Source organism: Acomys minous (assembly GCF_964271855.1).
Source record: "Acomys minous genome assembly, chromosome: 9".
Taxonomy (NCBI): Eukaryota; Metazoa; Chordata; class Mammalia; order Rodentia; family Muridae; genus Acomys; species Acomys minous.
This window is the reverse complement of record NC_140490.1, coordinates 67,849,204-68,109,635: the sequence shown is the minus strand read 5'-3', so window position 1 is coordinate 68,109,635 and position 260,432 is coordinate 67,849,204. Positions and strand designations below refer to the sequence as shown.

At 46.4% G+C, this 260,432-nt stretch overlaps 2 protein-coding genes and 1 pseudogene across 8 annotated transcripts; 2 read left to right on the top strand and 1 right to left on the bottom strand.

Moving 5' to 3' along the window:
• Window positions 1-6,537: 6,537 nt before the first annotated feature.
• Window positions 6,538-7,583, bottom strand: LOC311605863 (glyceraldehyde-3-phosphate dehydrogenase-like; annotated as a pseudogene). Its single transcript has one exon. The product of its transcript is annotated as a glyceraldehyde-3-phosphate dehydrogenase-like (transcript).
• A 27,414-nt stretch (window positions 7,584-34,997) lies between these two features.
• On the top strand, window positions 34,998-244,909 carry RIPOR2 (RHO family interacting cell polarization regulator 2). Of its 6 annotated transcripts, none has more exons than XM_084794026.1 (23): window positions 34,998-35,286; window positions 185,622-185,748; window positions 187,424-187,579; window positions 189,765-189,843; window positions 191,467-191,490; window positions 192,619-192,672; window positions 194,047-194,196; window positions 197,644-197,707; window positions 205,193-205,236; window positions 207,500-207,625; window positions 207,880-208,028; window positions 209,237-209,366; window positions 210,084-210,209; window positions 214,999-215,667; window positions 219,264-219,451; window positions 223,930-224,098; window positions 227,455-227,590; window positions 229,440-229,601; window positions 231,814-231,972; window positions 234,860-235,062; window positions 236,656-236,739; window positions 238,179-238,269; window positions 242,941-244,909. In XM_084794026.1, the coding sequence occupies exons 1-23, from the start codon at window positions 35,211-35,213 to the stop codon at window positions 243,039-243,041; spliced, it is 3,267 nt and encodes a 1,088-aa protein (XP_084650152.1). In that variant the 5' UTR covers window positions 34,998-35,210; the 3' UTR covers window positions 243,042-244,909. The 6 variants fall into 6 exon arrangements, with proteins under 6 accessions (XP_084650152.1, XP_084650155.1, XP_084650153.1 ...); XM_084794027.1 differs by lacking the exon at window positions 34,998-35,286 and adding an exon at window positions 134,763-135,169; XM_084794028.1 differs by lacking the exon at window positions 34,998-35,286 and adding an exon at window positions 158,595-158,886.
• Window positions 244,910-251,002: 6,093 nt separating this feature from the next.
• Window positions 251,003-255,098, top strand: ARMH2 (armadillo like helical domain containing 2). The gene is made up of 2 exons (XM_084794068.1): window positions 251,003-251,366; window positions 254,521-255,098. The coding sequence occupies exons 1-2, from the start codon at window positions 251,081-251,083 to the stop codon at window positions 254,949-254,951; spliced, it is 717 nt and encodes a 238-aa protein (XP_084650194.1). The 5' UTR covers window positions 251,003-251,080; the 3' UTR covers window positions 254,952-255,098.
• The last annotated feature ends 5,334 nt before the right edge of the window (window positions 255,099-260,432 follow it).

The following is a 260,432-nucleotide window of genomic DNA, read 5'->3' as shown; positions in this document are numbered from 1 at the left end:
CTTCCCCATCCTCCATTTAGCTAGCACATTCCAAGACCCAAAGGCATGGTGCAGTTAGAGTAGAATTGCATACAAATAGCTAGGAAAAGTGGCCAGAATCTAAGGGAGGGTCCAGTGTTGTCTAGGGTCATTCCAGGGTTGTCTGAGGGAACGGTGCTTTGCTTGGAGGACAGTGCCTTCCAGTTCATGGACCCAACATCTTTTCCTCCTCTGTCCTCACTCTCTGGTTACTCTTCCTTCTTGCTCTCTCCTTGCCTGATATTGCATAGCTCACTTCCACTACTTACAGGGATGCCCTGAAATTGCCTCTGTACGGTGTTCTCATGCCCACTCTATCCAATCATCTGCACCTTTAAAATGTGTCTGGATTCAAGGACTCACCTGATGGCCAGAGTCAGGATTCAGAGAGGAAGGAAATCCAACACAGCGGAGCCCAGGAAGCTCAACGCTGAGAAACTCCTGAAAAGCCACTCCACTGGGACAGCCATCCGGGAGGTGCCTCAGTGTGAAGTCATCCTAGGGTGCCAGGGCAGTGCAGCTGCTGTGTGCTCAGCCCATCTGGCTGTGTGAGACCCTGAAGAAACCATGGCTTAGGGATGAATGGAGAGATTCCTCCGTGTCTATTGCCTCAGTGGCCTCCTCTGCCCCTGCTTGCTCAGCCTTTGTACCAGCAAAGAAGACTGATTCCATTTGGCACAACAGCAAGAATACAACGTGGGCTGCGGCTGAGAAGCAGTTGGTTGATAATGGGCACAGACTTGTTAAGTTACTTCTGTGTCACTGTCAACAAAATACCCAAGAACAGCCTAACGGGAGGAATTGTTGATTTTGGCTTATGGTTTCAGACAGTATGGTCCATGGCTGTATGGCTTCCTGGACAGAGCATCATGGTGGTGGGAGCACATCCTGGCGAAGCATCCTACGTCATGCAGCCGGAAACCTGAAGAGGGGTGTGACAGGGAGCTTAGGTGGAACACAACAACTCCCAAGGACCAAGCCATGTCCACCTACTCAACCAAGCAGGGAGCTCCACCACCTCCCAAAAGCCTATTCAAACTTCCAATCCAAGTTGAATGTAGAAGGCAGAGACAGGAGGATTGTCATGAGTTTGAGGCCAGCCTCGCTTACATAATGAGGTCCAGGCCAGCAGGAGCTCCACTGAAGCCACCAATGAGTTAAACCACTCACCAGGTCAGAAGCGTCACGGTGTAATTATGCAGAAGGTGCGCTTACTGATCTAGGCATTAATAATCGAGGTTGGCAATCAAGATTAGCCCTCACATTTCAGAGGAACGCATGCTGTATCCTCGGGCCAGGTGGCAACTGAAAGACTAGTAACAGAGCCACAAAGATAGCAGAGGGCCCACACCAGAAGTTAAAAACAGCATGAAAGAAGCTAACAGAAGGAAAAATTACCTGTGAGGAGAAGTGTATTTTGGGAAACAAAAATTTTGGGTTTGCTCTTGAGGTTTGAACGCTCCTCACCAAAAGTCATATTTCAATTTAATCCCTACTGGCAAGTGGTGAGAGGTGGGCCATTAAGAGACAACATATGTAGGTAAATAGGCTAAGGAGTGAGTGGGTTGTCACAGCAGTGGCTTTGTTGCAAAGCAGCTCCCACTGTCACCTTACTCTTTGTCCCTGGTGATGCTCTGCCACGCCATGGCCCACCAGAAAGCCTTTACCAGGTACCAAACAGACACTGGCGCCATGATCTCTTCAAGGACCAGGAGTTCCGGTAACCTTTTTTCTTTACAAGGTACTCAGAATGCAAGGTTTGTCCCACAGGAAGGTTAATTAGTGCATTCTGCCCTATATGTTAGAGGGCAGATAAATATGTTAGAGGCTATCTCAGTAAAAGTGAAGCAGTATTTGGTATTTTTCATATCCATTAATGAAATTCAAGGAAAACTCGCCTTATTAGTAATGAGATAAAGAAAGGATTGTTGAAAAGAAAGAAAGAAAAGGAGGAAGAGGAGGAGGAGAGACAGAGAGAGAGAGGGAAGGAGGGAGGAAGAGAGGGAAAGAGAGAGAAAGAGAGAGAGAGAGAGAGAGAGAGAGAGAGAGAGAGAGAGAGAGAGAGAGAGAACAAAGCAATTCCTATCTCTCTTGCCTCTTCCCAGTCCTGGATTATAGACATGTGCCATTCACCTATAGGAAGGTACAGAGCCATGGAGAAAGTCCAGTCTTTGAATAAATAGCACTGGTGACTTGGTTGATAAGGGTGGTGGGACTCACTCCTAACATGGATAGAGTCGGGTGTTTTCTTTAACATGAATGGAACCTGCCATTTCCAGGAAAACAAAATGATAGCATTTCTGGGGCAGAGTAAGTTTTACAAAAGTAAAGCTGTGAGCTTTCAAAGGCTTTGTACCCACCTCTGGTGGCTGTGTGGTATGCAGTACCGCAGGATGTCCTGGATGTCCAGTAGAAACGCTGTGGACTGTAGAACTCGCCCCAGAGCCTCTGGAGGTGGCTCAGTCTGTTCCATTGACACAGCTGTCAGTTCCCACACAGAAGCCCACTGTGTGCGTGGGCTCATAGCATGTTCTACAGTACGAAGTGCGGCCTCTCCTGTTGCTCTTCTTTATCCAAGCTCGCAGGGAAACCATTCGCCTATCATTCATTCAGTCTGTTTACGTAGCCCAAGCCGGCCTTGAACTCCAGATCCTCCTGCCCCATCTGCTCAAGTGCAGGGAATTCATGTACGGACCAACACGCCCCTTTTCAAAGCTATTACACATGTCTCTAGAAATTTAAGGTCAGTTTATTCTACTCTGGCTTATTTTTGAAAATCGTGGGCCAGTGGGACGGCTGGCTGAGTACAGGCTTGCTACCAATCTGAATCGGCTCCTTGGAACCAACACGGCGGAAAAGAACGAAGGAAAGAAGTGATTCCTAAAAGAGTGTTTTCTCTCCTACACAACATGTGCATCTTGGCACAAGCAAGCACACCCGTGCATTTGGGTGAACACACATGCACATGTGCACGCGCGCCCGCACGCGCGCGCACACACACACACACACACCACATCAAAAACTTAAAAAGAACATTGTAAAAGAAAAATTATTATCAGCAACTGCTCCATGTTCATGTGTACCTAGATTAAGTACGTGACAGTATGGTGAGGGAAGTGCCGGGGCAGGACTTCTGCAGAGAAGGCACTGGGGAGGGCACCCACAGACAGTGTGAGGTGTTTTAGTTAGGGTTCTCTAGTGAAAAAGAAACGCACACACTGACCAAAACAAATGCCCTGAGACACTAAGAACCTGGGACTCAGTCCTTGAGGTTAGGCCTCAACTGTCGGGGTAGTCCCAGAACAGAATTTCTCACTGAGAGGATGGCTGGTAACTCAGTCAACATGCAGGGCCCCTCAGCGTTTACCGTCTGGTGCTGGGAACCAGAGGGCTCTTGTAGACCACTGCTAGCCTAGGGTCATAGGCACTTCCTTCCGGAAAGCCAGTTTCCTGAACTTGGAAAAAGGAAAGTGCCTCCCTCCTCATGGTAAGGGACTACAAAGACCATTTGGCAAAAAGGAATCGTCATCCTGGCTCTCTTCAGAAAAACACTTCTAAACTGCCTCTGAATTAACAAGAAGCCCCATTCTGGAGACAGGTGCCCATGAGATATTGTAGGTCTTCCCCTTGCATTTTACAACCCAGGCTTTAAAACTCAGGGCTCCCTGAGTAGGGGACATTTTTTGTCTTTTTCCTCTGTCTACCCTTGGCCCCAAGCCTTTTATCCTTTTATCCTTTTCTCTGTTTTTCTGGCTTTTCTCTTTTTGTTAGCTTAGCTCGGACCCTCACCTCTAGTCTGAGTGTACGAGACTTGGTATGTGAATTAAAGCCTAGTTCCTTATTTCTTGGCTATTTTATTCTGGCAAACCAAGCTAGGCTATCCTGCACTCTCTCAAGCCCTGGGCTTTTCCCTGTAGCAGTGGAGGATCTTCCCACAGAGAGTGTGAGAACCTGCTCCCCCCTCTCTACCCGAGAACACACAGGCACCCACATCCACCCCCTTTGGATGCTCAGCCCTCTGCAACTGGATCTCAGAACGAGCCTTTGCCCAGCCAGCTTCCTCCGCGCTTGGAGGAGCAGATGCTGGCATACCTGGCTAGCTTCCCAGGGATGTCTGAAGGCCGAGGGAAAATGCTATTACAAGGTATAATTCAACAGGCTCTGGGAGAGCTGCTGGTCCCCAGTCTACAAGGAAAGCTTGGGAGCACTGGTTCTACTGTGAGGGAAGGTGGTGGTGGTGGCAGTGGCAACAGAGCACATACCACTCTGCTGCAACAGGGAAGGACATGTAAGCAAAAGGTGATGTAAGAGTGCAGGTGGCCTGAGCTCAGCCACCTTAACAATAGCATCGTAAGCTGATAGCAGGAACAAACAGAATAAGTTAGCATTGCTAGCTAAGCAAGAGCCCTCCACCTGCTGGCTTGGAATTTACTGCCTCTACCTCACCCTGATTGGAACTTCCAGGCTTCTGAGAAAAGGCCACGGGCCATATATCTTACCTCCAACATCTGCCAGAATCAATTGCCCCCAACCCCCAAAAGGCCACCTTTGTTAGCCAATCTGTTGTTAACTAGGCACTGTGTGCTTCCGAGCTCGGCGGACCCCGGCACATTGGCTCAATAAAATTCCTTTGCTTTTGCATCGGCTCTGGACTCTGACTCTCAATTGGGCTTCCAGGAATAGACTCCGACGATCTGAGTCTAGTAGTGACATGATCTTCCTTCCTAAAATACCCTTTGATCTAGGTTCTGTAGTGGATGTGAACATGTTTTTGTTTTGATCCCAAGTATGGGATGTGAAACAGACTTGTGAGAAAACAGGTGATGTTGTCCCACTAGAAAAGGAGCCTCCTCTTGTGGGGGCTTGGTCTTTGCCAGCTGAAAAACATCTTAATATGGACTCTGAGAGGAGATTATATATGTCCCAAAGCATAGGCTGGGCCATTTTGTCGTCATCCTTTCCTATTGTTTGGCTGTTTATCGCTCCACTTTGAGACACCCCTGGAAAGAAGCACTCCAGAGAGCACTTTGAGGTTCCGGGTTCCGGCTACTGCAATTACAGTCCCCTTTGCTGAATTGCTGGTTTGCTGTTTCACAGGTCTGCTGGAATCCTGCTGACTATGCCAGTGGAATTGCTCCCAGGAAATGAGTCTAGGAAGGTCTACTTCTCCTGCTCCCATTAACCTCTTTTCTCTCCTATTTAGGATAGGTGGCTTGAGAGGTTATAAACATTAAAGAACCCCAAATAAAGTAGCTTGAAAAAGTTCAAAGCCTACAAGGTTCTTTCCTAACTGTTGCAAGTTGACACTAAAACCAACCATAATATGGGGCATTCCCATAAACACTTTGTCTTCACAGTTCATATGCTTGTTTGACCAGTTAAGAAAAATATAGCTCAGCCAATAAAGTTCACGCTCGAGCAAACATGAAGAACTAAGGTGTGTTGAGGTCTGTCCTGAATCCCAACACTAGGGGGAGGGGATGCAGAGACAGGTTGGGGTTGGAAAATGGGAGTGGGGGTAGGGATAAGGGATATGGGTGGGGAAGGGAGGAAAGGGGTGGGGGTGGGGTTAAACCTGGAGTTCATTGTCAAACCAAGCTAGCTGAATTGATGACTCCAGGTTTGTGGGCCCTTGCTGTAGGCACAGGAGACGCTCCCTCCCGGTAAGCTTCATGCTCAGACTTAGGTGAGCAAACCCCCCTGCTGATAACAACCCACTAGACACAAATGTGTTAAAAAGGTAGTTCCTTACAGACCCTACCCCACACAAAAGGTGTCAAAAGCTGGCTCTTTGAAAAAAAAACTATCAAAGGTGCCCTTCCCCTCTGGAAGGCTCCCTCCCTGCCCAGAAGGCCTTCTTTGTGACGGGTTCTCAGGACAGAGTCATCTTCAGCTAGCCTCTAGAAGGCTGAAGAAAACTCTGTGACCAGATCTCAGCCCAGCCTCCTGGGGAAAGGAACCCACATAGGTTCAGTGAAGTACCCTGTTTTAAAAAATAAGGTGGAGAGTGGTTGAGAAGGACACCTGACATTGACCTCTGACTTCTCAGCACCCAGTCACGTGTACACCACATGTACACACACACACACACACACACACACACACACACACACACACACCCTCTAAGTAGCCAAAAGTATTACCCTAGTGACCTGATTTTTTCCAGAACTCACACCTTCCCTGGCCTCTGCTTCTATCAGTGGGTTCACAGCCACCTTCTAGAACAGTGGTTCTCAACCGGTTTAGACCCCTTTAGAAGTTGAAAAGCTCTTTCACAGGGGTGTCTCTTTCTTTCTTTCTTTCTTTTTTATTTTTATTTTTTTAGGTTCAGTGAATTTTATTGATGGTATTCAAGAGAGTAGGGCTCCCTGGGCCCCTCCCATTATTCTGGGGTCTAGGATGGAAACTGAGAGGAGATGCTCAGTGTCAGAGGATGAGTTGGAACAGGGACTCCTCAGCAGCTGAGGGCCTCTCTCTCTTGCTCTCATGTCCTTGCTGGGGTGGGTGGTCCAAGGCTTCTTATTCCTTGGAGGTCATATAGGCCATGAGTTCTACCACCCTGTTGCTGTAGCCAAATTTATTATCATACCAGGAAATGAGCTTTACAAAGCTGTCATTGAGAGCAGTGCCAGCCCCAGCATCAAAGATGGAAGTGTGAATTGCTGTTAAAGTCACAGGAGAAACCTGGTCCTCAGTGTAGCCCAGGATGCCCTTTAGTGGGTCCAAGGATGCCTGCTTTACCATCTTTTTGATGTCATCATACTTGGCAGGTTTCTCCAGTCAGCACGTCAGATCCACAATGGACAGGTTGGGCGTGGGAACACAGAAAGCCATCCCAGTGAGGAGTTTCCCATTCAGCTCTGGGATGACCTTGCCCACAGCCTTGGCAGCACCAGTGGGTGCAGGGATAATGTTCTGGGCAGCCCCACGGCTGTCACACCACAGCTTTCCAGAGGGTCCATCCATAGTCTTCTGGGTGGCAGTGATGGCATGGACTGTGGTCATGAGTCCTTCCACAATGCCCAAGTTGTCATGGATGTCCTTGGCCAGGGGGGGCTAAGCAGTTGGTGGTGTAGGAAGCATTGCTGACAATTTTGAGTGAGTTGTCATACTTGTCATGGCTACAGCCATCACAAACATGTCGGCATTGGCAGAAGGGGAAGAGATGATAATCCTGTGGGTCTCATCCTTCAAGTGGGCCTCGGCCTTCTCCATGGTGGTGAAGTCACCAGTAGACTCAACAATATACTCAGCACCAGCATTACCCCAGTTGATTTTACTGGTATCTCACTCCTAGAAGATGGTGATGGCTTCCCGTTGATGACAAACTTCCCATCCTTATCCTTGACTGTGCCATTGAACTTGCCATGGGTAGAATCATACAGGAATATGTAGACCATGTAGTGGAGGTCAATGAAGGGGTCCTTGATGGCAACAATCTCCACTTTGCCAGATAAGAAGCAAGGCCTGGTAATCAGGTGCCCAATATGGCCAAATCTGTTTACTCCAACTTTCACCATCACGTCAAGGGATGAGGCTGGCAATGTATGAGAAGAGGTGTCCATCTCTGGAGCAGGGAGGGGCAGAGAGCCTTACAGGAATCTCTTAAGATCACCAGAAAACACAGAGATTTACATTACCATTCACAAGAGCAGAAAATTTACAGTTATGAAGTAGCAATGAAAATAATTTGATGGTTTGGAGTCACCAACAACATGAGGAACTGTGTTAAAGGGTCGCAGCACTAGGAAGGTTGAGAACCACTGCTATTGAAGAAAATGAAGTGTGTCCCAAGAAGACACACAGCTTGCTCTCTCTCTCTCTCTCTCTCTCTCTCTCTCTCTCTCTCTCTCTCTCTCACACACACACACACACACACACACACACACACATTCCCTCTCTTCTTCTAACTGCTGTTTTGACATATTAGAGAAAATTAAATATGAGATAAAATTAAAATTAAACAAATATTTTAATTTCCCTTGCAGACAAATTAGTAGGCTAGTTCTTATCATCTTTGAAATATTATACTTTAAAAACTGGTGTGATTTCAACTGGTAATTATTTCACTTGAAAATTATTCCTGTTGTGCAAACAAACACTGTTATGCAATATAAACAATAGCAAATGTTCAACATAAAAATAAAATAATAAATGGTGCCACCTAGTGAGAACAACACAGTTCTCTATTTACTGATCCAGAAAGGCATTGTGCTTTTTATTTGTTTTTTTTTGTTGTTGTTGTTCTTTTTGTTTTTTTCCAAGACAAGGTTTCTCTGTATAGCTTTGGCTGTCCTGGACTCATTTTGTAGACCAGGCTGGCCTTGAACTCCCAGAAATCCACCTGCCTCTGCCTCTCAAGTGCTGGGACTAAAGGTGTGCACCACTACCGCCCGGCTCATTGTGCTTATTTTTGACAATTTATGTTTAAGAGATCTAACTTTTAGGCTGGATGTGGTGGTGCATGCTTTTACTCTCGGCACTCTGGAGGCAGACGGAGACAAGTCTCTATAAGTTCCAAATCAGCTAGGGCTACATGATCTATGCTTTATGCTAAAGGAAGAGAATATTGAATAGTGTATATACATGTTTCTGTATGTGTGTGCACAGGCTTCTGTGTGTATGTGTGGTACATTTCAATTCTTTCCATTGGCTGGAATTCCTGAGGCTGGGTTTCTGAACTGTGGCTTTTTGATATGTGCTCAGTCTTCCATGGCAGGTATAGGCCTATGTGTGCCTTGACAGTCCTGGGTCCTATATTTGCATAATTTACATATGCATATGATGATATACATAGGCTGATTTTTCATGGAGATCCACAGCATTGATTCTGCAGAGTCCTCCCTCTGCTGTTTGCAAATATGACTTCAGAACTTTGCGATTAAAATATCCTGACAAAAGCAGCTTTAAGAAAAGGAGGTTTGGCATGTGTGGTGGCACACACCTTTAGCCCCAGGACCTGGGAGGCAGAGGCAGGTGCATCTCTGAATTTGAGGCTAGCTGGGTCTATAGAGTGAGTTCCAGGACAGTCAGGGCTACAGAGAGAAACCCTGTCTTGAAAAATGGGGGAAAAGTCTTTGTCTTACAATCACAAGCGAAAGTCCATCATGTTGGAAAAACAAAGCCAGGAACTTGAAGCAGCTTGTCAGAGTCACAGCAAGAGAGAGAGAGAGAGAGAGAGAGAGAGAGAGAGAGAGAGAGAGAGAGAGAGAGAGAGGGAGAGAGAACACGAGTGGGTGCCTGCAGTGACACCCACAGTGGGCAGATCTTCCCACCTCAATTAATGTCATCAGCACAGTCCCTCACAGATATACCCACAGGCCAACCTGACTTACCTAGACAGTCCCTCTGTGAGACTCTTCCCAAGGGATTCTAAAGTATGTCAACTGCACAGTGAGAACCATCACAGACTGTTTCTCCTTTAAAATTCTTTCACAGGTTGGGGTATAGTTCATCCCTACTATACCAGTCTGTTCAAGCCCCAGGCCATCCCCAGAGACACCATGATTATGAGCACACACACACACACACACACACACACACACACACACACACACACACACACACACACTTTCCTAAATACCTTTAGAGTGATCATACCTTATGAAAAAATATACAGGACTTTTATATATCATTGTTGGCATATAAGCAGCCTGCCTCTAGGTTGCTCCTCTGACATCATCGCCTGCCTCCCACCACCAGGTATGTGCCTGAGGCACCAGATATAAAGGGCCAACATGCCACCTCTCTCCCTCTCCTTCTCCTCTCCCTCCCCTCCCTCCCCTCCCTCCCCTCTCTCTGCTTCTCTCTGCTTCTCTCTCTCTTCCTCTCTATCAGTCTGTCTGTCTCTCTCTGTTTCTCTCTCCTCTCTCTCTCTCTCTCTCTCTCTCTCTCTCTCTCTCTCTCTCTCTCTTTCTTTCTCTGTCTCTGTCTGTCTCTCCCTGTCTCTCTGTCTCTGTCTGCCTGTCTGTCTGTCTGTCTCTGTCTCTGTTTCTGTCTCTCTTTCTCTCTCTCTCTCTCTCTCTCTCTCTCTCTCTCTCTCTCTCTCTTTCCCTTTTCTCTCTCTCCCACTGTCTCTGCCCCTCTCTGCACTCCTGGCCCACTCAGGTCCTAACTCCCTTCTACTTTCCTTTCCTAAAAAAAAAAAAAACTCTCCATATCAGATCTATTGCATGTCAATCTGTTTATTTTTAGATTCTAATACTCATAAAGCATTAAATTATGAAAAAATGAGACTCTACCTGTTTGACATGTTATTTTGTTTTACATTAAGTGCATCTTCATTTGTTTTTAAATGGTATTTTTTATGTGTATGTGTCTGTATGCTTGTCTATATGTACCACATGTATGTGCCTGCAAAGGCCAGAAAATGGCACCCACTCCTGTAGAACTAGAGTTACAAGCAGTTGTGAGCCACTGGATATGGATGCTGGGTATCAAACCCTGGTTGATGGCAAGAGAAGCCAGGGTTCTTAACCACTGAGGCATCCCTACAGCCTGATTGGTTTTTTGGTGGCAGAGGCCACACATGCCACTCAGGTCAGGCTGCGTGGTAGTCACCCTACCTGCTTAGCCATCTCTCCAGTATCATATATTACATTATTATTTTTAGCAGGAGAAGGTCAGAGACACTTGACATAAAATATCTATCCAGAATTTAAGGATATTTACTTTTTCCTTTGGACTCAATGAACCACTTTAATCTGAGCGGGATAATGCTTATGTGGCCTTTGACAATTGAACTTGGGAAACTGCAATAAGGCAAAGTTGTCGGTAGGTGGCGAAAGAGCACCACACACATGGCTTGAAGTCTTTGAGGCTGTTAGGCTGTTTGGGGGACAGTCTCTTCAAGAGCACCTAGAGATCACCTGGTTTTGTGGGAAACCACCTAAGGCATTCAGGTTTCATCTTGTATAGCAGGGCACTGGTGAGGACATGCGACATCTTCATTCTTTCCTCCTTTGAAATCGAGGAGTCTCACTTCCTGAGCAGAACTCCAACAGCCCAGGCCTTAAGGTCAACTATTAATAAATGGGACCTCACGAAGCTGAGAAACTTCTGTAAGGCAGAAGACACTGTCAACAGAACAAAGCAATCAATAGCCTACAGACTGGGAAAAAATCTTCACCAACCCTACACCTGACAAAGGTCTAATATCCAAAATATATAAAGATCTTAAGAAATTAAACACCACCAAAACAAATAACCCAATTAAGAAATGTAGCTCAGAACTAAACAGAGAATTCTCAACCGAGGAATATTGAATGGCTGAGAAACCCTTAAAGAAATGCTCAAGCCAGGCGTGGTGGCACATGCCTTTAATCCCAGCACTTGGGAGGCAGAGGCAGGCGGTTCGCAGTGAGTTTGAGGCCAGCCTGGTCTACAAAGCGAGTCCAGGACAGCCGAGGCTAACACAGAGAGACCCTGTCTTGAAAAGCCAAAAATTAAAAAATTTAAAAAAAAAAGAAAGGGATGCTCAATGTCCTTAGTCATTAGAGACATGCAAATCAAAATGAATCTGAGGTTCCATCTTACACCCATCAGGACTAAGATCAAAAACTCAAGTGACAGCACATGCTGGTGAGGATGTGGAGAAAGAGGAACACTCCTTCATTACTGGTGGGAGTGCAAACTTGTACAAACACTTTGGAAATCAATCTGGCGCTTTCTCAGAATACCGGGAATAGGGTTACCTCAAGACCCAGCTATTCCACTCCTTGGAATATACCCAGAAGGTGCTCCACCACACAACAAGGACATATGCTCAACCATATTCATAGCAGCCTTATTCGTAAAAGCCAAAACCTAGAAACAACCTAAATGTCCCTCAGTCGAAGAATGGATAAAGAAACTGTGGTACATTTACACTATGGAGTACTATGCAGCTATTAAAAACAAGGACATCCTGAAATTTGCAGACAAATGGATGGAACTAGAAATGATCATACTGAGTGAGTTAACCCAGACCCAGAAAGACTCACATGGTATATACTCATAAGTGGACACTAGTCCAACAGGGATGTTCCCTGAAAGTCTTCACTTACCAGGAGATTGGGATAGATGTGGGGACCTCCTACTGGGACTCTAGGTGAGAGAAGTATGGGAGAATGGGTAAATAGAAGAATCCAGAGGGTCCTAGAAACCTACAAGAAGAACATCATGATGGGTGGATCTGGGTCCAGGGGGTTTTGCTCAAACTACTGCACCAACCAAGGACACAATACATGCAGTAAATATTGAACCCCTACTCAGATCTAGCCAAGGAACAGAATATTCTCCACAGTTGTATGGAGAGTGGGGACTGACTCTGACATGAACTCTGGTGCCCTATATTTGACCACTTCCCCTTGGTGGGGAGGCCTAGTGGCTCTTAGAGAAAGAATAGGATGGCTACCAAGATGAGACTTGATAGGCTGTGACCATACGGTGGAGGAGGAGGTCCCCTTCTGTCACAGACCTAGGGGAGGGGAATAGAGTGAAAGACGGAGGGAAGGAGGAATGGGAAGAGACAAGCAAGGGGGATAACAATTGAGAAACCTGACTAAGCCATTTCTCTGTGCACATTCTGTCCAGTAAACACAAAAACACTGCACTCCCAGTCCAAGTTTGTTTTTGTCAACTTGACACAAACCCAGACATTATCTGGGAAGAACCTCAACTGAGAAAATGCCTCCATCAGATTTCCTGTAGGGAATCTTTGGGGGCATTTTTTCTGTTAGGTGATTGATGTAAGAGGATCCAACCCAGTGGGGACAGTGGTCCTGGGGTGTCTAAGAAGCAAGCAGAGCAAACCATGGTGGACAAGCTAGTAAGCTACGCTCCTCCATGGCATCTGCCTCAGGTCCTGCTTCCAGGTTCCTGCTTTGAGTTCCTGCCCTGACTTCTGTCAATGACAGTGTGTGACCTGAGCTGGGTGAAATAAGTGAAATAAACCCTTTCTTCCTCAAGCTACCTTTCACAGTGTTTTATCATAGGACTAGAAACGCTGAGCAATGAAGAGTGCTGAAAACTCTTCTTTGTTTCTTTTTTCTTTTTTCTTTTTTTTTTTTAAATAACAAAAGGTCTCATGGGGACAAAGAACTTACTAGATAGCTCAGGCTCACAGGTCTACTTGGAACTCCCAACAGTTTTCCTATCTCAGTTTCCTAGGGTGGTTTCTTAGTGTGTCCTCAGTTCCAGCCCATGAGTCAAGAAATAGGTTTTTTTGTTCATAAACCAAGCTAGGTGGTATGGCCACAGATATCACACCTTCAAGGGCACAGTCCTGGGAGGCCTTGTGTTGGTGATCGGCTGATACTCGAAAGGATGGGCCCTGCCCAATAGTCTACCAGAATGTATATTTTTATTTTGGGATGGTCCTCCTCAGTGCAGAGCTGAAGACCTTTGGTTCACTGAAACAACGTTTACAGAGCCTTCATTTTAGTAGCTGTAAGTGGCTTAGGTATCCAGGCCCCAGACAGCAAGAGAGGAGCTTCGTTTTCCTCTCTTGCATTAAAGAACCCTAGGGCCACAGTGAGCTGCCTTCCTAAAATAGGTCAGATTCTTGCAAGGCCAGGCAGCAAAGTGATGTTTCTAGGGACCTCAGGCCAATGTTTTCCCGGAAAAAATTAATTAAAAATATCAGCAGCCTCGCAAGCCAAGAACAAGCATCCCATTGCCCTCCAGAGGTGTGTGTGGGAGATACTATTAGGTTCAACGAGACTTTGGAGCCACAGTGATGAGAAGTCTGGGACCATTACAGCAGTGAGTCCCAGCTCCCCCTCCCTCCCAATTAAAGCCCTGGCACGTTTCCATGGTGCTTACGGTGGATTCTGACACGTCTGGCAGGAATTATTGTCATGACATTTGCCTTGTATACAGCACACAGAGTGCTCATGAAGTCAGGCTGCCTCCAGCACCATTACCCAGGAAGTGTGGCATCTGTGTGCCTGCCCCAGAAGAGACCCAGTCTGAATTTAGAATTTCGTTTTCCCACCAAAAGCTCCAAACTTCAATCATGTCTCTCAAGAGTGACTCGGGACAGGAAAGAGGCAGTTAGGAGAAGCAGTGTCCCGAGTAAGAAGAAAAGGCTGTACTGGAAAATTGAAAATAAATAAATAAATAAATAAATAAATAAATAGAGAAATTCCTCCCAGGACAAGAATTCGGTCAGAGCTGTAATTTTGAAGTACCTGCTAGACAAATCAAAAACCTCATAGAAATAAAAATGCAAGCCCCATTCTCAGTACTATGTTGAAACAAACGTCTTGCTCAGTCACCCAGAGAGGAGGAACAACTTTGGATAAGGAGGAGAGAGGAATTGTGTCTCCAGTGAAAAGCAAACACTAATATGAGTGCCGGAGTCCGTGCCGACTGCCACACACTCAGCTCACAGTTCTCACGCACTGACAGAGGAAGCACCCATCGGGCCGTCCTCTAGACACTCGTGGCTTTTGGAGCATGTCACACTCAGACAGCCCCCAACTTTAGAGAATTTGACTTGCATGACACTTTTCAACTTGCAAGTCTGGTTTTGTGTTAGCAGTTTGCTCAAATACAGGCTAACGTAATCATCAGGGAGACTAGACGAAGCTGTGAGACCCCACTAGTTAAGCTATTTTGTTCGCTTGTTTTGATACAAGATCTTACTCTGAACCCCTAATTGGCCTGGAGACCATCATGCAGCCCAGGCTGGCCTTGAACTTGCTGTGATCCTCCTGACTACCAAGCTAATGACCATAAAGTGCCACATTCGACTGGAGTTCATTTAATGTCCTTAGAAATGTGTTTCCAACTTTTGATATGGTCATTGCATTGTAGCCCATATAAGTGAAGATACAGCAAGGTAACTCTGAGGGACCTGGGGCTGGCCCTCATCCCAGACACAGACTTAATCATCTGTGACACCTGTGCTAGTTTTTATAGCATCAGGATCTGTAGCACCTTGGGTGGTGGAAGATGACAGGTGCGTTAATGTGCCTTACCAGAGCCATGGCTGCCTTTGTGGGGGCAGACCAAAGGGAGGTATCTTTTCCCTCTGCCTTGCTGTGTGCATGCACCCAAGCACTCCTGCACCAGCCCCATCTAATTCTCACTGCACCTCTCTTCCTTTGCACGCCGAGGATCCCGGACCTCTCCATCCTGAACCCTCTGCATCCGTGTCTCCTCTCCTGGACCTCAGAGCTCCAGGCATCTGAGCATCTACTCAGTAACCAGGCACAGAATAGGAATTGCTCTCCACTGTTGGCTCTGGGGGTCAGGGACAGCTTGTTGTATCCTGTGGTCACAGTGCCCTGTTCCAGCCACACTTTCCAGGAATACGTATTAATTAGTAATAACAGCTAAGGCATACATGGTCCTATCATGTATTATATATTTTGCCATTCAACACAACAGGCATCGTTCTGTCAAAATGCAAACATTTTTGCTATCCTATTTCAGTATCAGGGAAATGGAGTCTCAGGATTATGCCACCTCTTCGGATGCAGAATCTGTATCCTTCTATATACCAGTAGGCTTGCTTCCCTTATGCCCTTTCCATGGTACAAGCAAGGGATGGAAGAAGTGGCTCTGTTAACCTTACGGGTCCCCAGGACTGTTGCAAGGCTTTGAGGCAAGTTTGTAGCATGTGCTCTGTGTGGCCATCAGATCTGTACTTGGCAGGAATGAGCCCCAGGCACCCAGCAGTGCTTTGAGGGGAAGCGGGGACAACTGATTAGAAACCATCAAACCGTCCCCTCCTCACCGCCTGCGCCCGCTGGCTTCCCTGGGTGATGATCCCTTCACTTCTACATAACTGTCTGGGTTTTCAGGGCACATTTGGATATTTTCTTTTCCCAGCTGCAGCAGCAACAGCTCGGATGCTTCAGATTCTTGGTGCTTTCAGAACTGGGTTATGTCAACAGGGCTGTCCTCTGAGGATATTAAAGAGTATGAAAGGGTTTCACTCACAGGATGAACATGAAACAGTATAATAGCTTCCAAATTACTAACATTAGGTGAAAATAATACTGAGTATTCAATTACCAGTACAAGTGGCTTACTTTTTCTTCTTCTTCTTCTTCTTCTTCTTCTTCTTCTTCTTCTTCTTCTTCTTCTTCTTCTTCTTCTTCTTCTTCTTCTTTTTAAGCCTGAGTTAGCCACCCAGTGTCAATGCTGGGAAATGAACTTGGGTTCTCTGCTAGAACAGCAAAGCACTCTTAAGCACTGAGGCATATCTCTAGTTCCCAAATGCAAATTATTCTTAAAATAATGTATGGAATTTGCATGTCATTTTTGTGCAGGGGCCATGCTATTCTCAGTATGTTCCAATTGTGCATCTAAAGTAAACACAAACTCAAAAGTTTTAATAGTCACTATGTTATTTAATTGCTGTGCAAACATGAGGACCTGAGTTCAGATACCTAGCACCTGTGGTAAAAGACAGGTGTAGCGCACACCTGTTCTCTCACCATTGACGAGAGACGGAGACAGGAGGGTCCTTGGGTTTGCAGGAAAGCCAGACTATCAGAATGATGAGGGCCAGGTTTAGTGAGACATTTCTCAAAAACCAAAGAGGAGAAGGAGGAAGGGGAGAAGGAAAAGGAGGAGGAGGAGGAAGAGGAGGAAGAGAGAGCGGGGTGGGGGGGGGGAGGGAAGACACGTAACATTGAATTTTGGCCTCCATACACACACACACACACACACACACACACACACACACACACACTGTTTCATCACCAAAACGACCTCATATAAAATAGGCATTTAACAATTATTCCAGCTCACCCATGCTATTTAGGTCTGTCGAGATTCTGTGCCCTGGGCAGTGAGGGGTTACCTGCCTCATGACATCACTAGGATGAGGACAAGAAACGATGGCAGTGTTTAGCCTAGCACCTGAAATGAGGCTGAAGCTCAAATAGAGTTTACTCATATTTCTGACTTACATGTGAGGAACCTGAAGCCTGAAGAAATTGTCTTTCCCCAAGTCCCACAGACAACACCAAAACCTCCCATGGAGGGATTGGTCCTCCTGGCTTGCTCAGCCTGCTTTCTTATAGAAGCCAGAAGCACCAGCCTAGGGGTGGTACCACCTACAATGGCCTGAGCCCTGCCACATCAATCACTAATTCAGAAAATGCCCCACAGGCTTGCCCACAGCCTGATCTTAGAGACATATTTTCTCAATTGAGGCTCATTCTTCTCTAATGACTAAAGCTTGTGTCAAGTCGACATAAAATGAACAAGGACAGTGCCCTTTCCTTCCCAAAATGCCTTGGTTTTACTGCTGCTCATGGAGGGGAGGCAGCATCATTAGCAGACAGAAAGAGGAAGAGGAGGAAGAGGAGGAAGAGGAGGAGGAGGAGGAGGTGTGGTCTTGTATTTTAGCTTCTTGCCCCTACATAGCAGGCATGTCTTGTCCACCTGGGGTTTTTCTTCATCTCTTACTGTGGATTGCTTCACACTCCAAACATTTCTCTTTAGAATGGCTCTCCCACCCCCTCCTTCCTTTAGTCATCCCTTCAGATGCTCAGCTGGGGCGTGGAGGTTGGAGATGACGGATTAGCATGACCCAGTCTGTAGGTGGGTTATCTCACCCACTGGCTGGGAAATCGCTGCATCTCCCCCAGAGCACAGAGCCTTCTTCGTCTGCAGATCGGAAGAGTAGGCTGGACGTCTCAGGGTTATAATGAAGTGCTTGGGAAATGTCAGCTGCCTGTTGGTCACATGGTTCGCCCTTTGTGGGAACAACATAAAGAGATCGGAAGAGAGTCCAGCACACAGGACAAATGTCCTTCCTAGTCTTGTTAAAGTTGCCCTTGTTAGTCACCAGCACACCTCCTGAGGTATGGCTAAGCGTCCTTGCACAGTGATGCAGCTGCATGCCCATGAGGAATGCAACTGAAGGCTGCACCTTCCGTATTAGTAAAGGAATGGCAATCCGCAGGATTTAGAACAGTGATGCCAGTTCCTCAGTGTGCTGGACCAATGTTTTTGTGCACTGTGTGAGGGTTATCCTTGTATTACTCAAACACTGATTTGTGCCGGTGCCTGTGCAGATCTGATGACGGGCCAGACTTCGGTATTGTCATTATTATGAAGCATCTCCTGCCATAGTATTTTGTAAACATTATTCTCCATCCCCTTCTGAATGGCCAATGCCAGAGAGTTTAGGTGGGACTTCTGGGCCCAGAGAGAAGGTCTCAGGTGGGGACCAGAAAGAGGAATTGCCATGGGTACAGGGATAAAGAATCAGGTGCCAGGACGAGACTAAGTTGGCAGGTGATGGGATGGGCCGTGTGGCAGGATGTAAGGCAGGCCAACATTGTCAAGTTAGAATAGCCAAGTGTCTTCCCAGCTCTAGTGGCTAAAGCTTATACTAACTGTAAAGGTCTCTGTGTCCTTATTCACAGCAAGGGTAGGCACAGAAGAACCCTATGGTTACATCAACACATCAGGCCCCCAGGACAACACCACCTCTGCCACGTGACCTCCAGGTTTTTTGACCTCTAAAAGTAGCATCCTTGCCTGGGTATCCTAGCACAGCCTCTCCATGAATGCGGATGCCCCAACAGACATCGGATCAGACAGGGACCAGGGGCCCTCAGCCGCTTTCCAGCCCCAGTAGCATACCACTCCAAGCAAGCGGCTTAAAACCCATGTCATTTCTGAGTTTAGGAGTGTCTGCCTTGTGCAGATGGCTGGCCTGGCTGCCTCAGCCAACTCCAACTATCCAACCAGGAAGACCTAAGGAGGCGCTACTCCCCCCCCCCAAACACACTTCTGAGTTGTCACTGAGGGACAAACGTGCACTGGCCAGACCTCTGACTCTGACTCTATGGAGGATCTGAGGATCTTGGCCTTTGTGTGTGTGTGTGTGTGTGTGTGTGTGTGTGTGTGTGTGTGTGTGTGTGTGTGTATAAGGTACCTCTTTTCAGAGTGGCCTGTAGGTAGGCCAGGCACTTTGTTCCAGTCTTGGCCTTTGTGTGTGTGTGTGTGTATGTGTGTGTGTGTGTATAAGGTACCTCTTTTCAGAGTGGCCTGTAGGTAGGCCAGGCACTTTGTTCCAGTCTAAGAGCGCTGAGAGTTAAGCAATAAACCTAGAATGGCAGAACCTTAAAAAACAAAAAACAAAACTCAGAGCCCTTGAGTTTCCCCCCTAGGTCTTAAAGGAACATCTCCTCATCCTGCCTGTTTCCCAGTGCAGAGCCTGTAGCTGGGGCTCATCTTTACAATGTCTGCAAACCTGACACCAGCTCACTACAGTGTTCACATCAGCAACATCACAGTGATGTTGTGAGCTGGTGTCAGGTTTGCCTTTCTGAGTGCCTTTAATCCATTTCTTTGCTGAACCTCCCCCCCCCCCCCTGCACATGTGCTTGGATGGGACCGGCCCTTCTCCCTCCAGTTTTTGCTACGGACTGAAACCTTATCCATCCATCACAGTGAGTGGCCCATGAATGGCCATGTGCCTCCTGTGAGCAGGTGATGCTGGTGTCCATCTTTGTTCCCTGGACAGGAAGCCAACGCAGAGGGAAGAGAAGCTGACAAACGGAAGGAACACTTCTGATAATAGGGTTCTGGCACGCGGCCCATCTGTGCTTCCAGCCAGTCTGTGGGGATTAGCGAGCCAACCAAAGCCTCCTTCCCGCTCATGCTGGTCTAAGTTTCTGTCGCTTGCCACAAAGAGTCCTGGATAAAACAACAATAAAAATGTGTTATCCTTCGCATGGCACAGCAGTCCCATTTAGGGTTCAGCATCCTACAACCACTCATTCTCAGGCCCTTGGCTGAGTGCAGGATTCTGCACATACTTCAGTGTGTGTGTGTGTGTGTGTGTGTGTGTGTGTGTGTGTGTGTGTGTGCGTGCACCACATTTTCACTTGACCTGAATGAGAAACTAGAGTTATTTAAACCCCACCTTCCTATGAGTCCCTTGTCTGTCCCATGCTGAGCCTGGCCCAGATCAAAGCCTGTCCCCTTGACCCAATGAAGCTCCTGGCTTGGTTCCAGGCCCGAGAAGGCCGGTCACGGGAACACCATTCAGAGTGCTTCTCCCTACAGCTGCGGCCATAGGCCCTGCAGTTAGAATTAGGAGCATCACTCAGCGAGCATCAGCTGAGCTGGAAGTGTGTCCTAGAAATGCCAGCTCTCATCCCGCTTCTCACTGCAGCCCTCGCACCCCCAGCCTTTCAGACAAGCGCAGTGCACGGCAGCAAGAGTGTTTGTTTTGTTTTGTTTAATTAAAATGGCGTCTCAGTCATAAGATGCTAAGTTCTGAGGACCAAATGCAGAGGGAAATCATAGCTAACAATAGGAGATAAATACCAATTTGCTAAGCAACTATGCCTTCCATGTTCTTACCATCCGAAATAAAAAAATAGAGGCCGTGTTAACCAACTTAACTGGAGACCTTTTCACATCAATTCACATCATACATCGTAAGTTCATAAAAACATGTGGTGTGTACACCTAACAAAACAAAGGAGGAAAAACGATAAACACATTGTCGACCACGTATGGGTAAATCAATAAGCCGGCTGCCAAGACGTATTTGCTGAATGACCACATCTTCGTAGGTACACATGCATTCGTTACTGTTCTCTTTGCAATGAGAAAACATCTGGCAGACACAACTTATGGAGGAAAGGATTTGTTTGAGCTTGTTTATGGGGTGGGGGAATGGGGAGGTCGGAGGAGGGGGGTGGGGGGGTTGAGGGAAGGCTGGTAGTGGGAGTGTGAAGTGACTGGTCATGTCACATTCGCAGTCCAGAGGCAGATAGAGCTGAAAACACGGGCACTCTGCTTGTCTCCTCCTTAAAAAAAAAAGGCTAATAATTTTTATTATTGTTGTTGTAAAGATTTGTTTAGTTTTATTTATGTGTATGAATGAGTACCCGCATGTATGTATGTGCTCCACATGTGTGTCTAGGTGCCGTCAGAGGTCAGACAGGGCATCAGAGTCCCTGGAAGTGGAGTTATAGGTGTTTGTTAACTGCCGGATGTGGGTGCTGGGAAACAAACCCCAACACTGCAGCAGCAGCGACTGTTCCTTACCACTGAGGCATTCCTCCAGCCTCCCGCCCTCTCGTGATTCAATCAGTGTGAGGCCCCAGCCCAGGCATTGGTGTTGCTCACACCCAGATTAGATCGTCCCACCTTAGTCAAACCTTCTGGAAAGGGCCCCTATACTCACCTAGATGCTTGCTTCATAGGTGATTCTAAATCTCTTCAGTTGACAGTGAGGATCTACATGTGTAACCTGAAAGAAGAGCTGCATTGTCAGGGTGGGTAGGGGCAGGTAGGCAGGTAAGTAGATAAGTGGCAGATGATTAGCAGACTAGTGACAGGGGGTAGTCAGATAAGTGATAGAGAGATGCAGGCAGAGAGACAGAAACATATATATATATGTACATATATACATATTATATATGGCAGATGATGGATGGATAGATGACACGTAAATAGATGATCTATACATAGGTAGGTAGGCACATAGACTTTAGATGATAGATACATAGACATAAAAATAGGTAAATTATGTCCCCTGGAAGGGGAGACCTGGTGGCACTCAGAGGAAGGACAGCAGGTTACTGAGAAGAGACTTGATACCCTATGAGCATATACAGGGGGAGGTAATCCCCCTCAGGAACAGTCATAGGGGAGGGGAATAAGGGGAAAATGGGAGGGAGGGAAGAATGGGAGGATACAAGGGATGGGATAGCCATTGAGATGTAACAAGAATAAATTAATAAAAAATATTTTTAAAAAATAGGCAAATTATTGTGCTCATAAATACTAAATATTTATACATGTTTATTCATGTGTGTGAATAGATACACTCTAGGAATAAACATAAAAATTCTCTCCCAGCAGGAAGGGGAAGCAGAAAGGGAGTGGGGGAATCCATGATTCTGTTACATACCAGACAAATTAAAGCCCGAAAACAGGAGACTAGAATTAACAGCCGCTGGGTGGGTGTGACCCGCTGAAGACTGAGGCACAGCATCAAATCTCCAAAGGTCAGTTGCTTTTTTCCTTTGGAGATTTTCCTATGTTCATTCCAGGATCTCAGAGAGTTCAGGCCCAACCCAGAGCTGTGGGAGTGCAGGAATATTTCCAACAGAGCTCCAGAACCATGTTCTGAGAACCAGATCCCTGTGTGGTTCATTAAGGAGATATGAGGAAAGCATAGGCTGAAAGAAACCAAGCGCAGTGCCTTCCCAGCTGAGCCCCGGCCCAGGCCAGGCCAAGCATGGCAGCCTGTGAGAGCACAGTATGGCTCTGATAGCTTCCACAGGGAAGGCCTGGGGTTGTCAGACTCCCACCCGGGCAACTGGCTCTCTCCCCAAGGCCTGCTCTGGGGGAGAGGAGGGCATATACTCCCCCACTTCTGGCCTCATGGTGTGAGCTGTGACTCTTGGAGATGGAAGACAGAAATAAAAGAGCACAGAGGGCGCAGCACACAGCTACAGTATAGAAGCATAGAAGGCATTTCAGTCTTTGTGGTTTGAGTGTGGAGTCCTCCATCAACACGTGCGTTAGAATACGTGATCGCCATCTTGTGCTGCTCTTTTGGAGAACTGTGGAAACATCCTTTGCTGAGGAGGGAGGTGAGGGTGATCTCCATTTCCAGTTCTTGCCCAAACCCTCTGCTTCCTCATCTATAAGGATGTAGCCAGACAGGCAAGGTCTCCCATGGCCACAGACTCAGTGCGGTCACTGCTGTGTTTTCACCACTATGATGGACTAAAACCACAAACCAGGCTAAATCTGTCTTCAAAGCTCTTTCTTTCATCACAGTGGCAAGTAACTAACACACTGGGACAAGCAAAAGGAAGAGCTGCACTATCAGGAATGGGTAGGTGCAGGTTGGCAGGTAAGGAAATTAGTGGCAAATGATTCATAGACTGGTGACAGAGGGTAGTTGGATAGATAGATGCTGGTAAAGAGATAGAAATATATACATACATACATACATACATACATACATACATACATACATACATACATACAAACACACACACGTGTATATGGGAGATGATGGATGGATGACACATAGATAGATGATAGCTATACATAGGTAGCTAGGCACATAGACAATAGATGATAGATACATAGACAAAAAAAATAGGTAGATAGTTTATAATGTAGGATTAGCTCCCATAATTGTGAAGGAGGCTGAAGTCTCCCATGATCCATTTCCTCTGAGCCAGAAGCTCAGGAAAGACAGTGTGGTAACAAGTCTACATGTGAAGGCCCAGAAACCAGGAGCTGTGCTGTCTACGTCTTTGTTCTGATCAGGCCTGAAATGGGATGGGTGATGCTACACGTGCTGGTTGATGACACCGTGACAGCCAGTGAGAGCAGATCCTCTTTACTTAGTCTATTGACATACATGCCAATCATTTCTGGAAACATCTTCACAGACACACTCGGACACCATATTTTGTGAGCTATATGGGCAGCCCGTATCCAAGCTGATACACAAAGGGGATGACCACAGTGACTGTCAAACCACCACAAACTAATACGAACTGCACCGTGGTTGCCTCAACCATTTCAGGAAGATTAACCAGCCCACCAAGGCAACTGTTCTTTCTTTGAAGATTCATCCTATCACCTCCCCTAGCAATCATTACATGCCCCTATCGCCTCCCCATGCCATTTTCTTCCTTCTGAAAGCACCCCACCACATCCCCCATTGCTTCCCTGCCAGCGTACCTCCCCTTCAGTTTCTCTAAGCAAACCTTCCCACCTTCACTTCCTGCCAGCACTTTCCTCATCCCCGCCCTCTGCTATTGCCCCTGACTCCAGCACCACCACACCTGCATGGCTTCCCCACATATACCAGCTACGTTTTATGTCAACTTGACAAAAGCTAGATTCATTCTTGGAAGAGTGAACCTTGATAGAAAAAAAAAAAGTGACGTCACCAGATTGGCCTGTGAGCAAGCCTGTGGTGCATTTTCTTGGTTGATGTTGATAATGGGAGTGCTCAGCTCACTGTGGGCGGTGCCACTCACGGTCTGGTGATCCTCGCTGCTATAGGAAGGCAGGCTGACCAAGTCTCAGAGAACAGGACAATAAGCAGTGATCTTCTATGGTCTCTACTTCATTTCCTGCCTCCGGGTCTCTGCCCTGACTTCCCTTAATAATGGCCCAGGTAGCAGAACTGTAGGCTGAAATAAGCCCTTTCCTCTCCAAGTTGTTATGGTCACATTTATCACAGCAATAGAAACTCTAAGACATCACATGTTCAGCTTGACTCTCCGTGGCTGAGGTCACCTGCCCTTTGGGCACAGTTGGATTAAGTTTTCTCTCTGGGAACTGGGCATTAAGACTGAATCATATCTGGGTTGGCCTGGGACACTATGGATTAGAAAATAAGATTGGCATTGGGAGGCGACTAGACTTGTGTCCAGTGGGGTGAAGACAACCCATCTGCAGAGAGAAAAGGAACATAAGAGACTTACTTATTATAAACAGCCTAATCTCTAATTATTAAGCCCTGGCTATGCATCCTGCACTGTGTCCACAGGAATGGGTCCATCTACAGAGCAAGACCTAGTGACTGTAATCCAAGATGCCAAATGCTCAGCCCTAGACTATAGTTGATGAGCCATGTAGCTGGAAAGGATGCAGTCAGGGTCCAGCCCCCGGGTCAGACCTAGAGCTGAGCACTCGCCCCCCCTCCCCCCAAGGCCAGGGGCAACAAGCTAAGTTGGAAGCGCAGGTCAGGCTTAGTGGCTCCCAGAAGCAGAAAAGCACTGGACTGATTGCTATGTGGGTTCCGGCTGGTCTAAAACACTTACCTTAATTGTACACTAAACGCCCTCTCCCACTTCTTAAGAGTAGGCACCTCCCACTGTTCACTCCTGGTACAGAAGGAAGGGGTTGAATGGATGAATTAGTCTGGCACCCCAAATCCCTACTATAAACACACATGGCTGCTTTTGTCAATTATTTCAATTTTTTTTATATTAGATCATCATGTCATCTATGAAAAAACCCACCATTTTCTTTTTCCCCAACCTGTACTCCTTTTATTTGCTTTTCCTTCCACCACTGAAAATTTCAGCTTGTATTGGTAGTGAACGTTTATTGCTTGCAACCAAGAGAATCTAGTAACGAAATTTACTCCTGATGAAATAGGAAACAAATGCAAGAGTTTCCAGTTTTACCAGCCCTCAAAGTCTCTGTTACTACCCAGGCCCCAGAAGGATGCATGGGAGTTTACCATGTCGGATCTAGGGTCTGACCAGACAGAGCCTGGGCAATATAGCACCGACACCCAGATGGCCTCTGACATCTCTGCTGCATCCTCACCCTGTGGCCATATGAAAATGAGAGTGACAATGGCATTCAGAAAAAGTACAAGCCAATAACTTGCTTTGCTCTCCTTTCTTCCACTGTACGAGTCTGGTAAACCACTGAGGCACTTACTTGGCTCTATGGGCAGCAAGCTTGTGGGCTTTCCCACTCCAGAGCAAGCAGGCACTGTAAAGAAGGGGTGCCACAGAGTTAGCCCACCTGCAGCTCTGCCTCAGTGTCTCCTGGTGATGTGCCTCAACAGATAGAGGAAGGAGGCCCAGGAAATGGTTGGGCTGTGACAGCTGTCCAGGTGAGTCCTGACATGAGCAGAAACTTGAGGCCATCATTACTTGATGCCCAATGGTCAGCCTCCGTGCTTGCCATAAGGCTCGGGGCGGGGCAGGGTTCTCAGGACATCATATGTTTATTGATGAGTCTAGGAATGTGTCTCACAAACTAGCATGGGCCAAACGTGGTAACTTGATGACAATCATTGTTATCAACTAACCAGCTCATTTCATTCAGATTCTACTTTCATGGAGCAATTTTTGGAACTTACTTTGGCTTTTCAGATATCCGTGGGACAATGCTGAGTCTGACATACGACAAGTGCTCAATAAGTGTTTACTTTTTTGAAATGTAATCATTTATTTAAAATTTAAAAATACATCAATGCAAATGTTTCATTTTTCTTATCCTTTTCTTCCTCTTTAGACACCAACATATTTTCTTTCTTGAATTCACACCCAGGACACTTGCTGTCTGTCGGGGTGTTGCTTGGTGTGAGGCGGTTCCCTGAGGCAAGTCTCTCTTGGTGTGTTCGGGCTTGGCTGCTCTCAGGACCTCAGGCACAGCTTGAAGCAAGCTGACTCTGGTAAGGCTGCTGTGAGTGCCATGAATAGCCCCTTTGTCACAGTCCATCTTCATTGTCAACCCAAGTAGACATGGAGTCCCCCAGGAGACGCTCTTCTCTGTGAAGGTGTTTCCAGAGATGGTTAACAATGGAAGGGAGGTCAACCTTGGATGTGAATGTCAGGAGTCACAGGCTGGCGTCCCAGATTGCATAAAAAGAGAAGAAAACGAGCCAGAGGAGCACCAACCCTTCTGTGACTATCCACTATAGACGTGATGTGACCATTGTCTCATGTGTCTGCCACCATGCCTCCCTGACATTGTGGGCTGAGTCCTAAGACCAGAAGCCCTGAATACTTCCTTAAATACGATGGGTATTTTGCCTTGCTCTTCTTTTACTGTGGCTCCTACAGACGGGGTACTGTATTCACTCCCATTTTCTGTCCTTGAGCCCAAATACAACATGTTCACTTCCCCCACAGACTTTGCTGATGAGTATCTCTGGTCTAAAGTGCCTTCTTCTACCTCTTGAAACAGTGTCCATCTTTAAATATATATTTATTCTTATTTTATGTCATGAGTGTCTTGGCCGCATGTATGTCTATGCAACTTGTGTGCACCTGGTGCCTGCAGAGGCCAGAAGAGGATGTCACATCTCCCAGAACTGGAGTTACAGGCAGTTGTGAGGCCCCGTGTAGGTGCGGGAAATTGAACCAGGTCCTCTGAAAGAGCAGCCAGTGCTCGTAACTGCTGAGACATTGTTCCATCCTTGACAGTGTCCATCTTTGAAGGCATAATTCAAATACCACATCTGCAAACCCGCTCACAACGGACTTACGGCTTCTGCTCTGACTGCAGGCAGTGGACTTCTGCATCTCTCTACCTTGTGAGGATTTTAAGCTTCTAGGGGCAAGCCTGTGTTTTACCAGTCTCTGTACGTCTGGTCATCATTACTATAATTTTTCAAAATGAATTGGATTATCCTGGCAATAGAGAAAAAAATTCTACGCTTTTCGGACAACCTTTCTGGAGTAGGCTGGGCAGATAGATTCCCAGGAGTACAGAGCAGTTGGCAGAGACACCCAGGAAATGCAGGCCCTCTCCCAATTTCCTCATCTCCTTCTCTTCACTTCCGCTGTTTCTGAAAATGCACGAGAACTTTCGTCATCACAACCAGACCCACAGATGAAGCTTTGAGATGCTGGTTTCATTGCACAGTTTTGACAAGCTAGCACTGGCTGGCTAAGCTGCATGCTCACATGCAAAATGCAATGTGTGCACATCACAGAAGAACGAATAGACGGTACAGCCAAGGGGCAAGGTTTGTAATGGTTTATGATACAGAAGCCTTCTTGAGCAATGAACCATGCAGCCTCCGAGGTTGCCTCAGGAACTAGCTAGTTCTCGGGTGACTGACATCTGTCTGCTTTGAGTCTCTACCTTCTCTTCCGTGAAGTGACTGTGGATCACCGACATCTGAGTTTGCTGCCTGGGTAGTTCTGGGGCATTCTGAGTCTGTGATTCGCTAAAATGTAAAAAGAAGAGGAAGTTGCCGCTGACTGGAGGGGCCTTTCACTGCCTTGTCTTCTGGCGGTGCTGAGAGCCAGTGTCTCTAGAGTCAAAGAAAAGCTGATTGTTCTAAAACAGTTAAAAGAAAAGATTTATTTTCTTTCTTTCTTTCTTTCTTTTATTTGTTTATTTATTTATTTTCTTTCTTTCTTTCTCCTCCTCCTTTTGTGTTTTTGAGAAACAGGTGGGATTGGAACTCACTATGTAGCCCAGGTTGACCTAGAATTCACAACAATCCTCCTGTCTCAGCCTCTCAGGTACTGATATTACAGGTCTGAACCACCACAATGGACTCTTCTATGTCTTGAGATGTGTCTGGAGTGGGGGTGGGGGCTTCTCACAAAGGTGAGCTAATTAGTGCTCTAAAGTCAATGTCCTTGGTCAATCTAGGCTGGGTCCTAGGGATGGTGGAATCAGTAGGGAAAGCTGACTTCGCCTTGTCCCCTCCACGACACAGGAGGCGACACCTTTCCTCGGATGCCAGTTGCTCTTTATCCCCATAGCAAATTATCCTAAGATGTAAAGCTATCAGACCCTTATCCCAAAAGAAAACACAAGTCTTCCTTAAGGCCTCATAGGGAAATTGAGAGGACTCTCTGGGAGCAAACCTGGGGTGACCAAAATGACACGTCCACAGCCAGCTGCTCCCACGGCCATTTTGTTCTAGTGACCTGTGTCCAACGTCCAAAGGATAACTCTATTATGGCCCGGAATGTTCGACCATGGGAGTTGCCTATGGCTGTGGCAGTGGGAAGACAAGATGGCTGCCTACATCACCAGCAGTTAGGAAGATGGACCGGGACAGAAATGGGGATATAAACATTAAGGCTTGACTCTTTCCACTCGTGCTGACCCACTCCCCCAGGTGGGTCTCACTAAGGACCCACAACTTCCCAGAACAGTGCACATCTGGAGACCGAGTGTCTTAATGCATAATATCCAAACCGTAAAGACCACCAGCCACACTGGGTCACCTGCTTCCTCCCTCTCAAAGCGACTAGCCTGTGGTTGTGGTTAAGAGGAGGTTTTACTCCCAGCGCAATAGGTCATGTCACAGAAAGGTTCCTGATGGCAGTTTGCTCGTTACTGTTACATCGCTGTCACAAATATCTGACAAAAACAACTTTGGGGAGAAAAGGTTTATTTGGTCTTTTGGTTTTAAATGGGTTTGTTTGCCACAGTGAGAAAGTCCCAACAGGTGTCTCTCTGGTGTTGGGAGCAGGAGGTGGCTACTTGTTGATGTTGCCACAAGCAGGACAAAGGAAAGGCCAGAACTGAAAACATAATAACCTTTGAAGCTTATTTCTGCTTCCTCCAGAAGACCCTGCATCCTCTCCAAGTTCCAACAATTCCCGCGCCCTGCTGAGACAGCTCCGCCATCTCTTCAAACACATGGGTGAGGGGGACAGTTTACACTCAGAGCTGCACTGTCAGTCACTCTGGCCGTAAAGATGGGTTCAGGTAACAAAACTGGGTCACAGAGACACCTATTTGGAGCCTGTAAGGGAGGTGTCAGGGATGGGTGATGACAAGATGACAATTTGAGTCTGGTCCGTGAGGGACAGACAGACAGAAGAGCTGGGAAGCAACTGCGTTGTGAAATCATCTGGTTCCGATGCTGGTCTGGGTGTGTGAGCTGAGTACAGGGGTCAGGGATGCCACCCAGGGCTGAGGGCCTGAGAAGCTAAGCTACTCACTGGAACAGGAAATGCAGTTGTCAGTGGGTTAGGGAGGAGGAGGCAGAGAAGGGGAGAAACAGGCTGCACTGGCTGTGGGAGGGTTAACTGTGAGGACTACCCTCTCCTTGGCCTCCTTGATTCTTTCATGAGCCAACTCCAAGTTGCCCGTCTCTGCTATACACACACACACACACACACACACACACACACACACACACTATAAACACACACACATACACACACATTATAAATAAAGACACATACAAACATTATGAACAAACACACACATATACACACAAACACACATACACAAAGACACACATACACTCATATACATACAGACACACATAGGCACAGGCATGCGGGCACACACACACATACACACATGTACGCACACACACATACACACATGCACACACACACACACACACACCATTCGAAAGCTGGTGCTCCTAAGATGTTCTAGATCTAAAATCATCCACAAACTCTCACCTGAATGGTGATAGAAAAAGTAAAGTGTTGGGGTCAGAAAGAGTGGGGTGAGGCTTGGCAGCAGTCTGAGGCCTTGTGAAAACTGGACTGTGCCTCCTAATCTCTCTGCAGGCCAGATTCACTTTCTTTCTATGAAATTTAAGTGTAGCTCTTGAAGAACTGCCTGATCCTCTCATTCTTCGCTCCTCGTTTGTTATCCTTGCCAAATCCACTATACATATTCAAAATAGAATGCTACTGCCAAGCCAAGGCAGGCCTGAACATACAAGGCACCGAAACTGTCCTCTACTGGGGTGCTTATTCATTTAGTTTGAAGAGTTGTGGCTCAACATATGTGCTCTGATTTTTTAGGTTTATTTATTTTACTTTATGTGTAGGGATGTTTAGTCTGCGTGTTTTATGTGCGCACCTGGGTGCCTATTGGATCCCCTGGAACTGGAGTTACAGAAGGTTGTGAGCCGAGTCATGCTGTGGGTGCTGGGAATTGAACCTGGGTCCTCTGCAAGAGTAACAGGTGCTCTTAACTTCTGAGCCAGGTCCCCGCTGCCGCACGTGCTAACTATGAGGGGACTATATGGAGTTATAGACCTGCCGCCTGTGAAGCGTGTGTTATGTAATTATCACTCAAAGTGCCGACTTTCTTTTTTTTTTTTGAGACAGGGTCTCTCTGTGTAGACTTGACTGTCCTGCACTCACTTTGTAGACCAGGCTGGCTTCGAACTCACAGTGATTCACCTGCCTCTGCCTTCTGAGTGCTGGGATTAAAGGAGTGTGGCACCACACCCCGCTTAAAGTACCAACTCTTTAACCTCCACATTTTTTATCAGCATGCAATATCTAAGAACGTATGGGAGACAGGAAACAAAAGCTCATGTCTACACAAAGCACCCTGGAGTGGCTCTGCGATCGTGTGTAGCTGGCCCGACAGCTGCGATCACACTTGCTTCACATCCTTTTCCCAGCTTTCAAAGGACACGCTGGTCACCTAGCCTATTTCCACATTGGTGACAGAAGAGAAGTGAGTCAGCCAGAGTTCTGCCACCCCCTGCCCCCCACTGCTGGCATTTGATAAGCTTTTATTTCATAATAATAACAAGTTTTCCACAGAGGCTTTGCTTTAAAAAGTCTGCCACGTGCCCTGGCCCAGCAGTTTTCCCTCCTTCACCCAATAATTGAAGGTCTCTTTCTCCCCAGGGCCGTTTTCAAGTAGAAGCCCACGCGCTGGTGTCCTTTCTCCAGAGTCCAGCAGCCAGCTCCCATGTTCTGAAAATGAGTTGGAGAGGAGAAAAAGGGAATGAAGCCCACGGTTATACTTTCCCCACACATATTGTTCTTAGCCTATTGCTCCCAGCTGAGTCTGTGAAGTTTTCACCATCAAACTCCACGACTTAAGAGAATGTAATAACATCATGGGCCGTCACAAGAGAAAAAAAATGACACCCCACTCTTGATGCGTGGGAGGAGTAACATTCCACAAGGCAATTTATTGCAGGCACTTATGAGAGTGTACAGCATCAAAGAGGAGATGAGTTACAGACGCTCACAAAATTGGCCCAGGATTCACCTCCTGGCTATGTGGCATTAACGGTCTGACCAGAAACAACCCAGGAAGGGTCAAGAGTCCTGGGCTTTATGACCCACCTTCCAGACCTCAAATGATCACAAAGACATACTGGGGAGATTTTTATTTAAATTCGTAAGAGAAGCTTGGCTTGGTGGCTCACCAGCAGTCCTATGACTTGGGAGGTGAAGGCAGAAGACTCAAGAGTTCAAGGCCAGCGTTAGTTACATAGGGAACTGGAGGGCAGCCTGGGCTACACGAGACTCTGTGAAGCTCTGGCTCTAAATGATTAGATAAACTAAAATAATAATCCCCCCTCCCCCAAAGAGAAGCGGGGGGGGGGGAGAAACCTTTCAACAGCCTCTGTGTAGACTGTGCTGTCCTCCACCTGTGCCTGCATTGTCAATCTTGCTCCTTGTGAGTCCTTCCTGGGGTTGTTAACCATTTGTGTCAGGAACGGGGCTAATGCACACCGAGGGAAGGCTTTAGGAAGCACGTGGCAGAGAGAGAGAGAGGTAGAGAGTCTGATACCAGTTGAAAGTGAACAGAAGATCTGATATCACGTTTTCATAGTCATGTTTCAGGAGCCGTGAAGTGACAGAAGGCAGAAGATGGTCTGGCTTCCTGTGTCTTCTCTCATGTCCAATTTGCCTAGTTGAGCTATGACCCAAGTCAAGGGACACACAGATAGCCAGATGAGTAGTGAGTAGGGGATGGCAAAATGACTCACTCAAGATAGGTATTGACAACCACGCTAATGAAGCCACTTAAAGTTTTTAATGCTTTTATTAAGGGCCAGACCAAGAGTGGATTTGTATGTTTTTTCTAAGCTCAGGAGCACGGCATTTAAAAAAGATAAGTCCATAGTTACATCAGTGTTTGTGGTGGCATGTGTAGGTGAGGGGTGTTAGTAAGATATTTGGGGGAACCTAGTAATGTCTACTTTCTTTATAAAGCTCAGCTGTATTTTTCAGATACTACGTGATATGCTTGGACCATGGTCAAGGTCGTGGATGGTCCCAGAAGTGTTGCCAAGGCGAATGTGGCTGTTCAGGGTAGAAGGCTGAGAAGTGACCGAACAGACACAAAATTAAGTTAGGACAGGATGACATCACTCCAGTCATTTCAACGGGAGTGGAGACTTGGCAGCCATGTCTCTCCCTGTCCTCTGAGCACTGTTTCTTTGGGCTGAATTTGCCACCCTAGGGGATTCTGCTGTGTTATGGTCCAGAAGGCCTCACATTAGACGGACTATGGGCTATCTTGACCTCTGACATACCCTCTGGTTCCTCAGCTGGAGCTTGGAGCCTAGGCACATAGTGAGAGATGGTAAAGTTTGGAGTGGTGGCGTCTTCTGCTTACAAAGATGTCCTGGGAATAGACTCAAGCTATAGCAGCTGCTGCTAGAAAGTGGAAAATTCTAGAAGCAGTTCCTCCTTGGCTGGTACATTCAGAGAAATGCCTGTGCTGACATCATGGTATTGTTTCAGGTTTGGACACATGGGAGCATAAGGTGATAAACTAACAATGCTTCAAACCACAAAACTACAGTGACTTTTTATGGAGGCAAAGGGAAATGAATACACTAGGTTCTTATTTTCTTTAATGGAGAGGGAGGGAGAGAGGGAGGAGAGAGAGAGAGAGAGAGGGGGGGGGAGGGAGAGAGGGAGAGGGAGAGGGAGAGGGAGAACTTGAATGCAGATGTCCATTGGCGGCCAGAAGAGGGCGCCTGGTCTCCAGAAGCTGAAGTTGCTGGCAATTATGAGCTGCTGCACATGGCTGGTGGGAATCAAACTGCAGCCCTCTGCAAGAGAAGCGAGTGCTCTTGAACACGCAACTGTTTCTTCGGCTCCCACCGTCTCTATTTAGTCTATGTTAATAATAAACCATGACAGATAACGGAGGTGGGGGTGGGGGGCAAGTTCTCTATGCTGAACACAGTTCCTTGCTCTTGGTGTGCATTTTAACTTGTGTAATCACCAACATCAGGTAACACTTCTCAATCTGATCACCATTTTACATCTGGAGAAACTGAGGCATGGAGGTGCTATCGTCTTGTGGCTGCTAAATCAAGCTGCAAAGTTGGCTGCTGTCAGAGCTGACTGCCAGGGACGATGTCAGCTACACCCTAAAATGGCAACCCCTTTCAGCAGCCAAGTTGCTCCAACCTCTATAGCTACTCTTATCTTAAGATAAAGAAGACATCAACATCGCACAGAGCCTGAGCTACACCCCTTCCCAGGCTCTGTACTTCTGCTGTTTCTTTATATCCCTCCCTGGCTGGTCATTGTTGCCAGCACATCTGAGATCACACCCAGGAGGCTCTCAGGAGACTGGCCCTGTTCTCACAGGGAGGGAAAGAGAAGGCTCGGAAGATCTCTGCTTTCCCAGGAGACACGGAATCAGCAATCAACTTCTAGAAGAAGAGACATGGGTAGTATTGCACGTGAGGCATGCTGGGTAGACTGCTCAGTGATGCATCTATTGGAGTCTCTCGTGCTCTGGAAAGTACCCCCTCACCCTGGGAGGAAACTCAGTTTGGTGTCCATCACCCATGTAAAAGCTGGTCACTGGGCTGATGAGAACTGGGGAATGTTTGGAGGTCAGGCAACTTATCCTATTCAGCAAGCCCTAAGTGAGAGATCCTGTCTAAAAAATTAAAAAATAAAACAAAAACCCTAAAGTGGACAACTGACCTTCACATGCACAGAGAGAGAGAGAGAGAGAGAGAGAGAGAGAGAGAGAGAGAGACAGACAGACAGACAGACAGACAGACAGACAGACAGACAGACAGACTGGGGCTGGGCTCCAGCCTATGCAAGACACTAGATACACCACCCAGCACTGCAGCAACAACAACTTTCAATGTGAATGGATAACTGAGGCTCAAGAGAAGGGAGAAAAAGACGAGGGAGAAGGTTCAAATACCGTATTTTGAAGTCTGTATATCAGGCTTAATGGTGCAGGGTCTGGAGATGTGGCTCAGCTGTTAAGAGAACTGGCTGTTCCTGCACAGGACCCGGGTTCAGTTCTCAACACCAGGATGGTGACTCACAACCATCTGTAACTCCAGTTCCAGGGGATCCGACACCGACTTTGGCCTCTGCGGTCCTGAGGCAGACCCTCACTTACATAAAATTAGAAAAAAAAATAGATTAGCTCTAAGTGTGTGAAGAAAAATCACCCAGTTGAGTTCACAAAATCATTTTATTCCGTCAGCAACTATTTCTGCTCACCTACCAAGCGCCAAGCACTATTTCTAGCTCTTTCGGAAGTCTTCAGTAAGTTGTGTGGTTGAACATGAGGTAGGGTCCGAGCAGAGCGGACCGCCAGTGGTGCCGGTCTGCAGACAGGCATCCCCATTTCAAGCCAGCAAACACACCGCCCTCCCCCGCCACTGTTGGCTCCTCCGAGGGCCAGCGCACAGAAGAGCTCAGGGATCTGCTCTGTTAGAATAAATTACCACGCCACAGTGTTCATGCATAAAACATGGTACAGTAGACTGAGAGAGGCTGGGCCCCAGGGAGCTCAGCTCGGCAGCCACCTCAGGGCCAGTCGGGAGTTAGGGGAAGGGAAGGAAAGGAAAGCTAGAGATAAAATGAGCCAACGGAAACCTCAAACGTAAAAGAGAGAGAGAGAGAGGAGAGAGCAACTTTAAAAAAAAAATTCTTTGTAATTTTTATGCCTCTGAACCTGACTTCCGGGATTGCTGTGAGACCTTTGGTGGCGCCGAGCATGAGGTCTTAGGCTGCTGTTTGGAGACCATGGTGCTGCCTTCGCGATTACATTGGATCAGAAACAGGCCATGGAGGGACAGGATCCGGAGGCGGCGGCTCCACAGTGAGTGTCCCCCAGAGGAATGGCCCACACTTTCGTACCCACCCCTATTTGCCCTTCACACTTGCCCCCTTGCGCGTTCCCCCCTTCTAGCCTCCGTTCTTCTTCTGGTACCTACTTTCAGGGAACTTTCTGTTTCCCACCCCGGCCTCTCTGTTTCCTGTTTCTCCCTGCACAGCCTCATCCCAGTTAGAAGTAACCAGATACAGCGTGTGCAAAGCTGCCCGCGGGGGAGGGCCTCTAACTCCTCCGTCTAGATGGGAAAAAACACATTGCTCGTGGTGTCTCGTGATCTGATCTTCTTCATCATGTTAAACTGAGTACAAAAGTGGAATGTCTGAACGCAGAGGGCGTACTGGTGTACTGGGAACTGGGTGAAATTCAGGGACCAATGAGTCCGTTTCTTTCAATGCGCCATGTGTTTTTTCAGTGATCAAACTCCCAGGAGGGTACCTCTTGACTTGGCAAGAATTTGCACCAAAAATGAAATTTCAGTGTGTGAATAATCGGAGAAAGCAAAAGCTATCCAAACCTAGACCCAGATCATTGCTGTCAACAAGTAATAGGCGGTTGGACAGTGTGGCAGAGTCAAGAGACCAGTCTGTAGGGTGAGGAAAAGAAACGGGTCTGTTTTGAGAAGAGAGAGCATTTGTTTGATACTCATCTCTGTCAGGACAGAATCACTGATGAAACTGTGCTAGTTTACAGCTGACCTTTGCCCCTAGCATGAGGGACAGTAAGGAAGGGTAGACACTGTTGTAGCCAAGACACCATGCCTCCCACACAGGGGAGCCCACCATCCAGCCTCATAGTATGGATGCCATAGTTTACGACTTTTCAAATACAAGTACAAAAAAAAATTTAATAACTTCTAAGCAAAAGCTTTCAAATCTCAATGTTGGCATTTAATTCTTTAAACTTAAACATGACAGTCACCAGTGGTCTGGTACAAAATGGCCTAGCTGTTTACAACCAGTTACCAAGCTTTTTTTTTTTTTTAATCTGTGCAGTGTTGTTCTCATTAGCGAGCTGTCACAACCTGTTATTTGTGCCGAACAGCATGTTGATGGGTCCCTCCTATGTGTTAAAAGGCCGCGATGCAGACAGTTAAATTAAGACGAATGAGTGGTTTGGAACAGTGTCAAATGCACAGTCACGGTCTACTAGTTTAAGAGCAGCTAGGACTGGTTGGAGTCTAAAGGGCATTCACATGCAAAGAAATATTTTACACCCAGCAAAATATGTATTTTTCCTTAGTAGAGCTGCAGACGTCATTAGCAATTTGTCTGGGCCTTTAGCCCTTGATCAACTACTTCTTTCACTGTAGCCTTCCTTGGGCTCAAACTCCTGTGGTGTGAGGGTAGTTGTTGGGGGGTGGCTGAGAATCCAGGACCTTGTGTGTGCTAGGCAAGCACTCTACCATTGATCTATACTCCCAGATGTTGGGACTTTATTCTGGGTGTATTGAGAAGTAGGTGCGATCTTGCAAGTTTGAGACAATACCTTTGCTGGGGGTGAGGGTTTGCCGTGAGGAAAAGGGGAAGCCTGGCCTTTCATGGTTTCACCAGTATGGGTGCAAAGTCAACTTATATCCTAGAAGTTGTGGAGGAAGGTTCCTTCAGTCTGGGGATGACGTGTGACTTGTGAAGTTGACGGCTGTGCTGCGGTCTGCACACGGTTTAATATGAAATGTCAGTAGACATTCCATCTAAGCTCAGTGTTAAGCAGCTACCAGTAAAATAAGTATATATTTACTTATATACAGTATTGCTTATGTAATATTTATACTTACACAGTGTAAGTATATGCTTGCTGTTTAAGAGTATATACAGACACTTACTCTTTGGAATAAATGTCTCAAGAATTCTGACATTCCTTCAGGATGGTCATGAACTTTGATGTATTAGAACCACAGAGATTAATGAAGGATTGAGCAACATTTAAGGGGTTAAATTTTTCAACCCACCGAAACTCTGTGGATATTTAGGAAACTGAACAAAAGGAGTGAAGGGAGAAGGGGTGAGGTCATCTAAGGGAGAGCAAGGAGGGAGCTTCTTGCTGCCCATGCCAGCCTACAGAGCTATCCTGATATTTTGAAACTGCTAAACCTACCTTGATAACTTTGCTACTTCTCTGTCTAGGAGACTTTTCTTACAGCATAATGTCTTTTCTGACTGACAACTCAAGGCCTTCAGTCCTATTTTATCATTGAAAAAGACTAATTTACTGGACCCCAGTTTCCTCAAACACATAATGGACCTTGAATGAGAGTAAGAGATGCATGTGCTATGATTTCCCAGTCCATGCAGACATTGCTAATCAATCACATCTCCTCATCTTGCTCCAAGAGCATCCTTAGCATCCTTTACAGCACAGCTCCCGAGGCTACTAGTCTAACCAACTAGGATTAGCTCATTAGTAGAAACCTATATTTATGTCTTATTGCTTCATAATGTTGATTGCCTTAATTAGTTAGCTCAGTTTTCATGAGCGGAAAGTCCGGGCATAAATTAGCTGAAGCATCTGAAATCAGTGTGCTGCCGTTTCATCTGAGTTCTTATCTTCCGAGTGGCAGCAGGCCTTTGGGCCTCTTTAAGCGACAACTTCCCAGGGGTCCCCACCCACTCCTCAGGGCACTTTCCACTACTTGTCCCTGTGTTTCTTCAAGGCCATAAGGGTCACTTGTTGCTATTAATTTCTCCTTTGAAAGGCTTGATTGATCAGGTTAGATGCCAATGCTCAAGATAATGCCCCTTTTGATTAGCTCAGAATCAGCTGACCCAGCACCACTACGGTGCCCTTACAGCTCCTCATCTTTACCTTATTAGCATAATCTAACTGTGGAGGTAAATACTGTCCTTTCCCCTCACAGATATTGCCTAAAGTCAAAATGAGGGGACTGTACAGGGCATGTGTACTGGAGATGAGACTCAAGGACCTTCTTAGAGTTCTGTTTACCAGGAAAACCAATGACATTCTTCCCATACAACTTGGATTTTTTTAACTACTGAAAAGCTTTGGTTTTTTGTAGGTTTTTTTTTACATCTTTATGAGAAATTTTAAATATGCAAAGGAGCTGATAGTGTCATGAATCCCATATGCCTGTCACTCAAATTCACAATGCTAATAATTTGTCATATTTACTTCATTCATTTACCAGCTGAAATATTTTTTTAAAATTATAAACATTATAATATGTCAACTTCAAATATTTTGGTAAGAGTGCCTAAATAATATCACTTTTCTACCTCATTGCCTAATAAAATTCATAATGTCCTCCTGACATTATTTAATACACAGTCAATACTCAGATCTCCCTGGTAGGAACCTACTCTTAATGTGTGTAACATGGCCATACATAAGCCTTAGCAAAATATGCCTCTACTTTAGGGACCTGTCTTAGTTAAAATTCTATTACTGTGATAAAAACATTATGACCCAAAACAACTTGTGGAGCAAAGAGTTTGTTCGGCTTACAGGTCACAGGTCATCATTGACAGAGACTACAGCTGAAACCCCAGGCAGGAACCTGGTGACAGGCTCTGACTGACATGGAGGACTTCTTCTTACTGGCTTGCTCCTTGTGGCTTGCTCAGATTGTTTTCTTATGCAGCCCACAACCACCTGTCCGGAAGTGGTACTGTCCAGAATGGGCTGGGCTCTTCTACACCGATCAAAAAAAAATTGTCTCACAGACTTGCCAACAGACAATCTGATGGAGGCATTTTCTAAATAGAGGTTCCCAGATGACTCTAGCTTGTATCAAGTTGACAAAGGCTGACTAGGACAGGATCCAAACCCTTTAATGTCATTCTGTTATTGTTAGTGAGCTCCGGTTTCTGAAACACATAAAGGGATCTTGGGTGGCAGCAGGGAGATACACAGTTTAGAATTGCCAAGCCCATTCAAACATTGCTAATCAATGTCTGGTGGGCTCACCCCCCACAACCCCCTACTGCTGGACCAGCCTTGGTCTTAGGTTTGAGTTGAATCAGATCTCTATTCAGGGTGAGGGGTGTGGCTCACTGCCACGGACCATCTCAGTCGGGTATAGGTCCTTGGGAACAGGAGTTCTCGAAGTGTCGATGCATAAGGATTTGGCGAAGTGACAAACAGACCAACCGGGGGAGAGTTTGAGATGACTGTATTTTGCAGGCAAGCGGTCTAGATTTTTATACACATTTTTTGAAACAGGGAGTGTGTTGTGGTTACGTTTTCTTTGGAGTAGATTCAAGGGAGTCAGTGAGCAATCAGGCATGCGCAGTACAAAGTACAGAATGCAAAGTAATAGTGTTGTCATTTTTTAATTATTTGACTTGAAATGAAACAATACAGGGTACAGAATACACAGTAAAGACTTCATCATTCTTAAGTTGTTGGCTTGCTATCAGTACGCATGTGCTCTCTTTGTCAAAGGTCAATGTTCTCTCATTAACGGAACTTATGCATGACATCTGTGTTCCAAGACAATTTTTTTTCCCTTAGTTCTCCTCCCTAATATCCGAGAGCCATTATCTGGAGCTTTCTGAAACGCTTTATTTCTTTGTAAATCATAATATAAATTATTAACTAATGATTACTTCTTAGCCATGTTTCTTTTAATAAGTGGAGCAGAACTTGGTGGTGAACTCCGGGCCTGAACGGTCCCTGGCTACAGTCCCATGTTAGGGCGTTTCATAGAAACATAGTCATGTTTGAAAAGTCCTGGTATGGGAGTGAGGTTAGCAGAAAGAATAAAGACAGAATATGCCAACACAAGTAGAAAAAAAGAAGGCTGCAATCAATTGCTCCTGGCAGGAACATCAGACCCACTCCAGGAGGCTCTCTCTCCCTGGCCAAGGGTGGTCGGTTCAGGTTGTGCAACAGCATTTGTTACACGGACTCCACTGGAGTGGTCGTGACAGCTCATGGGTAGCTTAGTGTGTTCTACCCCAGCCTTGCAAACGGAAAAAAAAAAAATAACAACAACAGCAACAACAAAATCAATGGCTCCTAGGCGAGATGGCCTAGCAGGTAAAGGCCCTTGCCACCTGACAGCCAGAGTTAAATATCAGATATCTGCATGGTACAAAGAGAAAACTAACTCCTGCGAGTTGTTCTCTGACCTCCACAAGTGTGCTGTGACACACGAGCACACACAGGCAAACACACACACACACACACACACACACACACACACACTCACACACACACACTCACACACTCACACACCAAATGTATGTAATTGAATCAACCAACGAAACAAAAATCAATGGCTCCTAAATTCTGTCTCTCGTCTGGCCCTTAAATTTTCCTTTCACTCCCAGAGTCTATAAGGAATATTATTTCCTAGCCACGTGGGAAACACAGACCCCAGGAGTGAGAACCGTAGCACATCACACTTCTTTGGAGATTTGCCCTTTAAAAAGAGCCCTGGGCTACTACAAAGACCCAAACTTGTGGTGCTGGCCAGAGAGTGGAAGGAGAGCTCATCCGGGTGCCCTGTGACCCAGACTGAGCCACAAGACTCAGACCTCCCCAGGGAGGAGGAGTCTGCAGAGCAATATCAAGGGTGCACCCACAGTTTTTCTGCAGACAGGGCTTCCATCCATAGCCCAGGCTGTCCTGAAATTCACTATGTGTCACTGGCTGTCCTTTTGCCTCCCGCCCTCCTTTGCGCCTGGGCAGTGATGTCGGGCGGAGCCTGAGAAGTGATTGGGTGTTCTGCAGCCATTTTTTCCCCTTCAATCTGCCACTCAAAAGAGGTTAAAAGTAAAACCGTGTCTAAAATTGACAACAAAGAGATCTAGTTTCAACTGAACTCTAAAAATCACCATTATAACAATATCAACCTCACGGTATTTTGTAAGGATTGAGTAACATGAGCTATGCCAGGCACGTTTGCTGTTGAGTGTAGGAAGCTTACGATTGGTGGCAGTGGGCGTAGGATAGTAGAGGGGGCCGCCATTGCTGGGCAATGCCATGCTGGAGGTGGCAGTCTTCCTTGCCCAGCTTTGCACCCACCTCCACCGTTGGATGAATTACCCACTCCCAGGCAGGAGGCATCATGGGGCGTGTCATGGGAAAGGCACTCTTGGCTTCACAAGACACTCCTCCTGTTCTTCTGGGAAGTGGAAGAGGTGTCAGCCCTCACAGTAGAGTGGTAGTTTCTCAGGCACAAGAATGCCAGCAGGCACTGCAGCCCACACAGAAACCTGCCATTCCTTCCTAGGAAGGCTCAGCACGAGGTGGTTGGCCTCTGTGAAGGGGGATGAGTTCCGTGTGTTCCTCCGAAAGGCAGCAGGAACAACACTGCTATGCCGTGAGGTGAGGATGGCAGCTGTCTCAGTGACAGTTACCGTGGCTCAGCTGACTTGCTTTGCTTCATTCCTTGGCCATCCTCCTGCCTCAGCATGGTGGTAGTCTTTTGACCATGTGCATGTATGTACGTGCATGTGTGGGTGTTGGGCGTGTGTGTTCACCCATGCCCACACATGCAGAAGCCAGAGGCCAATGTTGGGTGTCTTCCTACATCCTTCTCCATTCTACTTTTTGAAATAAGGTCTCTCCCTTAACCTGGCTGTTTCAAATAGATTGGCTGGCTGATAAATCCAGGGGTGCTCTTGTCTCTGTCCTTTTACCCCAGCATGGGGATTTCTACTGTGCCTGACTTTATGTGGGTCCTAGAGGTCTAAGCACAGGTATGTGTGTATACTGTACTTGTTAGGCAAGTACTTTACACACTGACCCATCCTCCTAGTCCAAAGTGGCAGTGTCCTTGGTGTGGCTGGATGACAAGGGGACCTCACCAGGTGGAGGTCTGAGTCTCATAGACCATCCTTTATACTATGGTTGGGGTATAGGTGTGATTGTGAAAAGGGTCCCTTGTCTGGGGCTGTCTGCTCTATAGAGGAAGATAAGACCACACTTCACTAGTACCACCCCACACAGGGCACAGGAACAAGCCCTAAAACCACCAGTAATTGCTTCTGTCTCCAGTGATGAGCAGGGCCTCCAGGAGACGAAATGGCCGGAGCTGGAGGAGCTGCCTTAAGCTTGCGACTCTCACTGCTGCCTCTGAACCTGCGTCTACTGCTATGCCAGATGGCCCTGCTTGCTGGGAGATACAGTATCACCTTACAGAGCAACCCAGCTTACTCTTGGCTTTCTGTCTGCTGACCTGTCCCTTGGCACGACTGGCAGCCAGACATGTTGCTTCAGTCACACTCGGGTTTCAACGCCCACCCACACCCCCGCCCCCAACTCCTCCCCTATGGGACTTGATGGGACATGGCTATCCCTGTGGATTTGCCTGTTCAACATGGAAGCAGACACTCACACACCCCACACCTCAACCGCTCTCGTGTCTTGCTGGTTCTGATTTAAGAGTTGCTTGCCCCTGGCTTATGCCTCAGGCTGCAGGTGCTGGCATGAGGTTGGCATCTCTGCCCCCCACACACAGGTGCACTCCTCTATTTGTACAGACAAATCCTTTGGAGTCATAAGATCGGAGGTTTGGGGTGAGTCAGAGAGGATATTACAAGTGATATGAAAACAGTGAGGCAAGGAGCAGCTCAGAGCCCTGGAACCTTTAGTTTCCTATACTCCAGCCCAACCGCCTGTTCAATTGTTCCTCAGCAGCCTCTGTGGGGACTGTAGGCAGCTGGGCCTGCATCGCTTGTCTAGTCCTGCATCTGATTTTCCAACAGCTCTGCCTGATGTGGACACCGTGAGCTTGTTGTTTTGGTTGGATTTACACTGGTGTAAGAACTCCTTACACACGTTCCTTCAGACTTCCTGTTTCCCCATCACCATCCCCCAGAATAATTGCCTATGGACAAGCCCCTCAACCTCCCACTCCCTCCCCCATGTCCCCACCCCCAAACCTCCCGAGGGATTGCAGATTGACTCAAGCACTTGCCTCATGTCCAGGGTCAGCTTCGACAACCAAGGAAAGCAAAAAACAAACCAAGCAAACAAATACACAGTGGGACGCTTGAGAGAGGGGAGATCGTGTGAATAATTCGGAGGACTTGTTGGTGAGAAAGTGTTCTTTGTGTGAACATTGACCTGCACAGATATTTTAGGGGTCTTTGGCCAAGGCCAGACAAAATGAAGGAGAGGGAAGGAACGAGGCTGGAAGGAAGTAGTGAACACGATGAGAAGAGAAGGCAAAGGAAGCAGGAGTCAGAGGACAGGGCTTGCCTGGACCCCAGGCACTTCCGGTTGGCTGCTTGTAACAGAGTTGTATTAGTATTAGTACTTCTCCCAGCACTCTGGTCAGATACCGTCCAAAAAGCAACCAAAAGGTCAATGTGGCTCATGTACAGAAGGGAAACAGTCACCATCACAAGATGGTCATGGCTTCTGGAGAGTGAGGTGACAGGTGAGTGCTTGTGCTCAGTCTGGGACCACAGTCCATGGCATGGTGACCCTTACATTCATGCTGGCTAATTCTTCCTTCAACCTCTCCGGAAACGCTGTCACAGACACGCCCCGAGGTGTGTCTCCTAAGTGATTCCAAGCCCAATCAGGCGGAAGGCAAAGATGAACCACTGAGGGCACTAAAGAATTGGAAAGCTCCTCTCGAGAACAGCAGCATCCCTGCTTAGAAGCAAAAGGTCACCTGAGCTGTAATGTTTCTTGGGGATACAAAACTCATATATGAAGCAGGGAGTGAAGGGGCTGGTGGGAAAGTCGGCCTCTTGAAAGCTGTTAGCCTCACTTCCTGACACACTGTACCAGTTTTCTCCTGAAATATGGGCATCTAAGGAATCACTTCACAGCCTAAGAATATGCTGAGTAAAGGCATGCAAACAAACACAGAGGCGGTTGTCAAAACTGCGAAGTAGAGTAGTTGCACCAGGATACAGAGCCCTTAGTTTTGTTCTGGTCTGACACCAAGCAAATGTCTCTGTGGCTGTGAAAATATTAGACAATACCAAAAAAATTTGGGTAGGGGCAATGAGTATAGCTTAGTGTTGGTCATGTGATCGGCATGTAGGAGACCCAGAGTACAGTCCCCAGCAGGGAAGTGATTTGCTCCCCAGCACACACCGTGTATAGTGCAGTACTCTATTTCCTCTTGTAAAAATGCAAGATTTTTCTCCTATCACACTAATACCTTGCCCTGCAACTTTCTCTTTTAGTCTTGAGCACAGGTTGAGCCCCTCTTCGTGTTCATATATAAGATACTTTTCTCATTGTGGTGACATTATCAACTTCAGGAAGGAAAGGTTTGTTTGGGCTTACGGTTCCAGGCACACTTCCCTAGGGCAGGGAAGTCCTAGTAGCAGGGGTTTGGGGCAGCCGGTCACACTGTAGCTGCAGGGAGAGATGCTGCTGCTGCTGCTGCTGCTGCTGCTCGATGCCTCATTAGCTCCCTTGTACTCGGTCCAGGACCATAGCCAGCTCCTTCCTGTTCTCCACATTTTTCTATCTGCAGTTAAGCCTCTCTGGACACATCCTCACACACATACCCAGAGGTGTGTTTTCTGGATGCTTCTACGTCTAGTCAAGCTGGCAGTGAAGTTAGAAAAAAACAAAAAAAACCAACCAAGTACCTTCAGACCAGATCTGCACAGCCACGTGCAAGGGAAAGCTGGCCGCAGTTAGTACAGTTTGAAAGTGTCTAATCTGATTCACTTCCAAACTCTCAAGCGAGGCTGATTACAGAGTGGATTGCACTAGGTAGGAACGGAAGCATCTGTGAAATTGTCCACATAGGCCGATATTCACAACTCTCCAGCCATGCTCAGCTGCCATTCCCAACACCACTGCAAAGATCACGTAACTGCTCAAAAGGCCAGGGTAGTACACAGAGGGTGTTTGGATTTATTATCAGAAACTAGTTCCCCTAAACTCTTTGAAACAGTGAGCCTTTTAGCTCTCATGGGATGAAGAGGTTCAGAAACTCCATTTCCCGTTCCCGACGGGAGGGGCCATTGCACCGTCCCCAGCTTCTCGGGTACTGGAAATGTCTCTGTGCTTGGGAACCGGTATTGTGGTGATTGTTTTTGTCATCAAATGGAGAGGAGAGAAGCGTCAATGTCAGTCAACCCCCCACCACTGTAACAAATACCTTAGCTAAGCCGTGAATAGAGAGAAAGGTTTACTGTGGCTCATGCTGCTGGAAACTACAGCCCAGGGCGGCTGACCCTCTTGCTTTGTGGGTAACAGTGATGCTGGGAGAGGATGAGGAAGAAAGGATAATTCTTCCCCCCAAGCCCCCCAATCCGCTACCCTCCCAGGAGTGAGAAGGGGCTGGGAAGCTGGGCATGGCAATGAATGCCCATAATCCTAGTCACTTGGGAAGTAGAGGCTAAAGGATCCTGACTTTAAAGTTATCCTTAGCAACATAGTGAGTTTGGGACCAACCTGGGCTATGGGATGCCCTGTCTGGGGGTAGCTTGAAGTCCTAAGTTCCTCCAACTATGTAAAGACCTCCCACCAGGCCCTCCCCAGGATCCTACCATCTCCCTGCACTACCAACCCAGAGGTCCAAACCTTTAACCCAAGGACCTCTGGTTTATCAGTAGATTGCTAGGAATATACATGGATACATCTTTGATATATCAAGTATAATAAAATGTTAGCACAGAGTCATTAATAATTCATTACTATGGTAGGAAAACATTCATTATGAAATAACTCATTATTACTATTGGAAAACATTGTAAAAGGCATCTAATATCTCCTTTCTTATCTATACCAGTTAGAAAGTTGCCTGCAGGTCCAAGGTGTTGCTCTCATAGCCTGTGATAAGTTTAAAAGAACATCACACCTGGCCGGGTGGTGGCGCACGCTTTTAATTAAGCTTTTAAACTATAGCAGCTAAGACCTGAGCTTCTGAAGAGCCAACCAGGGGCAGCAAAGGGGAATCCAGGGCATCTACTAACTTTTGAGTTGCTGCTGCTCAAGGTTTGTGTCCCGAAATTGTTAAAGATTTATTGACTTCTTATCAAGCAAGTGAAAAAGCATCAAGACCCTGACTACTAGTACTGTACCAGAGAGAGGGGCCTGATGATCTCAAAGTGGGAGAGTGTGATGTTCTTTTTATCTTTTCCTTTTTCTTTTTTCCTTCTTTCTTTTTGTTTTGTTTTGTTTCTCAAGAGAGGGTTTCTCTGTGTAGCCCTGGCTGTCTTGGACTTGCTTTGTAGACCAGGCTGGCCTCAAACTCACAGAGATCTACCTGCCTCCAGAGTGCTCGGATTAAAGGCAGACACCACCGCTCAGCCAGGTGTGATGTTCTTTTAAACTTATCACAGGCTATGAGAGCAACACCTTGGGCCTGCAGGCAACTTCCTGAATGGTATAGATAGGAAAGGAGGTAATTAGATGCCTTTTACAATGTTTTCCAACACTAAGAAGGAGTTATTTCATAATGAATGTTTTCCAATCATAATAATGAGTTATTAATGACTCTGTGCTAACATTTTATTATACTTGATATATCAAAGATGTATCCATGTACATTGCTAGCAATCTACTGATAAACCTATTTAAATTTTTAAAATTACATTTATTTATTTTGTGTGTTTGGGGGGGGAACAACACGCCATGAAGCAATGTGGAGGTCAAATGACAATTTATGGAAATCAGTTCCCTCCTTCCTCTGTATGAGTCTGGGGGGTGGGTATGTGTGTCAAACTCAGGTCTTCAGGCTGAGCAGGAAGCAGCAAGCTCTTTTACTTGCTGAACCATCTCACAGGCCCAAATTTTATTACATTTAAAATTTCCTATTAACAGGTAATAATTTTTCACATTAACGTAGCTTGGCAAAGTATTCCATACATGCATGTGGTGTGTACTGGTCAAAGACCCCACCCTTTTCTACCTCACCCCCACCCTTCACAATCTCAAATAACCAATATTCTATCTTCAGGTAGACTTTTGCAACATTCGTGCACTATTTGTATTTCTGGGTCTAGCTTATTTTACTTAATGACCTGTAACTGCCCTCCGACCCCTTGTGTTTTGTAGCCTATGACAGGATCTCACCTTTTTTCTGGATGAATAATATTCCACTGCACACACACATATCTCTTTTGTTTACTCTTTCATCTGTTGACTGGGCTGAGTCCATAATGCAGCTGTTTTGAGCTGTGATGTGATAACCTGCACAGTATTTTTTTGCTATGCTGACAAAACCCGCCTTTAATGCTGTCAAGTTTTTAGGTGCCTGCACACTTAAACACATCAATGTGTGCCATTCAACCTATGATGCTTGCACAGTTCAACACTTCTACATGTGTCGATCAACCTTTGCTAATAGTTCTTTAATTGATAGTCCTATCTATCTATGAAGTATTGCTACATGGAGCAAAATTCACTTTTGAGTTGCAGTCTTGAGAGCTGACAAAACATCTGTGGTCGCATAACTACGACAGGCAAGATGTGAGTTGTTTCCCCTGGCCCGCCTTCTCCTGGGGCCCTTCAGTGTCAGCCTGTCTTTCAAGCACTCCTGAAGCAATGGCCTGTTTGCTGTGTGATAGTTCTGCCTTCCCCAGAACATTCCTTCCTGGACTCATGGCATTCGCTGCCCCTGGGGCTCGCCTTCTCTCACTTGTCATAGCACGTTTGTGCCACTCAGGGTGCTGCACAGTGGTCCTCTTTACTGCCGAGTGGTGTTGCATGGCTGGGTTATTACTGCCTGTGTTTTATGAGATGCATCTTATTAGGTAGAATGAGTTTCTTGGCCATATTTTATATTGAGTTTGATAGAGTGGGCATATTTAATAAAATATAATTATTTGTAGGCAGTAAAATCTACAATCCCCAAAGCACAGCTAAACAGCAGCTATCATAGTGAACATTCCTGACACCTGGCCACCTCCATTCTGCTTCCGGCTCTGGTCCCCTCTAGAGGGAGCTATGAGCAGGTCAATGACTGAGTATCTCTGGAGTCCCACCGCCCTTCCCGGGTACTTTGAGGCCATCGTTGAGGCACACGGAGATGTTCACTTAATCAGCAGCAAAGGACTGTGGTTCAGAATGCATTGGGCTTGCTTCCACCTGCATTTTCCCCTTTGATGTGAGGCAGTTTCAGAACAGTGCAGGAGGCAGCCGAGTGGCCAGGAGCAGGCCTGACAGAGGGGCCGAAGGAAAGGGAGCTGAGGCCACCGTAGGATGCAAAGCAGGAAGAGGGATCCTGATCTGAAGGCTGACCCATCCCTGAGCAGCGTGGACACAGCTAGGCTGCAGAGCATCTTCCCCCTGCGTTGTGTCTCCCTCACTCCTGCTGAGCTCCAGTGTTCTCATCTTAAACAGTAACAGCCTGCAGCCAACCAAAATAAAAGAGCACAAGAACGCCACCGCTTCCTGGGGAAATCTTCGTAGCTAAGCAAACCCTTGCTTCTAATCCAGTGTCCAAGGGAGCAATCAGGCATTGCTAGACTTGCCCAAAGGACGTCTCTGCTACGAAAACGAAGTCGTTTGTTTCTTAAGGTGAGAAAGACAATCTTTAGGATGAGACACACATTTCTCCTTTCCCCCTCTTTCCCAGGCTGCACCTGCTTTTTTTGCCTTATGTGAGAAGGTAGGAGGAGATTGTGAGGGCACTGTTGGGAGCCTGGGCCCAGTGCCTGCTCTGACTCTGCGGGGACACCAGCCAGATGTGTCACCCACTTTATGGGGCCAACACATCTTCTTTTAGCTACAGCTAGAACCATGCTAGATGCTTAATTTTCTTATTGGCACGGTCTAGAATCTCCTGGGAAGAAAGCACCTAGATGAGGTTGGTTTGTGGCGTGTCTTGGGGTGGGGGAGTTGTCTCTTGACTATCTTAATAGATGGTGGGAGACCTACCCTGAAAGCCATCAGTACCACTCCCTGGGTCCAGACCCCACACTATAAGAAATGACTGCTTTAATTTTCTGCTGCCCCGACTTCCCCACTGTGAGGGACTATCACCTGGGACTGTGAACTAAACTGAACCCTTTTCTCTTAAGCTTCCTTTTGATGAGACATTTTATCACAACACAGTCATGAAACTAAAACACGTCAATTTCTTTTCTGGTCACTTCCTTCTCCAGGATCTGATGGCTTTCATATTAGTTCATTTCCTTTCTGTCCTAGACACATCACCTTCATAGCTTTTCCTTTCTTCCTTCTGCATGGGATCAACCCCACTCTTCCTCCACTTCTTGATGCTAGTGTGGACCACATGATGTGATGCGACCTACTGTGCCAGCCTGAAAAAGAAAGTTAAAATTTGCTGTCCTTATTTTTGCCTCTTTGAGCTTGCAGATTATAAAGCTGGAAGTTTTGTTTCACTGCAGCGTCTCATTTTTCTTCATGTGAAAACTGAGATTTAAAAAAAAAGAAAGAAGGAAAGAAAGGAAGGAAGGAAGGAAGGAAGGAAGGAAGGAAGGAGAGGTAATCAATTCATTAGAGGCTCTACCTATCACTCACTGGTGAGGCCAAGGGCCCCCCTTTTTCACTAGTGGTGGTCATCTACAAGCAGTATGTCTGAGAGCTTAGGGCGCCCCGAGCGCTGGACTGTCTGAGAGCGGGACAGGATGGAATAGTGCTGTCTGCAGCTGGCAGCTGAGAACAGCACAGGGAAGCCTCTGGCCCCCAGGTGATGTTATCTCAGAATATCTACTCTGAGGCTGGGAACAGGGTTGGGTCCACTGAGGAAGGAGCCTTGAGCGCTGAGTGGGCTGCACTCAGCCAGTATGTCTTTCCACAGAGAGCTGCCTGTGTGAACCGGGAGCAGGCAGGAAGGCTGAGGCCTCTGTGGAGCCAGGTTACAAAGGTCTCTGCCTAAGCCACTTCTTGACCCCATGGAGTCACCACTTCTAAGAACCACAGGAGCACACGACCTGACACTGAGTAGGGCACTGCACCGGAGCTCATGGGCCCACGATGCCCAAAGGTCCAAGCCTAATGCCCTTTCTGTAGCTTAACCATGAATAAGCTGCCAGACAGCAGCAACACTTTTTCTTCTGTGATATGTTGGGGGAAATGGAACCTACAGCACAGTTGTCTAAACTTAAGATCTGTGCCCCAAGTCTCCCCAGGTAAGACTTCATTTCTTCACCCTTTACCCTTCAACTCTTCCCTTTTGAGATCCAGAGCAGGCTGGAGGCTGCTTGCTTCTGGGTCCTGACACTTCCTATCACTTCTCTGGGCTTCTGATGCCTTGAAGGCATAGACAGGCACGTGCAATCTACCCAACCAGAGTAAGTAAATAAGTAAGTAGGGCACAAGGAAATATTTTGTTGGAGCTATTCAAATTCTTTTTAAACTTAGCAATTCAAAAGTAAAATATGGGGCGGCAAGTGGCTCAGTGGTTAAAGGTGCTTGCTGGCAAGCTTGACAACCTGAGTTCGAAGCCTGGAACCCGAGGGACTGTGTCGGAGTTAGGGTTACTATTGCCGAGAAGAAATACCTTGGCAAGGCAACTTATAGAAGGAACTGTTTAATTGGGAGCTTCCTTGCAATGCCAGAAGCTGTCTACGGTCATCCCGGCAGAGAGCATGGCAGCAAGCCAAGGGCACTGGAGCAGTAGCTGAGCGCTTACACCCTGATCAGGAAGCAGGAGGCAGAAGGAGAGTGAGACTGGACCGGTCTTGGGTTTTTGAAACCTCAAAGCTCACCCCCCCCCACCCCAGTGACATATCTCCTCCAAAAGGCCACGCCTTGCTCTTGCAAGGCCACATCTCCAAATCCTTCCCAAACATGTCCACTAAGTGGGACCGAGCATTCAAATGCAAGCCTATGGGGCTGTTCTCATTCAAACCACCACAGCCGGGGAGGTTGATGGCTAACAGTCAGATAGGGAGAGGTGCCCTGACTAATGATAAGGAAGATGGTCATCTTCCAAGATGGCCACTTCTTCCTTGCCTTTCTGACCACAGCAGCTTAAAACAAAGGTCTAGCAGGCTTTTTTTGCCAGCCAGTAGTAGTGTCAGCCTGCTGAAAGACTGGTCAGACAAGTTCAAAGCCTGATGTTTACACTGAAGTTTTGGACCTCTCAGGCCCTCTGACTTAATTCAAACTGATGAATCCCAAGTCAGGAGAGGAGCACCCATCAAAGACCAACCCTTAAACCCCAGCCCTGCATGAGAGACCAGATCCAGGGGCTCCTAAGTGCCCCCTTTGCTTTACAGACTGTCTTTTCCTCTGTGTGTCTGCTGCACGTGTGTCTCTTTACCCCCAATAAACATGTTTCGACCACAGCTGATTCTGTCTGTTGCTGTCTGCAGTGTTTGAGACTTCCCCCATGCAAGCTACCATACTCGATGAGCTTCCCTGCCTTTCTGTTCTTCATCCGGCAGAGAAAACCAGCTTGATGAAAACTGCTGGCCCCTGACGGAGAGAGGATCAACTCTTGAAGAATGTCCTTTAACCTTTATTCATGCACAGTGACACACACCAGTGACACACACACATACACACTCATGCACACTCATGTACACACGCGCAGGCACGCACGTACGCACGCACACACAAGCTGAAAGAAGCACGTACAAGGAAGTGTTTAATGAAAGATGGCACACCTGCTTAGAAGGTGAGCTCTGTGTTCTGTGTTCTGACTGAGAGGGTCCCTCCAACCACGGGCACACGAGAACACATAGGCCTGCCCCTCCGTAACTCTGATCTCCTGGAGACTCGTTGCTTTATCACCTCCAGACCCCAACCTCTAGTCCTCACCTTCCAGCTTCTAGCTCCCCGCCTCCAGCCTGTAGTCACAGCTTCTGGGTTTAGCCTCGGGCCCCCAACCTCGGATCAATCTACCCTCTATCTCCCAGCTTCCGGCTTCCGGCCCCACCCCCAGCCTCTTAGCTCTCGCCATCATCATTTCAGAGCAATCTTGAGTCATATCCTAAAGATTTCCCCCAACACTTTCTTTCTTTCTACTTGAGATTGCTGTGCAGGGCTTGTGTTTAAGATCACAGTCACTGTTTTTTTTACAGGGAATGGTCACCAATTCAAAGTCACTGTGCGACAGTTCATACATACTCTGGCAGTCATACAAATGGGGTTTTGAGAAATATGCATAGCTTTATTCGTTTAAGAAAAAATGCAGAGCAAAAAGAGAAGACAAATGTACATCAACTAAGGTAGAATAAGGAGTATTTGAGAGGTTCTCAATGTTCTCATTTCAAAGGGAAGAGAAGGATTTATAGTGAAAGTGTGCCTCTCTGGTTTCCATGCTGAGCATCAGAGCCTCTCAGAACACCAATGTCTACAGTCCGTACTCATCCATTCCTTTTTCTTTCTTTTCTTTTCTTTTCTTTTTTTTTTAAATTTTATGAAACAAGGTCTCACTCTAGCCTTGGCTCTTCTGGAACTCACTATGCAGCCCGGGCTGACCTAGAACTTATGATAGCCCTCTTGTTTCAGCCTCCTGGGCACTAGTATTAACACACGAACCATCCACCCCTAGCCGGGTCATTCAATTTTTACTTGCTTAGCCCAGGTGCGCTCTGGAGCACGTGTGCATTATCGTAGACCTCACTGGAGTTAACACTGTCTTCTCTGCATATTGAAATATGTGTAGCTATGCAAATAGCCAATGGGAGGACCCCACCGCCTGCCCTTCAACAAATGGAAATTTAAACAATACCCCTCTCCTTTGCACACAGTAGCCTGAGTGGTCACATAGCCCTGAACGTTAACGCTTCTGTGGAATTCTGGGTGGCTTTGTTCAGTCTTTAACTTGTAAGTAGCAATCATTTATAAAGCCATCCTGCGGAGCACAGTGTTTTCTAAAGTGGCCCCCTTGGGGATGGAGCGATGGCTCAGCTTTTAAGAGCTCAGCTGGCTGCTTTTCCTGGGCCAGGGTTTGACTCCTGACATCCACATGGTGGCTCAAACCATCTGTAATTCCAGTTCCGGGAAATATGATGCCCTTCCCTGGCCTGCATGGGCAACACATAACACACACGGTACACAGACCTACATGCAGGCAAGAATGGCTCATGTGTGGGCTGGGGTGTAACTAGTTCAGTTGGTGGAGTGCCTGTCAAGCATGTGTAAGGGCCTGGGTTCCATCCCAGCACTGTACAGACTGGGTGTGTTGGTTGTTATACGTCTGTGATGCCAGCACATCAGGAAATGACAGACAGAACAGTACTTAGATGTTACCATAAGCTATATAGAAAGTTCAAGGCTAGCCTGGGTTACATAAAACAAACAAAAAACAAACTCACCTGTTATTCAGTAAAACCAACCATCCGGTTGCTTTTAATCCCACACAAGTGAAAGTTGAGTAGACTTAAGACTTTGTTTCTGGAACACTGGCACTGAGGACAGACGCAGCATCATTTGGGGTGAATCACTGTCCCTCTAAAACCCACCCCTGCTTCAGCCTCCTATAAATCTGACTTTTGAGCCCTAATAAACACAACCTCCCATTTGCCTGAACTTACCAGGACCAGGGGAAGTGAGGGTGGCTGAAAATGAAAAACAGACGTTTTCAAAGCCAGGATTGATTCTGGGGACCGTCACCTCACAGGCTGTCCTTCAGACACCCTCCATGTGCATTTTCAGTCATTTAATTTGCATGGGCTTAAATCCAGTGCCCAGCCCTTGCTTAATTTATTTTGAAAATAGTGAAACAGTGCTTTCCAGCTCAGAAATTCAGTTTAAGACATGCAGATCTTTCGCTTTGACCTCCCTCGGGGCGGGGGGGGGGGGTCAGGGGGGGGAGCTGGCAGGGAGGATGAACTTGCTTGTCTGTTCTCTTCCTTTTGTTGTCTTTGTTGCTCTAAGGCAGCGATGCAAGGATGACCTTCAACTCCTGGCCCTTTTGCCTCAGAGGCTTGTTAAGTTCTGGGATGACAGGCACGCACCACCATGCCAGGCTTGCCTCAACAACTTTAAAGGCTCTGCTGCCATCCCCGCCCCCGCCTCCCCACCCCCCATCCCCCCCCCAGGTCCGAGAGTCCCTCTGTCCGTATCCTTGCCCCACCCCTGCCTCCCAGAGCAGTCTTGTTCAGCAGAGTTTCCATAGAAATCTAAAGTACTAGCTCCAAGTAGGACTGTCTAGATCGACCCTAAAGTTAACTAAACAGAAGCATTTAAGTCTCCTTCTCAAATTCCCTAGCTCCCACCATCCACAGGAAGAGCAGGACCCGTGAGTGGGGGTGGGCAGGACCTCTGCACACCCCCTTACCCCCTTACTCCATCCCTCTTCCTGATCAAGAGTTAATCTCACGGAGGTCTTACTACCAATTAAAAATGACCAGAAATACACATAAAAAGAAGTTAAGCAGCCTGTGAAGAAACAATCAGATTATGGGATCTCTTACAGACCAGTGGTCAGTTCTGTTTGACAACTAGTGTGGGACTGCCATCAAATGATGTCGTAGGAAATCTAGCAGTGACTGTTCCTTACAAACTCTGATTTTGTTTTCATGGTAACTATAGTGAATCGTCACTGGGTTCACTTCCACCAACGTCTTGAAAAGCTCTCTCTCTCTAGGGTTTGTGCTTCCCATTGCTCCTGTAATGCAAAAGCACAGATGAGTCTTCCGAGGAGCCAAGACTTTTGTGATGGAACAGTGCAAGGTTCTGTAAGCATTCTGGGTGGTTACCACAAGGTGGCGCCACCACAGCACTTCACAAACCTACATGAATGCAATCTAAAGGCTTCCCTGGGTGCCTCCAAGTTAAAGCAGAAATATGAGTTCTAAAAATTCTATGAAGAACCCAACTATGACCTCCAAGCCTCACAGAGAAGTGCTCCTCTAAAGTTTACAGAACGTTTAGATTTTCTATCGGCGCTCACATGGCCATCGGTGGATGGATGGAGCCCTCTGGGCTGGTCAGCAGCGTCCATTTCAGCAGCTCCAGCTCTCAGGAGTCGGCGATGTGGCTACTGTTCACATTGGAACAGCACTGAAAGGGTAGTGATGCCCAGGGGACACGGTGTGAAGGGAATTTTGTAAAAGAAGGGCATCTGAAGACATCTTGAAAAAGGACTTGATAGCTACCAGAAGAGAAAGCTGCAGAGCATCTCAAACGCTTGAGTTTGAATGGGTGGCAAAGTTAGTGAGCAGGGGCCTGATGCTGCTGGGCTGCCTACACAGAAGCCACCCATTTGACCCCCCAACACAGAATAAACTGGGTGTGGTGTGTCATAACCTGCAACTCCGGCCTTCCAGAGGCAGAGGCAGGAAGGTCGGATGCTCAAGGTCATCCTTGGCTACATAGCAAGTTTGAGAATAGCTTGAACTACATTAGAGCCCTGACTCAAAAACAAAACAAAGAAGTGAGTAGTGCAGATGTAATACAACGGAGAATGGAAAACCGAGGCACACTGCAGAGCCTTCGGGAGATGCCTTTTCCTCTAGCACCATGCCAGCCCCTCTGTTCTGGCCCTGTGCCTGACAGCTGCCTGGGTTTCTTTTCCATTCTCTCAAAGCAAGCTTCTTGAGTCCTTTTCCAGCACCGCATGTGTTTACCAAGTCCACGTGCTATACACCCAGGCATACTCAGTGAGTGTATCTTTCTCTCTAGATGGTAAAGACTTCCAAAATTAAAATCGTAATTAAAATTCATGGCTAATCACAAGACAAAAAACAAACAAACAAACAAAAAAACTAGAGCCGAGGCGCTGGGATCTTGGACTTCAGAATATCTAGACTCAAATATTTATGGTCTAATGAGGAAAAAAAATGAGGGCAAATCTACTGTTATCATCAGACATGAGACTTTGATTTTTCAGGCTCCTTGTGAGGCTGGCTCCATCTCCTGTTACTCAATGTTCCCAGCTCTGAGAGGGCCTTGTCATTTAGCGATCAGGTGCTTTATGTGCCTTCTTTCCTCTCAGGTGTTTGAGTGCCAATTAAGTCTTGCTGCGGAGTGTTCACTGCCACAGCAAATGTCAGGAAAATTGAACACGAGGCTAATTTTGCTGCTCGTGAATAGGGTCCCTGTGGTTTCACATCAAGCCTAACGGAAGGGAACACGTTCCAGCCTTCCACTCTGCCGTAGCTTGCTGAGATTCACCTGCAGGAATCCAGCCTTCCGTTCCATGTGAGTCATTCGCCTGTGTGGGCTTTTTGTTTTCCGCATATGAATTTCATTCTATTGTTGATACTCTGTTCCTCAGGAACTTCCAGAGTGGGCAACGATTCACTGCTCGTTTTTTAGACCTGTATGTTCCAAGGAGGGCCTCCCAGCCATGCTGGGCTTTACTTCCTGTTGTGGTGGGCTTCCTTCCGGCTCCTCTGTGTTCCCCTTCAGTGTGTGAGAAAAATCCCCTAAACCTCTGTGGAAAACAATGAAAACCGTTTTGGGAAGGAGTAAGGATAGGGGCTACCTTTATTTTGGAACGACACAATGCTGTTTGGCATGAATTTAACAGGGCTTGAAAGAGAAGTGAGAAACTGGTGAAAGTGACTAACGGAATTGCCCTGGGGGAGGAAGCTATGACTTCCTCACAGAACTAGGAATATGACCTAACTAACCCCGGGGTGACATGCCCTGTGGAGCCACACTGGGGTCACAAGCATCATCTATTCTGAGCACATGGATGAGCCAGCTTTACCTTCAGAGGCCCTTCCTGGTGGAAAGTTGTGTCATTTCAGAAGCTGATGTGTCAAGCTGGGTGTGTGTGTGTGTGTGTGTGTGTGTGTGTGTGTGTGTGTGTGTGTGTGTGTGTGTGTGTGTGTGTGTTGTCATGACAACCCAGCAGCCTTTGGCTTGGGCTGTTTTAGGCAAAGTACAAATGTACTCTTGAAGTGATTCCTGTCAGAATTTGCCAGCACCCCTGGATTCACAGAAAAGACTTAGAAGGATCCCAACTTTACTTAGAGGAGAGACAATATGAAATTTAGTATTTGGCTTGTGAGAGTGGTGAGGGCTGAGAGGCTCCACTCCCCTGAGGAAAGCATCATGTTCTAGCCTCTCATCTTCTGCATAATTAAAGAAAAGGACAAATTCAAATGCCGCCAAAAAGACGGGGGGCGAGGGGGGGGGCAAGGAGGGGAGAGGTAATTACCAGAACTGGGTCTTTCTGTGGCGTTCATGTGACTCAACTATCTCTGAAGTTAATAAAGGGTCATTGTTCCCACCTGAGTCCTTATTCTTATTTTGGCTTGTCAAATGTGTGTAGGTGCTACACCAGGAGGAAGCAATTAAAAACTCAACAGCACAAGCCAAGCGCGTGATCCCTCAGGGTCTTTTCCATGGACTCGTTGGGTCTTGTTTTCGTCTTTGTCCCCAGTAACCGAATGGAAAGGATGAAATCCTGGCCATTTGGCCAACATGTTATAGGGGCCTTTTAGGGACTAGTCTCGGCGGCTGCTTCCTGCATCCCTTTCGAACGGGAGCTGCAAAATACCTGTTATTAGCAGCCATGGCCAGGATTCCATCAGGAAGATGGGCAAGACGGGAGTGGGGTGTGATGAGGTCCCCAGGCCCACCGCATACCTGTCTGCAGAGGCATGGGTCTCCAGCTGGCTGCGACTACAGAAATCTTATATATGTTATCTCATTATTCTGTTACAGTGATTCTGAAAGTCAAACAATGCTAGGCCCTTTTAATTTAGCTTTTTCTCTTAGTCATCATAAAACTCCGAGAACTGCATGCTTGTGAGGCACATAGTCTGCCTTGAGGAATCTGGACCACACTGAGATTCAGCCACAAACACTGACCTTTCCCTAACGGAGTATGTCAAGTGCTGTAGGTCTTTACTCCCTCCTTTGTGAAAGAAGCCACTTGGATATAAATTCTGAGTTCCGCTCCCAGTCCAAAATTCCACTTGCTTCAGGGAATTCTGGAAACCTTAGCTCCAACCTTGCTCATGCATTTTAGCAAATGATGTCTTTTAAAAAAAAAACAAACAAAACTAGTGTTATCCAGAAGAGTGCACCACTCCAGGGCAACCAAACAAGCAAGTCAACATGGAAGCCTTACTTGCTTCATATCCTCGGCACCGCTCCCTTGACCCACCTCACCCTCCGGGTCACATCACAGAAGCCTGGACCTGCCTCACCCCATCTCCTGATCTGGATCCTCAGCCTACAAGGATGTTTTGTTTGTCCCTTTGGTTGGTTTTTCCCAACAAAGAAACAATATGTTTCTGGTTTGAATTATTAAATTCCTTAAGTTCTGACTGCCCCTGTGTGTGTTGCAGAAGGCAAGGCGGCTCGACGTGGGAGGTTAAACTAGATGGATTCCAAGCACCATCTCAACATCAGCCGGAATGCCCATGTGAACTGTGCAGAAGATCCGAGGCAGAGACCAGCTACAGCACACACTGCAGTCTGTGCTGAGAACTCAGCCCACAGAGGTTTTGTTTGGCCCACATATATGATTTTAGCGTTTTTAAGTTGGGTCGCCAGTATTTTTTTTTTTTAATGAAGGTTTTTAACAGCCAGCAGATGTCCAGTTTCTGTGTCTAACACTGGGGAAAGCTGGCTAGGTATTATTGTCACACTTTGTCATCCTAGAGATTTGGAGGTTGAGGCAGGAGGATCGCTGTGAGTTTGGGGCCAGCCTAGGCTAGAATGAATTATAGGCTAGTCTGGGCTATAGTGTGAGACTATCTCCCTCCAAAAGAAAAAAGAAAGAAAGAAAGAAAGGAAGAAAGAAAGAAAGGAGAAAGGAAGGAAAGAAAAAAAAAGGAAAGAAAAGAAGAGACAATAAGAAAAAGCCAATGAGAACAGATGTCCTTAGGTGGTCACAGTCCCCTAAGGCTGGAGGCACAGCCCTTGCGGCAGTGCAGGTACTGCCCACCTAATCTTTAGCCTGCTGTTACCTCATTCATCCCTCACTTACCCTGTGCACAGGAGATAACAGACACTTGACCTACTGGCTTCCCAAGACCGCCCACTGTCTTCAGACCACCCAGGAAGAGTCTCCGAGAAAGGACTCACTAACTTCCAGTGCCGGCCAGTCAGAAGTTCCAGCTTCCTTCAGGATATCTGTACTTATTTAGCAATTCTTTAAAAAAGAAAGAAAGAAGGAAAGAAAAGAAAAGAAGGAAGTAATGTAAGTGCTGTTTGACAGCTCTGCCATGATTGTTTTTTCTAATGAGTACCTCGCCTGTGCCAGAGAACACACCCCAGCAGCTCACCTCTGGGGAGGCAAAGAAAAGAAACCAAAATGTCCCAGTGACTGACAGTAGGCTGCTACTTAATTGGATCACCCTCGGATACATGGACAGCTGGCAGACTTGGAACTTCCTCTCTATGGATACAGGATATGGAGTCTTTTAAAGGAAAAAAAAAACAGTTTTATTAAAATATAATTCAGGGCTGGAGAGCTGGTTCACAGTGGAAAAGCACTTCCTGCTCTGCCAGAGGACTGGCACCCACCTTGGGTGGCTCATAACCCCCCAAAACTCAAGCTCTAGTGAGTCTAACGCCGTCTTCTGGCCTCTAAAATCACCTGCACTCAAGCGCACATGTAGACTCGGACATGCACATGCATAAATAAAAATAAAAGATTTAAAAATGAATTCACACACTAAACTAAAGTTTGCCTTTACCCCTGGAGGGGGAGACCTGGTGGCACTCAGAGGAAGGACAGCAGGTTACCGAGAAGAGACTTGATACCCTATGAGCATATACAGGGGGAGGTAATCCCCCTCAGGAACAGTCATGGGGAGGGGAATAAAGGGAAAATGGGAGGGAGGGAAGAATAGGAGGATACAAGGGATGGGATAACCATTGAGATGTAATACGAATAAATTAATAATAAAAATTTAAGAAAAAATAAAGTTTGCCTTTAAAAACCTACAAGTCAGCGGTTTAAGCATGCCCCATACTAACATGGCCCCCAACTGCCAAGTATGTTCATCACTCCCAAACTACAAAAGAAGCCATACCCCATGTGGAGCACCTCTCTACTACTCCTTCCCCACACCCCAACTTTAAACCGCCACTAATCCACTTTCTGTGTCTATAGACTTGTGCACTTGGTCACCCCACTTAAATGAAATCATACATTTTAATAAGTGGCCTTCCGTGTCCGGTTTCTTTTATTCGGCATATATTTCAAGAGTTCTATGTCATAAGAGGTGACAGTGGTTTCAGCTTGATTGGCTATAATATCCTATCCTATCCGATAGATGCTACATCATTGATCCATTTGTCACTTGATTGACTTTTGGAGTTTTTCCATTCGAGGGAGGGCTGTTAGGAGAAATGTTCTCACAAACATCGGTGTTTCAGTCTCGCAGGGGCATATGTTTTTGTTTCTCTTGGGTCCCTTTAGAGAGAGAATTGCTGGGTCCTACTGTGATGCATCTGGTAATTTTGCTTTTTGAAGAAAAACGAAACTGTTTCCCTCAGTGACTGTGTCATTTCATATCCCCTCTCGCAATGTATGAGTGCTCCAATTTCCCACACCTGCTGACACGTGCTGTTACCTACTGAAGTCTAGCCTTGCATGGGTGTTGACTAGTATCTTGATGCAGTTCCCTGCTGACTTTGACATCAATTGAGCATCTTCCTCAGTGGCTTTCCACCATTTTTGTCTTCTTTGAGGACATATCTATTCAAACTCCATATTCATGTGAAAATTGGGTCGTGTTTTATTGATGGTCACAGAGTTCTTCAGATACAAGAATTGCAAACAGTGTCTTTCATTCTGTGAGCCGTTTTCTCATTTCTTAATAGTGTTCCTTGACGTGCAAGCGTTTTCACTTTGTTGACATTGATTTGTTTTGTTTTGTTTCCTTTGTCACATGTTTTGGTCCCATCTTCAAGAAAATACTGAAACACAAAGACCTGTTCGTGTCTGCTCCTAACATTGCGTAAGCTCAGCCCCGACAGGCAGGTTTCCAGTCCATTTTGAGCTCATCTTTATATAGTGTGTGCAACTTAAAAAAGAAATTGTTTTATATAAAATATGCTTTATATGGAAAAACCAAGTACATGAAAGCTCAATGCTCATATCAATCCAGTCTCCGGGAAAAGAGGCTGTGCTGGATGCTCAGTCAAGCCAGCCGCAGTGCACAGCCCCTCCCCCTGCAGTGTGACACTGAGTTACCAACCTTCTGGTGAACTGCTTTGCAGCACAGCAGATGCAGACAGAAATGCTGCTCTACAGCAGGGATGTACGCAGTCCCATCCAGCTCTGCTTTGGGAGCCAAGGTCCCAGCCTATCAAACTTGGGGACATGTTCAAATAGTAGAAGATACACACAAGGTGTATATATATATTTTTGTGTACGTATACACAATTCTTAGTTCACATTTTTCTGTGAGACAGAGTCTCTCAGCAGCACTAGGCATCCTGGAATTTGTGCTGTAGACCAGGCTGGCCTCGAACTCAGAGATTTGCCTGCCTCTGCCTCCCAAGTGCTGGGATCAAAGGTATGCGCTGTCGTGCCAGGCAGGAGTCACTGTTTAAAGAAAACAACAAAAATAATAAAGCAGATTTCAGAAATCAGGGAGCGGGAAAAATGGATGTGGCTTCCAGAAATACCTGGAGGCACTGAAAGCAAGGTTTCAACTCTAGAGAGACTTAACCAAAGCTGCCACTCAACAAAATAAGCCGCTCTTTACCTGTGTTCCTGTGTGTCACGCACATACCTCTCTTCTTAGGCATCTTGTTTGTGTCAGTATCTCCCTCAGGCCCATGTGCTCCTCAGGGCAAGAACCTTGTCTTTCATGAACCTCAACCCAGCCCATGTTTCAAGTAGCACAAGAGACTTGACAGCATTCCAAAAATGCTGGTCCAATAAATGTATATAGAGCAAAAATAGAAAAAATAATCTGTTTTTTTTTCTTTCTTTTTCCTTTTGCCCGAAAAATCTCTTTCCTCCATAGTCTAGGACATAGCATTATATATATAAGGTACAAATAAACCCTAGAACCCACATGGCCCAGACCCGGCACCGAGTTCTAACAAAACACAAAGTGAAAAATAAAACCTTCCTCAAAAACCAAAAGCTGCAGGAACAAAACATAACTCAAGCCTCCATTTGCCTCTCTTAAGGAAAATACTGAGACTGGACCCATGACCAGTCACCACATCTGCAAACGGCTTGCTGTTGCTCACTTCTGACTGTAAGTGTTTTGGGGTTTGTTTGTTTTGTTCTAATCTGAGACAGGATCTCTCTCTGGTCACAAGTTCCAGATCCTCCTGCCTCAGCCTCCTTGGGCTAACTTCCTCACCCCAGCTCTCCCTTGAACTCTCTACCCACCTCCTCCCGCCACCTCCACTTTCAAGCTCTCCTGGCCTTAGCTCACCATGCAGACCTCCATGAGGAGTGGGCAAGCCCTGCCCAGCCTGTGAGCAGCAAAGGCCAGCTACCTCTGTACCTCTCCTGTACAGCTGGGCCCCACCCACTCCCAGGAGCTACAATCTTTCCTTCCTTTGCTTTGCTCCCAGAAATAATCTCTGAGAAGTTCTGGAATTCCCCACTGTGCCAACATTCCTTGTTATCTCGTGTGATAGGCAGACTCTGTGGCAGAGGGTGACAGCTTCACCGCTATATAAAGCAGGACTCCGGTGGGAATGTCCACCACGCATTCCAAACGGTCTGTTTACAAATAAACTTTCGGGGTTCAGCTTAGTCAGATGCTGCCCTGAACTCTTTTGACTTTATTGTTTGGAACAAAATTTAGATTAAAGTGGAAGCTCAGAAGAAAACATGCCCTACCAATTTATTGGTATTTTGTGAAACTCAGAATCTGCCTGCTAGGCCTGGGGCTGGCTGCAGTGATGGATGTACAGTCAAGGGCACTGGCTGGCTTTTACTGAGGACAAGGGTTCAACTCCCATCCCCACATGGCAGCTCACAACTGTCTATAACTCCACTACCAGGCTTATCCCACACTCTCCTCTCACCTCCACACTCACTGCGCACGCATGGTGCGTAGACACGCAGGCAAAAACCTGAAAAATAACAAAAATAAAGGAAAAGCCTTTAAATGAAATTAAAACAGACCAACTAGAGAGGCGCTGTCCTAGAGTGCTGTATGAGCTGGGCATAAGGGAAGTGCTTGACGTCTGTAAATCACAGCACAAATTAAAGGTGAAATTGTTAGACTGACCCTCATAAAGAACCTACTGTGTGCCATGAACTCTCCTAGAGGAGGGAATTCTAGAGGAAGCATCCTATTTGTTTCTTTTCGTCTTGCTGTGACAAAATACACAATGAAAGGCACACAGCAAGAGGAAGGTTATTTTAGTTCACAAGGACAGTCCTTTGGGAAGGGAAGGCATGGTGGCTGCAGCCCCTGTCTGTCAGTGGGCGTTTGCAGCATGGAGTCTAGAGCTGCTGTCTGAGAGAGGGGATTTGTAACATGGCCGCTGGAGCCATTGTCTGGCAATGCGAAGTGGTAGAGCAGCTTTGTACATCCAGGTGAATAAGGAAGCAGAAAGTTCTGGAAGCAGGATTGGATTATAGTCCTCAACATGTAGAGTCCACTGTCTACCGACCACATCCTTCACCACCAAACCCCAAAGGTTCCATAACTTTCTGCAAACTGCACCTCCTGCTGGGGACCAAGCATTCCAACATATGACCCTGTGGAGACATTTCACATTTAGTCCCCAGAACAAGGCCTAAACCTGATGGCTACCATCACAATTTTCCAGACCAGCAGCTGATCATATAACAAACACAATGTGTGCTCTGGTGTCCGTTAAGGGTATAGCTGAAGGTCCTACCGGAAGTCAGGTCACGGCGGCCCACCATGGCTGCCTCTGTCACATGCTCTTATGCTCTCTGTATGCAGCAAACCGCAGTCTGCCTGTACATGTCTAGATAGACCGAGCATTCCAAGGGTGCTCAGGCCAAAGGCCACATCATCCTCTGTCGTTTCCCAGTGTGCAATGCAGTGTCCAGCACTGAGCGTGAATTCGCAGAACGCCTCAAAGGAGGAAGTGGGGGAGATAAGATCATCTCTGGAACTGGTCAGGCCACAGAGGACTGACACTCCCATGGGGGCTTAGAAGGACCACAGGAGAACTTCCACAAAGAACAAGGCATGCTAGGGCCCTGGGGGGAGGCGCACAGGGCAGGAGACCTGGCAGAAGAGACGGCAGAGGACCCAAGGAGGATGGCACGTTCAGCAGGCAGCCTTTGTCCAGGTGGCCAGAGGACAGGGGGTATGGCGTGAGACACAAAGAAGGCTTGGGACTGTGACCCGCCCTTAGTGTCACATTGAGCAGCCAGATCCTCACTCTTCAGATACCAGGAAATTTTGAGCAACACGTGAGTGTTGACGGAAGAAGCTTCTGTAGCCACTGCAGGACGGCTGGACTGAAGTCGAGCCACAAAAACAGGGACGCCCAGTACCTCATTCAATAGTGAGACCAGCAAAAGGGGTGGCTTGTATTCAAATGCAACTTTAATTTCTCTCCCTCCCCCATCTCTTTATACTTTATTGGGAGTAGGAGGAGGGGTGCTTTTTTGTCCCTGAAGTCTAGGGCCTTATAACTTTCCTAACAGCCCTGAGGCAAATCTACTTTTCATTATAAAAACCGGTTTCCTTCAGAAATTAAAGCCACCAATGCTGCAGAATAAGCCACAGCTGCTTTAACTGTGCAGCCCCACACGAGGTAATGGAGCTCAGTGTGGGGGTTGTGCAGAGTTTGACAGCAGTAAAAAACTTCTGGAGGCTTCTTAGCTCAAAGTCAAACATGTAACGAACGTGAGGTGCTTCTGGCAGGGTTCACAACCTTACATCCTGTGATGTCACTGCATCCTGGTTCTGAACTCAAGGTCAGTGCACTTTTCTGCACAAGTGTGGACACACACACACGCACACACACACACAGCACTGATGACTGAGACCTGAAACATCTGGGCCCAGATTCCAGACTATTGTGCGTTACGAATGCAGTGTTCAATGCGCATGTGAGGGGCCCTGCTCTTACAGAAACAGAATGGTTTCATTACAGAAAAACAGGGTTTTTAATATTTTCCCACTGTCGCTCCTCAATGTGTATCAAATTAGTATATTTTTGGATTGTATTGTGCTAGGATGTTTAATTTGAAATTTTGCTGTTCTAGCTGCTGACTTAAATTTCATCAAAACAAACAAACAAATGAAAACTGAGCTGAGTGGTGGTCCCAGCACTCTTCAGGAGGCAGAGGCAGGTGAACTCTTAGTTTGAGGCCAGCCTAGCCTAGTCTACAGACTAAGATTAAGGAAAGCCAGGACTACACAGAGAAACTCTGTCTTGAAAACCAAAACCAAAAAAAAAAAAAAAATCAGTTTAATGAATTTTGACTAGGGTACCACAGAATTCCAATAATTTCTGAAATGTTGTGAGTATCCTTCTTTCATTTTGTGCTAATTATCTATATAAGTTGGCACTCTCACACCGATGATTATAAAACCAAACTAACAGACTACTATGAAAAATATCAATATGCCCCCATATGTGTGTGATCAGATATCCAGCCAGAGCTCAGTTTTCCATGTGACAGTGAGCCAAGTGCATCCTGGTTCACAGTCCGAAAGTTTTGTCCCTAATAAATAGCAAAAACTAAAGAATTATTTTGAAGTAAGTTTCTTTGTAGTTTATTATTAGTGTATGTTTGGATTTTCCATTTGCTTTATATACCTCTGTACTTGGGATCCTGTGATTCCTCTTAGGAGGAAAAGGTGAGTGGAGGAATTTGAGATGTTCTGGAATAAGCAAGCTTCTGAGAGGGAGGATGTGGGCGGGGCCTGCCTAGGGCTGGCTGTGCTGCTGTGGTAGCTGTAGTTGGAGCTACAGACAAGGGCTCAGGTATTCCAGGCCAGCCTTGAGCTCTCCATACAGCTGAGGATGCCCGTGAGCTACTGGCCCTCCCCCCTCCACTCCCGAGCGCTGGAATTAAAGGTGTGCACACCAAGAGCATGTAGTGTTAGGGACCAAACCCAGAGTCTTGTGCTGGATGAGCTTTCTATCAATTGAGCGGCCCTCCCGGCCTTGGTATTTTCATTGTTAATACTATTTACAGTTGGATGGGAGTGGTGGTGCACACCTTTAATCCCAGCACTTAGGAGGCAGAGGCTGGTGGATCTCTATGAGTTCAAGGCCAGCCTGGTCTACATAGTTTGTTCAAGGACAGCCAGAGCTACATAGTAAAACTTTATCTTGAAAACAAAATAAAACAAGTAAATAAGTTTTAAAAAATACTATTTCTAGTAAGCATGCAAAATAATGGGCTCTACTGTGAGATTTTCATATGTATCTATTATTGTACGTTTGTCCCACTCTCCCATCTCGTTGGTCCGTGTGTCATCTAAAATAGTTCCTCTTCCGGTTTTGTGGTATATATTCACACATGTATACAGATGGAGAGGAGACAGAAGATAGATAGATAGATGATAGAGTGTATAAAATCTAGATTCTACATATGAGATAAAACATGACATTATTTGTATTTCTTCCTCTGTTATCTTCTTTTGTCCCCTTCCCTTTAGATTCCTTCCTCTCCTCATATAGTCCCATTTCTACTTACATGTCGTGTGTGAGTGTGTGTGTGTGTGTGTGTGTGTGTGTGTGTGTGTGTGCATGTGTGTGTGTGGTTTCATATATTGAGGACGTTGATCTTTTTTAGTCTGGCCTATTCTGCTCAACATAAAGACCTGCAGTTCTATCCACTTTACTGCAAGCAAGGTAATTTCATTCTTCATTCTGACTGAATAGGAGTTAATGTTTCTTTTTCCACTCAAATGCTGATGAACATCTAGGCTGCTTCTACCTCCTGTCTATTGGGATAATGCAGCAATGAGTGTTTCCGTGCTAGGGTGACTTGGGGTACTTTGGGTAAATGCCCAGGAGTGATGTGGCTGGGTCATGTGTTAGTTCTATTCCTAGTATCCGGAGGAACCTCCATACTGTTTTTCATAGTGACAGCACCAAGTTTACATTACCGCCCTCTGTGTATAAGAGATTCCTTTTTCCCCTCTGTCCTCACCAGCATTTGCTGTTATTTATTTTCTTTACAGCAGCCATTCTGACTTGGAAGGAAGACAGGGCAGTTGGAAGAATGTGTGGAGTCCGGGAGCAAAGCCTGGGTGTGGGTATAGATTTGAGAGTCAGTAGGAGAAGATGCAGTTGAAGCCATGAGTTGCCTAAGACCACAGAGGAGGGAGGTGGCCTGGCAGAGAAGGAAGGGGCGTGGCCCAAAGGTGGAACGGAAAGAATAAGACTGAGATGCAGAGGGCTTGTAAAGAATCAAGAGGTAGGTGGAGTTGCCATAGCAACAATAGCTTCCTGAACTTCTGCATCTTGTGTGCAGCAGAGATGCGCACTCGTTCCATTTGGAGCTAATGTTTCCATACAACACATACAGTCCCACAGGCTGAATGTAATCACCCCTTCAGGCTTTGGTGTTTGAACATTTGACCCCCAGGTGGCCTAGATGGGGCCTGCTGGAGAATGTGGGTCACTGGTAGTGGTCCTTAAGGGTTCTTACCCCCATATTCTTATCCTCATGTTCTGTCCTCTCTCTGCTCCCCTGCTACAGACACAGCATGAGCCGCCTCACACTGCTGCCTCCATGCATCCCCTGACCCCACGGCAGCCTGTATGTAGCCCCTCTCTCGTGTACATGCTCAAATCTATTATTCTTCCTGCTTGAAGTTGCTTCTTATCAGGTATTTGGTCACAACATGAGCAGTAGCTAAGATGTCCAAAAAGGATGGTCAGGCTTGAAGTGCCTGGAGTGGAGCAGAAACAAAGTCAGTGCTGAGGAGAAAACTAGTCGGAGGTGCTGGGCCTCAGTCCTTCACCCTACAGGGAAGAGGAAGTCCGGCAAATAGTGACTCCCTCTGAGGAGTGGGCAAAGGACCTGCTACGGGAAGTCCCAGGACACCTCTTGCCTGAATTTATGACAAAATCTTTTCGGTTTTAAGGAGGGTGAACTGGAGAGGTGGCTCAGTGGTTGAGAGCAGGTGTTGTTCTTACAAAACCCAGCTTCAATTCCTACCACCCACAGGGGGCTCACAACCATCTGTGACCCTAGTTCCAGGGGCTCCAACAGGCCCACACATGGTGCACATATATGCATGTGGGTAAAACACTTGTACATAAAAAAGTGAAAATAAATAGACCTTTAAAATTTGTCTTAGAGTAGAGACTGATTAGAAGTTATGATGGTGAATTAGTGGGTGACAGTTGGAAGGCAGTTTGAAACCTCAAGAGAAAATACAATTTCTTTTGCAGAGACAAATTAATAACTGTGTTAAGGTCTTTTTTCTTTTAAGTAGCCAACAGCCCGTGAGGAGGCTAGGCCACATTACAACATGGTTGCTACCTCAGCAGCATGTTGACAGGGCTGTCTTATAGGTAGTTAGTAAATGTTTGTTGGACAAGTGAATGAATGAATGAATGAATTAATTAATTAATAATGACTGCAGAATGCCGAGAAGAAAATTCTTCACGTGTACACACACATTTTCTTGAGACAAGATTTAATGTAGCGCAGGCCTTGGGTTTGCTGTGTGGCTGAGAATGTCACTAAGCTTCTGATCTTTCTGCCTCTACATCTCAAGTACACAAGCCATGCCAGGCTCAGAAATTCTTTTTGTTTTGTTTTGTTTTTGTTTTTCAAGACAGGGTTTCTCTGTGTAGCCTGGCTGTCCTGGACTCACTTTGTAGACCAGGCTGGCCTCGAACTCACAGTGATCCACCTGCCTCTGCCTCCCGAGTGCTGGGACTAAAGGCGTGCGCCACCACGCCCGGCTTCAGAAATTCTTTTTAAAAACATATAGGTACACGGAAAAAAAAAACCACTGGACGTTTATCTTAACAATGCATATCTCAGCGCAGTGATCAGGGCTGTTTTAACTGCTTGGCCTTATACTCCTATTATTTCATTTTTCTACAAGGCTTTTCTTACGTTTGGTTAACAGAAATATTTTTGTGTGCGCATCCAGCATCTTGAAAGTCCATAGGGAATGTGTAAAATTCATGGCAATGTTTTTGCTGGTTATGAAGTTATAGTTTTATTTTATCTCCTGAACACTCTATGGTTTGCAACATCTGAAAATGTTTTTGAAATGAGCACATTAGTGCTGTCTGTTAATGGAGGGAACGTGGCAAAGACTTGTGTCGTGGCCTAATTTTTAACTGGTGAACAGATATATCCACAGTGATTTCATTTTTGGAATCTCCCATAGTAATACCGGTCACATCACTAGATGCTCGATCAGCAATGCAAATTTTTTCTTCAGCGACTTGACTAGACTTCAAATGCATCTCTGGGCAGGGTGTGAAGGCATTTCCAGAGTGGTTAAACTGAGGACGGGAGGGACCACACTCTGGGAAGCCCCACCCCGTGGGGTGAGGTTCTGGACTGAGTCAGGAGGAGGAAGTGAACAGAGCACCATCGTTCATCTCTCTCTGCGTCCGCACTGTCACACTCCTGATGCCTGCCTTCCCCACCAAGATGGCCACCATGATAGACTGTGTGGCTTGTAACCGTAAGCCATAATAACTGCTCTTCAGGTGTTTTGTCACTGCAGTGAGAGAAGTAACTAATGCAGCAACTAAGCATAATAACCTCCCCCCCCCTCTCTCTCCCTTCCCCTCCCATCTCTCCCTCTCTTTTTTTCTGTACCACATCTTTATATACAGTCCAAGCTTGCCTGGTCTAGACTCATGATCCCCAGCCTCAACCTCTCAAGGACTGGGCTGGGATTTCAGGCACGCACAACAGTGAATGCTTGGGCAAAGATGTGGGCCTCTGCTGTTTCTTTAGAATGAAACAAATAATCAGAGCTCAGAGGCTATTGCATGTGTGTGGCGGTTCTCATCCTTACAGGTGACTGGCAAGTCTTAACTGAGTTGATTTGCCATCTGATGTGGGGTGGGGCACTGTTTGAACTGTGTTTCTAATATGGAACCTGCTCTGAGTTTAGGGACAGCCCAGCGAGACTCAGCCTTGGAAGAGGATAGTGCCAGGGCCTCCTTCAACCTCTGGGTGAGCATAGAATGAAGAACTTGTGCAGGAGTAGGCACTCCAAGTGCCACCAGGGAGGGAAATAACAGACAAGGCCTCTGGCTGCAAAGCTGTCAGCTCTGGCTTGAGTGGAAGAACTCTCTAGTGAACAGAGCATAGTGGGAAGGCTGTCCGTGCACATTCAGAGACTCGGTTCTTAAGATTTGGGCATTAGTGTGTTAGTTCATTGTACGTTACTCTACAGTGGCCTTAAGCCACTTCTGTACCAGAATGCACTGCAAGCCACAGGATGTGTGCTGGTGTCACTGTGGCTAAGCCTCACAAGTCTGGCATTCCACCTTCCTCAGCTTCCATAGTGCCCAGGCAGCTCTGGCTACAACACTCTCAGGCAGGCTCCCATGTGCGTTATTCATGACTGATGTCACATGAGGTCGAGCAGGTCTCTGTTATGTTTTTATTCTTTTCAGAGAGTTCTGTGGCACAAAGTTGAATATTATTCAGAAAAGAATAGTGTCACATGTCCGTGGGCTGGTTCTCAAAGAGCACCATTGTTTCTCTGGGTTCTTTTATAAAAAGAAAAACATGAACAGGGATTTTGGGAGGGGGGTTGAGTTTTTATTTGTTTGGTTGTTGGTTGGTTTGGTTTTTCGTATATTTTGAGCATCGGATGATGGAATCTAGGACCTCACACATACTAGGCCAATGCTCTACTCAGAATTCCAGATTTCATTTTTTTCCAGGAAAGTCAAAAAAGCAAAAAAAAAAAAAAATCCAAAAAACAAAAAACAACTCACTTCTGAGAGCTGTGGCTCCTATAGAGCATGTTTCTTTGATCATTTTAAACATTATTATAATTGTCAAGGGTGGGAAATGAAAATATATACTATTTGGATAAATCTTTTTTTTTTGACAAGTGGTTGCACTTCTAATTGCTTTTTATTCATTTTTATTTATGCACATGTGTGTATGTGTGCCTGCATGTACATGTGAGTGTGTGTGTGTGTGTGTGTGTGTGTGTGTGTGTGCGCGCGCGCGCTCGTGCTTATCTGTATGTGTACATGTATATGCTGTGCCCACAGACACCACAAGGGGGCATTAAATGCCCTGGAACTGGAGTTCCAGGTTAGTTGTGAACTCAGATCCTCTGTGAGAGCGGCAGGTGCTCTTCACTTCTGTTTGCCTGTTTTATGGGTACACTTTATAACTATTTTCTTACCTAAAGATTTTTACATTCTTGTAGCTTTCAATAACTAAATATTCTGTAGGGCTGGCAAGATGGCTCAGTAGGTAGAGATGCTTGCCTCCAAACCTGACTGCCTGAGATCCATCCCATGTACCTCATCCTTGGACTCACACTCCTGCAAGGAGAAAGGAGACTCTAGCAAGTTGTCCTCTGACTTCTGCAGGCAGGCATGCTGGTGTGTGTGTGTGTGTGTGTATGTGTGTGTGTGTGTGTGTGTGTGTGTGAGAGAGAGAGAGAGAGAGAGAGAGAGAGAGAGAGAGAGAGAGAGAGAGAGTTTGTACATATACATTCATACAAACTAAATGTGATTAAAAAAATTAAAGACAATATTCCAAGTAACTACATTGTATGGTTATTGTTAACTTCAGGGTAGATTTTGTGGTAGACGCTGTACTAGTGGCTTTCCTTGTTGCTGTGACAAATACAAATTAAGAAAGGAGGAGCTTCTTTTGTCCCATGGGTCATCACTGTGGGAAGGCATGGCAGCAGGGACAAAGCTGGGTACGGCACATCCACAGGCAAGAAGCCGAGAGGAGCAGATGTTGGGGTTCGGCTGCCTTTCTCTTTTCCCCTTTGTTTTGGTACAGAACTCCAGCCCGTGGATGGTGACATTCACTTTCAGGGTGGGCCTTCCATCCTCAGCTAAACCTCTCTAGAAACTCCTCTCACACACCTAGAGGTGTGTCTTTTGAAGGCTGACAGTGAAGGGAGCCAGTATAGAGGCCACTTACAAAGTGTTCTCTGCGGTCTAAGAACAGTTTCCCAAACCGTGCCTGGTGGACCTCATCCAAGCCTGCCCTGTTTTGTGAATGTTTCACTGGAACACAGCCAAGTCACACCTTTTTCAACAACACAACAGTACAACAGACTCACTGCATCAGAGATGACAGAGCCAGCAACACCTCCAAACGCTTGCACCCTGATCCTTTTCAGGGGATGTCTGTTAGCCCCTCATCTAAGTTATTAAGGCACTATTATGGTGCAAGAACCATATAGTATAGACCATGTGTTGATATTTAAATTTAACTGTGTGTATATATGTATATATACACACAAGTTTAAAACTTATGTTCATATGTAAACATATGTAAATACATACATAAATATGTGACAGATGTGATACACAGGGGTACATGGTCACTTGTGGATTTATATAGATATGTGTATGTGTGTGCATACATGTCCTCAGTGTTTACTGAAGTCTTTATGTAGAGCAGCCCTATGTCATGCATCTCTGATGACCCTGAAGAAACAGGACCAGTAGCCCTTTTCTGAACTCACTAACCGCCCCCCACTCCGCCCCGCCACCATGGAAGTTGTAAGCATTGCCCAAGGAACACAAGAGCCAGTACCCTCTGTCTCTTTACAAGGGTGTTTACTGTCCAGAGCTGGAATTGGTGCTTCTTTGCTTCTGGTTCATGAAACTGAAGAACAGAACACCTTTTGGGGGTGCAGTGCTCATCAGTTGTGACCTGCTGCTCTCCTGTAGAGTTTCTCAAAACTTTGCAAAGAATAAGGAGAAAAAAATCAGAGAAGAAAGCAAAGGGGAAAATAACAGAAAAGAAAAAGAAAAAGAAGATCCTAGAGATAATTTACACATAAATAATATACCCAACATTGCTGAGTGGTTCAAGTTTAGGGGATCAGTAATGCCAAATTTGAGGCTCCTCCATCTCTGTATTTTTAGAAAGATTTATTTATTTATTTATTACATATATAGTGTTCTGCCTGCATGTAGACCTGCAGACCAGAAGAGGATATCATATCACATTACAGATGATTGTGAGGCACCATGTGGTTGCTGGGAATTGAACTCAGGACCTCTGGAAGAGCAGTCAGTGCTCTTAACCTTTGAGCCATCTCTTCAGCCTCCATCCATCTATTTATGCACTCATTGTTCATTTCCTAAGTGACTAGCTGACCACTTGCTAAGTGCCAGGCCTCACTGGGTTCGAGACATGCACATAGGACAACGACCCAGGCTTCAAAGACCTAATGAGGAGTCACCTATGTTGGGAGGAGTGATGGCTGACTCAGTGCTCAGTATGAAGTCAGGTGGATCATATAGGAAGGATGAAGGATGTCACCTCCATCTTGAAGGCTTCTAAGGTCAGGAGTGGCTCATATAGGTAGCAACCCTCATCAAAAGTAAAAAGCATTGCCTGGGCAAGGAGACAGAGTGAGACATTTCTGATCAGAAATAATGGTGCAAAACACTAGAAAAGAGTGAGGTGCAGAGCATAAGGGAGTGTGGTCTGAGCCAAGAAGACAAAGATGCTCAAGTGGGAACTAGGTATGTCAATTATGGACAGAAACCTGAGGTGTCATCTGGACGCCCTACCCCCTCGAGCATCTGGCAGCTCTGTGATCAGTCTCCACAGGGTCTCCCAGAGCAATTGGGAAGGCAGGACTGACTGATGCAACACTGTGTGCAGCCATCCAGGAGCTTGAGGCAAAAGCAAATATATACTGTCTGCAATGTGCTATGCAATAACCCAATGCCAGGGATCAAACAATAGCCTATCTCTACTTAACTCTATTTATTTATTTATTTATTTTTGAAACATGTATTCTAGATTGGCCTTAATCTTGCTGTGTATCAGAGAATGCCTTTGAACTCTGGAGAGCACTGGGGTTGCAGGTGGCTCCGTCACACCTGATTTATATGGTGCGGGCTGGAATTAGGACCCTGTGCTAGGTAGGCAAGCATTCTACCAACTGAGCTGTATCTATGGCTCTCTACCCTTTTAATATTTTGTTTACCATGGGGGGGGTTGTCCATATTTTAGTCTAAAGACAAAACCAGAAGATAAGTAGGAGCCTGTCAATGAAAGAAGCAATGAGAAATGAGTTTGGACTTTGTAATGGAACCACAGAGAAGTACTCAGAGGCTGTAAACAGGGAAAGTCAGTCCGTGCCATGCCGCTGCAAGAGAATCCCTGAGACTGGGAAACTTATAAACAAGAAAGGTTTCTTTCTTACAGTTCTGGAATGTGGGGAGCCCGCAGCTGAGAGGTCCATTCCTGATGAGATGCTTCTTGCAGCTCATCACATGGCAGGAGACAGGAAGGCAAAAGAGCCAGGATTGTCAGACACACCTCTGTAACACACCCTTTCTCAAGACGCAGACCCCGAATCACTTCTTACAGGTCTTCTCCTCACTATTGCATAGAGAATTCAAAATCTGACACCACTGTATTAAGGGGGTCAAGCTTTGTGGTTTAAAGATGCACATTAGTGGCAAATTTGAGGCCTGACAGGAAATGTTAAATTTTCAGTTGCATTAATCACCACCAAAATATCAGAGTTCTTACTAACTTTATAAAATGATTCCCAAAGCCCCTCCCTGTAACTGAGAAGTCTGCATGGAAACAGGTATATATTTGTATATGTCCAGTGCTACATTTAGCTAGGCGCCAGTCAAAAGCAGACTCTTGTGGCTTGGCTAGTAGTCACTTGTTTTGATAGGATTCTCAAAGAACTGTTTGAGCACCTTGACAGCTGTCAGTCACCACAGGGCATGGCTTACAGAGGACATTGTTTTCTACCCAAAGCACAAGAGATTGAGAAAATTAAGAGAAACGGCTAAGGAAGAAAAGCAAGAGACTTGGCTGCTTCGGAGTCCAGGCTACCTTCAGTCTAGGAGTCCTTCCTTCTGTGTGGAAATCCTTCCTTCTGGGGCCCTCTGCTTCCAGAACAGCCTCTCAGCTGCATGTGTATTGTCAGGACCTGGGGCGAGCTCTGCTGAGACCTTTCCTGTTTCCCTCACATCTGCAAGCTCCCTCTCCTCCAGACACCAGCCAGGGACCCTGCCAGCCTATGTGTGACCCACCCAGACAATGTCTTAAAACAAACGTAGACTCACGAGATCTGGGGCGGGGACTCCAACTGGCACAGGTGCTGGCTGTGGGGCCCGCACTGGGAGAACACCGCTCTAGGCCGGGCTTTCTTGTTATACTCAAATGTGGAAACAGATCACCCTGGACTCTTGCTAAAAACACTGTACCCCATCAGTTGCCTAGCTAGGGGTTCTCAAGGGAGGTTGCCTCACCCCAAAAGCATATTAGGATATTTTCTGGACATTTTCAGCTGTAAAATGGCGTGTGTGTGTGTGTGTGTGTGTGTGTGTGTGTGTGTGTGTGTGTACACACATGAGCAATATTGGTTGCTATTGTCATCTGCCAAACAGAGACCGGAGATTAAAACATCCTACAATGTAATAATAGGTGGCCTCAGAACTAAGAAATGTCAGCTTTCCTGAAAGCCTGACCTCAACCAAACAATTATGAGACCACGATGATTTACATTTTTTGTGGAGACTATAGTTTCTTGAAAACAAAGACTCTATACACACACACACACACACACACACACACACACACACACACACACACACACTACCACCTTCCCACCACTTCCCAGTGTCCTGCTCAGTGTTTACTACACAGTGGGCGCATGGGAAAGCTGTTTACAGTCAACACGCGGGTCATTGAAACTCCAGGGCCGCAGTGTTCATCACACATTAGAATGACCTGGAGGTTACTAAGTGTCAGGGGCAGATTCTGGTTTTCTTGTTCTGTATTCCAAGCTGAGTGGCCTTCATAGTGAGAGCTGGAGAGCGCTCCCCAGGTGAATCCCTGAGCACAGAAGGTTTGGAAACCCCTGCGATTCATCCCTGCTAGCCACTAATCTAGAGCAGAGGCCATGAGGAAGGACAGACTGTTGTACACCTGACTGCAGCTGGAGCAAGCCTATTCTGAAGTAAGCCAGGCGCATGCAATGCTACTCGCTCTATGTGCCACCGCACGTTGTGCATTATGTAACGAACGGACTAGGAACAAAAAGTTGTGAAGCCGAAAGGCTGCACCCTCCAGCGCCTCCTAGCGTAGTCCAAGGGGGAAGTCGTCTGTGAACGACACAGTAAGTGCTGTGATGGGCACTTGCACAGAGTACCAGAGTCACACAAAGGAAGTGTCACAAGAGAGGAAGAGAATTACCCTTATGGGGGGGAGGGGCTCAGGGGCAATTGGGTTAGGATTCCTGGAGGTGACAGTCTCTCAGCTGTGTGTTGCTGGGCAAAGTTAAGTGTGCGAGCACGGGTTGGACTGATGGGTGTTAAAAGAGTCAGAAAAGGTTGGGGGAGGGGATGAGCTGGAGATTGGTGAACCATTCATGAAGGGCCTTGGGCATAAAGGTTGGATGGTATGGGAAGAGAGGGCCTACCCGCAGTGCTTGCCTATCGTAGATGGTGCTTAAGCAGAGACATGACTGGTGTTTATGAGACACCCACACCCTTGCTAGGCTTGGGCTCATAACTGAGCAATGAACACAGCTGCTTTTGGTTGCATTCCAAGTCTCCTGGCTGTGCCAAGCCACTGCTCTGTGACCTGCACCCAAAGCCTGTTTCCCTCCTGCTCCGGAGCTGTGGACCTCAGAGACTAAATTATACAAAGGAACGCACTGGGCTCCAGAGATTGACCTGGCTGGCCGGAACCTGGCCTGTGGTCACTTCCTCTTCCGCCCTCCTGAAATGCTACCACTGGGCTACAGCAAAACTGACTCCACCAGACCATTTCTCCATTACCGACAGACCCTTTTGGACGGATTTGTTGTCTCTTTGACAGCCCTCTGCAGCCACGTCTACCCACTTGAAGGCCTCTGCACTCTGCCTCACAGATGGAAAGCAAACAACAGGGCAGCAGCTGGGGAGCTGGGGACCTGATCTGCAGCTCAGCCTGGTCAGCGGAAGCCAGGCAGAGAGCAAGACACAGCAAAGGGAGGAGGGAGAGGGAAGTGCCACTGTACTCTGAGGCAAGGACGTCAGCTCAAGTGAGAAGGGGAAGAGTGGCTGAGGTTGGGATCCTTTGTTACATTTGGTGCGCAGGTGTCAGGGCCGTTGGTCACTAGCACTGGTCTCGAATGCAGCATGCGGTGTCCTGGCCCAGGCTCCGAACCCAAAGCATTTAGATAGTGACTGTCCTGTCAGGTTCACGAGTGGTCTGTAGTCTATTTTCCACTTCCTCGAACTCCCTTGGTCTTCCCTATTCTACAATAGAAAATATAAGAAAATTAGTGGGCTAGTGAGCCGCTCTACTGAGTGGACCAGGGCCTCTCTGACCTTTACCTTAAAACTGAGCCGTTACATAAAGAAAGTTTGATGCTACATTTGCATGTACAAAATAACCAGAAATGGGTGGGGATGTCCACTGCTGATGAAGCTAAGATTACTCTACCCTGTTCAAAGAGTTATCTGTCTGTATTTGAAAGGAAGCGGGACCGATAACCATAGGTGTTCTCAGCCTTTAGCCCAGGACTGAGACAGACAAAAGCAAGTGCGCAGAGATGTCCTCCAGGCTTTATCACAGGCGCTAACCACAGACAAGTTAAACCCTAAGAGTGGAAGTGCTTGGCTGAACTGGGGCATGCCAATCAAACTCAGCGTTTAGAATATTTAGGAAATTAGGTAGAAACTAAGTGTCTAATTAACTAGGACTGTGTTCATCTGCAGATGGCAATCTGACCACAGTGGTGCTAACAGAAAGAGGTTATTTTCTCCTCTCTCTCTCTCTCTCTCTCTCTCTCTCTCTCTCTCTCTCCCTCCCTCTCTCCCCTCTCTCCCTCTCTCCCTTCCCCCCTCCCTCCTTTTCTTCCTGATTCCTTCTCTGAGATGAAAAAGCATTTGCCCTACCACACACTCCCCAGCGGGACATTCTGCCTAGTTTCACGCCCCAAATCCACGGAGCCAACCTAGACCCAGATCTTGGAAACCAAGAGCCCAAATGAAACCTTGGCTTCCTGTTTTTCTCCCAGATGTTTTCTCACACAGGTGCAGGCTGACTGACCCAGACTGCTGTGATCACAGCTCTCCTAACCGCTGCCCTGTGTATCTGAATGAGGTCTGGCCAGAGGGGAAGATGCTGCATGAGTTTGTTGTGGTGGAGCGAAGCCTGTTTTCCCCCACGTTTTCTCTGGTGTTTCCATTAGAGCTTCTAAAAAGGAAGTGGGCTTTTTGTTTGGCATCAAACACATGGGGGGGGAGGGAAGCAGTGGTTTTCTTTACACATGTCCAGCATCACCAAGCTCTGGGGGGGGGGGGGGCGAGAGCTCATTTCTCAAAGCTAGCAGTTGATCCCTCCCTCCCCCCATAAAGTTGCTACTCCAGTCTGAAAATGTTATGTTTATATGGCTAATTATATTTGCCCTCCTGATCCTCTTTTTGCAGTTGTGCCTCTGAAACCACCCATTTGCGAATGTTCTCTTCTTGCTCACAGGATGATGGCCAAGCTCTCATCTGAGTATCTGTCTCATTCTTGCCTGTCAGAACGTGGATGTGAAAAATATTTGTTAGGCTCACTGCAGGTGAGGCAGGTCTCTAGGAGTGCTGTAGACCAAAGGCCCGCTAGTCTCTAGCCAAGGTTTTGGTTGATGATAGTGTTTGGTTTGGTTTGCGTTTTGAGGCAGGGGTCTCAGTGTGTAGTCCTGGCCGACCCAGAACTCAATTTGTAGAGTCTTGTCTTGAACTCACAGAGAAGCCATTTCTACGGGTTAAAGTTGCTGTGTTTTAAATGCAAATTTAAACAAATACAGAATTTTGTTGTTGGTTGGTTTTTTTTTTTTTTTCCTCCACTGATACTGAGGCATGGTTCTAAAACTCAATTTAAGGACATTATTCACCTTAAAATATCTTGTCTGTAGGGCTAGAGGGACAGCTCAGCCAGAAAAGTTTCTGCCTTGTGAGCATGGGGACGGAGTTTAATCCCAAAACCCATATAAAAAACAAAACCCAGGTATGGTAGTGTGGGCCTGTAATTTATGGGGGAAGTAGCCACAGGTGGATCCCTGGGGCTTAACTAGCTAGCCAGCCTAGTCAGCAAATCCTCCACACGTGCGTACACACACACACATACACACACACACACACACACACACACACACACACACACACACACACACACACACTACAGAGAGAAAATTTGAGTTGTGGTGTGCCAAGCCTATGGAGAAACACAAGCATTCAGAGACTCTGCGTTTGACTTGATAAGCACAAACCATCATAGGGAAAACAACCCCTCACATTGATGCAGTGGTGGAAGCCAGCTTTTGGCTCTGCCTCTTACGGCCCCCACCCCCACTCTCCCTTCTGCCCCTCCCCTCTGCTTCGCCATGGGGTGGCTCCCGCTGAGGCCCCATCCCTGTAGCCTTCACTTCACTCCTGACAGCAGTTTACTTACCTCCCATGCCTTCTTTCTCAGCAGCATAAGCTAGCTAGCTAGCTCCCAGCCTTTTAGAATTCCAGCGTCTTCCTTCCTCCCGACGTCTAGCTAAGGCGAAGATAATTAATCTGTGCTCCACAGCTGTTCAGACAACCCACAGGCAGTTCAACCTGGAAGCCGTCTTCCGGAATTAATTCCTTCAGATGGAGGTGCAGGGATGGGAATCTTAAGTCTGTTCGCCCCTCCCCCACCCCAGACAAAGGTGGCAGAACAGGAAGACTCCCCCCAATCCCAGACAAAGGTGGCAGAACAGGAGGACTCACCCCCCCCACCCCGCCCCCAACAAACATCTCCTTCCAACTTCTGACACTGACAGATCCCCTTCGCTGGAGGACTGCATTAATTTTAAGATAACACCCATGGCCTGGTGATGTTTAAGTTGGCTCCCAGAAAGTTTAAATTTGAACTATTCTTGTTGTTTTTAAATTGTGAGACTTCATGAGTAAACCCAAATTTTAGGAATCTCTTGAAGATGTGGCCAGCCCAGACCAACATTTCTGTGAGATGCCTTTAGTAAAGTGAAGTAGAGATTAGCCTCTCTTTGTTATCATTGGCTGGTTGATTGGTTCTGTAGATCAAACCCACAGAGCCTTGTGCAAACTAGGCAACTGCTTTTCTGCTGAGCTACCTCAGCTGTAGCACACTGTGCTTAGGCAAGAAGAGACATCAGGGACACACCTTCTGTCACTCCCCCAAAGACTGAGGGATTGTGACCACGTATTGACTGGCATTGCACCTGCCTCATTCATCTATCTTACCCTCCTGGCTCCTGAGAGCATTTGAGTTTTGCAGCTCTGCTTTAAAGAGGACACATAGCACTCCTTTCTCAAGGGGGCATGGGGTCATAAAATTAACTATGTGAGTATGCCATACTCTATGAGTATGAAACACATAGAGCAGTTTCAAAGTCAATAGGGAACTGGGCTCACTGGGTCACACATCTATCTCATCACACAGGAGGTGGAGAATTTCCACCTGGACTACACAGTGAGTTCCGGGCCAGCCTGGTGAGGACAAGGTGTGCCTCAAACTACAGTGTTAAACATGGAAACACTTGAAACCCCTTTTCGAGTTATCAGTGTATAGAGAAATGGATGCAACCACGACTTACTATCTTGTAATATAAAATGCTTAAAGCTTGTAATTTAGAAACCTTCCAAGTTGGGAGCTGGAGGGACAGCTTAGCGGTCAGAAGCACTGGCTGCTCTTGCCAGAAGACCTGGGTTTTGTTCCCAGTGTCTAATGATGGTTTACAACTGCATGTAACTCCAGGGGACCCAAAGCCCAATCCAGGATTTCCAGGAGCACCAGGCATGAATGTGGTGCACAGACAAAAATACACACAAAACATCTGTACACATAAAATAAAATTTTAAAAATAATTTCAGAATTAAATTGATCAAAAATAGGCTGGACTCTCCTTAAGTTCTCTGTATAATCTACAATGTAGCAAGCATCTTTTTTTATGCCTGCACAAACTGCCACTTTTTTTTTCTTTAAGTTACTTAAAGGAAATAAGCCATTTCTTTAGCCTATTTTCTCCTTAGGTGAGTATCAGCTCCCATCATCCCATCCTTTGGGCTATCAATGCCACACACACACACACACACACACACACACACACACACACACACACTCCTGAAAGAGCTTTTTGGGGGTTGTCAAACTCTGGCTGCATACAGTGCCAAGTCCCCACTCGGCCACTTCCATGCTCTAATGTTTGCTTGGCCTGCCATTCACCGTTCATTCACTCTTTTCAGCATTTGGAGACAGAGTCTTACTGTGTGGGTCTGACTGACCTTGAACTCACAATCCCCCTGTCTCGGTTTCCTGAGTGCTGAGATTATAGACACACAGCACCACACCTACCCTGAGTTTGTGAGCTAAGGATTTGCTCCTGAGATGTCTTTGCCTTTTCTTCATTGGTGGTTGTGAGTTTGGCTTCCAGAGCCTGCCACCCCCACCCCCACCCCCACCCCCACCCCGAGTGCTGGGCTCAACCAACCGTGTGCCCACCAAGACTGCTGGAACACCACAGGTGCTCAGCTCAAAGGCTGGCTTCTGCATTGTTCTCCGTGGTTCTGCCTTTCCACTTTCACCTTTGCTGGCCTGCTTCCTCTTTTTATTTTTAAGTTTCTTTTTTAAAATATTTTGTTTATTCTTTGACAATTTTATACATGTATACACTGGTCATATCCACCCCCATCTCCTCTTCGGATTTCCCCCCAGGAGCCCCTGAGGCTAGGAGCAGAACTGAAACTCTGCTTGCTGATTCTCCTCTTTGGAGTCTCCTCTTAGCCTGGAAACAAGTGACAGGGACAGGGAGGTGGGGCTGCCTCTCTAGAAAGACATAGAATAAGCATATTAGACCAACTCACCTAACTTGTTTATTGGCAAGCTCACTCTTTTGGCTGCTAGGTTTCCTCAAAAATCTTTGAACTGAGGTTGAAATATGGCCCTGGGGGAGAAGAGGCCACCGTTGTCACTTAGGTCACCACTTAATCCATACAGAAAAACTTCTCTTGGCATGGAGAGCTCCCGGGATACTGAGGACCCACTGAAGTCTGATTGATTTCCATTTACAGGATGTTATAGATGGCCTTTGGCCATTGTCCATGCATGATTTGGGGGACATAGTATAGGGACATGGTCAAAGTAACTAGCTAGCGGAGGTTTCCAGAATTCGTGTGTATGTTTTACCTGGATATAATGTCCCTCCCAGGATACCACAGGGCAACCCCCTCAGAAGCCTTACTACAGAAGGCTCACAGACACAGTTAAAATTCTCGAATCACATAGACGGGAGAGGGCTCTACGCACATGAATGTGCCAGGATGCACCCTGTGTGAACAGAGGCTATAGCAGGGGGAGGTCAAGCGTCTTCCCCTATTACTGTTCTCCTTTTCACTTTAGCCACTTACTGAACCACAAGCTCACTGCGTTGAATAGGCTGGCGGCCAGCAAGCTCTTAGGATCCACCTGCACCCATTCCCCAACACTGGGCTTACAAGCATTTGCAGCCATCTTGGCTTGCTTTTCTTTTTTCTTTTCTTTCTTTCTTTCTTTTTTTAAAATATGGATACTGGGCGATCAAACTCAGGTCCTTGTGATTGCAAAGCAAGTTCTCTCACCTGCTGAGCCCCCATATAAAAATTTAAATCCATTAAAATGCACTTTAAGAAGCAAATAGGAGGCCTGGTGAGAAGTCACAAGATAGGATACAAGTGGGAAGGAAGGACTGTGCTACCAGAAGTCAAGAGTATACACAGCTCACTGTCTTCAATCTTTACCCCAAACTTTGCCCCATCAGCCATCACCAATGATACTATGGGTTTAAAAGCCAGGTGACCTTTGGGCAACGGGTCCAAAGGCAGAAAGTACCCAGGGTTAAGGACAGGGCAGGGACAAGCTTGGCCATGCCAAAGCTTACATCATTGATTAGACTTACCGTATTTTTTTTGGACCATAAGACGCACTTTTCTCTCCAAAAATCGAGTGGAATGAGGTGCACCTTATGGTCCAATTGCTGCTTTTACTGTTTTTCTTGTTTTACTGCTTTAAAAACTGGGTGCATCCCATGGTCAGGTCCATCTCATGGTCTGAAATATATGGTAGTACATCGCATCAGCCACACTGGGTAGCACCAGTGATTGGCCAGATATAATGCCTTATGACACTGAGTGCTTGCTTTAGCTCCGAGCTTAAGGGGATTTAGTCCATCATGGCTGGAAAGCATGGTGGTAGAAGCAGGACCAGGAGGCCAGGCACACTGACTTTACAGTCAGGAAGCAAAGTGAGATGAATTTTGGCATTCAGCTCACTTTCTCCTTTTATTCAGTCCAGAACTGCAGCCCAAGGGATGCTGCCACCCACGTGTGTGGTGGGTCTTCCCTGTTCACTTTAACTTTGCTGGGAGCACAGTCAACAGACATGAGGTATGTTGCCATGGTGAGTCTAAATGCAGTCAAGTTACCATGAGAATTAACCATCACATGTGCTCATGTATGTTTACATGTATGTGTGTGTGTGTTTGTGTATGTGTGTGCATGTGTGTGTTACTAGGGATTGAACTCATGCTAGGCAAGTTTATTACCATTGAACTATCCTGTCCTAACATCATTTTGTTTTGTTTTGTTTTGGTTTTGGTTTTTTAAGATAGGGTTTCTCTGTGTAGCCTTGGCTGTCCTAGACTTACCTCGTGGACCAGGCTGGCCTAGAACTCACAGAGATCTGCCTGCCTCTGCCTCCCAAGTGTTGGCATTAAAGGCATGTGCCACCACTCCCAGCTTGTCATTAGTTTTGATACAACCTTTCATTGTAAGAAAATGTCCTATAGCCACAACTGGGGATTCCATCTCCGACACAGAATGCTTTCTTGTATTTGGCCTGTTTCGTGGGTATCAGTACAGTAAGAAGATGAGGCAAAGAACTGTGATACAAGGATAAAGCAGCTTGGCACTGGCTGCTACAATTCTGAGCAGAAATGGCAATCAATGGATTATGGATTTTCTTTAAAATCTTTTATTCTTTGAGTTTTCATGAGAACTTACTGAATTTTTTTCTAATAATTTTTTTTCTGAAATCAGAGGGATGAAACGGTACTGGTAGGACTCACACTCAGCTGAACCATATGGACAGGTAGAAGCCTAGATGGGGAGACATTAATCAGAGTTGTTCGTTCCAAGTGACCAATTCCAGACCTCAACTTTACATTTGCACCTGCTGCCAAGTTCTGAGTAGAGTGTGACAGGTGTAGGGATCATCTCTACAGAGAGTCTTTGATGCTTCTTTTAAAACCTGTTTTGAGAGCTACTGTTGGGAGCAGGGACCCTTAGATGATTATGAGGGAGAAACAGGAACATTTGTCTTTAAGAAGATGATACGGGGCTGGTTAGATTTCTACACTACCCACATTATCAGTGTGGAGTACAGGATCTTCTGTTTAGCTCTTGTCTCTGGGACCTTCTGATGCACCGCACAGGGCATGTGCTGTACTTGCTCTTGAATGAGAAGGCAAGAGACAAAGGGAATTTGGAGGCAGCGTAATGTCAATCTTGTCTTGTGAACAGTGCACATACTGGGTTATTGGCAACATTGTATGCCTTACATTAGCCCTGCTCTAGGATGACCAGCGGACTGAATTTGAGAATGATTCAATTAGCTGTACTTTCATTTCTTTACCAAGTCGTTTTTCATTTACCAGAAGTGATGTGTTCGATATAGTGGGCTGAGCCTTTTCATTTAACTCGTGATGTCTGGGACAGCTTGCCTGGTGGCATTACAGTCGCCATTCTGTGGCTACAGGTTCTGCATCTAAGGATTCAGACAGTCTCAGATGGGAGGTATCTGCCTCCCCACTGAGCATCTGTCATCATTCCCTGAAATGAACAAAAAACAATCTAACCACCACATACACAGATCTCACAGTGCATTAGCACTACAAACCATGTAGGCATGATGTCGGGCGTATGGAAGGATGTGCACACATTCTGGGCAACACTGCAGTGTTTTATAGGTGACACTTGTGTATCTGTGGGTTTGAGCATCAGTGGAGCCATAGATCCAGTCCTCTGCAGATACCAGGGGACTTTCGGCGGACGTCTGTGGCAGTGAGGTAATTCCCACCTAGAAGCACTGTCACTAACTCCATCCTACTCTTGACCTGAGACTTGGGCTTTGGAACCTGTGAAATCTGTATTGTTACCTCTCTGTGACATCAAGGGAGACCCAGCTGACTGGAATATCCACGTCATTGAGAAGCTCCCCCAGAACTTGAAAATGGGACGTCTGACCTGGTCTCTCTGTCAGGCCATGACTCCTGCTCATGCAACAGAGTCGGGCATTCAAGACTTGATAACCAATTTACTATATTCTAGAACCTTTTCCTGTATCCAGAACTAAAATCTGTCCGTTTATAACATTGTTTTCTGTTGATCCCTCTAAAGGAATTTAAGAACACTATGCAAATATTTGGAGAAGTGTATTTGTTACTTTGTTGTTGCTGTTGCCAAAATGCCTAACAGGAACAACTAAGGGGAAGGAATGGAATGATGCAGTCGGCTGATGGTCAGGGAAGGCAGTCCCCCGTGGTGGGGAAAGCAAGGCGACAACCAGCTCTATGCATTGGGAGCCCATGGAAGCTGATTGCCTGAGGTTCGCAGTCAGCAAGCCGAGAGCAGACTGGCAGTCGAGCAGGCTAAAAACCTCAAGGTCTCCTGATAGCTCACTTCCTCCAGTAAGGCTTCACTTCCCAGAGGTTTTCCTACTTCCTCAAACAGCACTTCCAGCTGGGGAGCCAAATGTTCAAAAATGTGAGCCGGATACATTTCCATCCAAACCACAGCATGAACTTGCTGTCTTCACACCTCTCCTTCAGGCGGGGTGTGGTGGCACACACCTTTAACCACAGCATGCAGGAAGGAGGCAGGCGGATCTCTGTGAGTGCAAGGCCACCCTGGGCTACAAGTGGAATCCAGGACACCCAGGGATACACAAAGAAACACTGTCTTGAAAAATGGGGTTGGGCTTGGGACCAGCAACTATCACCTCTTCTTTAGGTTTAACCCAGCAATAGCACATGTTGCTCACAGATTGCTCATTATTTCTGATTTGGGTGAAAACACATTCCTGGTGATTGAATAGAGTGCTCTAGTGGAAGGCAGGAAGACTTTAAGCACACAGTAGGCCAGTTCAACTCTTGAATGGATTACTCCTTCTGTATCCAGGCAACAGTTTTTAGTAGACAGCATCATCATTTGATGGTCTTGACAGAAGTCAACCTACCTGCTTTGTGCTAGGTTCCAAGTTGTAACCGGGATGGCTTTTCAAAAAGTGTTCAGTGTTCAACTATGTGAAACTTCAGTGTGAAGTCAGATCAGCTTCTCCACTTGTGAGTCTCCTGAAGGCTGCTGTGACATGGTAATTCAGAACTTAGGCAGTGGTGGGGTCTGCAGGTCTGCAACTGTGTGACCTTGGGCAAGGCACTCAACCACCCTGGGCTACAGTTTTACTAGGTGGGGTAAAAACAGTAGTACCTATTCAAACGTGATCACAAAGATTATATGAATGAATATGCATGAAAGCCTTATGCAGGACCTGGCATATCGTAGTGCTTGGGAAAATATAGATTACTCTTGCAACACATTCTCTTGGAAGGATGGCTGTGGAAGGTTTGGACGTGGCTCTTTGAATTGCTATTGGTGGCGACTGTGGCAGCAGCAGCGGCCACCTTTAATCTCAGATCTGGGGAGGCAGAGGCAGGTAGATCTCTGTGAGTTCAAGGCCAGCCTGGTCTATAGACCTAGTTTTAGGACACTAAAGGCTACACAAAGAAACACTGGAGGGGTGGAAGAGAAAGTTTTGCAATTGCTAAGAGATTTCTCTTCTGTGTAGCAGTTGGCATCCAGAATCAAGTACAACACAATGTCGTTTTCCAGTATTTTCACTACGTTGTACCAACCTGTCTGCCCCTTAGGATGCTGAATCCAGAATAGATAGTATTAACTGCCAGAGCCACCACCTCCTGTCCGTGAGAACAGTGTGTAGTATGCCTTCTACCTTACCTAGGCTCCTCCTCCCTGGAATCCATGGGCCTTACTGGTTTTGTGTTATCAGGGGTTCAGTGGTCCCGGAATTCCCACTTCTTATCCCCCAGATGTCTGTAGTGGGAAGATCGAGAAGGGTGGGTTCTCAAAGTCAGGGTGTTTTCATTACCTAGAGAAGAATCTGTCAGCGGAGGTGGCCAGTGTCCTCTGTCCCCTAGGAGCTTGGGATTTCCTGGGGGACATAGTACCTTGCCAAGATAGGAAGGGCCAGTCAGCAGTCACCCTTTTATGTTAGTGTGCTTACGGAAACTTACCTCTCCTGCACACTCCCTATGCAACCTCATGCCGTCTATCACCCTACACGCACCCCTTTCACCTTTTCTTGCCCAGGTCACCTGTTACTGGCTCTGGCTTTTACTGTCACTTGCTGAAAAGGAGCCCTTCTAATTGTAAGCAGTAGGTTACCCCTGTTCCCCTTCCAGGATACTTTTGTTTGTGGTGGGTTTGTGAATTCACTGTGTAACTCAGGTTGGCCTGAAACCCACTGGATGGCCCAGGGTAATCTCAAACTCACAGTGATCCTCCTGCCTCAGCCTCCTGAGTACTGGAATTATAGATATGTGCCACCATGTAGAACATAGAAAAACGGCTTTCTATCTTGTGGAAGGGGCACAATCAAGTTCCCTGATCTGCAGATCAACAAAGTGTTTGTGAAATTGATGCTCCTGCTGAAAATACCAAGGCTGGAAGCACCAAAGCACCCCTGTGTCCTCGAGGTCTCCATTCCAGTAAGGCAAGTGAGAAAGAGTGATTCATCACAAGGAAGGCTGTATCCAGCCACATCTGCCCTAGGGAAAGCATTTCTGAGGAGGGGTTTGGTGTTGGGGCCTGACTCACCTCCTACGGGAGCTATGCAAGGCCCCCGGCTCCAGGCCTGGTCTCAGCAGTAACACTGGGACACATAAGCATCAGAAGGAACCCTGATTGGTGGCTTCCTCAGGGCAGGCTAGCTGGGCAAAGGTAGGGATCCCAGTTCTCTGTACAAAATGATCTCTGAGTTCTTGGGCTGGTTTTTCTTCGGATATCACAGATAAACTCATGTAAATCATTGTAGGCATTGATTAAATCATGTTTAATAGAACATGTGCTGTGGGGTCAGAGTGCTTTAAATGTATTCCTCATTCAGTCTTTATTAAGTCGTAATTATTATCATGATTCTATAGATAACTGTAATAGTCTAATGTATCAGAATTGGGCATGTATGTATGTATGTATGTGTGTGTGTATGTGTGTATGTATGTGTGTATGTATGCATGTATGTGTGTGTATATGTGTGTATGTAGGCAAACAAAGAGGAAATGTAGAACTTTCTTTTTCTTTCTCATGACCAAAGGCTGGAGGCAAAAAGTGCAGGAATGATAGAGTTCTTCCAGTCCAGGGCTCAAGGCTTAGTCTCCTTCTGAGTCACCAGCACCAGTCATCCACACGTGGCTTATGTCTCATTGCCTGTGAGGCCACTGCAGACCCAGCTATCACACCATAATTGAGACTAGCAGAGGGGAGGGAACCAAAGAACCATGTGTGAGCGTTACACTTTTAGGACACTTAGAAGTCTCTAAAACTAATTCTACTTATATCCTATTGGCTAAAACTCCATCAGGCCACTAATAGGTGCAGAAAACTACAGTAGGCAGGCCCATTGACATCATCATCATCATTGTCACCATCATCAACATCATCATCATGATGTTAGTGATGGAGACTGAATTCAAGGCTTTGCACATTATGTGCTTCTGTTGTTAATAGACAAGACCAAAAACCAAAAACCAACCAAACAAGCAAACAAAAACCCAACTCTGGGTTACTCATTGTTGTGATCAAACACAAAAAGCGCTTAAGGCAGGAAGGGCTTACATTGGCTGAGGGCTGGAGGGTTATGGTCCATAGTGATGGGGGAAGAACAGTGGAGGGAATGTGATGTGGGTCACGTTGCTTCTTGGCCGCATTTCACCCATGATCAGGAAGTGGAGAACGATGCGTGCTGATGCTCAGCCCACTCTTTTGTCCAGAGTCCAACCCGTTTGATGGTACAACCTGCACTCCGGGTGGTCCCTCCATTCTCAGTTAAATCGCCCAGTAAACTTCCTCACAGACATGCCCAAAGGGGTGCTCCCATGATGGTTTAAATCCAGACAAGTTGACAGTGAAGACGAACCATTGCAAGCTCTTTCTATCACAAGTTACTATATCTGCCATATTAGAATGCAGGAAGCCACACTCTAGAGCATGCATGCAGGATACATGTCTCTAGTTAACCAACTCTACCTCAGTAAAGTTATTTTAAAAGGTGGGGTAGTTCTCAGAAGAGAGCTTCAGTAATAAGACATCCCTACAGAACACACACACACACACACACACACACACACACACACACACACAGACACACACACACACACACACACACACACACACACACACACACACACACTCCTGTGTCCCTCGCTGTATAAAATAGATATAGTAGATAGTTTGTCAGATGGTCCTAAAATGATCTTTCTTTCTTACAAGGAATGTGTGGTGCATAAACATGATGAGCATGTGTCTGTGTATATGTGTTTGCCATGTGTGAGCACATGTGTGGGAGGGGTGCCTGAACACATCTGTGTGCATGTATGTGGAAATTTGAAGTAGATGTTGAGAGGCCTTCTCAATCTCTCTCCACTTTATTTATGGAGGCAGGGTCTCTCACTGAACCTGGAGCTCACCAATTCTGAGTAGTCTTGCCCTGGGATCCCTTTGTTCTGCCTCCCTAGTGCTGGAATTGTTGGGGGATGCTGCAGTTGCCTGGCTTTTTCCCTGGATGCTAGGAATCCAATTTCCAGTCCTCAAGAGGCAAGCATTTCATTTACTAAGCCATCTCTCCAGTTTAACAAGGTCATTCTCTCTCTCTCTCTCTCTCTCTCTCTCTTCTCTCTCTCTCTCTCTCTCTCTCTCTCTCTGTGTGTGTGTGTGTGTGTGTGTGTGTGTGTGTGTGTGTATGTGTGTGTGTGTGAGAGAGAGAGAGAGACAGACAGACAGAGACAGAGATAGAGACAGAGACAGAAATTTTACCACTAGAGCCCCCCTTTCCATCCTTTTAAATGTTTTTTTTTTCTGAGCTATACTTGATTAATTAGGGAGACCTATTATGCACATATACATTGCAATCTGACTCCATGTGTTCCATGTACCAGAAATAGCTCACTGGCAAAGTGCAGCACTGGTGGGAGCGGATCCTTCCTAAGCAGTAGTAAGCAGCAGGCAGAGTAGACAGGAACCCCTCCCTCAGGGTGCCTCCCCGGCATCTGGACACTACCCTTGCTCACCACTCCATAATCCCCTTTTCTCCAGGAGACAGCAGAGGTCAGAGAATCTGGTGGGTCCTGGAAGGAGCAGCAAGATAAAACCAGTTCCTTTTCGGTTCTTTGTACAAAGCCAGCCTTAGAACCATTTTATCTCCATTTTGTAAATGTTAGTAAGAAAAACATAAATTCTTGTCACAAGTATATCTTCCTTTTGTTACCCCAAACCAAATGATTTTGCAAGTTTGAAATTGCTAAAGCCCTTTTAATCTTGGAAAGGGTGACGCTGAGACAAATACCTGGGCCTGGGGTCCTTCCTACCAGCCCCTTCCTCGTACATTAGACGGTGGCGGCTGAGCCAGAGGCTGGAGATACCTCTGCCCAGCTCCCTGATCCAGTAATGCTAAGGACAAGGGAATTCCTCTTCCATACTCAAGCTTGAGCTAAAAGGGGAAAAAAAGCCATTGGCTGAGCATTTACCAGGTGCAAAAAAAAATACTTATAAGTCCATTACAAGTCCCGTCTCCTTGAATGATCCCAACAAGCCAATGAAGCGGGTGCTTCCGCATTCTGTATTTTACAGATTACAAATCTGCGGTGCAGAGAGTTCTAAGTGACTTACCCAGGGTTGCACGATTAGTAAGCTGGAGGCTGGGAAGGGTTGGACCCTGTGCAATATGGCTGCTGAGACTGTGGCGATATCACTAAGGCCAAACAATCCAAGGTGCATGTGACACAAAGCTAAGCTGGAGCAGGCCAGGGACAGCCCAGTCACTGTTGGCTCAGTGAGGACCCAGCTGCGCAGGCTGAGGCAACAGCAGTAGAGTGGTAGATAGCCTTTCCCTGCATTTGGTTTTATACTTATCTATTTCCTTCCTAACTCCAGCCTCCCTTCCTTTGGGCAGAGGGTGTACAGAGCAGCAAGAATCTGTGCTGGCAGCTTTCTTTGTGGCTTCACTGAAAGGGAAGCTGGGAAAATATTTGTTTGGCTGATTAAGTGCTTTCTGCTTTCCCAGAAGCCACTGGGCCTCCAGGATTCAGAGAGCAACCATTGAGAGCCTTATCCCCAGATAAAATTCTCTCTAACCTTGTTGGTACTCATCCAAACCCTACACCCTTTTGTTCAAACAGACAGAGCGAAGTCAGTGTGGCACAGAGAAAAGAATTCCAAATATTTTGGGAGTCGGCCCTGGTGTTGTATCTCACAGAGAGGTGGGGAAAGTTACCCTGCCAGGAAGGGAAGTGGAGCTATCTGAGATACAAGACTGGCACAGTGAATGAATGTGGCCATTCATTCAAAGGCTCAGGGAAAGGCTGCGCGCCTGCTCTCCACACACACCTCTGGGCCTGGCTAGTTCACTCTGCTTCTCTCTCCTGTCAAAGCTGGTCCAGTGATGTGCACCAATGGAGGCCCCTGATGCATTGAAGGCAGGAGGTAGGCTAAGGTGTGCAGAGTGAAGTGTCAAAGCCGAGGCGCTGTGACAGGCCACTCCTGTAATTCCAGCACTTGAGCGGCTAAGGCGACATAGCTGGTGTGAGGTTAAGGCCCAATCTAGATTATATAATGAGTGCTGGGCTAGCCTGGGCTACTGAGTGACACCCTGCTTCAAGACACCAAGGACTGGAGAGAAGGCTTTATCAGGTCACCAAGCCTGATGACCTGAATTTGGTCATAGAGCACCCACACTGTGGTAGGAGAGAACTGACTCCCAAAAGTTGTCCTCTGATCTCTATGCATGAGCCATGATGTATCCATGCCCCCATCCCAACAATGCACGCATACATACATACATAGATGCACACAAATATACATAAATGTCATTATAAAATACGAATGCAAACACAAAATTTAAAGGTGCCAGTGTCCTCAGCATCCAGTGACTCTCTGACAAGCCCTTAGGTCGGCCTGCACCTGTGAGTGGCGGGTACTCTCTGTGATCCTACGGGCCTGGTTCGGTTTGTGTTCCCAACACTTCTTGTTTGGCTTTACGTCATATGTGTGAAAAGCTGATCATTTTCCTAACTCATAAGCCAATAGTTGCATCCGTGTCCACAGCAAGAGGAGAAGAGGGGACGGCAGCTACAGGCTAGTTAGAGCCTTGTTTTCCTACATCATGGAGGTATATAATGCCATTTTAAAAATACATTTATGGGCTAATGCGATGGTTTCTCAGGCAAGGACTCTTGCCAAGCCTGGCAGCCTGAGTTCTATTCCTGGGATCCACCTGGTGGGAGAAAAGAATTGTCCTCTGACCTCCACACGAGAGCTACAGCACGAGCCCACCCACATGCAAACTAAATTTATAAACGTAAATATCCACTTTCAGAGTAGTGTGCATATTTGTTAATTAGAGTGCTGTCGGGTCACGATTTATACAAGCAGGTGCTCTCACTTGATTTGGTATTCGTAACAGAGAAAAGAGAAACCAGGGAGCTCCTCATTAAATACACGTCTTACTACATACAAATCCCTGCATCTAGGCAGCTCCTTGGTGTCAGCAGCACCAGCGGTGGAATAGGGAAGTCCTTGGGTCTCAGTGACTCCTGGAGGCCAAGGAACTATTTGGGATGGGATGTCCCAAAATCTCCTCTCAGGAATGTTCGCTCTTGGAGCACCTGTTGTGAGTCTGGGCTGCCTCCTCTGCTCCTTCCTTCTGCTCACAGTGTCATGTCAGTGGCCGGAGCACGGCCTCTTGCTAGACGACAGCAGCGTGGTTTGTTGAGTTCCTATCACCTGTAGGTGCTTTAATTCCACACCTTTGCTTAGTTTCTACCATGGGTCTGTCTTTGCTCCCACCATGAGAGGAGTTTTAGTGACCAGTGAGGGGTCGTTGTGTACACAGCTGGCCCGCGGCTACATGGCAATTGGAGTTGCGTTATCAGTTTTTAAAGCCTGTGCTTACCATCTCCGTGCTATATTGAGAATCTGTGTTCCAGTGCTCACATCAGACTTGAGACTCTCAGAATTAAAACCCGTCCTACGGATGACAAACAGACCCATTCCTTTGGGTCTGGTCCTACAGTGATGTAGGGAAGCTGTAAGAGCTGGCCTTTCCCTGCTCCAGCAAAGCAGAACCGGACACGTTTCCATCCATTTGGATTCATTCTTGCCCAGAGTTCTGCCATCAGATGCCAGGAAGAAGATTCCATACATATCAACCCTCCTAGTCTGAGGTAGACACAGTCCCTCCTGGTGGTGTGGGCATACTGATGTGGCTCTCCCATAGGACAGTGTACAGTGTATCTTTTCAAAACAAGAAAAACAAGGTCATGCAATGACTAAAAGCCAGAAAAAAAAGTCTGTCTCATGCCAAACCCAGTCAGCCTGTTGTAGGGTGTTTCTTTTGGTCTTTGGTTCCCGCAAAGACTGGTGGGAAAAGAGAGAACCAAGGATCTCAGGAACATATAGATAAGGAGGAAGACACCTGAAAAACAACAACCAATCATAGCCAGCTATTAAGTGTCAAGTTCATACAGGCATGGCAGCACACACCTATAATTCTGGCACTTAGAAAGCAGAAGCAAGAAGGTTGAAAATTCAAGGCTTCCCAGGGTTGTATAGCAAGACCCGAGAGAGAGAGAGAGAGAGAGAGAGAGAGAGAGAGAGAGAGAGAGAGAGAGAGAGAGAGAGAGAGAGACGGAGAGGGGGAGAGGGAGAGAGAGAAAAAAAATATACAACTTGGTAGGTTTGTTTGTTTTGAGATAGGGTCTTACTGCGTAGCCCTGGCTGTCCTGGAACTCACTTTGTAGACCAGGCTGTAGGCGTGCTACCTCAAATTCACAGAGATCTGCCTGTCTCTGCCTCCCGAGTGCTGAGATCAAAGGCACTACCAAGTCTGATCATTTTGGGGGTCTTAACTACCTTTGTTTACAATTCTAGAATCAGACTTCAATGTGAACCTCAAGCAGTTGACCATGGTGCCTCGGCACATGGGCAGGATATGGTTCTAGCAAAAGTGATGTAACTGAACCTGGGAGCGCAGAGTCAACACAGCTGGTTACACTCGTATCTGTCTTGTGTGACCACGGTTTCAACTTTTGGCCGCTTCCCTTGCTCAAGGCTCGGCCACTTGTGGCAGGGGCTTGTCACAGTCGCCCTACACATACTCTAGGATACAGTTCACTCTGTGCAAAAAAGCCTGCCCAAACTTCAGATGGCTATAGAGCAGCAGAAGACAAAACTAAGCTCAACTGAACGTATAATTACCCCCAAAAGAGCAAGAGAAAATGGCCAGGTGGTGGTGGCGCACGCCTTTAATCCCAGCACTCGGGAGGCAGAGGCAGGCAGATCTCTGTAAGTTCGAGGCCAGCCTGGTCTACAAAGTGAGTACAGGGAAGCCAAGGCTATTCAGAGAAACCCTGTCTCGAAGCAAAAACAAAAAAAACCAACCAACCAACCAAACAACAACAACAATAACAAAGAACCAAAAAACAACAACAAAAAGTGATAGAAAACATGGAAAGGCCAATTACAGAAGAGACCTGGAGACAGGAAGTTGCTCACAAATAGGGAAGTCTTCCTTAAGCGTACAGCTCTCTCCACAGCTGGCCCTGCACCCAGTGCCTGCCTTTCATGTCAACCCCAACTTCATGTTCCCACTGGGACCTCCTCATGTCATCTGTCCCTGAGAGGCAGGTGTTGCTATGAAACCCTTGAACCACAAGAAACCCTAACCCTTACCGGGCATTTACATGTCTGTCATCCACTTCATTTTCAACATACTTTTCTTTATATTTTAATTTTAATTTTTAGTTACAATATAAGGAGATGTTTCATTGTGACATTTAAATAGATACATAACATTATTTTTTGTTCTTATTACCTCCTCGTTGCCCTCCCTTCCTCCCTGCCCCCATCTCTTGCTGCTCTTCTTCCTTCCTACAAACAGCACCCCCTCCTTTTTTATAGCACGTATCCTCTATTAGCCTCTCCTGTTCCCCTCTTTCCACTCTTAGACGAAATATGCCAGACTCAGAAAAACAAAGATTTCAATTTTCTCTCATATGTAGAATCTAGATTTTTTTTAAAATTAAAATTGACCAAAAAAAATTAAAATTGACGAGGGATGGACGATTAGAGACGTGAAAAGGGGGGAGGGGTGAGTATGGCCAAAGCACATTGTACATGTATGAAAATGTCATGACAAATCCCAGTGCATTGCACAACTGATGTATGGTGACTAGGACTTTTCAAAAACGAAAGTGAATTTAAAATTTTGAAACTTGTCATCCTCTTGTTGAGAGCAAGGGAACTGAAGCTCAGAGAAAGGGCTAGGCATAACGCCACCCGGCATGAGCTTGTACATTAGCCTGAAAAACAGACTCACCTTCGCTGTGAGCCCTGTAGGGCCCGGTTCAAAAGGCAGCATTCAACTGAAAAGCTTTTCTCGTCCTACTGGTGAGAAGACTGAGGCTCTGTCCCCGGCGTAAGCAAGTTGAGTCCTGCTTTTCCCTGACAGGCTCATCTCAAAGAAACAGACAACCCCAGTGTCCATCTGGCCTTGAGTCATGACGGACATTCAGGGCGGTCACCCCAAAGCTACTGTGTATCACGTGATTCTAGGTTAATAAGTGGGGTGAGGGGGGCCTACTTCTGGGGAGTTCAACAAGCACATCTACTGCTCTACATGCTGATGGCTTCCATGCTTAGAACTGACAAGTGGGCGCTCAAGGGCAAGCCGACTGTAAAGCCCCAAGGTAGCACTTCCACAGGTGATGGCTGCCTTCCCTCCAAGATGCGCAGCTAGCTGGACCTTGCTTCTTTCTATCCAGTTTTTTTTTTTTTAATCTAAAGTGCTCTTTTTATGGTTTCCAGATATTTATGTCCTGTCCAGCGTACAGTTGGCAAAGATTTTTCTCACACTCTGTAAACAGCCTCCTGGCTTTGCTGAGGGTTTCCTCTGCCATGTAAAAGCCTTTTAATTTCGTACAATCCATTTGCCAATTTGAGGGATCGTCTCCTGGGCTGTTGGAGTCTTTAGAAAGTCCTTAACTGTGCCTAAATCTTAGAACATTTCGCTTTATTTTCCTATAACAATTTTAAATCTTCAGGTCTTATCTCCATGCTGAGTGAAATAATCCTCATTCAGATAGATAAATATCACCATCTCATATGCAGTGTGTGAGAGAGAGAGAGGTGGGGGAGAGATGGACAGAGACAGAGAGAGACAGAGACAGAGACAAAGAGAGTGCACACACAGGCTGTGAAATACAAAGGGGGGAGGAAAGGCTTTAAGACATAGAGACAAGAGGAGATGATGAAATGCATATGACAAGAAAGCAGATGAGACTAATTGAGGGGGTGATTGTGCCACCATCTTAGGTTGACTCTTTGTGTGTCTATCGATTCGTCTCCATAGAGCTGGTATCACACAGTATTGATCCAAATTTCTTAAGATTCTGTTTTCTAGTGATATTTATTAACAATGTTTAAGTGTTCAAATGCATCCATCAAATGGCTGCATCATCTTTTAACATCTGTATGAGCCATAATGTGTAACTCTTTCCTGTTGTCACACTTGGTGTGATGCCACTCAGGAGACAGAGAGTTTGAAGTCTCTGGGTTGGCAGAGATGACTTATTCTGAGAGCTAAGAGGATGTACGTGGTCCATTTCTCCCTGGTGCCTTGTATCAGTGCTCACCAAGCCTTGAAATTCCCAGCCTTATAGATGTGTGTGTAGTTTGTCTGTGTTTATGTTCCAGTGACATTCTTGCCCTTTGTCTTGGTGATATCTTGTGCCGACATCAGCCATCTTTGAGTAGGAGGAAGACAATCTCTTCCAACAAGACTTCATTTTAACCTGCAGTGATCTATTTGCAAATGTTTCCTCTCTGGGTCCAGCTGAGTTAGTCTCAGAACAAAGTCCATGTTGCCTGTGACAGACTGTAGAAGTGTCCATACATGGACTGGAGGCTTGGCTCAGTAGTTAAGAGCACTTGTTGCAGGACAACTGGTCTTTATTCCCAGCGCCCATATGGTAGCTCACAACTCTCTGAATGCCAGCTCCAAGCGACCTGACACCCTCATCTGATCTCCGAAGGCATCAGGGCATGCTCACGGCACCACAAACATACATGTAGGCAAAGCATTCATACATATAGAATGATCAAATAAATCCAAAAAAATTAAAATAAAAGAGTTATCTTTAGACGTTGCTGGCGGGGCAGCAGCCCTGTGGAGTAGGGTAGGATGTTTCACTAGCCTGCTTATGTTTCTCTCTGGGAGGGTGACCTTGAGCTTAGCTGACTGTGGATACGTTGGCTTAGCCAGTGGATGACACACAGCTGGAAACTGTTATGCAGAACATCTTTTCCCTTGATACTAAGCATCCACGTTGATATTAAGCTTCCACTCTTATAAAAATCCCTTACTCTGTCACTCCCTAACCCATCCTCCTCTGTGACTGAAGAGTGGCCTAGCTACGAGCATGCTCCTGCCAACTCTGCTCTGTTCTTCGAAGCCCATTGTCTTCTGTCCTCCCATCCTACACCTAGTAAGTTATCTAGGGCAGTGCCTCAAGGGGAAGGCCTGTCCCCATCGAAGCCGCTTTTACATGGATGAATCTGACTAACTCTGGTGGTTCAGGTTAGTGTGTCACAGGATTGACTGACATAGGCCACCTCCCAACCTGAGCTTTACCTCTGTTGGAAACGTGTCTGTGTGTTCCCGGCTTTACACCTCAGTTCCATGGGTGGGAAGGAAAAAGGGGCGTGGCTCCAAGTTTCCTTGACCATGCAGGAGCTCGCTCAGTTTTAGATAAACTCTCTACACTACAGAAACCAAATATCGAGTGTGGACATGAAGTAAAGTCTGGGCGTGTGTGTTGTCTGAATACGTGTGTGCTGCAACAACAAGACGGCATAATATATAATTACTTATTTAAAAGCCAAATAGCAAGGTATTGGCGGGTTGGATGCCTGGTAAAGGCTTGGTCTCTGCTTCCAAAATGACACCTTCAATGCCGTTGTCCCTGGGGTTGTGGTAGCTAGCCCCCTCCGTCCTTACGAGCTCTTTTATAAGTCATGAACTCACTCACTGTGCAGGAGCTTTTGTGGCTGGGTGACCTCAGCAAGGCCTCTGCTTTTTGACAATGTTACACTGGGGACTAAGTTGCAACAGGAACATGAGCAGTCAGCCCACAGCTTATGTTACCTCCAACGCCCAAGAGGCTCCCTGGCGTGATGAAAGTATAGGACCGAGGTGCTGCGTCCGTTTCTAGCTACTTCTATTCCTGTTTGTCAGTCAGCAGACATTTGAGTCAAATCTGCTCTGGGCAAAGAGCCCTCGGCACTCCTGCTGTGAGCCTGAGAACCGTTAACACAAGCACCGTCTGCCCACAATAGATGTACAGCTTTGCTGGCAAAACAGAGCACATAAAAAAGACAAGTTACAGTGCAAGACAGGATATGGCCAGGGCCAGTGAGTTTCATAGGCAGTTAAAGTGTCATAAAAAACAAAAACAAAACAAAGCAAAACAAAACAACCAGAAACAAACAGAAGAGTAATTTGGAACAGTTTGAACTGATAAGAAATTTGGAGGCACAGTTGTTGGAAGGAAAAGGAGCTATTCCATTTGGGGGGGGGGGTGGGGACAGTGTGTGGGAAGAAAGCTTCCAACTAGTATAATATATTTTAACAAGCAATCTGAGCATTTATGGAGTCCCAGTAGGTAAAAGGCAAGGGAGGGGCTGGGAAGATGGCTCAGCGAAGACAGCATTTCTGGCTATGCAAGTCCAAGGACCTGAGTTTAAATTCTCAGCGCACATGTTTTTATAGCAGCGAGCTCTATAATCCCAGCATTCCTATAAGACATGGGAGACAGAAGAATCCCGGCAAGCTCACAGGCCGGCCAGCCTGGGCCACACAGCTGTAAGCATCAGGAGACTCTGCCTCGGCCAGGCATGGTACCAGACAGAGGCAGGTGGATCTCTGAAAGAGAAGCCAGGGGTAGGGGAGGGTGGGAGGCGTGGGGGAAAGGGGGAGGGAGGGAGAGAGGGAAACAGAGACAGACAGAGACAGAGAGACTCAATCTCAACCAAGTCAGGGTGTAAAGACTGACACTTCAGAGGCTCCTCTGTTACATGTGAACACACGCTTACACTCTCACACACAGATTAGAGAGAGTCCAGAAATTAGCAAAAAGGGCATGATAGTAGTGGGCCATGCCACGGTGCTAAGGAGGAAAAGGTAGGTGTACCACCACCCTGGGCAAAATAGAGAGTTCACATAAAGCCAAACATGCAGACTGGAATTCCACCTTGGACGGTTCTCATAGCCAAGGTCTGGGGACTCGCGTGACCTTTCCAGGTCACAGTTTTCTTATCTGCAACTTGTCACCAAGGTGAGGAGAAAGAACAGCACAAGTGTTGCCTAAGTACTTCATAGATTAGCTTTCCCACAGAGCACCCAAGTGAACCACCACGAAAATAATCTCATTGAGCCCATAAAATGGGAAGTCCAAAGAGGCTAAGACCCGCCCCTCAGTCTCCAGGCACAAGGCTAAGCCCCGCCCCTGACTGGGCTAGCTACCCTTGAGGGCGTGGCATTAGAAGAGCTGATCTTTGGTCGGGATGACCTTGAACATCACCAGCAGAAGGACAACAAAGAACATCTCGCAAGTGGAGTTTTTAGTTCACTGCTTTGTTGCCTGTGCTTAAAATTATAGGTTGTGTGTGGCCAGGGAAGGCCCTTCCAGAAGACATAAGTAACAAGCTATTTTAGGATGACTCTTCCCATGACATAAATTATGGTTTGGAGAGGAGAGAGTTTTGGAGGTACCAGAGGCTAATTAGAAAGAGATGGCACAGTCTGCAAGAAGGGCAGGGGAAGCGGGCATGAAAGGGGAGGGGCAGGCTTGAGAGACCAGCTCCCTTCAAACGCATAGTCTCATAGTCTAGCCTGGCATTCAGGGTCATGGACCTAAGGGAGTTTTTCTTTGGTTAATGACAATACGTATGGCCTGGGAATAGTGGGAGAAAAGAAAATTTCCAATTGTTTGCTATGATAGGTTCTGAGCAGTTGAGGAGCTGAGGGCCCAGCCCAAGGGGCCATACTTACCTTGTACGTGTGAGTCCTCAGTTCCACCGCAATACTGCAAGAAGAGGTGGGCAGTAGCCGGCTCTAGCATGCTCTACCTGGTGCCACCACTGCAGCTCTGGAGTAGGAGCCTTGGCCTCAGCTCTCCCAACAGGTGAGGCGTGTCCACCCGTCCCCACAGCCAGTTAAAAAGCCAAGGAAACGGTGAGAAGTAGACATCGCTGAGAAGGAGGGAGCACTGGATTCCACATGGTCAAAACTGGGAAGAACAGAAGAGGCCAGTAACTCAAGTTCTTCTTTAGGTCCAGACATGAGCTTTAGTTTAAACAAAGAACTGAGGGGTGGAGAGAGAGAGAGAGAGAGAGAGAGAGAGAGAGAGAGAGAGAGAGAGAGAGAGAGTAGCGGCCTGGTTGATCAACCAGCCCTTCTCAAGGTCTCATCTTTGTCTCAGGTCTAGTTCTGAAAGGTGATCCAAAGACGTTCTTATTGCTTGAAGGGGGGGGGGGGCAAGATGGTTCTCAGGAGGTCGTCACTGCTGTTCTGGAGTGTGACCTCACCTTTGCGGATAGTCACCCTTACTTGGGGCAGGGGGTGGGCTAGGGACAGTGTCCTATCCTGACTTTGCTCTGGCTTGAAGTCAAGGTGACTTCAAGTTTAGGGCAGTGATTTAATCTCAGTATCTTCATTCTTGGAGGGGTACCGAGCTATGTTTAGGTAGACAGTGGCTTAGTGCTTTAGTGGTTCTTATGCTTGCCTGGGGTCAAGCAAGGCCAAGGGAATGGGCACAGAATGACAGCGGAGGTGGCAGGCTTTTAGTTTCCCTGTGAGCCCAAGCGAGCAAAAGCAGCCACTGAGGGCCTGTTGCAGCATCTTATAGTCAAGACAGGAGATTATGAACAGACAGATGTTAAAGGTGATGTAAATCTTCCTGGCCGTGTGAATGCTGTGAAAAAACCTTATGTCGTAGAGACTGGCATATGAGGGTTAGGGAGCCCAAAGCTGCACTTGGCTGGAGGTTGTCACTTGGATTCTGAACTATAGAAGAGGAAGGACCTCCTTCAGTCTTGCTCTGGTAGAGGCAGACAAGGGAGAGCTGGAACTCCCAAGCCCATTGGGCAGGCTTCTCTACTTCTGCCTGGCAGCCATCCTTTGGTTGCCATGGTGACCACGGCACGCAGTGTGCAGATTCTCCTCAGTATCAGACCCCTCCCACAGGCTAACATGTGTAGCCAATATGCCTCATGCAGCAATTAGAAGGAAAGATGATGCCCATCCCTTCATGAAAACTGGCAGTCCAAATCCCCAGAGAACAGCCACGTGGGCTCTGATTAAAAACAGAATTCTCTGCATCCTTGTATGAAATCTGCACGGGTGCAGGTGTAGCTTTATACACTGATATGACCCTGCTAAAATGGAACGTGTGCTTCTGGAACTGTCACCATTAGGAGCAAGAAGCAAGTCTCAAAAGGACATAGACCACAATTCTGTCCGTGTGTATTAATTCTTCCAAGGATTCGTGTGCTTGGTGGCACATGCGTCCTTCATCTGTGGCCCCAAATTCCAAATCCCCTTGCCTTCTGTTGCCCTTTCCAGCTTTAAAGCAGCGTTTTAGTCAGGTTTACTACTGCTGTGATGAAACACCATTACAAGAAGCAACTTGGGGAGGAAAGGGTTTATTTGGCTTACATATGCCAAATCACAGTCCATTGAGAGCAGTCAGGGCAGGAACTCAAACATGGCTGAAACCTGGAGGCAGGAGCTGATGCGGAGGCCATGGGGGAGTGCTGCTTAACTGCCCTGTTCCTCATAGTTTCCTCAGTCTGCTTTCTTATAGAACCTGGGACCACCAGCTCAGGGATTGTGCTGCCTAAAATGGACTGGGCCCTCCCAATATATCACTAATTAAGAAAAATACCCAGTGGGGTAGGGGCAAGTGGAGCCCTGTGAGTTCAAGGCCAGCCTGGTCTACAGAGTGAGTTCCAGGGCAACCAGAGCTAAAGCAAAGAAACCTTGTCTTGAAAAACAAAAATAAAAATAAATAAATAAAGAAAGAAAGAAAGAAAGAAAGAAAAGAAAAGAAAAGAAAATACCCTACAGGATTGCCTGCCTATAGGCATATCTTACAAAGGCATCTTTTCTATTGAGAGTACCTCCCCTCAGATGACTTTAGCTTGGGTTAATTGACATAAAACTATCCAGGACAAACAAGAGTCTCCTATAGCTCAGGCCAGTCTCAAACTCAATATGTTGCTGAGGATGACTGAATTGCTGATCCTCCTGCCTCTGCTTCCCAAGTGTGGGGACTGGGCTTGATAGGAGCCCCTCTTCTGAAAGGTACCACAGAAACCTCTCATCCCACTGTCTCAGTTCCAATTAGTAACTTTCAAAACTACTTCTCTAGTGCTCATTGGACAGTCCACTGGTGAACTCTGGGGTCAGTAAGAAACGCCCATTCAAAACACCCATTTTCCTGTGTCTTGCGAGGATTTCAAACTCTAGAAATCTGCAGAATCTCAGATGATCACAATCTCAGATGCTCACAACAGACATGAGAGCTCTTGAAATGTACAAAGTCAGCAGCAACTGAACTAGAAGACAGCTGCCTCACACAGGCCTGGAATGCAGCTGCCTCACACAGCCATGGGACACAAATACCTCACCCAGCCATGGAGTGTAACTACCTCACACAGGCATGGAATGCAACTGCCTCACACAGCCATGGAATGCAGCTGCCTCACACAGGCCTGGGACACAACCACCTCACACAGCCATGGGATGCAACAGCCTTACACAGCCATAGAGTGTAACTGCCTCACACAGCCATAGAGTGTAACTGCCTCACACAGCCATGGAGTGTAACTGCCTCACACAGCCATGGGATGCAACTGCCTCACACAGGCATGGAATACAACTGCCTCACACAGGCCTGGAGTGTAACTGCCTCACACAGGCCTGGGACACAACCGCCTCACACAGGCCTGGGACACAACCGCCTCACACAGGCCTGGGACACAACCGCCTCATACAGGCCTGGGACACAACCGCCTCACACAGGCCTGGGACACAACCGCCTCACACAGGCCTGGGACACAACCGCCTCACACAGGCACAGATTACAACTGGGCATGAGAAGGAACATACCACCTCTCCCCTTGTTTGACTCCCTTGATGCAACCAACTTCTTTTCAACTAAACAGAAGTAGAGGCTCTAAGACCAACCTTCATGTGTCAGCCGCCATGATAAAATGCCTGACAAAGGCTACATAAGAACAGCAGAATTTGTTTCGTCTCATTGTCTGAGGGTACAGCCCACCAACATGGGAAAAGCAGGTTGCAGGAGTGCGAGACAACTGTCATATTGCACCTGCAGTCAGGAAGGAGCAAAGAGTTGGGAGAGATGAATGCTGGGGCTCAGTTCACTTTCTCTCTTTATTTTTTTTGTTCAGCCCAGGACCTTGTGGCATGGGTGGAACTGCCTACATTCAGGGTGGGTCCTCCTCCTCCTCCTCCAGTTAAAGCTTTCTGGAAGAGACACACACCAAAGCCATGTGCGTCATGTGATTCTAAGTTCAGTCAAGCTGACCTGGAAGGCAGACATCTCTCACCTGAAGCTCCTCACTGTCTGTGATGAGCTAGATGCCCGTACAGCTCTCAGCAGCATCACTGCATCTTGCTAACTCCTTATTTAACTGCAGAGGTGCATCTTCTTTGTTACTGTGTTGGCGCCTTCAGAGTACAGTGTGTAGCAATGACTTCCTCAACTGACAAAAATCTTTCCCTGGTATATGAACAATAAAAACATTTATTGGAGGGAACGTGGTGCATACATTTCTCATGTTTGAGCTGCTCAAGTGAGTCACCACCAGGAATTATAAATGAGTTATTCCACTATCATTAAACTAAATTTTCACGGAGTGTTATTGAGCCTCCTCATTCTTATTAATATGGCAGTACATTTTTGAAAACCTTTGACCCTCCTCCACACATGTTTTGTTTAGTGCTGATTTTGATTCCTGTTTGAGACAGCTGGGTTGGCACATGTCGTGCCGGGGCCCTGTGGAGTTGAGAACGCTACATTGGATGATTATGAAATTGGGCTTGATTGATTTAATCACTGTAATCATTGGCATTGTTCGGCTACGAGACCAGGAGGTTTTTCCTTCCAGCAATTATGCAGGATGAAGTCACATTATGTGGGGAGCTCATCCTGTGTTTATTTTCCCCTAAATGGGAGGATGGAGCCAAGGTCCAGCACAGCCAGGTGAACCTACATGATCCAGCCAGAAACAGAGGGCCGAGTGGTGAGCCCAGGGAACCCTCTGCCGTACCTGATTCCCATTAGATGGCTGTGAAATGAATTTACGTGTAATTTATCCTTGTATCATTATCCTTCAGAGAGGGCCAAGAGACAGCATACCTGAGCTGTGGAAGAGCTCTCTACATGCTGCTTGTTTTTTCACATTGAGGCCTTTGAGCAGCTCTCAGGAGCTGGTAGAGACACTGCTTCAGTGCACGCATGTATGTGTGTATGTGAGTGTGTGTGTGTGTGTGTGTGTGTGTGTGTGTGTGTGTGTGTGTGTGTCCGGGCTCTCCCAGTGTCAAGAGACCTGCTGCACGTTATAGGTGTTTAATAAATGTTGGTTATAAATAAAACAAATTGATTTGGGCACGATCAGAGGGGAGAACATGGTTCAACTGTTTTCCACAGGAAAGGCAAGAGGATTCTGATGCTCCCGAGGGGAAGTCTGAGGATGGCAAGAAAGGACTGAGCACTACAGAGAGGCAGGAGAAGGCAACGGAAGGGACAGTACACAGACCTCTTGTCAGTGGGAGCAGCTGTGACCACGGAAGTAGATGTTTCACTGGGCCTGTGAATTGCATTCTCCTGGCACTTTAGGAAAGTCAGCATAGCTTTAAAGGAGGGGCAGGGAATAGCCAGGATTCTTAAGGAGAAACAGAGGACCTGAATTCCTCTTGCAGGTTGGTACAAGGCTGACAGGGATGGGTTTAGAAAGCAAGGATGGGTTCTGTAATCTTGGGAGGGCCCATACCTTTGCCAGGTTTCACATACAGGCTCCTCCACTGTCCACCACTCTGGGCCCTGTGATGCGGATCCTCTTGGGTTATTCACAAAAAAACACCTGACTTAAAGCTGAGGAACCCGGGGAAATGCCAGGTCAGTCAACTGATAAACTACAGGCCTCCACAAGTACCATTCAAGCCTTGTGAGACCGGAAGAGAAAATGCTAAGAGCCCATGGGTGTACAGTGAAAGCACAGAGAGTGAGAGGAGGAGTAGACGTCACATTGATTTTCAATAAAGGGGCCAAGGAGGGGGCAGCAAAAATAAAAAATAAAAAAAAGGAAGAGAGAGGCCAAGAGGGGGGAGGGGAGAAGATAGAGCAGGGAAAGAGAAGAGAGAAGGGAGGAGAAGAAAGAGAAGTGAAAAGAGAGGAGAGAGACAGAAAGGAGAGAAGAGAGAAAGAAGAAAGGAAAGTGATTGAGAGAGGAACGGAGAGGAGAGACAGACAGAGACAGAGAGAGAGAGAGAGAGAGAGAGAGAGAGAGAGAGAGAGAGAGAGAGAGGACAGAGACTGACTCTAGTTAGGATTCTATACTCTTCAGCCCTGTGGCCTGAGTGACCTTTAGAAAAATCACTAAGCTACCCTAAGCCCATTTCCTTACCTGGAAATAGTGAAGTGACAGGACCGGGTTCCCTCATGGGCTGACCCGTGTTGACCACCACCAAGAGCACCTCAGCTCAGTCAAGCTAGCGAGGGAGAGGTTGTTATTGTTGTAGTGAATAAACGAAACACCACAGTGGCCTGCAGCGGGGATGACTTAGGAAGCTGTGCAAGAGAGGACAAGACCTTTAGCAGGGATTCGCATAATTTAGCAATAGCTTCAGCACAGACTGTCCTCCTCAGTGGACACCGGCCATGGAAACAGCCGGTCTTCATGGATGTCAAGGCAGCCGCCATCTTTGACTATATCTGTAAGATAATGAGACTCACAGTGGCTGGATGCAGCCAGTTGTTGACAGGCACTTTTTAGCTCTCCCCACAGACAAGAGGGCGATTCATACTGGAGACAGGACCTAACTGCACTGTCAGGAAGGTAACTAGTTGAACGCCTGTCTATGAGGAGCTCACCCACAGACAGGCTCTGAGATGGATGTGTAGTTTAGGATGAGTGTTACTTGGGGCCTCAGCATTTTTCTTCACGTGCAGTATTAAAGCAGCCCAGGGGTAGAACACAGACAAAGACAGACTACAGAAAGACAATGGGAAGGGTACCCTCCATCTCCCGAGGCAGCCGCGGAGGCTTCAGCACACTCTAACTGGAAAATGTCCATGCAGAGGCTACACTCAGCATAGCAACTGACTGGCAGCCAGAGCCAGTGACCCGTGGGCTGTGCACACCCAGCTCCAGAATCACAGGTGCACGCCCCTTGGCAGGCCACTTAAGCCTTTAAAGTTAACAAAGCTGGGTGTGGCTCTGAGCAACTTAATGAACCTTGCCAGGTCTCGATTCTTCAATTGTCCTTATTATAAAGTGAGGGAAGTAATTGTCTCTACGTCTTAGGGTATTTGCAAAGTTCAAAGTGGAATACTAATTAACCACAGCTTTGGACATTTTATTATTGATTATGAACAATAATTATCTCACTTGTGGAGCCCAGTTCAGAGAGGTGGCATTTGGGAGGGTGAGATAAATTCTACGTGTGGGTCCCGCAGAGATACGTAGAGACAAAGACTGGGCTCATTCAGAGTTCCTGGGGATGGATGGTAGACATGGTTTGTCTGCAGCGACCATGAACAGAACCAAGGCAGCCTGAGGCTCTCACAACCTGTCCATCTTATCTTAGCTGCTTCTGCCTCAAGAGTTACCTCTGAGAGAAAAGAGAGGGAGCATTGGACTCCTGGGAGAAGGCTGGTGCTGGCGGCCAGAGGTAGGAACTGTCCTGCCTGGGGAATGTTCGACGCACAGTGCTATTAATCCTTGAAGAGTGGTAGGTAATTGGATAGAGGTGCATTATAACATCTCAAAGGTGTGTGAGGATTCCTTGTGGGGTACTCCTCGGAGGGGGAACTTCAGAGAGAGATTTTAGCTCACTGTAGCAAAGAACTCTCCATGTTCTGAAAGCACAGCACACTGCCTCAGAAGGTCAAACCCTTCCCACGAAATGCCTATAGTGTTGTGGTTTTATTCTTTTTACAACACTGAGCATTATTTCAGCCCAGAGGTGCACATGTGCTAGGCAAATGGGCTACGCTGAGCTGTATCTCTGCCTCTTTTTTTTTTTTTTTTAATCTTCGTTGTTTTAGACAAGATCACACTAAATTGTTCAGGAAGCCTTTGAGCTCACTATGCAGCCCAGACAGGCCTGCAACTTGGCACCCTCCTGCCTCAGTCTTTTGAGTAACTGGATTTACAGGCCTGGTACTGGCTTAACTGCTGCAGAAAGACCTGCATGAGAGGGTAGACCTTCATCATTTTTAGAAACTCTTCCAAGCTCGGAGAAAAAAAAAAACTATGCTCCCATGAGATGTTGCATTTTATAGATGGAGTTGGGGGAATTTCTTTCTGGAAAACTTTGTCCTTGTAAATCCTCCACCTTGATCCATACTGTAAGTCGGCTTACTAGGGGCAAAGGCTTAGCTCAGCTCTTTAATTTTTCTTATGACACGGAAGAGGGAAAAAAGTGATGGAGAGGGAAGAAAAAGGGAGGAAAGGAGGAGAGGAGTGAGGACAAAGAAAGCATACTACATCAACATTCATTCATTTGCTTGATACTGACCACTGCTCCAGAAGGAGACTGTTAACTAGCCAGTTAGCACATGAAAAGATGTTCTGAGTCATGTGGGGAAGTGGAAATGAAAACCACAGATGTACTTCATAGCCACATCCAACAGACAGACATCTTCATAGCCACCAGGACAGCCACATCCAACAGACAGACATCTTCATAGCCACCAGGACAGCCACATCCAACAGATACCAGGATAGAGGGAGCTGCAGAGTGGGGCTATCTGCACCCTGCTGGCGGGAGTGGAGGACAGTGCAGCAAAACCCTCTGGGCACTCCACAAAGGTCACCCAGGCTGTGGCTATTTCATTTCTGGATGTGTGCCCAAGGAGAAGAAAACATCATCTTGTTTCCTGTTACCTTGTCCCTTTGAGATGTAGGCACAGAAATTTGTTATGCAAGGGTTCATAGCGACATTATTCACGATTGCTAAAAATGGACAGCATGTCTGTGGTCCGTCATCTCATGCATGGTTACATGAAATGTGGTGAACAGTGCAAGACTGTTTGAGAGGAAGGTAGAAGGCAGTGCTTACCCACCCAGCAATGGGGCTAAGCCTTTCAAATAGCATGAACACGAAGAAAGCCCCACCTGAAAGACTACATTTTCTAAAGGTTCCTGACACAGAGAGTGAAGACTGAGCAAATCTATAGGGACGTATTTTGCCACAATCAATGATTAAAGAAGAAAGGCAGCAAAATGCCCAAATATCAAATAGACACATGGAGTCCCATTCAGCATCATTAGGAAAATGTAAGTCAAAACCACAGTGAGCGAACACTTCACACCTGCTTGCGAGGCTGCCAACTGTTAAGAAGAAATCACTGATGAACACTGATGGTAGGAACCCTTTTCAAAACATAAACTCATAAAAATTCTACATGAATGTTCATGAAAGAGTGATTTATAAAGACAAAGGAAGAAACATCTCAAAGGTCCATCAACTGACCAACGCGTAAGCAGCGTGTTACAGTGACACAGTGGAGATTATTCAGCTATTAAAAGGAATGAGGCCTGGAAGATGGTGTCATCCGGCTGGGCCTTGGAAACGCGCCAGTGAAAGAAGAAAATTACAGAATACTACACAGGAGAGGATGTTATTTATGAAAAGTCCCCCAAAAAGACAAATGAAAAGACAAAGTGGTTTTACAGTGACCTGAGGCTGAGGTGACCCGGGAAAAGAAGGTGGAGAGGTAACTGTGAATTCGCAGAGTTTATTTGGGGGAGCTAGCAGTGTCCTAAAACCATGCATATGTGATGAATTTAAATGCATCTCTCTCTCTCTCTCTCTCTCTCTCTCTCTCTCTCTGTGTGTGTGTGTGTGTGTGTGTGTGTGTCCCATGTGATACAGTTTAAAAGGTAACGTCACTGTGTCACTGTCAGAGACAGTATTGCAAACATTGAACCTGTTTGTAAACTTTGTATATCCACCTTAATGACAGATTAGCAGCTGGCAAAGGTATAGTTAAAGAACTGAAGGGACCGGTATTGGATCAGGACAACCCAAGAACAAGCTCTCACTACAAAGGAGTTTTATTTGCCTCAGAGAGACAAAGGGGTGGGAATAAGAGAGCAGGTGATAGAGGACAAGGGAGTGAAGGGTATTGGGGGGCCCGGGGGAGGCAAGGGAGGAGACAGATGTGGTCCTTGGGCAAATGGCAGTTTATAAAGGTAAAAGGGGAAAATCCCGTATTAGGATGAGGTGTTTAATTTTAATCGCACATGTTAGTTAGGTGAGTCAGAGAGGGCTTTTGATTTCTGGACTTCAATACTTTGATAGCTGGACTTTGGTAGTCAGCCTCAGGAGGAGGAAATAGCCAAAATAAGAAAATAAACCTTAGTGGCTGGCTTTAGAAAAGTAGTCTAATGGAGTTTGGCAATGCACAGGGCAAGGCCTGCCGGAGCCATGTTTGCCATGCCTGAGCTGGCCAGAGTCTGTTCAGGAATGCTGTGGTCAGACCTTGGGCAGGATATGTTGTCTTCTCTGCACCCTTTATATACATTGTGTTGGTTCAGCCTTCTAATGCAGTGAAAGAAAGACTATGGCCACAAGCGACTTGGAGAAGAAAGGGTTAATTTTCTTACACTGCCATATCACAGTCTATCATCAAAGGAAGTCAGGGCAGGAAGTTACTGCAGGAGCCTGGAGGTAAGGAGCTGATGCACAGGCTATGGAAGAATGCTATTTACCGGCTTGTTTCTCAAGGCTTGCTTAGTCTGCTTTCTTATAGCATCCATGAGCAGGAGCCCAGGGGTAACACCTGGGCTCCCCCACATCAGTCAGTTAAGAATATGTACCATAGGCTTGCCCACAGGCCAGTTTAGTGAAGGCAGTGCCTCAATTAAAGTTTCCTCTTCCAAAATGACTCCAGCTTGTATCAAGTTGACATAAAACCAGCCAGCACAACTGACCCCTTGACAACTTGACACAAACACATCACTGTTCAGCCATAATCTTTCTTTTCTTGCTGTCCACAACATAGCGTATTAATATCAGTATCACAGTATAAAACATATTTCAAACTTTAAAAGTCCCATGGTCTTTAAATTTTCAAAGACTTTAAAAAATATGCATCCCCTTTAAAACCCCCCAAAGTCTCTTTAAAAATGTCTGAAATCTCATAACTCTGGGTGCCTATAAAATCAAAAATAAAACTTTGTTCGGGAAGGAAGAACCAGGCCACAACATCAGTCTGAACAAAGCAAAATCAAACGCCAACGGTATAAGTAACTCACTGTACCATGTCTGGAACTCACTCAGGATCTTCTGGGCTCCAAAGGGCTAGGATAGTTGTACTTTTCTGCCTGCCATTCACAGCACAAAAACATTGTCTCCCAGGCTCAGGATAGCCCTGCCCTCTTGCTGCTCCCATCCTCCGCAGTCCATCCCAGGGCACTGGCTCCTCTCAAATGCTGGGCTTTCCTCGTGCAAGCGGGCTGCACTGACACGTGGTGCCAAGCCTCGCCTTCTCTCCATGATCCCTTCAAGCCTGGCCCCTTCCAAACCGGTTCCATTTGGGAGACTTAAGACTTCACCACGTTTGGCTGTCAGCACAGGGGCAGCCTTGGCCACCTCTAGACTACAGCTCCTGTGTGCAAACCCCGAGGAAAGATTTCCTAGAAGATTTCGCTTCCCTGCTGCTGGTCTTTTCTTAATCAGAGCTGATTCTTGAGGCCCAGGTGACCAGTATTGATTGCCCCAGCAAAGCAAAGATCTCACTTCAGCGGTTCTGCTTTCTTGTTAACCACTGCCAATTCTTCAGCTCCAGGTATCCTAAGCGCAAATTTGCAACTGGTGCCAATAGAGTCTTGTTTGTTTGGTTTTGGTTGTTTTATTTATTTCTTTATTTATTTTTCGAGACAGCGTTTCTCTGTGTAGACTTGGCTGTCCTGGACTGACTTTGTAGAGCAGGCTGGCCTCAAATTCACATCGATCCGCCTGCCTCCCCCGTGCTGGGATTAAAGGTGTACACCACCACCGCCCGGCACCAGTAGAGTCTTTAAGGACCTCTTAAGCTTCCCTCTGAAATTGTGCAAGCACAACTCCATCTGCTCTGCTCTCAGCATTACTTTCTAACTTCTAACAAAAGCTCTTTAAGCAATGAGCACGAATGGCTTTTCCAGTCCGAAGTTGCAGAATCCTTCCACAGTCCTCGCCAAAACATAGGGTCAGGTCTGTCACATCAATACGCCACTCCTGGGACCAGTTTCTATCTTAGGGTTTCTATTGCTATGATAAAGCACCATAAACATAAGCAACTTGGGAGGGGGGTTGTTGTTTGTTCGTTTGGGATTTTGTTGGTTTGTTTTTGTTTGGTTTTTGGCTAATACCTCCATACCACAGACCATCACCAAAGGATGTCAGGGCAGGGACTTAAGCAGAGTGAGGACCCAGAGGCAGGAGCTGATGCAGTGGCCGTGGAGGAATGCTGCTTACTGGCTTTCTCCCTTTGGATTGCTCAGCCTGCTTTTTTCTGAGTAACTGTGACTTCCAGTCCAGGGGTGACACCACCCACAGTGAGCTGGGCCCTCCTATGACAATCATCAATTAAGAAAACGCAAAGTAGGCTTGCCCACATGCACATCTAAGGGGGGAGGTATCTTCCCATAGAGGGTTCTCTCTTCTCAAATGATTCTAGCCTGTGTCAAGTTGACCTAACATTAGTCAGTACACACGCCAAGCCTAAGCTACTGACCACTGATGTTCCCATCAAAGCCGTGGGTGTTGATACAAGAAATGTCTGCCAAGCCAAGAGCCAGGTCAGACTTACCAACTACTGACTGAGTGCACTCAGCACACGTGACTCCATGCCCGTTGCTCCAGGGAAAGGCAGCATCATTCCTTCCTGTGGCAGGAGACCACAGTATTTACCTTGTCTGTACTGCTGCCACAGGGATAGTCATCCTTCACCAGGTGGTAAGGTTGCTGGAAAGTTTCCTTACAGCGTAAGGCTGGGCATGATGGACTTCTGGTAATTATCCCAAAACAAGCGCTGTGCTTGCCTAGTCCCTTCCACCCAACCCTGGACTCAAAGGCTTCCTTTCTCAACTTCTTGGGTGCAGGATTCCCTTTGCTTTTATTTTTGTTTGTTTTGGATTTGTATTTAATTTTTCATGCTGTTGTGTTGCCTTTGGTTTGGTTTTGGGAGAAAGGGGTCTCATGCAACCCATGCTGGCTTCTAACTTTCAATCAGCTGAGGCTGGCCTTGACTTCTGGGCCCTCCTGCCTCTACATTCCCAAGATCACAGGTGCATACTCACATGCCCATCTCTTCTCTTGTCTCTGCTCCTTCAGGTGACTGCCTTTACTGCTTAGACCTTTTCACCCACCCTCAGGCATCCCCACACCGTCCTCTCCCTTGTCTGTGCCTGCTAAATCATTATTTTTTTCATTCACCCGACATTCATCTGAGCAAGATAAATGACCATCTTTTAGGGGTCATGGGGAAATAACTTTCTCCTCCCTGGTTACCATGGTCTCATCAAGTGCTCTTGCAGAACCCTGGGCTTCCCCTATGAGAAATAGCATCTGTTGCATCAAATTGGAATTGCCTCATAATTTTCTCCAACTCTCCACAAAGCTAAGTGGTGTGTCATGCTTCATAGCACATGTGAACAACGGAGATAAATATAGAACCTGTGGCGCTGGGCTACTGTGAGGGTCAGGTGAGACGGCATTTGAGTAAGAACACCATCAGAACTTTGCAGGAATGACAGCCATGCGCGCTTTGAACTTTGTGTCCGTGTGTAGACTCTAAGTCCTCAGGGACAATTTGCATTTTCGTCACGGTTACACTGGGACAAGATGTGGGTCAATCAATTAAATCAGGCAAGTGTACAGATAAGTCAAAGCTCTCTCAGGGTTCTGAAATCCAGGATCTGTAGTGAGTAACAAACAAAACCAGTTTCCAAAGTCTGTGGGAGAAGACAGATGCATAAGCAACTCGTTATATAAGGCTGTGCTTGGTGGAGCACGCCTGCAGTCTTAGCACTTTAGAGGTGGAGAAGGAAGGATCATGGTTCAAGACCAGTCTTGTCTTCATAGTGAGGGTCCAGTACCAACTACAGGTTACTCAGGTTACTACAGGTTTTATATATATACATATATTATATATATATATATATATATATATATATATATGTGTGTGTGTGTGTGTGTGTGTATATATATATAATATGTGCATACATATTATCTATATGCTTTTTTTTCTTTTAAAGAAGAAAATAAGATAAATAGAGGTGGCGCTTTAATTGGTAGAGAAAAACCTGGCATGGGGCTCATGTCTGTAATCCCAGCATAGGAGAGTCTGAGGCAGGAGGATTACCATGAGAAAACCAGTCTGGGGTATTTCATGAGCCTAGGACACAGTGAGAAATATATTATTCTTAAATAAACAAATAATAAATAAAAAAAGATGCAATAGCTTATTTACAAATGAAATCTGGGTCATTTTCATTAGCCTTTTGGGGGAAAAATACTGAAGTGAGAATCCACTCATAAAATAAAATTTAAAAAAAGTAGGTTGATGGGCAGCTAGGTAGAGAAGAGAATTTTTTTCTTAAAAAAAAAAAAGTCAAAATCCATTAAAAAGCAAAGATCCCTGTCTGATGCTCCTTCCTCAGCGTGAGGAGATGCCCCCCACCCACCCACCCATTCAGGGAACTGGGAGCTGACAGTGGGTCAGGAAAGTGTCAGGAGGAGGTTGCTTCTTGGCATCCCAGGCTGGGTACTGAGCTTGGGGCAGGGCACGTGGCATCTCTGGGCCTTATTTCCTTACTGGTAAATACAGATCCTTATGCTGGGTGTGATGGCCCAGTCTGTAATCCCTGTACTCTGCAGGCTGAGGCAAGAGAAGAATGTAAGGCTAGCCTGAGCTACACAAAGAAAGCCTGTCTCAAAAAATAAAGAAATAAGTAAAAATAAAAACTAACATTTAAAAGGAGATATGTTATAAGGACTAAATTATATAATGCTCATATATTACAAATGATATGGAAAAGCTACCTGAGTATGTTTTTATAGATTTATGTTAAAATATGACAGCTCATTATATCTCAGAGATAAGAGTATAAATTGATTTTTAAGGGTTTTTTGTTTTAACCACAGGTTCTAATAACTCTGCAATAAGCACGCTCTGTTTTTAAAGTAAAAGAGAAAATGAGTGATTCTTTTTTTAAGTTTAAATTATTTAAAAATCTCACCACTGGAGAATATTTTTGGTCATGCAAAAATATTCATGATCTACTATTAAGAGACTAATAATAAGCAGGATAATTTGGATTTTGCAAATACATATTATGCCTGTATATATAACCTTATGGAAGGATGAAAGCCCTCCAGTACGCATCACCCCTATCTAGGGTCTGGGCTACATGTGATTTTTTACTTTATTTCTTGTTTCCTCATGTTTCCTAAATTCTTAGCAATAACAAAGAGGAATTTTTTTTAAGGATGAAAAGAGTATGGTTTTTAACAAGATCAAAGATAGCTTTCCACCTGAAACAGAGGGGAAGAGAAGATTGTTCCAGATTAAAAGGTAAAAAAGAATAAAGTGAGTCCCAACTAACGTCCTATATTTATCTTTGCTACAGAAGTCGAAAAAGGGAATGGCTTAGGCTTTGAAACAGTGTGAGGAACGAACAGGTCTAATTAGAGAGAGGTTTTTCTTTTAACTGTGCAAGGGTGAAGGCCTACCGCGTGGAAAACCTAAGCTCATAGTGTGAACTGGAGCCTTGTGCCCCCAGCACACAGCAGCACAGGGCTGGGGATACGGAGTTTTCATCTACAGCAGATGAGAGGTCACGCAGGAAAAACCACACACAGCACATCTGGAGGGCGTCCCATCAGGACATGGGTGATGAGGAGTCACACCGGAAACACCACACACAGCACATCTGGAGGGCTTCTCATCAGGACATGGGTGATGAGGAGTCACACCAGAAACACCACACACAGCACATCTTCCCATCAAGCATTGCTCTTTGGCTGTAGAAACATGGTTAGATTTGTAAGCTTTTTTTTTTTTTTCAGTCTTACTTAACTTTTAGAAAGTTGGCCAGTGCCAGGAGAATTATGAGTTCAAAGCCAGTCTGGACTATGTAATGAGACTGGTCAAACAAATAAAACAAACAGAAAAAGAAACAATAAGATAGAAGAATACCATAGGCAGATGTTATAGTTGACCATAGCCTAGTATCTCCAAAGGGCTATGTTGTGAATCCTTAGTCCTGTTACTTGAGAGATGATGGAGCCTGTAAAAAGTGGGGCCCACTCATGCACGTGTTTGAGGTGCTGGCTATCAAGGCCAAGGTACTATGACTTGTGTGTGAAGTGTCCCCACATGTTCATGTGTCCAACACTTGGCCCTCAACTGATGGATCTGTTTCAGAAGGTCTTGGAAGCTTTAGGAGGGGGAGCCTTGCTGATGGAACTGTGGCTACAATGTGACCATCCACCTCCTGTTCCTGCAGTCACACTAGGTACAATGTGACCATCCACGTTCCTGTTTTTACAGTCACATTGTGGGTACAGTGTGACCTTTCACCTCTTGCTCCCTCAGCCACACCTTTTCTTCCAAGATAGACGGTATCTCTTCAAACTGTGAGCCAAAGGAAAACCTTCCTCCCTTAAGTTGCTTTGTGGCAGGTGTTTTGTCACAGTAGCTAATGCCCTAGATAAGCTGTGCACCCTTAGGCCTAGAGGTAGGCTTTTAGATTGTGGAGAGTATGTCCCTGAAGAGACTGTGGGACCCTCATTTCCATTCTTCTTCCTCTTTTCCTTCCCAGCTACTTGGTAAGCAGCTTTGCTACACCACTCTGCTCCCACCACACATCCGTCATTATCCACAGGCCCTAACGCAGCATGACTACACCAGGATGCAAAGCAGCCCCTTCCTCTTTATAAGCTCATTCTTCCAGGTATACTGACAAAAAGATGACTAACTCAGCTGGTACTGTTTATTGATTAAGAGTTTGCCAGCAAAATGGGCGGGATTATTAAGAATGTGATCAAAACTCAGGTAAATATATCAAAGTAAACTATCCACCAAGAATTTGCCTGGAGATGCCCTTTGTTGACATATTAGCCACTTGGTCCGGTAGATATGTCATTACCCATCCTGCCATTCAGAATAGGAATGATCACAACTCAATAATATTTTACTATTTGGACAAATACCATTTAGTTCCCAATTAGGAAAAACCTCCGTGCCTCCACAGCCACTCCAAGGCTTCCCAAAGGCATTCTGGGGCTTTGGTCTTGCTATCAATGCACAAAACCTAGGCATGTGACTACTCCAACTTACTCTAGTCATTTCACTGCCAAAAAAAAAAACCACTGCCATAAACTAAGTCTGCATCACTCACTGTGTTGCATGGAACACCCCAGTCTCTGGATCCTTGCCTCCTCTGTGTTTCAGAGTTCACGCTCTAATGTGAGACTTCTATTTTGCCAACACTGCCAAGGGTCAATTATGCCAGATGCTAGTAGCTAAACACACAAAATGTAGATAAGAAAAAAATGCTTGAATAGGGAGGGGCCACTAGCAGAGTGCAAAGCAGACATACTCGGTGTGTTAGCTGGTACTTGAGTCCAACTTGCCAGTCTTTCCTCAAGGGCATTTGATTCTGGCCCTCTGTGTGTGCTAAAGCTAGCCTAACAACATACCGTTGCCAGGGCAACTTAAACAGCAGAAGTTTGTTTCTTCATGATGCTTGATGTTCTAGTCTAAGGCCAAGGCTCCAGATAGATAGGAAAACCCCCTCTTTTTCTCCCATCTTGATTAAGTTCATGGCTGAGACTCCTGTAGAAAAAGACAGAATAACAAGAGAAAAACCCACAAGCATATTTATTATAAGCATAAGCCTTATAGACACAAGGGTTTTCAGAAATGAAGCCCTTTATCCTAAAGCAGAAAAGGCTGTGCGTGCTTATGCTTTGGGCTGACGAAGAATGGCCAGTTGGACAGAGTGCGGTGACTGGGTAACAGCAGTCTGATTTACGGTGTGAGCTGGGGCATCTGGGTGTCACATTTCTTTGTGTCTGTAGAACAAGAGCATCCCTTGCTCCTAGGTGCAGAGAACGGACTTCTCAGTGGGGTTCGAGTTGGCTTTGGAGAAGGAGGAGGGGAGGGGAGACTGACCCAGCTCACCTTCTTTGTTGGTTGTTGTGGAGAAAGGGTCTCACGGCCTGGAACCTGACCTGAGCCTCATGCTGTCCTCCTGAGCCCTGTAGTTACAGGCAAGAGTCACTATTCCCAGCTGTACTGCTGGAACTATAGGGGTTGTTGTTGCTTATTGGACTTTGTTGTTTTGTTTTGTTTTGTTTTGTTTTGTACTGAGGACTGAGCCTACAGCCTTGCACATGCTGGGCAACCCCTGTCACAAGCTGTATTACCAGCCAGAACTCATCTTCTTCCAACTGAGCACCTGCTGGTTTCTTAAATGACACAGTGCCTCATTTTGGCACTGCATGAACCGAAACCCAGTACATCGGATTCTGGTGAGGGCTCCCCTGTCTTTCAGCTGCTCGACTTCCTGGTGTTGGCAGCTAGAGAAAGCGCTCCCTGGCTTATCTTTTCACAAGGCCACCAATTTCATTAGATCGGGGCCCCACCCTTATGTTTTCATTTAACGTTACGTTCATACTCCAGATACAGCCATAACTGGGGGGTTAGAATGTTCAAGTATGAATGGGGGATGGGAAGATGGCACATCCTAACCCTAACCCACTAATTCTATGCCCAGCACCTCCTCTCACTGCACACCCACTTCAACTCTAGGACGATTGCTGTTCACCTGTGTCGTATGTCCTCTTAAAATTTTCAAAGAGCAGACCTCGTGCACTAACTTTGTCCACTAGAATGCTGAGATCCTGCCCAGACACACTTATAAGGGCCAGGTGCTAAAATTAAAGAAATATTGTGAGTTCTTTTCTTTTTTATTTTTTATTTTTGTGAGTTCTTTTCTTAAAACAACCATGATTGAAAATTACATTCTGTAAATGTAGAATTAAATACATAAAATTTAAAACAATGCTAAATAATGTCCAACACCCATCAGTCCCCACTTACTATGGAACCAGAAAAGCCAGAGAGGGATATTCCTGCACCTTCGTTGGTGTTAATATTGCCGTTGTAAAGTGCAACGGCGAAGGCACCGCAGTGAGCTACTGCACGTCCCTATCCAACTGTGTGTTCAGCAAGACTATGTGATTTAAAATTAATGGTGGGAGTACACATGCTGTGGTCACCAATGCATACTGCAACTCAGTGCCACTTGTCAGAACTAGCACTTAGTCTCCATGAGCATGTCACTCAGGCCCTGTACTGGCAACAGCTTCCGGCAGGGTGCCCAGTGAGTGCTGAAAGGATGGTGCACAAATGGCTGAAAAGAACAACACAGGGTCGACCCGAGGCTGAGAATGACAAAACAAGAGGAGGCTGGCAAGGTGGGGCATCACTCCTGCCCGCACCTTGCTGACCACCCAGCCTGCATGCAGCCTCAACTGTGCTGTTTCCTCTGCTGTGGCTTTCTCAAGTTGGCTCCTGCACATTGTGCAAAGGAGTGCAATGTGGTCCGGCAAACGTGTGCTTCCTATTTCTGAACTCCATTGCTTCACCACATTTCAAAAGGGGTGTAAGTTTTACAATCTAGTTCATTCCTTTAGAGATAGCGGTATGGCCACGCCCACTGCAGAATCTGTATTTACCATACACGACATATTTATGACTAGATCCAGAGGAAGGTAGGCAGGGCGGGGTCCTTTTGTGGCAAGGTCGCCTTCACCACAAGTTCCGTTCCCATGCGCCCTCTTTCCAGTGCCTTGTAGAAAAGGGAAATAGATCGTGTCCTCCAAGGTGGCTACTGTGCTCAGAAGACCAGTGGAAATTATGCCCAGAAACTGCTGAAGGCAAAGCTGGAAATAATTGTTCCTACCAAAATTTTGTAGGAATGTTTATGGACAGTATTTCCTTAGATCACTTGTAATATATGCGTCTATTAAGCTTTACACATTTTCAAGCTGGGAGTGGTGGCGCACGCCTTTAATCCCAGCACTCGGGAGGCAGAGGCAGGTGGATCACTGTGAGTTCGAGGCCAGCCTGGTCTACAAAGTGAGTCCAAGATGGCCAAGGCTACACAGAGAAACCCTCTCTCAAAAAAAAAAAAAAGCTTTACACATTTTCATGGTTAGGCGGTGAATACTCACCTAGCAGGCATAAAGCCCTAGTTTTTATTACCATCATTGAATACACACACACACACACACACACACACACACACACACACACACATATATATATATAAAACATATATGTTTAAGTATATAGTTAAGTATTTGTATATACTTATATATAAACTTTATATATAACTGATATACATGTGTGTACATATTTGCATATATGTATGTTAAGCAGTTGGTGGTGGTGGTGGTGTTGCTTAAAAAGGTTGTGTTATATATCCCAGACTGACCTCAAACTTAACTGTATAGCCCAGGCTGTCCTTGAACACATGATGATCCTCCTGCCTCAGCCTCCTGAGTGTTAGGATTATAGACATGAACCATTATAGGCAGCTAGACAAGACAGAGCAGTCTCACACTCAAGAGCCCCTTACCTCTGCCTCTCAGACCCTGGAATTACAGCCTGCGCCAACACACTTTGCTTAGTCGTCTTCTGTTACATCAAAATGGGGGGCTAGCTAGAGGACGCACAGTGAGGCAGAGTCCCAAAACAACCACAAAGACTGGAAAGAAAACGGCAGAGAAACATGTATTGTCATTACAGATGCTTAGAATTCTTTAATAAGCTGCTTTCAAAGAGGCCCTTTCATGGGAGTCAATAAGCTTTGTCAATAAACTTCGAAGGCTCCTAGTCCCTTATTTGGCAGACAGAACCATGTAAGCTCAGGAATTGGATGACTGATTAACACAAGAAAAAATGTCTGTTCAGCCCTCTTGTACCAGGACCTGGGGTGGCACAAACTTGTGTCCTCTGTGTCCTATACCCTCTGATTCTTAGACACTCAATAAGTACATAAGTAAATAAATTAATTAAATAATTGTGAGACTGGAGAAATGTCACTAAGGTTAAACACTTGCAAACGTGTCCTGTGTGTGAGGATGAGAGTCAGATCCCCAGAAACCCATGTACGTGCCATGTGGGCATGGTGGCCTCCCTGTAATTTCAGTCTCAGAAAGTAGAGACAGGAGGGGCCCAGAACATTTTGGCTACCAAAAGTAGACATATCCATAAGCTCTGGGTTTCCTTGAGAGCCTAGATTTGCTTGAAAGACCCTTCCCCCATGAGCGAGGTGGAAGAGCCAACAAGGATGATCCCTAAAACCACCCTCTGCTCTCCACACAAGCACACACATACATCATACATGGGGTACCCCCACACACATGCTAACACACATATACACGGGTACATGCATAACACACACACATACACACACACACTAGAGAAAAACTATACGTGAAATGCAAATTGCATCTGCACTGATCATGTGCAGTTTTTGTTGCTCCTATTCTTCAAACAATACGGTATACAGCTATTCAAGTAGCATTTTTATTATTCAGTGTTATCAGTGGCTTAGAGACAGTTCATGCTATAGAGAAGTTTGTGTTGGTTACATGCAATTAATAATAGACAACACATGAGCACACACGGGTTTTGGTTTCCAAGAGGGTCCAGGACTTAGTTCCTGTGGACACAGAGGATGGCTGACTGGAAGATGTGCATCTTTCCGCTGGGACCCTCTTGGTCAGGCCCTGAGTGATGATGGTCCATCCACATGAGGTTGGACAGTGGGACAAAGTTGACGATAGGTAAAGAATGTTCCCAGCCACCGTGATGCCTATGCTTCGGTGGCCTCTGCTCTCTCAGATGTCATCCCACCTTGATGTGACCCTCCTAAAGTGTATGCTGATCCCCAGAGAATGTCCAGGAATCAATGGCTTATTCATCTGGAAAAATGTCCAACATGTCTGTGAAGACCGACTGGCGTCAGGCTTCCAGTGAGCGTCTTGAATAGCTGTTGCCTTACAGGCTCACACTAGAGCGAGTAGACTGCCTTCAGAACTGAGAGGTGAGACCTGGAGTTTTGGGGTCTAGTGTCCTGTCTATACTGAGACTCCGCGCCAAGACTGCTGGGATCAGCAAAAGAAGTAGGAAGTTTGAAAACCTAGTCCCAAGCAGCAAGTCCTGTGCACCGAGCTGCGCCTGCTCGGATGGAGAACAACTGCCCTTCGCACCTGAGTTTGTTTTCCTCTCAGGAAGATGGACTGGTTCAGTCATGCCCGTAGGAAGCCTCTACCATTTCACTCACTAGCCCTTGGAAATATGCTGGCTTATGTTACGTGACATGTGCCCTCCTGCCCTGTCCCAGTTTGCTTGTCCTAAATGTCCTCTCAGTAAAGTGAGCTCCTTCCTTCCTTCCCTCAAAAGAAGCTGGAAAAGCCAGCACCGCATGTCCTTGAGTCCTTAGGAAAGTATGTCCCTTTATTGGCTTTAGTAGTACCATCACAGAGTGCCACAGGACCCAGGAGTGCGCCATCAAAGGCAAGACCCACATTATCCTAAGAGAAGGACAGAGGTAAAGGGATGGTTTCAGGACCTGGAGATAGAGCTCAGCAGAAGGCTGCTTGCCTGGCATGCATGAGGCCCTGGGTCAGTCCTGAGCACAACAGGAAACAAACAAACAATTTGGGCTAGCATGGGGATGCACACCTCTACTCAGAACTTAAGAGGCGGAGGCAGTAAGATTGCTGTAAACTGGAGACTAGCCAGGTCTACACAGTCAATACTAGTCCGGCCAGAACTTGTATTTAAAACCTTGTATTTAGGACCTTGTATTTAAAACCAAACCAAAAGCAAGGAGAAAGAATTTCCCTCCTAAGGCATCCCTTGCCAACACTCGCCCTCACAGTCATGTGGTTGGCACAAGAACTTATCAAGACTGTTAACAGATTATATATGTAGTCTCTGTGTGTTACTTTGGCACAATGTCTTTATCAGATGCCACCCAGCGAGAGACAAGCTTCCAAGGCCATTCCAAAAACAATTGGCACGCAACACCCTGCTCCTAGCATCAGGGCAGTTGTACTAGTCTATAAATAATGACTCTCGAGCCACAGAGTGCCACCGGAGGCAGGCTCTTTGGTGTTGACATTGGGTCGTATCTATATTGTGCAGCGTGAGTACAAAGAATAGCAATGCATCTGGTCCAGCTGCTGCCTCCACCTTATTACCCATGATCCTTGAGCTTTCCCCTCTTTTGCAGTATTACATAAGACTCTCTAGATGACCACAGAAAACGCCCCTTGTGTTCTAACTTATCTCAAGTAGACACTCTTCCAGGCTGTGGGCGCCTCCTCCTGAGCTTGGCCCCCCAAGAGCATGAGAGCTCAGGAACACTTGCTAAGTGGATGCTCTTCCCTCCTCCCCCGGCCCCCTCTCCTTCACCTCAGGATGCTTTGAGGACCCTGATCATCATGGCAACCCGTCTCTATGATGTTAGGGAGTGCAACAGCTGGTGTCTGACAAGTCCCCGCTGAAGGAAGCACACCACCTCCTCTTTCTCTGTGCCAGCTCCGTCTTCTCCCGAGTTTCCATGTTTATTTCTTGGCAGAATCTAGTCCTCAGAGAGCTGGCCCAATCTAATCCAACAAACCTCACTCTAAGGTTTCCTCAAAAGCACTGAGGGCCTCCCAAGCCGGGACATCGAGGAATATCTTGCACCTTCCAGAGACAACAGTCTCCACCCCTTTCAGTGCAAAAATCTGGATTTATAGCCAGGTTTAAAACCCTCAGGTACCTTGGGGTTATGGGCGAATTCTAAACTCTTGTTGTAAATCCAGATGGATACGTTGGCTCACATTTGTGATCCCTGTACTTGGAAAGCTGTGGTAGGAGGATTCCATGTCATCCTAGTCTACATAGTGAGTTCTGGGCCACCGTAGGAACCAAAATCTACAGTAGCAATGACTGGAAACCTCCTCCCTTGTGATGGGTTAGTTTGAGTTTTACTTTTGCAGTCTTGGTTTCTATGGCTTTCTGCCCCCTCCCACTTTACAATGCAGTAGTTTTTCCCCTTCTTACTTGTTTTCTCCTGCCCCAGCCCCAACCTGTTCTCAGGTTTACACCCTTGTTTATGAAGCTTGGTTCAGTGCACTAACCATTTGTGGCCTCACCGGGGAGGATGGGTGGCACTTCTCAGTCTACCACCACACCAGATACGCCTCTAGGAAAAAGAGACTTTGTTTTGCAGAAGCACAGCTGCCCAGCTGTGCAGAGATGCAACAACCTCTAGTTGTGTTGATTCCTCTCAGCTGATGAGAGATCAGAGCCCAGCCACAGGGGAAGCCTAGGGCGGGGGCCAGGACAGCAGCCCCAGAGCCTCATCATAACAAGGTTTTTCTGTGGCAACCCGAGCTCACATCTAGAAGGGGAATTTTCTTCTAAATGGTAGAGTGATTGAAAAAAGACTCTCTCTCTCTCTCTCTCTCTCTCTCTCTCTCTCTCTCTCTCTCTCTCTCTCTCTCCTCTGTCTAACCTTCTGAGGACAGAGAGAGCAGGGAAGGGAGCTCCACTCAGGAGGTGCCACCCTGAAATTTTTCTCCAAGGCCCGGCACCAAAGTTCCGATCCAGATGGCAATGTGTCCTTCCTTTTCCTTCCCTCCCTCCTTCCCTCTCCTTCCTCTCTTCTTCCTTGTGTTTCCTCTCTTTCTCCTCCTTCTTTGGTTAGTTGTTTGCTTGTCTGTCTTAATTTATTTTTCTTTTAAAAGGAAAATAAAGCAGCTCCTTTCTTTGCTGAAGCTTGAGGTTGCCGGCTGGAAGAGGAAGAACAGGAGAGCAGAGCAGCTGTCCACTCAGCAGCCTGCTGCCATTGGGGCTGACACTGTCTTCTGGGAGGACACCAGCTTCTGCTGCTCTGGTTCTTAGAAGCTGAAAACTTGCTGCCAAGCTAAGGCAAGGCAGGCGGTATTAAGAGGCTAGAGTCAGGGGCCATAGGGCCCTCTTTTCCTCAGGGCAAGACTTCCATAATGCGGGGACACATTCTCTTAGCATTTAGTTTGGCATTTGGCTTTTAATGGCTGCGTTCTTTTTATTTTGTTTTGCCTTTCCAGTTGGTCTCATATATCCCAGGTTGGCCCAGAATGCTGCTATGCAGCTGAGGATAACCCTGTACTTTCGCTCTTTCTGCCTCTACCCTCTGAGTACTGGGCTAACAGGGGTATGCCCCAGGGCCTGGCTTACGTGTCCATCCATCCATGTGAGGCAGGCACCCTACCAACCAATCCACAGCCCCAGCCTCACCATTGCATTCTTTAGTCTGTCAGTGTACAAAGTAAGGGAGAACCAGGGCTTCTTGGTGTGTAACACCCCATTTTCTCCCTTCCATGGTGACCCAACCTACTCAGCTGCTTGCAGGTGCCTGATAAAGCAGGTTTGGGTCCATCCAAGGTGAGACCCCAGGGAGCCCAGGCATGACCACGCGAGTGTGGCAAAGAGTGGTGGGCCTTCTTTGCAGCGCCCACCTCTGCCCTATAGCAATGACAGGGACCTAGTGCTGGGGTTTCTGAAAAGGTGGACCTTTCAAACTAAGGAATGTTTCTGGCCTCTCCTCCCACAGAACCTTGAAAAAACCAGATGCGATCTGCGAGTATTTCCCTTTCAAAAGAGGAATATTGTTCCTTGCTTGTTCACCTCCATGGAATCTGAGTGTGGGGGATTTTTTTACATTTACTTTTTATTCCTGTGTGTGTGTGTGTGTGTGTGTGTGTGTGTGTGTGTGTGTGTGTGTGCACGCGCGCAAGCTACATATGTGTTTGGGAAGCCAGAAGAAGGTATTGGATCTCCTGGAGCTGGCGTTACAGGGTGAGCTGCTCAGTGTGCATGCTGGGAACCACCAAATCTGGGTCTTCCTATAAGAGCAGTGTGAACTCTTAACTACAGGACCATCTCTCAGGTCCCTTCCTTGGAATCTTGGAAACTTTTCCCTTCAAGGTATTTTTCTGTCTTCAGTATGCCAAAGGTCACCAAGATACAAGTATTGAAGAAAGGTCACACAAGGAAGAAGTTTCCTTGGGCTGGTGAAATGGCCCAAAAGGTGAAGGTGCATGCTGCCAACAATGAGGACCTGAGTTCAAGCCCCAGGACCCACATGGTGGAAGGCGAGAACCAACTCCTGAAAGTTGTTCTCTGACCTCCACGCACATCCTTTGGTGCCTTCCCAGCCCCCCTCCCCCCCACACACACATACACACACACCTACTCCCCCCCACACACATCTACACACACACCTACCTCACACACACACATATACACACATCTACACACACACCTACCTCACACACACACACATATACACACATCTACACACACACCTACCTCACACACACACATATACACACATCTACACACACACCTACCTCACAAACACATATACACACATCTACACACACACCACACACATACACACACATGCACACACATACATAAATACAAAATAATTAGAATTTTCAAAGCACTATTACATTCAAGTCCCTAATTCTGAATTCTTGTTTCCTTCCTTCTCAGTTAGTGGAAGATTGAGATTTGGGGAGATTTCAGATTTGTGATTTTCAATAATAGATGCTCAACTTCTGGGCAGAAATGAAGTTACTAAGGCCAACATGTGCAGTGCCCAACTCTTGACCCCCACTGTCTTCAGGTCCCCCCATGTCATTTTCTGGCCTGCAGAGCCTACTGGTGTCCCCCTGCCCAGTGAACAGTCAGCAGTCCGATCTTTAACTGTCTAGTTTTTAAAAATAGAAAAAATTCTGGAAAATGTTCTTATATATCTAAATCTTTTCCTCCTTTTTACAAGTGTCATTTACTTATTGTGTGTGTTGCAGGTGATGCACACACATGGTGCAGGTGTGGAGGGCAGGGGACAACTTGTAGGGATGGTTCTCGCCTTCTGCCGTGTGGGTCCGGGGGATACAGCTAACACTTGGTGGCCAGTGCCTTTACCTGAGGAGCGCCTCACTGGCCCCCATAGCTACAACGTCTTATCATAAGCTTAAATAGTAACAGAGGATATAATTTATAAGGTAGTATTACATATAAACATCATCTGTATAAAAACTAGATACACACTCTCTGAGACCTGAAAATGTACATTACAATTCCTTTTGCTTGTCAAAGCTGGATTTCTAGTCTCTTTTTCCCCCTCACAAAGTTTTACATTGATATTTATAACAACATCTCAGATATATTGATCAAGTATGATTTTAAACTTGTTGTGAGATTCCTGGGACAGCTACAATAAAAACGATGTGGGTGCTGGGAAGCAAACCCAGGCCCTCTGGAAGAATAGCAAACATTCCTAAGCGCTGAGCCATCTGGCCAATACCAGCATCTTCTGTAATCATCTTTTGCACGTAAGATACTGGGGCTTGAACCTAGGACGTTGTTCATGTCAGGGAAGCAACTACATCACCAAAACCTAATTCTATACATTAAGTATTTTCTAGTGTACGATTTAAACATTTTCTTTTTCTAAACCTAAAATTATTTTTAAAGTGGTTATTCTGAGCATTGCAATATCTTAGCAAAAACAACAACAACAACAAAAACCAATGGAGTTTGGATTAGTGCTGCCTTAATTTCAGTAGCAAATACACATTCTGGGCCTTTACAGCCCCCTTTCTTCTCCATATGCTCCTACTGTCATAGAATTTACATATTTAATTATCGAGGGTCTATCCACACAGTTTAATGAGTTCCTTTTAGATAGGTTGGGGAGAACAGAAGTAAAGCAATAACACACTCACCTTTCTTCAGGATTTACAATGGAGTTACGTCACCGTCATTTCCTCCTTTTCCTTATGTTTTTGAGTTATGGTCCAGTGTTTTTTTTTTGTTCAGTATGCAGGACTTCCTCTACCATTTTTATCTTTGTTTTTTTATCTTTTTCTTGAAAGGTCAATTGTATTATCAGTAGGAGTTGAAGGGCCCTTTACTGAAGAGGCTTTGGAAATGTATTCTGGTTGAGATAGAGCACGCAGACCAAGATTGGGTCTTGATACTGTTTGCATACATAGCATAATCTATTGATGAAGATTGTTTTAGTGTGGGATAGCTTGTGAGAGGACTGAGCTTACCCTTGGCTCAGCCACTGGTAAGTATTCTATTTTATAGACTCCGGGGGTCAGATTCACAAGCCAAGCCAGGACTGAAACTTTCCCGTCAAGTCTCAGAGCTAGTGCCATATTACTGAGTCTTTAAAAGTCACTCACTGTGCTGGGCAGTGGTGGTGCACTCTTTTACTCCCAGCACTGGGCAGGCAGAGGCAGATGTATGGAGTGAGTTTCAGGACAGGCAGGGTTCCACAGAGAAACCTGCCTCAAAAACAAACAAACAAAAGTCACTAGTTGAACACTCACCACTCCAAACAATCGACCCCTGAGCCCACAGTTCTGACCTCACCAACCGTACCCAATGTCAGTCTTTCCTCAGTGGCTTTTATGCATTCTTCTCCTTCCTAGGGAATAAATGGATTTGTTCAATGAACAATCGCTTTGTAATCTTACTGAAAAACAAAACAAAACAAAATGATTGTTGACAAAAGGAAGGAGAGAGAGAAGGAGGGAGGAAGGGAGGGAAAGAGAGAGAAAGAAAGAAAAAACAAACAGACCAAAAAAGGTAGTTTATTCTGGAGAAAAATATGGAGAACAGAGGTTTAGGTTACCCCAAATTTCATGTACACTATGACAGCAATAGCATGAAGTTTTTATAGTAACAGATTAATAAAGAAACCCTGTCTCCAAACAAAACAAACAAACAAAAAGAATTAAAGAAAGCCATAAACCAAAAACCGCTTCAAACTCATTGGTGGGAACATCAGAGAGGCAGTTACAGCTGAGTGGGGAAGCCTGGGCTCCGGGCCTCAGATGGCGCCTGATAACGCTTAGCTTTTTGGTTGGTAGAAGCCAGTGAGCTGGTCAGTGAACGCATTCCTAAGGAAAGCCAGTGCTTTGCATGTACATTCCAGGGATCCCCCTGGTGCTCACAAAGTCTCTAGGTCAGTTACAGAGAAGGGCAATAAATGGCTATTAAGAGGACTAAAGATGGCCTGAGATAATTTGATGCTGGACTTGCAGCATTCCAAACTCTGCACAATAATTGAAGTTCTAATCAGCTAATATTGTAGAAGGCTAAGATGCCCTCAAGTTGGAACAAGGAGCAAGAATCCCCAAAGGCCTGAGGAGAGCTGCTCTCCCACGGCGCCAGCATCCCCTCTTTGCAGTACTGGAACAGCCATACTGTTGGTAGACATGATATTTTGGTCACAGCACTTCGCAATTAGATACATTTTACATGCATCTTTACTGGCAAAGTTGCCCAAAGAAAAGGCTGTTTCCGGCTTTGCAATCTTTTCACTTTCCCCCTTTGACTCCAGCTACTCCACAGTTTCAATCTCTCTCTCCTGCTCTGTTCTTCTTTCTACTTCTGGATACTTTACATCTACTTAGTTCAGCTTCTTTCCCCTGTTCTTAAGTTTGTGAATCCGAAAAACAGAAACACAACCTGTGAGAAAAGGCTAGAGAGATGGTTCGGCCGTGTGGAGCACTGCCCCTGTAGAGGGCTTGGGTGAGGCTCCCAGCAGCCACCTGGGGGCTTACCACCATCCTTCCGTTCCAGAGAATCTGAGGTCCTCTTCTGATCTCCGTAGGTACCAGGCACACACATGCTATTTATACATAATGCAGGCAAAATGCATGTGCACACACACATAGACAAAATATAAATAAATTACAGACTGGGATAATTGCAACCTAATTTATCATACCAGAAATTAATAATCTTTTGTTAATATTCCTGTGCCTTGCATAGACGCACCAAGCACAGAGATTTTTTTTTCCCTCAGTGGTTCCCACTGCACCTAACCTCTGGTAGATACATACCATTATTACTTTCCAAATACATGAATGAATGAGTGGATGAATGAATGAATTCAGGAAGGAAGGAAGGAAGAGGTTTTTCAGGGCAAGAGGCAGACCTTGCACATTTCCCATCAGACTTAATACAACACAGGGGAGCATCATGGCTTTAGAGTGCACGCATTGCCCACCTCTGTGCTTGTGACCGTGACATGGGCTCCAGTTAGACTTAGCCCGTGTGTGACCGATCTGCCTGTGATCCAAGTGACCGAGGCACGTCCTCACATTGACTCGGCCTTATGTTCTTTTCTTCTTAAACCGATCTCGCCGTCATTTGCCTCCCTGGGAAGCGTGGGGCTCTGCTTTCGGTTCAGCTTTATCCCCCTTCCTTCTTAGCCACAGCTTTCTCTGCACAAAGAAGTGACAAATGTCTGAGACAATAGACGGCCACTAACTGCCCAGGGCTGATCACTGCACGTTGGGCACATGTATTTAAATGTCACAGTGTACTGCGTAAAGTACATAATTGCAAAATGTCAAGTAGATTTTTTAAAAAGTGCATTGTAAAATAAGAATTATTAGCACTGGGATATGGTTCACAGCTAAAGTGTTTGCCTCACAAGATGAGGACCAGTATACAAGTCCCCAGACCCACATAAATGTCAGTGGGCCTCTAATCCCAGCCTAGAAAGGCAAAGATATGGTCTGCCCACAGCTGTTTCGAAGGTTGGAAGATCAGACAAGAGAAGAGAAGCCTTCTGGGTGGAGGGAGCCATGTAAGGAAAGACTTGAAATGTCTCCAGTTGGGGAGCTGAAAATGGCCCTATGCACCCTAGTTCTTACAGATTCTTGAGGTGTGGCATTTAAAAATGTGGATGCTCAGCCCTGGATCCAATCTAAACCTCTCTAACACTTACCAGACTCATGATTTGGGCAAGCCGTTTTACTTTTTTGAGCCATAAACAAAATTACAGATAATAATTATGCCTGTACATAGGTTTGGTGTAAGAATTCATTTAGAACCATACCAGGCATTGTATATATGTTACCTATCATTTACACATATACTTTTTCTCTTTTGCCCACTTGGGGATATATATATAAATTCAACCATGCTGTTTGTGTTTTATGAGGTTTCTCTTAGTTCATATGATGTTCTGTGGCATCCATACATACAAATGCATTCAGCTGGGTTCTATTAACTTTCCTCCTTACCGAACCATCGAACCTGCAGAGCTTCTCTCTTGGGTGTCTGTAAAATATAGAGAGAAAGGCCGTGTTTTCTACATGTCTGCATTCAAGAGAGACTTCCTAGCATCTTCCCTGAGCTTGCTAGCTATTTTTAAGACATCTCAATAGGAGCAGAGGAGACTGCAAGAGAGACTTGGACTGTAAACTACATGTTTGAATACTTGGTCCCCGGCTGGTTCTGCATAGTTGTGAGACTTTTAGGACATGCATCTTCCGTGGAAGAATGGGCCAGTGAGACAGCACTGCGGGATGTGCACCAGCTGCTCGCTCTGCCTCCTCGCTGCTGACAGAGTGGCATCAGCTGCATGGCACTCTGCTGCCACAAATCTAAGTCACTCCCACTATCGTGAATGCCCTCCTCCGTGAAGGACTGTGTCTTCTTGAACTGTGAACCAAAATAAATACTTCTTCCCATCCGTATGGTATAACATCCTGCTGTGGCAATAAGAGAAGCAGCTGAGTCTAGTATTGGTGGTTACTAAGACTTTGTACAGGGCATGTGTCTCATCACCTGTTCTACTGCTGTGAAGAGACACCGTGGCCATGGCGACTCTTATGGCAAGCATTTACTTGGGGCGTGGTTACAGTTTCAGAGGCTCAGTCCGCTATTGTTATGGAGGAAGCATGGCAGAAGGCAGGCAAATGTGGTGCTGGAGAGGGAGATGAGACATCTACATCTGGTTCCCCAGGCAGCAGCAACAGAGAGACACTAGGCCTGGCATAGACTTTTGAAACCTCAAATCCCAAGCCCCCTGGGTGACACACTTTCTCCAACAAGGCCACACTTCCTAATCCTTTTGCATGGTGCCTCTCCCTCAGCATTCAAATATGTGAGCTTATGGGGGCCTTTCTTATGAAAACCACCACAGCCTGGTGAAGGTGCAGTCTCCATCTCTGTGGGCATTTTGAGAAATGCCTAAGATGCCCCAATGGGGAGTTTAGGTTGGATGATTAGAACAGGAGCTTATTGTACACTGTTGTCTTAGTTAGGATTCTATTGCTGTGAAGAGCCGCTATGCCCGTGGGAACTCTCATAAAGGAAAACACTTCACTCAGCCTGGCTTACAGTTTCAGAGGTTTAGTCCATAATCGTCATGGTGAGAGGCACGGCAGCATGCAGGCAGCCATGGTGCAGGAGAAGGACATGGATTTGCAGACAGCAGGAAGAGACTGAAACACACTAGGCCTAGCTTGAGCTTCTAAGACTTCAAAGCCCCCATTGGCCCACTTCCTCTAACAAGGCCACACCTCCCAATAGTGCTACTCCCTGTGGGCCTATGGGGCCCTTTGTATTCGAGCCACCACAATGAGTGTGTTCTCATTTGTTTGAATTATCCTATTTAATCCTCAAAACGAGCCAAACAAATATGTGCACTTATTTGATAGTCCTGTCCTAGCAGAATCCCACAAAGTAGGAGAGTTACAACAATGATGCTTACTACTGCATAGGTCTAGAGACTGGAAGCCAGCGGTCAGGGCACCAGCAGCAGGGATGGTTGCTTCTAAGGGATTCCAGGGAAAGCCTGCTCGTGCCTCCTCCCGAACTTCCCCTGGTTTAGTGGCAGTCTTTGGTATTGTTTTGTCGACCTCTGCCTTTGTCTTCGTGTGGTGTTCACTCCTTCCTATGTGTGTCTTTTTTAAAATCTCTTTTTACAAGAGATTTTATATTCATATTGGATTAAGGACCCCTTCCTCCATTATGGTAATGACCTCAGGTTTTCCTACTCCATTTGATGATGAGCTCATCCCATGAGATCATTCTCAAATAAAGGCTCATGGGGACTCCAATGTCCGGTTCAGGAAGGACACAGTTCCACTGATTAAGAGGGAGGGAAATAGACCTAGATAGGCTGACTGGTTGACATGGATGATTGGGACCAAACACCTGACAAAAAGGAAGGCAAGGAAAGAAGGTGAAGGGTTTTTAGAACCTAGTCCATCACAGCTGGAAAACATGGTGATGGAAACGCGAGGCAGCTGGGCACACTGTGTCTGCAGTCAGGAAGCCGAGAGTTGAGTGCTGCTGTACAACTCGTTTTCTCCGTTTTATTGAGCCCCGACCCAAGCTTGCTGCATGGTGCTTCCCACTTTAGCGTTGGGTTCCTCTCCTCAGCTAAACCTCTCTGGAAATGCCCTCACTGCCAGGCCCAGAGTGTGTCTCCTAACTAACTCCAAATCCTATCCAGTTAAGAAGAACCATAGCAACTTAACTTAGCGGTTCTGGGGTGGGAAGGGCCACGGTGACTCAGAGCATTGGGAGCCCGTCCCTAAGGCTGTGAGCTCAAGGGGTGGTGGGATCAGCTTGGGAGTCTGGGGCTTGCCTGCTGGCCATCTCAAAAGAGCTAGTCACAACCCAACAGCCTTCACTGCTTTGTGCGTGTGATGGTTGCTGGTACACACCTCATGAGGCTATGACAGTCAAAGAACACAGGACAAAGGCCGAGAACGGGAATATGTGATCAGAATCAACACCCACCCTCTCTTGCATCTCAACTGCATGAGATAAAACTCTAATCCACAATCAGACTTCTTACATTTGGATTTATCTTAATTCAGTCGATTTATGTTGCTAACTCACAGGAAATATCATTTACTTGGGAGTTGGGGTAGGGAAGCAGGTGGCCAGAAGCAAAGGAGATCTTGGACAAGAGAGAGTCCTGTCACCTGCCTCTTGCTGTTTGTCAAGTGAACAACACTATTGGCTTGGGGACAGGACAGTTTCTCCTGCCACTGTCCTGCCCATTGCAGGAAGCTTCCTGCCCTGAGAGTCAAGACACCATGTACCATAAATGATCCCCAGTCATTGCACAACCCCAGCACACAGAGCTTTTCCAAGCTCTCTCACAAGGGCAGTTTCCGCCTTGGTTGAGATGACTGGTAGTCTCAGCAGTTCTCAGAATGTCCCTTACTTTGCGGGAGGACCCCGCTATAGGAACTGGTGGCCTGTGCTCAATAATTCTTGACCCCTGGGTTAACTCCTTGACTTGCCTCATCCCACTTTCAGGATTCCCCTTGGGGAAAAACTGGCTGCACTACCAAAGAAGTTACAGGAGGAAGGGACAGACTCTCAACTTGAAGATAACACTAGGAGTCTTCAAACACACACAGTAACCAAGGCTCCAAAAATAAACACTTTGGGTCAGCAATAGCTCCTCAGCTGTCGCCTCCATTTGCATCTTCTGAATCTAGGAAAGCCCCAGAGGAGGCTGTAATAATACACAGAATCTGCTGGGTAGCTCTGGGTGGCAAACCGAGGGTGGGTCACATGACAGCTGGGCTCTACCGCCTTCCTTTGGGAGGGACTGCTGTGGTTTCTTTAAAGCTACATTGTCTCTGTCTTTTTCCCCCTTTACTGATAAGAGTCCTAAGTATCAGGCTGAGTAAATGTTAGGCAATACACATTTCTTGACACACGCAAATCAACTTTCTGCTCACTAACGGTAGGCTTAACCAGAACTAGTAACAGCTGGGTGAGTGCCACGGTTGGTGTATCACCATAAAGTCCCCTCAAATGCAAGAGGTTTGCAAAAGAGAAAAAGGCAACTATTGCTGAGTGGAAACAAAAGCTCGTGTCTTCCAAACACAGGCTTCGGGGGTGGGGGGTGGGGGGTGGGGGGGGGAGCACAAGGCTTGCTTTACTTTCAGATAAATCGTCATTGAAGCAAAAGCAAGATATGAGAAATCTGAGCCTCTTTCTTTCAACACTACCCTTTGTGTTGAGGTTCATAAGCAGGAAAGCTAAGAGCCCACTGTCCTCTTTAAGAAATATGAAAGTTGGTGCTTTGAAATAGAACTCATCTGGCTCAGCCCCGTTGATATCTGTGTTCGGATCCAACGGGATCTGCATCCCATTTGCCTTAACAAGCCTTTCTTCTCCGTGGTGAGAATGACCTCACCTGGAATTCACTCTGCCAAAGGCTTCAGAAGCCTTTTCATATGAATGAAGCTGCTTTCTTCAGAGCAGATACGGAAGCTGCCCTCCCCAGGGCTTGGGCAATTTACGGGGAAGGAAATCATTGCGTCCCAGGTGGTGTGTCTGCTCAGAGCTAGGGTAGCTGCTGTTGTGAGTGCCTCCAGCTCCCTGTCCTCCCACAATGCAGTTCCCTGAGCCCGAGGAGGAGTTCCTGGTGGATGAAGAGGATGACATCTTTGGTGAAGGTAAACACATCTCCCTGGGAGGAGCCAGGCTGCTTCTGCTCTGACTTGACAGTGTGGGAAGCTTCTAAGTGGTTTGTACAAAGGGTTTAAGGATTTTGAGATGGTGAAGACCAAGTATCCTGATGGTCACAGAAGGGACATTCAGTTTGAGTGATTCTCCTGAAGGTTTTGTTTTTAAAGGGCTACAGCCAGAAAATAGAACTACGTTTTTTACTTGGTCCCTCATTTGAGTTCTTTTCTATGACATCCAAAGGGAAGCCTGGCACAGCGCTTCCAAATGCTGGAGGCTGAGGGGTTCTCCTAATGATCAGCCAGCCCTCCCCCCCTCCCACCTCCCTCTCTCCCTCACTCCTTCTCCCCCTTTCTATTTGGCTACCCCCTTCCTCTTTCACACTTACTTGTTACCCAGCTCTCTCTTCCTCCTTTCCTTTTTTTGGGGGGGATGTTAAATACTGGGAGCTCCTGACACCCACTGGCATTGCTGAACTTTCCATCCCAATTCATAGCTCTTTTAATAATTCTGTGGCTAGCTTAGTGTTTCACATGGGTAGGCTGTAACCTACGGATGGCTTACTCTAGTGCCGCAATGAGACGGGCCATTAGCAAAAACCTTCCTAGTATTTGGAATTGTCTAAATGGATGAGAACTGGGAATGAGGGACCTCAGATTTTTCATAAAATACCCTGTCTTCCAATTTAAAAAAAAAAAGTCTGTCAAGCAATGTTAAAGGAGTTAGTGGGGGTTGTGGGTGTGTACACTGTCTCTAAATGTGGCAAGTTCAACCACGTAAGAATAAAGGCCTGTGGTCCAGTCACCTAGGATATGCTTGCTACCTACATTTTGCTTTAGCCACAGAAATACTTAAAATCAGAATTTAGGAGTCAGGTGACACTTACTCGCCATCACAGCACCAGGAGGTGGAGGCAGGAGGATCAGGAGTCAAGGGTATCCTCTGCTACGTAAAGCATTTGAGGCCAGCCTGAGCTACATGAGACCTAGTCTAAAAAGAAGATGTAAACAATACAGGACAATAATAATGTAGACCAGACTTGTTGGCACACTGCTCAAGTCTCAGCACTTGGGAGGTTAGAGGTGAGAGAGAGGATGAGGAGTTCAAGGCCAGCCTGGGCTACTCAGTACGACTTTGTCAGAAAAAATAAGTCAAACCGAAAATAAGATAAAATCATGTTTGGGTTTTTTATCACAATGTATATCGGTGTGAGGAGTGCCTGTAAAGCTTTGCTGCTGATGACCAAGGTTTCCATCTGCTGCTTTGCCTGAGTGACAGGCACTGAGCGCCACAGGTGCTCTGAAGTGTGGTCTTAGGCTCTGTTCTTTGGCTTTTTCTTCTCTGCTTGCTGTTTACTTACTTAGACACCAGGTTCACAGTTACAACTAGAAAGATTCACCTAGGTTGGGTAATCTCATAGTTTTCGGGCACTTCTCCTTCCCCCTCCCATCCCCTCCCAACTCGCCCCCCACCCCCCCACCCCCCCACCCCACCCCACCCCCCCACCCCACCCCACCCCACCCCACCCCACCCCGGCCCCAGAGAGATGACATTCTAAAATGCCTGGTCTACATTTTCCTATCCAGAGGGATTTTTCTTTTTCTATCTAGGGCTTGTGCTGAAGAGCGCCATCTACAGGCTAGCGCACGACCCTAGATCACGTGTGGCCCCATGCCGAAAGGAAGGTTGGTTAGCCAGACCTTCACAAAGCAGGGCTTCACGAATATGCCAATCTTTCTGCTGAGCACTCGCAGACGTCAGGTTCATTTAATTTTTAAGAAATTATTAGTGAATGTGTATGGGTTGTTCGCCCGCCATGTCTGTCTGTCTGCTGTGCTGTCTGTGGAGGCCGGAAGAGGGTGCCGGATCCCCGTGGGACTGGAGTTACAGCCGGTTCTGAGCTGTCAGTAGGTGCTGGAAATCAAATCCAGGTCCCCTAGAAGAGCAGCTCTTAGCCCTTGATCCTCCCAAATGCCATTTTTTAAAGCTCAGTGATTAGTGTCATTTCAGAGCAGGTTTAGACTTGAATTCTCGTTCTGCCTTGCACAGGGTTTGCAGCATCACTTCTGTTTCCTCGATGTCACCGTGAGACTGTAGGATCTATTTGGTCATGCAGATTAGCTTCATTGTGAGGTTGTAACTACTTGTCTGTTCTCCCATGGATCATGTGAGAGACTCCTGTGAGAATGCCAGTCAGTGTGCTTTTGTTGGTTTTCAGGGTCACGGCTCACTGCTAGCTCACTGTGAATCTGGTCCAGCTTGTGTCTCACTTTAAGAAGTGCTGTGCAGGCATGGCCTGGGTCCTGCCCATTAATCTGCTTTGTGACCTTAAGTAGATTTTTAACCCCCTGGTTCTCCAGTTTACCCCTTGGAAAATGGGACACAAACCTCCTCAGAGCGTGTGCAGATTTATCCTCTTCCAGGGAAGTACTTAGAACAGTACTCCATGAACAATAAAGCACTTACTGCTGCGTTGACAAATACATACTCATGTCATAGAATGGGGATTCTGTTGTCCCCTTTCTGTCGTGTATCGTTGAAAGAACTCTTTGAGCCTCATTCTATAATGAAAACATTATACAGTTATACAGTTTCTGAGACCACAAGGGTTGTTTGTTTATTATTAAAATATAATAAATATATAAGATAAAATTTTAAAAATCAATACAAAATAATGGATTTTATTTTCACACACACATCACACACACACATCACACTACACACACACACCACACCACACACACACACACATATCACACCATACACACACTCATACACATCACACACACATCACACCACACACACATCTCACACACACACACACATCACACTACACACACACCACACCACACACACACACATATCACACCACACACACACTCATACACATCACACACACATCACACCACACACACATCTCACACACACATCACACCACACACACACACTCACATACACATCACACACATCACATCATACACACATCTCACACACACACATCACACCACATACACACACTCACATACACATCACACATACCACACACACACTCACATATACATCACATACACACACACACTTGTACATATTGTACTTGGCTCATATCTGCCCCTTCACTCTCCTTCATGCCCCACTTTGGCTTTCTTGGCTGAGACCACATCATTTTTTAAAACCTCAGATTTCTGCCTAATTTCTGCATCATGACTTTTTTAACCTGGAGTATGTGACCAGCCTAATTTCCCTGGGCTTTCTGCTCCCTAACGTACCCAAGAAAGCAGCACAGTCCCCACACAGTGAGTCCCCTCCCACACACAGACGGGAACCACTCAGAAAGCTTGTTGTTGGGGCAGCTCTGTTTCTTTACAGCTGACAACATCTTTTAAAGGAAACATTGTCCTCCTAAAAAACATACAGTTTGACAGGTTTTGTGCGGATGCATAAAGATCTGGCAAGGGGGTGGGGGAGCAAGCAGCGCTTACAAGGTGTTTCCTCGCAGACTCTCTGAGATCCTGTTTGTTCTCTGTGGTTAGAGAAAATGTTAAGGTTCACAGAACTAAGAAGCAGTGGTGTACTACTCTACTGCTATCCTATGAGAGAGAGAGAGAGAGAGAGAGAGAGAGAGAGAGAGAGAGAGAGAGAGAGAGAGAGGAGGGAGGGAGAGAGAGAGACAGGAGGGAGGGAGAGAGAAAAAGAGAGGAGAGAGAGAGAGAGAGAGAGAGAGGAGGAGGAAGGGAGGGAGAGAGAGAGAGGAGGGAGGGAGGGAGGGAGGGAGAGAGAGAGAGAGAGAGAGAGAGAGAGAGAGAGAGAGAGAGAGAGACATGTGAAAAATGTTGGGTGTTATGTGTGGGTGAACAGTCTCCTCTCTCTCTCTCCTCTCTCTCTCTCTCTCTCTCTCTCTCTCTCTCTCTCTCTCTCTCTCTCCCCTTCCTTCCCTCCTCTCCCCTGCCAACAGACAGCCTTCAGGATGCTTTCTAAAAATCTACAACCTTACTGTGCCGTTGGAAGGCAGTTACTATCAGGTACATGTGGTCTTTCTTGGAAAAATGGATGATTTCATTATTAAGATATTGAAACGCCAGTATCTCGCACTACTGGCTGTTTTCTCATTGTGTTTCATGCTTATCAAACTAAAGGGCATTCATCCATGTTATTGCCAGGCAGTCTTGACAGCCAGCTGGTGAACACTGGTGGACACCATCGCTGTATGCATTATCTTTCAGAAAAGAGAACCACTGTCCTGTGGGAAGCATCGGGTCTCAGGTGGTGGTCAGTGAGCCTGTGAGCATGAAAATTACACCTTAGCAGCAGTTGCCTCCTTTTTTAGAAGCCCTGGCCCCAGCCGCTTCCATTTTCAGAACTGCTTGGTGGCTTCAGTCCAGCACGCTGATTGGAACAGTAAAACACTATGAGTTCACAGTATCTCTCCGGCTCTTGCACTCCCATAGCACTTAAGATCTCACCTAAGGACCACATCCAACTGAGAAAGCTCTGCTAGCTCTTTCTGTCCCCAGAGATGGCAGAGCACATGGTAGCAGGGGTACCTGTCCTATCCTGAAGGGACTTGCTTCAGCTTCTAGACGGAGATGAACTGGCCGCCTGTAGCACTTAAGACAAAAGACTAGCTGGTGTTTGCAACAAATTCCCTCAATTTTAAAAGAAAGTGTCTCCCCATTCCTCAAGACAGTCAGTCGAAGGGCTGGAGAGATGATGGCTCAGGGGTTTGGATCACTTGCTGTTTTTGCAAAGGACCCAGGTTCAATTCCCAGCACCCACATGGCTCACAACTGTCTGTAACTCCAGTGCCAGGGGCTTTGACAGCCTTTTTCTGGCAGGCACACATGTGATACACAAACAAAATACCCATATATCAAATTAAAATATATGAGAGGGTGGCAGGGAGAGAGGGAGGGAGGGGGAGAGAGAGAGAGAGAGAGAGAGAGTCTGTGTGCTTTCTCTTCCAAAGGGAACTTCACCTCAGAGCAAAAAGACCTCAAAATGAATCAAGAAAGAAATTGTAATTAGGATGCAGGCTGAGTTTTGCCTTTTTATGTAGACTGATTATAAAACAAAGATGTTACCCCAAACCACAAGAGGGAGCCCACCTCCGACGCTGCCTGGAGGACCAGGGCCCAGAGGCTGGATATCCTAGAGACTTAGGATAGAACTGAACACTCTTTTCTGAGATATTCATAGACTGGTGCTTAGCCCAATTGTCACCAGTGAGGTTTCATCCAGCAACTAATGGAAACAGATGTAGAGACCTACAGCCAAATATTAGGAAGAGCTCTGGGAATCCTGCGGGAAAGGCAAAGGAAGGATTGTAGGAGCCAGAGGGGTCAAGGATACCACAAGAACACCCACAGAATCAACAACCTGGGCTCGTAGGGTCTCATCAGAGAATCTGCAGGGGACTGACCTAGGCCCTCTGCACATCTGTTGCAGCTGTGTAGCTTGGTCTTCTTGTGGGACTCCTAACAGTGGGAGCAGGGGCTGTCTCTGACTCTTTTGCCTGCTTTGGGGACTTCTTTCTTCCTACTGGGTTGCCTTGTCCACCCTTAATATGAAGGGAGGTGCCTAGTCCTACTGCAATTTGATATGCCATGTTTGATTGATATCCATGGGAGGCCTGCCCTTTTCTGAAGGGAAAATGGGGGGTGCAGAGGGGAGGTGGGGAGAAGAGGATGGAGGGAAAACTGCAGTCAGGATGTACAAAATAAAAATAAAAATAAGAAACCTAAGATGTTTTAAACAGTTCTGAATTGCGTTTGCCCCTTCCAAAACTAAAACATGACAAGAGGGAGAAAGGGGAAAAAAGGAAGGAAGGAAGGAAGGAAGGAAGGAAGGAAGAAGGAAGGAAGGAAGGAAGGAAGGAAATTAAACTAAGGTTATATATAAGATATAAAAGCAATAAGTCCATGAAGCTCGAACTAGTTGAAACTTCACATAAAAAGCAAGGAAACTAAAACATAAACATAAGCTGTGGTGGACAGTGTCGGGGGTGGTGTTCTGTGATTATTCTGCATTCCATATCATATAAAACATACAACAATTGTCACTTAACTGTATTTAATCTTTCTCAAAAAAGTCTGGGGTTCTCAAGTGGACTCCGCAGGACTGGAAAGCAGGCAGGAAGAGGCTGTCCTAGTTTGACAGAGTGAGAAGAATTTGCTACTCTTTTGCTTTCACCGTTTGCCAAGACTGTTTGGATCCGTTGCCAACCTGTGTTCCTGGATAAACAGTTTGGATGGGAATCGTTTCCCCTGATCTCTCACAGGGTCCGGGGCAGACCCAGACCTCCCCACAGTGGTCAATGCCTGTGCGACCTCTGCCTTGGATTACTGAACATTGTCTTCCCAGAGATGTCTAGGAAGCTTTCTTTGGCTGGTGCCAACAAGATGGTGTCATTTCAGGGGCACAAACCAAAATAGCACACAGAACTAGAGCCATGCAGGCCAGCTCAGCCATCAGTCCACCCCCTGATTTATGGCCTCCAGTGACCTCACAGTAACCTATTTAGATCTGCCAATGCTAAAAGGGGCTTGGTAGTACAAGTGGGGCATGTCAAATGTTTATTTTAATATTTGTGAGCAGACAGAAAAGTCTGCACATTTTAGGAGACTGGAAGATATATGTGGGTATACAGAACTTGACTTGAAAACTAAATCTCTGTACATACTCACTGCAGACAAGAGAGAACAAAGGAAAGGGGGATGGAGGAAGGGAGGGAGGGAGAAAGGAAGGGAGGAAGAGAGAGAGACAGAGACAGAGACAGAGAGACAGAGACAGAGAGAGAAAAGAGAGAAAAGAGAAGAGAAAAGAGAGAAATGTGTAGTAATTATGGCCAAAATGTTGAAATAAACTGTAAGTCTAGCCTTTCCTTCTTCTTTGATAAAAGCCATTTACTCAAGCCCATGTTTTTAAATTAAATGGTGTGATTTCTTGAGTTAACTATGCCTAGCACAAAAATGTTTTTGTTTTTCTTAAGAAAGCATTGCTGTTCTGAGAGTCTGTGCTCATCACGTGCTCATCAGCAATGGCTTCCAGAGGAAGCACCTTTGTTGACACAGTGCTGCAGAAAGCACCTCGCATACAGAGAGACTAAGGCCACTGCTAATGGGCCACTAATGCCACTGCAGTTCTTAGGCTGTGAACTTTTTAGCACTCAGGCTTAAAACTCAGGGAAGGCAGCAGCAAGCTGCTCTGTGTGTGGATGGTGGTAATACTGATGTCAGTGGTAGTGATAACGGTTTGATGATAGTGATGGTGGTGGTGAGGACAGTGGTAGTCTTGCTGAGGATAGGGAGGCTCATGGTGCTGATGGTGGCAGTGGTAACCGTGATGATAATGGAGTGATGGTGTTGATGCTGGTGAAGGTGGTGATAATGATGTTGGTGGTGATTGTGGTGGTGATAGTGAAGTTGAGCATGGTAGTAGTGATAATGGTGATGATGATAACTAATGAGGGTAGTGGTTGTGGTAATCATGGTGGTGGTGATGGTAATGATGGTGGTGGTAGTGATGGTGGTGGTGGTGATGGTAGTGATGGTGATGATGGTGGTAGTGGTGGTGATGGTAGTGATGGTGGTGGTGGTAGTGATGGTGATGGTAGTGATGATGGTGGTGGTAGTGATGGTGGTGGTGGTAGTGATGGTGGTGGTGGTAGTGATGGTGGTGGTGATGGTGGTGGTGGTAGTGATGGTGATGGTAGTGATGATGGTGGTGGTAGTGATGGTGGTGGTGGTAGTGATGATGGTGGTGGTAGTGATGATGGTGGTGATGGTGGTGGTGGTGATGGTGATGGTGGAGGTAGTGTTAGTGATGGTATGTGTGATGATGGTGGTGATGGTGGTGGTAGTGTTGAGGCTTTTAGAACAGCAATTATGACTGCCCATGAAGCCTCTATGATGTTCCCTCAGGATTTTGCTTCTACTTCCACTGACTTCCAGACATCTTCAATATTAACAGCTTCTGGAGGAAACTTTGACAATTAGTTCTCATGAACTTATGAGTAAATATGCTCAGGATGACAAACATTTGCTTGCTTAGTGCTACTACTACACGAGGCAAGAGAGCACATGGACAGAACCTGGGACCAATCCTCTAGGTGGGAACTAACTGATGGAGACTTACTCGTCATCACCCACAAGGTTTGACCAGAACACACGGCTACTGGTGAGTGAGGTTGGAGATGGAACCTGCTACAGCAAGATAAACCAGAGCCTGATTAATGTAGTTCCTCTCTCCACCTGGAAAGACAGATGATGGCAGGCTTCGTCTTCTTTGTCTGGAAAGACTGAATTGCAATGTGCAGCACAGAAGAGAGTCCATGAGGGTGAGGGAGACGCCTCCTGCACTCACCATACAAGTGCCATGACCGAGTTTTGATCCTCGGAACCCACGTTTAAAAAAGCTGGGTACAGTGGTTCATGATTAGAACCCCAACACTAGGGAGGCAGAGAGGGCACCCTTAGGGCTCACTGGCCAACCAGCCTTGACAAATTGGTGATTGCCAAGTTAAATGAGAGACTAAATAAATAACTGAATAAGTAAATAAATAAATAATGTAGAGGAAGACACCCAACATTGACCTCTGGTCTCTGCATATATGCACACCCACACAACAAGTGCACACTCAAGAGTGTACATGCACATACACACATAATAAGAAAGCCAGTGAGCCTTCTAGCATTTCTGGTGTGCACTGGAAGACAGAGCTGGATGCTTCACACTCCTGAGGAGTGTCAGAGCTACTCACACTGACTCAGTGCCTTCCTGCAGTGCTCTGGGCAGGGGTTGACAAACCCTAGCCTTGAGGCCTGACTGCCTGCTTCTGCACAGCCTGCAGGATAGGAACGGCATTCACAGGTTAACATCTGTGGCTGATCTGGCACTAAGAGTCACCAACCGTGAACCCAAGTAAGCAAGACATTGTCCCAAAGAATTCTATTCTTGTCTTAAGAGAATGTGCATTTCTGGTTTATTTTCTTATTTTTAACCTCTCCACCCACAAAGCCTAAAATATTTACTAACTTCCTCTGTAGAGAAAAAAAGCCTATTGGTCTCTGGTCTGTGTGGACCATTAACTTCCAAGTCATTTTTATACTTATTTTTATTTATGTGTGTGTGCCTGAATGTCTGTAATGTGCACTGTGTGCGCAGGCGCCCTCAGAAGCCTGGACTTCCTGGAACTTGAGTTATAGGTGGTTGGAGGCTGAGAACTGAGCCCTGGTCCTCTGCAAGAGCAGCAAGTACCCTTCACCACCGAGCTGTCCCTCCAGCCCCTTCCAAGTCTTTTTGCCTCTCTTGTGCTCACCCGGCAGAGCTCCTTGGGTACCTTTTTCTGTAGCACTGGCTTCGCATTTGTGTCTTTTCTCTGTGAAATTCCCACATGAGATAGATTCATCCCCTGGGGTTTGCTTTATGTTCTTTTAGAGGGAAAATATGTCATCATACTGGGATTCTTTTTAATACCACTTGGAAAGATGATTTTTTAAAAAAGCTAGTACTTTAATACAGACTGTCCTGGGTGGGGGAAGGGAGAGAAGCCAAGATGACGAAGGAGAAGAAACAGGAGGTCCAGTGCTCTCTTCTCCCAGGCCAGCAATAAAGTAGCTGAAAGAAGATATTACATGTGAGGGGCTCAGAGTTTTCCTGGCTGTTCCCCTGCAGAGACTTTTCTCTCTCCCCTTGACTCTGAGCTCACAGGTCCCTAGGACCTTCCTGTGATGAACGGCTGATGTGCAGGCACAACTCCTAGCTGTCTTCCTCTATGCTTTCCCACACAGAGATGCCCCAGTTTACCCAGGAGCAGTGTGCTGGATATTAAGCACCAACTTTCCAAATAAATAAGGCTGGGCCCACAGTATCTTTCTGTTAAAGGATTACATGGAGTTAACCCAGTCTTTATTACCCTCACACAGTACCAGCTCTCTCCCACTACCCCTCGTCTGTGAGGCAGAGCCACCTACGTCTGCTCGCATGCTTGTTAATTTGAGAATGAAGAAGCCTTTGCAAAACAGACATGACAAGAGAAAGCTAAAAGCGTGCGCGCACGCACACACACTAAAAAAAAAAAAGAGCTACGGGCTCCCTGTTGCTAAGTGCTGGAAGAAACAGCAATGTCTAGTTCTGTTAAACATCTTTGGGCAGTTCTCACAGGCTGCAGGGGAAGAAAAAAAAAAAACCCTCACTACTAAAAAGACAGGAAACTCTCTCTTGTGCGCTGTTGGTGGGAATCCAAATCCACAGGAGTGTAAAGGGTGTCACAGATGTAGGCCGCAGAATAAAAGCTCTTCAAAGCATTAAAAATGGAGTTAGCCTATGATCTGAGTTCCCTGCTTCCGGATATACAGCCGGAGGAACTGAGAGCAGGGTCCTGAGATGTTCACACGTTTGTCCTCATAACACGTTATTCACAATGCCCACCAAGGGGCAAGCAGCTCAAGTGTCCATTGAGGGAGAATGCAGACACAGGGTGTGGGGAGTGCAGACAATGGAGTATTAGTAGGTCTTCAAAAGGAATGAAGCCCCCACACAGGCCCCAATGTGCATAAATCTTAAGGACATCATATTATGGAAAGAAAATCAGTCTCAGCAAATGTAAAATACCACACAATTCCACTTACATAATAAATTTTCAGTGATCAAGTCCATTAAAACAGTAAGTTGACAGTTCCCAGGGCTGGTGGAGGAGATAAAAGGTAAATCGTTGTTTAAAGGGCGTACAGTTGTGGCTTTACAAAGCAAAAGAGCTCTGGAGATTGCTTGCGAGACACTGAAAACAAACTTAATGAACTACGTGTGAAAATTGTTACAGTGCTTTTTTTAAATTTTAAATTATGTGTGTGGGTATGTGCGCCTGAGTATATGTGCCAGAGGAGGCTAGCGGAGGATGTCAGGTCCCCTGGAGCTGGAGCTACGGCAGTTGTAAGCTGCCCAGCGTGTCAATGGGAACCCCAACTCTGGTCTTCTGAAAGAACAGCAAATTTTCTTCCCTGATGAGCTGAGATGCTAAAAGTTGTGTTATGATAGTTTTACCGCAACTATTCACATATGCATATATAGACATATCTGTATATACATATCAGCATTTGAGAAGTTAGTCAGGAACATATACACCTTCAAATAGGAAATTCCTGGAAGTCTGTGTAGCCTTTCACTTGAGCCTCATGCATAAGCCTCTAACATCAGAGAACCAAGTTTCCACAAACGACAGATTTGATTCCAGGGAGCTGGCCCTGATGAAGGTGGACTCTATTCAACAGAATCTTAGAACAATATCATTCTTCCTGATGTTGCTGGAGTGTTTAGGGTCAAAGTCTTGGGTCTGGCAGCCCCGCCAAGCTAGCCATGGCCACCAGACCCCAGTGCAACCATTAAGAGCAAAAAGCAGGGAAAGGACAGTTATTTAATGGAGCCACATTGGGAAGAGGAACAAAGAAAGAAGTCTAGTGCCCCTGGAGTCAGTCTTCAGGAAGACAGACATGAAGTTTCAGGTTAAATAGAAGGTAAGAAGTGCGCACTGCTCAGCAGTCCTGGTCAAGGTGTGGGTGGCCCTGCCTATGTGACCTGTCTTGTCTCAAATCCTGTCTGTTTTGCAAATCGTCAGAACTGTGTAGATTCTCTTCCCAGAAGGCAAGTTCCTCCAGTCTCTGCTGCCAAGACTTCAGCCTTTCCCTTCCCCGGGCGTGGGATTCCTAGGACCCATCTTTCCAACAGCCCAATGGCTGAAGCAGGCTGGAGGTGGGGGACACCGGGACACAAGTGTTTCTTTTTAGAGTAGCTTTGCTCTCGCCAGGCCTATGACACTAAACAGCACGTGCCAGCTTTGGATAATGGGATTCTCTCTATGAATTCCTGCCTAATTGGGAATGGTTCTTAGGATTTCTACATAAACGTTTTATGGTTAGCCCTCACTGAGGCTCCTGAGAAGAGTGACCCCTGTGGCAGCTGTGGGCTCCTGAAGAACTTATGAACTATTTTTCCACCATTGAAAGACTGCCATTGGAAGTCTGCCATGTGCTGGGCTCAGTTCTATTCTGGTTCCTGGGATACAGCAGTGACTATAATAGAGTCCCGGGCCGGGTGAAGTCACCCTGTTAGAGAGGAGGGGTGCAGGCAGGAAAAGATGCAGAAATGCCCTGCTTTGGGGGAGAGAAGTGTTGTTGACAAATGAGGTGCAGGATGGGAAGGATCTTGGGCTTGGAGGCCGGGGAGGGATTGGCTGACAAGTGTCAGAAGCTTGAGGGAAGTCAGAGTCTGGCCCTGTGGACAGCCAAAGAGAGGGGGTTCCAGGAATAGCAAAGAGGCTGTGTCTGCAGCACAGGGAGGGACACAGCAGAGAGCGGCAGCGTGGGGAGCGCCGTCACTTGTAGAGCCCTATAGCCATGTTGTGAAGGCTCGGGTTTTTTACTTTGTGTGAGATGGGCGCCCTTAGCCAGTGCTCAGCTGAATGAGGGTATCTGACCCACCTTCTAAAAGGCACTCTGACCACTCTCTTAACAGCAAGGAGGAGGGGCTGGGCACGTAGCTCAGTCGGTTGAGTGCCTGCTTAGCATGGAGGAAGCCATGGATTTGGTAAGCTTGGCATAGTAGTGCATTGTCTGATATTCTGCCAGTCAGGTGATGGAGATAGGAAGATCAGAAGTTCAAGGTCATCCTTGGCTATATAATAAGTCCCAGGTCAGCCTGGGACCCAGGACAAACAAAGCTCTGACTGAAAAAAAAAAAAAAAGGCATAAAATACAAAGTAAGCAACCAATTGAAACACCATTAGAATAATGCAGATAATAGTTGATAAAAACTCTATTAGACTCTACTGTGATTGAGCCAGGGTTTGTGTAGTGGGAGGAGCCAGGGTTTGTATAGCGGGAGGAGCCAGGGTATGTGTAGTAGGAGGAGCCAGGGAATGTGTAGTGAGGAGAACCAAGGGTTTGTGTAGTGGGAGGAGCCAGGGTATGTGTAGTGGGAGGAGCCACGGTTTGTGTAGTAGGAGGAGCCAGGGAATGTGTAGTGGGAGGAGTCAAGGTATGTGTAGTGGGAGGCATAGGCAAGAATAAGACTAAATTTGGCTTTTCCTCCTCTAAGAGCATGACTCTTGGCCATGCCTACCTAATTTCTGCCCTGCTCAGTTTTGTAGGCAACTTTATTTAGCCAATCAGGGATAATTTTGAGGCAAGGTTACACAGTATCATTTTGGTATACATGAGGCACTGCTCATAAAACAGTTAGAATCTTGGGGGACAAGCAATTAACATCCAAATACACAGCACCAGACCATGCTATAACAGAGACCTACAGGGGTTATTGATTTAGTTCTCCTCAAAGAAGAAAGCAGAGGGGGGGTCTCCCTATTCTTAAACTCCCCATTTTCTCTTCCTCAAGGAGATACAGCAGTCTCCCCCAGTCACACATTCATTTAACAGTCAAGAACCAGCTTATTCACTCTTATTTCAACCCAAGTCCCACATGCTGTTTTCAATTGCTTCTCTCTAGTCTAATCTCCTTATAAGACAGGCCTTTGCAGAGGGGCTTTTTGTTGATGCACATTACTTTTTCAGTGCTGGGGATCAAACTCAGGACCCTGAAGATGCTAGGCAGCCGCTTTATCGCTGAGCTACAACCCCCTCCCTCTTTGTAGCCTCAAAAAAAAAAAATTAAAAGACCCTATTTCCATACCAGGAACTCTCCCAAATGCTGAAATAGACAGTCCAGTATTTTTCCATCGCCCAGCACTTGAGTTGAATAATGTATCTACTGCTGGACAAGAGTGCAGTGCATTCTGGGTCGGGAAGAGGCCCATATGTCTGAGGATCAGATGCAAACCTCCAGGACACAAGGCCTTCAGCTGTGGGAGTTGAATTCCTCTGTAAATTTGGCATCCAGGGCTGGGAGGTCGACTATTTAGAGCATGCCGAGAGCTGATCCTTACTCTGGCTTAGCTTCGTCTGTGTGCAGGGAGCAAACGCGAGCAGGTGTTCACACTTATCTTTCTCAAGTAGCCTCTTGAGGCTCTTTGGAACAGAGTCCACAAAAGAAGAGGCTGAAAGAGAGCCTCCCACTCCCAGCTTCAGCCCTGCCAGGAGACAGCTGTTTGGGCCTCTCCCTACAGGAAACAGAGCTGAGGTTCAGTAGGAGATGCTTGCCCACAGGAGTGCTGGCAGAAGCCACTTTCTTTGGAGATTTGCTTAAACCATTTATTTATTACCATTGCTGTGAACATTTCAGCTTCAACAGCTCTAGCATAAATGACCTATTTTGAACGTGACAGCCCTTGCACTTCAGCTGTGTGAATAATTTATGAGCCGCGAGAGTGCTGTCATTGCTCCGATATCACAGCACTCTCCTTTGCCTGGCTAATTACGGAGGGCAACGATGCTCTGTCCTGTTGTCACAGCTCCTTTGCGAAGCCACCAGGGACTTGTGTGTGAGCAGTGGGGAACTGGGCCAGGGCCTCCTCACTCCTGCTGCTACCAAATGAGGCTCGCTCGGAAGGGCTTGGATTCCCACTCGGACCTCTGCAAAGTGAAACAGTACCGAGCCCTTGGGATGGATCTGCTACTCAGCACCCTGGTTTTGTGTCACATGGGTGGTGCCCGGGAGAGGTGTGGGCTACGAAAGGGACTTAGGAAGGAAAGAGGTTGAAGACAATGGAGCTAGTTAGGATGGGTAGTGGTTCCATCTCTCCAGGTCAAGAGCAGAGAGCTGGGTTCAGAGCGAAGGGCCGGGAAAGCGAAGCAATGAGCTACAGGTTCACTTCTCCGAGGCATAAATGGAGATCCTTGGCGGGCTCTTCCCAATGGGCACCGCGGCCGTTTAAGCCATTTTGAGGTGCTCCTAGCTCTTTCCAGCTGTGCTTGAGCAGTGACAACCCACATAACCTCCCATGAAACCAAACCACACATGTAAGTAAGATGCATGAAAACGGAAGGTTAGCCACCAGTGGTAAGGTTCTCAGTCTGCCTCAGTCTACCATTCCTCCAAAATCACTTCTAGAGTTAAAGGGCTCTATTCGTGACTTAGAAAGGACCTGGCCCTTGCCGAGATATCTGCCAAGCTGGAAAGGGAATTAAACAAGCTTATGGGGAAAACAGCCATGACCTGGAGTTGAAAGGAAAATGGAAGGCTATTTACAGCAAAGGGGCTACCTGAGTAAGAAATACTTAAAATATGAATGATTAAAGAATTCTCTTTTAAAAGTTATGTGTGTGTGTGTGTGTGTGTGTGTGAGTGTGTGTGTGTGTGTGTGTGTGTGTGTGTGTGTGTGTGTGTATACACATATTTGATCTCTGATACAAACTACTCAGAAAAGGTCATTCAGCAATCATTTTGGTTCCTAATCTCTTGGAGCCAGCAGTCCGGGAGAGGCTTGAGGGACTGGATTAACTGGTTATTCTTCCTACCACAGCAAATAACCCACAGGATTAGGTAGGGAAAGCTTTGTGTCGATTTAAACTAAATGCACGGCTGACAAGCAAGTCCCATCTCTTATCCGTCCCGTTTCTTCTTATCTATGCAGACTTCGCACTGTCCTCCGCAGTCTCCTCCCGCTGAGTCCAGGCACTGTGCTCAGCCGTGCTCTGAGCTCCACCAACCCTGGCTGGTCTGTGCTGGTTTATTTGCAACAGTTGTGGACAAACGGTGTCGGCTTGAGGGACTTGGGCTTTCCAAGTAGACTGGGTAGCCTGGCCCTGGATATCGAGGTGTCAGCCTCCTCTGCAATGAATTAGAAGTGTGCGCCCTCACGCTGAGCTTTCTTACAGGGGTTCCTGGGGCTGAACTCAGTTTCTCATGCTTTTTGGAACAGGTGCACGTACCAAGCAAGCTATCCAACCAGCCCGGTAGATAATTCCTAAGGAGTATCCACCAGGAGAGTGAAGTCTGGAACAATCTAAAGTTTTGTTTGTACAGAAATGGGGGGGAGGGAGGGAGTAGAGGAACCAGTGACAGCATTGCAGAAAAACTGCTGGGCCAAAGGAGCAAACAAGAGAGACCAAAGGAGCAAAGGAAGTAGACAGAGGCTGTTCTCCACAGAACAGGGTGTGTATGGGGGGGGGGGGTTGGGATGTTTATAAAGGGACACAGCCAGCCAAAGATGACATTAGGAGGAAAAGTCTGGAATTTGTATCTTGAAGGAGGCCATTCATGCAGTCCTCACAATGAGTGCCCCCCTCCCCACCCCCACCACCAACCCCACTCCCCCACCCCCCACCCCCCTACTCCACCCCATCCCCTACCCCCACCCCACCCCACCCTGCCCAGGATGGAGAGAGGAGATAGGGAGATGAGAGTAAACAGAAAGTGGCAACCAGACAAACTGCAAGTCTGGGACTAGCTGCATCCACGTAGGAGCACTGAATGGATCACCTTGGAAGAGTTAATGATATTTTTTTTCTTTTTCCTGTGCCTCCAATGGCTTGATAATAGAAAGGGACATATTATGAAGTGAAAGTTTATTCCCAGCCTTAAAAACAAAAGTTCCTGCACACCGAGTTGTTAGCATTCTGCTTACAGACACCAACAGCTTCCAACCATGTCTGCTTGCATTTTGAAATATTTTATATCCATTTTGTTGTTCCCTAATACATTTCAGTTAAATGTATAGTCTTCATTCTGAACCTCTTGGTATTCAGAACTGAAAAGAATTGTAAGATTAGCATATGCTGAAATTTTTTTTCAGTCTCCATTGCTGGGTCTTAAAAGGAAATCTGAGGACCCTTGAAGATTACCAAAGCCCTTTCAAGGAGTTCTCCAATACCCTCAGTGTGTGTGTGTGTGTGTGTGTGTGTGTGTGTGTGTGTGTGTGTGTGCAAGTGCTCTCCCCAGAGCATGTAAGTGTGCCGGTCAGAGGTTGAATTTCTTCCTCTGTTGCTCTCCTTGTTTTTTAAGAACAGGGTCTCCCACTGAACCTATAGCTCAGTGCTTCAGGTAGACCAGTTGGTCAATGAGTCCCAGGCTCCATCTGTCTCCATTTCCTAAGCACTGGGGTCACAGATGCATGCTGCCACTTCTGGATCTTACACATGCGCTGAGCTCCAAATTCAGTTCCTCATGTTTGCAAAGCAAGCATTTCACTCACTGAGTCACCTCCATAGCTCCTGTTTGTTTGTTTGTTTTTGAGTTAGCCTTGGCTAGCTGGAAACTCAGTGTGTAGTCCAGTCTGGCTTCATACCTGTAGAAATCTACCTGCCTTGCCTTCCTGGGTACAGAATGCACCCTCAAGCTTGGCTTCATTGTTCCTAAAAAGCATAAAATGGCCTAATGATCTCAGGACATTATGTTGTATTATTTTTTTTATGTTAAAATGTTGTCTTAAAAAGTAAGGAATGACAGAATATTGGTCAAGGTTACATCGTTACAGAAAAAGACCTTGAGGCGCTATGTAATAATCATGTGTAAGAAATATGATACAAAGATTCTGAAGAAGAAATTTTTGTGCTCGAAGCACATTTTCTTCCCCATCAGCTTTTAGCATCCAGCTGTTTGTTTCGGCCTCTGAAGCCATCTAGTCCCTCAGTGCTGAAGCTACGCCTGCAGGTGGAGTTTAGGCTCGAGGTAATTTGCCTGAACTCAAAGGCCTGAATTCAGTACCTGTGAGGCACTTGTTTCTGGGACATAGTAAGATGCCAGCAGTGTTGACCAAGAAAGCTCCCCTTGCAAAAGCAAACACATAGAACAATGGGAAGGAAATGCCTCAGCTGGCTGCTCTCGTGAGGACTTTATCAGAGCACCAGGCATGGATGAAGGATAGGCGGTCCAGCTCCCTACGGTTCAGTAAGTGGTGAACACGTCCACTCGAGCTGCTCATGTGTCAACAAATGCAGACTTGGGAGGCTTTTCAGGAAAAGGTGGCATGGAAGTGCATGGTCACCTTTCTCACTGGGCCACCAAATGGCCCTTCCTCTAGACACATCAGCACACTCCTCGCCACCAGTGAGCTGCGTGTCGGGAGCTATGGTGAGACGTGTGCTAACCAACTATCCCAGAAGGCATGGGCGCGCATGGGTCTGTGCTCAGGGGGACAGAGGACCTATAAAACAACAACAAAAAAAAAAACAAACAAGCAAAAAAGGCCAGTGCCATGACGGAAGCAGTGCTGGAACACGGCTTTCTAGGCCAGGGGCAATTTTAAAGATAAACCTCAGTGGTAGAAGGAAGAGTGATAGCCAGAGAATCAGTTAAGAATTTCTAGGCATTGGAACTGGCCTGAGCTGGGGGGTAGGGGGTTGGGGGTGGGGGCGGTAGACAAAGGGAAGTATGGTGACCTGCCTGTCCAGACACTTCATACGACAGATGGGACACTGAGCCCAAGATTGACCAAGTCCCTTCTCGGCAGCACTGAGACAGAGCTAAAGTCTCCCAACTTCAAATCCAGGGCCTTTCCCTACATGTGAGATTGACAGCAAGGTGGGGACACAGCTCCTAAATTGCATCCTGATAATCATTCCAGAACTATCCAGGGCCATGTGACTACTAGCATGACACAGGGAGGAAGCAGGCTGAAAATCTTTCTTTGCTCTTGTATTTGGTTTTGTTTGTTTAGAGTTGAGTTTGTTTGCTGGGGGATTGAGATGGTGGCCCCCTATAGCTCACACTGGCCTGGCTTTGAACTCACAGCAACCCTCCCATTTCAGCCTCTCGCATGCTGGGATCCTGGTGTGTGCCACCAAGCACAGCTCTTGGAGTCTGCACTTTAAATTCCTACCCAGAATAAAGCATATGTACTCCATAAATTAGTGGTGGTGCAAGCCTGTAATCTTAGCTCTTGGGAGGCAGAAACAGGCAGATCTCCACGAGTTAGAGGCCAGCCTGGTCTACAAAGCAAGTCCAGGCCAGCCAAAGCTACACAGAGAAATGCTGTCTTGGGGGGGAGGGGACAGGGGAACTCAACCCCAACAGCATTCCAGGCAATGGTGTAGCTGTGCACTGGGACAGCTGAATGCCGCTAAAAGAGGGTCACGTGATCAGAGAAAGGACTGCAGCATGAGGTCATGAACTCTGCTCTGCTTGTGTACGTGAGGCATCCCACATAGCAAGAACAGATCCCAGGCATGTCTGATCACCTCTCCAGGAACTGTCAACTAGGCCAAGAGTAGAAACCAGAAGTCACCAGTGTCACAGGCACAAGGCACACAGAGAAATGAAGCAGGGAAAGTAGCTACAGCCGAGTCTCTGATAGCACCAATTAGAACACCGGCTTCACTTGGTGACGCCAGGCATTCCTCAGGCATATGCTGAGCTCTGTGTTACATAGTTCGGGGTTCTAAATTGGGAAGTCAAATCAGCTGTGCTTTGAATACTTTTCTCCTTTCTTCTGATGAGCTGTGTATTTATTAGCCTTCATCAGGCTCACTGGGGCCAATCCTGTTAACCGACCATTGGCTAAGACACACTCAAGGAGCAAGACACAGCCCTGCTATGGAAAGGGACAGTTGTCAGTGTTGCTGAAGTTCACACACAATTTCATGCTACCAAAAATAAAGCCGTTCCCATAGCACCCAGACTACTTCCTCTTCCCTACCTCACACCTCACTTACTCATCTCCAGACCCTCCCACCCCGGAGCAGGTCGAGTGACTGCAGGGCCCTTCCCCTGTGTCTGCCCCATCTGAGCTTGCTCAACCATTCACTAATAATAGCTACCATTTGTATTTTGGAATATTCTCAATAAAGAATGACGTGAGGGGATGGGTTAAACTGTGCTTTAAGGAACCATTCCTTTTTTTTTTTTTAAGTGAACAAATTTTTATGTAAGAGATTTTGGCTGTCATTCTTACACTGCCTGTTGAGATCACTTAGCTCCTTCAAAGCTGAATTCAACATTTCAAGACAGTCCTTTCCCAAAAGAGCTGATCTCCATCCAGGCATGCACGCAGCCCACATTTCTTTTATTTGAGCTTCTCTTATTTCCACTTGAGTGAAGAACATATTCATGACTTCAAAGTTCTCCATCTGAGATATCACACGCATAAGGAAGACACCCGCAACAGTGTGATGGTGCAAAGGGCTGGTGGCATTAATAACAGGCTCCTACTTTGAGTGTGAGGCCTGGAGTTGAAGACACGTGCCTTACTGTAAATGGATGGTGTTTGGTTTGGTTTTTGCTTTAACAGTGTAACATCGGCACATCCTACAGCCCTGAGGGTGATATCATAGGAATGAGCGGGGTCTAGATTCCTTCATGTTGAGGGAAGTGGAACATGAGGAGGTTGGGAGGTAGGGGGGGCAGACCGTCTATCCTAAAGAGGCTCATAAAGCAAATTGCTTCAGGAGCCCTTCTTATTTACCGACATAAAGAAGTGCAACTGTCTCCTAGTAGGGAGGCTCCCGTAGTATACCTGCCTCATGGGCAGATCGACCTGTGCTTCATAATTTGCCTGGGTGTGGTCACAAGAATGCTCTTGAGGGATATGAAGGCTCTGCTCAGTGAAGTTTACAGTATATAAGACTCCCGCTTAGGGAGCAGTGCCTAGCACCACACGAGAAGGTAGGAGTCAGGGGGAAACCACCTCTTCAAGAGTGAGGACTCTGGAGATCTCAGCAGGGCCCGTAGGTAGAGATGTCTGCTGCAGAACTTTGGGCCTGGCTTCTGGTGTGCACTCTTAACTCTGTTGCCCTGTTAGACAAATCACTTAACTTCTCTGGCACGTGAACCACACAATCCCTTCAGTATTGCCTTCTGTCTGTTTGGACCTGTGATGCCTGGTCCCTAACTCATGCACTTACCTGCTGTCAAGGATGGTCTGTGCTAGGACCCATAGGGGCTACAAAGTCACGGAGGGCAGATCCCAGGCCAAAGAGAGCACTCGCCTTGTGTTCATGATCCTCTTTGCATCATCCACACCCTGGCTCTCATACTGGGAACCCACTCAAAGAGGCACCTTACTCAACCCACCTCTTTTTTGTTCACAGTTTCAATTCTGCCCCAGGTGGAGGAGTTGAGCATCTCCAAGGTAAAGCTAACGACAGTGCCTTGGAGACCTCCTTTGGAGATAAGCCAGGCTGACAAAGGAAATAAAATGATGGAAGAGCCAAGGACTGCTTCGGAATTCAAAGCTATCCCTCTTCCATCTGATAGGTCTGGGCAACAGTGTATAAGGCAGAAATGTCCCTGCCCCATGAGCTCACAGGTTAGTGACAGAGAGTGAAGAGGCAAAGGATCATCAGTGCTTTGGAAGACAAGGGGGGATGGAAAGGACCACTGGGGCAGGAATGCACTAAAGATGATGCCAGTGGTCAGTGAAGACCTCGGGAAAGGCCGGGGAAGTTTAAGGAACTAGAGAGAAGCCCTGATGACAGCAGAGGACCTGTAATGGGTGGCTCCTGGGATCTTGTTAGCGATGGTGTTTTTAGTTATCTGTCTTGCTGCTGCTAGGATCAAATACCTTGCTCCATTTGAGGGGACACTGTTTGGCACAGGAGGGGAGTGCTGGTGCTCTGTTCCTTCTCTCCTCTGTATTCAGTCCAGGACCCCAGCCCATGGATGGAAGGTGCTGTCCACATGTAAGATGGGACTTTCCACTTGAGTTAACTTATCTAGAGAATCCTTCAGTCTTGTCCAAGGGCCTGCTGCCTAGGTGAGGTTAGGTCCTGCCACACTGATGATGGAGATGGACCACCAGGAGCGGTGTGGACTTTGGGTTTTATTCTATATTCCAAATGGGGAACCGAAGCAGGATTTGAAGCCACAGAGAGGCCGTGTCATGGTTTATAGTTTTTTTAAAAAGGCCACTGCTTCTGCAATGTGGAGAGACTGTTATCTATAACTGCCCAACAATTCACCAACATGCAGCCATTTAAAAGGACATACAGCATTAACTCACAGTTTCCACTCATCAGGAATCCAGGCCCCGCTTCTCTGTGTCTTCTGAAGATCGGGTGCCATGAAGAATCCGCCCCCACAGGCCATGTCTTTCTGCATGTACATCTGAAGTTGATTAAACTGGGTCATTTTGGACTGGTTGTGCTAACTCTCTTTAACTTTAGTTTGTCCATCTATGAAGTAGGAATCAGAATCCTGAAAGGTTATAGCCAGGTGTAGACAGCCCAATGCCCAGGGGACACAAGGGTCACCACAGACTGTATGTTTGATATTGAAAGGACTGATGCCTTAGGAACTTGTGTATTGTGCAGAGCACCCATAAAAAAGGCATACAGAGAGCCTGGGTCCATGCTAGGCTGCCATGCCATACAGCTGACATTGTCCTGGAAAGGAATGTCCACACAGGGAAGGTGGGTGCCGAGAGGAGGTGTGTTGACTTGAGAGAAGGGCATCCCTGGACAATGCAGATGGAAAGGGTAGGCTATCAAGGCTCCTCTCAAGCCATCTCTCGTGGCCCAGATGTGAGACATGACCAGTGCTCTCCCTTGGCTGATCTCTGCAGTCTTTGGTAAGGTTTGACTTGGCTGCTTGTGTTCTGGGTCTGAAAATGTCCCAGTCTCCTGGTGCTGCCATTGACTCCTCTCGTGGTCCTTATTGGTCAAGGTTTATACTTCTTGGTTCTAATGTCTTCACAGAGTGACTAGATCTCAGTTTAGGATGTGATGAGCGTGTTTGTGGAACAGTTTGGTTTTATGTGGTGTAGATACACATTTGTATGAATAGGACAGTTTTACAGATCCGGAAACTGAGGCGCGGTGAAGACTGGACTTAGGGGTGGAGGCAGAGCCTCCCCTTTGTCTCTGGGTCCTTGTAGACTCCCCACCCCATACATTTCACTCACAGGTGAAATGTGTTTTAATTGGAGACAGAGCTTCATATAGTAGCCTAGTAACCCAATGCTGCCTTGGGACTTACTGTGTATCCCAGGTTGGCATCGAACTTGCAGCAGTCTTCCTGCCTCAGCCTCTTGAGAGCCACCACACCCAGCTTCAAAAGGTCCTTTTTATAGAAGATTTTCGTCTGTCAGACCCACCTGCACTTTGAAAGCTTTAAGCATAATTCAAATCCACACAAAAGGGAGGTGGGTAAAAGACAAACAAAAACCTTTTTTTTCCCCCCTGTCATTGTGAGACCTCGAGGGCTTGTACTCAGCCAGAGTCCTTCCCCAGCCGGGTTTCCGGCATGACTCCTGCCTTGAGCCTTGTACTGCACTCCTCAGCCCAGCGCACAGTCCTCCCCCACCTCATCATTTGCAACGCACTGCCCTTTTTGAGACTCCCCAAAGGGCTGGCTGCACAGGCACTCTTGTCTCAGCTGAGATCTCCTCTAATGCTCCGTGTCCACCACCGGTCTCACTCAACTCCCCTGGGGCGGAGTCCTCCTAAGCTGCAAGACAAGTTAGCGTCCCGGAGCCTGGCGTGCAGGCAGACGATCAGCTGGAGGCAAGCACCCAAGCGCAGCCTGAAGGAGTCTGGCTGAAGGGACCATCAAGCAGCTGTCTCCACCCGCCCTCCTCCTCTTCCCTCCCCGCGCGGGTGACGCGCCAGCCCCCGCGTGCGCGCCTCCCCTCCGCCCTCTCCGCCGCCGCCGCGCTCGCTCCGCTCTCCGCCACCCGCGCGTCCCCTGGCCCCCCAACTTCACCCGGCGCCGCGGCAGCTGGACCGATTCGCGAGCGCTGGGGCCACGACTGTCACTCGCGGCCCTTTCCCTGTAGGCTGGGAGAAGCCGAGCCGGAGGTGCAAGGCGGCTAGTGGAGGCGCGTGGATGCCGAGGTGGTACATGCCACCCGGTATTAAGCGTCTCCGGGCACCAGGAGCGTTCTCGGCAGGTAGGTGCATGCGCCTCGTAAAGACAGTCTCTGTGTCTGATTTTGTTTTCACCGGGATGAGGTGGGTGTTTAGAAGGGTGTCCTGAGCTTGAATGAGCCTGGCATAGTAAGAAGAACCCTTGGGTGTCGGGGCTTCCTCGATCCTCCTGACGAATCGGGGGGTGGGTGGGAGATTCTGATGCGGGCTGAGAGGAGGAGGGAAGTTGCTGGCAGGGGACATGCAGGCAGACCCGAGTGTGTCCTGGACCGTGGAGGACCGGTGGAGGTTACAGACGCCTGGGACATTACCTAGGTTGGGACCTGAGAGGTAGGAGACGGAACCGGGAGTGTGAGCGTCCGCGGGTGGCATCGTGGCTGAACCTCTGGCTACCGAAAGTCTTCCGGGGGCCCCCAGCAGCGTTGGTAATCCAACTCAGAGGAAGGATCGCAATTTGCAAGGGCTTCGTGTGTCTCCAGACTGAGCAATTGAGCTTGGCTGGGACCCTGAATCTGGACTATGAGAATGGATGGGCAAGTGGGCAAGCCAAAAGAAATGTGTTGCTTTTGCTACCAACCTGTTCGGGAAGGCTTGTGTATGGGTCACACCTGGGGACACTCCAGCCCTAGCAGGTGTCTGTGGTATTGACCGTGCCTGTGAAGGCCGGTTCCTGCCTCAGCCTAGTTATTACCTCATGGCTCCCTCCCACAGACTCGTGGGTAGCGGTACACACAGACCCCTCGCTGTAGAAGGAAAATGGGCTTTGAAATTTCGCGAAGCAGAGCCATTCAGGTTTGAGAATGGCAGGACAGTTGACAGTGACAGCTCCTGAGAGAAACGTGGCAAAATCCCAGAGAAGCTGGCTGGGTTTTGTGGAGTGGGGGTGGGGCAGAGTGGAATCCACAGCCCATGGGCTCTGGTCTAGGGGATACATATATGTTGCATGAGTAACTGTGAAGAAATGTCAGCACATCATCCAGGGAAACAATGTGGTTGCCTATAAAAAGTAAAAAACAAAAACAAAAACAAAAACAAAAACCTCCAGGAGGCAGCCTTTCCTCCAGTGTCCCCTTGCAAACACGAGCACCCGCCCATTGTTTCCTGACACAGTCATATCTCCCCCTTCGGTTTTGCTTTTGATGTTCCTTGGTTGGTTTTGTTTGGGGAGACTTTTCTGGGTCAAGTTTGCCTAGCTCCTCCTTCCCACCCTCACCCCAGTGTTCCTGCTAGCCTACTTCTCTTAGAGCAACCTCAAGAATCCCATTCATAGGACTTAGCTCAGCCAGAGCCTTTTAACTGCTCTACAGGCAGAGAGGTCAGGGCACAGCTCCTTCAGAGAACCAGCACCCTCAATCCAGTCTCCAGCAATTAATTGTAAAGTAGCCAGTAGCCACCCTCCCTCTGTGGGAATAAACTGCAGAGGTGTGTGTGTGTGTGTGTGTGTGTGTGTGTGTGTGTGTGTGTGTGTGTGTGGTGTGTATGTGTGTGTATGTGTGTATATGTGTGTATGTGTGTATATATGTATGTGTGTATGTGTGTGTGTATATGTGTGTATATGTGTATGTGTGTGTGTGTGTGTGTGTGTGTGGTGTGTATGTGTGTGTATGTGTGTGTATATGTGTGTATGTGTGTGTATATGTGTATGTGTGTATGTGTGTGTGTATATGTGTGTGTGTGTATATGTGTATGTGTGGGGTGTGTGTGTGTGTGTGTGTGTGTGTGTGTCTGCTTGGGGTGACAGTAGCTTGAGGGAAGGGCCTCCTCTTTTCTCATCTGCTTCTCAAGCCATTCTGCATCATCAAAGTGCCTGCCTTCTGAGGTCCCATCAGAGGAGCTACAGCCACAGGGCGACTTTCCCACTAGAAGTTAATACATTTGCCTGTCCAAAATTTTGACTTCTCCCAACCATCTGAAAAAAGAACACTGGAGAATCTGTTTAGTCAAAACATATCGTACGTGTTGCTTTTTCAAAAGCCCCCTGATGGCTGTTGTTGCTCTCTTCCTCTGACACTCCGATGTGAGATGTTTTTGCTATGAATAGTTTGTCCGCAGTATAAATATAAAGAAATGCCAAACTAGAGAGAAAGAAAACTGAAAACATGGCCAGAGGCCTTGCCTGGAATCCTGATTACCCAAACACAGGTTTCATAAATGGGTCCTTTCCTTCTGTCAATTACAAAGGAGACTTATTTCCAGCAGAGAAGAGACTCGTCCCCTTTCAGGGGTGAAATGTCCCAAGTGGGCTAGGATATTGTTTGGATATTAGGAACTACACCTATATAAGCATCCAGGCTTTAGTCTTTGGGCTGGGGTCCTGACAGGTGCACTGACTGAGTCTTCCTTCACTAACACGGAACTACCCCTGCTAGGACAGACCCCAGGGCCGAGCTACGACACCAGCCATGTACCTTCTTCTAAACGGTTGGGTTGGGTTTGGTTTGGTTTGGTTTTTCAAGACAGGGTTTCCCTGTGTAGCCGTGGCTGTCCTAGATTCACTTTGTAGACCAGGCTGGCCTCGAACTTGCAGCGATCCCCCTGCCTCGGCCTCCCGAGTGCTGGGATTAAAGGTCTGCGCCACCACGCCCAGCCCTCTTTCTAAATGTAACCAAACGATTTCTGTTATTACCTTTCTCCCTCCCTTCCTGCCCCTCCCTCAACCCCTCATATGTGTGTGTGTGTTTGTGTGTGTGTGTGTGTGTGTGTGTGTGTGTGTGTGTGTGTGTGTGTGTTCAGGTGTCTTCTGTCAGTCTTCACCTTATTATTTAAGGCAGTCTCACGGGACCTGGACTTCACCCATTCAGCAAGATTAATTGGCCAGGGAGCTCTAGGGATTTCCCGGTCCCTGCCTTCTTGGTCCTACAGTTAGAGAGATGTGCCACCATACCCAGCTTTTCACATGGGAACTGGGATCTCCATGCTTGTATGGCAACCGCTTTACTGAGCGAGCCACCTCTCCAACCCCTCTCTCTGTCACATCTTGAGGTCTTATTACCCCACTTCTGTAAAGAGACCCAAACAGAGAAGGGCAGCTGTAGAGATCAGACAATATAGCTTTCAGGTTCCACCTTTGGTGGTCAGAGCTTTCTTACAATGGTCCTTTGGGCTAAAGAGTTTGCATTCAATGAGCTGGAAAAAATTAAAATGCAGTCTTATTTTTATTCTGAAAAGAAGCAACAAGTCTAAAACCAGTCTCTTGCTCTCCTTGAAAGGAAGCAAACGTCATTTTATCTGCACAATGGCTGGTCCTCAGGCAAAGGCAGACTCATTTTTCCGTCTGGGCTTCCTGAGCCTAGCACTGAGCAGGGGCTTCGTGCTTGCAAACAGATCTTGTAGCACGGTTATTCTCATCCACTAAGAAAAGCTGTGGGGTGGCAGCGGGGGTGCATGTGGGGGTGGGGGGTGGGGTGGGGTGGATGTGGGGGTGGGGGCGGGGGCATGGGCTGGGGGTGAGGGTAGGGGGGTGGGAGTCGGGCAGCTTGTGTTTGAGACCGTTCAACCAGAAAAGAATACCAACTGAAATCAGACAATGGGTCAAGGGCAGTTGGGGGTGGGGTGGGGGTACAGATAGGCAAGTAATTGGTCCCGCAAAGACAAACCTCAGTGTGGAATGGTGTCTTCCAGCAGCCGTCATATAAACAGCTCACAATGTGACTATTGGGAAAGGGCTCTGAGCTGCACCTCTGTATCCCAGGGTGGGCTTCATTCCTCTGCTCTGTCGGATTGCAGTCAGTCACTCTGGACAGCACCCTCCCTCTGAAATCTTCTCTGTTATAAGCACAGGAGCCTTCTTGGGGACCCCCCCCCCATGGAACAGCCCATCCAATATCTTGAGTGAGCTAGTTCAGAAATACCCAGGAGTCCTGGCCCCACTGGTGCTGCCTGCCCTGCCTTGCCAAGCCACAGGCTTCCTCTCTGGGTTAACGGTCTAGGTCTCCGTTTGGTTGATTTGGTGACAGTAGGTTTATCCCACTTGGGTTGAACACGATCCCTGGGAATAATAGGTGTTTTTCTGACCGTGGCAGCTGTCTAGTAAGGGTTCATTGACTCATTGAAGGTTTTCCCTCCTTCTAAGGATTTGTTTACCCTTGAGGGTTTCCCCTCCACCTAAGGAAACCCAGACTACCAGGAAGAGAAGAAGTCTGACCAGTTTATTTTATTGTCCTTTGTTTACAGGCTACGGATGGGCAAGGGAGGGGTGCTGAGTGCTTTTACATTCATTACACTAATGAAAAAGGAAATTGGAATTTTTTTCCACAGTGAAAGAAAATGAGATGCAGTATTTCTATGTTGTCTTCCATCCATAAGAGCAAAATGAACTCCCAGCCAAAACATGAAGCAAGCTTTAAACAAAGAGAATGGCTTTTTAAACATTCTTTTAAGAGTGTACAAATTTTACACTATCCTAAAATAGATACGAAAATTGATTACCAATTACTTTTAATTCTGGATTAATTCTGGATTTTTAAAGTCCATTGTTAAGTCACATAGGGTTATACCACTTTTCCTTTTTCTCCTGCTTACGCACGTGTTCCCTGAGGAAGCACTTGGGAACTTGCCAGAGTGAGATTTCTCTTACAATATAAAAGAATAAGATATCAATTATATCTTCCAGGAAGTACAATCCAGCAGAGAAGAAGGAAGGGACAATTGGGTGACTACAGGGTTTGGCTAGTCCCATGTGTTAGTTCTTTGTCGCTATTGACGTAAAGAAAGACTCGTTTATTTAACTCCCACTTGGAAGGCTACAAGGCCAGATGCTTATTATAGAGGCCTGGAGAGAGGCACCTCTTGATGGATAACCTCATGGCGGATAGTTATCAGATGAGTGAGTATTAAGCAAATGAAGACATCTTGAGCCAGAGACAGGGAGAGCTTAGAATCCCACACTCCCTTCAGAGACAGTGATGCTCAAAGTTAACGAGGGACCTCCCACTAGGTCCCAACCTCCAAAAGTTCCACCCCTTTCTAATAGTGCTGTTCTGGGACCCTTGGGGACATGGGAGCCACACTCAAATCATAGCCCCACATTTATACATGTTGTTGTAAGACAGTCATTGATAGCAAACACACTCCTTCACTCAAAAGCATTTGAGGTTTGGACAGTATGAAGGTGATCACCCTAGGCAGGTCAGAGAAAGCTGTGCCTCTTAGGAAAGATGAATGGAAGGAAAAAAAGAAACTACCAGAGGGCCCAGACAGGCTGTTTGGTTTATTCCTAGGCCCTTGTGCTTTGTGCCTCGCCAATAGAAGACACCAACTGCTAGTTAGCAACTAGTGAGGCTGATTTAAGAGCAGGAACCTAAAAGAAAATAGTGAAGGGCAGGGCAGTGAGAAGGGAGGAGGGCTGGCAGGGAAGGTCACCTGGGAACAGCTGTGAATCAAGCTCTTATAACTGATAGTGACATCAGAGCAAAGCTGGGCTGTGGCCACACTACAGGACACCCTACACATAGACAGTGTCTTTTAACAGCTTCTCGTGTTTGGGCTTGCCTTCAGGGTTAATGTCACTGGCTGTCCCTCCCTCGTAACCCTGGGATTGCTCTCTCCTTTCACAAGCAGATCGTTCTGAAAAGGTCCGAAGGGACAATGACTGCATTCTCTTCAGCTTGTCTGTGTAGAGAGCTTCATCCTTCAGGAGTGTTCCTGGGAGGGCCGCAAGGGCAGAAGGAGACAGAGTCATGGGACCGATAGCACAGGACAGAGTCCTGGAGCTAGACCAACCGCAGGGAGATTAATCCTCACGTGGCATCTGATGTCTTTGCTCTTTGCAACACATCAAGTTCAAAAATGACCTTGACCTTAACAGTCTCCTTCCCAATTAGTGGGTTCCCACACTGAGTGCCCTGTATTGTGTCCCCACACTGGGTGTCCTGCCGACAGACAGGCTCCAGGCTGATCCTTGATGGCAGAACTACACCAGACTATTAGTTCATAAGGCTACGGGAGCCTTAGCCGTGTGGAGGTGATGCATGCGCTTCACTAGCTGTAGGCTAACTTAGAATGTCTTAGCAATGCTTCATCCCTGGGAACTACTGGAGCTTGAGGAAGGGGTGAGGTGGATCCTGGGTGACAGACAAACACACAGGGACCCCAACATTTCCCAGGGTTCGGTTGCAGTATGTGCTACATTGATGAAGGCGACACTTTGTAAACCCTATGTGTGTGGCTGAGCTATAAATGTCCCTACTGTTTGATTTAGTATTCAGAAGCTGCCTGGTGCTCTGAGAAGCTATTGGCATGGCTAGGAAACAACTACCAGGAAGTTATCAAAGGAAACTCCAGATACTTACTGTGATGGCTGGTCCAGAATTGTATGCAAAATAGTGATTCCATCTGTCTTTCAAGATGCCCATGACAAATCTCTGAGGCCTACAAATCCAATCCCCTACCTGACAAAGGAGACTTTGCCCATATGATTAAGATGAGGACTTAACAATGTCCTGGGTTTCCACCTGGGCCCAATGGAATTAAGTCAATCCTTAAAAGCAAAGAAAACATGTGGCTCTCTGAAAGGATAGTCAGAGCCAGAGTTATTGCCTTTGGAGGTGAGGGAAGGAGGACATGGCAAAGGAATACAGGAAGTCTAGAAGCTAGAAGACATAAGGAAACAGATTTTCCCATATAGGCTCCAGAAAGAAACGTGGGCTTGCCAGTGTCTTAATTTGCGTCTATCTAGTAAGACCCATTTCAAATCTCAGTCTTCTAGAGCTATAAGCTCATAAGCGCATGGTGGTGTTTGATACCACTAGCTTTATTCATTAAAACAGCCCATAGAAAAGCAACACTTTCACCCTCACGTCTATCTTCGGAGCTCACAAGAGTCTGATGGAGGCCCCTCCTGCATGGAGGAGAGGGAGAGGTGGGGGTTAGCTGCAGAGGATTCTGGGAAATGGTATTTCCAGGTTCCAAATGTCAATACGGGAAGGCACCTAAAGGCTGGGGGCAGTAGCCAATGTAACATTGAATGCCAAGCAAGCATAACCCCTGCAGCTGCCACAGGAAGTCACGAGGCTCTTGTGAGATGCCGACGGATATGTCCAGCACTCTGTCCTTCATTGAGGGATGGTAGCATTTGGCAGAGCAGATGTGGATGCCTGAGATTTTTTTAGGAAGTTTAACAAATGTCCCTAAGTCATGAAGGTACAAGAAGAAGTGGGGAGGAAGGAAGCTTCGAATAGCTTCCAACTTAACTGTGGTAGAAGTTATTGTCCAGAGAGTAAGTGCTTAGCACAAAACCATCATTATTGGAGCCAAGCGGTGCCTTGGCTGCAGCTCTACCTTGACCCACAGAACACAGATGGCCCCAGCATTACCTCCTTCCCCGTACAATCTTCCTTCAAGGGAGAACTGTTACACTCCTCTGATGGAGAGATGAAGGTCTGTGTCTGTCCCCTCAAAACTGCAACACTCCAAAATATGACCTTTTTGGTGTCCGTTCTTGTGACTGTTGTTGTAGTTGCTGGCATCAGCGTTATTGTCTGGTGCCTCACTGAGCCTCTCAGGGTAGCCTAGAGCTCGTTCAAAGCCTTGAAGTCACAGCCATCCTGCCAGGCCAGCACCTGCCAGCCAGAATAATTGGAATATACCCTCATGCCTGGTTTAAGAATATTATCTTCTAAGCCTGGATCACAAAGTTTGGGTTTTGACAAGAGTATCTTACTATATAGCTCAGGCTGGCCTTGAGCTCACTATGTAGCCTGATGGCCTCAAACTTGTGGCAGTCCTCCTATTCCAGTGTCCTGAGTGCTGGGATTACAAATGGCCCCACACCTCTCCCTGAGAGGGGAACTCAGCTTCTACTCTGTCCGCTGGGGGGGCCAACATTCAAAGTGTCTCAGCTAAGACTACCAGGCTTTGAGGAAGCTCAAAGCAGCTGAACACATAGACCAACCTGAGGCTTTGAGAGGAGAGAACGGGTCCCCGTCAGCCATCGGCAACACTAAGTCCTTGACGTACCATGACCTCCTGCCATCTTACTGACAAGAAACCTGGACCCAAAGCAGTCTGAAGTTCATGACTCATTGTGGTTATTGAGGGCCGCTGCATGTGTGGGATGACTGGTCAGCTAACAATAAATAAGCCGTTGGTCCTAACAAACGCAGAAGAAGCTCAGTGTGGACCGTAGCCTTTTGGTTGTCCACAGGATGCCTTTATTGAGGTAGATCCCAGGGCAGTTGTCTACAGTAGAAACCAGCCCAGATCTGGCTCCCATCTCTTCCTCTAGTTCAGAAGTAGCTAAGAAACTCATCCTATTCCCACCTCCACCCCCACCCCCTTGAGATAAGATTTTACTCTGGAGGCCAGACTGGTCTCAAACTCACAACCACCATCCTGCCTCCGCCTCCAAAGTTCTGAGACTAAAGGTGCGAGCCAGGATGCCAGACTTCATTCTTGAGTTTTCTGTGTGGAGCAGATGGGTGTGCTTTGCGGTTGGTTTGCTAGGGAGGAGGCAGTTAGGAAGGCTGAGATGCTGGCATGGAATTTCCAGCCAGCCAGTCCAACATTGACTCAGCCGATTCCAGAGAACTCCTTAAAGTCCAGCTTCCCCTGTGTGGGAAGTATAGAGGCTGGACATGTTTGCCTTGAGGAACAGCCTCAAATGAGGGTCCCTCTGAGGAGAAAGGAGAAAGACAGGCTGGAAGTGACTTAGCCCAGAGGCAGTTCCTCACACTGGCGCCGCTGCCCCACCAGACTCACTAATATCTCTTCTTTGTATGGTTTCTTTCTCTTTGTGCTTCCTTCCTTGATGCCTAAACTTTAGTGTTCCTCCACATTGTTTAGAGAGCACATAATAATATTAGTCTGAGTGAAGAGACTTTCTGCTTTATTCAGGTTTTGGTTTTTTGTTTTTCTACAGTTCAAAATTCTTACCTCCATTGCCCTATTCACTTTATTTTGTGTGGTGCAGAGAAAGCCTACCTAAGCTGGAAAGGGGGGGCTGATTTTTTTTCTGCCTTTCCTCCTTAATAACTCAACTATGGCCAAACTTCAGGGTGGGTCTGAGGTGACTATTTTCTATCTGATGTTCTCAGAGAACTTTCTTCCACAAAATGATGGAAGAGGGGCCAGGAATTGTTCCTTTTCAGGATCCCATGATGTTCAAAAAAAAAAAAGTTTGTCCCCTGAATCATGTCATCTTGCTCTTTGCCCTAAAATAGGGCAGCAGCAACACATGGTGTTCTTTTCCTTGGAGGGTCACTTTCTTTTTTGGGATCTTCGGTGTGTGTTCCTCCACAGCGAGATGTTTTCCAGATGTTTTCTTATTTACTTTGATTCCTGCTGCAAAAATGCTTCTTCCCTGATAATGGAAGAAAATAGGCACAAAAGAAGCTAAAGGGGAACATCAGATGTTTCCTTCCCTAAGTGTGAACATAGTCATCAGGCTGAGGCACTGAGTGAAAGACAGAGGGGGGAGGGGTGGGGGAGGAGGTGGGGAAGGGGGAGGGGAAGGGGCAGATCCTCCTTCAGGAGATTGGTCTCACTCTTTGTGATCTAGCAGGGGAGAATAAATCGGCCTACACTATGCATGTAAGTTTTTCTTCTTAAAAATATTTTTTGTATTAAGTTATGTGTATGTGTCAGAGAGTACGTTAATGTGAACGCAGGTGCCTTGGAGAGGTGGAAGTTACAAGCTATTGTGAGGCACCCTTTGGTGGTGCTGAGAACTTCTGGTCCTCTGCAAGAGCAATGTGCACTCCTGACTGCTGTGTCATCTCTCTAGCACCCACATAAGTTCCTATATACATTTAAATAAAATAAAATAACACTCAAGAGGCAGAGTCACTAGGATCGCTGTAGACCTGATGGCCATCTTGGGCTACTTAGCAAACCTTATCTTAAAATACCACCCCCCAAGGGGAGAGGGGAGGAAAAAAAGGGGAGGAGCAACAAGAGAAAAGAAAAAGGGGGAAAGATGTGATAAATACAAATCCTGAGTAACAGCTTCATGAATACATATTTCATATTGAATGTTGACACAAATCTTCTTCCATGTTGAAACAGCCAATCTAAATAAAATCCTAATCTATCATACCAATAATAACGGCTATCGTCCAATAGCCTTTCTGATGCTCCAGACATGCGTATTTCTCATCAAGTCCTCGTGATAACCTGCAGAGATTGCTCTCACCATCTAATAGATGATACAATTACGGTTTTGCAAAACCATTACATTGCAGGCGGCCTGCCATTAAACCTAGGCCAGGTGGGATCCAAGTCCGGGCGATGGCAATGAATATAAAATACACAGAGACTCGAAGAGCAGAGCTGCGGTTCCCACAGCAACTAGCAGTCAGCAGCAGCTGAGAAAGCCAGAGTTCTCCCACGTAACTCAGCTGGGTTGTGGCTGCCAGGTCTTTTGGCTTGGTGACTAACATCTCAGACTGTCCACGTGGGCTGAGGTTCTCCGTTGATAGCGAGGTAATTAATGGGGCTCTGCTAGAGTCCATTGCAACCACCGAGAAGCTCTTCCCCATTATGTAGGGAAAAGGATCATTATTCCAGCCAAGTGTCTACAAAGGTATCCCCACTGGGGTGAGAATGGCGCTTTCTCTACCGCATCCCTGGCAATGCATCCTGAGAAACAATGCCACATTGGTAGCGCCTGCCTCAGATGAGCCTCCAAGATCTGAACCATTGCGGAGCAGGAGAGGGGAATAGAGGAAAAACAGTATAAAAGGAATCATCCCTTTCCTCCGAATGAGGAGGTTTGTTATCGGCATCATGTCCACATGTAAAATATCCATTGATCAATTTTGTCTTAATTACCGAATGTAGGAAAACAAGACCGTTGCTAATTTATGTGGCTTTAATTTATGCATCAGAGAATTACACGGGATAATTACCTGCAGTTGAAGAAAAATGAATACTGTCAAATCTGGTTAATGCACGCTCAATTTACCCTTCTGTGTCTTTATCTGAAAAGATTTAAAGTGGTAACCAACCTAAATGAAATGCAAAACGGCAGTGGTGTGCGAGCAGAAGTATTTTCTGGTATATACCCTTTGATTTGCATCACAAATAGTTCTGAGATTGAGACAGACTAGATTTGAATATTATTTCTAGGACAAAAGCTGGGATTCACCAACTTAATGCATATTTGATCTTTTCCAGAAGTTTCCCATTTTTTTCAAATCTGTACAAGAGAAGTTGTCTTCACAGGCTCTGTGTCAGCCTGTGCGCACTGTCTCTTCTGGGGATGACTTGGTGGGGTTGATGGTGACTTCCCTTATCAGCAGGGTATTTCCAGCTAGGATCAGTAACTGTCCCCTCCCCAACATTGTCCGAGAACTTCCACCAAAATCCAAAACTCAAACAAGCAGCTGGAGCAAATTATAGGTCCACGAAAGAACGCAGATGGGAATTTCCTGATGACTTGAGTCAGGCCTCTGTGAGCCCCCTCATGGCACTGAGAGGGGACTAAGGCTTGGATAAAGTTGACTTAAAAACTGGAGTCACACACTGTCGACGCAACATTCAGAAGAGGAAGGGGGATCGCTGTGCATTTGAGGCCAGCCCTGCCTATAGTGCGAGCTCCTCGCCAGCCGGGGCTGCATAGTGAGATCCCTTCTCGCTAAACAAAAGCAAACAACAAGAAGCCTGCAGGCTGCAGGGGTAGCTTGGTGCACGAGCACTCACCTGGCACTGCTTTGGCCCCCAGCACAAAGACCTTGCTCTGACTAAGTGACAGGCTCTGCTTCCTCACAGCCAGCCAGAAAGGGTAGCATCACAAGTTATGAAGTTGCTATGACCAGAAAGGTATATGTATGTGTGTGTATATATTATACATATATGCTGTATGTGTATCTATGTATATATGCTGTGTGCTATATGTATAATACATATTTGCCATAGGTATGCATGTGTATATATAAATATCTGTACACACACATGTTCCTTGGAGGACAAACCTTTCTAGTGATGAATAGTGGAAGAGATGCTTTAATGAAGGCAATTAATGAACCAAAGCATCTCGGCAAATTTCACAGACAGCAGACCTGTGCTTGCTAGTTTTCATTCTTGTTCTCCTGTCTCCTCCCTGAAGCTTTGCCAAAATCTAAAAATGGTAAGGGAAATAAATATTATAAAAGGAAAACGAAAGTCTGTACCTGGCTATCAATCACCCTTTTCTGGGGAAACTGATATAAGTTAATCTAAGCCAAAATCACGCAGCTAACCAGATCTTGTTCTCAACAAATATTAGCAGGAGGTGTTAAAGAAGGTTGACCCTAGCCCCACAGTCCCTCGCAGGAGCCCAGCCCAGGCTGCGCGACCACGGCTGCTCATTGGTCTCATGGCTGTGCCGCAATTTGTCACTTGTGACTTTAAAGTTCTGAGAAGACTAGATTGGTTAGCAAAACATGAAGAAATGTCACCGCACACACTTTTGATGATATAAACAGCAGGCACTGGTTTGTCTGAGTGTCTATTTGGTGCTTAGCTTTCCACTGGGCAGGCTTGGTGTCTTTTAATCCTCAGAAATCAGGATGCAAATGTTACGGCCAACATCTTACAGAAGAGGAAGCCCAGTAAAGGGCGCTCTTGCAAAGTGAGGACTCTCGGCAATTGTGTGGCTGCACGCTGATGCCCCACATACTGTACGTGTGTTCTTAGCCTTGCTGATCTCTCTGCTTCCTAGTTTTCACTCCCTGCCTCTCTCTGCCTGTTATTTAGAACGTTGGCTGGGAGCATCTCTAAGTCTCTGTAACTCAAGGCCTCTATAAGTGAGAGCTGTGGACAGTAAGGAGAGAGACACTGCGCGCATGTGTGAAGCGGGCTGCTCTCGCACATTCTGAGGCTACTGCTTCTGTTTCACCAATCTGTGCGGACTCTGGAAGGAAAGTGCGGTTACTGAATGCTGATACTTGCTCTTTCCTGCTGTGAATATTAATTGTGTCACATAGTAATCCCCTCCCCACGCCCCACCAGTGCTACCCTAGAGGGTGGCAGAAGTGGGGGGGGGGGGGGCGGGAAGAGGAGGTTGCAGTGACTGGCTGCGTCCAGCCACCTGTCCAAGGGGTGGCCTCTTCACTCTTGGCCCCCGAATACCCAACTCGGAACAGTTGGAGGGCATCTGCTCTCGGAGCTGGAACACCCGCACTGCTGACTCGGAAACAATAGGCCCAGCCTGCCAAATGATGTATTTTTGGTACAGAGGAATCCTATCCCTCCTAGGGATCAAAATACATTCTTATGTGAATATGTGTCATTTTTTTTTTTTAAGAAGAACTTGCCTGGGTCGCACTCTGAATCCTGCTCGTCCCATTTGACTGTCTCCAATGCCTACACTCAACACCCTCCGTGTTTCCAATTCCAAACTCTGGGGTGAGGTTCCAGAAGTATGCAGCACTACTGTGTCCTGCAAAAAAAGAAAATTTTCATGCCACTGACCACCTGAGCTTACTCACCAAAGACCTGACAAATGGCACCATAGAGCATCCACTGTGAAAGCTTCCCACTCATAGTACTTCTTTGCCAGAGAAAGATGTATATGAACCCCCAGGCATACAGGCGTGGAGGAATGAATGCTAATATAACTGTTCCTCCTCATTTACAGGCTGTTGTGATGCCTAAGTTCTTGGGAACATGCAGGCTACCTACTTGGGCTGTGGGGAAGAACTAGGCTCATCAATGAGGCCCTTTACTGATAAGTAAAATGTGAACAGCCAAATGGCCACCAAGACAGCAATCATTGTTTCTGTTGATTTTGATATTCACTGGGCTGCCTGCTCCTAAAAGCATTTGGCCCCAGACTCTTTGTAAAACTCAATATGGCGAAGAATGCCCCAGCCAGGCTTCCAGAATGACTTCTCTACACAGAATCTATAGTCATCACTTGACTTCTGCCCAGCTGATGTAAACTTACCCAATACAGCCAGCTTGCTCCAAACATGTGTGTCTCTGCAAGTCCTGTCAACATGAGATCTCTGTGTCCTCTTAGCTGTAGCTAACAACCTAGAAAGCTCCCAGGTGTGTCTCCTGGAGGACAGGAGCTGAGTCAGGGGCTCCCTAACAGCAGTCCCCGCTCCTCTGTTGGTCTCTTCCAAGCCCAAGAGCAACAGTCCCAAGCTTGGGCTTTCTATGTTTATAAGGATGTCAGCCCATGTGGGTTGGAAATTACACGGACATGGACCTTGTTAAAGCCAGCTAATTTCACCCCCAGCATGGCTTCTTGTTTTCTTTGAGTTGTAAAGGGTAGGTCTATCAACCTAAAAGGCCAAACCAGTTCTCCTTCCTCCTCTAGAGAAAATAGACTAATTCCTCTTCACTGAGGACTCGTCTTCTTCTGCCTCACATCTGACGGTGCAACAGGTTTTCATGTGTTACCTTTATCTATGCCCCCCTCTTAGGATCAGTGCGCCCTGATGAGCTCACAAGGATGTTAAAGGTTAAGAAGTGCTGTGTAGAGGGGACATACATAGCTTAGGTGGGCCACTCCTGGAAAGTGACACTGAGTTAGACATCTGACCCCAACATACACCCACAGGCACACACACTGGAGCATGCACATGGGTAATAAATAAAATTCATTAATTATTCAAGCATACATATAAGCAGGAGGTATAAGGCAACCCTTGAATATCCGTCAGCCAGTTGTAAAAATTGTCCAAGTTTTTAAATATTTACTCCATGGGTCTCTTTAGCTTTTGTAACTGTTGGAAGCCAAACCAGACCTCAAGCCATTTCCCTGGTACACACTTCAGTGTGCATCATGAAGCTATGGATGTCTTCGTGGATAATTCTAATGTCATTTCATACCTATTGAAATAAGTAAACTTTCCTTCCAAGTGTCTAATATCTAAACCATAACAAATGCCCCAAGCATCTGATAATGACTCCTCATTAAGTTGTCATCATGATAAAAACAAAAGGGACAGCATTGCAGAGTGAGGGCTGAGTCCCCAGAACGCAATCTCGGTCCTGCAAATGACCTGGTGTGGTCCTGAGGGCCAGGTGCACACTGTGATGGCGACACGGGTGTAGGAAAGACCGTCATTTGAAGGGAGGTAACTGAGCTGTATGCCGGGACTTTCAGAAGCCTTAGGAAAAGGCATCCAACCCCTTGATTTTCTAGTCCATAAGATAGATGTGGCTCCCATCTAGGTAAATTGTCTAAGGACAATAAACAGGCAAGCCAGGATCCCAATATTTGAGAGGCTGAGACAGGAGAATCCCTGCAAGTTCCAAACCAGCCTATGCTACATAGCAGAATCCTCTGTCTCCTCTCTCTGTCTCTGTCTCTGTCTTTCTGTCTCTCTGTCTCTGTCTCTTGTCTCTATCTCTCTCTCTGTCTCTCTGTCTGTCTGTCTCTCTGTCTGTCTCTCTGTCTCTGTCTCTGTCTCTGTCTCTCTCTGTAGAAAAAAGTTGGGAAAGAAGTTTATCCTAGCCCAGGTGTCAGCCTGGTGTGACTGACTGTAAAAGTTTTGTGGGCTCAAGGAAAACAATGTGACAAGGCCTTCTGAGCTCAACTTCAAAGCAATATGACTTCCACATCCTCACCAGTTAGCCTCTAATGCATTCTTTTGTCTCTGGTGCTGGGGATTTTCCCTGTATTGTTAAATCCAGTGTTGGGTTCCTTAACTCTGTTCCACTGGTCTTAAAGATTAGGAAAGAGACAGGTTTTTGCCTTGTTACTGTTTTACAGCTTCATATACTTTGGGCAAAACATAGGCTTGGAAACCCTCACTGTCCAATGGGAAGCCACATTGTTCTGCTGTGGATCATCTGCGCTCTTGCACAGAGCTGCTCTGCATTATGATGATAAATAATTTGGCTTTGGCAGCCAAGAATAACTGTGCAGATGTTCTGCACCTCTTGGTATGCAGCAGCAAGGACCAGCAGAAAGCACCCCAATTATAGCAGATTAATGTGCTAAAATTACCACAAAGAGAGCACGTCTATAAGCCTCTGGGAAGCCACTTAACTTTGAACCTACTGGCATACAATAGCGTGCGCGTGCGCGCGCGCACACACACACACACACACACACACACACACACACACACACACACACGCCTCAGACTATTTAGCTGAGCATAGAGGCATACACCTTTAATCCGAGCTCTCAGGAGGCAGACAAGTGGATCTCTGTGAGTTCAAAGTCAGCCTCATCTGCATAGTAAGTTCCATAGTGAACTACATAGTGAGACCCTGTTGTTTTTTTTTTTTTTTTAATTGGACTAACTCTGAAGCTAGGTTGTTCTGCAATTAAGCAGTTAGTTGGCATTTTCATTCTCCAAACATACACACATTTATTTATTTATTTATTGTTTGTTTGTTTGTTTGTTTGTGGCCAGTTATCCTTCATTCAGTAATAATTAACATGATTTCAAATGAATCACCACAAATTTTAGATCAAGGTAAAATTATCAACCAGATTTATTTCAAGACAGAAAATTAAGTAAAGACAGCAGATCCATCCGCTCTCTCCGAGTGCATGGTGACTGGAGAGTAAACATTCAGCTGACTCATTCCCTCAGGGGAAACAGAATCCTACTTGTGTGTGCTAAGAGAAATCTAAATGCAAAAGCTGGGTGTGGTGGCTCACACCTGTAATCAAGTAATCTAGGCACTTAGAAGACTAAGGCAGGGGGATTGCCATAAGCTCAGAGTCAGTCAGAACTACATAGTGAATTCCAGGCCAGCCCTGAGCTAAAAAGAGAAACAATTGGAGAGAGAGAGAGAGAGAGAGAGAAAGAGAGAGAGAGAGAGAGAGAGAGAGAGAGAGAGAGAGAGAGAGAGAATATTAAAATATCAAAGTAAGCAAGCATTTATGGTTTTATCAAATTGTAGCACAAATACAGGTGAGCACTGCTCTTGTCGCACATTCACACCAACATCAATATCCCCTTGACAGCTAATACTTTTCATAATAATTCCAAGTTTCAAGAAGTTTTTATTACTATAAATTTACAATTACATAAGCAGGTCACTCCAATAGCTAACAATATTGAAGTCAATCAGAACACACCGGAAGTTGGACTTCTAGAGACTACCTGATGCAATCAAAGAGATGAAATGGGGCCAGAGAGCTGGACCAGCAGGTGAGCAGTGTGCCTGCTGCTCCTGTGGAGGAAGGGTTTAGCTCCCAGCACTCACAGCTGCCTATAACCCCAGCTCCAGGGGATCCAATGCCTTCTTCTGGCCTCCAGGACCACCTGCGTATACAGACACATAACTAAATCATCAAATACATTTTTAAAAGAAAATTAAATAAACTAGGTTATGAGCTAATTTCTTATTCACAAACAGCCAAAAAGTAGGAGAGAATAATTAGTCTTCCCACATGAATTCTTGAGGCTTCCCTCTCCTGGGTGGGCCCTCACTTTTTTTTCCATCCTTTTTTTTTTTTTTTTTTATTCTCTCACACAATATATCCCAGCCATAGTTTCCCCTCCCTCCATTCCTCAAGCCCTCACTATCTTAAGGGTAGAAAAATAAAAGGGAAGTCCAGTGGCCAAAGCAAGAAAGAAATCCGATTGCATCTTATGATGATCTGCAGTTCCTTCTCAACCCCCTAACAGCCCCGCCCCCAAGTACTGGAGATTGAACCCAGGGCCTCACACACACAGAGCAAACCCTGTACCGCTGAACTACACTCCTAGCCCTGCAGGCCCATTTTTAAGCCCCTCTGAGCAGTGCTGCATATGTACGCAGATCTATAATGAGACGGCTGAATACTAAGCATGGAGATGCTGCTTTTGAAGTGTTGTCATAACAACAGGAATAAAATGATGAATTAACCCCAGTTCGAAAGGAACGGCTTTAGACTTTACTATTGCTGACCAGCTCAGACGCAGGCCGTTATCGGTCGTTTTTGCTATGTCCACAGTTGTAGCTGTATTGACATCTCAGAACCGCCCCCCTGTGCTCTGTCAGTTAGTTCAGTTTACTTAATATATGTTAACATGGCTATAGACAGCTGATGACTTCTGGACACGGACGAGTCTTTTGGGGATGGGGAGGTGGGGATGGAGTAAGGGAGGTATGGCTCCTGGTAAGTGGTCCATGCTCCAGTGAGTGGCCCACATTCATGCACAGATGGGCAGCACTACTGGGACTCAGTGGGTGAAAAAAGAATGAGGGAGGAAGAGAAAGAGGAACAGGAACAGGAGGGAGCTGGAAAGACAGATGGTTCAACAGTTAAGAGCACTTGCTGCCCAATCATAAGGACCAGATTTAGACCCCAGCATCCATGTCAGGTACCTCAAAAATGCCTGTAACACTAGCTCCAAGGGGTCTGATGTTCTCGTCTGACCTTCATGGGCACCCACAAATATGTACGTATACACTCACACACACAAAAATAACACAATAAATCTTCTTTTAAAAGGACAATAATGAAGTTGCAAGGGGGACCTGTTGCGGGTGGCTGGGGCAACTGGGGAGGGGAGTGGCTACCATCTTAATCCATTTGTATTTATATATAAAATTCTCAAAGAATAAATAAATAAAATAATGCAACATAAAAATAAGAGGAAGTGGAAAAGCGGTATGCCCACAGAGACAATAGCAGGCCCTACGAAAAGATTTTACTTAAGATAAATTCCTGCCCATTCTTTAACATGAAACGAAGCACATAGCTTTATGTATAAGAACACAGATTCATTTTCTACCTGACTCCTGTCCCATTAATGAATGCCAGTCTTTATCAGGCCCACAATTTGCAATTACACTTCTTAACGCACTGTTGGGCATGTTCTCCTAGAACCCAACAGCAGTCTCTGCTTAGCGTTTCCAAGAGGAAGGTCAGTTCTGGTGAGAACAATAAGACATAGGCACTTGTCAAAAAAAACAAATGGTAGTTTTAGTAAAGGCAAAAAGCACGGGAGAGAGCATGGCAGTCTCACTTTGAGGTCAGTCCTTATTGAAGGAGTGCCCAGCACCAGTGATGGTCAGGCTGAATGTGGATCTGCTGGGAGGAGCCGATTTTCTCCTACACCTCGATGTTGTTTTTCAATCTGATGATCAAAAAAAAAAAAAAAAAAAAAAAAAGGGTTCATGGTGGGTGTGTTTTTCTCTCAGCAGGATCAGCCAAGCTGTCTCCAAAACCATGTTCCCAAGTCACATTCCGCTTTTGATACCCATGGGTTTAAAAGGGAAAAAAAGGCAAAATTACTTATTATTACAAAGAGCCTGAGCTGCCTTTAAGTGCACAGTGCTCTTGCCTTCCAGCCCGCTTTGATGTGTCGTGTGTGCTCAGTGAAGTCCTGCGAGTGTTCTAGGCTTTGCATTTTAAAATGAGTGATGACAACCTTAGTCAGAATCAACCCAGCCCCTCCAGAGACTTAAGTGGGTTTTGTGTCCTGAATCATTTCTCTTCTAATTACCGCGAGGCCAGCTGCTACTCCCTGCATTTATTTAATCCACCAGAACGGAAGAAGGGGCCGAATCCTCATTTTCCCCAGGGCTGAAGCACACTGTCAATTATCTAGAAGTTCCTACAACTGACTAAGGCGATGAATAGACGGGCTGTTAGCGTTTCTTCTTCGCTCTTCACATGACTCAGGCAGACACTCAAAATAGCTTCCACATACTGTACTGTGCTGTCATCTTTGGGGAGAGGATGTAGGAGAAAGAATGGGGACAGCAGATTACTTCCTCACTGTGCATGTTCTCAGCTGTGAAATGCTCACGGGCTTATAATGGGCAAGCTCCACTTGATTGACGAAGCTCAAATGTCTCCTCATATTGCAATTCTAGGTAACAGAAAAGACCTTTGCCCCAAATTGGCCATGCACTTATCTCCTTGAGGCAACCTTGGTAACTTAGGACAAGAAAAAACAGGGCTTACATGGGTAAACTGAGTAAAACTGGTCAACCTGGCCCCAAAGCCAAGTTTTGTTTTGGGTTTTTTTCTTTGTTTGGTCTTGCCCTCTACACTGGGCATCAACGATAGCTTACAAGATAGCAGGCAACTCTCAATTACAGTCTGATGGCACATGCCTGTAAGTCCTGCATTTGGAATCTGAAACAGACAGAGGACTACAAGTCCAAAACCAGCCTGGACTACGTACTGAGACCCGTCTCAAAAAAGAAAGAAAGAAAGAAAGAAAGAAAGAAAGAAAGAAAGAAAGAAGGAAAGAAAGAAGAAAAGAAAGCCTAACAAACAAAAAACAGTTGAGTCTTTCTTAAGATAATAGTAGTAGATTATGACCCAATTGAAAATAAGAATCTATGGGTTCATATTAACAATAAACTAACTGGTTAAGGAATACAAGGAGTAGGGAAAGCCCCTTCTTATACACCGAGGAATGATGGAATCCAAAGAGGCCATTAAGACACCATCACAGTTATAATTGACTGGAGCAAGAATCAGCAAATGGCTTACAGTTCAGCAGGGTTGACTGGAGAATGAGACTTAAGAATCCACCCGTGTGTCTCCCCGGTGCTGTGATTATGAACATACACCTCCATGCCTGCCTTTTATGTGGGTTCTGCGAATAAAACTCTGTCCTCCTGCTTACATGTGAAGCACTTAGCCAACTGTTAGCTCTCCGCTGTCTTGTCCTGTTAAACAGGAGTTTTCCCATCTGTGGAGATGTTAGTAGTTTAGAAAGACCCAAGTGGTCTTGTGACTTCAAGATTGGAGGATGTTTCATTCTCACTGGAAATGCCTAACACTCGCATTAAAATGGAGAGTACAGGCTAGCAAGATGAGCCAGGTGAACACTTGCTACAAAGCTGAGATGACCTGACTTTGGCTCCTAAGGACCCACAAAGTAGAGGGGGAGAACCTATCTATGCCTACAAATTGTCCTCTGACCTTCCCACACATGTGCCATGGAAAGTGCATACATACGAGCTTTCTCTGTTTCGCAAATACAGAGCCTGGATCTGCCCAATGATGCCATTTGCTTACAAGGCCTATGCACACGCCGTGGTCCCTTCGGACCATCTGCTTGCCAAGGAGTGAGGTTACAGAAAGTCACTTATGTATTCCTCCATCCATTTTTATCATGGCTGGAATTTGTCATCTGTTTGACAGTGTTGAGATCTGAGAAACAATTATTGGCATCGCATTGGTTTATTTTTAAAGTAGCAATGCCTTTTTAAAAAGCAGGTAATGGAGGTAGGCCTGTAATCCTAGCACTCAGGGAGGCAGAGACAGGCAGATCTCTGTAAGTTCAAGGCCAGCCCAGTCTACAAAGCGAATTCAGGACAGCCAAGACTGTTATGCAGAGAAACTGTCAATAAACAAAACAAAACAAAACAAAAAAAGGAGGTAATGGGGGCTGGAGATCTGGCAGCTCCTCCAGATGACACAGCTTCTGTCAGAACTCACACGGCAGCTCACAACCATCTGTAACTCGGGGCATGTGAAGTCCCCTCTGTCTTTCAAGGGTGCATAGTGCACAAACGCACTGAGGCAGAACAAACATATAAAAAAAATAATCTAAAAACATAGGCGATGGCCTAAATACATCTCCTTTTCTTAAAGATTAGTCAGCCCTGTAATGGGGGCCTTGTAGATGTGGAGTAAGTGGACACCTATTTTTAGGATTCATCTCAAACAATCATCTAGCATAGCAGGCTATTTACATTGGGCTCACATGCTTATTGAGACAACTGAATTATACTTCTGCACTTGACCGAGATGCGCAGGAACATAAACAGTAGGGCACACTGTTAGAGAAGGAGGGACCTGCCAGGCATGAAGAAATGACTCAGAGATCAGTAGGCCCAGTGTGCTGCCTGTGACGTGGCCTTGCTAGGAAAAGGAGCAACTTCCTAGGGTCATTCTATGCTTGGGGGAGGTGTCCATCTCACCCCCAGTGTTTCCTTTTCTTGCCCTCATCTCTTGGGACTTATGATAAATTTTCTGGAAATTGATGATGACTTTTAAGTCAACCTTATTGATCTGAAATTCCTCAGCCATAACATTTACTCATCTTATGTTTCTGGCGTGGCTCTTAATAAATGTACATCATCCCATATTTAAAATTATTTATTCATCTGCCTATATTCATCTTCCTTTATGTTTTGCTGCAGTGTAGGGAGTGGAGCCGGAGGCTTTGCACATCCTAGACAAGATGTCTATGATCCCAACATATCACAGTAGAATTCTAGCTTCTACCATACTCCAGAAATTCTCTGCACCTCCCGAGTGTTTCTAGCCGTGGCCTCCAGACATCAACTGAAGCGATCGCATCGTTGTTGCTGCGGCTAGCGTTTCAGCTGTGTTGTCTCCGGGCCTTGGCCTTTGTGGGGCTAGCGTAGGTAGCTTCAGAACTTTGATGGTGCTTGATTTCTCACTGGACCTTTGTCCGTGAGCCATTCTTCAGCAGGAGCAGAGATGTCCCTCTTCTTGTCACTTGGACATCAAGGATGTCTGTTCTCTGACGTCATCGTGGATGTTTCATGATTGCCTCTTTACGCTCCTCGGGGATTTGCTTACACAGGAGAAGGAAAGCCCATGAGCGTCAAGGAGATCACTTGCCACTTCTTAGGTTCCATGGGGTGCTATCTTACAGCTGGAACACAAGTGGATGTGATGCTCCCCTCTGTCCCTTGCAGGGCTTACCTTTGCCCATGGCCAAACTCTCTCCATCTTAAAGTCAGAAATAGAAACATATGTAATGCCGTCTATGTGGGTTTCCTTTTACTGACCAAAGAAGAACGTGGGTTAACTTGTGTGTGTGTCCTTTTAAAACGGGTTAAGACAAAAGTTAATGTGTGAAACCCAGCCTCTAAAGAACTTTAGAAAAAAAGCTTGCTAGGAAAAGCAGCATGCAATAGTTAGCATGCAGTGTGCACCATGGTCATGCTTGCAGGGAGAGGGGAGAGTTGAAAAGTATACAAATTCCACTGTGGTCCTGTGGGCAGTGAGAACAACATGGTCCTTCCTTCTGGTTCCTGTCCCTGCCTTTGCTCTGCTCTTCTCTGTTTTCCTGATGTTGGAGATCGTTTTGATGCCTATGAAACTTAAAAAAAAAAAAAAAAAAAAAAAAAAAAAAACAAGAACCCAGCTATTTCTGTTTCCTTCGTGCATTTCAATGTTGTTACATCAACAAAGCCTTCTGCCTCTGGCTGTCTGCTTGGTTTGCTCCTTGCTCTGTTTTATCAAAGGTTCTCAGTGCTTCTGCTTTGAGCTCCTTGGTGTGAAGAGCCCTCCCTGGCAGCCATGAGCAAGTCTGCAGGAGATCTGCCCCTTGTCATAACTAACTCAGTACTAGAGGAGCTGTTGGCATTTGAGGAGAGAAATATGTAAACACAAGCTGACCCAACCATAGCGTGTTTTGTAATTCTGAATGCCAGCTAATAAAGCCATAACACAATGTAGAACCCAGGCTGGCTTCTCAGACATCTTCCCATCCCTTCTGGTGGCATTAATGAGCTACAGTTGGGACCACTGTACGGGCAACTTCGACAGATATTTTTCATCGTCTCCAAGCAGGAAGCCTTCCAACAGTGACTCCTGTCATTGGCTCTTCAGCATGACATTATTTCTAAGTTCTCCAGGTAGCTCTGGTTTACAGTTCTTACCTGTCTTTTCTTGACCAATCACAACGTGAGACTTAGTTAAATGGGAGGAAATCAGCCAATCACCTTAATCTCTTTCCATCTGCCTCAGCCTCTCCTCCAACTCCTGGTTCAATGCTCTTTTCCCAAAGCTGCCTGATGAAATAATGAGCCTTCTTCTGATTCAGCCACATGATGTCCAGGTCAAGGAGTAGCCAATGGCATCACAGTGTTTATAGGATGATGTGCAAAATCTCATTATTCTAATTTCAAAAGATGCCCTTGTGTTTGTGTGTGAGAGTGCGTGTGTGCATTGATGGTTATTGCTAGGATGGAAGAGGTGAGTTGAAATTAAACCTCTCGCCCCAGCCATGCTCCTGAAAGTTACCCACTCCCCACAGGAAGTTAGTAAGAAGTTCCTGAATAACGTATTGTCTCCCAAAGCATGTATATCCGAAGGTACTGCAGAACCACCTGCTCTTAGATGCTTTTGTCCTCATGACAGAGAGGAGAAATGAGCAGATTTGACACTCTAGGACACAGGTTTTGTAATGTAACATTTCATTCACCTATAACACCAGAATTTTGCAGGTGGGGGCTTAAGACTGAGTAGCAAATGAGGCATAGTAGACAATTATCCCAGTACTCAGGAGGCTGAGGCCAAGCCTGGGCCAGCCTGAGCTTTATAGCAATACCCAGCCTCAAAACAAATGAATGAATATAAAATAAAATGAAGAATAAAATTTAAGAAAACATTTTGGGTTTATTAAGCTGTAACGCTGTTCTAAGTTTTACACTTTACCCAACATGAAGGATTTCCCTTTGCTCTCTTATTCTCCTCTTTGTTTCAAGCCTATCTTAGTGCAACTAATTGTGTAATGGAAACTTCTCAGGCAGCGTCTTCCCAGCTCACCAGAGGGACCATTGGAACAGCGGTATACACAAGTCATTTCCTATATTAATTAGCCTAGAATGTCTGAGGCTTGGAGCCAGGTTACTGTAGCTTAATCTACAGATGCAAAGAATAAGAGAAAAAACAATCTTCTTGGGTTTTTTAAAGTGAAATTTCAGCATACTTATACTGTAGTGCATGGAACACAGGTGGCAGGCTCATCCGCGGGTGAGACCAGCCATCTCTGCACAGCAAGTTCCAGGCCAGCCCGGACTGCTACAATTCCAGCTCTTTGAAGGCTTAGGCAGGAGAATTGATATGAGTTCAAAGTCACTCTGGGTGCCTGAGTGAGTTCTAAGCTATGTTGGGCTACATAGTGAGACCCTGTATCAAAACACCCACACCACAAACAAAATAACAAAATATATACACATAATTTCTAGAAAGTCTGAGACAGTTAAATATTTTAACTAGCTTTAAGGTTTGTTGGTTCGTTTGTTTTTAATCAAATGTCTGTGCTTCTTTAGACCTGTTGAGCAATTTACAGATGAGACACAATGAGATTTGTCAACCTGGGGCCACAGAGAAGGCTCCGTCATTAAAAGCACTGGTTGCTCTTCCAAAGGGCCTGGGTTCAATTCCCAGCACCCATATGGCAGCTCACAACTGTCTGTAACTCTGGTTCCAGGGGCTCTGGCGTCAGTCTTCTGGTCTCAGTTAGCACTCCTAGCTTGTGGTGGTACACAGACATATTCTCAGGCAAAAGAACCATACACATAAGATAATAACAAAAAAGTAAAAGTATTTGTCAAGTTGAGACTTATATGAGATGAGTCTATTACATATTTCTATTTCACTACATTAGAATTTCTAAAGAAGCCTTTCTGTCTTTGGCAGCTATGAGGCTTTGTCCCATCCCATGGAAAAGCCTGCTTACTGCCCATGCCCAGACTGACCTCCCTGTGGGTGAGCACCTCGTTCCCTGCAGTTAGACACATGTCTCCCGGAGGGGTAAAGATTTAAACCCCTGCTTCAGTGTGGAGGGGAGTCTGCTGTCTGAGGGGTTAGCTGTTCTCTCTTACTCCTAGGGTCCTTAAAGAGCAATGGGTGACACTCCCCAAACCCACCAACAACTGGTGTGTCTCCCTTGGGAGGTTTCAGTGTGAACACTCACCTATTCCAGCTAACTCAGGCCCTGCCCACGATGATGTCACCTGCTGGGACAATGGCACATGCTTTGAAGCTGTCTGGTTGGCGGTGGGTAGGGTTACCTCAGTTCTAGGACAGTCCCTTGGGGGACTAACCTTGGGCTGGAGTTGCGTTTTGACACTGCACCTTAGTCTGTCACAGAGAAACTTCACAAAGCCAGACAACTGAAGAAAGGATCAAAAAGGATGGAGTATGCTGTGGGCCTTCTTATCTGAGGCAGATTATCACTCCTTTTGTGGGCACTCCTTCTGCCCTTCCCTGTTTGCCCAGCAGCACAGTGATACAATGTTACCTATCCAAATAAGGAGAGAAACGGGGAGACTTTAAATGAGTTCGTCTTTTTAAAAAAAAAACCTCCCGTTACCTTGCATTTTCCACCTTCTGCACAAAATCCCATCTGCAGGCTTGACTACGTTCTGAATTTCAGCTTGGACTGTCTGAAACGTTGATGGTGGCTCATCTGTGCAGTGCTGTCATAACTGAATGGACAGATTGATCACAAATGTTCTTATCTTTAGTAAACCTTGGTTGAACCTAAGAAAGGGGAGGGTGAAGGAGAAGGAAGAGAAGAAAAGGAAGGGAAGGAGAAGGAGGGAGGCAGGAAGGGAGGGAGGGAGGGAGGGGGGGGGGAGGAAAAGAACGCCTAAAGGAAACAGACATGGGTTGGGAAGGTGGGAACGGCCCACTTGCTGGGCGGGCTTGAGGATAAAATGTCAATCACTGGAACCCACATAAACGCTGGGCAGGCATAGCAGCCGGCCTATAATCCCAGCATTGGGAAGCTGAAAACTGATCCTCGGAGCAAGCTGCCTAAGTACACTGCCGTATTGTCAGTTTCTGCATGCAGCTGAGAGGCTGACACAAACAGTAAGATGAACACATTCTAGGAAGAATGTCCACATATATACACATACATGCAAACACACATAAAAACATGGGTATCATATACACATAACTCCCCCCCCACACACACACGCACACAAAGAAAACTTAAGTGGTAGTAATTTTGTGGGTTCGTGTTTATTTTTGGTCTGAGTGGATGAGTATCTTTTTAGGAAAGTCTCAAAAGCATTTCATGGCCCTCGTGGCCAGGACCTCGTGAGTCACTTCACCTTGTCACACCTCTGAATGTTGACGAGCTCAGTGTTTGTGTGTGAACTGCCTGGCAGTTACCATGATCTTCCTTCTGCCTTGCAGGACTACCAACCAGGCTCCCAGAAATCATGCTGGTGGGACCACAGTCCTTCTCACCTGGAGGACCCAATGGCATCATCCGGAGCCAGTCCTTCGCAGGTTTTAGCGGCCTGCAGGAAAGGCGATCCAGGCGAGTGCTGGGTGTTCCTCCTGGGATGCTGTAGAAAGAGGCAGGGGCTGAAGAGTGTCCCTGGCTGACATGCATGAAGTGTATGTGGTAGCTAATGACTTCTTCATGGAACAGATGATGCACCTAGTATTAAGTGATATGATCTCTGGCATTTATAACTCCTTGTGCAAAGACGTATGAGGATTTAGGATGAGCTGTCCCTTCATCTGAACACATACATGTGCACACACGTATACATACCCTTAAGTGGCTGGTTCATCCTAGCTATTATGAGCCATCATGTCCTCACTTTTCAGGACACGACCACTCCAAGGTATGGTTGAGAGGAAGGTTTTTAATGTAGATATGAGGGAGAGTGCAGCCAGCGGCATCTGGAAGAGCCAAAGAGAGAAAGTAACACACTGAGAAAGGCCAGCAGGGTGAAGTAGGCCATGTGAAGGGGTGTGTGGTGGGGAAGCGGGAGAAGGGGCAGAGAGCAAGGGGAACCGAGAGAGCGCTGAGTGCGGCTGAAATGGCGGGGTTCTATGGGGATCAGAAGCTGGGCGGGGGGCGCGGGGTGAGGAGAGGGAAGCCCTGAGCTGGAGAACCTTAGCGTTGGGAGCAGGGCGAGAAGAGCCAGGATGCCAGCATGGACTCTGGAACAGGTATTTGCAGTGCCGAGAGAGCCTGGAGGCCAGCACTGCACTTTGCTATGCTAACAGGCACCGCAGTCAGGCAAGGAGCTAAAGGTGTTGACTCCTCCCTGCCTCCCTCCCAACCCTTTTTAGAGCACACTTTTCATTACTTTCCTCTTCTGGAGACTGTGTTTGGTGTGAAATTGCGCAGCGGATAAAGTCTATGCCTCACAGGGTGACTCTGGGGAGCTGATGTCACTCGTGTGGGGGTTGGGAAATGAGGCTCCAGCTTCCCTGGAGTCTCTTCCTCTCATAAAACTAACGAAACACAGAGAGTGAGAGGGTAACATACAAGAAAACTCATGCTTGGTTTTTCTGAAGGATGAAGCTCTCCCTTTTTCAGGTTCAGAGAGACAGTGTGTGATGATGATGATGATGATGATGATGATGATGATGATGATGTGAAGAGTGATAAAGGATGACACCCAAACAGCTTCTAGCCGCATGCACTGCACCTGCGCATACACTCACAGACCTGGACACACAAAAAAAATTAAAGTAAAATAACATAAATACTACTTCAAGGACAGCTCTAAGTACAGGCTACATGTGTTTCTGTTTAATGTCCTAGGACATTACCTATTTGTCATGCCTTGGCACTTTACCCACAAGGTGTTGCTCGTGTCCTAGCGAGACATAAGTTTGCATCTAATATTATGCAATGATGTTTCTTTTCCTTTGCTTGGATATAACTTCTGCCTGTTCCTTGTTTCCACCCGGAACCATTTATCCCTGGCTCCTTCTGACCTAAACCACAAGAGCACCCTCAAAAGGCATACATCTCAAAGCCAGGCTGCCTCCGGGGTGGCTTCTGCTCAGCAAAGCTTTCAGCAAGCAAACATCAAGAAACAAAATGTGTCCAGTTGGGATCTGTTGACATTCAGGGCCATGTTACCTTCGTCCAGGGCACTAGGATGAGGGGGAGACAATTTAACAGGCGTTTCTCTCGTGGGTCTTTTGGTGCCTGAGGCTCACAGTTTCCTTCTTTTCTCTTTCCTTAGGTGTAACTCCTTCATTGAAAATGCCTCTGCTCTCAAGAAGCCTCAGGCCAAGCTGAAGAAAATGCACAATCTAGGGCACAAAAATAACAACACCCCAAAAGAGCCTCAGCCTAAGAGAGTAGAAGAAGTCTACAGGGCCTTGAAAAATGGACTCGAGTAAGAATAATAGACTTGACAGTATACCTTTGGGGAAGATCTTTTTTCTTCCTAAAATGACCATTTTCTTTCCTAAAAGCTAGTAGTCTTAGGAAACCATTTTGAACCAGCCATGCGGGTTGTGCTATTTTATCCTGTTGTTTGGTTTTGAAGTAGAGTCTTGTGCAGCTCAGATTGGCCCTGAACTCAGTTTGTAGACCTTGCAGCTCTGATCCCCTGACTCTACCTGCCAAGTACTGGGACTGCAGAAGGAAAAAGTGTGCCAGCACACTTTACTGGGTGTTTCCTTCTTGTTTTATTGCTGAGGCAGCTTTTAATAAGTGTCACAGATGGGAGACCATTTGTAACTGCGCGCCGAATCCATGACGCTGAAGCACACTTGACAACAGTAGTGTGTTCATGCAGACAATAGTGGACAGCCATAGCTGCACTAGAGAGTGCTATACACGGGTTCTGGGCCAAGTGTGGTGGGTCATACCTGGAATTCTACCCATTGCTCAGGAGGCCAAGGCAGGAGGATCATCCAAAGTTCACACTCAGCCTGCGTGACATAGCATACAACCCGCCTCAAACACACATACACAGGATCCAGAGGGTCCTAGAAACCTACAAGAAGAACATTATGATGGGCAGATCTGGGCCCAGGGGCCCTGCTCAAACTATGGCACCAGCCAAGGACAATATATACAGTAAACTTAGCCAATGGACAGGACATTCTCCACAATTGAGTGGAGAGTGAGGTCTGACTTTTACACGAACTCTGGTGCCCCATATGTAACCATGTCCCTTGGATGGGGAGGCCTGGTGGCACTCAAAGGAAGCATATGAGCATATACAGGGGGAGGAGGTCCCCCTCGGTCATAGTCATAAGGAGGGGAGTAAGGAGAAAATGGGATGGAGGGAGGAACAGGAGGATACAAGGGATGAGATAACAATTTAGATATAATATGAATAAATTAATAAAATATATTAAAACACACACATACACACACAAATAGCTTGCAAAACATTATGAAACCTTCCTGCATGTGTTAAAAGGACAGCCTTTCCAGAAGAAATGGTGTCTAGCATTTGGTAAGGCACCTACTGTCGCTACTGGCTTTAACTAGACAAAACTATGTGGCCCAGGTCCTGTCGTCTACCTCTTCCCTCCCAGTCACCCCCTCATTTCTGGATTTTTCAGCCTCAAAAGAGCACAAACACACACACACACACACACACACACACACACACACACACACGTGCACGCGCGCGCGCACACACACACACACTTTTCCCCTTTCTTCAAACTAGACAGGATCAGATGCAACTACTAGTGCTTTCAAATGCTCCCCAGCCACAGAGCAAAGTGTTGATTATTTTCTCAAGAGGAGAGAGGGGGCAGACGGGGTCTCACTCTGTAACCCAGGCTACCCTGAGAGTTACTATGGAGGCCAGGCTATCCTAGAATGCGTAATAACCTTGCTTCAGTCTCCAAGTGCTGAGCTTATAAGTGTGTCTTAGTTTGGGTTTTATTACTGTAAAGAGACACCATGACCAAGGCAACTCTTATAAAGGAAAGCATTTCATTGCGGCTGGCTTACAGTTCAGAGGTTTAGTCCATTATCATCATGGTGGGAAGCATGGCAGCATGCAGTGGAGAAGGAGCTGAGAGTTCTACATCATGATCCGCAGGCAGTAAAAGGAGACTGTGTGCCACAGTGGGCATAGCTTGAGCATAGGAGACCTCAACGGCTGCCCCCACAGTGACACACTTCCCCCACCAAAGGCACACCTCCTAACAGTGCCCCTCCCTATGGGCCAAACATTCAAACACGTGAGTCTATATGGGCTGTACCTGTTCAAACCACCACAAGGTGTAAGCCACTTCCTAAGATGCCAATTCTTTTCTTTTCTTTTTCTTTCTTTCTTTCTTTCTTTCTTTCTTTCTTTCTTTCTTTCTTTCGAGCCAGGGTTTCTCTGTGTAGCCTTGGCTGTCCTGAAGACTTGCTTTATAGACCAGGCTAGCCTCAAACTCATAGCGATCCACCTGCCTCACTAAGTGCTGGGATTACAGGTGTGCGCCCCCATGCTGGCTGAGATCCCAATTCTTAGCTGGGCCCCCTTCCCTCTCAGAAGGCAAAGGTCAGCAACTTCCCAGATCCCTCATGAACTAAGAACTCACCACAGTGTCTTACCTTTGCAGTGAGTACCTGGAATTTCACCAGACGGAGCTGGACAAGTTGACTGCTCAGTTAAAAGATATGAAAAGAAACTCTCGCCTGGTAGGTGATCATAAGGTTACTAAGGAGGGTCGGGCTTTCCTCTCCTCAATTACTGCAGGGCACGGGTAGGGAGGAGAGGAGTGTTTAAGAAAAACAGATACAAGTAGCATAGCTATTGCCTCCTGGTGTATATTTTGAAAGGAAGAATTGCTGAGCATTGTGGCCCATACCTGCAGCCCCAGAAGCAGGGAGCCTGAGGCAGGATGATAGCCAGCCTGGGCTACATTATAGGGAAACCTTGTCTCACAAAAATAAATAAATAAACAAACAAACAAATAAATAAAATAAAGCAAACCAAAAAACCCACAACAATTTGTGTAGATTGTACTTCATGATGAAATAAAGATGACAAAAGTGGTTTTTGAAAAGCCCTCTACGTGGGGCTGGAGGGATGGCTCAGCAGTTAAAACCACTGGTTGTTCTTCCAGAAGTCCTGAGTTCAGTCCCCAGCACCCGGGTGGCAGCTCATGATCCAGTGTCCTCTTCTGGACAGGCATACATGCAGACAAAGCAGTCGTATACACAAAACACATAAATACATCTTGAAAAGAAAGCTCTCAATAATGTAACAAAGTGATGGGCTCCTAGCATCTCCTTTGTGCATTCAGAATTCAAAAATAAGAACGTTTTTGCTTTGTCTTCAATTTGTAAATGTAGGCCAGTGTCCTAGTTTGCACTCTATTACCATGATAAACGCCACAGCCTAGGGCAACTTGCGGAGGAAAGGATTTATTTTTGTTTCCATCATAGAGAGAAGTCAGGGCCGGAATCTGTAGGGAGGAGCGTTTAGCTGAGGCCATGGAGGGACACACCCTTACTGTCTTCCTCCCCATGGCTTGCTCGGCCTGCCTTGTACAGCACTCAGGACCACCCACTCAGGAGTGACACCACCCACAGTAGGCAGAACCCTCCCACATTGATCATTAATTTTAAAAAAAGCCTCACGGACTCCAATCAGATGGAATTTTCTCCATTAGTGTTCCCCCTCTTCTCAGATGACCCTGGCTCGTGTCAAGTTGACCGAACTAAGCAGCACAGTCATTGACAGCTCACAGGGAAGAAAGAGAGCAAGGGGCCAGTGTGAAAGCGCCTTCGAGCCCCATTAGAATCCGTGCCACTTGACAAATGTTCTCCATTCTGATGTGTTTGTGAGGACTGATTTTGCTCATATCAAAGTATTATTTATCACACCTTAACATATCAAGGCAGCAGAAAACCCCAGGCGAGTCTGCATCCATAGACCTGCCAGCTGCATTTAACATGCGATTATCTTTCACTTTGTTGGCATATAGACTGAAATGCTTTGATGGCTTTGTTTATGAACTCTGAAAGCTACCTAGTAGAAGCCGGGCGTGGTGGCGCATGCCTTTAATGTCAGCACTTGGGAAGCAGAAGCAAGCAGATCACTGTGAGTTCAAGGCCAGCCTGGTCTACAAAAGTGAGTCCAGGACAGCCAAGGCTACACAGAGAAACCCTGTCTCAGAGGGGAAAATCCAATAGAATTTGGTGGGGTTGGTGACTCCTTCATGGGCGGTGTAGAGATGTGAGCTGAAGCACTTATTAAAGCAGGAAGCATTTCTGAAGGCAACGTGTTGTAACCGGGAGCTCCTCTTTTCATTTCAGGGCGTGCTGTACGACCTGGACAAGGTAGGCTGTTGTCTGCACTGTGGGGCTGCTGAAAGATAAAACTCTGCACTTTGACCAGTTGTCACTAAGGGGCCCTTGGGAGGATGTAAGAGTCCAGACAGAGGATGATTTTCTCATCCTGGGGGAAAAAAATCCTTTTTTTTTTTTGGTTCCGTGAAGATGATGAACATCAAAAAGGACATTCATTCAGCTCAAGGGGAAACAAGGCCCCACTGTGGGTTTACTCTGATGCCCAGGAGTCTGGAACTTGTACCTGGAGACCCTCCCCATGTGGTCTGTACATAGTAGCTGCCCTCAAATCTGAAACATGCTGGGTCAGAAAATGCCATAATTGTTTTTATACCACTGAAATGATCCCGTATATAATATTAATATGATGTTTCAAAAATTATATTATAAAAATAGAAAAAAGATTTCAGTTAAATATAGTTCTTTTGTGTAAAATATATATTCTTATATTTTTGGTTGTGAGCCTAGCCTTTAACAGCTGAGCCGTCTCTCCAGCCCAAAATATGTATTCTTATTGACAAAATTCTTCAGGCCTTTTAGAAGTGATATTTTTCAGTCACTCTCCATGCTGTTCCACATACATGGCTTTATTTTGATGCCTAATCATGGTGTATTTTCTGCAAAAATATTTTAAAGGGAAATTAAATCAAATGTATGTTACAACAATATTTATAATTCACAGGGATGGCATGAGTATCTGTGAGAGCAAATGGACAGCTATCTGTCACAGTGGACAAATAAGGGTTATAAAATACAATTCCATGTACAAAAAGCTCGTTTTAGAACACACAAAATGTCTTATGAAGAAATTTAGATATAGTCCAAATGAGACTGCTCCACTAGGAATCGAATGGATCCGCCATCTCGGTGTTAAACAAGGGATGACCATACTTAGTTCAAACTCACTTCTCAGACTAGTCAGAGTTTGGAAAACATTTTCCAAATTAACATTAGAACACTGTAAATTGGTGGCCAAGGTGGGAGGAAAAAGAAAGCAGGAAGTACCATATTTCCGGCACTTGTGAGGGGGAGGACATAGTGATAAAATTGCTCTTGTGATCCTAATCAATGGCACTGCGAATGGCTGCATTCTCTTCAAGCTCCTCCTTTTAATTCCAGCAAATTAAAACGATTGAGAGATACATGCGACGCCTGGAGTTCCACATTAGTAAGGTAACCATTGCTGCTCTCATCTTTGCGTCTGTGTTTCTGCTCTCAGTTACTCCCCTGCTCTCAGTTCCTCCCCTGTTCTCAGTTACTCCCCTGCTCTCAGTTACTCCCCAGTGTATGCTTGCCCTGAGTGTAGCGTGGGTCCAGGACAGCTCTAACTAATAGATGTCTAAGCTGAACACAGAAATGAAAGCCTTGAGGCTGGAGAAATGGATCAGTACTTAAGAACACAGGCCGTTCTTACAGAAGACCCAGCCCACACGTGGTGCCTCACAACCACTTATAACTCCAGTTCCAGGGGATCGCACACCTTCTGCTGGCTTCCATGTGCACCTGCACTCAAGTACACATACCCACACACCAGCGTACACAATAGACGCATATTTAAAAAAATAAAATAATCTTTCAGAGAAAAAGAAAAGCCTGCCTCCAGGCTCAAGGCAATGGTTCTGTGGTTACAAATACTTGCTACCCAATCACGTGATCGCAAGGACCAGAGTTTGGATCCCCACATCCATGTCACACTCTGGGTACACCAAAAATGCCTGTGACCCCAAAACCAAGTGGGGCAAAGACAAGAGGGGTGGGTGGGGGCTTGCAATCCTTCAACTTAGCTGAGAAAACCTGAGCTCCAGCCAGGTTCAGGGAGAGACCCCTCCTGCTTCAAAGGTTGAGAGTGACAGAAGATGACAGCTGGCACCATATTCTGCATACACACACACACAGAGGAGGGGGGGGAGAGAGAGAGAGAGAAATAGATAAAATACCGACTCCAAAATTATAGGTATCCCCTGTTGACATGCCTCTTAAAGTGGTAATAGCTTTGCATGCTATACGTTTGCTCTTTGATGTAAAACTAGGACCTGTCCCAGTGCTTGCTCTATACCCAGAGGGCTCCTAGCCTCCTTGTCTAACCCCACAGTCCAACACAGACCTACAGATGTATCCAAGTGTTGCCCCCACCTCTCTGTCTCTCTCCTCTTATGCGCCCTCCTCCTCTCGTCTTTTTTTTTGAGGCAGGTTCTCAATGGAACCCACAAGCCTTCCTACCTCAGCCTCTCCATTGCTGGGATTACAGGCATGTGCCACCATGCCCAGCTACAGGAGTCAATTTAAACTATCTCAGTGGTAGCCTCAAAGACATAAAAGGGCCTTTTCAGCTTGGAAACAGGATTCAAGCAAAATCGGCTTGGGAAGCACACAAATGGGTCACATAGTGCTGAAAACAAGAGTGGCTGACCTACAGTAATCGCCCTTGACAAGTCTCTGCTTCTTGAGAACAGAAATCCAGTGTGTCTGTAAGGGCAGGACAGCAGCCTGTGGGGCTTCTCTCAAGCATGACGGCCATTTATCTGTTTCCTGTTTGGCTTCCTGCAGGTAGACGAGCTCTACGAAGCCTATTGTATCCAACGACGTCTCCAAGATGGTGCCAGCAAAATGAAGCAAGCCTTTGCTGCGTCCCCTGCCAGCAAGGCTGCCCGGGAGAGTCTGTCCGAGATCAACCGCAGCTACAAAGAGTACACGGAGGTAAATCCCACGGTCCTTTTCCAGGGCCACGTCTGAACTGTTAGTGCTGTCAGAAAGAGGTGACCGGCAGCACACAAACCCATTCTGTCCACACACCCAAAGGCAGCCAGGCCCCGCTGGCACAGGCCTGGAACCCCAGCTGCTCAGGAAGCTGGCAGTGACTGCAAGTTAAAGACCAGGCTGGCCAGTTCAGTGAGGTCGTGGCTCAGAACGTAAACAAGAACGAAAAGGAAAAGGTAAAAGAGAGATGGAAAAGTAGGACAGTGGTAGAGTATTTATTTACCTGGAGGACGTGATGCCCCTCCCCCTCGTATAGCAAAAAAAAAAAAAAAACAACAACAAAAAAAAACAAAACAAAAAACTTGCAAGCAAAGCAATGGTGGAGTTGTCTAAACCAAGCCACAATGCCTAATATTTCGTCATTTAAATTCACTTCCAAATACTGTAGTGCGCCCTGAAGGAAGAGCAGACAGCATATTAAGATGGCTAGCCCACATTGGTGTTAGTACTGGAATCCTTTCTGGCTATGGGTTTTTTAAAATGTGTGTGTGTGTGTGAGAGAGAGAGAGAGAGAGACAGAGAGACAGAGAGATAGAAAGATAGAAAGACAGAGAGACAGAGAGAGAGAGACAGAAAGACAGAGAGAGAGAGAGAGAGACAGAGAGAGAGAGACAGAGACAGAGAGAGAGAGACAGAGAGAGAGAGACAGAAAGACAGACAGAGAGAGAGAGAGAGAGAAAAGCAGACAGACAAAGGCAGAGACAGACAGAGAAATTTTTATCCAAGATAAAGAACCATGAACAGAAATGTATCTTCCTCGTGTCTGGCAGTCCTAGGGACCAAGCATCGTAAGACAGGGAGGTTTCCACGGCCCCTAGGGGTCACCTAACACTAATGCGTGCCCTTGATGAACGGACTGAATTATTGAAGCTGCACTTCTCACTGTCCCCGAAGACTTTATTCAGAGATCAGATGTCATCAGTGAAGGCGTGGCTTGAGCAGTTCTCAGGGCCAAGCATCTGTTTTCGGGTCCCTTTCTGCTCTCGGCTGCCCCTTGTCTGGACCGAAGAAATCTTTAGCTTTTCATGATTTAATATCAGGCTCTTCTTTGCCTAAATTCCCCTTTTACAGAAGAATATTTTTAAATTCATAAAATAAGATGAGCTAAAGCAGGAGGATTACTGCACGTTTCAGGCCACCCTGGGCCGAAGAGTGACTACCAGACCAGCTAGGACCACATAGCGAGAACTTGTCTCAAAGCTGGGGGAAGTGGTGCACGCCTGTAATCCCAGCACTCAGGAGGCTGAGGCAGGTGGATTGCTGTGAGTTTGACGATGCCAGCCTGATTTACAAAGGCAGTCCAAGACAGTCAAGGCTACATAGAGAAAGCCTGTCTTGAAAAATGAAAGAAAGAAAGAAAGAAAGAAAGAAAGAAAGAAAGAAAGAGAAAAAAGAACTTGTCTCAAAATAAATAAAGGACTTTGGAGATAGCCTGGCCATTAAATGGTGGCTGGAAGAGGGCACCAGATCATCTGTAACTGGAGTTACAGGTGGTTTTGAGTCACAATGTAGGTGCCGGGAACTGAACTTGGGTCCTGTGGAACACCAGCTTGTGCTCTCAGCCACTGAGCCATCTCTCCAGCCTGGTGAGCACACCAAAATTACAGGATGCAGCAACAGCCCCAATGAACAAGTTAGTGAAAACCATGAGTGATTTTATCACAGCTGTCATCCCAGCAGCAGGTCCCGGCGTGTTTTCACGTATGTAACAGTGTTCATGCTTGCCTGCGTCCATGGTAAGTTTTGAGCATGGGTGACTTCAGCCTCAATGGTCCCTGAGTTCTTGAGACAGCAGTAGCAGTCACAACGTGCCTGATGACACATCTGGTGTGTCTAGCAACTTGCCGAGAGGCCCCAGGCTGTGAGGAAACAAACTGTATTGCAGTGCTGAGATTTTGTTTTGAACGACTTCAAGCTACTCAGAGCACGGACCTGAGGAAATGCTTCCCAGATTTGACAAGCTCTCTGAAGTACCGAGAACTTCCCACAGGAAGGGTGATGCCACTCTCCCCGTGTATCACAAGAGTGACAATGCTGAGCAGAATGGAGAGGGCGGGGAGGAGGAATAAGAGGAGAAGAAGGAAGAGGAGGGAGGAGGAGGAAGAAGAGGATGAGGAGGGAGGAGGAGGAAGAAGAGGATGGGGAGGAGGAGGGAGGAGGAGGAAGAGGGTGGGAAGGAGGAGGAGAAGAAGAAGAAGAAGAAGAAGAAGAAGAAGAAGAAGAAGAAGAAGAAGAAGAAGAAATGAGGCCTCAGGCCTTTAAAATATGCTCCCTGGAGCCCTTGTGCCTGTGGGTGCTCACTGAGTGGCCTTGACTTTGTCAGAACGGCAGCCTGCAAAGGCCTCAGTGAAGCCGGCCAAAGAGAAAGAAGTTTGTAGAGTGATGGACAGTTCTGCTTGCTGTAGTAGAGAGACTTCCAAAGCTTGCCCCAGCTGAGCGGCAGGAGACCCTCACTGGGGACAGACACTGCCTGGGACACTTTAAGTCCACCTCTAACTGTCCCCCTTAGGTCATCAGGTACTGGGGCAGTAAGACTCAGCCTCAGCCTCTCACTCCTTATCACCTACTAGATGCGGGGGTGGGGGTGGGGGGAGGGCAGGGCAGTCTGGAGCTTCAATACATCACATTAGAAAGTCTGTCTCACTTGAGCAGAATCAAACTCCTATGCTCTTTTTCTAACCCAAGTGTGTGGTGTGTGTGTGTGTGTGTGTGTGTGTGTGTGTGTGTGTGTGTGTGATATAGAGAGAGGCTGCTATAGAGACCTGAGGAAGACCCTCAGCTGTCATCCTCTCAGGTGCTACCACCCGCCTTGTTGGCTTCTGTTTATTTTGTTTTGGGACAGGGTCTCTCACTGATCTGAACTCTCTAAGTAGGTGAGGCTGGCCAGCCAACAACCCCAGGAGTCTGCCTCTCTCCTTCCTTCTACTGAGATTACAAGCACATACCACCATGCCTGGCTGCTTTTTCCTTATTTTTAATTTAGCAAGTAAAAAATACATATACATGTATGGTATATAGCATGATTTTATGAAACAGGCACATACTATAGAGTGGCTGACCAGCTTGTTTAACTCAGAGCATGGATCCCTTCCTATGTAGTATGTAGTGTGTACTGCCTGATCCCCCATCACAACAGTACCGCCTTTTGTTACAGCCCCAAGTCTGTCATGTGCGTTTTGGAGTTGTCTGACTATTTGGATATCATTTATCCTGCCCATCTAAACCCCAGCCATCCTGTGTACTGGGAGCCTGGGTCTCGATGGCTATACTGTGTACGTACACACAGCAAGCAGGAAAATGCCTCTTGTTCATGCTGTTACTACTGAAATGCCTTGTGCTGCAGTGTGGAGGGAGTGGGTCTAACACCATCTCTTGTGCTCTTTGCAGAACATGTGCACCATTGAAGCGGAGCTGGAGAGCCTGCTGGGAGAATTCTCCATCAAGATGAAAGGTAATCTTCTACAGAGATGGGTAAAGGCGCCATCTCCAGAGCTTCCTAAGAAGGCATGCTATAGGGACACCACTCTCCAGCCCTCCCACTCATGCTGATGTCTTGATGAGTCTCTCCTTGAGCCTTGCCCTCACACTTGAATACGGTGTTTACTGTGGGCCTATGTCAAACAGACATAAAAATACAGTAAGTGAAACAGGTAGCCTCGGAACCCACGCCCCAGGTTCAGTAATCAGCAAGGTTTTGCCATATTTTCTTTTTTCTTTTCCCCCTTTGATGGTAAATTGGAAAACTCCAGAGGAACAAAAGCCAGATATATCAGGCACCACCAGTAAACTTCAGGACGGTTCTGAAAGAATAGGGCCATCTTACGTAACGGCAGCGCCATGTCCCGTTGTCCCATGATCACATCTAACAAAGTTAACAAGCCTTTGTTATTAACCTACTTCCTTTGAAGATATCCCAGCTGTCTCAAAAAATGTTTCCTACAGTTGTTTTGCTTCAATTAGGACCCACACAAGGTCCATGTGTTACAATCAGTTGTCAGACGGGCGCCCTTTAATCTACAAACCCGCCTTACCTTCTAGACTTGCCTGTTGGCCTCTTTGCACTGTCAGTTAGTCACTGTCTATTTATCTACTTAGGGCATTTTTTTTTTCATTTCAAAGGCAAAGTTTTTCTATGTAAAGCAGGCTGGTCTCAAACTCAACAGCAATCGAGCCTCCTGCTGCAGCCTACCAAGCCCTGGGATTAGAGGCCCGCACCACCATACCTGCCTTTCATTTGTTCCTTCGTTCCCCCATGGCTGTAAGTCTGCGGTGCTTCATACAGGATGTTCTAATCTAGGAACACTGTTGACTTAGACTACAGCAGCTTTGGCACAAAAAGCAAGCCCGGTTTCAGAAAAGAAACTTCACCTAGATGTGGTCAGACTCACGGTGTCCCTCGGGACTGTGGGGCAGCGCCATGACATGTCTTGGCTCCTCTGACAGCAGCTGAGCAGGCTGGGCCCCTGCAGTCTTTCCTCTGGATTTGTTTACTTGTTTAACACTTTAGCCCCTAGATTACTAATGGGGATTATTACTTTACCTACTTTGTACAATAAGGAGAGGAAGGGGGGGACTCTCTTTAAAAGGGGCTCAGGGTGCGGCCAGAAAGATGGCATAGAAGTCAAGAACAGCACTGGTTCCTCAAGAGGACCAGGATTCAATTCCCAGTGCCTACCTGACAGCTTACGACCATGGATAACTCCAATTCCAGGGGCCCTTATGCCCTCTTCTGAGCTCCTCAGGCAGTAGGTATATATGTGGGACACCCACATACACGCAGCCAAAACGCCTCACCTATGGTAGGCACCTGCACCTTTCCAACTCTTTAAACTTTCAGGATGATTCTGTGGGCAGTCTGCTTCCTTGCAGCCTAGCATACAGAGTGAAGTTACGGTGTCACTGTTAACACACGGACTGCCATGTCCTGTTTCTGATGTCCACTGGTATCAGATGCTTCCATTTCTCATGAGAGGGGTAATTCCTTCTATGTCCTATGTGGAAAGCAGTAGCTAAGCAACACTGGATGACTTCTTTGAGGTCACCCAGTCAGCTGAAGTCAGACTTGAAATCTGGGGTCCTGGCTCCTGTATTAGTTTACTTTTCTCATCTCTGTGACAAATACCTGATAAAGAGCAACTTTAGAGAGAATGGCTTTGCTCTAATTTATGGTTTGAGTTTGAAGCAGGGACAGTTGGCCATGGCAGGGAGGGTATAAAAGAGCTCATAGCTGTGGGGGTCTGCAGCTGAGACCCCTCAAATTTCCCAGGACCAGGAGCAGAGAAAGGACAATGCAGGTGCTCCGCTCACTTCCCTCTTTTTGTTTTATTCAGCCCAAAACCCCAGCCTACAGGATGTGGCCACCACATTCAGGGTGGGTCTTATCTTCTAAATTAATTAACCTTGGAAACACCCTCACCAACACATCCAAAGGGTTAAGCTCAATATTTCTCAGGGCCAGCCCTCCCTTTTTCCCTCTCTCCCTCCCACCCTTCTTTCCTTCTTTCTTGGCAGGGTCACCTGTAGTATTTGCTTAACAGCTGAAGCTAGCCTTGAATTCTCAATATTCTTACCACTAACTACCCACTAGGCACTAGGGTTATAGTCACTGTCTCAGGCAAGAAGATAGATATGGGTAGTTGGTATAACAAAAGTTATATTTGCGTAGTTGGTATGACAAATGTATTTTATTATCCTTAGGGTCATCCCACAAGCTTCACACTCTAAATTCCTCGCCAGAGTCCTAAGCCTGTCTCCCCAAGGCTGCTCACCTGTGCTGCGTCTCTTAGCTAAAGGTCAGGCTCAGACTCCAGCATAAGTGAGGGTCAGGATCTAGGGGAGAGCCTCCAACCTCAGGGGTTCCTGAATAAGCTATTTTTACATGTCTAAAGGGCATTTTTATAGTCACCCGCCACTGTACCCAGCCTTCTAGGCATTGTTTTAGTCAAGCAATTTGACCATGGAAATAAGCCATCACAGGTGCAGTATGTGGGCACCTCAATGCCACATGATGAAGAGGTTCTAATGGCTGAGCAAACACCATCAACCACTGTTTAAACGCTGGTTTTCCCTAGAGAGAGGAGTCCTTTCACCCTAAACCATAGGCACCCAAAAAGCATGGCAGGCGAAATGGACTGCCACCCACCCACACGCTCCAAATCTCAGACCTGGAGGATGGAGGTAAAGGAGATGATAGATTCTGCCAAGGTGGAGATGTCCTGGCCACCTGCTGTGAACCAGGTGCCTTGGGCTGAGGCAGGGAACATCTGAGCTGCCTGCTCCACTGTCCCTCTGCCCACTTTTCTCATATGCTTCTTTGATTGCCTATCACATCTGCCCTCCTGAAGTGAAAAACCCAGAAACTACATCTGTGATTTCACACACACACACACACACACACACACACACACCACCACCACCACCACCACCACCACCACCACCACCATCCTCTTCTCCCTCCACAAAAGAAGTGAGAAGGCCTTCCAGCTTCTGTGACATCATAGATTCCCATGAACCACTGCCTGTCCATTTTGTTTGATTAGTATACACGCCCAATCCCTACCCTTAGTGTACACGCCCAATCCCTACCCTCCTGTCCCAAACCAGCTACTTTCATCAGAGCCTCAGATCTGACAACCCCCAACTTCCTCCCACCACGCCCTCCCACACTTCCCTTTTGCTCAACCCCACAAATAACTACAATATGAAAGGCGGTTGTCCTGGTGATGGTGATGATGAAGGCCTGAGGACAAGAGGTACTAAGCTATGCATGCCTGTTTTTGCAGCCTCATGACGACCCCTGGACACCGCAGTTGTCTGGGCATGGGGGCCAGGGTCTGGGGGAACCTCTGAATAGCACACCTCACTCAGTGGGCATGCATAGGCAACTGGACAAATCACATGACCAAACTGCTGTGGAAGTCCAAGCTCAGGGTAGATGGAGGGGTGGCTGGCAACAGAGGCAGGAGGATCTGTGGATCTGTGTGCAAAGCCAGCTTGGGCTACATAATAACATGTCTCAAAAGAAAATGGGAAATTAAATCAGATTTGGTGATCCATGCATGCATTAAGCTCAGCACTCTAGAGGCTGAGGCAGGAGGATTGTAAGTTTAAGGCCAGCCTGCTCTTCAGAGTGAGACACTGTCTATATAATGAAAGAAAGAAGAAAAGAAAGAAAGAAGGAAAGACAGGCAGAGAGGGAGGAAGAAGACAAGAGGGAAAAAATTAAGAGTTTTACACTGAGGGAAGGGTGGGGGTGGAGGGAGCTTCCTAAAATAGCCTTTGGCTAGAACAAATAAGCTGAAAGTCCTTCCTGAAAGTGGGGACGCTACCCAAAGCTGTCAGGAAAGTGTTGTGGCCCCTGTGCTCTGTAGAAGGGCTGTGAGCACCTGTTAAGACCAGACTCTGAAAAGCCCGAGTGCTCTGCCCCTCCCCCCTGCTAAGGAGACCCGGATTCAGAACTCCGAACCAGGAAGTTAGGAAACCTGCCCATAAAGCGGAAGGCCTGTATTAACATGCGCAGCGATCAGGTACTTGGCAACTTGCCTTAAAGCAGGAGGTGGCACTTTGAGGAAGGTCATGGCAGAAGTGGGAAACAGTGGAGGACTTCTCTCACCAAACCATGTCTGAGCAAATGGAGCCAGTGGCACAGGAAGCCAGGTGGGCAGCTGTGTGGCTGTTTAGTCACAGTGTGGCTCTTATCAGCAACTTTTCTCCACTGTGATAAACTCTCAGAAAGAAGCAACTTAAGGAAAGGATTCGTTGTGGCTTAAGGTTTGGAGTAACTCAGTCCAGCATAGGAGAGAGAGTTGTGGTAGCTGGAGGGGCTTGCAGCTGAGGCAGGGGTTAAAGTGCATCAGGAAGCCAAGCAGGGACCGGAAACAGAGCAGGCCTATAAACCCCACCCTCCTGTATCTGATTCCCTCTAGACCCGCCCTAACCCTTGAAGATTCCATAACCTTCCAAGCCAAAGCCACCTGGCTGGCGATCAAACATTCGACCCTGAGCCTGGGGACATTTGGTGTTCACACAGCCTCACTGAGGCAGCACGCTTCCCTCGGTTCAGGCTGTGGAAGCGCTGTTACATCAGTAACACAGGGGAGCAAGTTAAAAGATCCAAAAGATGGGAGACCCGCGTGAGGGAACCGAGGGACGGTTTCTGAATGGCCATAATGGAAACTTCTTAGCTGACATAACAATTACCACCAAGGAGATGAGGAAACATTGAGTTCTCTACAGCGGTAGCAGCGCCAGCAGGGCTTCAGGCCAGAACTGAAAGAACCCTGCCAGGCCCTAGAGACCGGCTGTCACCGCCACCGCTCCAGCATAGGTGCTCACTCTGCAGCCTGCACCATAAACGCCATCACTGGAGAGCTTTGAAAAGCGTTTCCTGGAACTGGTTCCTCACGAACGCTGCTTTTCTGCCGTTATCCCTGTCACCAGAGGACTGAAAGATGCCTTGCAAGGAACGCCAAGAAAGTGTTCTCATTACACAGGCACCGAGGCCCACATCCATCACGGCCATGGCCCTCCCTCTCCCGTGAAGTTCTTCAAATAGGAAATTTCTAGTGATTTTGAGAAGGGAGGGGGGGATCGTCAAAGGACATCCTCTGCCCCTTTTCCCACCTTATCCATCATGGTCCATGGCCAGCTATTGTCACTGCATAGGTAAACAGACAGTGGGTTACCCCCAAGCTGATGATTTGTAGGCCTTCAAAGGGTAAATCAGGATTTTAGGATGAGCACATGAGGCTTTGGATTCATAAAAGCCAGCCAGTGAGTGATGCTTTCTTTCAGATGTATTTTTGTGGGGGTGGAAAAAAAAAAGCCTAACTGCTCCAGAGCTATTCATGAAAATAGCTTCCTCCAATCCTGCTTTTATTACAGTGGGTCGTCCTAAGTGGCTCATTAGCTCCTAATTATTAGTGAGAGCTGGTCCTAGATGGATGGGCTCGCCAGCTGAAAGGCATGCCAAGCTGGTGAACTGCTGCCACCTACTGACAAATGATGGTAAAAGTTGGGTCCGTTTTGAAGCTTCCTGGATTTATTTTATTCATAGCCATGTCCATGGGCCAACCGGAAACAGATTGGTTCATTCAAGATTCTCACAACCTATTAATGGAGCCGTTCATTGAAGGTAGAGCACACAGTGTGACATCGTCTCTGTTATGCCTACATGGGTAAAATGCTGTTTGCTACAAACACAACCCAGGGCAGGGAAGACAGCGTGAAGCAAGCCCAGGGATCTGAGTCTGGGTCTGCAGAACCCATGTGAAAAGCTAGGCATAGTGTCATGTGACTTTAATCCCAGTTTGGCAGTGGCGGGGAAAGGGGCCGGGGAGTTGAGACAGGCTGGTCAGCCCCTGTGCTTTCTGGCAGCCAATCTAACCAACCTCCAGGCTCAGTTAGAGGTCCTGTCTCAAAAAATAAGGTGGGTGAAGCAATTGAGGAAGGCAGTATCAGTATCAGTATTGAACTCTGGCCTCCACAAACATGGGCACATCCATGGACACACACACATGCAGTAGCGTATACAAATACACGACCAACATCGCCCAGGATTCTCAGGCTATACATGAAAAACGCCTGTGCTAAATTTTTCACTAGAATTTTTGTCATAAAATTTTTTTTCATGAAAAATAGTGCAAATAAATACTTTCACCCTCACACAGTCGGCTTTTGGTTACTCTAGGAAGAAGGAAAAGTGTGACCAAAGCTGGGGCTCGTGAGCTGTCCCAAGATGCCAGACATCTATTCTGACAAGCAGATAGCTACACAGTAGGCCTGAAGTGGAGCAATCTACTTCAAAATGACTTGCAAGAGGGACAGGTGTGGGAAGGCTACCTTGTGCTGGCTGGTCCTGTCAACTTGACACAGGCTAGAGTCATCTGAGAGGAGGTCACCTCATTTGAGAAAATGAGCCAGCCATGAAGCCTTGTCTTAATTTGTGATTGACAGAGGAGGGCCCAGCCCACTGTGGGTGAGGCCATCCCTGAGCCCCCTGCCCTGTTTGAATTCCTGTTCTGACTTCCCTTCAATGAAGAGCAGTGACCAGGAAGCTTAAGCCAAATAAATAAACCCCTCCTTCCTGAGTTGCTTTAGTCATGGTGTTTCATCACAACAATGATAGGCCTAAGCCACACCTCTTCTTTTGAGCCTACAGGCTGTTGGCAGTTGGTTGGTTGGTTGGTTGGTTGGATTTGGTCTATTTTCTTATTTATTCATTTATATTTTTATGGTGTTCTGACTGCATGCCTGTCTGTCTGAGGGTGTTGGATCCTGGAGTGACAGACAGCTATAAGCTGCCATGTGGGTACATGGGAATTGAACTCAGGACCTCTGGAAGAGTAGTCCGTGCTCCCAATCACTGAGCCATCTTTCCAGCCTTGTCTTTCTTAATCACCAGTTTGGGGGACATTATAGTCTCGCAATTTCATAATGGTAAACAGTGGCATCATTGTGCTGTATAAAAGGAATGAGAAAAAGAGGAATGAGTGTGCCACAGGCAAGGGATGGGCCTGGGGACAAGGACTCACAAGGGAGGAATTTAGTGTCACAGATCTTGAGACAGAAAGAAAACCAAGAGGCCAGTTTATTTTCATGGGAATAGTTTAATCAGTGAAATAATAGATCCTTCTGGTTCTGCTGCCTGATTCTGAAATCTGACAAAGGTACACAGAGTCCTAACCACCCAATGCCCTTCCCAGTCCTGAGAACCCTCCCACAACCCCCACCACAGAGAGTCCCTGCTGGCTTTGATGGGTGGAATCTAATCTCTCTACGTCTCCCTGCACAGACTCTTCTCCAAAGATGGTCCCAAATCTGTGACCTGAATTTTCTCCAGTTTCTCATGTTACTCGTGTGTTTAACCCATGACAAGCTGGGCCTCTAAAGAGAGGAAATGTGTTCTGTACCTCACAACCCAATCTCTTGATTACAGGTCTGGCTGGCTTTGCCCGACTCTGTCCTGGAGATCAATATGAAGTAAGTAACATGTCAGTGTGCATGTTGGCACTGAGCGCTTGAAGGGCAGGGGCTGGTATGGTTTTATTTGTTGTTGCTGCTGTTGCTGCTGCTGTTCTGGTACTAGGGACTGAAGCCAGGAACTTGTGCATACTAAGCATTGAGCTCCATCAATGTTTTACTTTTTCAAAAAGTGTGTAGTGTGTGTGTGTGTGTGTGTGTGTGTGTGTGTGTGTGTGTGTGTGCCTGTATAGGATGTGCAGAGGAGTGCAGGTGCCTACAGAGACCAAAAGCTTGCATTTTAAGCAGTTGTGAGCCCGATGTGGGTGCTGGAAACTGAACTCAGGTCCTCTGAAAGAGTAGTATGTGTTCTTAATGGCTGAGCCATTTCTCCACCCCTACTGTTTATTTTTGAGACAGCCGTTCAGAAAGCTGTTCGGGCTAACCTTGAACTGGTGCTCCTCCTGCCTCAGCCAGGAGGTCAGGCATGCATCTGTTGTCAGGCTGGCCTCCAGTTATTATTATTTCTGCTTTTAACATTTTGAGCCAGTGAGAGAGTCTGGAGGGTAACGTGAAGTCTCCCACATATGGAACATGACTGTTCCACATGCCCCATCAGTACCATGCCGATGCTGCTTGGCTCACTCCCAACCAGGGCCCTTCATCCCTACGTTCTTCTCCCAACGCTGAAAGGACAGCTTTCACATAAGCACAACATAATTCCTAACACCTACAGATTTAGCATTGCCTCTTCAACAAACGCCATCTGATAGAATACACTAATACTCACCCAGGTGATCCCCCAGCTGTCTGCTGGAGCAGTTTTTCTTTCTGATCCAAAATCTAAGATCATGACTGAGCCAAAGTCTTATGACTGAAAATTAATAATACCTACCAGGTATGTCCAACTCACAGCCGAATATAAATTTGGCCTGACACACACACAAAAATGTAAACTTCACACATTAGAGGATAATCTTTGTGTGTGGGAAAACATTTGGTAACTCAATTGCACAGTTGTTAAGTGTGACCTTTGTGTGTGACAAGTCATCTATCTGATCGTGTCCAAAAGTTGGACATGGCTGACACCTGATTATAGAGTTGTCTTTATTGAAAAAAAAATGTACTTATAACCAGCATGAAGGGATTGTTATTGAGACAGCCTAAGCCACATAGTAAGACCCTATCTCAAAAAACAAAACAACCAAAACCCTCCTAAAATAAAAAGGCCTTTTGTCTTTCCCTTCTTCCAAAGAGAATGTGCATGACAATTTCATCATCTCTTTGCAAAGGCTCTTGGGTCACTCTTGCCAGCTGCCCCCTCTGCCCAGCGTGGAAAGACTCAGCCCTTCCCGGTGTCACCAGAGAGAACTCTTTATTTCTCTCTCCTCTAGCTACAAGTAGAATTGGAGATTGTGTTTTGCTCTCTAAAGGAGCCAGGGTTAGCAGATCGAGAGTTCTGATGGCTGATACATTGATGCAGGGTAAATGGCCAGTTGGGCATGTGTGGACAGTCTGACAGCACTATGACCTCTTTTTAAAATACCTATATAGATTTATTTATTCTTAGTGTGTATGTGTGTGTGTGTGTGTGTGTGTGTGTGAGTGCTTGCCTGCATGTATGGCTGGCTGTATGCTGTGTGTGTGTGTGTGTGTGTGTGAGTGCTTGCCTGCATGTATGGCTGGCTGTATGCTCTGTGTGTGTGTGTGTGTGTGTGTGTGTGTGTGTGTGTGTGTGTGTGTGTTGCCTGCAGAGGCCAGAAGAGGGTGTTGGATACCCTGGTACTGGAATTAAAGTAGCTATAACCCATGATGTGGGTGCTGGGAACCAAACCTCAGTCCTCTGCAAGAGCAGCAAGCGCTGTTAGATGCTGAAGCAAATCCCCAGCTGCTGCTGTGGTCTCTTACCAAAGACATTCCCATATCCTCAGCTAGCGAAGCAGATTGAACCTCTTGACTGGGCCAGATGTACAGACAATGTCCCTTTAATATTAGCCCTCAGGAGACAGAGGCAGGTAGAGCCCTGTGAGTTAGAGGCCAGCTGGATCTACGTAGTGAGTTCCAGGTTAGCCAGGGTTACATAGTGAGACCCTGTTTCAAGGAAACAAATTAATTGATTATTAATTTATTATCCTTCTGAGCTCCATGGAGAGCCCAGACTGGTGGGTAAGGGAGGGAACCAAAGCCAGGTGGCTGTTTCCTGGCCCTTGGACCTTGGCGAAGGGGGGAGGAGGTGGAGTCTGAGTCTGGTGAACCATGGGGCTGCCTAATGTCTTCACCCCAGATTTTCATGAAGTATGGCCGGCAGAGGTGGAAACTGAAGGGCAAAATAGAAGTGAACGGCAAACAGAGCTGGGATGGCGAAGAAACGCTCTTCCTGCCCCTCATAGTTGGCCTCATTTCCATCAAGGTACTGTGGTGTCTCTCTTAGTGTCCCTGGGCGGGGGCCCTCCGTCCCATAGGCCTCTCTCTGGGCAAAGCCTCTCCTAGGCAAGCTGTTCTCAAAGGCAGGAGAGAAAGTAACTGTAACAAAGTAACATTCTTGTAAAAAAAAAAAAAACATACCTGTCAGATGTATTTCCGAAATAAGGAATCAATTAACTAAGAGAAAAAAAAATGAAGATAAGACTTTTGCTCCTTTTCTTCTCTCACCTTCTCAACCAGGTCACAGAACTCAAAGGGCTAGCAACTCACATCCTGGTAGGCAGTGTGACCTGCGAGACCAAAGAGCTGTTTGCAGCCCGCCCCCAGGTGGTGGCCGTTGACATCAATGACCTTGGGACCATCAAACTGAACCTGGAAATCACCTGGTAGTAAGTTGCTTTTCCCAAGTTCGTCCCAGAAAGGCCAAGTGCTGTTGGCTGAAGCCGGCCAGGGCCAGCCAGTCCGTGCCACACAGTATCTCATGGAGTTGCGACCACACCCAAACTGCTGCACCACCGTCTCTTACACTCACCAGGCGGAATGTCTGCCTAACTCTCCTCTTTCCCTGCCTCCTTTTAAATGTTTCGTCATAACCTGGTGTGGTGGCACACGTCCGAGACCCCAGCATGCAGGAGGTAGTAGCAGGTGGCTTAGAAGTTCAAGGTTAACCTCAGCTTCATAGCTAATTCTGGGCCAGCCTGAGCCATAAGAGACCTGTCTCAAAAAGCCAAGTAAAATAAGGCCTGGGGAGATGGTTGTATGCATGGCTAGTACTTGCCACTCAAGAGTGAGGAACTGAGTTTACTTTAAAAACCCATGTAAGGCCAGATTCAGTAGCCTATGTCTGCAATCTCAGCACTCCTACAGTGAGGCAGGAGAATTACAGAAAACTCATGAGCCAGCTGGCCTGCTATACAGAGCAGCCAACAAGAAACACTGTCTCAGACATTTCAAGAAGAAAACTCACACTTAATGTTGTTCTCTGATCCCACACACACAAAGTTTTTTTAAAAGGGATTTTAAAAAAATGTATTCTTTTAAAAAGTCACCTGTTGAGAAAGAGCACGGTGATATTTGGGTCAGAGGCCTCCTTTACAAATCAAAGGCAGCTGTGGAAACAGCCAAGACCCTGCTGTCCTGTCCTGGAAACAGTGTTGATGCCCAGTGCCTGGCTGTTCTGTGCTCAACAGTCTGTGGCCGTTGGTGGGATGTCAGTGGCCAACAACCAGTACAGCTGAAGCCACTGAAGGAAAGTCTGCTAGTCACTTGTCTGCCCAGACAAATCTCAGAGCGGTCTTTATAGGTTTCCCCAACATCCTGATACATGTGAGCAGCTAACCCACTCATGTTTCTAACACCCATGGGGAAGCTGACACATCCGCGTTCAAAGCTTCTCTGAGCTGCCCCGATATCATTTCTAGTGTCAGTCTTCTGCCTTTTTTATTTTTCCCCTGGCAGCCTTGTTTGGTCCAAACCAGCCCAGTTCCCACTGGTCTAAGCTGACATTGTCACAAGAAGAAGCCCTCTTCCCTCAATCCAGGACGACAGGTGATTTTTACCAGATCCGCTGACCTGAGAACCTATTGTTGTTTTACAGTCCCTTTGACGTGGAGGACACAACCCCATCGTCAGGCCCTGGAAACAAGACAGCTGCCCTCCAGCGGAGGATGTCCATGTACAGCCAGGGCACCCCAGAAACACCTACCTTCAAAGACCACCCCTTCTTCGTAAGTTCAGTGTGATTCCTGGCTTAGCGATGATAAGGCTGGGGAGCTCCAGGAGACTCTGAAGTGTGTACCGCCCGCATCACAGACTTTGAATTAATAGGGAGATGGCGCCTCAGTTAAAGTGCTGGCTATCCAAGCACAAGGACTAGAATTTGGACCCCCAAAACACACAGAAGTGCTGCATGGGTGTGCTGGCCCACCTGTAATTCCAGCCTGGAAAGGCCGAGGTGGGAGTCTCTAGAGCAGGCGAGCTTGTGAAACTAGCCATATCACAAAGCTCCGGATTTGATGGAGGACCTGCCTCAGTGAGCAAGGTGGGGAAACAACCTAGAAAGACTCCTGTTATCAACTCCTCACCTATGCGTATAAACACGCACACACATCTGCCCATGCGTGCCCACCACACGCATAAACACATGGGAAGAAGAAATGTCATTCCTAGAGGTCACCCTCGTTGTGTGGTGACTAAGGAAGCCATGTCCTGAGACACAACGGGCCCTCTGAATCCAGGACTGGCTTCCCCTGCCTGTCTCTACCTCACTCTACCTTTGGCTAGGAAATGGCATGTAGGTTTTCGAAGTGTTCTTTGACATGAATCTTTTCAAGTGTGTTTGAATGGCGCCTGCTTGACGTCATCAAACCCTGCTAACTACCAAGGGAACCCCCGTTAACCTGCTTCTTTCCACTAACCTCCCCATCTCGCCCTGCCTTCTGAAGAGGTGGTTGCGGCTGTCTGTCTTGAGTGCCTTGCGAGACACTTTCTTTGCCACGTTGCACCACAACCACTCTGTCGGTGACCTGCCTTCCCTCAGCCTGAACCCCAAGGCCCTGCTAGAATTCTATGTGAGTGTGGGCCGCCTGGAGTGATGTGCATGCAGCCCAGCATGACTCTCCTGTCTCTCCTGTCTTGCTTGCTGGGTGATGGTAACTGTTCTGTCCTTGGGGTGGGGAGCATGGTCTTGCATGCAATTCTTTCGCCCTCCTTTTCCAACAATTACTAGTTTTATGCTGTGGTTTATTTGTTTGTTTGTTTGTTTGTTTTCCCTCCATGGTAACAAGATTTTCACTTTTAAAAACAAAAAATAGTATTGGGACTGGAGATGTAGCTCAGTTGGTACATCGAGCCTTGAGGCCTGGATTCTACACTCAGCATCACATGAACCAGATATGATGGTACATCTATGATCCCACACTCAGAAAGTAGAGTCAAGGGGGTCAGAAGTTCAAAGTCACCCTCCACTGCATGGTCAGCTGCAGGCTCTGAGTTCCTATGTAGAAACGAAAAGAAAAGAAAAGAAAAGAAAAGAAAAGAAAAGAAATGAAAAAGAAAAATTATTTCAGGAGGTAGCTGGTTTACTTCCAAAAGCCAGCACTCAGGGACTCAGGGGAATTTGAGGCAACTTGCCATAGCTGCTTCTATTTAACTGTCTGTCTTATTTGTTCATTCCACCCTGCACTAGTAAAAGAAACTTTGGAATTCATAGAAATTTAATAGGTAGCCTATTTTTATGAATTACATGTTATGTTTAAGAGAATACATGGTCAAGCACATGTACATATGAGACATGCTCTGCTCTTCATCGGAAGAATAAATGTCACCTTTAATTATCCTGAGAGGAAATTAAAAGACTTCTGAATAATAATAATAATAATAATAATAATAATAATAATAATAATAATAATAATAATAATATAATAATAACAATAACAACAATAATTATATCAACAATAATTCCTTGAGCTAAAAATAAAGGTGAAAAGGACAATGTAAATGTTCATGGAGTTTCCAAGGAAAATAGGAAGAATGTATGGGAAATGTGTAAAAATAAAAATAATACCAAAAACCACTAGTCTGATACACTTGTACAAGGAGCTATGGACGTGATGGGCATTCACACTCATGTGATGTGCCTTGGAGGGCTACAGGAGTGCTGAAGCTACTACCATGGTGACAAAATACCTCGCAAGAATCACCTTAAGGCAGGAAGAGTTGCTGTGTTTCAGGGATGAATGGTGGAGCAGGCATGGTGGCAGGCCTAAGATGTAGCCAGTCGCATTGTGGTAGCAGTCAAGAAGCAGGGATGAACACTGATACTCAACTCACCTCCTCCCTTTATTCAGTCTGAGTCCCTGTCCCATGGCTCTGCCCACCTCAGCTAACCCTTCCTGGGAACACGCTCACAGGCATGCCCAAAGGTATGTCTCCACTATGATTCTTATTTTCTCAAGTTGACCATGAACATTGGCTCTCCTGGGAGAGTTGGTAGAACTTGCACAGCATAATGTAAGCGAGATTAGAAAACACTGGATCACTTCCTGTATGCTTTAGAAAATGCAGCCATTTCCATTTGTTCACAGCCCACCACACCAGACCCATGGCTCCCTCTCCACTCTGTCCCTTCGGTGTCTTCCACGGCTCTTCAAATGTCCCACATCCTTTCAAGAACTCATCTAGGTCTCTTCCCCCTGTCCTCTGTGTCACCAGCCTCCATGGCTGGGTTCTAGAGCCATCTTTTTCCTTGCTAGGGCATTGATCTCTTGACAGAGTTCCCAGTACATCTTTTCTCAGCCAAAGTAAAATCAATTTAGTCAAGAGCTAAGAGGAATCCTATGCCTGTGTCTGAGAAGACTCTGATACCTGGAGACCAATGTACATGTGCAAGGTGTTAGGAGACAGTAGTGTTTGTAGTTGGGGCTCCAGCCCTGTGCATCAAGAACCGTGATTGATGCCATTGCAGCCAAACTGTTCTGAGATGAAGAGGGATGAGCAATCTTGGGAAACAAGGGAGTAGTTTTGCAATTACACAGGGTAGTGAATTTTCTCCCAAACAGTGTGGGTAGTTTGCAAGGTCCTCAGGTAGCCAGGTAGATATGAGCACACAGCTCCTTTGGAAAGTCTGGCCATCTGCAAATCCTCCTGATACTTTTAGAGACATGCAGCCATACTACCCACTTTGATCTCCTTCCTGTGGCGTGTCTGTTGGTAAGTGTGTGTCCTTCATAGACCATAAGTCCATGTGAGCACAGCATCTGAGCTTAGTACAGCTCAGTATTTACCACTTATGTAGGTGCAAAGCGCCCCTGGCCACCCAGCCCTCTGCCAGCAGTCTACTCCTGATGCAACCAATGGGTCACACACAGGAGTTCAGGTGAGGCAGCACAGAATTGTTGGCTGTTGGAGAACATGACCTCCAGTAAAGGGTCTAAGCGCTTTTCAGAGAAGGCCCAGCAGCTGGGACTCTGATCTTTCACCCATCAGTTCCCCCAGACTTTCCCTCTTATCTTTACTTAGGGATGTAAGTGTGTAAGAGATTGTGAAGTCAGGGGAAGAACTCAGGGAGAGTGGAGGAAGATGCGCACAGGAGCCTGCTGCCTCGGGGGGCTCAGAGGAGGACACCCTCTGCCCTGCTTGCTTCTGCTCACTTGCTGTCACTGTTCACTGGGATCATTCCTAGCACGAAACCGAAACAGGCATTCACCTAATGCTTACCACGTACAGCTATCCTTGAGTGTCTCCAGGGGACTGATGCCAGGACCCAATCAGATGCCCAAATCCACAGAGGCTTAAGCCCCTTGCATCAAATGGCATAGTGACTGAACAGACCCTATGTACACGCCCACCCTCTATCTCTGTATTTCAGATTATCTCCTTATGAGTTAACTATGATTCCTAATACAGTGTAACTGATGGGGGAGGGGGGAAACAGTTGTTCTATTGTAGTGGATAGCAGCAAGGAGAAGTGTGTACATGTTCCTGGTATTTCCCATGTGTGGTTGGTCGGCTCTGCGTGTTTAGAATCGATGGATACAGAGAAATGGCTGGTCTTTAAAAGCCCAATCTGGAGAGTCAACGAGGCGGCTCAGTGGGTAAAAGTGCTCGCAGCACACGCTTGACACCCTTAGCTCACTCACTGGTGTCTCTTAACCTCCACGCGTACACCTTGGCAAACACACGCACGTACTCACACGCCACACCAATAATTAATAAGCAATTTTCCAGTCTCACTTGAGGGCTCGGGAGGTGCCTCAGTGGATGAAGCAGCTGGCATGCAAACATGAGGGACTGGGTTTGGACAGCCAGAGCTCACAGAATTGCTGCGTGCAGTGCTGCAAACGTTTGCAATCCCAGTGCTTCTGTGGTGAGATGGACGGTGACACAGGGGAATTGTGAGAAGCTCACAGGCCAGCTACCCGGCTGTATGCAATGGTGAAGCAGAAACTGTCTCAGACACAGGAAAAGATGAGGACTAAGCACAGAAGGTTGACCTCTGACCTCCACCTCCCAGGCTCATGCTCATATGTAATAAACACACAAAATAAAATAAAACAAAATTTAAAATTTCAATCTGGAATATAAGGGGGGGGCGAAGCAATTTCTAAGAGGCTAATTTCAAATACCTGGAGAGCTTTTTCTATAGGCAACGTACGTACCTATGAACACAGCCTGACGCAAAACCATAAATCTAGTTAAGACATTATGAGATTTTTCTTTCTTTCAATTTTTTTTAAAAAACTCAGTTGTAGAGTTCTTGACAAGAATTTTGTGAACTTTGTAAATGATAGTGTCATCTCAAGGTGTCAAAAGTTTGGACACACCAGCCTGAAGGAAAACTGGGCGACAGACGATGCTCACTTTGAACTTGCTCTACTCAAGACAGCAACCCAGTTGCTTGATTGTCTGGAAATCCCTTCCTGTGTGATCGTCAGACCCAGGCCTCACACATGCTAGGCAGATGCTCAGTTGCCTGGTGCTGTCTGAGCTCTCTCTTCAGAGCTTCCCGGAGCACAAAGGGAACCTGAGGCAGGGCTTGCTAGACAGAGAACTGTTTCCAGACGCTCCAAGAGCCTGGAGCTTTGCCTTCTGGGAAACAGATGCTCCACCCATAAGTCTCCTTCTTCTTGTTTCTATAGAAGCTAAACAAATGTGTTTCAAGAGCTTGGAATTTGTCGGTGGATATTTTTCAAAAGATAATTGTTGAGAACTAAAACAGAACAAATATCTCATCTTTGGAGCAAAAGAATATGGCATTGCAAGGCCTTTTAAGACGCGTGCGCATGCGCACACACATGTGTGCGTGTGTGTGTGTGAGAGAGAGAGAGAGAGAGAGAGAGGGAGGGAGGGAACAGGGAAGGATGAAGGGAGGGAGGGGGAGAGAGGGAGGGAGGGAGGGAGCGGGCAGGCAGCAGGCATAGTGGTGCACGTCTTTAATCCCAGCACTCTCCAGGCAGAGGCAGGTAGATCTCTGTGAGTTTGAGGCCAGCCTGGTCTACAAAGTGAGTCCAGGATAGCCACGAGTACACAGGTTACAGAGAGAAATAAGCAACATCCCTGACTCACCCTCTACATGCGTGTGAAAACTGTCAAACCTAAGAACAGCACCATGAACTTTTTTTTTTTGGCACCATGAACTTTTACCTAGATCCAACAATGAACTTTCACCTAGACCCACCAACGTAAACAGTTGCTAATGCCTTGTTTTCCTTTGCGTGCGCGCGCGCGCACACACATACACACACACACACACACACACTAAATGGCTAACATCGAAATGTTTCTTTCATCTTGCTTACCTTCCTTGTTGTCTGGAGACGAGTCATGCCAAACATGGCCGTGTCATTACTTTCTCCACAGTCCAATCTGCCAGATGACATTTTTGAAAGTGGAAAGGCAGCAGAGGAGAAAAGGCCACTGTCCCTCAGCTTCAGTGACCTGCAGGATGGAGACTGTGCCTTCACCTCCAGCTCAGCCACCTCTCCCTCCAGCTCACACTCAGCCCATCCGGAGATTACCATCACCCCTGCCGAGCTCACCAACGGCAGCCTGTCCTCACAGAATGAGGGCACAGAGGACAACAGCTCAACATCTTCCAGGAATTCCTTGGGTGAGGACCATGAGCCTAAGTCCCACCCGAAGAGTGATGCGGCAGAGTCCAGGAAGCCTGGCGTGGCTGCACGCTCCGGTGCTGAGAGCCTGTTTATGGAGAACAGTGTGGCCGAGGCTCTCCTACAGGCGTCAGATGAGGCATCTGAGCTCAAGCCCGTGGAGTTGGACACTTTTGAAGGAAACATCACAAAGCAGCTGGTGAAGAGGCTCACCTCAGCGGAGGGCCCCGTCACCTCCGAGAAGCTTTTCTTTGAAGGCTCTGTTGGTAGCGAATCAGACGCTGGCCGGTCCTTTCTCGATGGAAGCCTGGAAGATGCCTTCAATGGACTCTTCCTTGCATTAGACCCACACAAGGAGCAATACAAAGAGTTCCAGGATCTGAACCAAGAAGTTACACACTTGGATGATGTTCTCAAGGTAAGTACCTTTCTGAAAAATATGATTCGTTTTGGGGGAAAAAAATGCATCCTAAACCAGCATTACATTTAAGATAACCAATCTTCTCCTGTCACAGAACCAATGTGCAACTGCTACATAAGTGGAGGTGATTTTCTTTGTAATTTCACTTATTCCTGTCAATTGTTATTCTCCTGACAACAAATGAGCTTAGCCAAATTGATTGGGAATTGGTTTATCAGGTCTAGGAATAAGGAGATGGCTCAGTGACCTGGTGACCTGGACCTGGTCATTCTTTAGTGATACTTGCCTGAGAGGAGGGACCTGGGGATGAGAAAATAAAGAAGACAGGAAGCTTTGGCATCAAGAGGTCTTGCACAAGTTATGTCTTACACCAAGCAGGCCTATTAAGAAGTACAGCATCTAATATACAGTTTTCAGTGGAAAAAAAAGCAACAGGTTCAGCAGAAAATTACAATACAATGAGACAAAGTCAGCCAGAAGCGAATAAAGCAATGTTGCTAAAGGAAACACAGGATATCTCAAGTGTGCCATGTGGTGTTAGGACTGATAACCATCACTCCTTAGTGGAAGAGCATTGGGTTCCCAGGATCTGAAGCCACAGCTTCCACAAGGCCCAGGGACCAGGCCATTACTGGCCTTGCCAAGCATATTCCTGGTTTTAGTCAAGGAACTATACCCCTGCAAGGGAGGGCCTCAGAGAAAGCCTGGGCCCCAGCAGTGAAGAGTTTATTATGAAAGCAAGAGGACCTGAGTTTGATCCCCGAAACACGCATAGAAAAAAGCCAAGCATGGCTTGAAATCCCAGCAACCCCAGAAGCAGTACACTGCAGTTTGCCAGCCAGAGAGTCTAGTCTACTCAGTGAGTTCTATGCCAGGCAGAGACCCTGACTCAAAACAAGACAGCACCTCAAAGGCTGATCTCTGTCCTACATATGTACCCACACGCACATGTGCATGCACACCCTCATGCATGTGTGCACACACATCCCCCACTATCTCCACATGCATATAAAGTCAAAATGTGGAAAACTGGTGTTCATCATGGTCTCAAAGATGCTCCTAGCCATTAGGGCCTTCCTGGGGGTACTAGGAAGACTAGAGGAGTTAGGCCCAAGGTGAGGCGCCACCCTCTCTTCTCACAGCACCACCTGCTTAGGGACTGAAATCGGTAACAATTCACCCTTGCTCTCATAGGCTAGAAGCCAGTGAGCCACAAATTCCAACAAAGACAGTTTCTTCTGTCCCTGGTGGTCAGATAAGGTCGAGGTGTGAAGGTGGGAGGGAGGGTAGACATTCTTCAAGCAGATTATCTTAATGACAGAGTCATCCCAGTTCCCTCAGAATGGATCCATCTGTACCTGACACACTTGTACCTGTACCTGACAAGGTGGAAACTCTTTTTAAATGCAGGCTAGGAGGACAAGACTACATGGCCATGTATTTAACCTTTGCCTCCCTGCTCTAATTAAATGGTCACATGTGATTTCTCAAGAAATAAATAAGCTTGAAATTTGCTGCAGCATACGGAGAGTCATCCCACAGGAAGCCCCCTTGACTCTCTGCAAGATGGTCTTATGGCCTTTGCAATGACATCAGGAGCTACACGCTCAAGAATTTCTGGCTATCTTCTTTCTCTCCCTTTGCTCGTACTGACCGAGTTCCAGACAAGATTTGTATCTAGGGAAAATGATGATGTAGGCCTCTGACACTCCAGAACCTCTGAGAAGCAGGGAAGGACACTCGTAATGCTGTCTGTAGAACACCCCTCAAAAATATTCAGTCAGAGCTCAAATATGGCGGACACGTAGATGGCGTCTGCTTCGCGTCTCAGCTGCATGATTGACTAGCTTTGCTGTGTAATCAAAGAGCTGAGGCACACACTGACCACACTAAAGAAGGTGCCCTTGAGGAGAGTGGTTGGGTTTAATCTTCAGTGAGGGGGGTAAGGGTTCAACAGCCTCCAGCCTACGGTACTGCTTAGTAGCTCAGCTCAGCAGGATACACTGAGCTCATTAACTGTCCATTTTATAAAAACTTTGGTGATCTCAGATTCCTTCCTGGCTCAGCCCCCTCTGGTCCAGTACTGCTCCAAGCCTAGTGAAACCGCCCCCCCCACCCCCTCCCCACCAACCTGTCTTTTTGCTGTGAGCAGTGTTTGAAGCCATCCTTGAGTTGTATGCAAGATCTCGCTACACAGATGGCTAGCTTAGAAAAGGAGACTCAAAAGATGGGCCCGAATTCAACCCCCCCCAGTTCCCCTTTTCTCCCCGAGGTGACAGTATCATTGGGAGCGTAGGTCTGGGGCACTTGGCTTCCGCCAGACAATGCTCTTTCTTTTTCTTCCTCCTTCACATTCCTAGGATGAGAAACTCAATGATGCTGCTTCCCCGATGGAGGTCCCTGAGGGTGAATGAGACCACCGTGATCTAAATGAGCGAAAGACATTTCCCCGTGTGCTTCTGTGCCACCCCAAGTGTTTGGGACAGATCCCCGAAAGAAAGGCCCTACCTACCTTGTGCTAAGAATCAGCAAGGGCTTCCTCCTAGCCGGACAGAGGACATGTAGTGTGTCTTCTTCGCAAGACTTGTCCTGTTCAACCCACCTCAAGTCCTCTTGAACAAGCGGACATGCTTCCCTTTCTCCAGGCCATAGCCACTGGCATTGTCAGCCTGTCTGTCCTGCAACCTTCTGTAGAAGGAACTTGTTCCCACAATTCCAGGGCCTGGTCGGAGGCGGTGATGGGATGAGTTTCTTTTAAAGCAGACCTCCAGGGGAAGCAGGGTTATTTTCCCATCATGCCCTAGTCGGTCATCAGCTTTGAAAGTAACATGGTGATAAAGGAAGGGCTTCCTGCCTAGGCAGCCCGAGGCAGGCGTATTTGAGCGGTTTCCTTCTCTGGAATTCATTTTGTCAATTCTTTACACACTTTAGATGCTTTAGACAGAGCGCTCCACTTTGAAGATATTATCACTCAGCAGCAGACGCTGGTTCTGGTTAACAGTCAGCAGTGACTCAGTGGTTTTAAAATTTTGTATGCTGGGTTGATTTTTTTTTTAAACCAAGTCTCACTCCACTGCCTAGGCTGACCTCATGCTTGAATGCTTGAGCTCCAACGGTGCTCCCAGCTCAGCATCCTGAGTGCCACCCGCTTGCTCATTCTGTTTTAGTCGGTGATGAGCGCTACACCAAAGGAACACGCCACTTCTATTTCCCAAGACTTTCAGGTTGTCATTTTTCTAAAAGTTGTTATTATACAACTTCAAGTGGAGGTAGATCTGACAATCTGCCAAAACCCCCAATGACCCCCCCAGGACCTCCAGTGACCCCCCCCCCAATCCTGTCTCTTCCATCCTTCCCATGCACTTCCCTCTGGATTCTGTTAGAATAAATCACAACCATTGTGCCATTTTCTCTGTGCTTGTACTTTCTTTTCTCAAGATAAAGACTTTAAGTGCCAACCAACCAAAAAAAAAATAAAGGCTTGGAGAATTGTAAGAAAGTGTCACATTTCCCACGGGTGCCATGAGTCCTGAGGTGCTGCACCCCCACCCCCGGTGTGTTGATGATCTCCCTGGTACCTTCTGCCTTTGCAGTGCAAGCCGGCAGCAGGCAGCCGCAGCAGGTCCTCCAGCCTAAGTCTGACAGTTGAGAGTGCTTTAGAAAGCTTTGATTTCCTCAACACCTCTGACTTTGATGAAGAGGAAGAAGACAGTGATGAGGTCTGCCGTGTCGGAGGAGGAGCGGACTCCGTGTTCTCAGACACTGAGACTGAGAAAAATGGGTGAGTGTGAAGACAGCATGTAGGTGCGGTCCCCCGCTGGAGCCAATACATCACCCCTTTTTAATGTTGGGGGCTGCCTGGTGCACATGTCCAGGATGACACAATCACTGCATGCAGCCACATGGGGCCCAGGACAGCCGTGAATGCAGCCTAACTCAAAACCATAAACTCCCCTAAGACATCATGACATTGTGCTGTGGGTTTTGTTGGTGTCTAGATTGCACTGCTATGGAGCATGGACTTTGTAGATGACGATATTGTGTCAAAATGTCAAAAGGGAGCCATGCATGGTGGCACACGCCTTTAATCCCAGCACTCAGGAGGCAGAGGCAGGCGGATCGCTGTGAGTTCGAGGCCAGCCTGGTCTACAAAGTGAGTCCAGGACAGCCAAGGCTATGCAGAGAAACCCTGTCTCGGGGGGAAAAAAAGATAATTAAATTGTCAAAAGGTTGGACACACCTGCAGGATGACTTGATTTGCAGTTCCTCTTGACTGTTAAATCCAGCTTCTAAATATTGCTGACCCATTGGAGGCTGCAAAGAGAACATAAATCCCTTTTATTTCTTAGAAGCATCTGTGTGATTGTGTATACAGGCATGTGTGGTGTAGGGTGAGGGATGTACACAGGCAGGTGTAAAGTGACCCCATGCAGGTCATCCTAAGCCAGCCAGGTCAGGTGGCACCAGACTTGGACCCCGTCCCTGCTATTCCCCAGACTTCCACCGCCTTCCAATTCGCTGAGCTGCGTGTTCCCAGCACCCTTCCCCCTTTCCTTTCATCTCTGCATGACGTTAAAAATCATCAGTATGCTTCCCAAAGCCGGGCTTAAGTGTCCCTGTCATGTAAACATGGACGCTTGGTGCTCCATGTCCTTCCAGGCAGAAAGTGTGTCACCTTCTCCATCAAGTGTCCTCCTGCAGCCAAGCCAGGGTTCTTAGAGCCAGGCCCTGGGCCCACTTGGTAGTGTCAAATGAAACTAAAGAAACGGAACTGCCAGTACTCACCTGCTGGGAAAGAATCCAGCAATGCTTACAGGAAGGATGCTCTCTGCTGGCTTCATCTCTGGTACAACAGAAGTGGCATAAATAGGTTTTCAAGTTACAACAAACCTGGCTTTCCAACTTTGTAGAGCCATCTTCGAGGTGCTACTTTCTGGTTTCTGTTGGTGCTTGTTGCTTAGAGGTTTCCTTTGCCAAAATAAGACCAAGTATGTATACAAAAACATGAGAACAAACCGGGTGTGGTGGCACACTTCTTTAATCCCAGCACTTGGGAGGCAGAGGCAGGTGGATCTCTGTGAGTTCGAGGCCAGCCTGGTCTACAAAGGCTACACAAAGAACCCCTGTCTTGAAAAACCAGAGAGAGAGAGAGAGAGAGAGAGAGAGAGAGAGAGAGAGAGAGAGAGAGAGAACAAAACTGTATTCCTTGAGCAAACTGAGAATAAAAAGAAGAGAAATGTAGAAATGTAATATTTAATTTATAGTTCTGCATGTTATACTGAGATTTATTTTTGTTGTTGTTGTTGTTTATTTCTTTGTTTGTTTGCTTGCTTTTCAAGACAGGGTTTCTCTGTTATCTTGACTGTCCTGGACTCGCTTTGTAGAACAAGCCAGCCTCAAACGCACAGCTATCTGCCTCCTCTGCCTTCTGAGTGCTGGGATTCAAAACGTGTGCCACCACACCCAGCTTATTTTTTGTTCTTTTGTTTTTTCAAGACAGAGTTTCTCTGCATAATAGTTGTGGCTGTCCTAGACTCTCTTTGTAGACCAGGCTATTCAGGCCCCTTCCATGTATAAAATGAAACAGACACTCCCTGCCTCCTGAACATATAAAAAATAAAATTAGGGGGTATGGGGGAGGGGCAGAGGAATAAATGGCAACAAAGAATGACCCGCAGGTATGTAGACGCCAAGGTTAACACATTTCTGTATATACTAACCTGAAAAAAACAAATTCAAAACAAGCAGAAAAAACACCTCAAGACATGAAAATAGGCTAAAATATATAAATAATTTAAATGCTAAATTTTGACACAATTGGGGAAAGGATGGTTGACTATTATAAAGATCCTGGGTCTTCCTGGGGCTCACACAATGCCTACCAACACTTCAGCAGAGTGTCAGCAAGATAGCTCAGTGTGGTAACGTTCTTGCCGCACAATCCTGGCAGCCTGAGTTGGGTCCCTGGCACCAACATGCAGAAAGAGAGGTCCAACTGCACAAAGTTGCCCTCTGACCTCCAGGTGTGCACCACCGCACACATGCCTGTGCCTCACAAACATGACAATATTCTTTTTTTAATTTCAGCAAAATTAGTGGATGGAAGAAGCATACCAAATGATCCTAAAGTATAAAAATTAATTCCTTCTGGGTGGTGATGGTGTACGCCTTTGATCTCAGCACTCAAGAGGCAAAGGCAGGCAGATTTCTGGGAGTTCCAGGCCAGCCAGGGATATATAGAAAAACCTTGTCTCAAAATCAAAAAGTTCCTTTCCCCAAAATTTTTGTTTTTTCTGTTTTTCTCAAATAGAGTATGGTCCATCCTTTGGAGTATCAGAACATATTATAAATTACAATGTCTACGACATTATCATTGTGATATTTTTAATGTAAACGTTGAGTACATTGAATAGACAGAGACAGGGTTGTGGCTTCATCCCTTCAGCCACGGTGTATTATTTTTAAGGTTCAGGAAAGTCACTGTCGGAACTAGAAAAGCCACTCGCTTTGTGTCCTCTTTCAAGCTCCCGCCCGTCACCTGCACTCAGACCTTCCTCGCGCCCTAATATTTACCCTTTCCTCTTTTCCTTCCGCGTGCTGTACTATGCTCGCGTGTGTATTTGTTTATGCATGTGTACATATTATTGGCTAGGTCCTGCATATGAGGGAGAACATGTGAGGGTTTTTTTTTTTATCTGAGATTATGTGAACTTGCTTGGTATTATATATTCATTTTCTAAGTCCAGTCATTTTCCTGCAGTTCTGTGAGGACAGTTTCCCAGTTTCCTTTAGAGCTAAACACACACACACACACACACACACACACACACACACACACACAAATTTTCATTACCCATTCATCTATTGACGGACAACTAGTTTGGTTCCAATTCTGCTATAGCAGATAAAGCAGCAAGTGTTTCTAGTTCTAACTCTCTTGTGGGTTTTTCAGCTTGGGTGGTGGATAAGTGTATACAAATGCAAATTTTATAGTGAAAGTGGAAAGCCATACAGCTTCGGAATGCCTATTCCAGCTCTATAGAACCTTGTTGAGATATGTAGACTTTGGTCTGATTAATTTGGATGTATAACAGTTTTAATTTGCAAGAATTTTTTATAGTAAGGTGTAAATTTGAAAAGAAAGAAGTTTGCCAGGTGGTTGTGGCACACACCTTTAACCCCATCATTCAAAAGGCAGAGGCAGGCAGATCTCTGTGAGCTAGAGGCCAGCCTGGCCTACAGAGCAAGTTCCAGGACATCCAGGGTTACACAGGGAAACCCCGTCTTAAGAACAAAAGAGAGAGAGAGAGAGAGAGAGAGAGAGAGAGAGAGAGAGAGAGAGAGAAGAAAAACAAGAGGAGAGAAAGAGAGGAAGAAAACAAAGAAAAGAAAGAAATTCATTTTTAAAAAGAAAATTCTATACACTCAGATCATACAAAATCAAATAACCCAGATAAATATAAAACTTACTTGTCAACCTGAAACCATAAAATAAAACAAAACATATAAACCGGCCATAGTGAAATGTACTTGTAATCCCAGCACTTAGGAGGTAGAGGCAGGAAGTCAGAAACTCAAGGCCAGCCTCAGCTACGTGGCAGCTCAGGGCCAGGTGAGACCATGTCTCAGAAAGAGAAGGAAAGAGAAACGTAGATGACACATGCAGCTGAACTTTTCATGCGAGTGCCCGTGATGTTACAACTTTGGACAGTGTGACAGTGAGGTTTAAAGAGGACAGAGAAACCCACTGAGCTGAGGTCTGTGTAGCCGGACTCCCCCTTCCAGCGTCTGACTGTTCACAGCACTGTGTGTCTGCCCTTGGCAGCTTTTATTTCTTCTTGTCTTCGAGTGGCAGTCAGCATGAGGCCAGAGAAAGGCCTGTGAGATCACTCTTTAATGGGATCACCCACAGGGAACCACAAACCTACGGCTCTTGAGAAGGGCGCAGAAGGCCCATCCACAGAGCGGGGCAGTGAAGCGTGTGTCAAGTGAGGGCACAGTGCAGAGACTTCTCAGGGAAGCTGCCTCACAAAGAGCCCATTGTGCTCAGAAAGCAAACAGCAGCCTTTGTTTGTGTGGTCTTCTGATACTAGGCAAACTGGCAACAGTACCTGAAATAAGCTATTTCAGAAAGGCTATCTCGGCTTTTGAGAGCAAAGCGGGGAAGGACCGATTTCAGCGGGGACCGCGGGAACCTGGCCTGTGGTTTGTGCACAGAAAGACAGAGCCTCGTGTTTCACCCACCTTCCTGCCTCACAGTTACAGGTCAGTTCACCCGGAAGCCAGGGGCCACCTTAGCGAAGCTCTGACTGAAGACACAGGCGTAGGGACCAGCGTGGCAGGAAGCCCACTCCCACTCACCACAGGAAATGAGAGCCTGGACCTCACCATTGTCAAACACCTACAGTACTGCACCCAACTCGTTCAGGTAGGACGTGCGGTGTGGGGGAGGTGGGGGTGCTCACGTGCCAGGAAGGCATCGCATAACTTTGCCAAGGAAACGAGAATTTAGAAGTAAACGGCTATGTTCCTGTTTGGAGTTGAACCGAGTCAAAAAGCTCAGTGGACACGCCCACCCTTTCTTAAGCATGGGTTTTCAGTTTTCAGTTAAACCTAGACCTGCAGACTGTAGTGGGTGCCAGGCAGAGTACGGGGGTCAGTGCTCGAATCCAAATGGCCTGATAGGAAAGGCGAGGGATTCATCAAAGGAAGAAGAAGGTGCCATCCACAGGCTGAGTTGGGAAATGTTGACTAAACAGGTATGAATTCATCCTCTAGCTCACTTCCCAGCGTATGTGGCGCTAAGAACAATGAATGACAGAAGCAGGTCACAGCTTCTCAAAGAGCAAGCGAGAAATTTCTTTTTCTTTAAAGCAGGGTCTCATCAAGCTGTTCCTCAAATCCGCTTTATAGCCGAGGCTAGTCTTGAACCCCTGATCCTCCTGGCTCTACCTCCCAAGTGCTGGGATGGAAGGCTGGCTTGGACTAGTGGCTTTTACGAGCCATGGGAAGGAGCACTCTTTCAGGTTACCTCCTCATCACTTGATTCTCACACTGGAAACCCACAGGGCAGATCTTCCTTCTCGTTTTCCATTTCAAGCCGTCCATCACAGGCCGCATTACAGTCCCCGAAGCTGCAGATGCTTTGAAGGTCATTTGCAGCTGGGCGGCTTTCAGCTGTCCTGAGCAGGACACTTTCCCAGAGGCCTGGACTTAAATGCTTCCTCCTGGCCTGGCTGGTTGCCTTCTCATTGCCTTGATCTTCACCCAGATTGCTTGGGTGTGTGTGAAACAGGAAGGAACGCAGAAGCTTTACAGAAAGCGGCCACTCAAGCAGGCTGAAGAAAGAAGAGGAAGGGTGTCCCTGAGGCAGCCAAAAACCAAGAGGCTGGGAGAGGCGGGAGGGAAGGCCAGGGGCTGGCTGGTGTTAGTCACATACTCATAAATATAGAAGAATATGATTTTCTCCCACAAATAAAGATGCCTTTTGAGCATAGTGACGCATGCCTATAATCCCAGCACTGAGGAGATAGACACAGGAGGAACCAGAGCTCCAGACAAGCCTGGGGTACATAGCAAGACACTGCCTCAAAGGAAGGAACCACGTGATGGGGAAACTAAAGGGTGCGGGTGCTGTGCTCATGTGCTGTGGGAAATGGGCTGGCTGTCAAACCCCTTGCTTCTGGGCAGACCTGCACCCTGTGTGCAGAGCTGTAGAGTGTTGAGGCTATATATAGCCAGACCATCCACAACTGCCTCACAGAAGCAGCGTTTTCCCTGTTGAGCAAAGGGGGCCAGATGTGGTGCTTGTGCCTACAATCCCAGCACTTGGGAGGATGAGACAGGAGGATTGCCCACAAGTTCGAGGCCAGCCTGTAATACAGAGTCTAAACTTGTCTCGGGCAAACAAACAAGGGGCTTTTGCTTCCTTCTAGCTACCTGCTATTTACCAGCCACCTGAATAAGAGTCTTTTAGGCCTATAATTATCTTCTCTGAGTCTCATAATGTTCTAGGCAAACCACCATCCAGCCTTTGAGAGGTAAAGTGGAACCTCACTCCGTGTCCCTTCCACGGAGGGGGTTAGGTGGATGGCAAGCAGCATCCTACATGGTTCCTCTCTAGCAGGACCATGAGGGGACAGTTCAACTCTCTTGTGGAGCAGATCTGTGCTGGAAAAGCAACAGAAGTGCATGTAAAGGCACAGGCTGACTGAAACACACATACAAGTAACATATATGTATATATAAATTTACTTTATATATTATATATTTCACTATATATGTATATGTGTTACATATATATATATAATAGTTAATGAAAAAAAAGACCATGAATTTGAGAGAAAGGAGGAGTACATTGGAGAGTTTGGAAGAAGAAAAGAGAAGGGGGAAGTAATGTAATTGTGTTATTACAAGTAATTCGAAAAATAAAAGAAGCAAAAAAATAAATAAATAAAAATAAATAAAGAAAGAAAGAAGCAATAAATATTTTTCATGCAAAAATAAAAAAAGGCACGGGCCGAAGGAGTGAGAATTACAAACCCCACTTCCCACTCCCTATTGCCCTGTAGTCGGGCGTTGACTTACCGCTTGGCATATAGTTGCAGAAAGCTGAAAATGGGCGTTCTGTCTGCAAGCTCCTTACACTTCTGTACTTGCTCACAAGAAGGGTGTAGTGTGTAATTGCTAGACTTTTGTTTCCTTTTGTTTTCTGTTGTGTAGCCCAAGCTGGTTCTGAACTTAACTATATAGCTGAGGCGGGCGTGACCCAATCTTCTTACCACTGTTTCCCGAGTGGTGGGACCCACACTGTTTAACCATTAGTCTTTGGCATTTGAGAATTCCGTTTATTTTAGAGTTCAAATGCTCTAGACAGCAGGGCACGGCGGTATTCTTCTCATCCAGGAGCCATGCTGCCATCCCTGCCCACCAGGTGACCCGGGCAGGCTCCCAAGGGACACAGAAGGAGCAGAGGCTTCAAACAGCAAGTCCCTTGGGTTCTTCCCTGTCTCAGGTGAAGCCAATTCCTGCTGATATGGCCCTAGGCCAGCGACGTAACCTCTGGGTGCCTCAGTCACATAGCATTTCCTGTCAACACCATGGAGACGGCAGTAGGACGCACCGTGAGAAATTGTGTGAGCTAGCCCATGTGCAGGGCTCAGAGAGACACCAGGGACACAGACACTGCTCCTGGGGCACACTGGGATAGCTCTGACTACAGGAATGACTTATATAATATAGTCATAATTTCCAACTTGGAAGCAGGGAAATAAAACCACACAGTGAAAACCCCAAGCATGTGTACAGCGAACCTTTCTCTGCTTATACACAAGACATAGTCTAAATAGCCTCCATATCTTTCAAGAAGATTGAGATTTACATCGGAGGAAGGGCAGAGCTGAGCGTGGAGTTTATACCAATAATCCCAGCACTTGGGAAGCTACGGCAAGGGGATTATGAGTTTTAGGACAGCCCGAATATAGTTTTAGGCCAATCTGAAACACATGGTAGATCTTGTCTAAAAAAGGGAGGAGAGAGGGGAGTGGTAGAAAATTCACAATATACTGAATCTCAGCCACTGAGAAAATTCCAGAACACATATACATGTCAAAAAGATTAAGAGTAACAAAAATATGTATGATTTCACGAACTGGCAGAGACTATGAACCCTGGCAGGCTGGGACAAAAGTGCTGCAGAGCTCAGGCCGGCCAACGTCTTCCGGAAGAGCGCCGAGGGCAAGGTCACTGGCCTCCACATCACTAAAATGTCTTTTGTCTTCTCAGCAAATCGTCTTCTCTAGCAAAACCCCCTTTGTGGCAAAAAGTCTCTTGGAGAAGCTGTCGAGGCAGGTCCTCGTGATGGAGAAGCTGGCAGCAGTGAGCGACGAGAACCTCGGGAACATCACCTCTGTGGTGGAAGGTAAGCCCGCCACCTTCAGGCGGTCCCTGGAACCAAGCGCGCCAGACTTGCGCATGCTCACTGAAAGCAGCGGCGCAGCCGAGCGCACCCTGGCCTGAGTCACACCGCTTCCCGTGCGCTCGTAGAACTGGTACCCACCTCCAAGAAGCGCTTCTCAGACATTTTCTGTTTCCAAGTGCCTTTAAGAGACAGGTCACCCGGATCGTTCTAATTAGCACATAGAGTTGGCAAATCTGACCCCTATAGTGGATGTTGGATGCTGTTGCACAGGTGTTTTCCAGTCCTGCGACTGTGTCGCCTACAGAACAGTCTGTTTAAGTCTGGCTCTGAGTGTGTCTGAGGCAGAACTTTGGGGGAGGGTGCAATGTATGTGAAGGCCAAAGGTCAGCTTCAGATGTCGTTCTTCAGGAGGCATCTGCCTCATTTTTTTTTTTTTTTAAACAGGACACTGGTCTGGCACTCACCAAGTAGGTTAGGCTGGCTGGCCAGCAAGCCCCAGGAATCCCCTGGGCACTGAGGTTATAGTACTATGCCACCAGCTGTTTAACTGTGGGTTCCAGGGCTCAAACTCGGGTCCTTGTGCTTTCAAGGCAAGTGCTTTACGAATTGAGCTATTCCTCAGCCCCACGAGCAAGCAGAAGGTGGCATGGGGAAGATGCCCTTGAGTTTTTGTGATCTGCGCACTGGGCTCTTTCATAAAGGCGAGGGCTGTCTTTTTCACGCCAGATAGAAACGGAAATAGAGACGTCTGGGTAACCTATGACTGAGCCTACCCCACCCCCAGGCTCTCCCTATGGCTTTCTGCCTCTATTTTTTATTTCTGCTATGAGCAGGTGACCTCAGCAGGTGTCTAAAAGGTGTGAGAATGGCAGGTGGGGCTGCAAAGGGCCTGTGTGCTGTGCTGTGCTGTGCTGTGCTGTGCTGCGGGCTCCTCCTGGTCACAGCCACCCACAAGTGTGATTGTGAGTGTGCACCGCCTGCCTTGCTGTTTGCTCATTCTGGCCTGAGAGCCACAGGGCAGCAGAAAGGCTCCTCCAGCAAACCTTGCTGGGTGCCGGCCCTTCTGGAAGTTTGCATCAATAATCCTGTGTGGTTTTTGCTATAAAGTCCCCAGAGATAAGTCAGGTCTCGCCAAGGCAGAGCAGCCATGCCATCTGTCTCTGAGAGCAAACACCTGAACATCCACTGAATTCCTTTTGTTCACTGAGGAGAAGGAGGAGATTTTCCTATGGATCACCTGTCAATCCCCAAAGAATCTTCTAGTAGTTCCATCTGAAAGTCACAGTCCTGGTGGACGTGCAGACGTAGTTAATCTCATCTAATCGGGACACTGAGGCAGGAGGATGACCATTTCAAGGCTATAGGGTGAAATCAAGGTTAGCCTGGGCAAGACCATATTTCAAAATCAAATAGTAAAAAAATGACTGGAAATAGAACTCAGTGGTAGAGCGTTCATGGGATCCTAGGATTAATCCCTAGTAACACACACACACACACACACAGAGAGAGAGAGAGAGAGAGAGAGAGAGAGAGAGAGAGAGAATAATAGAAAGGAGAGAAAGAAAAGTTGCCTGCAGATAGGACATTGGAAGTTCAAGGTTATCCTTTGTTTGAGGCCAAACCAAGTAACATGAAACTAGTCTTAGATAACTAATTTATTATATTATATTATATTATATTATATTATATTATATTATATTAATCAAAACATGTTAAAAAAATAATAATAAAACAAAGTACAGTTTTTTTTAAAAAACACAAAGAAAAGCTATAATGTCCCTAGGACCCCTTGCCCACTCAACCCAGACACCACCTTCATCTTTTCACTAACACGCCTCGTCTTTTGCAGCCCTACCAGAATTCCACAAAAAGCTGTCCTTGCTTTCGTTCTGGACCAAGTGCTGCAGCCCAATCGGAGTCTACCACAGCTCTGCGGACCGAGTCATCAAACAGCTGGAGGCCAGCTTCGCCAGAACCATCAACAAAGACTACCCAGGACTGGCAGAGCCAGGTACAGACAGCAGTGGGAGGGTCTCCTCCGCTGCCGCAGCCTGGGGAGGGGGCGGTGAGCAGCATACAAAAAGGCCAGCCTTGGAAAAGAAAGATATGCTGGCTAGTCAGCTAGACTACCAGACTACAAAAAGGTGCTGAGCATACAGAATGCCAGCGGAAGTGGTTTTGGTTTTGGTTTTGTTTAATTGCCGTGTATGTTATTTTCCCCTGCCATGGACAAACACCTAAAGAATCTGTTTATAAATGAGAGTTATCATTGGGTTCACTTTTAAAAGGTACAGTCCATGCCTGCAAGGGAAGGCACAGCAGCAGACACATGATGCCTAGATGTCTTGGATAATTAATTTATTCTGTTAATCAAAATATGTAAAATTTTTACAGCAGCAGGTTGGTCCAAGGCGGTGGGAGCATGTGGCTGGTCACATCAGAGACAACAGATGATAGGAAGCAGAAGTGAGCCAAGTTACAGCCCCAAATGCTCACCTCATGGCCTATGCCAGCCAAGTGACCCCTAAGTTCTAATGCGTCCACAGCCTCCCAAACAGCACCGCTGGCTGAGAACCGGGAACCACCTGAGCCTGGGTCTGATTTGCTGCTCATGTTTGTACAGTTGACCCTTGGGTGTTTGTGGGTGAATGCTGCCGGAACATGCTATGCACAGCTGAGTCTGTGTGTTTGTTTTCGTCCCTTGCTTATGCTAGTTTGGCTTTGTATACAACTTCCACACTTGCTCCTGCATGCCCCCAGATGACTTCTAACACTTGGTCAGGCAAGTACCAAGTAAATGGTTGTTAGATTACATTGCCTGGGGTGTGACAGCCTTTAGAAGTCTCTACGTGTTCAGTATAGATGTGCTTTTTCCTGGGTTCTTAGTCGGCAGTTGCTTAGATTCATCCATGTGGTGCCCATGGGTGCAGAAGGCTGACAGTAGGCTTTCTCCATGGGGATGCCTCCAGTGTGGGGATGTCAGGGGCTACAATGACTCCGGAAGAATGTAATCCTAGTGTGTGTCTAAAACATGAGCCAGCAATGCTACTCTTAAATACACAAAGAGAAATATACTCCTGTCTGTGCATAAGATGCACAGCCTTAGTCACAACAGGACAAATTCAGTGACAACTGACATGCCATGTGGAAAGGGAGATACTGTGGTGTTACAATGACACCATAGAGTATCATGTAGCATTTCCCGGAGACGCTGTTGCTGTTCCAGGCTACAATCTGAGAGGATGTTGAGTAAAATAGCCCAGACATACATAGAAAGCACATACTATACACGCTGTTGCCATGACAGTTCAAGAGCAGGAAAAGCTAGCTAATGTTGATGAAACTCAGGCTCCAGAGCAGAGCGTGATGACGAGGCAGCAACATGGAGGCAGGAAGAGCAGGAGTTTAAGGCCAGGCCTGGATACCTAGCAAACTGGACATCGGCCTGTTGGGGAGGCCAAGTAGCTACCAACAACAGGAAGGACCCCTGAGATTCCCTGGAGGGATGTCGGTAATCGTTCACACCCTGACTTGCATGGTACCATGTGAGTGTGAAAAATGGTGACATTCCGTGGCTCTACACGGAAGCTTACCCCCCCTTAAACACTTTACCTTATCCTAGTGTGATAAAAGGGGAGTGAATAAATTAGCGAATGTAAGTATCGCAAGAAAAGTGTGACAAAAGGTGACTGAGTAAATGAAGGAAGGGTACAAATGCCGCCATAAAAGGTGAGTGAGGGACTGGAGAGATGGCTCGGCACTTAAAACCACGGGCTGCTCTTCCTGAGGACCACAGTTCCACTCTTCCAGTACTCACATGACGACAGTTCACAACTGTCCGAAGGGATCCAGGGCCTTCTTGGGCATCGGGGACACGCGTGGTACACTGGCATACATACACACACACACACACACACACACACACACACACACACACGAGAATAAATAAATTATAGTTTAAGTGAGTGCGTGGATGCACACAGCATGTTCAAGATGAACGTTTGCAGTGCTATGATAAAAGGTTAATGAATATTATTAGTACGATGATGGATGAATTAATGAATATGTAAGTACTGCGATGCTGACGTCCGTTTCCATAGTGTAGTGGTTATCACATTCATCGTGAGATGCAGTTATAAAACATGAGCGGATGGATAAGTGAATTAATGCATGGATGAGCGAATGGTCATGTTTCTCAAGCTGCCTTGTCTCTTCCTTCCCAGTGTTTAGAACCCTGGTGTCCCAAATCCTGGACCGAGCCGAGCCTCTGCTCTCCTCCAGCGTCTCCTCAGAAGTCATCACAGTGTTCCAGTATTATAGCTTCTTCACCAGCCACGGTGTGAGCGACCTGGAGGCTTACCTGAGCCAGCTGGCCAGGCAAGGTAGGATGCGGACTGTGAGGGACCCTCCATGGCTGAGCCGAGGCCTCCCTTTTTCAGTGACTTCTGGGCTTTATGTAGACTTCCTGGTATCGGAGCAGGATCCCACTAAGCACACTGGTCCCCAGCAGGGGTTCTCTGTGAACAGAAAACTAGCCAGTAATTGGAAATCTCACTGCTTTCCCTTCCTTTCTCAGCCTATCTGCAGTGCTCCTTCATATTGCCTTTTGCAGTAGAATTTTCATTCAGAATAGACATAAACGGACTTCAGTTGATGGCTGGAGTGAGACAGTAGGAAGAGACAGTGAGAAAAGACTGTAGGAGGCTGCCTGATGAAGGAAGGTGAAAAGGTAACTAGGGGTCTGTAAGCTCAGCCCACCTTTTCACTTGGCACTCCAAATATCATATATATTCTAATAGAGGAGCCCAAGCATCAGGAATGCTGCAGATATTGGGCAGGGGCTATGCGTTCGGAAACTAGGTATCATCTGGTACAGCGCCACACAGCAGCAATTTGTCTGGCTGAGATCCAGGCTAGCCCAGCTCTTTCCAAAACATCAAATTCTGTAGCAACGTGGGTAGTGTTTGGCATCACAAAGGAAGAGAGATTTCTGCCTAGCATGCGACACAGGGGCTCTAGAGAAAGTCTTGCAGGTGGCATACCTGGCGAAAAGAACAAGACAGGGGACCCTGTCCTAAGGTGCAAAGCCTCGTGGTGTACATGTGATCCTAAGCTTGCCAAGTGTAGATCAGCTTCCCAAGCAGACACCTGAATTATTCAGGGTCTGGTGTGGCAGTTCATGTTCCTACGTCTCTTAGTGATAGGCCTTGATAAAACCCACGGATTCAGTAGCAGGAATGGAAATGACAGTGGGAGAAATTCCTTTTAACCTCTGGGCAATTTCCTGTTTGCTTTCTTGGTTTTGTCTTGGGTGTGGTGTTTCGTTTAAACTTCTATCTTCATCCTAAAATCTAGGTATATGTGTCTAAAATGTGAATTTGTGCATGTGAGTGCAGTGCCCACAGAGACCAGAAGAGGGAGCTGTAGCCCCCCACGAAAGCTGGTGTTATAAAGGGCTGTGAGCGTTCCACCTGGGTGCAAGGAACCAAACTCTGGTCCTATGCAAGAGCCATATGTGCTCTTCCGTGCTGAATCATCTCTCCAGCCCCTTGGTTTTGGTTTTGTTTTAAGACAGGGTCTCTAGTTCCAGACTGGCCTCAAACTTACTATGTAGCCAAGAATGATCTTAAACGTCTGACCCTCCTGCCTCTATTTCCTAAACTCTGAGACGACAGGTGTGTGCCACCATGCCCAGTTCATGTGAAGTTGGAGACTGAACATATTCACTTTGTGAGTGCTAGGCTCTCCTAACTAGGCTGCATTCCCAGCCCTTCCCTTATCTTTTAGTGTCTTTTTTCTTTCATTCTTTCATTATAAAACGGATTATTTTTGCACTACAGAAAGTTTAGGAAACAGAAAAATATAAACTCAATCTCTTTCTCCCACTTGTGAGCTTTAGTTTTGTTTGAATATTCATGGTTTTAGATTTCAGAATTAGGTCTTGTTTAGACTGCCATTGGTTTGTTTGTATGCTTGTTTGTTTTTGCAGTAGTGGCAGATTAAACCCGGGATCTCCCATGGTGGACAAGCAGTTACTCAGAGCAAATGTCCCCAGTGTGATTCTACCTTACAAATACCATATGTTTTTGGACCATAAGATGCACCTGGCCATAAGACGCACTTTTGTTTTTAGAGCAGTAAAACAAGAAAAACCATAAGGCACATCCTAATTCCCCGTCCCCCACTTTTCCAGGGAGTGGGGAAGTGCATCTTATGGTCCAAAAAATACGGCATTATATTTTCTTTTTAACTTAGTATGCTTCATGTTAAATATAACATATTTTAAAGCATTTTGTTAGTTTTATATTGTCCTTATACTTGGGTGCATCCTGTGTATTTGTATTGTCAAATGTTTTCTGTGGTTTGTTTGTTTAACTGTCATTCAATGCTCCCTTGGGGATTTTTATTAGAGTGCCTGCTTACAAAACAGCAAAGAAAACAGGAAATTAAAGCAAAAGTATCTAGACTATTCTCCCCTTTACTCACTATGGGGAAGGTGTGAGTCGGCTACACGAGGCAGCTCCGGCCTTTCCCTTCCCGTGTAGGCCCACGGTACTGAGGAGACACGAGATAAACTTGCTGGGTACCTAGCTAGGGAGTGGACTCCTCTCATTAGTCACAGAAATGGCCAGTTTGTGCCAGTGGAACTCAGTCATGTAGGTTACCATATTGTCTCTAGATTACAATCGACCAAGTGACATTCCCCTTCCAGGCCCGACCCTCCACCTAGGATGAGGGTTTTAGCATATAGTTCCAACTGGAGGAGAGGCAATTGTGTTTACCATGAATATTAATAAGGTGGCAGATAATGCTTTTTTCTGTTTTTATTATATACTTACATTTGACTGCTCACCTCATTGGTATGGTGCTGGGTGTAAGTGCCTATAACCATGGCTCTCGGGAGTGAGAGGCAGCAGGACCAAACATTTCGGGTCATCTTTTGCTTCACGGAGAGTTTAAGGCTGGCCTAAGCTATATAAGAGCCTATCTTTAAAAGAGAAAAAAAAAACTATATATTTTTGCCATCGCTTTAAAGTAGAAATTCAACTTTACATTTTTCCTACAATTTGCCCTCATCTCACCATACTTATTTAAATTATTGACCTTTTCTCACTAATTTGAAACACTGCCTTTATCATGGACTAAGTTTTTACATGACTTGGGTCTGCTATCCGTGTGTGTTTGCCAAAAACGTGCACGGAATATTTGCGTCCTCAATAAGCGTGCCACCGCACTATCAGAATGTGAGCTCTGGCCCTCACCTTCCAGTCGCCATGGTTCAGACTCTCCAGTCACTGAGGGACGAGAAACTCCTGCAGACTATGAGCGACCTCGCACCCAGCAACCTCCCCGCTCACCAGGAAGTCCTCAGAACCCTGGCTCTGCTGCTCACCCGAGATGACAATGAGGTCAGCGAGGCCGTGACGCTCTACCTGGCAGCAGCCTCCAAAAATGAGCACTTCAGAGAAAAGGTAGGATGCTGAATGGAGGAGATCGAGCCCCAGGCGTAATTGTCTTCGCTGTTTATCACTGGGGCACCCCTGGGCTCTGATCCTGGCACTCATCCAAGGGGCTGGACCAGGACTGCTGAGGATTCAGGGTGGGCCTGGAATGGACTCTGTCACTAAGGCTACTGGCATCACATCCATATCTTGTATGCTTCCAGATGGCTGGAAAGGAAGAACTCAAAGCTTCCTAACCCGTAGAGACGATGAGTGTGTGAGGGGGCGGGAACACTAGTGGGAGACCTGAGCATTACACCTTGTCTTCTACCCCCACAATCCACACAGCTCTGTCAATTAAAAGCAAACGTGGTATGGTTTTAAAATAATAACCATCGAAGGAAAAAATGATAATTAAAATAAAACCTGCAGTCATAACTTTGTATCTTCCAACTTTGGGTCTACAATCTGGTAGAATATACCAATCAACTCATTGAATAAACCTGTGAGATTGTGTGATTTTTTTTTCCCTGAAAATTGTGTGAAAGACCATGCTACAGTTTACCTCAGGTGGATGTGTGTGTGTGTGTGTGTGTGTATACATACATATATATGTGTGTGTGTGTGTATATACAAATTTATATATGTTATGCATAATAATATATTATTATTTTTAGAATACAAAAAGTGAGTAACATTATGGGTTTCTTACCTTTTTGTTAAATTTGTTCTTTGATAATTTGGTGTACACATACAGTGCATTCTGTGTTCTCTCACACCCAACTTCTCTTACCTCCTCCTCCCTCTGTATCCACCTCCTCCCATGGACCACTTTCCTACACTGTTGTTTTCTTTGACCCATTGAGTTTAAGCAGGGCTGTGTGTGTGTCCATGGGGTTGGAACAGCCCATTGCAACCTACTGGATGCACCCTTCGGAACACAGCTGAGGATAATAGCTCTCCCCCAGAATCCATCCGTAACCAACAGTCCCCAGTCTTGTGCAGGCCTCGCACCCAGCTGCTTTGAAATCATGTGTGCAATGGCTGAGCTGTGCCGAGAAGATGGCATGTTAAAGCCTTCGCCCTATCTTTCAACTCTTACATTCTTTTCTGCTCCCCTTTTCATGACATCCCCTGGTCCTTTGTGGGGAACATTAGGTTCCTTGGGAATGAGGTTATAGCCAAAGTGGGCGGTGAGAACCAAACCTGGGTCCCTTACGAGAACAACCAATGTTCTTCTGAGTCATCTCTCCAGCCCTAGACACTTAAATATTTCAGATAGAGTCCCGCTGTAATAGCCCTGCCTACTGTGGACCTTGTGATGCACACCATGCTGGCATAGATGGGACTCTCCATGCAGATCCGGTTGTCCTCAGATCTGCAGCCATCTTCAGACTCTGCATGCACACGGTACACAGACATACACACAAGGGAACACCCATACGCGTAAAATAAGACAAAAGGGAGTTTTACAAAATTAAAAATCTATATCTCCCATATGAGAAAAGATACACCATATTCCCCTACCTCAATTACCCTCCTTTGTTCTCCTGACATATGTACGGTTTGAATGAAAAACAGTTCAAAATGTCTCACAGCATCTCTCTCTCCTTCCCCTTTCAGGCCTTGCTCTATTATTGTGAAGCACTAACGAAGACCAATCTCCAGCTACAGAAGGCAGCATGCCTGGCCCTAAAGAGCCTGGAGGTAAAGGCCAGCCCCGAAGCCCTACAGTCCCATGCCAGTCCAGACTCAAAGCCACTCACCTACACACACACACACACACACACACACACACACACACACACACACACACACACATCCCAGGCCACTCAGAGCTGCTGTCCCTGGGCTGCACATGTTAAGCATAGAGGCAGGCCATGCCATGTGGACTTTTCCAGTTCTTTCCACATTCAAAGCCTCCCTTGGAGTGCAGCACTGTCACTCATCTCCTTGGAGACACATAGTCAGGGTCCTTTTCCCAGTTGAACAATGACTGTATATGATTTTGTTAAAGTGACCAAAAATAATGATCCTTTACCATTGCCTGGAAGAACCAGTGGGACTTTGGGTCAATGCTACAAAAGCATCTTAACCCCCCAAAAAGAAGATGGTACGGTCATTTCTCCGAGGTTGGTGTGTATAAATTAGCATAGAGAACCAAAGCCTGTCCTGAAGTATTTCAACTCCATATACACCTGAGTTCCCAGATCCTTTCTCTTGAAATTATTTGCAGATATGTCCAGCCTTTGACATCATGACACAATGTCATCATCTGCAAAGTTCTCCCCTGTTTAAGGGGAGAAAAAGCCACGCACTGTTTTAAGATCATGATTTTATATGATTCAGGCTACACTGTTAGCCTCAGCCACACCTGACTGCTGTAACTGCGCTAGAGGAGGCGTTAGGGAGCAGGGCGAGAGCTAAAATGCCACCTCGCGGAGGCAAAGGCTACAGGTTTCCAAAGCAAGTGTGACTTTTGACAGGCTCATGTGTGGCCCATCTTTACCACAAAAACATTAGGAGAGATCCCAGGAAAAACTAGGGGGGAATCACACCCTAATGCTTACAAAAACCCGCGAGGGGCACATGGGACAAGGAGCTGACCGAAGGGGACGTGAAAGCAAGGGATTAAAGCAATAAAAGGAAAAGTTAATGATCTGTGAAGGAAAACAACCATGGGAAATTGTGCCTTCCTTGTTACTTGGTCAGAATGTGACCTTCAGGTGACCCATTGGTTAAGTGTTTATTTGGACACTCTCCTGGTGTGCTGTGACTCATCGCAGCTTAGTGTCTCTGCTACAGACTTCACACGGGCACACACGGGCACACACGGGGTGCAGCAGCCTGTGTGGGTTCCACTGGATGTCGGTGCTGGGAAGGAGGCCGGCCTTTAACCCGGGCACATCTCCAGCTCACAGCCCCCAGGCCCTGCCCTACTCCTTTTCTCCCGGGAGATCCAATCCTATATGGGAACAGAAGGAGAGAGCTCCAAACCATTCAGGGTTCCTCCCACTCCCCCCCCCCAATCCCCTGCCCCCCAACCCCCAACACCAGCCCCCCCCCCGCCCCACACACCCCCATCCCCCACCCCCACCCCCACCCCCAGCTTGAAAAGTCAGGCACTAATCCATCTTCCCTGGCAGGCCACCGAAAGCATTAAAATGCTCGTGACACTGTGTCAATCTGACACTGAAGAGATCAGAAACGTGGCCTCGGAAACCCTCTTATCTCTTGGTGAGTCATCTGTATGTGTTTGTTTACTTCTGATATTCTCCTGGGAACCGGAAGGAAGTTTCGCGTGGCGCCCGCTTTGTCCACTTCCCCCTTGGCTGTGTACTCTCCGACTCTCTGCTCCTAGAGTAGCAGAAGTCAGTTGTGCCCAGATCTCGCCCTGCCCTTGTTCCCGCTGCACAAGAACCAGGCTTTTTCTCCCCTGTTATCTCCAAGACGTCACCAGCCTTTGCCCTATTTAGAATCAAGACGAGGGCCTGAGAGTGTGACTCATACCTGTAATCCCCACTGAAGAAGCTGAGGCAGGAGAATCACCTCTCAGTCAAAAACAGCTTAGTCTGCACAGTAAAACTGTCTCTTGAAAGCAAAAATGCTGGCGCCTGGAACACGGAAGCAAAACAGACACTGTAGAAACCCCAGCTTGGCTGCCAGTGTAGGGACGGCCAAAGTCAACGTACCTGACCCTCTGCGGAGAATGCTGTGCGCCCCTTTTTCCTTTTTTTTTTTTTAAAGACAGGGTCTCATTTATCCCAGATCAGACTTGAACTATGTGCCCTGAAAAACAGTTGAACTTCTGATCCTCCTGCCTCCATTTCCCAAGAGCCGGCCTAATGAGCACGTGACACAGTCTCTGATTGATTTGGTGCTAATGATCAAATCCGGGCTTTTGTGCATGTAGGCCAGTACTCTACCAACTGAGCCACATCGCCAGCCATCAGGGAAACCTTTCTTAACTCCTCATCAAAAAGGCCACAAGTTTGCGGCTAGCCTGGGCTACATACTGAGATCCAAGCCAGCGTGGGCTACAAAATCTCTTATCCACACACCTGTACACAGAGAAAGGAAGGGTGAGGGGGGGAAGGGAGAGTTACAGACAATTTAACTATAGTCATATACTCTACATTTTTTAAATCGCCTCTAAAAGTCTTTAAACCTAATCCTGCCAGTGTCACCAGGTAAAAAGCCACTGGTTTGACAATACATTTGACCATGTGAAGAAGACCCGTGGTTATTATAACCACCATGAAAATCCCATTTATTTCGAGACTTCTTTCTTACAGGGATGGGATTAACGAGACTTGGCTCTGCTGTTGAATATGCCATTCTTTGCAGAGAAAGCTTAGCCCGTGTTTGTTTAAAGGATAAAATGGTTATTCTGTATGGCTGCTTTAGATATAGTTCTTTAATTGTCTAAAGCATACCCAGGGTGTTAATGGCTTAATGCCTCTTGTCCCTCGGGGTTCTGAAATAACAATGCACATTTAACAAAATAAACAGGAGCTAGACTTTTGTAAAGCACGGCCAGCCAGTCTCTCTTTCCATAGTAAACTGAGGAGAGGTATCCCGTGGCCTGTGCCCTGAGACTCACTTAGCTGCTCTCCCAGTGGCATCCCCACGAATGGTCACCACACTTCCTTCACCACCACGCTTTCTGCGCTGCTCACATCTCCCAGGCCTCACCAGCCCTGTTAAGCCTTCTCCACTCCATCCATACCCAAGTCTCCGGGGAAACCTAATGTACCTCCGCTCCAACCAATGAGGCTGCTCCTTGAGGTTTCTGGGATGCCCCTGCACTGGGATTTTAAAACCTTCTAAGATGCAGCAGCGTTGGAAGACCCTAGCCCTGAACTCAGTGTTGTGACTCTTCCTCGACCCCGATGAACAAATACCAATGCAATTTTCTCTCACACCCAAGCCTGAACTCACATGGTGTTCCAGTACTCTCAGTGGCAGCAGGGAAGACATCCTCTGACAAAGAAGTAAAGCCACGATGAGCACTAAGAAGAGGCCAAGCAGCAGCCCCTCACCTAGTGTGCACTCACTGCAGCCTTGTAACCTTTGCTGTCTGAGAGACCCTCTGGGCAGTTGGGTAGCACCCAATATGCCATCTAGTGGTGGTACCCAACTCCTGCTTAGCCCAATGAGAGCCTCAAGCTTCAGTTTGGGGCAGCAGGCGTAAGTCAGTTGTAGAGCACCTGTCACCATGGACAATTCCTGGATTTGATCCAAGACCCCGCTCCCTCCAAAGCTTTCACTTTATTTAATTCTATTTCCGTTTCTTTTTTTAAACATCGATTTGTTTATTTAGTATATGTTGGGGGCATGCTTACCAGGGCACCTATATGAAGGTCCTTTCAGTACAGAGATCCAAAGGATTCAACTCAGATCACCAAGCTTGGTGACAAACAACTTTACCCATGCCTTTAGCTATGCCAGAACAGCCAGTGGCACATGAGTCCCACTCGGAGCCACAGGACTCCCCAGATTCAGGCTCTTTTTCCTCCGAAACTCTGCCTGTATCTCACGGCTATGAAATGCCTGACACGTCAGATCAAAGTTCCCTGACAGATAGATGTTAGCAGATGTCCTGAGGGCCAGCTCTGGTTGTGTCACCATAACAATAAAGGCTGAGCATCCCTCATGCCAAACGATTTCAGTCAAAAGCGTTTCAGATTTTGTTGCATTTTTAAAAACTTGAAATACTTGCATATACATGAGATATCCTAGGAATGAAACCCGTTTAAAGACGAACGCTGTGTGTTATATATAAATTTGTATGCCTCCCCTTGAAGGCAAATTGTATGTAATATTTTAAATATACATACGTTTGACTACAACCTGTCATGTCCAAAGGGAGTAAAGGCTCCCTCTTGTGGCGGCCTACCAGTGCTCACGGTGTGGGAGCATTTTGTACAGGTGGGTGGCCTGCATGCAGAATTTTGGGGGTCTAATTTGCGGGTCTGTCCTTCTCCAAAGCCACTCGTGTCAGCACATTCCCAGTGTTTGCGAACCTATGTTCACCATCGTATGGAGCTCTAGCTGTGCACAGCGGAGGAAATCCCACTTTCGCTCTAAGAAAGCCGCACCTTATGCATCTCATGGCCATTTTCCCTTGCACCTAAGAGAACATTGGCATTTAAGTTCTAAGATACTATGCTGGGCCAAATGACTCTTTTTTTTTTTTTAAGTGAATTGAGGATTGAATGCAAGGTCTACCGCTTGTAGGCAAGTGCTCTACAACTGAGCTAGATAAAGCACCTTTTTATTCTGGACTGGAGAGATGGCTCAGAGGTTAAGAGCACTGTCTGTTCTTCCAAAGGTCCTGAGTTCAGTTCCCAGCAACCATAAGGTGGCTCACAACCATCTATAATGAGATCTGGTGCCCTCTTCTGGCATGCTGGTGTACATATGGGCAGAATGCTGTATAAATAATAAACAAATAAATAAATCTGAGATAGGTTTCACTAAGTTGTCCAGGTTTTGTTTGAACTGGTAGTGATGCTCCTGCCTCAGGCTCTTATGTAGGTAAAATTACAGGCCTGCCCCAGGCCTGGCTTGCATTTATTTATTTATTTATTTATTTACTGGTTTTTTGGGACAGGGTTTCTCTGTGTAGCCCTGACTGTCCTGGAACTCACTCTGTAGACCCGGCTGGTCTTGAACTCACAGAGATCCGCCTGCCTCTGCCTCCCAAGTGCTGGGATTAAAGGCATTTGCCAGCACCACCTGGCTTTTATTTATTTTCTTATGCCAGTCTTTCGATGTAGCCAAGGCAACCTTTGAGTCATTCTGTAACATGAACATTATCCCTGCCTCTTCCCCATTCCTCATTTTCCTATTTTTAAATCATTTTTTAAAAAATAGTAACAATATTTATATTTAAAATACATTGTCTATATAAAATATTGCTGTGAGGGCCAGAGATATGGCTCAACAGGTAAAATGATAGCTGCACACATCTAAGAACATGAGGTTAGTCCTCAGAACCTCTTCAAAAAATGAGGAGCACACACACCTGTAATAACAGCATCCTACAGTGAGATGGGAGGTGGAGGCAAGAGACTTACTCGGAAGTTCAAGGATCAGCCAGTGTGGAGGATGCAACATAGCAACAGAAACAAGAGGGAGCTTGTCTCAACATGGACAGAGAGACCTGAGATGGAAATGTTGCCCCTGACCCCCACGTGCATACAGTGGTACACGCACTCACATGCACTCACATGCATAATTAAGTAAATCAGCAAAAGATGTGGCTATAAACAAGACTGAATAATAGAAAGCCTGGGGGAAACACTGTATGCTTAGGAGAGAAAGAGTAACTTTTAGCCAAAGCTTGAAAGGCTAACTTTTACCATTAGTAAAAATTAGCTTTTACCATTAGTCATGTAGACGTACATAGTGCTACAATGTATAATGGTGTGTGTATATGATATAATGTAACTAAATCAACATAGAACGTATTCAAGTTACATAGAGATTCAATACACTAAGGTCAAGGATAAGTCTTACTGAAATCTCTAAAGCACTAAACAAAAATTAATCTGCCATACACAATTGGTAGAAGATGGCACACGCTTGTGCTTTATTTTATACCTTGCTTTTCATCCGGTCTCTGATACTAACTCAAAGGTTCTTGATTATTCTAAGCATTGCCTAGAAATCCATAATGTAATTAAGAATAATAGAAAAGCACTTTTCCTTAACACAGTAACTAGCTAAGACAGCAAATACAAGGCTGTAGCTCCGTGGGAAAGTGTTTGGTCTGATATACATGAGGTCCTGGGTTCAATCCCTGGGGACTGGGGGGGGGGGGGAGTCACAATAGCACATTTCTGCCATGTTATTCTGTGTGATACATAGGTGAAGTATTCACGTTTAATGTTTCCTACCTAGGAGAAGACGGGCGGCTGGCATATGAACAGTTAGACAAATTTCCTCGAGACTGTGTTAAAGTCGGAGGCCGCCATGGAACTGAAGTTGCCACTGCCTTTTAGGTTTCACACTGGCACTGCCTGACTGCTGTCCTGATACCTGGCCATGGTCATCAACAGGGTGCTGTGATGTGGCCAGGCAGCACCTGGACTTACAGGGTGCCGCTGCTGTGGCCAGTGCACAGATCTCAAAGTCCAAATGCACCGTACTGTCTACGTTTCCTTGGCCCGCAGAGGAGGGCTGTGTATAATTCACTGGACTGCATCGTGGTTGTGAATGACAGCACTTCAAGGTCCATCTTACCTTCCTGTGGAATTTGAAAATAGCCATCTTTGCGCCTGTTTGGGAGTTCATCCGTGAGCTTGAACTTTTCATGTGCTATTTGGATAAGTATCGTATGCCTTGCCGTTTTCTTTCTTCTGTGTTCTCAGGGTTGAGTGGCCCTTTTGCTGCCTAATTTTACTTTTAAAGACAAAGCACAAAAAAAAAAAGATGGTTCTTCAAATAAAAGTTTTCTCACAGAACCTGGCAAAGTGATAAGTTATAAGAGACTAGGTTTCAGAGTTGAGGGTGTGGCTCCCTTGGTGGAGCTTGCTTGCTGAGCTCATGCCCAGCACCACACAAGCTGGGTGTGCTCCCTATAGAAACCCAGAGCTCAGAAAGTGAAGGAAGAAGAAGTTCAAGGTCACAGTCAGCTACCTAGGGAGTTCCCAGGGAAACCTGGGATACATGAAGCTATGGGGCAGGGGGAACCTAAGTTCTAGATCTTAATTTTTTTATATACTTCCTACTATTTGTTTCTTTTTCCATCCTGAGAATTTCCATGTGGTCTGTCCCTGTGCTTTAAGGGATAAGCTGAAGGAGCCGGCTTCATTAAGATCATACCTATACTGCTAAAAGCAAACAAAAGTCTTGAAGCTTAAGCTTTTGTTCTTTACCAAGAACACTCTCAGTTTTACATCGTTGTTTGGTTTCTGTTTTATCTTGAGACATTGTCTCCCTATGGCAGTCCTAACTGGCCTGGAACTGAATACATAGGCTGCCTGACCTTGAACTCTCAACAGTTCTCCGGCCTTTGCCTCAGAGTGGGGATCTCAGGCACAAACCACTATGCCTGGTTCCACATGTATAGTTGGTTTTTTTTTTTTTTTGCTAAGACAAATACACACCCCAACGTCATAGATTCAGAAAGATATGTTGTTCTTTCAGATGGGAACCTGGATGATGGATGAGTCCTAACCTGGTAGAATAGGGCGGCACTGAAAGTGGTCCCTGCTTCTATAAAACTGGCCATGAGGCTGGGAAGCAGGAGATTTTAAAAGATGAAAACTGCTCCATTGTTTCAACAGCAGCTCAGTCACTCACTAGGTGAAGTGTGCAAGGGGTAGGTATGCCAAGATATGACAACAACATGTGTGGGTGCAATTTTAAACTGTATTCTGGATGTGTTTGTATAAATACCAATTAGATACTAGTTTCAATATTTACATTTTAGCAAGAATTTTAAAAGGGTTCCTTGCGTTTTAAAGTGAAAATTGTTTGCCAGCCTTCTGGCAACATATTCTTTCAACTGTGAAGTTCCACTGTATGTATATATTTGTATATTTGTAAATAGTATGTATATATGCATACATCCCTTGTTTTAATGGTACATTGTACAGTTATAGTATGTATAGGCTATATAGTCTTTGTTAAATGGTTGAAATGTCCTTTTTGTAGACAGTGAAATCACAGCTATTATAGGGCTTTTGTTGGGTTTGTTTGTGGATTTGAAATTTTTTTGAATATTGCATGGATAATTAATTTCATGTCTTTTGTATTCACCTCTGTATTTTAGTCCTGGTTGGGGGAGTGCTCTTAGTTTTGTGGTATTTGTATTCGTTACTCTTTCAATCATGTAAGTCAAAATAAAAATTATTTTTAATTACTAGTCTGGTATAGAATCTGATATGTATTTTTAATTTGTTATCTGTTATTATATGTGTGCATAATATATGTGTGGGGTGTGAGTGCCATGGTGCAGCTGTGGGGGTCAGAGGTCAGCTCTGTGGAGTTCATCCTTCTCCTTCCACCTTTACACAGGTTCCCAGATTCAAGCTGAGGGTTTCAGGCCTATGCAGCAAGAGCCTCTACTTCCGGAGCCACGTCACCATCCTCCCCACCCCTCCTCAGAGCCGGGGTTATAGGCAAATGTGCAATGCCCAGTTGGGATCCAAATGCTGAGCCTCATTGTGGGAAAGATTAAGCTTTGTCACAGGTGGAAGCAGTCTTGGCGGGCTTTACCCTTGGGGCACACCATGAATACCTTGTAAGAGACTGTTTGGAGCCTTCCTGGGCTTGGAATTCAGGAAGCCTACCTGGGAACCCCACCGTGGCTATTGTTTTCCTAACTGACCCTCGAAGGGAGAAGGGACCGCCCTTTGCATGTGACTGGGAAGGTGGGGGAGAGAAAAAGAAGAGGTAGAAGGAGAGAAGGAGAAGGCGCGGAGAGGAGCAAGCACTCTGGACGGAAAAACACCTAAGGACCCGTCCAGTGAAACGAATACCGGAGGTTCACTCTTCTGTCCCTTTAACCTTTTTTTTCCTTCTTGTATATGCTAGTTAGGTTGTATAATAAAGTTTAATTGTTAATAAACAGAGCCAACACCTCATGGTTTCAACAGCAAGTGCTCTTAACAGCTGAGCCATCTCTCCAGGCTGTTCACTGACCATCCCACCCCACTTTGAGACAAGGTCTTTATAACAGAGGTTGTCCTTGAACTCAGTCTGCAGCAGAGAATGGCCTTAGTGTATGCTTCCATTGAGATTTCAGAAGAAAAGCCTAGAGGCCAGGCACGTGTGCAAGTGCTGCCCACCCACACCGCCGCCCCCGCGCCGCCCTCCCCCCCCCCCCACCCCGGGAGAGCAATGAATGAAGCTTTACTGAGTGAACCCAAAGCCGAATAGAGGAAATATGGCCAAAATTGGAGAGTCTGCCCAGGAAGCTGCAACCAGTGGAGAGAGGCAGCCTGAGTGAGCAGCCACACGGCCCTGTCAGCAAGGCTTTTGGAGTTCATGGCACTGCGTCCTTATGCTGGCCACTGAGCTGGAGGACCTCACTTATTGGATCCTGGTACTTAGGGTAATCAAAATCTGTGTTCCCAGGCCATGGTCGCTCATATTTAGCCCCAAAATAAACTTTCTCTTGTCCCCTTTTACTTGAGAGTTTATGGTCTTGTTATTTACATTAATATGAGGCATGAACATTAGAAATACAGGCTTTTTGTTGGTTTGTTTCTGGTACAGTCTCACTATGTTGCTCTAGCTGGCCTCAAAGTCACAGAGACCCATCTGACCCTGTCTCCCAATGTTGGGATTAATGGTGTGCACCACCATGTCATGTAGGTTTGTACCTTAAATACCCTCCCCCAAAGGCTCATGTGCTAAAGGCTTGGTTCTCAACCTATGGTGCTACTGGGAGGTAATAGAATTAGAAGTGGAGCCTAGCAGAAAGATTTTAGGTCACTGCGTGAGGCATTGAGTGAAGCATGCCATGAAAAAGGTGCTGGGGCCTGGCCCCTTCCTGTCTCTCTTTGCTTTCTGGCCACTGTAAAATAAATGACTTCACTCCATTATGTGCTCCTTGCGGTGGTCTACCTTTCTATAGGATCAAAATCCCACACCTTTAATCCAAACGTTCAAGAGGCAGAGGCTGGCAGATCGCTATGATTTTGAGGCCAGCCCGATTGTCATAGTGAGTTCTAGGTCAGCCAGGGCTATGTAGAGAGACCATGTCTCAAAAAAAAAAAAAAAAAAAAGGCAAGGAAGCCAGCTGGCTCAGTGTGGCCCTCCCTTTCCCTTGGGGGATCATAGGCCATCAGCCTGGAGGACAAAGGGAGCAGAAGCTGTGAGCAGGGTTTGGGTGGCCTGTAGTGAGTATGCTAGAGTAACTTTCCAGGAGCAGCTGCAGTGAGACAGCTCAACTTTACTCAAGGGAAATGAAGAGACTATGCAGGATGGGCTGGCAGTTGGGACATCACCTAATAGGTACCCACAGTATGCTTTATTTGCATTTTGGCAGGACAGTCCTGTCGTAGGAATGGGAACACAAATACCTAATTATTCTATAGGCCACAGGGAAAGAGTCTTTGCAGGGAACGGTATCAAAAGTTATACTCCAGATATGGTTAGAGGTCTGTGCCTAGAGACACTCTCCAGGACAAGGTCAGGCAGAGAGGAGACCTTACTCCATTTGTGCTGAGCTCAGAGAGTGATCTGGTCCTCCAACAACTCAGCTGACTGTAGACTTAGCCTCTCAAACTGTGAATTAGTATTTCCTCCTTGGTAATGGTTCATTTCAGCTATTTTGGCACAGCAATGGAAGAACACAAGAATCTTAAAAGCCAGAACTTCTAACTTCTCACTTATTCAAAAGCACTTGCTGTACAGTTGCTACGACTGGTGGGTAAGCCAGGGATTGGCCACAGGATGTGCAGCAGGGAGGACAAAAGACCTAACAATGAGCCGCGCGGTGGTGGCGCACATCTTTAATCCCAGAGTTTGGGAGGCAGAGGCAGGTGAATCGCTGTGAGTTCGAGGCCAACCTGGTCTACAAAGGGAGTCTGGGACAGCTAGCACTACACAGAGAAACCCTGTCTTGAAAACAAAACAAAACAAAACAAAAAAAAAGACCTAACAATGTCTTGCCTTTGCAAGACTCATTGTCTGAAGATAATAAGAAAGAAAAAACAATGATGAAAAAAGATTATGTTGAAGATGGGGACATAGCACAGTGTTAGAGCAAATGTTTAACAAGCTTGAAGCTCTGAATTTGAACTCCAGCTCCAAAGGCTGAGGTAGAGGAGTGGGGGGAAGGTTGGGTAGGGAGAGGCAAGGTCAAAGGTCATAAGTTGAAAGATCAGGAAAGGCCTACAAAAAGTGTGGTTGAAAAGTGAACAGAGAAATCATATAGATTATCTCGGAAAAGAATATTCCAGGAGGCTAGAGAGATGATGGCTCAGTGGTTAAGAAAACTGCTGTTCTTCCAGAGGACCTGGATTTGATTCCCAACACCCATATGGCAGCTTACTGTCACATGCCCTCTTCTGGCCTCTAGGGTTACCAGGCATATACATTATACACAGACATACATATAGGCAAAACACACATGCACATAAAATAAAAATAAATGTTTTAAAAAAGACCGTTCCAGAAGCAAGAAATACAAAGGCTTTTAAAAAGTAACATGGTTGATGTTTTAAATTTTCTATATTGTTTGCATCATTATACTTTTACAAGTTCATATAAATAAAGTACAGAGTCAAGGACATTTTTTATGGGATATGTTTCAAAAATAGAGCCAAGCCAGGTGTGGTGTGGTGGTGCACACCTTTAATTCCAGGACTTGTGAGGCAGAGGCAGGCGGATCACTGTGAGTTCGAGGCCAGCCTGGTCTACAAAGTGAGTCCAGGACAGTCAAGGCTACACAGAGAAACCCTGTCTTGAAAAACCAAAGGAGGAGGAGGGAGAGAGAGAGAGAGAGAGAGAGAGAGAGAGAGAGAGAGAGAGAGAGAGAGAGAGAAAAGAAAGAAAGAAAGAAAGAAAGAAAGAAAGAAAGAAAGAAAGAAAAGAGAACCAAAAGAATTTGTTAGGAAGTTGGAAATGAACTAGGAAACAGACTAAGGATGAGTTCAAAACTTTTAGGGTGAACAATAAAACAAAATGATAGAATATTGACAGAAGCCCCTACAGTAAGAAGAAAAAAAACAGCTATTTTAGACATGATGAAGTTTATATCCAAAGATCAAGTTGGTCATTGAATATAAGTTGGAATTCAAGGGAGAAGTCCTATTAAAAATATAACATTGTGGTAAAGTGTGGAGTCTCACACCTTTAGTCCCAGCACTTGGGAAGCAGAAGCAGGTGGATCTTCATGAGTTCTAAGACAGCCTGGTCTACAGAGTGAGATCCAGGACAGCCAGGGCTATATCAAAACAAACAAACAAACAAACAAATAAAAATTGTAGGAGGCTGAAGCAAATGGATAAATGGATCTTTATGCATTCAATGCCTGCCTGGTCTACATGGCAAGTTACAGGCCAGCCAAGCCGGACCTTGAGTGAAACTCTATCACACATGCAAGCATGTACACATGCATGCACTACTGAGCACCAGAGCATAAGCATAGTACTTGGTGGTCTGAGACATCAAACTCAAGGCCTCAGAGGCTGAGCTAGAGAGATGGCTCAGTAGTTAAGAGAACACACTGCCTTCCAGAGGACCCCAATTCAATTCTCAGCACCCAAGTCAGACAGCTCAAAACTACCTGTAAAGTCTAGCTCCAGGGGAATCCAGTGTCCTCTGGCCTTCAAAAGCACCTGCACTCATATGTGGACACACATACACAAATATGCATTGACTGCAGTGCACACTCTGCACAAGGACATACTCTCCCCCAATACATGTATATATTGGGTTTGGGGGGGCAGGTATTTTGGTTTTTCATCTTGTTTGCTTGAGACAAGGTCTCATATAGCTTTGCAGAATATATTTCAAAGGCAAACTGTGTGTGTGTGTGTGTGTGTGTGTGTGTGTGTGTTGGTGGAATTTATGTGTATGTATGTGTGGGTACCTGCAGGGTGTTAAAAAAAATCTTTAGGGGCTGGAGAGACAGTCCAGTGTTTAAGAACTTGCAGAGGTCCACTTGCAGAGGACCTGGGTTCAATTCACAAAGCCCACATGGCAGTTCACAATCATTCATAACTCAGGGACTCCAATGCATCTTATGACCTCCAAGGGCATCAGGAACACACATGGTATGCAGACATACATAGTGGCAAAGACCATCCACATAAAACAAATATTTTAATAAAAAAAAATAGATGACGACTGACTGAAGAAGAGTTCCAACATTGACCTCTGGCCACTGCCTCTGGGATCCAACAACTCTGGCCTCTGCAGGCAGCTGCATGTGTGTGCACAAAACCTTACTCACACTTACACAGACAGAAGTCTTGTCTCAAAATGTGTGTGGCGGGTGGGTGCCCGTATGTGTGTGCATATGTGTTTGCCTGTGCATGTGCGCGCATTGCATGTGTTGACAGGGTGGGAGGGATTATGTCCTTGTGTGATCCTGATGCTGTGCTGTGATCCCAGCCAACAGGGAGGATGATAATGAAAAATCTCTCTTAAGCTTGGAAGCGTAAGACCACTCTAGACAAAATGGCAGTGTCCTGTCCGAAAACCATCTAAGCACATTAAATTGAGTGTTCAGGATACAGAAGTTATTTAAAGTCAAGATACTGTCTTAGCTGCTCTATACAGACGAAAGATGGAGGAATGCACACAATCAAGAGTTGTTTGGGTTTTTTGAGACAGGGTCTTACTAGATAGCCCAAGTTAACTTCAAACTCACAAGCCCCCTGCCTCAGCTTCAAAATGCTCGAATGATAGGTATGGCACCACACTCAGCCGAGAGGTTTTTTGTTTGCTTGGGTTTGAGTGAAGCCCAGGCGCTTGTGTACACGCTTCTAGGGATCGAGTTGCCATGGGAAAACGTACGAAGGGAAGAATTAGAGAGTTGTATCTTTTAGGGAATTGGGAGAAGTTAGTTAAAAAGTGCACAAACACGACACCCACAGGCACAGGAGGAGAGAACCCATGGGCACAGAGAGGCGGGTAGACACGATGGGGGTGAGAGACGGTTCTCCTGCTGGCTTTAGTTTCGTAGTTAAAACAGGGTAAGTCTGCAATGTAAAGAAAAACGGGCACCGCACCCTTTCGATAGGCGACGCAAGTTCCAGGGAAAGGCTGCTCAGAAGCCAGTGGTTAGTTCGAAAAGTCCCCAGCGCAAGACAGGAGTTAAGTGTTGGGGGAAAACAGCTTAACTGGAGGATTTGTGGCCCCCGAGAAGCACAACTTGCTTCTGTTCTAGTTCTAAAGGGCCCAGAATGCCAGACCCAGGAACCTCGGTGGCGCTGCCAGCCGCGGCGTTTATTGCTCCCGGCTCCTATGTTCGGGTTCCACCCTGTTGCGGGGCATCCCGTTCTATCTTGTTGCTGTGCAGCGCGCCCCCAGCACTGCTGGCTGTGAACTCCAGCCCTGCAGGTTCTCTCGAGCACCAATGGCCCTCAGAAAGTTGTGGATCTGTGCTTTGTGTAGATGTCTTTTCAAATTGCCATGTCTGATGCTTAAGATGTTATGTATGCCCTGCACAGAGCTCTGTAGGATTATGCTGAGGTGTTTTAGTAAACCCTCCCCGGAGGAAGAAGACAAGTCTGCCACCACAGCTGACTCCATTTTTCACAGAGAAAAAATTATAGAACTTGGCCTCATGCTAAGGAATACACATGCAAACCTTGAAAAGAGAGCTCTGGCTGCCCAGAAAATTGGACTACTGGCTTTCACAGGTACGGCTGCTTCGCGACTGTGCTAACATTGCTGCTTCGTAACCTTCTGCTTATTAGAGCACTGCAGTTTAGTGGGGATTACTTTGTTGCTGTTGTTGCTGTTGTTTAGCTCTGATCTTTTGTTTTGTTTTGTTTTGCTTGTTTTTTGAGACAGGGTTTCTCTGTGTGGCTCTGGCTACCCTGTAGTTCACTCTGTAGACCAGACTAGCCTAGAACTCAGAGATCTGCCGAGTGCTGGGATTAAAGGCATATGCTACCATGCCTGACTTGGTGATAATTTTAATGAAGAATATGAGTACCTAGCTTGTAAAGTGTATTATATACAGCTAGGTATAGAGGTACATATCTGTAATCACACAGCCAGGTATGGTATAAACATCTGTAATCACACAGCCAGGTGGGGTATACACATCTGTAATCACACAGCCAGGTGGGGTATACACATCTGTAATCACACAGCCAGGAGTAGTAGTACACATCTGTGATTCCCAGCTTGGGAAAGGGAAGCAGGAAAGTTTGTGCAGGTGTGAAGATAGCCTGGTCTACACAGTTACTCCAGGCCAGCCAAGGGTTCTTGTCTCAAACCCCTTGCTGAAATAAGACAAAGAATTACATTGAAAATTTCTTTTAGAAATATATAAGAACTTATACTCCTAAAACACTTATTTTAAAAAATCTGGGCATGGGGGCATACACCTTTAATCCTAGCACTCAGGTGAGAGGCAGAAGCAGATGGATCTCTATAGGTTCAAGATTTACATTCAAGCCTGATCTACATCCATAGGAAAGCCAGAGCTACATAATAGAACCTGTCTCAACAAGCAAACAAATTTTCAAAACCCAATTACTAAGAAATCCACTGAGTATACCAGTAAAAGGCACAATCACACTAATGATTACCAAGTTCAGCCCCTTCATTTTTCCTTAATGAATTTTAAGTAATATATAAAGTTTTATGTATTCCTTACAATCGTCTTCTAATAAAATCCTATGTACTGAGGCTGCATGTATGGCTCAGTTGGCAGAGTGCTTGCCTATCAGGAATGAGACCCAGGATTCAACCCCAGGACCAAGTATAATCTCAAATAGAGGTAGAAAAATCAGAAGTTTAAGGACATCCTTGGCTACATAGACTTAGAGGCCAGCCTGGACTACCTGAGACTGTTTCTTAACAAAAAGGATTCTGTCTAGAAGGTCAGAGTGTTTTAATTGTACTGATTACTTAGATGTAACTTGAAAGACTAAACCTCCAAGGAATAACATCCAGGAGGTGAAATGTAAAAGTCCTCATCCAGGGCTGGAGAAATGGCTCAGTGGTTAAGAGCACTGCCTGTGCTTCCAAAGGACCCGGGTTCGGTTCCTAGCACCCACATGGCAGCTCACAACTGTCTGTAACTCCAAGATCTAACACCTTCACATCAATGCACATAAATTCAAATTAAATATTTTTTTAAAAAGTCCTCATCCATATCCATTAAATGGTCAAAACTAGAGAGGCAGGAACAGCAGATACATCCCCAGCCCTGTGAGGGAATGGCTTGTGCTGTGCATCACAAGAGACAGGCCTGGCCCCCTCCACAGCTATGCTCACTTTCCAGAGAAAGAAGAGCATAATACTTTAGTCTGGTATTAGGCTTAGCTATGCTGGTGGGAAGCACCGGGCGGGGCTCACATCCAGCTTCCACTACAGCTTTCACATCAGATGGAATACTCTCAGCATTATCCAACCAGGGTAACAGAGTTACCCCCTGTGCTTTTAGATATTGCCTTGTCGGAATTTGAAGTTGAGCTTGAAAGATCTTGGGATGACACAGAAAAGAGAACCTAGCACACACCTTTAATCCCAGCACTTGAAGCAGAGGCAGTTTAAGTTCCGGGGCTACAAAGAGAAACCCGATCTCAGGGGGGAGGGCTGGGGGCTTCTCCCTTAATCCTAAAAATCTCTGAGTTCAATCACAGCCTGGTCTACAGAATGAGTGCCAAGACAGCCAGGGCCACACAGAGAAACTTTGTCTCTACAAAGTTTAATAAAAAAAAAAAAAAAAAAAACAAGAATGCAAGCATGCAAACAAGAAGGAAAGAAAGAGTGAAAGGAAGGAAGGAAAGGAAGGAAGGATGGTAGGAAGGAAGGAAGAAGGAAGGAAGCAAGCAAGCAAGCAGAATCTAGGATAGGACTAGGCTGTGCCAATGGTCAAAGGAAGAAAAACTCTGATACAGCAATATTGGGCTTGGTCTAGGGGTGAGTTAGGAGTAAGAAATGTATAAGACAAGGTCGGCAGTTAATGACTCTTGAATACCTTTCTACCATGAGGGGGCTGCGCTTTCCTTGCTCAGCCTTTGCATTCCTCTGTGCTCTGACACTTGGATCCACAGACTTTCCTCCAGGACAAAGACAGAACTTTGCTAAGCAAACACTGCCTCTGCAGGCAGTGACCTTCTTGTGCCCCAAAATGTCACCTGTGCTTACCAAAATATAAACCTGGGACTGGAGGGTGTAGTGAGTACCTGAATTCAATTCCCAGCACCAAAATAAACAAATCAACAACAAACAACAACAACAACAACAAAAATAGAGGCTGGAGAGCGCTCACTCATGCTTACTTTGTAAACACAAGGACATGAGTTTGAGCCCGAGAATCCACATAACAAACTAGACCTAGCCCCTCCCACTGGGGAGATGAAGTCGGGTGGGTACCCAGTCAGAGAGTTCCAGGACAGAGAGAAACCTGATTGCAAAATATCTAAAGGTATTAGCCCAGTGTGGTAGCATACCCCTTCAATCCTAGCACTGAGGAGGCAGAGGCAGGTGGATCTCTGAGTTGGAGGCCAGCCTGATCTACAAAGTGAGTTCCAGGACATCCAGGACTACACAGAGAAGCCCTGTCTCAGAAAACCAAAATAATAATTATTACTATTTAATACTACTATTAATAAATAATAATAATAATTTAAAAGTGGATGATGTCCGAGGCTATGTCCTAACCTCAAGTATGCACATACATATACTGAAACATCTACACATCTACACACACACACACACACACACACACACACACACACACACACACACAGAGCAAGAATGCACAAGGGGCTCTGAAATGTTACCAGCTACAGTCAGCACATACCTCTGGAACCTCAAATGCTTGTCTTACAGGAGGCACGAGTGCTGCACAGTTTGCCACTGAGTACATGAAAGAAGTCGCTTCCATTCTGCAGAGTGGCAAGGTGATATCATCCAAGGCGAAGATCCTGCTGCTACAGAGCGTGGCGTGTTGGTGCTACTTAAACCCCACCAGCCAGAAGAGGGCCAGACAGATGAAGCTGATTCCTACTTTCATCTCTTTCTTCGATGCTACCTGCAACTCCACCGTCAAAGCTGAACTGAACAGCCACCACCTCGTTAAGTTTTGGATCTGCTATGCTCTCTCTGCCATGACCTGTAATAACTCAGCTACCATGAAGGAGCTGAGGTCCTACAGCTCTCTAAAATACCACCTGCAGATCTTGGCTATGGAGAACTGGACTGGGTGGTCTGAAAATTTTGCCGAGGTCTTGTATTTCCTAATAGGTTTTCACAGGAATTAATTTTTTTTTTCAGCCTAGTTAATACGTTTTGGCTCTCTGTACCATTGCATTACCCTGGAAACCTGAAACAAAGAATAAAATCCATGTGTTATTCCACAGCACTGTCTTTTTCACTTAAAAAAAGTTCTGTGCATGAGCTGAGGAGATGGTTTGGTGGGGCTAGCACTTGCTGTGCATGCCTGAGGACAAAAGGCTAGAATTCCCAGAATACACCTAAAAGCTGCATGGGTTGTGGCAGCCTGCCTGTGGTTCCAGCAGTGATGAAGCCTCGGCATGAAGATACGCTAGGTCAACCGCAGACCTATACACACACGATGCACACATACAAGCACACATACACACACAATCCATGTACAGGCTATCAACTGTTATCATAAAACTTCCTAACAGTTCTTCTGCCTAATGTGACCTTATAGATGCGGTGCTCCTGGAGCTCACACAGTTGTAATCTCTCCCTTTATGACATAAAGACACTAAATCACTGAGACTTGTAACCCAAGCTCAAACTACTTGGCAGGAGGGTTGTGAATTCACAGCTAGCCTGGGCAACACAGTGAGGACCCTCTTCTCCTGAGTTTGAGGCCAGCCTGATTATAGAGCAAGTTCCAGGACACCCAGAGCTACACAGAGAAACCTTGTCTCAAAAAACAGAGAGAGGGAGAGAGAGAGAGAGAGAGAGAGAGAGAGAGAGAGAGAGAGAGAGAGAGAGAGAGAGAGAGAGAAGAGAAGAGGAGAGGAGGGCCTGGCCAGCTGTGGTTAACAGCACTCAGGAGGCAGTGCTCTATAATGTGAGGCCAGTCTGTCTCGTTTACCTACATATTTAGTAACAGGCCAGCCAGAGCTATATAATGACACCCTGTCTTTAAAAAAAAAAAAAAGTGTGTGCGGGCAAGGCAACTGGAAGCAAATGGTCCAGTGTGGATGAAGAGCTTGTCACACAAGTATAAGGACCTGAGTTCAAATCCCCAGAACCCACCTCAAGCTGAACACGGTAAAGGGTGCTTGTAATCACCGCACTCTTATGGCATATGAGAGGCAGACACAGGAGAACCCCTGAAGATTGTAGGTGAGCTAGAACTGGTGTTCATGCATGTGAACAAGAGATCCTGTCTCAAATAAAACAGAAGGTAAGGACTGACAGCCAAGGGCGCCCTCTGACTTCCACACGCACACTCCTATGCTCACATGAATATGTACATACCCATATATACATATACACACAAAAAAATATTTTTTAAAGTAGGAAACAAAAGGCAAGTAGGCCTGGTGGCACACACACATAATCCCAGGTTTAAAATCAAATACTGCAAGGTCTTAGGGATAGCTCAACCGCTGAGTGCTTCTGCTCTTCCAGAGGACTTGGTAGGTGGAGGAAGAAGGATTGGGAGTTCAAGGTCAGCAGCTGCTGTCTGACTCTGGGGTTAACCTAAACTATGTAAGTTGTGCGCTATTACAAAGTTGAATATTGCTCTGGGAATATTGGGTGGTTTGTTGTTGTTGTTGTTGTTGTTGTTTACACAAAGGCCAAGCGATTGCCTCCAATGTCAACCACTAAACCATGAACATAATTTTCTGATAATACTGCTTTAAGCTGATTCAGAGCAATTACTTCATTACCAATTCCTCATTGAGAGAGAAAAAAAAAAAACAACTGTGCCCTGGGTTCTCATCATAGCACACACCACATACCAGGGATAGCAGTACACGCCTCAAATCTCAGCACTTGGGAAGTGGGAGCAAAAGCAAAGGAGTTCAGTGGCATCCTCGGCTGAGGCCTGATCGAAGAGTGAGTGGGCTTTGATGTTTTGAAGGCCCACGCTGGGCCCCATGTCTTTCCCTCTGCCTGCTGCCTGAGGATCAGCTCCTTCTCCAGCACCATGTCTGCCTGCACGCTGCCACCTGACACAGTGACAACAACCTAAGCAGCTAACCCTGCAGGCAAGCCCCCAATTATTCCTTGTGACAGCTGCCTTGGTCTCGCTGTCTGTTCACCCCAATAAAACAGTGACTAACAGTGCATACTCACATGTTCTTGCTGCATCCACATGCCCACTCTCTATGTAACTGCTATGCAATCAGGCAACATAATTCCTTCAGTACTTTTCAGAGCCGTCAACTAACACAGTGTGATTGCATACTCCTTGTACAACTCTTTTCCCTGGGGTGGCTTTTCGCTTAGCCCCTGGACACCTGCCATTACGTTCCCACATTTTTTCTTCCCTATATTTAGCATCTCTTGGAGAGCACACCATCATGGGACCCAGCAAGCTAACAAGAATTCTAGGTCTCATGTCCATGTACCTCCACTACTCCTTTCATGTAGATGCTTCTCTATATCCCCTTGCCTTCCATTGTCCAGTGTCTTTAGTCACTGTGTATGGGCAGAGTCAGCATGTTTTTCAACTTGCATGTGCTAGGCAAGAATTCTACCACTGAGCTACATATCCAGCCTTGGCTGATAGATTCAACTTCAATCTTTTTTTTTTAAAGATTTATTTATTCATTTATTATGTATTACAGTGTTATGCCTGCATTTATGCCAGCAGCCCAGAAGAGGGCACCAGATGTCATCATAGGCGGTTGTGAACCATCATGTGGTTGCTGGGAATTGAACTCATGACCTTTGAAAGAGCAGCCGGTGCTCTTAACCTCTGAGCCATCTCTCCTAGCCCCAACTTCAATTTTTTACTAAACCCAGAAAAACAGTAGCAAGTAGCAAGCTGAGTCTATCGTACTGGGTTTATACTTTCTGAAGTCATCAATCATGTCATTTCTCGCTATTGAAATCGAGAATATTGAGCTATTGGAGTGTCCTATACCTGGAAGAAAATATGTGATACAGAGAAATATTTATACAGCCAATTAAAAGTGTTAAGCTGGTGCTGGGCGTGGTGGCACACACCTTTAATCCCAGCACTCAGGAGGCAGAGGCCAGCAGATCTCTGTGAGTTCGAAGCCAGCCTGGCCTACACACAGTGAGTTCCAAGACAGCCAAGGCTACACAGAGAAACCCTGTCTCAAAAAACAAACACATATGCAAAAAGTGTAAAACTAGGTGAAGGTGTGGCTTTAGTGGTAAAGTCTTTGCCTAGCCTGCAGGAAGTCCTGGCTTCAATCTTTAACACTTGAAGAAAAAAAATAAAAATTAGTATAAAATAAAAATAAAAATACATACCCCTTTAAAAACATATACCAACATTCTACATATACTAGTGAATGACAGTCTTTCCTACTACTTCAGAAGATTCTGGCATGGCTGGACTGTACTTTATATCAATCATAAAGTGGCATTTAGATTGCTTCCCATCTCAACAGGTCAAAACAATAATGTGTAGTGACAATTTTGGAATTTCGGTACATTATAAGAATGTGCTTTCGTTTTAATCCTAGCTGTAGGCACGTGAGGCTGCTTCAGACTGTCCACAGAAGCTATGACTTGCCTCATGCTCTAGCAAGGCATAGTTTTGCCAGTGGCAGATAGTTTCTGCAATTGTCTGACGTTTGGCATTCTGGGAACTTTTCAGAGGGTGTATAAATGCTAGGGCCCTGAGAGGTTGGGCTGGTGGTTGTTTGAGGGGGGAGGGGGTTGGTATGAAGTTTGTTAGTAGTCATGCTCAAAGAAAAAACAAAAGAAGAAAAAAATCGATTCAGTGATCTTTCTATACATGTCCTTCATTCTCTCCTATCTACTGATAGGGGTGAAACCAGCGGGATAAAGGGTGGGAAATAAGAACCCACAAAGTAGCAGAGACCAGCTATAGTAATGAATATCATATATTTCATACAAGTGTATCAAAGATATTTCTAAAATGAAACTAACTAGTGACAGTGTCTTGGTGTCCCTACACTGTCACTTCTTCATTAGTGGACCCTAGCTTTCTTGATGTAGAGTTGGATTTTAAGTTTCTTAGGGGGCTGGGGAAAAAAACCGATAGATAGCTATGTTCAATTTACGTGTTTAATTAGAGACTTGGAAAGCTCTCCTGGCTGTACTCAGGGAACCTCTGGTTAACATTTTTCTCCACAGACAGGACTGTGAGGCAGTCTGGCCACCGCAGTCTACTTAAGGTACAAAAAGCATCTCTTAAGTTGAGGGAGGTAAAATACAGAGTTAAGTCTTGCAGCGCTGCAGTGCTGAGCCTAGATTGAAAAACTGGATGATTTATTTTTTTCAAGTCCTTTCGTTTTCCTTTTCTCTCCCTTCTTAAATCATCTCTCCAGCATTTGAGTTTCCCCAAAAGCAGACTCGCCGCCGATCTGCGTACTAGGGCTGTACTTAAGAGCTGATTCCTGGGACCAACAGAGATGGGTATGGATTTTTAAAATGTTCTCTCAGTGGATCTCCCAGGGAAGGGGAAATAGAATAGATTCTGCAGGTGGACTGGAGGTGGGTAGGGATGTGGACAGGGGCGACCAGGTGGAGGTGGGGTGGAGGAAGAGAGTGCCGGGAGACAGCTGGAAACGGGGGCATCTGGGAATGTGGTATGGAAACCTAGTGCAGCAGAAACCTCCTGGAACCTATGAGGGTGACCATAGTTGAGGGGTTGGTCTGGCACTATGTATTCAAATGCTAAATACTGACACCGCGACCCCCCCCCGCCCCCGCCAAGATCTAGTTTCAGTCTAGATGAGTAAATTCTCACATACACCAAGTGACGTTGTATAAACCATGCTCTCCAACTTAAAGCTTGATTGGTTAATGAAAAGAAGCAGGAGGGGCTTAGGTTCCCAGGCTTGGGTGAGTTGGGGACCACAAGGCAGGAGAGAGAAGCAGGAAAGGAAGGCGGAGAAAAGGGGAGTCCCTATAAGGCAGCAGCCTGATGGAACAGCAGCCCAGGCGGGAATAATTATAGCAAGTAACTTGGGGTATGTAGCTAGAAAATAGCAAAATAGCTTAGAGGGTTGATAGCTGCCCAGTTACAGTACTTTAAAGCTCTTATAAATCTAAACATTCCCTGTGTCTTTTATTCAGGAACTAAATGGTCAGTAGTGGAGTAGAAAACCGAATTGTTATTTAGGAGCAAAGAATATAGCAAACCCAGAAAAATAGTTTTTGCTTTAGACCCCAGTGAGAACTCCTAGTAATGTAGGATATAGAGTCTAAACTGGCCATATTTTATGTAGAGGAATTTTAATTCAGAACATGGCTGCTCTGGCAAGAGACCACATCCAAAAAACCTTCTAGGTCTGTGTGATCTAACTGGAATACAAACACACCTTTAATCCAGGAGACAGAGGCAAACAGATCTGAGTTCAAGGCCAGCCTGGTATAGAGCAAGTTTCAGGTAAAGAAAAGCTTAGGTCCAGGTGTAGTACATATTCTTAAAGCCATAAAACAAAGGTAAAGTTAGTTTGTGGAAGGAAGCGCCTATGTTTGCAAATGATGTCTAATTGAATGGCAGAAAAAGAAAATGACAAACCAGAGAAAGATTTAACAGAATAGGATATGCCCAACTCTCACAAGAAGAGAGATGAAAGGGA

Excerpts from the sequence above, each read along its gene's own strand:
- RIPOR2 (XM_084794026.1), top strand. The coding sequence starts at position 35,211 with ATGGTGCTGCCTTCGCGATTACATTGGATCAGAAACAGGCCATGGAGG. Across the intron at positions 187,580-189,764 it reads GCCTTGAAAAATGGACTCGA|TGAGTACCTGGAATTTCACC; the intron begins GTAAGAATAATA and ends TTACCTTTGCAG. Across the intron at positions 209,367-210,083 it reads TCAAAGACCACCCCTTCTTC|AGGTGGTTGCGGCTGTCTGT; the intron begins GTAAGTTCAGTG and ends TGCCTTCTGAAG.
- ARMH2 (XM_084794068.1), top strand. The coding sequence starts at position 251,081 with ATGGCCCTCAGAAAGTTGTGGATCTGTGCTTTGTGTAGATGTCTTTTC. Across the intron at positions 251,367-254,520 it reads TGGACTACTGGCTTTCACAG|GAGGCACGAGTGCTGCACAG; the intron begins GTACGGCTGCTT and ends CTTGTCTTACAG.